Here is a 288,358-nt window from a genome sequence, read left to right as displayed (position 1 = left end):
TATATTTCCCTAAAATGTATTCATAGAAATGAACTAGTTTATTTTATAAATTGAGCTGCCACTCATATATAATTACAAGGATGAAATATTGAAATTTTCTTTTAATTGCAGCAATGTTTTGCATCTGGAATATTAATGGGATAGAGTGTTTAAAAATGAAAGTTGTTGATGGTTTTAAATTATTAATGGTTTGTTTATTTATTATAGTCGGAAAATGGTTGATTTCTGTGTCCTGCTTCTGAGCTTCCCAGAAACACATCTGGCCATCTTCTGAGGAATAATATGTGCAGGAAGCATATAGTTACAAATGAAGTGTTTATTTGTAATTAATTCTTTTCTTGCAGTAATTAAAATATAACTTTTACATAACAAAGGATAATTTCCAGCATAACTGTTAATTATCTTGATTACTTTTATAGATACCAGATGTTTGTGGCTTAGGTGTATTTGGTACCATAGTCTAGCAGCTGGCAGCATGTGAATATTTTTAGAGAAATTAAAATAAATTGTGTGCATTCACCTTTCAGTGCGAGGCGGGAAAAGATGCATGCTTTTTCCTAAGAATTTTGTAAGTAATTAAAAAGTAGGTAAAATTACTTTTAAAGCTTGGCAGGCATTGTAACTGTAAGGAATTATTTGTAAAGTAACTTTCTCAGCATTGGATAAACCTTTTGTCTGATCTGAAATGCCCTTCATGTGTTAATTTTGCCCTAAACAAAAGGCCTGAGAAGTTGCTATACAGATGTATTTTCATTGCTGGAACAGGATGAGAACAGTGACAATGTATATCCCAGAAAATCACCTTGGTTCTGATATATCTGAACTACCAATATATATTGGTATATTTTTTTTATTACAAAACATGTTTGAAGGTGGGCAGCCACGGTAGTCTATGACAGCCAAACAAAGAAACTTACCAGCACTCTAAAATTAACACACTTATGATAGCACTGGTTTTTGGATTTATCACAGGTGTAGGCATCCTTCAGTCTTGAGAGACTATGGTAACGTGCTCTGAATAGAGGTCTTGGAACAATGTCTAGTGTGACTGAGAAGGCCAATTCGAGAGTGACAATCCCTTCCACACTGAAAACAAATACAATCTGTCCAAACTGTCCAAATTCTTCCACACTGAAGACTATCTGCAGTTACCAGTTATAAGTTACTGAATTTATCACAAGAAGCTAAGAATTTATTGCATCAAGAGGATCAAAGAGGAAGTACCAAGGAGAGTGAATAAAAACCATAATGTCATAAAACAAATAAAATGCAGAAAGCTAGAATACTTTGATCACATGACAAGAAACAAGAAGTACAGATAGTTACAGCTGATCATTCAAGTTAAAGTAAATAGGAGTGAAAGGAATAGAAGAAATTGTTGGCCAAACCATCTTGGAGACTGATTTGGGTGCAACATAACATCATTTTTAGCCCTGAAACAGTAGAAAAGGCACAGTAGAAAAGGGGGGGGGGGTCAACTGAAATACAAATAATCAAAAATAGTATTCACTGCTGACAAGTGAATAGGCACATGTGCATACAGATATTGCAGGGGTAATGTGACAGTAGCATCAGATGGTAAACAAACAGAAAAAATAGCATCTGTGGCAATTGAATAAATACATTGGCTATTGGCAGCAGCAGGAGTAGCAATAATTTGTGATAACACAATCAGCTAAAGATTTGGAAGTTAATTAAGAGTTTTATAATATCTATTCAGAACTAATGAATCATTCAGGACTATTCAAATAAATGTGGTTTGCTCCCAAGTAATGGGTGTGAGTTTGCAGCTTAAAATATGTAGTGGAACTGAATGTCATTGTCTTTGTCTGTCTGTTTATGGCCTAAATCATTGTGAAGGAAATATTTTGATGAGTCTTCCACCATCATAAGAAATGCTAGGATTATGTTAAAATGTTTTGAAGTGGCTGAGAAAACCAGGAACAAATAAACTACCTTCAATCTAGCCAACATGTGTAAGTTCTTTTGGGTTCTGTTTAACAGAGTATGTGAAGTATCTATGTTGAAATCAATTGGTTGGATGTAATCAGACTAAGAATCCTGGATTCTATGAACTGAATCAGGAAATAACTTTTCCTTTGATCCTACCAGCTGTGCTTCAGACAGTGGTTGTTGGAATGGAAAACCACACTTAACACCTCTTGTACTTGCCTTAGTAAATGGATAGGCTCCTACTGGAAGAGACTGTCCATTAGATATCATGATACCAAATTTAAAGACAGTAATTAGGGTTGCCACATTACCTGGCTGGCTAAGCTTTTTCCAGATTCTAAGCATGCCACCAGCACCTTTCTTGGATTCCGAGCTTAATTTCTCCCTCTCCCTCTCCCTCTCCCTCTCCCTCTCCCTCTCCCTCTCCCTCCCTCTCTCTCTCTCTCTCCCTCTCTCTCAGTTATGTTTTCCATATACAGTACACAATTGCAATGCACTTTACATGGGACAGCCCCTGAGGACGACACAGGTGCTGCAATAAGTGCAATATGCAGTAGCAAGACTGATGGTAGGAACACTTTTTGGAACCCATATGGTGCTGGTGCTATTGTTGTTACTCTTAAGACTGAACTTATCGTTGCCATGAATTTTGGTTTCTCGAAAGAGGTTTCAGACAACATTAAAGGAATAATATCTCCTTTCAGAAGAACAAATTATACAATTACTTGTATCAGAATTATATCCTGGACTGTTATTACTACTTAGTCAGACACCTGCCCTAAAAAGCTACATCATAAGCCTAAAGAAATTTGCATAGGTGATTCAGCTACAGTATTACTATATTCAGAAGCTACATAGTAATGAACTAAAATAGCAGCTAATGGGGGTATTATTTTTACTGAAAAGTGGAAATAAAATGTGGAATGTCAATGCTAAAAATGTACCACATTGAATTGGAACGTGATTTGAGAGACTATGAGAGACACACACCAGTACAATTACCTTTTAGAATGATAACCATACATCAACACATCTTCTGGCATCTGAAAAGCTACATCTCTTATTTGATATATAACCTTTGGTGGAATGCAGACCACGTCATCACATGCAAAGAGTGTTGATTGCAAATTATTGCAAAGAAAGGCTTCAATATTATTACACATTTACTTAGGTAGGAGCATCTGGTCAGCACAATGAGAAAAATGAAATTATAAAAGTACAAACTTTGAAATTTACTTTAACAGTAGTCACTAATAAACAGTAATTGAGTGGTAGCACTCAGATCTTAGCACAAATTAGCTGGTTAACACATGAATTGTGGTAAAAAGTTGATAAGGAAAAGAAAGTTTATACAGGATATATATATATATATATTGTTTGTTTGTTTGTTTGTTTGTTTGTTTGTTGTTATGTGCCATTAGATTGCCTCTGACATGGCTGCCCTATGAAGGATTTCCTGTCCTCAACAGTCTGCTCAGCTCCTGTAAACCCAAGCTATGGCTTCCTTTATCAACTCAATCCATGTCTTGTTAGGTCTTCTTTTCCCGCTGCTCTCTTTTCTTAGTATTATTGCCTTCTCCGGCAAGTCTTGTCTTCTCATGATGTAGCTCAAAGTACATTACAACAAAATATTTGATATATATATGTGAACAAAGTCACATCTTGTTTTTTGTCCATGGTTTCTGCAGTTTGCCCTCACTTTCTCCTGCATTTCCCCCCCTGAAAATGAGTTAGCAATACATTATTCATGTAGGATTCAAGTGGTATTCTCATGGATCAGTACAGACTCATTTGTTTTTTGCCATCAGGAAAAGGCAGTGGCAAAGACATCCATAATCCATTAAGAATATCATTAGAAATACCTGTCTGTGACAAAATATAATTATTTTATTCGCCGGCAACGTACATAGTTCCCATTTCCTATTATCCTGAAAACAACTCTGGCACGTAGGTTTGGCTGAAAGGTACTGACTTGCCTAAAGCCAACAAAGAGGACTTGTGACTTATCATGGATTTGCATTTGGGTCTCCCTGTTCCAAATCCAGCATTTTCACCATTAAACTATTCCGGCTACTTTTGTTGAGAGGATACTTTACCAGTGATACCTGTTGGTGGAAAAGCAACAGAACATTTAAAGTGCTTGATTTGCATAGCATGAAAATAAGATGACCTGTTCTTCATAATATGCAAATCAGGCTGCCTGGATCTAGAGAACTAGAATATGGCAACACTATTCATAACCATTTTGAACTTCATTCTCTAATGACTCAGCAACCTCAGCAATTGGTGTAAAATAAATGTCATGTGCTTAGATCAAATAAAATATAGATACGGCCAGGCAACTTTAACGAAGCTAGCCCGCAGCATCCCTGGCAGGTTACAACAGCATCGAAATAGGAGACACTGGAAGTGACCACCTCCAGTTTTCATTTTTGGTTTTGAGGGGCTTAGGGAGCCCTGCAGCCCCCACAATTGAGAGACTGCCGGTCCCATAGGCCTCCAGGAGGGCAGAAACATCTTATGCTTCTCCAAAACAAAACAGAACAAAAACAAAACCCTGTCCCAAGAAGGGAAGGAATGGAGGAGGGCGGAGAGACTGAGAGGTCACAAAAGGACCCTCTGAGGGCTACACGTGGGTTGTGCTTTGCATGTATGCTTGGACTGAGATGCCTCCTGCCTTCTTTTTGAGAGAATTCAACGCCTCTTGAATGCACATTTTCTGCACTCACAATGAGAGAGGTCAGTTCAAGTCGGCTCTTGGTAATGTCATTTACAAATTGAGTTCCTTAGTTAGTAGGGCTACATAAATCAGGCTGTGCCCTGTGCGTGCTCTGGTCCATGGGGTCACGAAGAGTCGGACAGGACTAAACGAACGAACGCCCTGTGCGACAAACCGATGGCAGTGGATTTTTATGGAGTCTCATTTTTGTAAAACAGTATAACTTCCACCACCTCCTGAAGCATATGGTGTTGGTTACATCCTTTCTCTGCAAAAACATAATGTTTATCCTTTTGTTTATACTGTGCATCTGTAGAAACATAAATCTTAGTTAGAACTAATCTGCAGGAATAGTTACCTGTATGGGTAAATGGGATCTGCCAAAAGAAAAAAGAGCGAGTAAGAGAGAGTGAGAGAGCAAAGAGAACTACAATTAGAAAATCTCATCCTGTCCTTGGGATATAAAGAGTTGCCTTGCATTCCTTTAGCAATCCAAAACAGGAGCAAGAAAGCCACGGACAAATTAAGAAAGGGAAAAACCCCACTGAAAACAAAATGTAAATCACAAATAAAGTGCTTTAAAAAAAAAAAATCAGAAAAATAACTGGCTGGCCTTCAAAATCAAGCCAGAGCAGGCTGAAAAGTGTAGGTCAGTGCCAGACAGACTGTCAACAACTTTCCTTTGAACATCCCTGCTAATGCATCTCAATTCTGAACCTGTGGCATTCCTTTCTAGTTGAAATATATGCTCTCCACACCTGCTTGACAGTATGCCACAGTCTTGACCCACAGCCCTGTTCCAACTGAGAGGTTCACTATTCTGCTGATAGAACTTGCCTTGGAGTGCCCACCTTCCCAGCCCTTTTTCCCTTTGAGGCAGAAGTCAGTTCTCTTAGTGTCTTCTTCTGCCCTCTTGCTGCCTGCAGTGCCCACAAACCTTGGAGGAAAAAATGCCTCAGCCTTGAAAGGACAGGCCGCACTAAATGAATATCATGGCATACTGTGTTGGGGGATCCGGCTCTCTGCCCCTCTAAGCACCCATTCTGTCTGAGTGAAACCAATTAAAAATTGCTCACCACTTGAAGAACCATATGGGATTATATATCTATTTTTATTCCCCCAATAAAAATGCTCTTTACTAAGGCTGCAAATTCCACCCCACCTGCCGTTTTCAGACTGTAAGACTGAACATTTTACTGTTGTGCTTTAAGGAAAACTGAGACAGAGGGTGTGTGTGCCTTTGAGTATGGGTGTAGGCGTGTGTCCAAACAAAACTGTAAACATCTTATTATTTCTACCAGTTAATGTAGCCAAATTAAAATTTCAAACGTTAAGTGATATTTTGAAGTGTTGTATTCTGACAGAGACGAGTACATCTATCATTTTCAATAGGATGGACGTTTCTGGATTAAATAATAAAAATCAAAGCTTAGTTGGAGTTACAAAATACTAAATACAGTACATCATTTTTAATGCAGGACTTTATTAAGTACCAGACAGAGAAATATACAGTACTGTATATCTAAGGAATTACATAGCAGTGCATAGCACCCAAGACAGCTTACAAACTGATTAGTAAAACAACTATATAAGAAAATTACACATTATGAAAGAAATGCTTGAAGATGATTTTGGTTAATGCCTCAGGAGCTGAGCATGAGCTAAGGCTGCTGATAAGGTAGCTGTTTTGCAAGAACTCAGCTACCCTGACACAACCAGCGCAATTTCCAGAGCTAGTAAATCTGAAAATGCATGAGCTGAAATTAATTCACGTATGCAAATTAAATGTGCCCTCCCTTTTAAGAGAGAGGTGGCAACCCCAGAATTACTATCCAACAGGCCTCAAGGCCTATTAGTTTGTTGCCATGGTAACTCCAGACTTTCAGGCCCGAGAACTCCATAATGTAGCGTTTGCCTCCCAAAGCACAATAACAACAGGAAACAAGATAAAACATCAGTCTGAAAATTAGCCACAGAACACTGCTGTCCAAAAAGAAACAACAAGGAATAAATGGGAAAGAGCAAGGCAATCTTTTCACACTACACAGCTATATATAATTCACTCTCTTTATCCATCTAGTCAATGCAAGAAGATTGGCTATTATGGGACCAACTTTGCACAGGCAACATTTTTATTTGTTCTTGTAATGGTGCATATCTCCTAACATTTGACAGACAAATATAGGTACATTTGTTTCACTTTAGGCAAGCAAGTGACTCCTAGCACACAGGGAAGTAAGAGAAATGTACAAGGTACTTTTTGTCCTTCCAAAATGTCAGCCTGGTTATTCCTACCATAATTTTTGAAGTGTCACCTTCAAAACACACATTTCCCTGCAGCCTAGAAAGATGCGTTGATATTATAAATGTTCAAATACATTGATGTTATAAAGCTGCTTATTTTTTTAATTGTCAGTCACACAAAATGCCACTTTCAAATGTCAAATTGTATAGAATTTCAGGCACAATCTAACAAATACTGATCTCACAGACATGCTTTATCCTTCAACAGATATTTGTCAGGAGTAGCATTCAGTGAATTACAGTCTTCAAGATATTGTGAAACAATTCTGGTAATGAGAGAGGGAATCTGTTGCTAGAGTAGAGCACCAACAGCATTGTCTCTATTGGACAGGAAGCTCTAGTATTAATAACCAATGCAATGTACCTCAGGTGACACACACTCCATCCACCAGAGCAGGTCCAAACAATTTGTCAAGGGAGTGAGAAGTCATTTATTTCCTCCAGCAGCAGTATATTAGTGAAATATGTCACTGCAGCACCATGCAAGTTGCAGGGGAAAAAATAACCCTAGATGAGGCAGACAGAAAGAGAGGAGAGGAGAAGAGAGGAGTTCCAGTATTACGATCACCATTACTACCTGTCCTGGCAACTCTGACACATAGAGGAACTAGAGCTATGAAAATTGTGAGGGCTACACCTCTACAAGTAAAGAAATTTGGGCCACAGAGTGATGCCCTCCCTCCAAAAATGGGCATATCAATGCACTCTTTTTGTGCCTCCATTTCCACCACAAGCAAACCCCATGAAGAGAGGAAAGACAAGTGGTATAATCACACTTGTCTTTCCTCTCTTCCTAGAACATATTCCTAGTGGAGAAATGAGTTGAAATGACACATCGTTGGAAAGGCAAGAGAGTGTAGCACAGTCCTACCAGCAGTTAAATGATCTTTACTAGACCAGTCCAGCTGATTCATAGTTGGGGGAAGGAAAGCTAACTGTGTTTAATGGGCTTAGTCCCAGGTAAGCACTTGGGTTAGGTGTTTTTGTTTTGTGTTCATTTTCCTCTTTAGGGAATCAAAGACTGGAGCTCTCTTGTGTTTACCTGGTAGTTAACTATAAAAGGGTGAATCAATGTGCCCAAGTTATAATAAGTGAAGGGATTGGTCTGTGGTCTGAAGGTCTTGGTTTGGAGGGAAATATAGCTTCAACCATAGTTTCTTTGCTTATAAGAGGTCCTGGGACCATACATGCCTATCTCTGGACCTTGAAGAGCCAAACCCACACCTTAGACCCTCACCCTCAAAACATTGTTCTTTCAAAAAGGTGGGTTCTGAAAATGCCCACCTGTACCTTCTATTGGCTAAGTGGAGCACAAGGGACTTTTAAAGAATCCCTTCCCAATATTTTCTTCAAATAAAGTTATTTTATTTTATTTTTAGATAGTGTGGAGGGGCTGTGGAGGGCTACATTTGGGCATCTGGTGGACTCTATATATGGCCACCAGGGCACATGTTATTCGCTCCTAATTTAAACCAAATTATTTGTGTATTTCCTTGCTTTTCAAAGCATAGAAACACAGAGACATAAAAGAACATCTGTCTGTGGTGAATAACTTAGATAATGGAATTTTAAAGTAAATATTTGATACCAATGTTAAACCTCTGGCTGTCTGTAAAAAGCAGACAACTTCTACAAGCCTGTTCTAGATCTCTAAGGAAACCACACCCATTCACAAAGAATGTGAAACAAGTTTTTTTCTTAAAAAGACAGATTACTGTTGCTCCCATCTTGAAAGTTTTCCCCTGAGAAACATTCCAGGATTGTCTGTATTTCAGCAAAAGCGAGTCCTTCCCAGGAGTGGGTAGGGCACAGAAAAATCACAAATTTAATCCTGTAATTTCCACTGTACTTTTTCATTCGGGTAAATGAAATACAGGGCCAGAGGTCAGGATTTAATTCCTCACTGGGTTTCCTGGGAGCCAGCCTGTATAGACTTGGGCAAGCTCCATAGGCCTAGGGTGCCCCCAGAAGAGGGGAATGATAAACCACTTCTACTCTAGACCTAGAAAACCCTGAGAAGAGTTGCCATACGTTGGAATGAATGATACATAATTTCTATTATTATTAAAAGGCACAAGTGGAGACCTCTAAGTTTCAGAAGGTGGCAGGGCTGAGAGAAAAAGTTACATCATCTGAAAATAATAGCCATGCTGAAAAGATTGTTCAGAAGAAGAAGAAATGCAGTCTGTACTGTATGTTTCCACATGAGAGAAAGCATGGAAACCAGCCACCAGTTGGCAGGTCCAGTCACGAGATAAATCTAGATTGCCCTCTGCCAGCTGCTAGGGTAGGCAGGTGTCATTCCGTTCCTACAGTCATGCTTTCCCGCCACCAGGACCAATCTGGTAAACCAAATAAGCCATCCTCATACCATGACCCATGCAAGGGTATTGGGGGCTTTCATGATGCCAGGTCAGCCCCTCCTTGCACTTTACAAGCTTACCAAGACCTGCAATGATGGAACTTGCACATGGAAGGCACTGGTATGAAAATGCTTCCCTAAAGTTACTTGATACGAGGAAGCAGTTACTAATCAGGTTGTTCTTCAAAGAACTCATAGAATCAGCTTCTAAGATTTTGGGAACATTAGTCCAAAAAAGTAATGTTTCCTACCTCTGAGTCCCCTACCCTATCCCACATCTAACTTAACCACCAAAAGTACACAGCTTATGAAAGTACACAACAGAAACTAAGCAGGTGCAAGCCTAGGAATTGCTTGGATGAGTGGTCTGGTGAGAAGTGCATATTTGTGTCACCCTGAGCTCTGGAAATAAAGGAGGATGTACATTCAATAAGTAGATAAATATTTGACACAAAGTTGATTTCAGCATTTGTGGCAATACGTGATTAACCCTGTACAAGGTGCATGATTGGCAGTTAAGTAACTCAGAATCATTTCCAGTTACAGAATTCTTCATTTAAGTTGGAGGATAGTACAACAAATCTGTTCCTGGGCCAGTGTCTCGTCTTCTATGTATTTTCATTTCTGGAATGAGAAATAAAGAGGCAGCTATCTGATCCCAAAATGCACACTTGTGATAGAGACAGTGATTGCCTCTAGATCTGTTCGCTATATCTGCCTATGCATTATTTTACAGCTTTCTGGGTATGCGGGCAACAATGTTTCAATTATGGAAGAAAAGGCAAAAGGGTCTTAATGAAATCTACAAGACCTTTGCCTAACTCTGCACAGTTTTATCCAAAGTAGCCCCCAAATAGTCTTCCAAAATCAGCTGCCGAAGGGACGTCACTCCTGTTAAGAGGGAAGACCCCCATCTTCGGATCAAACAAGACAATTCACCTTAGAAGAGATATTCCTTTAGATTATAAACGATGTCTGGTTGTTATAGCATGTGTTTCCCTCAATTGTCTGCATTACATTTAGTAAGTATGCTTTTTTTGTGTGATTGGTCATTTGAAGGTAAAGACAGGTATACTTTACATGTCTGATTGCTGGGACATGTATCTCTGAAGACATACTGTGGTGGGAGGGAAAACATGTTAAATCAAAATATTAATACAGTATAGTTTCCCACCATCTGACTGTAATTCCCCTCTAATTTTGTATATTGTAATAGCTGCTGATTACATGCTGTGATCAAGAAGATGATGGCAGCTGCCATGGGAACAGCACCTGTTTAATCAATATAAAGGAAAATTCCATTTCAATTCCCTCAAATGTAAGGAGAGAAATTTCACCAATGAAAAGAGGGGTGAATATGGAAGGACAGCTGTATACAGCACACATGCACACACGTAGTCATGTTGCAAATGTCACCCCATCTAATGTAGTAGAACCACATTGCCTTTATGAAATTTTTAAGTCAACAAGAGCGAATACAAAAGCAAAAGGCATCCTCCCAGCATACAGTGCCTGAGCTGCATCCATTGTTATGTCAATAACTGTTCTCTGACCAGGATGGCAAGGTCGTAGCTGGGAAGTAGTTTATTTTTTAATGTGTGATGAAAAGGGCATAACATTTACTTCTGCAAATCTCCATCTGGGGAATCTGTAAATTAACCAAATGCAGCAAAGAGCAAGGTAAAGAAGAAAATAAAATATTTAAAAAGAGAATTTTTGCAGCCCCAGCCAAGATGTAACCTTTTCAAAAGGACATAAGCTAAGGGGTCAGGACAAAAATGATTCCCAATTTGACCATGATAAGCTGAAATTAAAATAAGTTAGTTTATTCAGATGGAGCTTTGCCACATATTCAGTTCAGTGCTAGAATGCAGGGGGATTGGGAAGAAGGGCTACAGGGGAGGTTGCCCTGGCCACAAATTTCTTAAGGGCGCATGGGCCACCATGGCCAGAGCACTCCTACAACCACTCCTCGTGCTCCTCTTCCCTTTCCCAGCAATCCAAGTCTGAGGCATCAGGGGCACCGGACTTGCTGCCACTGCCAGCATGGACCTCAAATGGCCCCATGGCCACTTCATGGCACCACCTTGGGGGGCTTCTCCCACCCAGGTGTTGTGTCACAGCCAGCACGTGACCTGCACCCCCACAGTACTTGCCTTACCCCGGGTGCTGGCAACCTGTGCTATGCCACTGCTAGCATATTGACATTGACAGGGATGGATTCAGTAATGGGCTTACTCTTGTTTGAAAATGTAGGTAGATTTTGTCTCCTATCAGTTTCTACCTGGTCATCTATATGACCCCTTGAGCTTTGCATTTGCATTGGAAGTTTTGCTTCTGTGGCAAACGTGTGCTAGACCACCTACTACACAGGAATCCAAAGTGACTGCAACAGAAAAGTTGCACTGGCAGGAGAGATGACAAACTGTGTAATTAAGATTTTTAGCACAAAGTTCAGGTAAAAAAGTGAGTGATCTGTAAACCTTTTGATCTGGTTGCTTATGCTTTTCTGTTATTCCAAAAGAGTTCCACAAAGGAGCTTAATGAGGTGTCAAACGTCTTCCTAACCTTTTAAAGGAAAGTAGAATATTATTTCCTACTGATTATTTCTAGGTGAAGGCACAAGTTATCCATGCTAATTTCAATATCTGACAGTATTCTAGAATTAGTATTAGGCTTACTGCTCATGGATTTTCCTGTTTGCTAAGCATAATCAGTAAAGGGAACATTTATGTATAAGAAACCACTAGCTAGTCATACAAAGAACAGAAAGGTATACTTTTGCAAGTCAGATTGCTGGAATGTGTATCTCTGAAGAAATACCACGGTGGGAGGGAAACTATTCTGGTGCATTTATTAATCATTCATATAGCTTTAGCTGATGAAAATTATGAATAGTTATGAATAGTCATTAAGACTTCTACAGTGAGTAGGTAAATGTGTATGTAAACATGCTATCTATTTAGAACATAACATCCTGGTTATTGTGCAGCAGAGCAAATCAACATGCTACAAGGCAATTCTAAAGATGGAGGAAGCCCAAACAAAAAATATATATCTTTGAAACTGGCCTTCAGATTTGCACAAGAGTAGAAAACAGTCTGCTCTATGCTAAATTTGGGAAAGAGACTCTGAGTAACGATTTTTTAAAAGTAAAACTGTTCTATCCCTTCTGTTCAGAAAAAGGTGACCAGATTTAAAATAGCTGATACAAATTGGAAAGACCAATCTTGCTTATCTTGAAAGAGAATGTTTGGCCCCAGCTGCTTTTCTGGGGAAATGAAATATTGATCTTCAAAAGACGCCTTTCAAATGGGGAAAAACAGTGATTTTGTTAGAAACTGAGCATGTACGGTGCAGGCTTGCCAGGTAGGTGATAGTGAGGGAGACTTACAGGTCAACAAAAGTTCACAGCTCTTATGGAAGGAGTCAAATACATGGGTTTGCTTTTTGAAAATGACAGTCCCTCAGAAAGGGGCACATTTGGTCATGTTTCTCCAGGGAATTAGCACACAATTTTGTAAGGCATGCTCAAAATATTTCTGCATCACAAAAGCACAGAGCAGTTGTGTTTCTCCCAGCCCTGAGTGCTTTCAGTAAACATGCTCTCAGGATTTCTGAGAGAGAATCCTGACACAAGTTTTCAAAAGAGAAGTCAGCTCCAGGTCTGGGGCAGTCTGAACGTTTGAACCTCTCCATCAGGACATACAGCTGACCACTCAACAACTGCACGGGAAGACTCATCATCCGACCTCCTCGCCAGAGTGGTCAGCTGCATGGGGAGGTAGGCTACTTCTACAATTGGCATGATGGGATGATGCCGGCCACACAGCAACCAGTAATTGGACCTGCCAGTTTGGGGGGGGGGGGACTGGACTTTCCAGGCACTTGTGATGCCATATCTCATCAGGACCTAACTGGATTTTGAACTCCTTAATGGCCAAATGGGGATTCATGCTTGTAAAGGGATTCTGTGTGTATTTGAAAAACATTTAAAAAGTTATTTTAAAAAGAATAGAAAACAAATATTCAGAAGCTCACTCATTTTAACTGTAAAATTACTGGTTTTTTTTTTTTTTTGCCCTGTGGATAGATATGGTCATTAGCTTAGCTGCCACTGTGCAACAGATTTCAACATATCTTATGTTTGGTATAGCATCAAAACCCAATAAGTATGTTTCCCGTATATCGTCTCACTCTTCAACAGAATTTATCTGCAAATGTCCAGATCTTAACATATTCTTAGGATATCTTTAGTTCTCAAGTTCAGTTGCTGGCACCTCTAGATGAAGATAGTAGGTTGTAGTCTAGGAAAGACCACTTCTTGAAATCACTCTGAAAAGGTGTGACTTCCATTATAAATAGTACTGGACGGACCAATGATTTTACTCAGCTCAAATACCAATATATTAGTGGTACACTGGTACATTTGGAAGTGAAGGTGCTAATTAATGGCAGTTCCCCAAGACACCCCTCGCAGGAGGCCCCAAAATGTTGCATGGCTAGAATCATCTTGGTATTTGCCTACGACGCACATAATTTGCTGTGGCTAATTGTGGCTAGTTGACGGGTTGCTGAGATGCATGTACGCTGGATGCCTGGTAACACACTTGATTGCACAGCTGCACAATTATCACAACAGTTCATGCAAATCCTATACAACCACTAATAGAATCCAGTCAGTGGCTCTTAATTGCCCATTAAACATCAAAATGCCCTCAAATGGCTTATAGCAATTTCTGAAACATTCATTTGGTTCTCAACTATTGTGAATATTTTAGCTACAGGGAGTCTTGAATGGGGATGATAGATTATGTTATAGTTTCTGCTACTCAGAAAATCCTAGGACTTTAACCCTATGAACTCTAACTCCACTACATCACTGATGTAAACAATGGTATGTGAAGTTTCATTTGTCAGATATAGGGATAGAAATTGATAAAGGTGGCTCACGCTGATTCCTTGCTGGGATATTCCTGCCCTCATTTTGATGGTTCTTAGTTCTTCTACAATACTCTCATATTTGGTTCAGTGCTTTTGTTTTGATATCTGAAAAGGTGGAGAAGCAAGAAAGCAACTAGGTAGTTATATATGGTTCAAGAACCCCAGTAATTCTGAGATGATTTCAGTTCCCATCAAGGATAGCAAAAAGCTTATATACAGCACAGTAGGAAGCTGAATAGATCCTTCAGTAGCAGTAAGAACAAAAATACCAGGTCAGTGTGAAGAGATTTGGGGGGAAATCTATGTCCACATGGCTGCGCATAATGAATAAGTCCCCGACACATGAACTTCTTTAGCTGCTCCCACTTGTCTTCCTATCACTTATTCAGTCTTCACTGCCAAGAAAACTAGAGATTAGTTGAATAACAGAAAATACAAATCTGTTCACTCAAAAGTGTGAAATACTTTACTATTTCTTGAAAAGAATTATCAAAATGAAACTTTTTTCATATATTTAGGGCATCACCATTGAACACTATATAAACTGCACTGATATTACAAAGCTAGGTTCATGAACAATGCCAGGAAGCAGAACATTTTTAAAAAATCTAAGAAAGAGGCAAATCATAATTAGCTAGGCAAGTGGTCTGTGCATGTCAGTGGTAGTGCAGTGGCGGTTCTTCTGTTTGTCTACCATGGTATGCCTAATTAGCCATGGAGATAAATTGAAGTGTGCATTCTTCTTTCTTTCTAAAGTATCAGTTCACTTTGTTTTAAGGAACTTAATTTAGACCACTCATAGTGTTATGACAACAAAACTAGGTTTGAACAAATATTTAAAAGAAAACATTTTAAAATGTATTTATGGATGTGGGACAGGCTTTTCTGTTTCACTGCAATATCTGCTTGGTGCCAGCTTGCGAGCTTGCATCTAGCCAGCCATCCTCCCATGTCTGCTTGTGCAGATATTTGCAACAAATCTAGTGCTGCTATCCTATGCAGATATAACTGGGAGTAAGACCCATTCAGGCCAATGAGATGTATTTCTGAGAAGTATATAGGATTGTGCTCTAAGTTGCTTTCCTGTTTCCTTCATCTGAAGTTCAGTCTGCTTTCAGGAGTCAACCATATAGTACATGGTAGTTAAAATACACATTGCTTTGCACAAATATATATTCTAGAACAGCAGTTGTGTTAATCTGTTATCGCAGAAAGACAAAGGGTTTAGTCCAGAATTGGGCAGATGGCCTGATGGAAGCAGAGTTCCCTGCTCCTGCACCCAATGGCCACTTCTCCTAAAAAGTAGTAGACAGTAGTTGGTGAGACTTGCAGAATAAGCTGAGTTGTAACAGAGGAGAGGTTCCCAAAAATCAGCCAGGATTGTGTTCCATGTGGGTAATTCCTGTGTTCATGTAAAGCAGATTACAGAACTAACCCTCTGGATTGCTTCATGATGTAGTCACACATAGAGTAAATCCACAGAAATCAGTAGGGCTTAAGATTTAGTGGCTGAAATCCTGTTGCTTAGCACAGTAAGTAGAACTAGAGTAGACCCTTTGAATTAATCAGGATTTGATGAGAACTCCTCCATAAGTTCCATTGATTTAGCTTATGATAACAACGCTTAAATAATTCACAACTAGAGTTAGGCCCATTTGAAGCAATGGAATTTATGGCGGAGTTGACCAAATCACCACTTATTCGATGTGATTTACTGTACAAAGCAATAACATTCCAGCCAATCATACATTATCAGTACTAACTCAGTCTTCTTGATTTGATTGGTCTACTCTGAATATGGATAAATCTTTATCCAAACCTGAAAGATCCAACCTTGAATCTAGATCCAACCCACTGCATCTGACCTTAAAGACAAAGAGTATAATCCAGCCAAAACTCAACACTTACATTCCATTGATTTGTAAAGCTTCCTTAAGCATGCCTCTGTATTTATTGAATGCATTCACTCTGTATTTATTGAAAATTATTATTATTTAATTAAAACATGTATTTCACTCTCCCACAGAAATTAACAGGATTTATAAATGCTTAAGCATTGATTCCTTTCTGGCCTATTTGTTTGACTTATGAGACTAACAAAGAGAGAACAATCTAGCATTCCCTGGAGCCACAGTCTCAGATGCACCAGGCCATATTGCCCATTCCAAAACAATGGCTGAAATCCTGTTGTACTACTATGCTAAAGAATTAACCTTTGGATGTGAATTACCTCAGGTTAAGAAATCTCCATAAACAACTGCATAAATGCTGTCTGTTGCACACTGCAACTCCATGTGCAACGAACAGATTGCATCCATGGAGATTTCTTCGTTTTCGTTTAGTCATGTCCGACTCTTCGTGACCCCATGGACCAGAGCACGCCAGGCCCTCCTATCTTCCACTGCTTCCCGGAGTTGGGTCAAATTCATGTTGGTCGCTTCGGTGACCCTGTCCAGCCATCTCATCCTCTGTCGTCCCCTTCTCCTCTTGCCGTCACACTTTCCTAACATCAGGGTCTTTTCCAGGGAGTCTTCTCTCCCTAGAGATTTCTTAACCTTATGCAATTTGCCTCCAAAATTACGCCTTTTACATACCAGTACAACAGGATTTCAGCCAATAAATAATACCAAGCAAAGCATTATGAAAGTGTAAAAAATTCATTTGCAGTTACATGTCCTGGACCATATGACCTTATTTCCAAGAGGCACTGAATGGCAAAGAATGGTGCATTATTCCACTGCAAATATTTTATGTTGCCAGACTTTTAGCTACTACCCAGTACCTGACCTAGGTTAACTGCCTCATCCCTACAGCCTTTCTAATATCTATCTTATGGTAGTTCAATTTGTATTTAGCTCCAAAACCTTCACAAATCACAGTCATTGTGATAAGACAGTTGAGTAAGATTATTGAAATCATTTGCTTTGCCTGCCTTTATTTAGACAATGGTGCTAAGGGAAAAGAGAGGGATTCATATCATAAACATTCAAGAGATGCTTCATTATGAATAAGCCTCAGTTAGATACAAAGATTACCCAAATTACCCATAAAATGAGAAGCTGACAACCGAGTGTTCCATTTTATTCCAAAGCTTAAAATGTTTGAGCAGCAAAGAATACTTTTTGCTAATACACACAGAGAAAGAAAACAAAGAGAAACTCTCCAGACCAGCCCCACGTTGTTTGCAAAGCCTGAACTAGGGGTTGTTTTATGCTCTTTGGCCAGAACACCAAGGTTTCAGTCAAGGAAGCTTTACATTCTAAAGACAGGAAGTAAAATATTTATTAAGAAGAATATCTATTTTTAACTAAGGATGATTTCAGTTCTATTATTCATGTATCTTCAGCACACAGACTTCAGCCCTGGGCTCCTTGTAGAATATGTGAATCAGAGGACTGTGGGGCTCGAAACAGGGCAGGGTTTGGGAAGAGGGAGGAAAACTAAGTGCTTGCACTCATTACGTGGCAGAGTTCCTGGGTGCTCTCAGTGGGAGCCAGGTGACTGCCTTTCTTTTGTTACGCCATGTTGTGCCCTACCATTCTCCTCCTGTGACAGAGAAAGAGCAAGATGGTACAGTCTTATGTTCTATCTTAGTCCCCTTTAACATGAATGAACACAGACAGACACATATTGAGCTGCCTGTAGCATTTGTATTAAAAAGAACAAGAGCCAAAATAAACCTGCTAAGCTGTCAAAAGCATAAAGTACTAGCCCAGAGAACAGTGCCATTTGCAGCTTTCCTAATAAGTGACAAAGAATAAACCCTAACCCTTTACAGGGAAAAAATAAGTTAAATATTATTTGGTGATTTGGTTCAGAAGACACAAAACACAAGTAGATTTTTTTAAAAACACACGCAGCGTAAATGGCAACATAATCTTTTACTAAAAAATCTACATCCCATTAAGGTCAATGGGTCTCACCCCTGGGTACCTACACGTAGGATGGCAACCTACCTCATGGGATCCATTCTTGCCAATGCAGTGATGAATGACACTAGGATTCTAATTTTTCAGTGAATTAGGGAGACTCGTGGAGGTCCAGTCTATCAAAGACTCTCAGCTATCTAAAGAGAAACTCAGCATTTAGAACAAGTATACCATGAATCTCACACAACACGTGTAGGAGACACCCCACCCCCCAAAAAAGGAGACTTGTTGCTAGTCACACTATGCTTGTGAACGTCATGGAAACATCTTGCTGGAAACAGAGAATATTTTCAATCCAGTTGAACCCAGACTATTCTCAAGATGGGCCTGAGTTTGTCAGCTGGAAAGAAGGGGAACCTCAGCTTTAGTTTATTCATGGTATTATTGGGGCAGAATGAGACAGGTGCCTCAGGCAGCAGAGGTGAGGTATCACCAAAGGGCAGCCCATCTGTGCCTGGTTTAATTTTTTTTTATTACTGAGTATTTGTTTAACTACCAAAATAATGAAGAGATGCTTGTGGGAGCATGTCCCAAACCCAGTTCCCTTTGGTTCCCAGGTACCTTGACTTGGGTGTGTCTTTGTGAGGGGTTGCCATTTGCTATTCTGCTTCAGGCAGCACACTGTCTTGGGCCAGCCCTGCATCACAGTGGTCAGGCAAAGGACTTCTCTTCCCTTAATGCCCTGTAGCAAAGTAAGCCAGGCAGGAAGGTAACTGCAGCAGTAGGGCATAAGGGAAGTAGGTCTTGCCAGAATAGTCTCTTTCACTAAAATAGCACCCAAGTAAGGCTTCTGCTGATAGAAAGCTGGCATCAGTCAGCTGTCTCAGACCGACATCCCAGTTCTTATGTTCCACTGACTGCATTGTGTTTCACTTTTTCTTTGGAGTTTGTTCTGGGGTTTTGTTTCGTAACTGTGTGCTGTATTATATTTTGTATAACATATTGCAAAACCAAGGCCAGTTCATTATACAGTATGTGCAGCCTTTATTTAGACAATGGACACATTTCTTATTGATAAATTATTGTATCATCTGTTCATCAGATTCTGGGAAAATATGCTTTTGTAAAAGCACATGGGTGCTCGCTATTCTCTGCATGTGATATCAGGCAGAGAGGCAGATATATAAAATGTAATAAAAGGCACTTGTATTACATTTTACAAGTATGCTTCTCTGCCCATCATACAAAAAATCGGGGTGGGGGAGTTCTTTATTTACTGGTACTTTGAGCTGAAGTATGGGATCATCTGGAGCTTCTTCCCATCTTGATGTGAAGGTTAATCCATTTGGAACCAAGAGATCTCAGAATCTGCGGGATCACAGTAACCCACCTCAGTCCTGCACCTTGATAAATGTTCCAAACTACTGTGGTGCTTGACTTGCTTCACAAAATGTTTGGGGTGGAGGTATAAACTGAAGAAATGTCTCTCAGGATGGGCTGGGTAGAATTAATCCTGCCTCACTGCAGCAGATTGGAATGCAAGGTTTTCTGGATCGCAGTCCAGCCTCGTGATTCTACACACTCTCTTGAGAAGCATCTGAATAAGACATTATATAAATAAATGTTAGCTCATTTGTTATATCACTCTCTTTCTGTACTTGTTCACAACACTTGTTATAATTCTCCCCCAGCTCCACCCATGTGCATCTTTAAAAATAGATGTACTGCATGTGGCATCATGCAAGTCTCTGAACAGTGTTTCTCATCTCCCAGAGCTGGAATGTTACTTTAAACATTTGGTAAGTGGTATAAAGCAGCATCAATAGCAAAACAGCCCCTGATCCATGGGAAATGGCAATCAAGCAAGCTCCATGTCCAGGTCTGTCTGAATCATGCAGGCCAACTGCCCAGTTTGCAAATACGCCTTCTTCTTCTTGTTGTTGCTGCTGCTGCTGTTGTGTTACATATGCCACCTGAGGGAGACCGGACTGGCATTCTGCCCATGTAGCAGAAAGCCTGGTTGTAAACACTGATACAGGAAAACCAAGGTTTTTCAGCACCAGAACTTTTTCATCAGCAGTGATGAGAATTTTTTTTTTTTGCAACCACCCATCCTGCCCCCAGCTTCCTGCTTCCTTCTGAATTCAACCATAATCTTCACACTAGCTAGGTTGGGGAAAGACTCATTTCCACAGCAGCAATCAATTTCTCTGAGTGATCCCTCTTATTATTCAGAGGATTTGGGAATGGACTGGATTTCAAACAGGCCATTAAGACATATTAATTTTACGAAAGCCCTGCTCTTGCAGAGGTAAACAAAGTTAGTGAGCTGCCTCATTTTTGGGGGTCCTTCTTTGAGGTGTTACTATGAATAGTGTCATGATGAACCCATGCGCTTCTCAAACAATTTTTGTTATGTGCCACTAAGTTATTTCTGAGTTCTAGTAACCATACAAATTAGTGACCTCCCAAAGGTTCCATTTTTAACAGCCCCACGCAAGCCCTGCAAACTAAAGCCCATGGCTTTCTTTATTGAGTCAATCCATCTCTTTTCTTCTTTTTCTGCAGCCTTCAACTCTTCAGAAAGGATCACTGTTTATAAGGAAAGCACACACACACATACACAAAAAGAAGGAAATGCTCCAGAGCATGGTCTGTGATCTCAGTCAAGTCTCTTTGAGTGCAGCTGAGTGGAAGACTACTAGTTCTCAGGATCACACCCTTATCGCCCAATTCTTGGGATAGGATATTAATGTAGGTATCAGGCAGTCGGGGAGAGGGGCTAAAGTTATCCTGAATGTTAGACCAGTCAGGCTAAGTTAGGCTAAGAAAAAAAAATCATAGTCGATCAAGCATGTGCTCACAGTCCATTTAAAGAGATCCATAAATGAAAGACACTGGCTACACCTTGCCATGTTATAATAGGGTTGCAATCCTGCCTACTGAAAGTCCAGGCTATCTTGCATGAAGCGAAACTGTTCTGGTGGCAGTACTATACATGGCAGATGAGGTTGGAAATTTGAAAAGGAGATGACTCAGGTTTTTGTTTTCCTCAGCTGAGAAGCAAAATGGAGCAGGAGGATAAGGAACTGGAGGATACTCATAAACTTATTTACCCTTGTTTCAGAGATCAAAGGAAGGAAAAGGGGAGCCAGGCCACATGCTAAGGAGGGCAAAAAAGGGAGACAGGCCACAACCTATGGTTTAGCTACCCTGCTTAGGTTGAGTTAGTCCTTGAATACTATACTACAAGAGATACATGCAGAACACAACACAGTAACAGAATGAAAGATGACGTTCAAGCCAAAGGTACATCTTCGGTGAGGTTCAGAGGCCCCAGTGCAGAAACTGCTGCTGGCAGAGATATTTAGACAGATCCATTGCCTCCTCAAAAGCTACTAGGGCTCAAGGTCTTTGTGTTCAAGGGCTCAGGATCGATAGCCATGACACAATATTGCTCACTGCATGGATTACTCCATCTTCTTCCACTCACCAGGTAATAAATATTCTGAATTTGTCTTCAGCTGAATTTTTTCTGCCTAGTATGTCATGAAATACACTTTCCAGCTTTTCTGCCGTGAGTACTGCCATGTTTACAGGTGCTTCTGCTCCCAGCCAAAGCAGGAACCGTATGCTTTGATAAAGTGCAAGAGAGGATTCCCTGTGTGATCAGCATTCTTTTCTCTGTACAAATGGAGAAAGACAACTGACTCTACATCCACTAAGGTGAGACCTGATATTACTAGCATGCCTCAGATGGAATCCAGGTTTACAGTCTGTGTCACTGAAATTCAGTCCAACTACAGATTTTGTTTGAAAGATGTTCTAGCTAGGAGGATCTTTTGACTTCTCTGCTTCTCTTCCACACACACACACACACACAGCCTCCAAGATCTGCAGTGCCAGCCTACAGGAGCCAAAGTCTCATTTTTAAAAAGATACCTCACTGATACAATAAAGGTATTAACTACCCTGTTTTGTTTTGTTTTTTATGATCTTGGCAGTCCCCAAGCAGTATAAATTGGCATAGAAAATGCCAATAATAGGTTAGTTCCCCTATATAAACTGGATTGCTGTGGGCCCTCTGGAGCCTAATCCAGCCAGGAAAATGCACAGTAACTTGAACAGTTTGGAAAAGCTTATCTCTGGCAATAAGAAAAACATTCACTATTATTTTATGGAAACAGAACTGAAGTCGAACTAGTGGGATAGACCTGTAAGACATACAAGATATCTAACAAGACATACCAGAAAACCCTAAGAGCAGTGTTGCAGAATGGATAGAGCACAGAGTGCTAGACGTAAAATGGGAATATCTGTGTTCAAATTCCTGATCAGTTTCACCAGTGATGTCTTTCAGTTGGATGTACGTATCTCACAGGGCTGTTGTGATGATAAAGGTGGGACTTGGAAGAATTACTTCCTTGTGGAGCACACCTCTAAGAATCACCTGGCCATCCTGGTCATGGTGATCAAGGGAATTCTGGGAGCTCTCATCTTAAAGAGTAACTTTTCTGAGCTCTGATTCTATGTCTTGTAGCTATGACCTAATTAGAAGACAGCTAGGATATAAACAGGGTGGACAAAGGAGATGGCCCATGTTACGGAAATCCACATCGCTCTGCCTGGACACAGAGTATTCAAGGCTGATGTCCTTAGACTTAGACTCTACCACCATAGGCCATTTGGGCCTGGCTCTTGCTGTGGTCTCATCTTTCATTGGGCGAAACTCCTGCTGAGGATCACAGTGGATGGGTCCAGGAGGGACTTGCTGTGTAGAGAGATGCCTGGCTGCTGCTATGCCAGCGCCAGCCTGGGGTTATGTCTTCAGGTAGATATACAGGAATGGCTTCTGTCCTGGTGCTTAGGTTTAATACAGCTGTCTCAGCACAGAAGGGCCAAGATGATGCCTTCAGAGGGAGAGTAAAAGGTGAGAAATAGAAGGAGAAACCTGGTAGCTTGGCTCTCAACAGAGAGAAAAACAAGCGAAGAATGTTCAGTTGAAGAATATGCTGAAAAGCAGTAGACAGTCTCATTTAATTGGAATACCGTTGAAAATTAGTGTTCTATTAAGTGAGTTGAAAACAACTGTCCTATTTTATTTATTTTGTGTGTGTGTGCTGAAAATGAAAGATGGCTCAAGTTTGTTCTGCTACTATTATGTTCCCACCTCTTTTCTCAATGTAAACCAGCCAGATAACTAGGAACAGCAAGGGCTCTTCATTTAGAGAGAGAAGTACACAGATGACCTGAAAAAGTATTAAGTATTTCAATTTCTGGAACAGTTTTCAAGGTCTGCATTGTGATGCTTGAAATGCTGAAGTCTTTTTCACACAGTTTCTCCTGCAGAACAGTAATCTCACCTAGTTAACAAAGGCATTTGGATGATTTCCTTGTTCCAAGGCTAAAGAGAAACAAAATGCAATTAAGAGACATAGTCTTCATGCAAATGAGGAAAGCCAGTATGGTGCAGTGGCTGCAGCAGTGATTGCCAGTCTTTTATGTAAGGGAGTGTTGCAAGTCAAATACAAAGTATGAGATATGTACCTTCTTCACAGAAAAAAGTATATATACAGCCTGCTACGTCTGGGGATAGTAGCCGTTCTGTATATATTTACTTTATATGGCGTGTATACACAGCCTGGTATGTGCCTGCGGGGGTGGTGGTGGTGGTTTGGACGTAATGGCTTTAATTGCTCTTTCCGACTCAGTTATTCTATGAATCTATGATTATTCTATGTGTTTACACACAGAGATTATAAATATTGGGGAAGGGCATTAATCTGCATACCAGGGAGGCAAGTCCTAGATGTCGACAGAATTATGCAAGAACCAGGCCAATGGGTCCTGTTCTATCCCCCATCAGGTAGACCATGTACTCTCATGATATCTCTACTAGACATTGCCTATCTGTGAGCTCTGGGCATAGACTTAGGAGACCAAACCCACCGTCAGCCTTCAGCAAGCAAATTATTCTCTTTCTGGCCAAACATATCCTGTGGGATAATTGTAAAGATAAAATTAATCATCTCCCATGTCAATTGCTGTGTGCTCCTTTGGAGAAAGGCAAGATGCAAATGGACTACAAATGAACGAAGGATCCGTCCATATTGTGCATAAGTTAACTTTCTTCACCCCCTCAATACTAGGGCTGCTGTCTGGTGTTCATAAAAGAGACAAAGGAGGAGGGGAAAAACCTGGCTGCATGAGATTCTTGACTTCACTACTCAGTCGTAATGTGTTTTTATTCTGCTTTGCTTCAGTGTAGGATCTGTTCATGTGGATCCTAGTATGGTGTTGTTATGTGGTGCTCTGCGGGTGGGTGTCGTTTGATGATGTTTCTTTATGGACATTTGTCTGCTGCTCAGGCTCTGCCCTTCCATACTCCTGCTGCTCCGGTTTAGTTTTCTTGGATTATGAGCTGTTCATGCTTTAAAACAAAACAAAACGAAAAACTTGTTATCAGTTTTTGCACTGTAGCAGAACAATGAAAAACATTTTTTTAAAAAAAAAAGTGAGTATGAAAAGGTTTGAGAAAGGCAGGTGGGTAAAAACAAGGAATGAAGGGAGGAGAAGGTGATGTAGGGAAGAGGGCAGAAAAGCTGTTCCCAAGTTCTGCTTTTGTTCTAATGCAGGGGTTCCCAACCTTGGATAACCCAGTTGTTCCTGGACTACAACTCCCCGAAATATGACCAGCACAGCTAGTGGTAAAGGATTCTGGGAGTTTTTGGCCAGGAACATCTGAAGGTTTGAGAACAGGGAAAGTGAAGTAGACAGGGAAAAGGCAGAGAAGACACACAAGAGGGGATAACAGTCTGCTGGAAGTGAGACCCCAGGGAGCAATTCGGAACATGTGTGGACAGGCAGTGCCAGCACACAGTGTATCCAGGAACAACTGGAATCTCCATGTGTGGGTGAAACAACAGAACAACACAATGTGAATGAACCCTAAGGCTACCACTCTTACTACTACCAATTCTACTGCTACTGTTAGTCTTATTATTATCACAGCCACTGCCACTGTTACAAGAGCTTTTTGGAGCAGTGGTTAAACTGCAGTAATGCAGTCAAGGCTCTGCTCATGACCTGAGTTCAATTCTGATGGGCTCAGATAGCCAGATCAAAGTTGACTCAGCCTTCCATTCTTCCAAGGTCAGTAAACTGAATACCCAGCTCTCGGGGGGGGGGGGGCAATGCATAGTCTACATACTTAATTCAATTGTAAACTGCCCAGAGAGTGTTTTAAGCACAATGGGGTGATATATCAGCAGAACATTTTGCTTTTTTTTTTGTCCGTGTTACTATTTTTCCAAAAAAAAACAACAGGAGTAATTAATAAATAGACAGAGTAGACTTTATTTTCCAGGCATTGGGTACTGTTGTCCCTGAATTCCAAACACGTCCTTGAGAAGAAAAAATGGCAGCTAGAATATTTTCTCACTTACAAGGCCCATAAAAAGCTACATGTTGCTCATTTGTTTATGGACCCAAGAGAAGAAATATCAAAGCCTTTATTTTCCGTTAAATTTTTCATTGAGAATGTTTATTCCACGCTGCAACAACAGCTGGGTTTGGAGAAAAGCTGGGTATGTGAAAGAAGGATAAAGAGCTCTGCAGAGCCCAGGAAACAACTCCACTCTGCATTGTGTATGTCAAGCAAATTGCTGCCAAATGGGAAAGTGCAGAGAATACGGGATTTAATTTTGTTGCTGTGTCACAATAATAACACAAACAGTGATGAGACATTTCTGGTTTTGTTTACTTGCAAGTAAATCCCACTGAGAGAGAATGGGCTTTTCTGCAAGTAAATTTGAACAGGACAGCAGCCTTAGGAGGGAATGACAGGTAAGTGCTAATGGGGCAAGTCTACGGTAAATTTATGCTAGCTGGAGCTCATTAGGTTTTGGTGCATCTCCTTCCCGGTTGGCAGGTCCTACGGGAAAGGAGAGTAAAAATGCAGCTTCCCAACATCCCTTCTGCCATTTTTTGGTCAAAAGAGGCCTCTAGGGACAATTTTGCTAGAAATGGTTTTAAAGAGAGACACAGCCACCATATCCTAAAACGGATTGGGAGAGCACAAAATGTGGTTAGATTGGCAGAGAGATTCCTAGAAGGCACAAATGGCCTTTTAAAAACAAAACAAAAGCCTTCCTGCCAAGAAGAAGCAACGGGTGCAATAGGATGGGCCCTGAAATCTAGAAATTGGCCATGCCCTATCTTAGACCTTCATCAGCTCCAGAGACCGGGTGTCAGGAGTAAGGTTATACTACTGTATCTCCTCAGTCCTGGGATATATGGCTGGGTCCCTGATCTGAAGGATGAATGAGGATGAAAGATCTGCCCTTCTCCTCTCCAGTATTCTGGCTGGTGTTAAGAGAGTTGTTCTGTGGACCATACAGTATTCTACCCCTACCTGTTGACCTGCTCAAATGCAGACTTTTTGCCTTAGAGCTAATCAGCACAAAAAAGAGCATCTCAGGCTTTTACTCTCCTATTCCCACTTAGAGTGCTTATACAAAGCTCACATCTGTTTCATAACCGAATAATCTTAGACTCTTAGAACTGCAGGGCTGTAACAGACCCTATAGATCGTCAAGTCCAGCCCCACCTTATATTGCACCTAAAACTCAGAGACACAGTTTTAGGGAGGCCTAGGCAGGGGTTCTAATGGCTTTGGGACACTACATGCAACCCACAGGCTACATGATTCCACTCCCTGCTCTCCAAAATAACAAATGGATTAAATAACAACTAGAACTGGAACCTCTGGTGAGCACTGGGTATGCCCCATCAACCAGCAATAAATCTTCCTAACCGTTTCATTGCCTAGTCCTCATTTTATCATGAGGACCATGTCAAAAGGCGTGCTGGAATCAAGATTCACTGCACCCACAGCCTGTGTGTTTAAGTGCAAGAAGCAGACTCCCTCCTGATTACAAGGGGAAAGCCCAAGCTGTGCTTTCCTTTTGCACACAGTTGCCAGACATCACTAACTGCTTGCCATGGTTAAGGGCTGACATTCCAATGAGCACTTTCTCCTTCCTGCCCAGACTCCATCCCTTTCTGAAAGAGTGGCAGATCTTAAAAGGACAGTCCCATGTCCTACACTACCTGGCCCTTCCACAGTGTTGAAAGCTCTGCTAGAAACTCTATTTAGTAGGTTTCTGAACATTTCAGCAAGGATTTCTGACTCCCAAGAGCAGTACCAAAATGACTCCCCACTTCTTCTGGTTGTAAATTATGGAACTAGAGGGAAGGGAGCTTGGAGTATCTGGGCATGAAAGCTTTGCATGGAAGAACTGTACACTCTGTTCATTTCTGGCACTCAGAACAAATCCCTGGGCTCAGCATGTTTTAATCTAATTCTTTCTCACCAGGCTGTTGGATCTTAGGGATCTGGGGCAAATATATATTCCAGCAGCCTAAATTTGCCCATCTTTTCTTTACATTAAAAAGTTTAAGTTACATTCCTATGTTGTTGCTGTTTTTAAGTAGGTCTGTATGCATGGAAGAAACTGTTGTGATTTGCATACTTCAAGCACAAAAAGAGGTATGGGTGATGCTATGCAGATAGTGGCATTCACCTGCCCCTACCCAAAGGAGTTGCAGGGAGGATGAGAAGCATTTAGTCTTCCAGATGTTCTGGGGAGCTACAGTCTCCATGATACTTCAATATTCACCCTACTGGGTAGGACTCACAGGAGACGTCCAACAACAACAGCCAAGGCCAAATATTTTCTGCCTGTGATGTCCAGTCTGTGTTGCATGGGAAAGGCAGGAATGGGAAGAGGGTAGAATTTTGTTAAGTGTTTTGTTAAGAATAGGGAGTGATCCAGTCACCATGCAGGTGTGGCTAAGACGATGCTTAGAGAAGTGCAAGGAAGTCAGCAGGAGACCTTGCTTTCCACCTCCTTCCCTCCTCTGCTCTTTTCCACTCTCCTGCCTTCCATTTCACCAAAGTCTCCAAGCTTCTTCTGCCTCTTCCCCATCAGTTTTGGACAGGTTCCTCTACTCAACTTTCCCCCACTTCATTCCACACCCTGTATACTTTTATTGCAACTTTTTTTAAAAAGGGGAATGCTGCAGTTTTAAACCACAAATTAAATTTTTAATGAAACTTCATAACTCTGGTACCCAAATGCGATGTAATATTGATAGGAGCTGTGCATCCAGCAAGCAGGAGATTGCCCCAGAAAGCTTCTTAGGATCTTATGCAATATGTAACAAAATTAATTATTTGTAATGAAAGGATCCACATCCCTATAGCATTGTTGAGACCTGTCTCATCTGAAGAATGCCCTGCTTTATTACTTGGCTGAAAATGTCAGGCACTAGCAAGATATTGACTTTGGGAAAAGGGACAGTGAGAAAGAAAGCATCATAGATGGAGATCTGCAAAAAGGACTGCAGCAAAAATGCAGCAAACTTCAGACTGAAATCTTTGCCTGCTGCCTCCTAGAGTAAAGGAGCTCTCTGGTCTTAAAGGCACAGAAGGCCTTTTGAAACAGCTATCCCCTGGCATAGTGCAGCTACACTGAAGTAGTCCAGACTTTCAGAGAAACAATCAGAGTGATTTATGCTGAAGGACTCACGATTCAAACTAGTTTAGTTTCCCATACTTCAGTAGAAGTAGGAAAAAATAAGCTTCAATCTACATTCATTGTGTTGAATGGGCTGTGAATCAGGATGAGTGCACAGATTTAAAAGAACTGTAGAACCATTGACTTGCCAATGTGAAAACCGGATTTCATGCAACCCAGTACAACACTTTCTTGGCAGAGTATAAACAATATGGCTAAAAAACATCTAGCTATGCAGCAGATAAAAAGGTTCAGAGACCTATAGAGCAAAGCAGACCACCCCTTTTTGCTTGGTTTTTTTTTCTCCTCAACTGGCACTTACTGCTGGATTGACTGGCCATCATCCTAGCCCAGAAGAGTCCCTCCCAGCCAAAACTTTTAAGGCAGCATAAGAAGGTTGCAATAATTCCTTCATATCTACAGTAGTTTCCCTCTATTATAGGCTGCCCATTTTGGTGCAGAGTTACTGGAGTAATGGCATTTGAAGCCAAGGCATGGCCAGTAAGACACCATAAACAGCAAGAGCAAGAAGACCATCAATATGCACCTATTTCTAAAGCACAATTTTTAAAAAAGCAATCCATTTTTCAAAAAAAACTTCTTGTTTATGAATGTGGGATGTTGTGCTTCTGTGTCCAAAATTGAAAACATCAGGAAAGGCCTAATATTGCATCACAATAACAGGCCTTCAATACCAGTACGAAAAAGGATACTAAACCTTACATAGCAACAGTCAGCCTCAATGTCAACAAAATGAATAGCAGCAGTCAAGGTGGTCTACAGGATATCCTCTTGTGCTCATTACCATTCACAAAAGGAGAAACCGGACTCCTTTTTCCATCAGATAACCACTTCACACCTGAACACAATGTTGATTTGCTCTGCAGCATAATTAAGGGGGAGGGGGACTATGAGATGTTTCAAGCCATCCAAAAGATACCAGAAAAATTTAAATGGCTCTTAAATCAAACGTTTCTCTCTATCAGTGGAGCATTTAAGGTGTATTCACATATAACTGACAAACAGCAGTATCATGAAATTCCAATGGAAATCAAGGTAGTATTAGATAATTGGGCTCCAGGACTTCTCAAGATGCCTTCAGATTTAGTGACTTTGAGATTTCTGTGAATACATTTAAAAAAATATCAGGGCATTTTGCTTAAGGCCTATCTAGTCAGAACCACAGACTGATTAACAGTCTTGACACAGTTGCCCAGTATCGTTCCTTCACTTGGAAGATTGGCTGGAGACATCTAGTTTGTTATTGTTCAGTCGTTTAGTCGTGGCTGACTCTTCGTGACCCCATGGACCAGAGCACGCCAAGGCCCTCCTGTCTTCGAAGACATCTAGTAGGTGGTGTTAACCACAGCTAGAAAGATAGCAAGACAAAGGGAGGGAGAAGCAGATCATCCTCTCCTTCTCTTCATGCAAAAAGAGCTGAGTGGCTCTGAAGGCATCTTAGGGTGCAACTACACAATGAACAGAATGCACATTCACTCACAATCCACTCACTCTGAAATCACACCAGAGAATTCAGATCTGTTCAGGTTAAGTGGCCACCTGGAAGACAAGGGGGGAAGCCTTTTTGGACTTTATTTGAAATTCTGTTGAAATGCTTATAGGATGTGTGATTCAAAAGAGCTGCCTTAACAAGGTGTAAAAAAGGATTTCCCTCTGTCATTTCCAAATCTGACTATCCTTTTCTATTCTTTTCTTTTCTTTTCCTTTCTTTTCTTCTCTTTTCTTTTTTATTTAAGTGCTCTGGCACATATCTTTTAGCCTTTTGTTTCTGTTCATGGAGTTTTCTTGGCAAAGATACTGGAGTGGCTTGCCAGTTCCTGCTCCAGGTGGATCGCGTTTAGTCAGAACTCTCCACTATGACCTGTCCGTCTTGGGTGGTCCTGCATGGCACAGCCCATGGCTTCTCTGAATTACTCAAGCCCCTTCACCACAATAAGGCAGCAATCTGTGAAGGGGCAAGATGGACAGAGGAGGAGGTGGATGGACAGTGTCACCGAAGCTGCCAACATGAATTTGACCCAAAGACAGGAGGGCCTGGTGTGCTCTGGTCCATCGGGTCACGAAGAGTCGGACACAAATTAATGATGAGACAACAGCAACAAGCTCTAGCACATTAATGCTGACTCCAACAGTTTTTGTTTTCCTTTTTTAAGTCACGCTGTAAAGCTGCCACCTTTGAAATTTACTGGGAATCTAAGTATAGAATTGGGCTGCATGCACGTCAACTCAAGCTCATGCTCCAGACAGTAGAAGTAAATGGAGGGAAAGTGCCTGGTGGAAAACTGTGAAGTTGAAAAGGATCCCAGTGATCCTCGGGCATTTTATACCCATCTGGGAACTTGCTGGACACCAGGGTGGTGGTTTCATGACTGCTCACGGCAAAGGCAGTTGAGAATGCTGGCACCCTGAGAGGAAATTGTGCCTAAGAGAAATGTGAGATACTTGCCTCCACAGATCCTCACAGCTTGGGCTGACAGGAGCTTCATCCATTCTTCCTGAGCATATTCTTTCCTAGCCGGCAAAGTCGACAGCAGCATGACTGAAAGGCAGCTATGTGGTTGGAACAAAAGAAATCAACACCAAGGGAGTAATCCTGGACCCAGGAGGGCTTGCTCTTTTAGTTAACAACTACAGTTGGGAGTTGCATTTGGAAAATGCCCTGCCACCCACTTTTTAACTTTAAAGCTATAAAATATTAAACTTTAAAGCTAAAAAAACCCACAACAACCACTATAAAATATTGTTGAATTTATTAGTAATAATAGCTGTTCCCAATTATGGCCAAGTTAGTTGGCAATCCCTCTTGACGCTTCTAGGAAAAGGATTTGGGAATCGTGCTTTACTGGTGGCAGTCCTGAAATCCTCTTGCCTTCAGAATAAAAATCCTGCTCTCTCAGCTGTTAAAAAGAAAGATTGAAACCTTGCTGAAGAGCATTGCTCATGGTTCCTGGTGGCAGTTCAAGCAATCACACACTTGAAATGATGCAAATTAATCTGTGGTTAAACAAAGTAGTAGCCTCACTGGTGCAGGGAAAAACTATGGGGGCAGGATTCTGAGCTGACTCTTGCCTCACATGATCAAATGGGGAAAAAATGCAAATCGCCCTGCCCTAAACCTGTAGCATTTCGCACATTTCCCCCTAGTGTAGTTATTCTCTTTGTGTCATGGCTGCCTATAGAGAAATCTGATGTGGGAACGATGAATGGATCATCAGTCAGAGTACTGAATGTTGTACCAATAAACAAGAAAGGAGAGGGAGGAAGGAAAGACGAAATGGATTGATGGAATAGTAGCCTGGAGGAGAGATGCAGAGCTATAAAGTGCATTTATACTTTTCCTAATGGTCACTGACTGTCCCACTGAGCCTCCTTTCCCAAGCATTAACCATATGTTCCAAGCCATTCACGAGGAACAGATGCATCCTACATAACAGTATGGGAAAGGGGAGCTGGAAGTCTCAAAATGTTGGATCTGTGCCAATTAGCGTGTGGTGGATTTGCATCGTCCGTTCAGGGACATCCAGGGCTGGGCCTATCATCCCTAAAAGAGCGTAACATTAGATCTAATACAAGCTTATCTTTTCATCATTTGGTGTACATTTCATAGAGAAAGTGGTGGAGGGGAATGTAGGACACTGCTAACTTTAATTCTTATATCTCTGTTAAGTGTATTATAAAGATATGAAAAAAATCTTATATTCACTTGGGGAATCCTTTCAAAATGGTCCTTTGAACTCTCCTGTTTTCCCTTGTCATTGCTCTATTTAAAAACAGATACCTATTCCTCTTCTTCAAAGAAAGAAATAATACAAAATTCAAGATGAACTTTCCTTATGCTTTCAGAAACAAAGACCAGTCTTTGTTTCTTGAGCCTAGAATCCATTATTAGGCGTATTCTGATATCTATAGCATCTACCAGTGATCCTTTCAGTCTGGAACCTCTGTTTTGTGAGTGAGCCTAAATTACAACCCTCAAGGACACTCTATCTGGCCAGACTTTGTTTCCTTCTCTACTTTTTTTTTTCATCCTATAGCCTGATCAAGAATTATGCAAAACTCAGAAGCTTGTACATATTTATGGCTTTTTGGTGGATTCTAATACATGTATTTACCCAGTTGTGGATTCAGTTCAGTTTGCTGCCGCAAAAACAAGACTCTTGTGATGCATTACAGATTAATAAACTTGCCATGACCTCAGTTTTCATGGGTCATGTAGAGCCCGCCTCCTCAGATACATGCCATGACCACTTTAAATATATATCCCAATTACAAAGCGGGGAAGGAAGGAGAAAGGGGTCATTTTCCTTCTTCCGATGGCACCAAGGATTAATCAATGTCAATCCAATAGCTATACTGTACCTGTGTCACAGGACTATTAAACAAAAGAAAAGCAAACTCTTTATCAAACAACGAATCTGCCAGTTGAAATAACTCCTTTGAAGAAAACAGATTAGTTAAAGAACATTCTCTCAACTTGAGTCTTATTGAGCTCTAATAACCTCATAGGTGTACAGCCAAGGTTTCTCATTTTTTCCCCATTTCCAGCACCAGCTAAAGCACAAATGAAGGCAGGATTCAATCAAAGGATGAATATCTTCATTTGCTGCATATGGGCAGGTCTGATCGCCTAAATTAGCTGCCGGTCCCTGTACCTCCCTAGACCTCTGCTCTTGCCAGGAGGGCATGCTGCCCTCACGACTGTGGTCCAGGGACAGTAATTCATTTCCACAAAGGGAAGTAATTTCTGCCTCGCACTCTTACTGCCTTGGGTCAGTGGGATGATCAGCCACTCTCGCACTGCATGCCCCTCCCTTCATCTAACTAGAAGACCTCCCCCTAAGCTATGCGTTTGGCTGTACAGGGGAGGAGGGCAGCCCCTCTAACCCCGATTCTGCCACGGCTTCCAAACTCCTTGAATATTTCACTCTTTGACTTTGTAAATCCCGGAAGGGGAATGTGTGGGGGGCCCTACAGATGTTGCTGGACTCAGAACCCTAACCGATCACCAGACTCCCTGACGGAGCGGGGCAGGGGAGAATGAATAGCACCCCCCCACACTCCTCCCGCTGCGCTCCTCGCTCCATCCTCAGCCCCTCGGCCTCTCTCCACCACCTGCACGCTACAGTACCCTCGCCGTTTGCCTCCACTTTGCCTTGCTCGCCCTTTGCTGTGAAAGTGCTGGCAGCTTTCCGCGGCCGCTGGCGGGAAGGCGAAGAAGGGCAAGGGCAGAGACTGGAAACATTCTCTCTCTCTCTCTCTCGGGCGCGCGCGGGCGCGCTCTTTGGACTGCACTTCCCAGAATCCCCCCGCCATCCATGCTGCCTAGGAAATTCTGGGAGCTGTATAGTTCAGAAAAGGAACATCCCAAAGCTCTGCGGCAGACAGGCAAGCCTAGAAGGGATTGGCAAGGACGGTGCGGGGCACCAGCAAGGTCTGTGCGCTTCTGGAGGCACTTCTGGCCCACCGAGCCCCGGGCGCGCCGGTCTCAAGCGCTGCTCTTTGAGTGCGCAGGGAGGAAGTAGGGCACCAGTGACGGGGGGCGGGGTGGAATCGTGGGAGGAAGGATTAAGCAAGGACGAGGTTAATATTGCCTTGGCTGGGCTGATTAATACCGAGGGAGCTGCAGATCAGCGACATCTGGGGGGAGCCATGCCGAGTCCGCCATCTCCGGTGTAAAAAGCTGGTGTAACAAGATGACGAACCGACCGCATACCCAAGCTGTGGTCTACGTGACACAATCCGTTGGTGTGTCTTCCTAAAGAGCATTTCAGGACTTCCGCGGACCTCCCCCTAAGCCTCAGTGCCGAGCAGCCACCCTTTCATTCATCCTGGTGATTTCGTGTAAAAAGAGTTGTGGCCTCACCCACACGATTACAGCCAATGAATCACCCGGCAGAGCTCCAGTCGAGCACTTGGGCCCGCTGGCTGGTTGCCCAGAACATGTGCGCTTGTTGGAAGGCTGGATTCGCTTCTCTGCTTCCCGGCTTTGACTCTCCCTTGATGAAAGCTTTGGCTGCTGTTGGTATCTTTCCCCCTGGCAGGGAGGCAAAGCGCTCGCTCCCTGTGGGGCGACTGTTCGGTGCAGCTGCTAGTTAGCGCCCGAGGCTGGCTCCATACTCTCTCTCGCCCTCTCCCCTTGGTGGATGTGTCAGAAGCACCCCTCCTCCTACGAGCGCCTTGCCTCTGGCTTCCATACTGCCAGGTTTTGCTCTGGTCTAGAAGCTTTTTCGCCTTGATACACCCAAGGCAGCCGCTCCTTCGCTTAATTCCTTAAGGAACCAAGTCAGTTTCTCAGCAAGAAAAAGACCAAACCTTTGTGTAGATTTCTTGCTACATCCGCATTTAAAGCTCTAAAAAAAGGAAAACAGAGGGGGGATGGGGGGGGGAGAGACCTACCTTCAAAGAAAAAGGGTGGGAAAAGCTGGGGGCGGGGGAGATACAAAGTGGTTTACAAAGGAAATTGTGTGTGTGTGTGTGTCTCTCCAGGAAGAAGCAGCTAAGGCTTCAACAAGGAATTGTTTCTCAGGTCACCAGCATGAGCTGGAAAGACACGGATGACAAAACAGAAGGTGCCAGCCTTGAAAATGGGAACAACCCAAAATGTGGGTGGGGTGCCTCCTCTCTTCTGCAAAGGAGAAAAGCCCCATGACTCTCACCCAAAGCCAAAGGTGAGTGATAACTCCCAGTGTGGGGTATTGGATAGAATAATGGGACTCTGGAGAACAGGGTTCAAACCCCCCCCCTTGGCCGTGGAAACTCACAGGGGGAGTGGAACTGGTAGAACCACCCCTTAAATATCTCACTTACCTTGAAAACTCCGTTAGGATTGCTTTAAGTCGGTTCCAACTAGATGGCACAGAACACACAAAAGAAACTACAAATATAAGCTAGTTTTTGACTCAGCAGGGGGTCTTCATCAGCCTGCCATTGCCTTTGATTTCTGTATATTTCAGAGACATGGCAGAATGCTTAGTTTTAGATGCCATTGGTGAGCTGGATAGCTCAGTGGTTTTAGGTATCTGGCTGTGGAGCCAGAGGTTGGGTGTTCAACTTCACACTGTGCCTCTGTGAGAAGAGCCAATCTGTGTAGCCTTGGGTAAGCTGCCGAACCCCAGAGCGGCCGCAGAAGGAAGGGACAGTAAAACACTTCTGAGTACCCCTCTCCCTTGGAAACCCTATTATAGCTGGCTGGATAGCTCAGTGGTTTTAGGTATGTGGCTGCTGAGCCAATGGTTGGGAGTTGGATTCCACTCTGTGACTCCTAGGAAAAGAGTCAGCCTGTGGGCAAAGCTGTACAGTCCCAGGGTACCCCTAGATGAAAGGAACCACTTCTGTGTGGTCTCTACCAAGAAAACCCTGGAAAGGGTCATCGTAAGTTAGAATTGACTTGAAGGCGCACAGTTATTGTGAGCTTTAGATATTTTAGATGCCTATGCTGAGGTTTTAGATACCTGGTTAAGAGGCTTTGATTGTGAGCCAAGTCTGGATAGCCATGTAGGATGCGGTAATGACACCTAATACCTCCTTCTCCCATCACTTCAGATCCTCTCTCTGCTTCAATGAATATTTGAAGCAATAAGCTCCTGTTTAAAAAAAAATACTAAATGAGTGAGAATGATACAACTTATGAATGGAAGAGAAGATGCTTGGAACAACATTCCGAACATTACATTATGTATGAGAGATGCTCTCTCTATAGTTTCTGTGTAACCATAATAACTGGAAAAGGCGCACAAATCTTGAGAGTTCGAATATGCTGATTAATGCACCACATTCCCACAGAGCATGGACAAGTTACTCTTTTGGAGTACAACACCCAGCCAGCATTGCCAAGTCCTGGCTGGGAAAGTCTGGAAGTTGTACTCCAAAAAAGCCGTTTTTACAAACTCTCAGCTCAAAGAAAGCCCAGGGAACCAATTTACATTGCAAACATTTCTTTTCACTCAGTTTATTCTTATGTGGCATCAAGTCACTTCTGACTTATGGTGAACCTATGAATGAATGACGTCCAAAATGTTTGTCCTGCTCAGCACTTTAGAACCCAGAGCAGGGGTTCCTTTATGGGGTCAAGCCATCTCATATTTGGTCTTCCTCTTTTCCTGTTGCCTTCAAATTTTCCTAGCATTATTGTCTTTTCCAGCAGAGTACTTATCACATCCTTAAAGAAATCTGAACAGAGCAATCATATACACTGAAGGAAGCACTAGGAATATTTTGTTTGTACATTGTATACCTGGGGCAAACCTAACAGGCAGAGTAAAGCAACCTTCTCTTCAGCAACATGTAAGGAAGGTTTGGGAAACTGCTCTGGCTCACACCTTCCATCAGCCCCATCTAACTGCGAAGGCATTATGGGAACTGTAGTCGCTCCAAACATCTGCAGATATATCTCCCATTCTTGCCGCACAAAATAGTCCAGCCGAAAAGGCGTGCGGGGGTGTTTCTCCGCAGCTCAGGCTTGGACTGCTGGGCGGGGAGGAGACTTGAGGAGGCGGGAGCCCCCTTTCTCCTGAGCGCGGCGGGCGGGCTGGCTTCGCCGTTTAAGGTGGTCCGGATAGAGAGCAAGTCGGGTCTCCGGGCATCGACCGTCTTGTGGGTCAGGAGCTCAGCGCTCCGCCGGGCAGGCTGCGGAGAAAGCAGCTGCCAATCGACTGACTTTCATGGGGCTGTTCCCAAGTCCAGAGAGTGAAACGCACATACTTACGCCCACACATCTGGGCATGGGGGTTGTGATGGAGAAGAGGCCTGTCTCACGGGCCGATGGCTCGCCGCGGCCGTACGGCTGTGCAGGCGGCCCTATGGGCTACCCAGCAGAAACATCCGCCGCCGCCATCGCCACTTCATCCTCCTTCCCTGGTCAATTCAGTGCTAGCGACTACCCAGAGAAAGGGGGAAAGGGAATAAAGTAGGGGAGCGGAACAGAAAAATCAATATTATTGACCCTTCCTTCCTTCCTTCCTTCCTTCCTTCCTTCCTTCCTTCCTTCCTTCCTTCCTTCCTTCCTTCCTTCCTTCCTTCCTTCCTTCCTTCCTCTTTAGAGATGAGATTTAGGGGACGGTTACTTACCCAAAGGCTCTGCAACCCAACAAGGCTTCTCTGACAAGTGCAACTTTAAAAATAACTGGGATCGGGTGCTAGATATTGGACAGGAAAAAAACGCGAAGGGAAGAGGCAGCAGCGGCGATCAGACCCGAAGTAAATTGCCCGCCGGGGCTAGACTAGGGTGGGTACAAGGGAAACCAGGGGACGTATGGGCTCCCCGGGCGATTTGAAGGACCGGGAGAGGGTGTCTTTCCTAATTCTCCAGGCTCTCTGCTCCTCTCCATCTCACTAGGTCTGTGCGGGGAGGAAAGCCTGGGAGCCCCTCTCTCTCCGCCCCTTGCGCTCTCTTTCTGAACCAGCCGGAGCTCTCCTGTTTTCTACTGAAACACGAGTCCACCACCACCACCACCACCAATCATCCTAGAAGGCTCGCCGCGTGGTGACAGTTTTCGTCCACGAACAGGCCCTTCCCAGCTTGCGGCGAATCTCGCCCTACCAATCTGTCGTGTTCAGCACAAGCGGATTCAGGGCATGGGGCGGGGAGTGGGTGATCGGGAGGAAAAAAAGGGGGGGAGAAGGCGACAGCGGCGGGGGAATGGAGGACGACTCTCTGCTGTGCTTGTTTGCACAGACCCACGAACACATCCTTCCCAGGGTGCCAATTTTTTTTTTAATGCATAGCCCTTTTCAGTGGGGGCAGGTACTGTAGTTGTTAGCCAAGTACCTCCAGGCAGGCAGGCAGGCAGGCAGGACGGGTGAAGCTGAGGCTGGAGCGGACTCTATGCCCCCACTATCCGCTCCCGGAGGCCCAGAGGCGCCGAGGTGCTGAGCGGGAAGGGATCGGGTGTCCTGGCAAGTCGAGGAAGCAGGCGCGCTTCATTGAAGCGCCGGAGCCACGACGCCGCGGAGGAGGAAATGAGTGTCTTCCGCTAACGGCTCCGAAGGCTCACCCCTGGGACGGAGGCTTCTTGCGGGAAAGCTCTGCTTTCCATCCAGCGCGGCTGGGAAGAGGGTGCGGGCAGGGTGGGTGGGTGAGTGGATGGGGGAGCGAAGGGGAAGAAGGGAGAAGAACGGGAAGGAGCCCGGGGTTGCTCGCCTTTGCCCGCGAAATTTGGCTCGCCCGGCGCTCGGCGTCTTGGCCCGAGAGAAGCCCGGGTGGCCGCGGGGGACGCTGCCGCCTGTTCCCTAAGCCGAGCGGCTGAAACCGGAGACGAGCGAGCAGCACCCCTCTTGAGTTTTACTACAGCCGAAGAACTGGAGCGACAACACGGATTTGCTAAGGAGAGCAGAGCTAGATTGGAAGCAGAGCTTCCTTCGAGTCAGGATTTCATACTCGTAATACATACACATGTATTGTGAGCATGTGCAAAGCTCCCATATCACTCAGTACTAATCACAGTGAGCTTCGGAAAGCGAGAATCAGCATCTTTTTTAAAAAAAACTAACATCTGATTGACTAGTTCCGAAGCAGAGGAGAATTCAGGGTTGCGGGAAAGACGCCGGCTCTTCAGCGAGGGGAGAGACATGTCGCTCCTGTCGGCACGCAACAGTGCCATTGCCTCTTTCTCTCCCCCCCCCCCCATTTTTCTTCCTTTTCTTCCCCCTTTTTGTTTTTGCCAGCATCCGTATCCGCACCACATTTTCCTTCTGCATCCTCTCTGTCTGCCCTCCAGGCATTGACTCATTCAGACCTGCCGACAAGGTTGCCTCTTGCCATGAACATATGACAAGATGAGTGACACTCTCGCATTTGCCATAGTGACACTTACGCACACAGGGGATGCACACCATATACTCATGAGACGCACTCCAGGTGCCTTGTGTGTGTCACTGAGACACAGACACACTCCGTTTCCAGCGCTAACCAGATTCCATCTAGCAGGCGCACGTGGCTCCACAGGACCCTGATCACGGAGAAGCCTAGCTTTCTCTCTCACACACCACCGGCTCTCTCTCGAGCAAAAGCGTGCCTAGTGGCAACCGGTGCACACATTATACAGTGGAGTTACATGCATGAGTTTAACATTAATTTTTTAAAAAATCATGCATTCACACATTCACACCCTACACGTGGAGTTCCACCTTACAGCCCTTCGAGCTGCACTAGGATCTCCCAAGGGCCCGTTTTACAGGTCAGGAACCCCAGCCCAGTTGCTGCGCTTGAACACCGCCGAGGCGCATGGGTATCGTAAAGGCCCTTTCAGACATGCGGAGGCGAAGTTCCTCCTGCCGCACATGCGCATGCCATAAGCAGCTGGCTCTTCCACGCCGTCCTCCCCGCTCTCCCGCCCCCCGATATCCTCCCCCACCGTCCCATTCACAGTCGGGAAAACAACTTTGCTCCATCACCCCACCTGGCCAGTACCACCTGGACTCTCAGTTAGGCCTCCTTAAACAGGAAGCGCAATGGTCACAAGGCAATTAAAGAGGGATTCCACCCTGTGCTGACGTCAGAGGCCGCGGCGCCCCTCCCGCTCGCTATAAAAGGACTCCGCGTACCGCAGTCGGCTCAGCAGTCCGGGGGACAGTTCCATGGTGCTGAAAGTAAGCTCTGGGCTTCTGGGCTCCCCGTCTGTCAGGAACTTTGCCCCAGCCATGTTTGCAACGGTGCGGTGCAGCTTGGTGTTGGTTTCTTTTTTCTTCTGGGAAGGATGCGCCCAGAATTTCGGGCAGACTCGGTTTATCTGCACCTCGGTGCCGGTGGATATGGACATGTGCACTTCTTCCATGCAGAGCGGGGGCAGCACGGAAGACCTGAAGACCACCGTCCTCCAGCTGCGGGAAACGGTGCTTCAGCAAAAGGAGACCATCATGAACCAAAAGGAAACCATTAGGGAACTGACCACGAAGCTGGGCCGGTGTGAGAGCCAGAGCTTGCTCGAGACCCTGCCGGGGGAATCCAAACCAGGTGGGGGCAGGAAGCAAACCGGATCTTCCAAAAACACCATGGGAGACCTCTCCCGGACTCCAGCGGGCGAGACCTTGAGCCAACTTGGGCAAACTTTGCAGTCACTTAAGACAAGGCTAGAAAACTTGGAGGTACAACTTTTCCCCCTTTCTGTTATTTCTTAGCGCTAGGCAAAGAGACAAGCCTGCCATGGCGTTGGGTCACCCAACCCGGGCGATCTTCCATATCGCTTTTAATGGCGCAACCCTTTGCCCCGCTCCAGAGGTAAAATGTCCGCAGTAAAATCTCAAGCACTCGCGCCGCCCGCCGCCTCCCGCCCGCCCTCTCCCCTTCCCCGCGCGCCTCGGGAGTGCTTGGGTAACGAGCAGGTCGGGCGCTTCCTTTTTAATGAAGCGATGCTCTTTTGCTTGGTAAGCTCTAAAGGAGTTTAGCGGTCAGGGTAGCCAGCATCAGAAGGCGTCTCTGCCTAACTAACGCTGCGGTGTGTTAATTTGGTTTGCAACAATCCACTTATTCTCTTTGCTTCTCCTCCCCACCTTGCACAGCAATTTAGTAGGATGAATTCTTCGAGCCAGACCAATTCCTTGAAGGATATCCTCCAGAATAACATTGACGACTTAGAGAAGCAAGTGTTGTCCCGGATTAACAGCCTGGAGGAAGGAAAGTACAACCCCAAGAACGAGTCGGAAGAAAGAGGGAAAATAGAAAGCACTTTAACTTCCCTTCACCAAAGGATCAGTGACCTAGAGAAAGGTAAACAGAAAAGAAGGAAAGAAAGAAAGAGCGAGCCAGACTGGGCTGCAAGGGTCAGTGGTATTTATTCAGAACCACACACTTGGCAGGCAGGATTGCTCCCCCCCCCCAATGTCCCATCAACTCCATTTTCTCCTTGCTCTGCTTTTTTTAAAAATTCAAACAGATGACAGATGAATGTTTTCCATTTAATCATGAGCAAATTCGGCTCTGTTGTTTGATTGCTTCCTTGAATTCGCAAACGGAAATTAGTGTTCTGTGGGTGTCTGTGTGCCTATGTATGGAAGTAATTAGGCAATCTGTAATTCTTCCAAAATGATGTTTCTCTGACACAAAGCAAAAAATTACCGTCGCTCCATTAATAATGGACTTCAGACACAACACCTTCAGCTGGCCAACCTCTTCTGCTGAAATGCATCGGGGTCTACCCTCTAAGTGACCTAGGATGAGCTGTAACATATTCTTAGCCCTGAGAGCAATTAGTACATTTTAAACTTTAACCAGACCAGTTGTGTCCATTTGAACCTTCTGCTGTTTTCTTTGTTCTGGATGGAATTTGTGTTTGTTAGCCCTTTAAAGCTGCATGGCAAATACATTAATAAATTAATGAAAGGTTGTGGGAAACAGGAGTGAGAAAAAGACCCTATTTCCCAAGCATTGTCCATGTGACCAGGATTAGAGTGCAGAAATGTGCTGGAGGGATTTAAACACTGCCATCTTAAGGCTCATTATATAATGGAGAGACAGCGGAATGAGTGAGTGAGAGAGAGAGACAGACAGACATAGGAAGAAATGCTCTATCAGCATAAATAGTTGACGCCAGCTGCTAGCCTCTGTGCTAGAAACTAAATTCAAAGCATTCTTATCCCATCATGTATGTAATTATATCTCTAGTATTATCCAGGTGGGACCACCCTGTAATACAATGCAGTTTTGTGCCTGTCTACTCAGAAGTAAATGTCACTGTGTTCAATGGAACTTACTCCTAGGTTATGTTATTGGATTGCAGCCTTAATATCCTCCATATACACTGGGCAATCATTCTTTTTGTCTTCTCCAGGTCAGAAAGACAATCGGCCAACTGACAAGTTTCAGCTGACTTTCCCTTTGCGAACTAACTACATGTATGCCAAGGTGAAGAAAAGCCTGCCAGAGATGTATGCCTTTACTATTTGCATGTGGATAAAATCCAATGCCTCCCCGGGTGTAGGCACACCTTTCTCTTATGCAGTACCTGGACAAGCCAATGAATTAGTGCTTATTGAATGGGGCAACAATCCCATGGAGATTCTTATCAATGACAAGGTAAGTGTTGCAGCTCTGGTGCTTTAATTTGCCTTGAAAACATTTTACTGAGCAGAAAAGTGGGAAGCTATAAACAAAATAAATGCTGAAAAGATTAACATTAAACTACCATATTTTTCTGTGTAGAAGATGCCCCCATGTATAAGACCCCCCCCCACTTTTCTAATCTAAAATTAAGAAATCTAAGTGGGGCTTAGCAAGTGTAGGGGGAAAGGGATCAAAGCGTTGCAGGATCGCTTTGATCCCTGCTTTTCCCTCCACTTGTTTTCTATCCTCAGCTTACTTCCGTGTATAAGACGACTCTCAATTTTTAGTTTAAAGATTTTAGACAAAAGTATAGTCTTATACACAGAAAAATACAGTATGCAGTGAAAATACTGCACTCTTTCTCCAAGTCTCTCTTACACAAGGTGAACACACTCACAGATCTTTGGTGCTGGTGTCAGTCGCTCGATCAAAGTTATTACAATCCTGGCACACTACTTTGAAAGGGAAGACATGGGAAATGAGTCTAAATCCTTCTTAGTTTCAGTCTCTATTTTGGTCCAGAAAATGCAGACAATTTTTACAAAATGAGTTAGAGGTATTTATATTTAGCTTGCCCTCCAGGGAAGTCATTTTAGAAGCCCTCATTCTCTTCCTTTCTTCTCAACTGCTTAAAATAAGAACAATACCTAGCCCTGCATGTATTTACATTTACCTGGCAGGGAATTTAGGTTTGTTGTATTCTTTATTATCATGGCCAAGATCAAGCAAAGATGTGAATTTTAGAAAGAACTTTGCATACAAAGTAATTTTGTAGGAATTTTCAGGCAAGTGTCTTCTTTATCAGCAGCTGCAGATTTTCACAACTATATTTATTTTATTTATTTTTATTTGTTCAATTTATATCCCGCCCATCTGGTATATTCTACTAGTATCTGGTATATTCTACTAATATATACTACTAGTGAAACCATCAATATCATCCCAAGATATCAAGATATATCACAATAAAAGCAGCCGAATTCTTGAGGTTTTCAGGGGGGGAAATGTGTGTGTGTGTGTGTGTGTGTGTGTGTGTATGGATATTCTCATGCTAACAATGAATATGTCCATATTCTTTCAAAATATAAAAGCTGAGTTGTTTTGAAAGCTGTCCATCACAGTTTTATACCAGCAAACCTGCATCTGGGTCCTTAGAGTTAAAAAAAAAACACTGCTAGCCATGTCAACTCAGTGTATATTCCAGATTTTTGTAGCCCTTTCAGATCTCTATCTGTAGTACTGTAACAGAGATCAGAAGGTCCTGTAGCTGCTCTGAAAATAGGGGGTTGGCGGAGGAAATGTCTCTTTCCTTTATTAAATAAGCCTTACTCAAAAGGAGCAGTTGCTGGGTCTCTGGGACAGTTCACAGTCTTATTCTCCATGATAAGGCTCGTGTGACTGCAGCAATCCTCTTTTTTTTAAAACTTTCTCAGGTAGCAAAGCTTCCTTTTGTCATTAATGATGGGAAATGGCACCACATCTGCATCACATGGACCACTCGGGATGGTGTCTGGGAGGCTTACCAGGATGGCACACAACGAGGCAATGGGGAAAATCTGGCCCCTTACCACCCTATCAAACCACAAGGAGTCCTTGTTCTGGGACAGGAACAGGTAAGGTTGACCTGTGGTGGCACAGACCACTGGAATGTTTCTATGATCTGTATGCAATTTTCATTAATTTAATATAGGATTGATATAGAAGGTGCCGAGAACTCAAAAGTGTGGGTTAATTTGTGTAGGCTTAGATTTTATTTTCTAAATTCTGCCATCCTTCCAAGCTCTGTCATATATACATTTCATGCTGGGAGGTGGGGTTGCGCTAGACTCTTGCACATGGCTGGTGGTTTTGTGTATTCTGTAAGCTCAACAGGTCTCATCATACCTGTGCAGAGGCCTCTGGTGCCAACATGCTCTGATTAGATCAACATGCTGCCTTGGTGCAGCGTGTCTCTGGCAGACACAAGGCTTTCCGCAATACGGAGCTTGGAAAAGTTGCATTTTGGGCTGTGATTCTAGGGGCCATGCATCCCAGAAGTTATAGTCCAAAAAAGCTATTTGTAAAAGCTGTGCTGCAGTGGAAATCCTGTGGGCTCCTATGGGACTCTTGTAATTTGACTAGACTAACACAAAACAGTTCCACCCTAGGGGATACTGCAGATCTGTTTCTAAAAAAAAACTACTGTGTTAGAATGTGGTGATTTTTGTTCTACCTGGGATAGGAGCAGAATGAACTGAGATGGAGAAAATATCTCAGTGGAATTGGAGGTGGGGAAAGGATTCCTACCAAGATGGTGTAAACCGATTTGCTTGCTCCCACGACACCCATTCAAGCACATCTACTCCACCAACCTACACTTAAAGTCAGTGAGAAAATGAATTGGGTGGGCTTTCCAACTGAACAAATTGAACATTTGTCCCAAAAATTGGATCTTCAGAGCACGTTGTTATTTTGTCAGAAGTGGGAATTACAATGGTATATGCAACACAGAGAGATACATATGCACTCCCTGTGTTTCACCAAAGTGATATATACGCTAGGAAGGCCCCCCAGGTAGGCATGAATATTTCACCATGGGGTCATACACCATGGGGTACTCAAACGTCCTTCTCCAATTTCTCACAAAAGCAGGCAGTTATTTTCCCTATCACTTAACACACAAGTGACATAGTTCGAAGCCACCTGCCAACGCACTCACTCAGGCGTACACGGCACACCGTCAGAAGCGGGAAGTCATGGTATCCAATTATTTCATGCTGTCTTTCAGTTCATTATATTTTCACACAGAGGAAAATCTCAAGTTGTAGGATCAAATCTGAGCACAATTCATTTTCTTACTCTTCCACGCCTTCTCTCTCCTTCCCCTCCTCCAGAGAGGCAGCCATAGCACTACGCCATTGCTCAAAGGACGATGTCTTTGTTCACATCGACACAAACAGTGAATGCTGGTTGTTTAAAGTATTTCTTTATACCCTTCTACAAGAAAGATAAAAGCAAAATTTCAAGGCGGTTTCCAGCAAACAAAATGAAATTATGACAGACATACAACGAATTATAATAGATTTGAGGCTGCATTGAATATTTATTTATTTAATTTATTTATTATTTGATTTCTACCCCACCCCTCTAGACAGAGTCTACTCGGGGCGGCTTACAAACACATTCCCTCCCCCATACACTTTAGGAGAGTAAAAACAGGAATTAAAAGGCTCAAGAAAATTAAACCGTCCCTGCCTGGCACTGAACATGTACACAGGTTAGCCTCAAGGAAAAGAAACTCCACAGCTATTCTCCCTCTCTAGCACACTGGCAGGGCTAGAACCAGGAACCATAGCTTCTGTTTTTTTTTTCCTATGGAAAAGGCACTTCAGAAAAAGTGCATTCCCTTCCTGCTATTGAACTCCTCTAATGCAGTCTCTTCTTGCTGACCTTTCTATGTTGCCGTAAAAGCTTTCTGGCTTGTTTCAAGTGCTTACTTTGTCAGGTTGTAGGCTGGACAGTGTTGGGCTATCTCATGGGCGATGGATGGATGGATGGATGTAGAAAAGCATAGAAGCCTTCTCGTTCAAGAGATAGAGAGATGCATTCAACCCTTTTGTTTTCAATTTCTCTCTTCAAGGATACTCTTGGTGGTGGATTTGATGCCACTCAAGCGTTTGTGGGAGAACTAGCCCATTTCAACATCTGGGACCGAAAACTCACCCCTGGGGAGATCTACAACCTCGCCACTTGCAGCACCAAAGCCCTGTCGGGTAGTGTCATAGCCTGGTCCGAGACCAACATCGATATTTACGGCGGAGCCACCAAATGGACCTTTGAAGCCTGCCGTCAGATCAACTAGAAGTGCTGATTCCCCCCCTCCCCCTTTCCCATTTCAAATCCATTCAACCCTCGCTTAACAGACATTCTCCCCACCCAGGAATGAATTATGGAGAACTGTTTTCTTTCTTCTACCTTTCCCCCTCCCTTAAACATTTCTGTTTTTTTTTCCCCAAAAAAGAAAATGACCTTTTATTTTTATTTTTACTTTTGGTCTAAGAGACTTGGGCCACGTTTCTCTGACAACTGCTGTCAAAGGGGAGGGAGTGCTCCTTGTTTCCCTTTCTCCTCCTTTCATCCCTTTCTCCTTTGAATTGAGACCTCCCCCCTCCCCTGCCCTTTTTATGCTTTATGAAATCTCATTACGGAATGGTCTGAATTTTTTTTTTCTGGCTTGCCAACTTCGTTTTTGAAGCCTGAGTGCCTTTGGGCTGGTGCGACTCTTTCAGCACATTTGTCTTCATTTGCATATACTTTTTTAAAAGGATAACTCTATATTCCTACTTTCTTCAGTATCTTTTAAGCAGCCATCCACTGGGGGGGGCAGAGATTTATTTTATATTACCAACTATTCTGTGAGTGATAGAAGGACAGATGCTTTTGAATAACACATGATGGTGGCTTTACTAGAAGACTTGTGTGTGTGTGTGTGGCGTTTAGGACAGTTCTCCTAAGCCTCTTCTGGGGTGGGGGGGTGGTGAGCATTGTCCCTCACTGTGTGCAATCCTTGCTGCGGCCAAGGTAGAAGAGAGCCATCTTTACCCACCAAGGGTACATGTGAGACTCAGGAGCATTGCCAGGCCAAGGATCCTAGGCGGTTTGTCCAGATCCTGGCCTTTTTCTTTTTTCTTTTGGTAGGAGCAGCTGCCTCCTCTCTATTTTAATGGAGTGGCAGTGTGGCTCCTTTTCCTACTCTGCCTTCATCTTGTTGTACAGCTAGAGGAGCTGCCTCCGTTAGTCATTGCAAAGCCTAGGCACAAAAATCTGCAGAACCTTTCCTCCACAGGCAGTGAGTTTCTGCTTCTCCCAAAGCTCGGAGACCTGAAGACCCCAGAGAATTCCCTTGTTCCTTTCTTTGAACCCTACTTTCTCAGTTCCACTGCAGGCTCTTACTTGCCTTCCCCTCCAAAGGCCATGCACGCTGGGCTTCTGGCAGTATAACTGGCTGGGGCTGGCTGGGTGGGTGGGTGGGAGAGATGCGGTTATTTTCTTAATTCCTTTTGTGAGACATTCCCATACCTTTACTCTTTAAGAGCCATAAACCTGAAGGGCTGGAGGGTAGGGAGGGAGGGAGGGGGGAGGGAGGGAGGGAGTGGATAGCAGCAGCTGGATACAAGGCACGCTATTGCAGCCTGATATCCAAGGCCATCACTGCTGAGATGAGATTGTTGCCTTTGAAATACAAATGGGGTTCACTGCAGGTGGCAGGTTGTATGGCATAATGGGCCTGCACTGCCCCACCTTTATTGGGCCCAATGGGACAGGAGGCGTGCTTTGCTTTCATAAAGGTTAAGAACTCCTCCTTTCTGAAAGGAATAAGGAATTGTCTGAGGGAGGCTTGTAAGCAAACTTGTAAAGAAACTGAACAGAAAGCAAATCTTGGTCTGGCCCTAAAGTTCCAGGCCCTTAAGAAGAGGCTATAGCCTCTCCATCCACCTTTTCGCTCTGCCCTGTACAGTATTTTTAAAACTACTAGAGATGACTTACAGGTCACATAAATGGGCAGAGGGGTGGTACAACCCCTTTGCAGGTGACGAATGGCATGCATTTCTTCTTGTTGTCCCCAAGAGAGACTGCTTTGCCTCTGGGAAGGCACCAGCTCTTTTAGAGAAGGGGAAAGGTGTAGCCCTTGGCCTTGGTCCAGGAGAAGGGGGAGGGAACTGTGCTTTGGTTCTGTGGGAGTGCCTCTTTTGTTCCCACTTGTAGTGGCAACGGGTTGCAAAGTGCCGTATTGTTATCAGTGATTCTGTCCCAGTTTGCGGAGGTGCCCTCCAAGATTCTGCAGGCTTACAGGGGAAGCAAGGGGTGCACTGTTGTTCCCTGCATGTCTCAGTAGGTGCCTCAATCGTGTTTTACCTGGTCTAATGCTTGCCTGCATGCATGGGCTGCTGCAGAACTGTGGGGGGTTTGCTGAGCGATAGTTCATGCTTCAAAAACAAAAGTCATCCAAGCACATTTGTAGTGGTCAAGTGTGGCTGGAGAAAAGTGGCTGATGATACAGCGTTGTTCCCCCCCCCCCCCCGAAAAACAGCACTACACTTATTTTTGTAATTTTCTGGAGAAAGGCAAAGAACCAGTTAAAATTCTGGTGACTAGGAAATTGGTGGGAATTGTTCCTGTCAGAGTTCTTGTTTCCCTTGCATAAGTCCTGGGAATCCACAGCTCTCAGGTCACTGCCTGAGCTGCTGTTTGTGCACCTCAACTGTCCAATGTACACTGTGCTGTTGGATCAGACCTTCTGATGGTTATAAAAGTGAATGTGCTTGGAATTGCCCCTTTGATACCACTATGGGCGATCTCTTCCACACTGGGCTTACTGGCGGCAGCAGGGCTGCTTTCATGAACACCGAACAAAGATCTGATCCACCCAAAAACAACCCTAATGTTCAATGCGATTGATGTTCCCTCTCTTGCACTGAGTAATACATGCCTCTCTCAGGTAATGTCCTTTTATAAAACAAAACAAACGGAGCACTAAACAAGTGGTGTGTGTGTGTGTGTTTGCCTAAATACTCTCTAGTAGCCACCAAACACCTCTTCTTAAAGAGGTGATCGACTGGCTGCTGTCACAAATGTAGTTCTACTGAGAACTGTAAAAAGGTGACCTCAGTTTAAGCCAAGAGTGGAAAATGTGTGACCTTTAACTGTTGTTCAACTACAGGTCCCAGCAGCCCTTGCCAGCATAACCAATGGTAAAAAGGATGGTGGGAGTTGTAGTCCAGCACTTTCTGAAGGGACACAATTGCTCCTTCTCTGGTTTAGACAAGTCAGTGAGTTAATTTCTGCCATCTGATGCTAAACGTGTGATTCTAAAGTATGTGCTGTTCACTTTCATGGAACCTCCTTAAAGCCCATGTTGAGGATCACAGCTTCAATGTGACGCTGGACAACCTTGTGATATTAGCTGAAGTAGCATTTACTGTCCTTTGAAGTTTAGCTACTGTAAACACACACACACACACACACACACACACACACACACACACACACACACATTCTCTCTCACACACACACACATACACACACACAAACAAACACACTGTAAAAGGAGTTTGCTACCAAGAAAGGTATTTTTTCTTAGAAAAGAATATATAGAAAATGAACGGGTACTCCCTGAAAAATACTTTTAAGCTACAGATGAAGGATAAAAGGGTGATAAAACTTATTTTGAAATATATAATGTTTTATACGGTTTCTTTTTTAAAAGATTTCGTGGTTTGTACTAATAGACTTGCAGCCATCACCCCTTTCAATTATGCCACCCTCTCCCATCTCAGCCAAGGAATTTTTCCTAGCTAGGGGCAAAAAGGGAGGGATGAAGGACAAACTCATGAGGCTTAACGGAGCCATTTGGCTAACTTTAAAGCTGTGGCAAATAAATATGCAACATGGATGTGCATGTAATAAGCAGTTCAAGGTTGATGCTGCTGTAGTATTGGAAGACTGCTACTTGTTAGAGACTGAAGTGGGTCATATGACTGCCTGTGTGAAAACACAATACTAGAGTGCTCAGGAAAAAAAATATCAGAATACAATTAACACTAACCCAGATATCTTCCTTTATAATCTTGACTCACAGCAGCACGATTTAGGCAGTGCTCTTTAAAACTAGTCAACGGAATTGTACCTTGAAAGATCAATCTGCTAATGATCTTTATTGGAAACCACTTTCCTACCAATAATGAATGTTAAGTATAAGCTGATGAAGGGGGAAAACCATGTAAAGATCAATAAATCCAGTCCAAATTGCGTGTGATTTGCCAAAAAAAATTTTTTTAAAAAAGGGTGATAGTGATATAATTGTATATATTGTACAGTGTGATAGGATAAATGTTTCTTGAAATATCATTCTGTTAACCAAAGCTGTATATTTTTCCTATTTCCTGCTATCAGTCTTTACTGGGTTTTGAATGAGTTGGTGTTCTATCTTTACATTCACCGTCCACATCAGCAGTTCTTAAAAATGCACTGTTTCTACTGGTTCTTCATGCTTTCTTTCTTTTCTTTCTTTCTTTCTTTTTTCATTTTATTGCTGAAACTACATGAATTGTTGAGTTTATTTTTACACAATAAAGAGTGATGAAAGACAGTAGGTGCCAGTTATTTTCCAAACATGTCTGTCCCTGGAAAAGCCCTAGTACAAGAGTGCAGTTCCCTCGTTGGCAAGCAATTCCTCAAAGTCAGCTCCCTTGGGGGGGGGGGGGAGAGGTATCTCTTGAGCAGCTGAGCTGATAGGCAGCAAGGAGCTCACACAGTTCAGGTCCTCCCAGGCTGTAGCCACAGCAGCGATTGTGGCTTTCTGCCACCACTCTGCAGAATCAGCCCTGGAAACAACATGGGATATATCCACCAGCCAAATGGACCTGGTGACCATCAGCAGTCAAGTGCCAATTGGCTCTTTCTTGAGCAAAGCTTCCCCTTCCCTGCCAACTGTTCAGTCCAAAAAATTTAGGTGTGCCAAGCTTTTCACTGCTTTGGCTTCTTGCTCCAGGACCAATCTGCCAGGTATGTCTTTTGTTCACCGTTTTGTGTATGCCTAGGTCTGCATCCACTTTTTACCTATTCTATGTAGTCCATCTATATAGATCCCTATAGTGTGTAGGGGCTGAATGGGGCAGGACTCACCCTGAAATGACAGAGTGAAGCATGTCTGCACCTGCACACATCTGCATCATCAGCCTCCAATGGTAACACATGTTATCAGTTCATGTATCTCAACAGCCTAGCAGAAATATGCAGCCGGTCTCTCCACTCTTAACACATCATATGCTTTTGCCTCTGGTCCAACAATGACCCCAAGGAAGAAGTAATTATGTCAGTCTGTGGGAGGGAAATCATCAGAGTCATGTAACACCTGGAAGACTGACAAGTTATAGCTGGCATTCAGTATTCACAGTATTTGACAAAGCAGGCTGTAGTCCTCAAAAGCTTCTGCCCAATGAAACTTGTTAGCCTTTAAGGTGCCACATGTGCCTTCAGTACTTCTAGTAGAAACTCAGTTCCATTAGCTGACCACCTGGTATAGCATCCAGGGTGCAACAGTATTCCAAAATTCCTGCTGGCTAGGAATGGAAGCAGAAAAAAAAATCATAGGAACCAAGACATATGGATACCAAAAAAAATGGCCTCCTCTGTTTCTGCTTGGCAGCTTTTTGGGGACAGGAGTGGGAGAATGGTGAAGAAGTGGGTGGATCCCAAGGCATCATTTTGGACAAGGGTGGCCATACTGCAAAGACAAGATCTGGGGATTTCATGTCAGCTTTTGCTTTGGCAGATCCACTTAATGACATATTTCAGAAGTTATCTCCTATCTCTCTCTTTCATCGCCTTCTGGTTGCCAGGGAAACAGCATCTTGGAACTTAACTCTTCTCCATTAAGTGTCTGTGACCCCACCACGAAGCCTCTTCTCTTGATGAAACTTTGATGGCCGAGTTTGCCCTGTTTTTCAAGGCTAGAGTGGGAAAATGAAGGAAGCTTCCTATTATTAGTAATTTGACCTTGATCCAGGAAAGCAGCCTATATTCTTTTTTCAAAGGCTTATTTCAATTGAGTCAGCAAACGCCTGGAGCATGTGCCACCAGAATTTTAGCAACAGACACAAAATTTCAAAGCAGTTCTCATGGAGATGAGTGAGAAGGGGTGGCTCAAGGCAGGAATGCCAGCAATGTTTGACTCCAAGGTCTAAGGGATCAGGGACCACCTATGATTGCGTGTGCGCACACTCCGTTGCACGCATTTATCTTAGCACACCCAATATTGAACTCTCTCTTTCTCTCCCTTATTCTTTTCCCCATCTCCCAGCTAAGATGGGTATTTACCTGTCATTACTAGCAGCAAGTAAACCATGATGTTGTAAACAACAATTTGCATTGTCATTCCAGTCAAGCTGTGAGGAGAGGTGATTGGAATCCTGCTGGCTTTAGGGGCCTCACAGAGGGCTGCCAAGGGCCATCAGAGATTCTCAATATTTGCTTGTAGCCACAGTGCATCAGACTGTGTTCCCTTGACCTTAAAAAAATGCACAGTTCTATGAGATTCCTCTTGTCAAGAAGAAAGGCAAGTCTGTGCAAGTGAGGGACCAAGGGGCAGGCACCCAGAGATGAGCAGAATCGATTGACAAACACAACAAGAGGAATGGGGGGGGGGAGAGAAAGAGGAAATTATGTGAAAAACGAGCTCAAAAGTGTGGTTTTTTGTGAGTCCTGCCCAGAATATGGAAACATTACTTTGTGGACTGTTCTACTCAGAATCAACTACCCAACATGGCTGTAACGGTGGGCTGATTCTGGGAGTTTTCTAAGTTGGGAGACTGCAGCCCCATATAGTTCCCACCCCTAGGTGTCTTCCTACCTAGAGCTCTATCTAGAGTAAGATGTTTGTCTCAGTGGCAGAAACGGGCAAACTTTTCCATGCTTTCCATCACCTTAGCTCATGCTCCTGCAGTCTAGGAAACAGCTAAGAGTGCAGCAAAGAGTGAGGAGGGCCAGAGTTGGTTGAAGAGACCTAATGACTTTCAGCTTCTAATCTGTGGTCACCTTCCCATGTGTTTCACCTGGGCCATGTGTTGCCCCATCTACATGACCCTCACCAGGCTCTATGTGTATTTCTAACGCCGCCGTTAAATCTGAGGGTTGTTTCGCATGAGGAGCTAAGCAGCCAGGTGGCTGGAGCTGGAGACCCATGTGTAATTAACAGTTAAGTCAAAAGCAGGTCAAGGGATTTGAGACTGTGAACATAATCTTTCCTGACTGATACACAGGTGCTCCTGGAAGCATGCACATTTTGAAGGCTCAGCAATATTTTAGTTCATTTGGAGCATCTTTTGTGTCCTCTAGGCACAAATAAGAAGCAAAGCTATGATTCCTCCAAAACCACCATTTTTCAGTGGCAATCTTTTTGTATCTGGTGCCATACCATGGAATGAAAGGGTGTGTGTGTGTGCGTGTGCGTGTGCGTGCATGTGTGAGAAGCAGTGAAGCACACCCAGGAAACAACTAATGTGTTTTCATTATGATTCTTGGGTTCCCAGAATGACTGGACAAAAGCAGTGGCAAATTGTGTGGAAATGGCATTAATAAATTCCACTCACTTGTCTGGATATTTATAGACATGCTTAATAAGAATGCATGGAGACGCACTATGCATGTCTGTTTCTCCAGATTGCCCCAACTAACACTGCAGCACTGACAAGGCTCAAACCCAAACCTGGGTGTTGGAAGCAGCCTCAAGTGTGTTGGCATAAATGGGGTGCAGACAAATATTCCCAGAAGTATTAGAAGTGGATATTTAGAGCAGGCACACCGACTAGATGACTTTGGAAGGATGGCTGTGGTGAGGACTTTAAGCTGTTTTGTATGGTGTGTGTTTTTGGTTTATTTATCACTTCTGTATTTGTTCAGTGGGATCATTATTAAAATCATGTATGTATATATCTATTACACCTTATTGGAATATTTTGTTGATGGATACACGTGCAGTTCATGATCACAGTAAAATATGCTTTGATAAAAGGTTAGTGGCAAAGAAAGAAGAAAGCAACCAACCAACCAACCAACCAACCAAGGCCACTGGGAACAAATGGTGGTACTATATCATGCTCAGGAAAACTACAAGGTTTGCAGAAGCATTTTCTTTTTAAAAATTAAATTTAAAAGGGGAGATACAAAAAAACCCTACCTCTCCCCCCCCCCCAAACAATGTCTTAAAACATGCTTTGAAGCCACAGAATGTTGAGCATCTGTTGGAATGCCTGAGAACAGGCATTCAGGAATGTTGCAGATGGAATGGATTGACAAGATGGAATGGGTTAACAAGAATGCCAGCAAGATGATATGGCTGGCATTCTTGTTAACCCATGAGAATATGCTGGAAATTTTTCTTGCAAGTCCCACCTGTTTCAGCAAATGATAGGAAATAGGCACTGTGATAATAAGCATGTTTATTCAGTAAGTCCCATTGCTTCTGTGGGACTAACATCCACGCACATGTCTATAAAAATGTGGTCTCAGTGGTGGTATCTTTCTATCTATTTCACATTTAAATGCTATCATATGATCTACCAGTACCTTAATAATGCAGTTACATTTTTATTTTTTTCATTTTACAAGACGACATAATACTGCTTCAAGGACAACTTATTTATTGCAGGAAGGAGTTTCTGCCTTTGACACCAGAATGCTATTTTTATGAGGCAAAAGGCACAGCTCGCTTTGTCTTTCTGATGGAGCTCCTGTCCACCTCCCCCCACCATCCCACATCATGGCTGTTTCTCTTTCTATATAACAGTTCCTGGCTTCTAGCCAGACAATTCTCCATGGGCAACCAAAAAGAAAAAAGAAAAAAAGAAAAGAAAAAAAAGAGAGAGTTGTTTTGGTTGCAACCTCATGTTCCATCTGCTGGGAAAGAATGCCAACCACATTCACATTGCTATTGCAGAAAACAATATAATATCATCCTATGGCAACTGGTATATTACCCATGTTTTTAAAATGCACCTTTACCCAGACATTGCTTCAATATAAAAACTGTTCAGCTTCCCTTTATGTCTTTTCCCTGCCAACTCAAGGAGCGGTGGTTTCAATGGACCATGGCGCACTGCCAAGGAAGTTGGTGACTATCCAGAAATTATCCAAGGTGCTGAACCTATTTTGGGAGATAAAATTCAGCACCTCGGATAGCTCCACTGGTTAATCTGCTCAGACCTGGAGCAGATTAACCATGCTGGCCATGCAAGAAGGTATATGGATAATGCCTGGGCTTCTTTGTTTGAAGAGCTGGAATGTGATATCCGATCAACATCTTCTTCAGCTCTAGCTTTAAAATCACACCTCCAATGCAGTTTGCATCCTCTCTTACTTACAGAAACATGCTTGGCAAATCTACGTATCTGCCATGAATTTTTGGGACTCTAAATTCTCTGCACCAGCAACAAGATACTGGAGCAGGCCTAATGAAGTGGCCCGTGATCCACGAAAGCTAGCAGATTGTATGATTTTTCTTAGTGGTCTACAAAGGTCTATAAAGGTATTGCCCACTTCTTTATTTGTATTGTAGAGCACATAAGGAGCACATATTGCTCTTTTATTTCCACACAAAATCAGAGTTGCCAAACTCTACTGAGCAGCTCTGAGAAAATTGATGATGTTGTTCTTTTTAAAAATGGGGAATCTATCTCTTAAGGCTTCATTTCTCTAGCAATTCTTAGGAGGGACTCAGGTAGACCCTGATATATAGGCCTACAGAGCACCCCCTCCCATCTTTCATTTTTAGACTGTACAGAGATATAAACATTATGGATGGTGCAATGCTATACCCACAGCTGTTTTTCCTCCCCCCACCTTTGCTTTGTATCAAAAGGCCAACACACTCTTTCATGACCATTGAATTGTCCTAATGAACATAATATGCCAGCATGGATTTTAGTATCTTTCCTTGGGGCATGTGATTACACCTCTGTGCAAGTATGTGATGATTTTTGAAATGCTATCTTCATCTTATGGACACGTGGGTGGTGTAATGAGGGTTGCAGAGTTCAAAAAGAGGTGGGCACATGTGTCTGTGTGTGTCTGTGTGGATGCACACTTGCATGAATGTGTGGCCTGTGCTAAGCAAGAGAAATAACACTAAGCATAAAGCTGGTTTAGGGTGCTGAGCGCAAAGATGAAGGAGTGTGTGAAGAGCTGTTAATAGAAGCTATGCAACTTAGAGCTTACTTTAATTGAGAATTGAGGAAACTCTGGTCTTCCAGTTATTTTTCAATTATAATTTTCATCATCTTCAACTAGCCTATCCACTGTTATGGGATTACTTTATCAACATCTGGAGGGCCAAATGTTCTCCAGTCTTGCTTTAATTTGTATATGCAACATAAAGCAAGTTCAATATGGCCAATTCAGTAAGAACATCACCATGGATAGGCTGTCAAAAATTATTTTACAACCAACATCACTCTGCCCTCAGGTATGCATGAGACAAAGGGGTTGACACTTTTCAACTACAATGCCAATAGCTATGGATATAAATTGTATTATGAGGCAAGTTTAAGGGATGGAAAATGGCCAGAGACCGTGCCAGTCCACTACACTTGAAACAATTTAAATTTAATGAGGTAAGGTAAATAGAGTTCAAGCTATTGCCGGCTTTGGAGTTCACCAGAACTGCAGGATGGATTTCAGTAAACACACAACCACAATCACAAAAACGTTATGTGAGCTGATAGAATGAAGAAACAGTGACTGCACTGCAGCTTACAATTATCTTAACATGGAGTAAAGAAGATACGACGCAGCTGTAATTAATAACTTGTGTATGGCAGCCACTATGGGCTCAACATCTTGGAATTTAGCATGCCTCTGTCTGTGCATCCATCCTAAAGCTGTTTCCTTATTGTTCTCCTCCCTTATACACAGAGTTGCCTTGCCTAGTCCCTCCAATAACATATGTCCATGACAAGAAATTTTTCTCCATACAATAGCAAAAAGCCACATGACAAGCAGAGTTATTCAATAGCACTGAAGGGGAGGCTTATCAAAGAGAGGTACTTGAGCCAGTTAGAAAATCATTGGGTGAAATCCTGTTCCCCCAGGCATAATGTGAAGTTGCGCCTATGCAAGGAAATGCATAATTGGTTGTGCGTCTCCATCACAACCAATTTCACGATGCCCCAGTAAAACTGGATAGCATTTCCACCGTGGTGTTATCGTAGCTTCTAAGAGTGCAACACTTGAATTGTGCTGCTTAGTTACATAGAAGATTTTCCCCCATAGTTTCTATTTCTTTGAGAATAAAAGGATCTGATTTTAACCATAAACCTATACTACACATGGACTACATTCATTCATCTAGTATACGCTGAATATTGAATTTAGGATAATGAGATGCTTTTTGAAGCCTTCTCTAAGCTTTTCCTTTTTAAGCTACAACTATTGTGGCCTATCCCAATGATCTCCTATTATTCCATGACATGTCCTTCATTCACATGTTCTAGATATGTATCTCCATTACACCTCAGGCCTCAAATTCTTCTTCTCAAACACAAAACAATTATCATGGCTGTTTTTTCACAAGTGTGCACACAAGAAGGTATCGTGTAGTGAGCAAAAGAGGGTATCCTGTACACCATTTGACTGCTGCCATGATTATCATCAACATGCAGGATGCTGTTTGCTATGTGAAGCCCGGCATCCTTTTTACTGATGGCAACGCAGGTGCGATATTGTGCAGCAATATCAAGTCATTTCCTGGCATTTTGAATCGTGAGCACAGAAACACAATATCCCATGTTCATAAAGCAGAGAGTTTTTAAAATGAATATAACTTCCTGGCTTTTTAAAATGGAAGTTTAAATATATATATAAACTGTGAGTGAGTGCTACTCACCTATGGACCTTTAACCTCCCAGGTAAAATAAGGTTGCTAAGCCTGCTCTACAGAATACAGACCAGAAAACTATAGTCCAATTTCCACAGACATGTTGCCAGTATGTTTTCCGAAAGATATGCCCTTGGTCTTTTGAAATAAAAAAGGGGGCCTGGGAGTAAGCAAAGATTTTTACTGGAAACCAAGGACAAAATCATCCATACTGTGTAAAAGATGGACAATGAGCAAAGACAGGAAGGAAAATCAACCCATTTGAAATGTGGCGTTGAAGGTGAACCTTACAGATACCACAGACCACCAGAAAGGCAAATTAAGTGGGTGCTCAATCAAGTTAAGGTGGAACTCTTACTAGAGCAAAAATGAATATGCAAAATAGACAGCCTAGATTTGGGGCACCAAAATATATGAAACCCTACATAAAATGCACCACAACCCACCAAGTCAAATTCACTCTAAGAGTTCTTCCAAACAGTTGTATAGCTAAGAAAAGGGGACCTCTTGTTTCCTAATCAACATCAGTTGCATGCGTAGATTCTATGACAACCTAAATGAAACACTTGCTGATTGTCCTGTCTCACACCCACATCACATCTGATGATTGGCATTTCATGAGTCAGATGAAATGTGCTTTCAGCACAACCCTAGGTGTGACAGCTGGATGGTTGTCAGGAAGTACGTTGCTTGTTTTCTGTGTTGCTTGTTTTTTATCCCCTAAAGATGCAGCTTAGTTTTGACATTTTGAAAGGGTCACATGGACTCATATGCCCTCTAAATTATTTATTACATTCTGATGAGCCATTAAGGCTTAAAAATAGGCCTCGTAGCCAAAATGTCTGGAGCCAAAGATCCAGCTGATCGACTCATAAAACATAGTTATCCGGTTGTTACATTTCATCTAAGATTTTACTCAGGACTTCTATCAGTTACTCTTACTTTTGATCAAAGAAGCTCTTTCTCACATCCTCCAAAATTCATATTACACTTATTTCCCATGAGTTTTACTGCAGCTCTCAGTACATTCACGATCAGGCTGGAGACTTCTAGGTGACACTTCATTTCTGCCAGAAAGGAACTGCAGACTCAGATGTGGAAGGGGATTTAATGGATCATCTGCTCCAGTCTCTTGCCAGAAAGTTATAAGCCTACCAAAAACTGTCTTTATCTATGCCCCTTCTGTTTCAAAGATGGACATATGCCTGGGGATTGTGGCATCCAGTTAATTCTTGTAAACTAATCTAGTGAAGTGCTTGCTTCACCTGCTCCTGATGACTCTGTTCCACTCCTAAGTAAAGATGGGCCAAGTGAAAAATCCTCTTTTCTATGTGCAGCTTATGTTTGTTTTGGGTTCTCTCTGCTGATCATCTCCTTTTTTCCTTTATTCACAAATACCAAGTTCCAGATCAAGTTCTGAAGAAAAATTGAACCCTAAAAGAAAAACCTTCCAGCATACTAAGAGATGGCAAATCTGTGATAGTCTTCTGAAGGTATCCATATAATCTATGGATTGTTGTGCACGTTTATAGAATGAACTTTAGGCTCTGCAGGCCAGGATTAATTATATGACCTGAGGACTCTGGAGGAAGAAGGACTGGCTGGGCTCTGAGTGTATGTAAATAACCAGCCTTCAGATATTTTTGCCCTTTCTACAGAATATGTAACATTTGATTACATATTCTCTTTCCTTGCCATTCAAAGCCTAAATAGCTTTTCTGTGGAATTCGATGCAATAAATGGCCTGTCCTGCAGTGTTTAGAGTTATGTTCAATTTTTTTTAATGTACTGTACAGGGCAAACACATTAATTTGATTTTAATGTAACAAAGGTAGAGACAGAATTCTGCAGAAGAAGTCCTCAGAAGAATGAGCCATGAATTCTCAAGTAGCACGGTCAGGACCTGGAGTGGATGGAACAGAAATCAGTGGAGAATTCTATTGCCCTCAATGAAATTGGACAAGAATTCACATCTCCATTCTTGAGTAATCGATCTCAGTGTACAATCACCCTCAGGATCAGTCCTGCCATTAGGCAGAAAGTGGTGGCCTCATCAGGCAGCCAGTTTTAGTTCTCACAGAAAGGAAACAGAATTATCAATTACTTACGTACTTTGTTATTGGTTGTCTTGATGCCAAGGTAGCAAGAAACACACGTGGGATGGTTTTCATGGGATTGACTTTCTCATGAGGTACTCTGCACCCTGAATGGGGAGCAGAGGTGCGGCGGGGCAGCAAAACATCTGACCAGACATATAGTGAGTCCTAACACCCAACCTCAAGAGCCTGTTCATTCTTTCCTTATTATCCTTGTCTAGACATTTGATTCCCTATTCACTTCCATTGATTAGGTGTCTAGACAAGGATAATAGCTGATAGCATAAGGAAAATCTACTGAGCCCTTGCTTAGCCCCCCGTGCCCCCAGTCTCATTCCCAGCATCAGCAAAGCCCCATTTCTACCAAACTCTTTTCAAAAAATGAACATTTCAAGTGGCCCAGTAGATTCCTGCATAGGGAGCGTGCCTAGGAATTTTCAACGAAACCTTGCTAGCTCCAGCGAGAAAGAAAAACCTTGCTAAATCTAGTGAGAGTGGGGTGCCATCCGCACACATTCCTGCATCAGGATGGACACCTGCTATTGATACAGGTTGCTATTCAACACCGATGGGTGTTGCCACTTGGCTTGTCACCAGCTTCAGGAGCCAGGCAGGAAATCCGTCCCGCAGTGGGTAAAGATGGTCAGACCTGGTGGATCAGACTTGCCACTCAGTTTTGCCAGAAGCAACATTTCAAGGGGTTTGGGGAGGTTCTTGCTCAGAAGAACCTGAAGAGGGATTCTCAGAAAAACAAAGCTTCAGCAAGGATAGGATTGCTCCTATTCTAACTTCATTTGCTTCCATCGTCTTTGCTTTCCCTTCCTTCTTTCACCCAACCCCTCCACTGTTGCACTTTAGCCCAACTTTTGCCAACCCGGTACACCTCTGATATAACAGCCCCCATTATTCCCTAAACAGCATAGCCAATGACTGTGCTAGCTGTAAATGCTGGGAGTGGTACTCTTATACCGCAGGGTATTTCCAGGGTGGAGAAAACTGTTTCACATGTGGAACTCATTGTATAAAAATCCCTCCTCTCCTATATTTTGCACTATCCTACACATGGATATGCAATGATAAAATAATACAGTTCCTGATGAAAGGATAGTACAGAAATAAAATAAAATAAAGCAAGCACATACCGTGTAGGAAGAGATTATCATTTGGGCTAGATGAATCAGGAGCTTCAAAACTGAGAAAGCATTGGGATGTTAAAAGACAATATATTTGTGTGTTCATGCATGTGTTATACAGGGTAGTATCTCTTCTATGTAGAAATTTCCTGTGAAAGTGTCATGGATTTACTGCCTCTAGTTAAGATAGGACTTTCCCACCCAAAAGCAGTTGTCTTTTTAATTTTTCCCTCCCTTTCTCCCTTCTTCCTTCCTTCCTTCCTTCCTTCCTTCCTTCCTTCCTTCCTTCCTTCCTTCCTTCCTTCCTTCCTTCCTTCCTTCCTTCCTTCCTTCCTTCCTTCCTTCCTTGAGGATCTACTCACTGTAGCAGTGCTAGCTTTAAAATGAACTCCTGACAAAAATAATCATCTACTAAGTATTTAGTTACAGTATTGTTCAAATCTGGCTATCCTTTAATCTAGAACAAGTGATATCAAACAGGGGTTTGCTTTAAGGCCTTTGCCTTTGGATCAGCTTTGCCTACCAAGCTCAGTAAGTACCAGATTCCAGGGGCAAGGGAGAAGGGAACCAGATGTGTTCATCATCCAGGATGCTAGTTATTGTAGTGTGGCCTTGACCTATTGCCTGTCGCTACATCTCTCTTTTAGAGCCACAGCAGTGTCGTGCACTGAATGACAGAACAGGACTCAGGAGGCCTGGGTTTGAATTCCTGCTCAGCCACGGAAACTCACTAAGAAGGAGTGTCACTGGTAAAACCACTCCTTAAATATTTCACCTGTTAGATGTGACCTGATGACACACAGTAGGAATCCTTAAATTTGGGGAAGGGAATCGACCTGCTCTTTCAAAAGTGGTTTTTCTTGATGTCCTCTTATACCATCCAGATGTAGGATGGGAAATAGTCAAGTAGAAGAGAGGTTGGCAAGGTGTAGGGAGAATAGAAAGGATAAAAAATGGTTTTTTTGGGGGGGGGAGTGAGAGGCAAGGAAGAGAAGGCAGGGGAATGTTTTGACAGAACTTCTCTTTCATATCTTTGTCTTTTTCCTTTTCTTTATTTTCTTCCCCTCTCTGCAGAAACAGCATGACTCTCTCTAGCAGCTCAGACAACGCTGGTATTTCCTACTGAGCATGGTTTCATTGTGTTCTGCACACAATAGTGTCAGCCAGCAGCCTCACACTCACACCCAGTTTGGCTCAGGAAAATGTGGAATTCACATTGACCATGCCAGCATCCCTCCTGAGGTTTGGAGAACCGGGCTGAGAGAAGACCAAGGTGATCTGACCAGGAGGGAGATTGCAAGGCAATGGAGGGTTCCTTTAATAGATTACATGGTGGAGCATGGTTTGACATTCATCATGCATCACATGAAGGAAGAGGAGGAGGAGGGTGCATAACTCTGCTGAGGAGGTGGCATTTTACTCTCTAGCACTAAAGCCCATTATATCTGGGGATAGCTGAGCAGATGGAAGGCTCTGGTTGAGTGAGGACAGAACCCAAGACTTGAGGGGGGGGGAAGGGTCAAAGGAATACACAGGCTCTTAAGACCTAGGGATTTAGTCTGATCTGTCTCTTCTCCTTGGCAGACCGTATGGAAAAAAAATTAACATTTCTGTATCCCCACCACAGATTGGGTTCTATTGTTAGACTGAGGGAAATTAACCAGAATTTGAGAGGAAACTGGTTTTCTATTCCCTGAAACATTCAAAGCTGAAGTGGTTTGGGGGTAATGAAACCACCAGTTTCTTATAAACAGAAAATGCTTCCCAAAGTTTTTTTTAAAAAATGTAGTGAAAAACCAGAATTCTGCCCACTTCTTCTTTTCTCTCTCTCAAAAGTTTGCCTAATTTATGCCAGAGTCTTCATTCAGCTGACAACAAGTTCCCAGTCACTCATGCATCAGATGACATTTGTTATGCAGCTGGAAGGATTTCAGGAGGATTCTGTTTGGCAGTTTGAGGAATCCTGACATAGGAAACTTCTACAATGACACATCTCCAGCCCCCTCCCCTGCTCTTTTTGGGGGGGGGGCAGGGGGAACACTACAATGGAAAGTTTTCACTGATTTTTGTCTGATTGCTTCAGAGAAGTTAGCCAAATATTTTTACTGGCCATATTCATAACAGGCCTGAATCTGTTGCCCCCTTCGTGAGGGCCTGGCCTTAACACTGGGCAGATTGAGATGGGCAACAGGTCTTTCAGAGAGTTTGGGAGTGGTGATTATGGGATTTTCTTCCCCATAAGCGGAAACAATTTGGCTGGCTCTCCCTTGACTGGGGTGTGGGAGTTGTCACCAGGTGATGTTCTGTCCAAGGTGGCAAAATATCTCCAAGGAGTTCTGCATTCGATTGCTCTCTCCGTTTGGGCTCCCATTTGTCCAGAGAGACACTCTGAGGGGAAGTGAAAGAGGAGGAGAACTGACTGCTCTTCCTTCTTGTTCCCTTCACTGCTCACTTGCATTCTTTTGAGGGCACCGGTGGACAGATTGTGGATGTAAAGAGCAGGAACAATGCTACCAGAAACCTCCTGGATCAGCTGTGGCCTCATCACAGGCTTGTGGGCTTCAGCAGACATCCCACACAACCAACACAATGACAATTTGGCGTCTTCTCTCTATTCCATCTATAGATGCCGACTGAACTAAGAACTGAACCTTAATTTGCCACTAGCTAGCAGTGTGCTTAATATCTAAGCTAGCAGGCAGTCCAGGAGGTCCAGAACACAGAACAGGCAGTGTGGTATGTATAATTCCACACCTCTGTCCTACATAAGTCTGTCTAAGAGGTGTTATTGCTCTCCCTGCATCTTCTGCCTGAGGCCCTCACTCCACTTGCATAAGGGAAGGGGCTCACCCTTAACACTTCACCACCCTTGCCACACACAGATGGCAAGAGTAAAATATCCACATCTGTGTGAAGGTTGCAACATACCAAATGAATTTCATATCTTTTCTACCAGGGCAGTGCTTTCCACCACAGGATGCAAGTTATGCATAAAATGGTCCTGAGACTCTGAGCACATGTTTTCTGGGGAATCATATTCTCAACTTTCTGAGGACATCTCCATGATACCAGAACTGCCATCTACTGTGCCAGAGGCAAGCCTGGGAGTTGTTTCATCACATAGAGATAGAGTAATTCGTAATGAGTCATAATGCATACTGAGTGCCACAGAGCTGTTTAAGGCTTGGAGGCGGTAGCACATAATGTGTGACCTATATTCAGCATAAGGGTGGCACATTACATATGGCATCTTCAAGGGGTATGCAAGGTATTTTGCTGCCTGAGGCAGAGCAATAAATGAGTTCCCACCTCATTCAAGGTAGATAATATCTAAACAATGTTGGCACATGGAGCAGAAAACCGCCACTGGCTCTTTACCCCTTGACCCTCTGATTGGGAAATTGAAATACTGACAAATTAAATTAAACGTTGTTCAACTGTTAAATAATAAGGGTATGGTGGAAGCCCCCTGGACCTGCTCTGTATGCAAATATATAGATTGAAACCACCCTAACATTTATTCTTTAGCCAACACTCAAACCCAGCCCACTCCCAGTTTGTGCATCTCTCTCTCTCTCTCTCTCTCTCTCTCTCTCTCTCTCTCTCTGTGTGTGTGAGATAGATATCTATATCTATATCTATATCTATATCTATATCTATATCTATATCTATATCTATATCTATATAGATATAGATATAGATATATAGATATATAGATATATATATATATAGAGAGAGAGAGAGGGAGAGGGAGAGGGAGAGGGAGGGGTGGGGGAATCTGTTATATATATATATATATATAAGTCTAAAAATATGCTGGATGGGATACAAAGCATTGCTTGTGGCTTTGCTCCACTTTAGGGGTGAAGAGCAACTTCTTCTGCAGCCCTGTAATTGATCTAGAACCACACAAGTGTCCTTGTTTTCTATCTCTTTTTGTATATTTGTTTGAAGACAGGTACCTCTCTGTTCAATGACAAGCAATTGCTATCCTTCGTGACACCCAGAATGTGGTGTCTGAGGGAGCCACTTTGGTGTGCTTAATGATCCAGTCAACCCAGGGCATTTTTCATGGGTGACGCTGCTTCTCCAGTCAACGAACCAAGTGACTGCCATGCCTCCAACAGTGGTGGGTACATGCTGAGGCTTGTTTGGGAGACGATAATCTTTTTCAATGTTAGAGAACACAAGACTCTTTTCAGGAAGTTCTAGGTGGAAAGTACACAGAAGTGGTCCACCATTCCCTTCTTCTGGGGGCACCCTGAGACTGCGCAGCTTGCCCAAGGTCACACAGGATGTTTTTTTCTGGAATTTGCAGGAGGGAATTGAACTCCCAACCTCTGGCTCCATATCTAAACCACTGAGCTATCCAACCAGTCTAGCTCATTAAGCTCTAGTTTGTTTAGGTGAATAAGGTATCTGTCATATTTCAGTGATACGCACTACTCAGTGTATTACTTGCCACCTTCTTTTGCCCATGACCTAATGAGGAGCTACAAGGTCTGCAAAATGCTGGGTCATGGTGTCATAACTCATTGCTTGTGACATGACTAACCTCATCAGAAAAGTCTGACACTGTACTCTGGACCTTGGCAAGGGACTAATTACAGAGCTAAGGCCTGCGGGGGTGTTCGCTAAAGGAAGAACAGGAAGACTGGCAGAGGAACTGGGCAATGCCAGGAGGAGAATTCATTAAATTCTGGAGAGAAAGTTTTGTCCAATCAGCTGCCCTAAACTTTTTTCCCCCCGAAGAATAGACAACTGCAGGTTCCTCACACTCCAAATACAGAAGCACTGGGTACGTGTTACGAATTGCAAAGTTGGCAGGGATGAAACATATAACCTATTTGTAATCCAAGCCAAGGGACAGATTCTCCCTCTGACAAGTATCAGTAATGAATGTTCTCATAGCCTCCACAGCTGTCATGACATTATGGTGAAGTTACCATTTCAGGAAAGCCATTCCCAAGCTTATTTGTCAGTATGTGATTCTCTCTACTGTCAATGTGCTTATTTAAACACACACACACACACACACACACATGTTTATGTCTATGTCTATGCATATGTATAATGCTGCAGTGCATTATAGTGGATAGAGTACAGTAATGGATTAGGGAGACTAGGGAGGTCTGGTTTCAAGTCTCCACTCAGACAAGGGAAACTGACTGAGGGTGTGGAACCAGGAAAATCACTCCATAATTATCTCATTTACCTTGAAAACTCTGTTAGAATAACTATAAGTCAGTTCCAATTTGAAGGCATGTAACAAATGTATAATTTTTTCTTAAATGTTTTCATTATAGTTTTTTCACACATTTATTTTTTATTCTCCCCCCCGCCCCCGACTTTTACCCATCAATGAATCTACTCTGGCATTTACCTCAATTTATGATGTCAGTAGTTCAGTGTGAGCCACCCTGCGATCATACATCCTGGACAAAACATACAAGAACAATACTTTTCTACTGGAGTTTGTTTGCATTCAGCTGTGAATAACTAAATAATGAGAAGTACGGTGATGTAATAATGCATGAACTAGCTTTATGTGTATATGAAGGTGTTTGCATGCCCTTGGGAACTTTTAGTAAAAAACATGAGCTATTTTCTTCACTTGCACAGTAACAGTTAAACATAATGAGCAGGTTTTAAGCCGAGTATAATTCAGTTTTTCAACTGAATTATACGATTCACAAACTGACATCAAACAAGGGAAATTCTCAGAAGGTGACTCCATTCACTTTCCACCCAAACAGAATGCAATAGTTATGGTTATTTTCAACATGTGAGAATGGTACTGAGCACAATAGGGTATCCTGTAAATCATCTTGATTGCTGCCATTGACTGTCCTTTGCTATGTAAAGTTTGGCATTTTTTTCCTGCTCAGAATATGGGTTTGATATTATTTATTTTCAAGATTTTTTTTAGACATGCCATTACCATTATTGTGCAGCAATATCAGGAAATGTCCTTGGCTTTTTGAATTGTGGGTACAGAAGCACAATATTCCACATTCATAAACTGGTAGTTTGTTCAAGAATTGAATTTCCTGTTTCATAAAAAGGAAGTTTATCTATACATTGTCTCTGGAAATCAAGGTCAAAATCATCCATGCTATTTGAAAGAAAAACAGTGAAGGGAGACAGGGAGAAATTGATTCATTTGAAATGTGGTGTTGCAGGAGAGTCTTACAGATCCCACAAACAACCAGGAAGGCAGAAAAGTGGTGTTCAGTCAAGTCAAGCCTGAACTCCCACTAGAGCAAAATTGAGTCAACTGAGGCTACTCTACTATGCACATATAATGAAAACACAGAACTGACCAGAAAAGACAATATTGGTGGGAAAGGGGGGCTGCATTAGGAAGAAAAGAAGACTTAACATGAGATAGACTGTCTCAATAAAGGAATCCACAACTGTTATTTTGCAAGACCTGAACAGATCTTACTGTAAAAGACAATATGTCTATAGTTTCCATGCAGAAGTCTTCCCAGCATGGTTACCTGCAATCATTGAAAAGGGAGATAGTAGGAATTTCATGTGATACTTTCCATGTGAAAATCTTTTGTTCTGCTGCTGATATACAACATCTTATCAAGCACAGGCAGAGACACTCCTCCACTTGGGCTATTAAAAATTCTGCTCGGCTGACGTGCAAGCTCTAGAATCTAAAAGGGTGACTTTGAGAAACATAGTGAACCATCCCTTCCCAGCCCATTGCCGTAATAATCAGTCCCCCTCTTTGGTAAATGTCCCTGACTAATGTCTGGTAGAAAGTGAGAATGAATTCATGCTGGTGCCTGGATTCTTGTCTTGCCTAATATTTGTTCACGTCAACTTATTATTTCCTTCTCTGTGATCAGCGGGTGCCAAATTAATCAGAATTCCTAGTTCTAGTCTTTCCAGGGAATATAAAGAATATAACTGCTTTTCTTTTCTAATGAGCAAAAGGAAGAGGATATTATCCTCTAAAAATGTGTGTGCAGACAGAAACACATTAAGTGACGAGACACCATTATGTTACCATTAAAAAGCCACTAGTAAATGAATGATATCCATAATACATGAAGCCTGAAAGGAACCTTATCATTCTTTTTAATATCCTCTATTTCAACAGACTGAACTCCTCAAGCCTCTTGTTTTTAAGCTTGTTTTTCAGTCTTTGAATTACACACAAAGCTGGCTCTCACACACACATATGCTCACCACCCGGTGACTGTGGCATCAAGGGATGTGTGTGAATGAACTTCTTCCAACCAAGCAGCACAGATGGAGCTTCCAAATCATTGCCAAAGCTGTGCTTTGGGGCGGAGGCAGTCACACATTCAAATCATGAGAAATCAAGCAATAAACACGCGTGTGTGAATCAGCCCTAAATCTGTCTTGTACCCTCCACAATGATTTTATCCTTATTCAGAAAACGACAAAGGACAAATACAGAGAAAAAGGAGAGCGGAGAGAACACAGCTAGTTAATTGATTTACGATTTATTCTTTCTCAAAATGGTTTATCATTGTTTCTGGTCAAGAAGGCACTCAAGGATGTAGTGGAAGTTGGCCATTCAGAAAAAGCAGTGTACTGCCCCATCTCAGGGTTACACAGAGCCACATACCTTCTCATGTTCCTGGGCGCTTGAACAAAATGGCTGCCCATTACCACATTTTGACACACATTTGTTGTCTTGTTCAAAGCTGTTCCAGCAGCAGCGAGATGAAAGAGTGTGAAGTTCCCAGTGCTGCTGAGGGAGAACAGCAAAACAAAAACACTCAGCCTCAAAGTGGCAGGTAGCTGACCCAGAGGACAGACGTTTTATTCATATTCATGAAGCCTGCAAGATAAACTAACAATAGCAAGAAAATAGAGAGCATGTAGGTTCCAGAGCATGTAGGTTCCAGTGGGGAAGGCTTTGGGAGATTTCCTGGTGGGGGAATCAATCCTGTCATCTTCTGTTTAGCAACCCAAACAATGCATGTTAATGTGATTAAAGGAGCATAAGTAGGCCAATCAAAATCAGAATAAAAGCACCCAAAATGAATCCATTCTGGGGGGCAGCTCATGGTCTGAGCGGGAGAAGCATCTCACTTTGTGCCTGTCCTGCAACGTGCCCACAACCCACTTGTTTTGACCTGCTCAGAATCAGTTTCAAAGGTAGGATTTGTTCTCAGAACATTGAAACCCACAAACATATTACTTTTCTCAATCAGATCTTCCCTTCATGATCTTCAACCAGTCCTCCACAATGGTGAAGAGAGGGAAGGGCTTTCGACATCAGAGGTCATGACTAGAGATGGGCATGAATTAGGAAAACAGTGGTTTATGATGGCTCGTGGTTTATCTCACAAACTGAGATCCTTCACAAACATTTTAACAAAATAAGCCATTTCATAGTTTGTCCGATTTGATACTTCCTGGAGTGGCAGAATGGCCCCTGCAGGAGAGTTAGATATGCCAAAATTGGCAGGGAGCCTTTAGTTGACCTTCTTCCCCACCCCCTCCAAGTTTGGCAATGACTGGATTTAGGACATCCAAATGATAGCCCCCTCCCCCAAACACATCCCCCAGGAAAGTACTCTTTAGCAGCGGCTTGGGGAAAAACTAAATGAGTGGTTCCTGCAAGGGCACTCGAGACAGGGTGTTGCTCATCATGACTGGGAAGGGAACAGAAAGAGGGCAGACATGGGAAGAGGACAGAAGCAATGAACAGACTAGCTAGCTACGTGTCTTCTTCTCACACCAGAAGAGAAACCACCAGTTGAGCTGCTCACAGGGTAGAACCTATAACCAGCTATTCCCAGAGAGCGGACTTGCAGCTCTATGATTGGCCGCCTGACCTGATGACGATCAAGCCCACATAAAGTTTTCTTTGGGTCCACCCCAGCATTGCCAAGGGAATTGTTTGTGTGGTGCCATGTTATCTGTCCGAGGATGATACACCCAAAACCGAAGCATACAAATTACCAACTCCGATAATAGTTCAGTATTTAATTTTGTTCTGGGCTGGTGGGTTTCCCCAAAATGCCCCCAAACAAACCACAAAATGGCTTGATTTGTGGCTTTTTTTTTGCTTCGTGTTTTGTTTTATGCTTGTCTCTAGTTATGATCTCCTGGCTACCTTGAGCCCTGATCATTCTCTTTCTGGAAATGAAACATCTACCATTCATGTTGATATGCATTCTGGAGAAGGTGTGTTACAAAATATACCCCCATCTCCAGGGTAACTCAGCATGCCTTAAAAGGATACATGATAATCTCAGAGAATTACACGGGGAAAGAGTTCTATTTGACCAAACTCCGGGAGGCAGTGGAAGAGAAAAGGGCCTGCCGCGCTCTGGTCCATGGGGTCACGAAGAGTCAGACACGACTAGACGACTAAACAACAACAAGAGGTGTTTTTTCTTTTTTCTTTAGAACCTGCCATGGGCCAAACAGACTGTCAGATATGCTCAGAACCACAAAAAGAGGAGCTGGAAGTGGTTAGAAGCCCTTTTCCAATTTTGAAAAAAAGTGATTTTTTCCCCCCCTGTAAAACGGTGCAGAGGGGCCTGTGACCCATTTAAAAAGTGAATCACCGCTTCTGGAGGTTTCTAGGAGCAGCAACCCACCTTCTTTTTTTCCAGAAAAAGAGAGCTGTGGAGGAGAGTTGGAGGGCTGCTTGCTAAACCCACCATGGCTTAGAAAGTAATTGCTGTTCACATTCCAGCTTCTTCCAGTCAGTACAGCAAATTAAGTGGATTTTGCAACATTTTCATTTCTGCCTTCAAATGTTCACCCCCGCTGCAAAAGTTCCTGTTTCACCACTGACTATCTGTCAGGTGTTCTGCTAAGCCATCCTGTGCCTGAGCTTGATTTAAACTTGCTCATTAGGGGAGACAGGCTAGTTTCTGCTTTACAACTTTGTTCGGGAACTGGCAAGCACAGATTGTGTATTATTAGGTAAACATGTTAGGATGGGTGAGAAACCATATGAACAACGACCTTGCAAATACTGGGGACACATCACAAGCCACAGCCTCAAGTTTTTCTCCCTTTCCCTCTCTTTCTTTCAGAAGAGAAGCAGGCCAAGTGGGAAGAAAATATGCTTGTACCTTTAGATTTGTAGTCACAGGAATCTCTCTGACCTTCCTTCTGCTTTAGCGGTAAATTCAACATTTCAACGCTTCCATTTGGCAGGGTTTGCTAAGGGCTACCTATATTTCACAGTTGCTCAGGCTGGTGCCACTACCTTTGCTGCTATTGCACAATAAGAGCATCAGCTGTAGCACAAGAGTACCAGACCACACTCACAGTGGCCCCGGGAGGAATTCAGGAGTTGTCTGTCAAAACTACACAAAATAGCACACACTGGAGGCTAGAAAACTGAGGATCACCATCCACTATTGTTCTGCACATGGATATAATTTGCTAAAAGAAGGATCAATCCATCTCGAGACGCGCTCCTGTTTTGAATCCCGAGTTTTGATACAGCAAAGCAAGAAACCATTCCCCTACAGATTACACAGGCCTTGGCTGGACTGTGTAAAATGGGAAGATGTGGAATTTGGAGAGAAGGAACTCTGGAAAGCTGCAGAGTGACAGGCCAGTGAGCAGTGGATAAAACAGAGCACATTATGGCAGAGAGGCAGCAGCAGCAGAGAGAGAAGGGGGAAAGGTGAGCTGAGGTGCTGCAGGGATGGGCAAAGATCCCTGCCCTGTGAGTAATGCCCCAAAGGGGTCACCAGATTTGGATAGTCCTTTTAAGTGCAGCAGCTTTTTGACAATACAAGATAAAGCACGTCATTCCTGCTGCTCCACTTACAACTGAATATCATTATCCATCTCCTAGGGACTGATAAAATCAGGGAGTCAAGGAGGACTGATGGCTAACAGAACAAAGGCAGGAACTACTTTCTTCCTAGTACTGTAGTTCCTTTTGCCATCACATGCCATGACTGCATAGAAGCCGAAGGCAGAGCATGATGCAGAATAGCTTCAAAAGTCCTGAGAACATGGGTGGTCATGATGGAGCAAACCAGTGGTTCCTCCAATTGATGCCAAGCCCACAACATCTTGGTGTCTGAGGCAGAGCAGCAGATTGAGCCTTTTTCTCCCTCCCATCCCCCTGCCTAGTCATGCCATGTCAAGGAGCACAGTCTCCAAAGCTGGACCATTTATTCTGGCACCTCAAGTGCAAGATTTCCATGGGCGCCTCCTTCCCTCCCTGGCAGGAAAAGTGGAAGTACAACGCCTTAAACAATTGAAAATGTCCTGCCTCCTTTTGCCTCATGGTAGGGTTGGTCTTGAAGATTCTGCATCTGAAGATGGCCAGCCAAGACAAACTGTTCAGTAAAGCATGACGGAGATCACCATTTGCTGTCAACAGGTCCCTTTTGATTCCTTTCTTGTTAGCATGTACTGTAAATATTAGCCATGTCACTCTATACGGCTTACACATTTTATTTATTGATTTGACTTCATTTGATTTATCCACCACTTTTCCTCCAATGGAGAAACTCATTTCAACTACATATAATACAATTACAAATAATTATATGGGATAAAATATTTTTAAAACAATGAAACCAAAAACAACCAAAATCTTGTGGCCAGCATGGCATAAATAGCACAAATCATGGCACAGAACTACTGCAAATAATGAAGTCAGTATAGATGTTATCTATTACACGTTGAGTTGTGCGGCCTGGTACACAAGAACTCATGTCTACACTGACTTGATTACTTCAGGAAAATTTGCACCAACATTTATACTATTTCTGCTATGCTGGCAACCAGAATTTGGCCAAGAATATTGGAAGCTGCCATTTAGAAACATTTTAAAAATGAACAAACCTAAAATCAATAGAAAACATGTGTAATATTCCATAACACTTGTCCAATTTAGTTAAAGGCCTGCTTGCTGGCAGAGGGACAAAAAGGAGGGGGGCAACCTGGGGCTCTCCAAAGAGGGCATTCCATAGCTTTGGAATAGCCACTGAAAAGGTCCACTCTTCTGTTCTCACCAAACATGGGTCTCAGAGAATGACCTGCCATAGACATCTTAAAAGCAAGAAATGATCACGTGGGAAATACAGCACTTCAAATAGCATGGATCCCAAAAACATAGAGTTTTATAGGTCATGAACAGCACTTTGAATTTGACCTGGAAGTGGGCCTGCAGCCAGCGAAGCACATAAAGAAATCAGGACTTGCTCTGTGTTGCCCATACAAGGTCTTCCTCCCTTCGTCTTTCTTTTGCCCACATAATGTAATGTATGCCCGTGGAGCTGTAGGTGGGCTGAGAAATGCACACTGTCTTCCTCTTGTAGAATTCGTTCTCTCTGTGCTGGCCTTTATATTTAGGAGGGTGAGTCCCTTCCCTTAGGCATGTGTCATGAAAGGGGAGAAATTTGTTGTTTAATTTATGACTGTTTTTTTTTCCCCTACTAGGGATGGAGAAAGTTGCATGTGAGATTTTCTGCCTGTGGTGGCAAAATCACTGAGCTGGATTTAGGTGCTCTGCAACTGAACCTGAGTTGGAGTGTCATTTGCTGTTCAGTGATAAGCAGCAAAATGTCCTGGGCTGTCCTGTTCTTATTAAAAATTTAATTCTTAAAAAAAAACCCTGTGGTTTATGAATGTGGGATGTTGTGCTTCTGTATCCACAATTAAAAACACTGAAAAATGGCCCTGTATTGCTGCACAATATCATGCCTGCATTGCCAACAGGAAAAAGGATACAAAACTTTACATTGCAAAGGGAAGCCTAAATGTTGATGACACCCATGTCAGCAATCAAGATGGTTTACAAGATACTCTCTTGTGCTCACTGCCATTTCTGCTAGGAATTTTGATTACTTTATGGCTCCAAGCAATATATACTTAAAGAACCTATTAAAAAATAGCACTGACAGATGCTTTGCATTTGGATAAGAAATAGTTTGTTTATTTATTTATTTAACTTATATACCACCCACACTAACCAAAGGTTAACTGATGAAAAAAGGAGTTAGGTTCTGTGATTTTCCTCTGCTTGGTACAGTATCTCTTTGTGAATGGTAGGAAGTACAAAAAGGCATCCTGTAGACCAGTGGTCCCCAACCTTGGGTGTCCAGATGTTTATTTTATTTATTTTATTTACTTATTTTATTTATACCCCGCCTATCTGGTCATTGCGACCACTCTAGGCGGTCTAGAGACTACAACTCCGAGAAGCCTTCACCACCACCTCTGCTGGCCAGGATTTCTGGGAGTTTAAGTCCAAGAACATCTGGAGGCCCAAGGTTGGGGACCACTGCTGTAGACCATCTTAAATGCTGACATGGGTATCATCAATATTCATGCCTCCCTTTGCGGTCTTTTTTTCTTGCTGGCAATGTGGGTATGGTATTTTCCAGCAATATTGGGTCATTTCCTGGTGTTTTGAATTGTGGATAGAGAAGCACAATACTTTAAATTCATAAAACAGAAGTTCTTTCAAGAATTAAATGTCCTGGTTTTTAAAAATGGACATTGCATATGTATGCATATGTAAAGTACACAGAAATTCCAAAAGCAACTTCCCTCATGCAGAATTATCCAGTGCTAGAGGATCACAGAATATGAGCACATGCTCTGTAATATGGTTACAGGAGAAGAACAGAACCAAGAATAGCTGGAGATGTTGCTGTAGTCCCTGTGTGCCAAAATATTTTGAAGGGCTGTTTTGGACTTAAAGAAGTAGTGAAGCAAAAGTATGAGTGAGTGCAACACATCAACAGAGAAACATACACACATTTTAACTTTTCAGGTTAACTAATGATACCATGGACACTCCACAGAATCCAAACTAAAAATCTATGTTTCAGTTTCCAAATCCATGTTATATCAACATATTTCTGCATGTTTTCTGAAATATGTCCCCTTGGATATATTTAAAATAAAAAACAGGGGCTGGGTGTAAGCAAAAATCGTCACTATGAAACCAAGGTCAAAATCATCCATACTATTGAAAAGAAGAATAGTGAAGAAAGACGGACAGCGGGATAAAATCATTTGAAATACCACCAGAAAGGCAAATAAGTGGGTGCTCAATCAAAATGAGGTTAAATTCTCACTAGAGCAAAAATGAATAAATTGAGGGTATTCTACCTAGGATATATAATGAGAATAACTAAACTTACTGGAAATAATATTGTCAGAAAAAGTAGTGTGGGGGGGCAGCAGAAAGAGAGGAAAACCTAGTGTGAGACAGATTATCTCAATAGATGAACCCACAGCTGTTAGCTTGCAAAACCTTTGCAGAACTTACTGCAAAAGACACTATTGCTAAGGAGGGGGCAGTAGGACGAGAGAGAACAACCTAATATGAGGCTTTGGGTTTGTAAGATCTGAGCAGAAGTGTTAGTGATAGGACTTTTGGGAGGTTATTAGCTCATAACTTCACCACACATAAGAAGGACTTGATGGCACATAACGTATTTGAAGTGTTTTTTTAATTGCCAAGTAACTGTATAGTGACAAGACAGGTGGAATGAAGACTTTGACAGGAGACTATACCAGGATATAGGCACCAGAACTCTGTTATCATCAAGAAGATCATACCTAGCTACAAAGCAAAAACCACCAAACAAGCAACCCCCCCAAAAAAACCTCAATAATTTTATAGCTTAAATAAGTGAGCCTTCGGGCTGAACTGTTTTTAAAATACATTTTGAAAAATATTTTCATCACCTGTATCTATATTTTAAGATGTTTTAATATTCTTTCAGTGTCTCTATTTTTACAGCCAGATAACTGAATCCCCTTGCAAGCATGAGTCTGATAAGTCTGTTTGGCAAGGAAGGAGTTAAAAAATTAAAAAGTCAGTCACCTAATTGCATCCTCTTTGACAGGGTCAAATCTTCAGTTTGTTCCAGGCCTAGAATTGATTAACCTTTGAAAAACTTTGGTGAGGAGACTGGATATCCCCCTTTCTGGAGGACTATTACTTCACTGTGTTCTTTAAAGCAGATATTTTTTATTTAGTCTTTACAGAAAACCTGTCCTTTAGTCTGCTTCCATGACCTTTGTCTTTAAATATCTCCCTCAGTCCACCTACAAATGCTGCGTCATTTCATGGAGCTCCTTCTGACTAGTCTGCACCATGCATGCTCAATCTTATAACAAAGTGGCTATTTTTCCACTTTTTTAAGGATCAATATTTAGCCTCTGCAGCCTGGATTCTTTTTTTAAAAAAATTAAAAAGTGAGTGGATTGAACTATTCTTTTCCAATATAATTGAACTATTCTTTTCCAATATTATGTGATCTCTTTTAAGTCTAGGGATGGTTAGGGACATCTGTTTCTGAATGGGGAAAACAAATTTATTTTTTAAAACATAACAACTTTAAAATCCTTTTCCCAATCTTCCCCATATTTGGCACAGAGCAAGAGCAGACTGTTGGCCATATTTGTGTCAAATGTGGTACTGATCTGAAGCTTGATTTAAAATATATAATTTTTTTGTTTGGGCTGCCCTCGTTTTTAGAATTACCTTTGATATGCTCTGCCAACAGAAGATCATTGCTACAGAGTGGGGCTTATTTATTTATTTATTTATTTATTTATTTATTTATTTATTTATTTATTTATTTATTTATTTATTTATTTATTTATATCCCGCCTATCTGGTCGGTTAAGACCACTCTAGGCGGCTAACAGCATAAAACAGAACAGTAAATAAATATAAAACAATTTTACAAAGAAATAGACATAATAGAATAGACAAATAGAAGGGAGAAAGAGGGTATCAGGGATTGACTGGAGGGAAGGCCTGCCGAAACATCCATGTTTTAAGTTGATTTTTAAAGATACCCAGCGAGAGAGCCTCACAGATCTCAGGAGGTAGGTTGTTCCAGAGGAGAGGAGCCACCGCCGAGAAGGCCCGATTTCTTGTCTTTTCCTTCTGGACCTCCCTCGGCGTTAGGCTCCTCAGCCTCACCTCCTGGCTCGCACGAGTGACATGGGTAGATCTTGGTGGGAGTAGGCGTTCCGCCAGGTATTGAGGCCCTAAACCGTTTACTCCTGAGTGAACATATAAAGGACTCTGCTGTATGTCTAACTGAAATAAAATCTCCCTGTATCATCTGCAAGCATTTTTTTTTACTCTAGGCCTATAGCACCCCACCTTAGCTAGATGAAGAAGTAGGTAGCTAGAATTCTTGGCAAGATTACCCATTTTTCCTTCCCCAAACTGTTTTAAGCCCCTGTTGTTTGCTCATGTTCTGCTAGAAGATTCCCCCCCCCCGCCACAATCCATTGCATATTTCTTAGAAGTATGTCCCAATGTATAATGTACAGTGAGATAACAGTTTAGTCCTTTACATGAGTAGGTCCCACTGCATTCATTAGGGATTATTGCCAAAATTGGGCATTTTTTTTCAGAAGAAAGAGGCAGTACACTTCCTTGCCTGGTATGCTGGAGGGCTATATTATCTACCCTATATCTTTCATAAAAAAAAAAATAGAGCTGAGGATGGATTCCATGCAACTGTGTACAGGCTTCCCCCCTTTAACATAGAATTACTTTCTTTTTTGAAGAAATGAAGCCATAGTGCAGTCAGATGTTAAGTATACCTGAGTTCAATGGGCATTCTTCCTGGCTAAGTGGATTTGGGATGGATTGCAGCCTGAAGGGCACTTATTGATCCGCTGAAATATATAGAAATGCTCTCATTCAGAGAAAGACTCCAGGCTCTTTATGAATATTAGATTTTAGGCTATGTGTATTGGCAGGCAAAGATCCACGGGCCACTCTGAACTAATATATACCTAAAGGTCTGATAATGCCAATGAAACCATCAGCAGCTTCATTTGTTCATTAAACTCAATGAAAGAGGGTAGCACAAAATAATTGAACAGACTAATGACTGTATGATTTACTCTCTGTTTAAGCTTTTACAAGGACTAGAGACTGGGGGTCTTTCTTCCCTACTTCCCAAATTAAAGGTTAAAATTTAGGCCACCTGCAATTTAGGTGTGGACTCTGAATATGGGTAAAATCTAATAACAGAGAACACACAAACTAAATTTCTAAGTTCTTTTGGTGTGTGTGTGTGTCTGTGTGTGTGTCTGTGTCTGTGTCTGTGTATGTGTATGTGTATGTGTATGTGTGTGAGTTCCCTGGGGAGTTGGAAAGCTTAGCTATAAAGTGGCTTGTTGTCTGATTGCAGCCATTTCTAAATTCAGCTTCTTGCTTCCCTTCCTAACTCGTGATGTTAAATTACTGCATAAAGACCATCTCCTAATGGAGAAAGGAGAGGAGAGCCACCTCCACCACCACATCATGGCACTGGCATGTGCTTGATCTTCTCTGATTTTGGGGAAAAAAAACACCTTTTATTATTATGATAGCCGATTAAGTAATTTTCTAACTGATTCATCAAGTGCATGTTAGTGGACCAATCAACCCAATATGGAAAATACCTTGTCAGCAGTATTCTGAGATAGCAATACAGTGTAAATTAAAACTGCATATTAAAAAGCACTCTTTATTAGAAGATAAGAGTAAGTAACATGTCACTCAGAGATTCAACTCTACCCTTCTCCTCTTAAATGCTTACTACTAAGCCTTCCTCATATTTATCCATATTTACACAATACTTCTATGGTCAGTCTGCTACTGAGGCCAGTTGTCTTATAAAGATAGAATAAAGGTTAGCTTATTTTCTGATGATACTTTATTAATGAAAGAAAATCCATTAGGGGTTATAGTTAGAGTAAAATTTGCATTTGAAAGAATTTGGAGAGATAACAGGGCTATAGATATACTGGAGTAAATCAAAGAGGCTGTTGTTTAATTAGGTTAAAAAGGAAGAAGATTCAATTAGGAAAAATTTGATGTTAATATTCAAAAAGTTATTAAAAACTTATGTATAAATATTCCAAAGAGTTTAGAACGTTAGAAAGGAGAACATTCAATCAACCTGAAAAAAGAAATTAAAAATAAATTAGATGACCTTAGGAAGATTGGATTCTCATGGTTCAGTAGAAAAGCAGTATGTAAAATGAAGATTTTACCCAGGATTAATTTTTTATTTAGGATGTTACCAGTCAAGATAACTGAAGAAGAGTAGAAAGACTGACCAAATATGATTAATAAATTTTGCAATGGAAATTAACGAGCAAGGATAAATAAGAAGTGGCACAAATCTCAGAAAGGGGAGGGCTAGGTCTTCCTAATCTAAAATGTTATTATATAGTTAATCAAATGAGATATATAGTTGATATAATACAGTACCTCAATCTGTCTGCTGAAGCCACCTGATGTGCCTCTGAAGACGTGGGCTACAGTCTATGAAAGCTTACACCAAATAAAACTTGCTAGGCTTTAGACTCCATTGCTTTTTCTGCCTCAAACTAGTAGTCTACCCCTCTCCACCCAACTCCCGGATATTTCTACCATGGGAATAGGTCCACTACAGCCATCAATTAATCAGCTAAAATTTTTATTGATTAGTCATAGAATCATAGCATAATTAAGTTGGAAGGGGCCTATAAATCTATCAAGTCCAAACCCGTTCTAAATGCAGGAATACAAATCAAAGCACATCTGAGAGATTGTTGTCCAATGCCTCAAGCATTGGAGCTCTCACCACCTCCTGAGGTAATTATGTAGTTCCATTGTCATACTGCTCTAACAGGACATTTTTCCTGATATTCAACCAACATTTGGTTTACTGTAACTTGAGCCCACTGTTGCGTGTCCTGCACTCTGGGGTGATCAAGAACTGGTCCTACCCCTCCCCTGTGTGACAACCTTTCAATTTAAGTGCTCTTATATCTCCCCTCAGTCTTATTTTCTCAAGGCTAAATATGCCCAGTTCTTTCAGTGTTTCCTCATAGGGTTTCCCTGATCATCTTTGTTGCCCTCCTCTGAACTTGCTTCAGTTTGTTAGCATCCTTCTTGAAGTGTGGTGTTGAGAACTGGACACAGTACTCAAGATGAGGCCTAACCAGTGCTGAATAGAGGGGAACTAGTAACTCATGGGATTTGGACACTGTATTTCTGTTAATGCATCTTAAAACAGCATTTACCTTTTTGGTGCCCCATCACTCTGTTGGCTCATATTCAGCTTTTGATCTACAAAAATTCCAAGATCTTTGTCACTCATAGTATTTCTGAGGCAAGTATAACCATCTTGTAACTGTGCATTTGTTTTTTGTTTTTCCTCTTGGTGCAGAACTTTGTACTTATCCCTGTTAAGTTGTATTACAGTATGTTGTTTTCAGTCTAGTGCTCAAGCCTGTCATTAGCAGATTAATCTGCTAATGAAGCTGGCAAACACTGAGAAGCCAGTCTCACCAGTGGTGGCCCAACTGCTGCCAGGAGTAGTTTAGATCTTAGATACTTAGAATTAAATACAGCTCAGATAAAAAGTCCTACTGATACATGATGATATGTGACCCAAAATGGGATTCTTTTCATGAATAATTTGGTTGCAAACCTGGCATCATTAATGCTCTAAATGGGTGTGAGCCAGGAGGTGAGACAGAAGCACCTCTCACTGGAGTGCCATCCATTCCCACAGGGAAAGAGAGAGAGAAGGGGATTATGGGCTGTCAGCTCCCTCAAAGAATACTTGCGAGTACAGTATTCCCTCAAGACGTCCAAGAGAGAAGAATCAACCCAGGGCCTAGGGGGGATGGGAGAGCTAAGAGAGCAGTTAGAAAAGGTAGGAAAGGAGGAGGAGGAGAGAAAAAGGAATAAGAAAGGTGGAGGAAGGAGAAACAACAGCAGTAGTCGAAGCAGGAGAGGGAAAGGAGAGAAAAGAAGAAGAGGTACATTCACCAGGGTGGGAATGGATCTGCTTAGAAGATCCCAGGACTCACAGGTGGGAGAGATTGAAAGCACCTCAGGAAGAAGCAGACCACAGGTGGAGAGTGGTGATTCCCCTAAAACCTTTATACTGGGGAGAGACCGAGATGAGGGAGCGGAGAAGGAGGTTAAGAGAAGAGAAAGTAGAAGAGGAAAGATGGGAGAGGATCGAATGATGATCATGGGAGATGAGGAGGAAGCCAGCACTGGGAGAACCTGGGAAATCATGGAACCTGGGGAGAGGACAAAGCGGGAAGAATTTTTGGGAGAAGCGTCCATGCCCCTGTTATCTGTATCAATGGGGATCAAAATAAAGAACTGGATACCATCTGAGCAACCTGGCCCCTGGTATTCGAGTTTTGGGAACCTTTTCGTTCAGAAAGAGTGGAAACCCTTTCTGACCCAGTTGGAAGGAATGAAGAAATACTATGTTCCAGTTGAAGTAAATTGTTTGTTTGATAGTTCTAAAGTAAATGTTCAGCTGTTGCAACCCTAATCAGTGTCCGTGTTTGGAGATGTGGGAATATGAGAAGAGGGGAGACAACTTGACATCCAGTCCGAACCCTCACAATGGGTCCAAGCCGGCTTCCTTCCCAGCTAGTGAATTGCTCATTAAGCCTTTATGTGGATCCTGAAGGAATTAAACGTGCTTCATTTACAGAAACAGGAAATAAAAATATGGCTACCAGACTGAAATAATCAAACCTTTTGCACCAAACCCAAATGAAAGCAAAAGATGTCAGGTCACCCTGGATCGAGACCCCAAAGATATTGCCAGCTTGTAAATTGTCATGGTTGCACATTAAACATGAATATAACTCCCTATGTTGAGTCTCACTTTATCTGTAGTATCAGGGCATCGTCTGAGTGGCAGAGCAGGCAACCATTGTTTTTCTCTTGCTTACCCATCATCTGCTGCATGCAGCAGCTGCCTCGCTCTGCCTAATGTTAGGACTGACTCTGATCTGTTCTCCCCCCCCCCCCCCGGTCTGGAACCCACCCACCCACCCCAACAGTGAAATTAAGAGTGGCTGCTCTGAGTTTTTGCTCTGGGTCAATATAATCTAGCATTGGGATATTCTATCTGTGGCTGCTGTTGGTTCCACCTGGTTGCTTCTATGACACAGAGAATGTATGACCAGGCGCCACTACGGAGTGGATGCTTAAGGCCACTGCATCAGAAACCAACATTTCCATGACCAGGAGGAGATTCCCTCCCACCTGCACAGACATGTTTTCCTTTCCAGATTTTGCACAACACACATCAGGCATCTAATGGGAGGGCCAGGCCTGAGTCATGTGCCCCCTTTTCTTTTCCCTGGCATTGTCAAGAGCAGAAAACAATGTACCACCCACCCACCCACCTGCTCTCCCCTCCACCCTGCTTCAGTCATAGGTTCCTTGGTTTCTCTCCTGCCTTTATTAGGCCAGCATTCCCATGGTATTCTTTCGCTGGCATCTCCTTAACTCCCTGTCAGCTCCTCCATGCCGAGGCAACAGGCAACCGATGACAAGAGGCACACAGTGAGTTCGGAAATTAGGTCAGCCGTTGCCTGCAGCAGACGCTTCCATTTATCAGCCCGATTCCATTTAGGGCTGCAACTGTTCTTATGTAACTGCCTTCCCACCGCAGGGCAGTCCCAGGGGAGATTCCCACCACTCCCTGTGAGCAGGAAGGGCTGCAGGTAAACAGTCCAAAACCTGCCCTGTGCTATTTGCAGCCTGGGGGGGGGTATGCACCTACGGATGGGGTAAATTGCTCTCAAGGCCTCTGCTCTCCTGCAGTCCTTTTGCCAGTTCACGGACAAACCCATGGGAATTCTCCACCGGTGTGTGGGGTCCCCCAATTTTAAGTGCCCCTGTAGACCCCTCTCCCACTGTTATTCCATCCTGGTCTTTCCATCCTCCCATTTTGCTTTGGCAATCTCCACTGAATGCAGCCATTCAAATTCACAATCAGGCTGATACACTATACTATGCTATGCTGTTTGAAGATTATGGAAGGCTTAGAAGCATCTGTCTGGAAAAGAGCTGCTAACTATCCATCAGGGAGTATTTGTATGGGGGCGTGTGCCTTCAGATTTGTGTGTAAAGGGATGTGCCTGTATATGACGGGGATATTGCCTCCTTAGGCAGCACCCACTTCATGCAGGCAATGTGCCACTGTGGACAAAGGAGGCCCCCTCTAGGCAAGGGAATCAGCCCTGCCTTCTGGACGTTTGTGGAGTGCAGCCCCCGTTAGCCCTTAGTTAGCAAAGCCAAGTATGAGGGCTGGTGGGAGCCACCGAACAGCTGGAGGGCCTCCTTTTGCCCAACCACTTTTAGATCTAGAGAGAGCACTGATCTTTGCTGATGACCCTCCAAATGCAGAGGACAGCCCACTTCTGCTCAAGAAAGAAGCACTGGGGATATTTGGCAATTGCTTCTAGCCACTGGGGAGACGTAAAGTCTTAATATATCAACTTTCAATCTTTATTATACAGTCACAGACCCAACAAAAGTAGCTCAACTTGACAGTAACTTCATGGGCTCCAGCTCAGCTTCTTGACTCAGAACAGCTTTTCTTGGTAGTAAAGCATCCCCTCCCTCCCTCCTCCCCCCTCCTGCACAGGCTCATAGGATTAAAAGGCTCTGAAGCCTTGGGTACCACTTGCCAGCCTAGGGACCCATTGAACTTCCCCAGAGTCCAAGTTCTGGAAAGCAGGAAGGAGAGGAGAGCTTAGGCCCAGGAAGCACACCTTTTAGGGAAGGCTTGTATAGATGAGCAGAAGAAGTCAGGCTTGGCAGCATATCTCTACCAGTCCCTTCCACCACTTGCCTCTGGCTAGTGTAGCCTTGTCCAAGCACAAACCAGGGGGGAGGAGACAGCTTCCAGCATTCACCTGTCATGCATCCTCCCTCGCATCCTCTTCTTCAGAGATAGGTGACAATCCTGTGCCTTCTCAGTCCTGCCCTTTTATTCTCCTCCTCCAGCTATTTCTCATCAGGGAACTGTCTCTCCTTCAGCTGCATTGGTCTGATCCTGAAAACACTTACCCTCCCCCCAGGTGCCTGATACTTGTTTGCTGGGGCCAGACTGCTCACTAGGTGTGTGCCTGTACACCACCCCCTAAAGAGGAGGGGAGAGAGAAACAAGCAGACCTAGCTACCATGTGTGGGGAGGAGAGGATTCAAACGATTAACAAGCTGCAAACAAGGCTGATTTACTTCCTTATCTCTGCTGACTGCTGTATGGTGGGATGAAGTGAAGTAACTATAGAAACCCAACTTCCTGGGTACAACTTCAAAGCAGGGTGGATTTGATTTAAATCACAATTTAAATTTTTAAAATCTGATTTTCAATTATTTAAATTTTAAAAAATCAATATTTTAAATTTAAATCATGATTATTGAAAGGATCAGCACCCACATCCCTAGTGATCTGGCCCAAGACTTAATTCCACCTACATTGAGCATTTGTCCAGGTTTTTTGCACGTATATTACTGACTCTTTTCCCACAGTCTGTGCACAACAGAGATGAAATTGTTATCAAACATGTCAACATGGGATAATTTGTCTTACTTTGTGTTTTTCTAATATCATCACTTTTAATACCATCACAGCATTTTTAAAATTCTGATCATGCTGATCTACACTGTTTATGGGTGTGTCTCATGAGGTGATGATGATTCCTTGTGGGTGTGTTCCCAGTGGTCTTTCCAGAAATTATGGGATTTGTAGTCAAAGCAATTTGAAAATCCTTTTCCTAGTTTTGTTTTCTGAACAAATATTATCAATTACATTTTTAACGCAGTGCAAAGCATTCCACCTGTGTAGAATTAGCAGCAGTTTTGTTTGGGGAAAGCAGGTGGCAACTGTGATGGTACTGATTGCAAAGAAAATCTCACACATGGGCAAAACTGGATTTTTCCCTAAGGAAGTAGATTTTGTTGCTCTTGTTGTGATCCAATAAACATGTAGAAAAGGGGAAAAGGATAAGGCTTTCAGATACTGCAATATGGAGAGATGGCAAGTGGGTGAAACAAGGACAAGAGTGAGGATGGTGAATTGGATAGAGCTAAAGTGGAGAAGATAGTCAAAAGGAGAGGGCAATAACAGCTGGGAGCAAAAAACTGGAGGACATGTGGAATCCAGTGGAGGAAATGCACCAGTACATCCCAGCATATCAGCAGCAGGTGCCGGCACACACCTGAATGCAGATACTGGGAAGATCCACTGAAAACAGTTGAAATCAGCAACCAAAAACACATGACATCCTGAAATGACTAGGTGCAACACCATTGTGTGAATAAGGTGTGTGCTGTGTGGTTGCAGGGCTTTAATACTCAGATTCCTTGAATCCTGAACTTGGAATGTTATTATTTAAAAAAATTGTTTGTTACTCATTCGTTAGTATTTATTTGAAAAGCTGCTTGTTCCCATTAACGATGACTCATTCTTAGACAGTGGAATGTTACTTTTTTTGCTACCTTTTATTCTCTTGAAACATATGTTTAACAAGACAAAAATAAGCAAACTGTCTCCTCAAAGGATCCCCTCAAAATGATGTTTCAGGAATAACAAGTAACCATTACTTTGTCACAATTTGATGATCCAAAAAAATAAAAAAAATAAAAAAACCTATGATCATGTCACAGAAGCAAAGTTAATATCTTTACTGGATAACTAAAAGTTTACTAAACAAAACAGTCAAGTTTTCCAATTCTCCAGAACTCTACACAAGGCAATGATGGTATAAAACCGGAAGGAGAAAGTCGAAAATTGGTCCAGAGGTGATACCCATCGCTCATGCAGTCAGACTGGCATTTTAGATTACATATGAGACTAGAGGCGACAAAGATACCAGGCGGCAGGCTCTTCACCTCACCAAAGATGGAGGCTAGTTTTGGTTTCTTACAGATCTCCCAGTCGCCTACAGAGCTTTGTGGCGGGCCTGGAGCAGAAAAACGTGAAGTTTGCTCTGTTTCAACAAAATTTTGAATTCAGTTTAATGACATTAGCAGCCAGTACATTATTTAATTTAATGAGATTAGTAGCCAGTCCTTTTAAAAAAGTCATTATCTTTTCATTACCCCCCAAAATAATACATATATGTCAGTGTGGTTATAAAAAGAAAGTCCACAGATCAAATTCAGGAGCTCCCTTGATGCAGATGTGTAATGGAGAAAGCCTCTTGTTCAGAGCGCGAAGGAGGCTGAACAGCCCCAGGAGAAACCTGGAAACTACTCTCCATCTATGGGTGTAGCTGTACGGATTCATAAACATGTCACTCTCCATATCCAGTGAGCGATACTAGATCTAGGAAGCTGTTTTCAAATTTTGTTAATGAACTCTTGTGACTTTTTTTGGTCATTATTAATGTCTGTGGGCTGAATGTTGACTTCTCTGGTTGTGTTTCCTCAGTTGTTTCAGACAGCTGGTGAACATTACAGATGGCTCCTTACTGGTAGGGGAGGATTTTAAGGTCATCCTGGAACCAACCCTAGATAGCAGAAAGTACCCAGAGAAGGCATACCCTTGGATGAAATTCGAGCTTAAAATTTATACAGCTAAATCAATTCGGTCTGATGGAGGCCTGGTGTATTTACACCAGAAGAACAGAGATATAACTTTGTCTCCTCTAATTTTTTTCTGATTAGACCAGTTTATTGTTTCAACATTTTTGATGCCTCAGGATATGGCAGTGATCACAGATGTGGTAGTCATGTCAGACATGCCTCATCTCATTAACCTTTTGGTTTCTAGAATAGATTAGACCACCCAGACCTTGGCATTTTAACAGCTCTCTTCTTAATGATGAGACCTTCAAAATTCAGATGATGTCTGAATTATTGGATTATTTTAGCTTGCCCATGGCTTCACGGAATGGCCCTTCTCCTAGGACACAAAATGGGCAATTGAACACCCAATCTTCGGCTCCAGATACCTGACCCACTGAGCTATCCAACTGTGGCAATAATGGGTGGGGTACAAATATTTCCATAAACTTGATGTGTGAGTGTCCCACACTATCACAAATTCCTCTGGGAGGAATGTAACTCACATTTAATGAAGGCAGATTTGGCTTTCATAACCTCAGATTTCAGTATAATCAAGCCCACTTGGTAATTTATTCCAGTTTTTGGGATTGTTCCTCTCAGCTGAGCTGTTCATCTTGGGAACTTCCTATCAGATGAACCCACCCTCTAAAGGAAAGGCACTATGGTCTACATATGCCAGAAGGAATTTATTTCCCCAAAAGCATCTGCAGTTAAGAGAGCTATGCTACATAATGTAATGATAGTTTTAGTCTGAATTGTTCTCATATGCTAAATTAACATTACAGGGCACCCTAGACTTAATACTAGGAAGGTTTTAACTGTGGTGGCACTGTGGGCTAAACCGCAGAAGCCTGTGCTGCAGGGTCAGAAGACCAGCAGTCGTAAGATCGAATCCACGCAACGGAGTGAGCTCCCATCACTTTGTCCCAGCTCCTCGCCAACCTAGCAGTTTGAAAGCATGCAAATGTGAGTAGATAAATATGTACCACCTTGGTGGGAAGGTAAAACAGCATTCCCTAGTCACACTGGCCATGTGACCACGGAAACTGTCTTCAGACCACAGCTGGCTCTATGGCTTGAAAACGGGATGAGCACCGTCCCCTAAAGTCAGACACGACTGGACTGAAAATGTCAAAGGGAACCTTTACCTTTACCTTTGAACTAATCGTTGGGGTGCTTCTTACACTTTGGACTAACTGATGGGTTAAGAAGAGTTTCTGACATTTCCCAGGTTGAAAACTGGTTACGATTTTCCAACCTTGGTGGAATACCAATATTTAGAGTTGCAGCATTTGCTGGTCCTGTAATGTAACCCTGCAAACCTCAGAGTCTCCCTCATTCTTGGAAATAATGAGAATCAATGCAGGAAAAAAAGCCTGCAGTGGCTGAAATCCTGATGGCTTATATAGTAAGTATATATACATAAAAGAGTTGGGCCCATTGACTCCGGGGAACTTACAGAACAACTGACTCACCAAATCCTCACTGGTTCAGTGGGGGTCATCTAGCTGTTGCTTTTCTATATGAAGCAACAGGATTTCAGCCAATATTTGTTTGCAAATATCTGTTGTTGCTTCCTAAAGCAAAGAGTAGACCTTTAGTCTAGATGGGCGGGATAGAAATCCAATAAATAAATAAATTCTGGAATGAATGCAATAAGGAATTGAATCAGTCTGTTTTCCCCTAACCACTGCAAAGCAGCCTCGGCTTCCATATTTGCTGTATTAATGGATTTGAGCTAAGGCCAATTCAAGGGGTGGGGTTTGGAAACCATGTTGAGGTTCTAATAGATGGACAGCACAATTCGTTTTTAGTAAAAGTTGGAAGACATTGTCTAATAATCAGCAGCTGAAGCCAAACTTTTCACAGAACATGGATGCTGGAAATTACTCTGGACTACCTTCACCTTGCTGGTCGTGAAAAGGGATGTGGTGGCTCTGTGGGCTAAACCGCAGAAGCCTCTGTGCTGTAAGGTCTATAGATCTGCAGCTGTAAGATCGAATCCACGTGACGGAGTGAGCACCCGTCGCTTGTCCCAGCTCCCACCAACCTAGCGGTTCAAAAGCATGCAAATGCAAGTAGATCAATAGGGACCACCTCGGTGGGAAGGTAACAGCGTGCTGTGTCTAAGTCGCACTGGCCATGTGACCACGGAAGATTGTCTTTGGACAAAATGCTGGCTCTATGCCTTGGAAACGGGGATGAGCACTGCCCCCTAGAGTCGAACACGACTGGACAAAAATTGTCAAGGGGAACCTTTACCTTTACAGTACCTTCACCTTGCTTTACCTTTATACCCATCCAAGTACTAACCAGGCCTGACCCTGCTTATCTTCCGAGATCAGATGAGATTGGGCGTGTTCAGGGTGGTATGGCTGTAGGCTACCTTTACACCAGCATAATAGCAAAAAACAAAAAACAAAAAAAAAGTAATGTAGAAGGGGCTAAATGAGGAAGGAGCTGGGTTTTGCCAGATCCAAACCTTCATCATTTGAGCAATATTACCTTTATACCAGCATAATGTTGTTGGAATGGTGGACATTTGGATACAGCATAACTCAGCTCCTCCCTCATGTAGTCCCTTCTACATTCCTTTTTTGGCATTTTTATTACCAACAGAGCTTCTCCAGCAGAAGGGAGTTCTACCAGCAAAAAGGTATTTTCAGTGGTGAAAAGAACTCCTGCCTATTGTTAACCTTTTACAGCTGGTAAATCTTGGAGTTAGGATTGCATTGTTAATTCACAGCATCGGCATCTATGGGCAACCGTAGACTTTAGAAAGCACGTAAGAACTCATTAAAATGATATTCACAGGACTGAATTTCTGAATATACAGGAACAGAGAGCAACAATCTTTGGTTTAAGGCCAATGAGAGGCAATTCTTGCTCTTGAGTACGCAGACTTTGCAAGTCTTGGTAGAAGATGTTGGTAGAGGGAGAACAGTTTTTACTTGAAGTCTGCCCTTTCTCTAAAGCACATCTGTTCAAAATAAATGTCCAGTCCTTGCATTGTTGCCTTTCTTCCCATCTTGAGGCGGATTAGATGTACGCTTGCATACATGTAGATAGTATGCATGTTGCATAAGGGATGCATCATTTTAACAAGGCAGTTCGGCAGATTCTCTTCACCTCCAATATGGATTGCGGGGCTGCTTTAGAGCATGTGGTGGAGGCAGCAGCCCTGTTGGTGGATTAACTGCCTCTCCACAAAACACATCAGTCTGAACAGCATTGCAGCAGGACGCTTTGACAGCTGAGTGCTGCCATCGGCATCATAGTTGCACAGATTGCTGAGACGAGTTGCATGAGAAAAGCTTTCTCTAGGTCCTTCCTCAGCCCTCAGCGGCATCAGCCCCAAACTTCCGGCTTTCTGTAGGAACATCTGCACTGATGATTTAATAGGACATCTGGAAATTATTACAGTCTGTAGGGTGCAGCATTCTGAATGGTTTATTTAAACTTTTGTATACTGCGTTTCAGCCCTCCGAACGACCATCAAGGCAACTGATTGTGAATAGGAAAAGCATTAGAAAAACAAAGAAAAGAAATGAGCTAGAAAAATTAACATAAAACTAAAACCCATGACAAACAAATTATGATAATAACCAGCACTCTGTCTGAAAAGTTGGGTCGATAAAACGTTCTCAGGATTTGGTCTTTTAAGTTCTTATTAATCACATTGTTGAAGAACAAGAGTTCCACTGTGAAACAACACACCCATGTTTCTTCAGAAGGGCAGTTATTTGTCTGCAGACCTTCTGTTATACCATTTTTATTTACAGCAAATTGGTGGTCAGGGGAAGCAAGGAATTAGGGGAAACAGGTAAGGTCCAAACTGACTACCATGGTGCCAAAATGTTCCATTTGAATGGGCACATAGGTTTGGCAGGAAGGACTCTGCCTATCATCCTTCCAGGAAGGCATGGGGATGGGGGGGGGAGTGAATTCTTGAAGCCTTTGGGGTAGGATAGTAGGTTTTGGTAACCCATATTGTGCCCCTCCACTAATATATGTAGTATTGGCTGAAGAGCACTGTAGTGGGTAGGCAATTCGATGGGCTGAGGGATGGACAGATAGGATTATGAAAACTGTCCGTGACATATTTGCTGCTCTTCCACAGCTACTGGGCTCTGCAAGGTGGTTACAAGCAGGGGGTGGGGGCCCTACAGCTACCAGCAGTAACACTGTGAGGTTAATTGGATCTCAGTCTTCTACAAACAGCTAGATACCAGTTGACATTTACCTAGCAAGCTAATTGATATATGAGCAATTTGTCCCGGCAGCCTTCCAAGCTGCCAAGCGGATTCCCCCAAGTGCACCCACTTCCTACTCACCAGAAACAAGGTTTGTGTGTTAATCAGGGAGCTTTAATCACATTCCTCCGCCACCGTTGTTAGGGGGGAATTGCAAAGCTAGTTGCTTTCTCAAAGAGTTTCCAATCCCCACAGTTCCCTTAAGAGTTGCTTTGATATTTCATTAGCTGGCGGAAACATTTTGCGAGGAAGGAGCTGAAAGTTTCATTGTTAAAGGCACCACATGGCCTGCTAAGCATGAGTTTTACTCTTCACATTATTTCAAGAGCCAACACAGTTATTGACAGGTGCCTTTCTCACTTAATAGCTGGCAAGATAGGCAGATGATCAGCATTTTCCGGAACTAAAAAATGGCATCTGCTAAATGTCTGCTTACCATACTGCTGTTATGGCGAATCCTACAGCTCCCGGCCTTGACAGACTTCCCTGGGCAGGTGTCATACATGCCATGTAAAACTTTCAGGTTTACATCTCTGCTTGTCTAGCTAAGTGGATTCTAGGTGGATTAGGAAGAGAACCGTGGCAAGAACTGTAGCTGAGTGAGAACTGTGGTAGATTCTGCTAGTCTGTCGCCATGCTGTATTACTGGGATTTAACCCAGCCTTACCTAGCCAGAGAGCTACTGTCCCTCTCAATAAACTTTGAGCTATGGGGGAGAGTGGATGAGTTGCTGCTGCTCATTCATCTACACTAGCTGTGGGGAGAGTGCAGTCCTCCATTATTGCTGTGATACAACCCTTGCATTTCTCATGACTGTCTATACTGGTAAGGGCTGATGGGCACCACAGATCAGCAGCATCTGGAGGGCTTTACTTTGTCTGCTCCTAAAGGAGGGGTAAGAAAAATAGTAGCAATAGCAGCAGTAGTAGCAACAACAGCAACCTCTCATGGTTTGAGTTTTTATTGAGAGTAGCAGTAGGCAAATGGTCTCTGGAAACCTGTGATTCAAACACAGTACAGGCATCCATGGGGGCAAATCTATGAAAGAGTGAGCTAGGTAAGGGAGAAACCTGGTTGAGGTATTGGGATAAATATACAGAGAGAGGAATAGAGGAGGAAGGTCCTTGGGAGCAGGGAAATGAGGGAAATGTGTCACCTGCAAAAGCCACATCACCTGATCACACAGCAGGCACTTCGTAGTTTTTCATCATTTCCAGACCTGTACAGTTCAATGGGACTAAACGGGATGTAGCCCAGAGGAGTGGGTTTAGGAATGGAGCCTTGGCCTACTGGAGGACAGAGGCGCTTGTGGCGCTCCAAGTTATGGGACTACAGCCCTCTCACCATCCCTCACCATTGGCTCTGATGGCTACGGCGTATGGTAAATGCTGTCCAACAACCTACAAAGGGCCGTGTGTTCCCCACACTGATCTAGCTTTTGTGTACAGCTAGCAAGATCATGCATTTTGGAAGGAGAGTTGAGATGTACACCAGCAGACTCCATATTCAGCATATATCACATATCCCTTGTTTTCCAAGCACAAACGTTGTGTGTGTGTGTGTGTGTGTGAGAGAGAGTGTGTGTGTGGTTGGATATTGTCACTGTTTAAATGATTCATCTACCATCCTATTTCCCTCCATCTTCCTGGTTCAAGGACACTGAGCATTGCACAGTTCCTATCTCTCCCTGTCCACCTTCTTTCTTGACCTACCATGTTGGCTCTGAACAAAGATAAAGGAAAACAATGGAGCTCCAGACCCATCACAATGGCAGCTGTGCCTCCATTTTACATGTGTCACAGAGGCCCAGCTGTTGCAGCATAGTAAAGATAAGGCACACAAAAAATCATTTGAAAGAAGCCAATTAATAGCATTAAAAAAAACACGCACCACCCTCTGAAGTCAAGAAGCCACCTGAGAATGCAGGAAACAGGAGCTTCTGAAGACTATTTAGGTAGAGCTACATTTGTTGCCTTGGGTAAACAACAGTGGCCAGCAGGAGCCAGACTCGTTATGAAACTAGCTCCATTTTTGGCCTCATTCCCTCTCTCTCTCTCTTCAGGGATTTATTAAAAGAGGCCCTTGCTTTCATCGTAGGTCACATAAGGATTTCTTCAAACAAACTTTATACCTGAGAAGTTAGGGATGTGAGCAATTCCTTGCTTCCTCTGGTTAAGGTGGATCCCACCTCAGCTCAAAGACAGTTCTAAAAGCGTATTGGCAGACCCTTCCAGCTAAAGCTTGCACTGCACTTTGAAGCTGTTCAGCGCTTCATTGAGTTTTATGCATGCCCTGAAAAAAAATATAATGTTTATAATATACTTGCACAAACTCCTTTTATTGCACAGGTTAAATGTATGGCAGTTCATGGTTTGAACAGGGAAATGCTTCATCCTCAAATGCTGGGGTAAGGCAACACACACCTCTCCAAACTTAAATCATGGGCCACCTAAGGGTGATATGATCTAGCAAATACCTGCTCACTAACAAATCAGTGAATCAGCTGTAGAATTCTAATGGTCTGGTTATCAGGAAACCTTCGACTTGCTTGTGCTTTTCCCTTTAAAAAAGTGATGACTATCAGTCATGAAATCCATAAACCTTCACTCTGATCTGTGGGGCTATTAAGGAAGCACTGCATTATTTCATCTTGTAAGACACTCAAAGAGTTCCAGTGCTGCCCAGCCCTATTTTTCCGGTATGGATGATGTTGGTAGCCCAGTCAGGTACTTAATGATGTGAAGCAGCAATTGTGGTTACATTGACACCATGATTTTATTCCAGGGAATAGACACAGCCCTCCACATAACCCTTGGAATAGACACATTCCAAGGCAGAGGGTACCTAAAACTATCTGCAACACAGGAAACCATGCTGCATCTATATTATTGCTTAAATCATATGTCTGGTAAGGAGGTGTTCCTTAATCATTACAATTTGTCAGTATTTTCAGCAAACATGGAAATCCCTTACCACAACATGTTACACCCATGTTGTTGTTGGTAACCGAATGATGATTACAGGGATGCATGACAGCACCTGATTGAATTCCTATCCCAAAATCTCTTCAGCAATATTTGGCAAAAGAAATATATGAGATGTGACATCCTAGGCCAAATAGAAACCTAGCCAAGGAGTGTCTTTAGCAACCCTCCGTCTTTTCAGCTTTTCAGTACTCTTTTTTTTAAAAATTGTATTTGTAGCCAATTTCATGACTCTGAATTCTGATGCACCATTTGCACATTTGGCCCATCTCTATCACATAAAAGGACAAATCTTCAGGCTGGAATTCAGAACTTTGTATTTATTAATTCCCCACCTCCAAAATGCCAATGATTAGCAATGCACAAAAGAAACAAGTGGCAGAGACAGAGTAGTAAGAATATCATCATAGGTTTGCTCATGGGGAAGTAGATCTTACATAGATAGGATGCCATTTAAAGGGACTTCAAAACATGCGGAAAACACTATCAACAACAGTTGTCCTCATCATTCTGGAGAAGATATACAAGGAAATGCAAATGCCTCCAGGATCTTTGAGAGAATGTGATTCAGAACCAGTGAGGCAGTAACATATACACAGCAGTTCCTGAGAGATTTCTGAAATTCTCTCATCCTTCAGAATCTTGAAGCATCATTGTTTCTGTTGGTTTCCTTTTGCCACACTCCTATCAACTTCTTGACAAATGCCCACTTATGCACACACGCTCCCTACATATTTACAAAAGAGATCTTTCTTTAGATAGTGACTTCCTCTGTAGATTGTTTTCCTAGAGCTATCCTACCAATACATTACTGACATACTAAACCGGTAAAATGATAAAACTTTACTTCTTTAGGATCTTCTTTTTTGTATGTGTTATCATTCCTCATCTATAAAATCTCTTGCCTTTCTCCCGAAATCGTAACTGAAGCTGGTTTGCAACCAGATTAAGCACAGATATAGCTAAAGCCATAAGGATATAATATTAACGTGCAATTAAATGTATTATATTAAGGACAAGCCCCAAATTAAAACAAATTTAAACCCATTTAAAAGACAAGAGGAAAAAGTGGTCCATTTTTTTTTCCTTTGTTGCTTTATTTAAAAAATTTCAAAATAAAATAAAGTTAGGGGTGGAGTATAATGTAGAAGGTGGAGTCACTGGCAAGCTTCTTGACAGAAGCTATACAAGCCCATGCTTGCTGGAAAATATAGGAAGGTGCAAGGAATCCCTGTTCCTCTGGGGAGCTAGGGATTTTCCTATCTGGCGAATGATGCTCTTCCTTTCTACTCAGTTATTCCCCATGTGTTTCTGTTCTCAGGTTGCTCAATGCTTCATGCATTTCAGCTTTCAGCCCTGCTGTTACTTCTCATTTTCCCAGTAAATGTGAAGTGATTGTTCAGTGATCATAAAGCAGCTGTTGCCCGTTTACCCAGAAAGTAATAAATAAACTGCATATTCTTTTCAAAGATGGGGATAACCCCTCCTTGCTTGCCACCTGAAAACACCCATTCAGAAACAGGCAAAACAGCTTCTTGACTGATCCTAGGCAGTCCTTCCATGCTTTTTTCTGGAGTGGAAGCCCAGCACTGACAGAGCACTTGCAGCAGATTCGCCACCAGGCAGATTACCTTGGGATTGCCTAATAGTAAGCCGGTCTGGCAAATAAAGCAGAGATTCCCTTCCCTCTGTATTTCTGTTGCTGATCTGAGAGGCAGGAGACCATCCCAGCTTCTCTCATTTGTTCTGTCCTCTTCTCCCCTACTGCCTGCTTTTGTCTGTGCCTTTCTTCCTATGTACAGTGGTGCCTCGCAAGGTGAAAGTAATTCATTCCGCTAGTAGCGCCATCTTGCAAAATTTTCATCTTGCGAACAGTGGTTTCCCATAGCAATGCATTCCTGTGGGAAACCTCGCAAGACGAATGAATTATTTACATCTTGCGAGGTATCGGTCTTGCAAAAAAAAAAAATCAACTTGCAAGGCATGGCAATAGAAGAAGCCATCTTGCAAGTCACCAACACGATTGCAAAATGCTTTCATCTTGTAGGTTTTTCATCCGGCGAGGCGTTCATCTTGCGAGGCACCACTGTATTTTGCAGAGCAGGATGGAAAGGAAGACATTAGAACAGCCTGCAGTTGCCTTGCCTTCCGGGTCAGTAGTCCCAGCTGAAAGGCACTAGGCAAACGTTTAGGTATTGATGTGGCAGTCCTTGATCCATGTGGATCTTTTCTGAGGTATCCTTCTATTACAAGGATAAAGGTGGGAAGATCCTGCACTATATAAAATGCATTTATACTGCAAGGCATCCAGACTGTTGGTAGTTCTGGTGCACAGGCCTAAATTGGTAGAGAACAAGAGAGGTCTGGATTATTTTACTTGAACACTTAATGGATTATTCAACATATTTCACTATTATTATCTCCTCTTCCACACCAAAGCCTTTTCTAATGAGCTACCACATTTAAATGAAGAAGAGAGAGAAAAAAACCCTGTGCTTAGCTCAGGAACCCTAGCTCCTCCTCTTTGATCCCCCTTGATACAGGACTACAGCATTGTGTTCAGGCCTCTGCATTGTATGAGATTTATTTTTTACCTTCTCTAATCTCTGCTGGGCTGAGCCAGGGCCGACTCTTTCATCACCCTAATGGCACCTCTCATAATTACCTCATTCACTATTAATTGGAATGTCAAAGACATACATCATTTTTCTTTTTAATTAATAGGCCGTGAAAATAAAACTCGAGACTCTGGAAGAGAGAGACACAGCCCCATGGAGATGATGGCTGGTCCCAGCCTCGAGAGAATGATGTGCAGCACATGCTTTCCTTCCAGGGGCTCTGACAATAACGATTTGAAAATCTGAGCTAAAATGAAAAGGAGAAAAAGGTTAGAACAATGAAAAAATGGCAGCCATCCCCCAGGTGCTCACAACCGTTCCTTCCACCTCATTAGCTTTTTTTATAGGCAAACATCAAACACAGCCGAGGAAGACCATCCATGACAAAACACACACAAGCCCTTGAAGGAGAAAAAAAAGCAACAACAGGTACGAGTTTGATAAGATTACAACCATAGCTGGATCTGGGTTGAAAGCTGACAAGGAATGAGACAGCTAGATCACATTACAGGCACATGGGCAGAGAGAGGGAGACACACACACACACACACACACACACACACACACACACACACACACACACACACACACACACACACACACACACACACACACACACACACACACACACAGAGAGAGAGAGAGAGAGAGAGAGAGAGAGAGAGAGAGAGAGAGAGAGAGAGAGAGAGAGAGGTGCTATCAAGTCACATCAGATCTATAGTGACCCTGACAGGGCTTACATTTCAGTGAGATATTTAATCAAGTACCACTGCTCTCCAATGGGTTTCTGTGGCTGAGTGGGCTTTTGAATTAGGTCTTCTGGGTCCTTACCTGCAACTTTATCCACTACACCTCACTGGCTCCCACTACCAGAACGTTAGGGGATGCCAATGAGAACTCAACCTGATCCTCAAAAGCTATGTTTAGCTCAAAGAATCATCCCAGAAAGATGCTTCAGGCTGCAACAGACTGACTTTTGTACTGGCTCACCTTCCTCGTTCTAAGAAAGACCAAATGATCTTAGCCCATGTCACTCTCTGGCAGGTCAGGAAGTCCCTTAAGTGGATGTCCTCAGACCGGAAGGTGAGGACTGTTCCTTGAATAGGGCTAGCAGATTGCAACACTGGTAAAGCGGTCCCTCATTTCCCCAGCCTCAAAAGGGTGATGAACCACTGAGAGAGAAGCAGGGAGATTGGCAAACATTTCGTAATTCTCTCATCCTGGCGTGGAGGTGCAGTGATGGAGGAAAAGAGAGAAGCCTTTTTTGGGTTTCTGCCTATCAGTTCTTAAATGCAAAAGAGTTCTGAGAAAAGGCCAGGGGCATACGGGGGGGGGGGGAGGCACGGGGGGGAGGCAAAGTGGAGTAGCAACCTTTCTTCCAATACTGAAGGCATCCTTAACATGGCTTTTAATTTGGCAAGTCTGCTTTTTTCAGGCAGAGTACTGCAGTGGGCCAGCGCCTTCTAGCTCTCCTGCACTGGATGCAGCCCCACCAACCATGGAAAAAGAGAGAGAGAGAGAGAGGTAAGTTATGCCCCTCTTGCATCTGCACCCAGAGAGGCGCCTTGGCCAAATATTTCTCTACTTGAGGCTCCCTTCCCAGGGAATTGCTGGCTGTAGTATACCCATGAGAATCACTCATCTGATGGAAATGGAGGATGGCAAGATCTTTTCTGATCTGAAAGTTTTTGGTGCTTTTCCACAGCACAGCAGGGAGCAATCCAGATGAATCTTCATGGCAGCTGCCACACTGCAGGGCAGGGAAGAAACGTGTGTCCTCCATTTCTCCTTTCCCTGAAATGAAAAGCCTAGGACCTTCCATCAAGAAAGGAAATTGCAACCCTATGGAATAAGGGGAAATTGCTATGAAGAGCAATATGATCTTAGAATCTTGGAACGGCAGAGCCGGAAGGGACCCTATGGGTCATCCAGTCCATCCCCTGTCAAAGAGGCACAGCAGGGAATTGAACTACCAACCTCTGGCTCTGCAGCCAGATTCCTAAAGCATTGAGCTATTCAGCAAAGCTTGCAGATGAAAATGTTTTTTCTTTCTTTCTTATGCTGAACAGTTAGTTACAAAGCAGTGTGGCATTTAGAATAAATCCAGAGTCTGTTTTGGGGGAGCGAGGGAACTGTTTTCTGTCACAGTGAAGGGCCAAATCTGGTGCAGTGACGTCCAGACATAAAAAGAGGCCAGTGTTTCTGTATCTTTATTGACCATGAAAAATACAACACTGCAGTTAGCCAGGTAGGAGAGAAACAGCACCAGCTGAAATTCTCTCTTCTGCACCACTCTCTGCAAGGCAGAGTCACAGCAGAGTTCTCCACTCTCTATGTTATGCACAAATATTCAGCTTTTGGTGGAACAGAAAGAGTTAATCATCCCCATACATCTTCAGAAACCTATGCCACAGCTAAGAAGGTTCCATGGTTTGTCAGGCATCGCATGGGAAGTTCTTGCCAAGGGTCTTTGGATTCTAAGCAAAGAAAGGCATCAAAACGCTGTCCTGCATCAAATAAACTCTCTGCCAACCTCAGAACCAAAGGGGGGAATCAGAGAGGAGAAGCAGTCCAGGTCAGGGTCACCTTCAGAGAGATGGGCCCATTTGGGACCCCAGGAGCTTCAAAAGGATGCAAACAACTCAAGGGAAAGTTCTCATGACAGGCAAGACCAACACAGGAGTTGGAGATTTATGGATTATTTGCAGTTTGCACGAAGCTGGGAAGAAGTGCTAATGTCGAAGAGCAGGAGCGAGGAGTGTGCGCTCTTCCAGATGCTGCTCGATTGCAATTCCCAACTCCCATAGGAGTTATAGTATGGGCAACACATCACCCATCCTTCATTTAGAGAACATCTTTAAAAATGCAGCCTCTGATTGACCATTCCACCTCATCCTTAGAATATGAAACCCAAGGGACTATTTACCTTTATGAAAAACTCCTGTAGGCTGCTTGGAGCCCCATGGGATAGGCCAGGATATAAATCAACTGACTAACTAATTAAATGAAAGGCATGTGCTGAATACTCAATGCCACCTAGGGCAAATGTAAGCAAACTGAAAGGAGAAAGTTGTTGCTCAAGCCCCCACAGCCCATTCCCCTTGACATTTCATAGGCCTGAGATGCTGGTGGAGGAATTTGAGAGTGCGCCCCAAAATGAAAACATTGGAGAACAAAGGAATATTTCTCTTCCAGTCCTAGGAGTCCTATGAGCACGAACACACACACAGTGACCTCTGCTATGAAAGTGCTCCAAAATTGGAAACAGAGATGTATCCATCAGGGAAACAACACCATTCTGCTTCCTCCCGTAGCCCCACAGCTGCATAACGTAAGCTGTTCTTTTCCAGAAGCTGCCTCCCCTTAACAGTGTAAGGTCTGTTGCCAATTGTGTCCACAGAATGTGGACAGATACAGCCAAGTAGCGGGCCTGTTGGGAGACTGCTGAGAATTTTGGACATGGAAAAAAACACAGCCAAGCCCATAGAGGACAGAGTAAGGCAGCTTCTTCAGGCAGCAGCTGCAAGAGAGGCAGCATGGCAGCCCTCAGCTGTTCCTCCCAAGCACCTAGGCTGTTCCTCTCTTTTTGAGGAAAAGGCTGTGTGTGTCATGGGGCTTGTTTCGTTCTCCTAAACTGGCCCTGCTGCCTGTAGCTGTGGTCACAAGTGCTGTTCGCTGTATTCAACTGGAAGTCCCGTTAGCTTTTGAATGTGGAATAGGGCAGGGGGCACCACCTCATCCTTCAGCTCCGGCAGCAAAACCCTTGGGCCCGCTCCGTGAGAGGTGTCCACCTGCTGCACGTGTTCCACTGCAAAGCCTGTACCATCAGGAATACACCTCCAGGACAGCCCTTGATGAGATGAACCTAACAGGAACAACCAGCCTTCAGGCAGCAGACGGGCTCACAGCATTTGAAGCAAGCCAGAATCTCTTTCTTCTTTGTCATTCCTACCCGTACTCACCAGCTAGGCAGGAGCCCAATGAAGACCCTTAGCATCTGAGGTTCATTTGCATTTGGACTAGAACTGAAAGGACAGGAAAGTGCCCAGCCCTGGGGCCAGCGGCATTTACTGGCCCATCAAACACGGCCAGCAAAAGAAGCTTCTGAGCCAGTTCTTTGTTCTGTCCCTGGATTGTTCTGGTCCTTTGTCCTCCATCCCTACAGCAGTTACAACATCTAACTCGTACTGAGGGAGCTGGAGCAGCAAAGTCTGAATGATATAACACCCAACCTTCTAAAATCACAGACATTACTATGTTGTGTAGAGTTCTGTAGAGTGTTGTAGAAAAATGAAAGAAATGGCACAATGGACTTAATTTCACCTGGCCTAGATCCCCACAAGAATCCTTGGAATTTCAGAGCTGAACTAACTCCGCCTGAATGGAAACAGAGGGTTTAGAAACAGCAGGCACTCCTTTCTGTCACCCATGTGGTGGAGGGGAGACTGACTCCTTCAAAAAGTGAATAGCTGCCTTTGGTTTCCCAAACCTCTTATCTCTGCTTTATCTGCCCAAATGCCTTTGCTTTAGTTACACAGGATGGCTTCGACTTGGCAACAAAACCTTGGGAACTGGAGTCACATCTTTGGCATCGCAAGTTGCTCCAGAGGTGAAGCTGCAACCAACCCTCTTCGTTCTCTATTGTTTCATAATCATCTGATGGTGATTCATTACTATCAGGCAAACAAGATGTTTGGAACTAAACATCAAAGGCAAGACCTTCCATGAAACTGCACAAGACCAACTTCATTCAAGGTTTGCTGTACCATTCAGAAAACAGTGTCGATCGACTTAGAACAAATGTTTATCAAAGGCTGGAACTCCCGCCCTAAAAGCCTGGGAATTCCCTTCCTAAAAGGGACTCGGGGTTGCGGCAGCTTCCTGCTGATGAAAGTGCAAAGTTTGGGGTGCCGTAGAACAGGGTGCTGGGTGGGCAACATAGAACTATATCGAATTATGAATGGTAAACAATGGCTCTGAATAGAGTAAAATTTCTCTCTTCTTGTCTGCATATAACTCAGGTTCACAAAAATAAGAAATAGGCTCAGGATGTAGAAAACCCTGCAGAGTTAAGGTTCTGTTCCATAGGGTTGCCAACCAAGCAAGAAGAAAAAAAAGCAGCCACACATACTTTTGTGTGTTGAATAGCTGCTGGATTTCTACAAAATGGGAGGTGACGCGCCTTTTCGGCAAGTGAAAATAAGTGCCAGCAACCTGTCATTAGACACAGCTACAGCTGCCAGTTGAGGGCTGTTGGCTTTCGCCACTGGACCACCAATCTCTCCTAACATGGAATTTTCTACATTGAACAGCAGCGTCCCTCTAGGACTTTAGGCAAGATCCTTTCCTGCCTTTCCTAGAGATGCTGGGCCTTGAACCTGGGACCATTTCAATCTAAAGCAGGCGACTAATTCTGGGGATTCAGTCCCCATGGTCATCTATCGAAGTCTTGCCACTCAGTTTCCTCTTCCTCTACCTATTGTCTCCCTTGTGTTAAAAATGTTATGATTGCACACTCTCCTGAGGCAGAGATCTCCTCCCCCCTGGTTGTAACTATAAGTATCTGGAGCTTGCCCATGGTCTGATTCTGTTTGCAGAGCCTGGGTGATTAGTTTGAAAGGCCTTTCATTTACAGCCAATAAAGTAATTGAGAGCATGATGTCCCCCAGATGCTTGGGCTGGTTCGCTACCCACCCAATGCATCCTTAGATGTCATTTTTCACTTTAATTATCAGTTTGCTAGCTGGCAGAGCAGGCATACCACACAGCTGTGGTTCTGGGAGGCTACATGAACATCTAATGAATAGGTTGGTGAAGGGAACAGTACAGTCAGGCTGCCTGCTCAGAAATACACCACAGGCAGCAGAGAAAACCAACTGGGGCCATAGCAGGTTCATTACAAGAAGAGCCAGCTGAGAAGGCATGATAAGGATTCCAGATAGAGTCCCACTTGTCTTTTCTTCTTCTGTGCCTGAATCCATACAGCTGCACCTGTGTTCTGTACTAAGGTAGGAAGAGCAGTTCAGTGGTCTTTGACTCTTTTTGTAATTCATGACAAGCTGTGATGTCTCTCACAACCTCTCGCGTGCGGGGCTCAAACCCATCTCTGCTAATAAGGCTTAGTTTCTTAACCCACCACAAATCACAACCTGCATTCATGGTCCATTGCCATACAAACTGTATTTTGGTTATACCATGGTTTGTCACAACGTCCAAACATGCAACCATGGTTTGATTCTTCAGCTGCCCGTCTAGCAGCATGAACTAATAAAAGGGGAAGGAGAGAAAGAAACCAGAAAGAAGTATGACAGGTCATGGTTTGTTTAGTTGATTGCTACAGAATCTCTGTGTTAAGTAAAACAACAACAGTTAAGACAAATTATGGTTTGTTGTGATAAGAGTGTGCCTTTTTTGGTTACAGAGGAGGATGAAAGAAGGAATTGATAAGGAACAAAACTACTTTCATTTACATCAGGTATGGGAAATGGGTGTCTCACTAACTACTGTTGATCTGCAAGTCCCATCATCCCTTAGCATAAGCTATAATAATAACTGAGTGCTGTCAAATCAATTCTCTCTTACAGCAATCCTCTCCAGGGTTTTGTAGATAAAAAGACCTGCACGCCCAGTAAATATTTGCTGTAATAAATTTGGTTTGGCAGGAAATGGGGGAACATTGAAATTTGTGACCTGGCAATTAGGGTACAGTACCTATTGAATCATTTGACCAAACTCCAGGAGGCAGTGGAAGACAGGAGGGCCTGGCGTGCTCTGGTCCATGGGGTCATGAAGAGTCGGACATGACTTAACAACTAAACAAACAAACAAAACACACACACACACAACCTATTGAATCTGACTGCTGCAGAAGCTTGACAATTGTGATCCAGTTTATCTTGAAAGACTTTACTATTATTGCAAATGTATTCATAGACAGGACACAAAACGTTTGAGATCTCAAAGAAAGGAGAATGCCAGAGAAGCTGAAAATAAAATTTCCCATCTCTGACCCAAAGCAGAAGACAGAAAAGGGAGGAATCGAAGTGTCAGCAATCAGCTCTGAAAAAGAAAAAAAAAGAGCATTACGTTGCTCCTGGTCTTTGCAGAATGTGGAAAATAAATGAAGGGGCATGGCTTTCTCAGCCCTGTCTTGCCTGGGCAGGAGGTACGAAGCACCTGGCTGATGGAACTGGTGAGTGTCCCCTCTATTGTTCAAAGCTCCCAAAGCATCCTGTGTCTAGAACATTCAAAGGCATGAAGGAGTGGTGAGTTGGAGGCTTCCCCCTTCCCCATGATGTCCTAAATCTGTCTTCAGTCTTGTCCAAGAGTCCCATATTCTCCTCGTTCATCTTCAGCCCCTTGCCCATTTTGGACTCTTCCAGTATGTCAGCAGTGGTCAACTGGAGCTTCCCATTCTTTCTTTCCCATTCTTTTGAACAGTTTTGGACTACTTTCCTTTGCTGTATAGCTGCTGGTGGGAAACAGTGGAGCACTGGAGTGATGGATAGACCCATCTGGTGGATAGCCCAGGGGCTCAGCCACTGCCACCTCAACAGCTGTGCACAGATGGCATAAACTCACTGAGCCAGAATGAATTTGCCTTTGCAGGCAGAGTTTGCTAATGACACTTTGCAGATCCTTCACCATAACAAAATCATTGGGTGGCAGAAACAATCTCTCTCTCTCTCTCTCTCTCTCTCTCTCTCTCTCTCTCTCTCTCTCTCTCACACACACACACACACACACACACACACACACACACACACACACACACACACACACACACACACACACACACACACACACACACACACACACACACACACACACACACACACACACACACACAGAGCTGGCAGCTGAGATGGTGGCTGTCCTCAAACAACATGCCAGCTGCAGGCACTTCTCACTCCTGCTGGCTCCTTGACAGCCCTGGGCCTTTGTGCCACTTTGCTGAGTGAAGGGTATCTGCTAGCAAAGGCTGGTGAGGATGTGGATGTCTGCAAGGCTGCATTAAGTTTCCAGACATCTTGAATGCTCCTGGACTGTGATATTCATTGGGACAGACATCCGACCCCCTAGGATTTCATGTCATCCGCATAGCACATGCTGTGCAATAATCCATGGTAGGGGGAATCAGAGGAAGCTACAGATTGTATTTAGGAAGTGGGTGGCAGCGGTGATGGTATCAGAGGAGATGGAATGGCAGATCACGAGAAGTGGAAAAGAGGAGGAGAACCAAAGTTTGGCATAACAGATGGCCTGTGGGATGGGATTGGAGAGGAGGTCTGGGCTGCGCAACTGGGGTTTGTGAGAGTGTGAAACAGGGCCTGCAGGTCAGAATCAAGAGACATTGGCTTAATTCTACATGGAAGAAAAGAGCAGAGGCTTTGGGCAACAGGTGTACTGTGGGATGGGATCATGGCGTATTAGCAGATCCAAAAGGGGAGAAGAGCCTTTGGATGTCGTCATAGGTCAAGATTAGCTGACACTGAGCAAACTGATCTAAAGAAGATCTCAGGACAGAGATAAACTGGAAACCCCAAGCACTGGCTGGGGCCTGCACAGCTTCTATAGATGACAGATACGGTGTATTCCTTGGGGGCTTCTTAGACAAATTTGTGGCCAAACCTCTGTTAATGTCAGGGCAGATACATGCATAGCCAATGCAACATCTTTTCTAATGTGCATACAGTAGGATGCTCAGAACTGCCAAGAGACCATGCTGCACATTGTAATATGAAATTATGGGGATGAAATGTGGTTCACCCTGCAAGCTGAGAGTGGGATGACTGATCCACCAGGAAAGATTTGTACCAGGAAAGATTTGGATTTCAGTGTCTGCCTTGAAGCCTCCTACAAAACAAGGCAGCAGATTGTTGGCTTCCACAAGCTACACACCCACCAGATACAAAAAGTCCTCTCTCCATCCATCTGCCAGGACCATCAGGAGTTGGGGATTCAGCATCTGTTCCCCAGGGAGGTGTGAAAGTGAGAGCAACAATCATGCAGATAGAATGGAGGGGGAGGGTAACAAACCAGGAGCCCAAGGGACCTGGTATCACTAAAAAGATCAAGCAAAAGGCAGAGGGAGGGCAGGGGGAGAGACAGAAAGAAACACATGTGACCAGGATCATGTTGCTCAACTAATTCAAAGCCCTTAATAAAATTCCCTCTTCAGAATCTGAATTTCTTGCCTTAGTTTCAATTAGAACTAAGCCTGCTTCTTCACTGTAGAAGGAAGCACAGATGCTAAGAGCCATGCTTGCTAAGCTCGCTATTAGCAAACTGCACACATGGGTACACATGCCATCATTTACAGAATTATCAGTTAAGATTTATTTACAGCATTTCACTTATCAATTATGAACAGGCTCCTACGGCATCCTTTGACTCATGCAGCACCATGTTGCTCAAGCGGCTGGACCGTTGATGGATCGAGGGCTTCTTCACGACCACCTCCTCTAAGACAGAGATCGCACGGAAACTGTGTGGGTAGAAGATTCTGTTCCACCCACAGGGAACAGGATACTGGCCCCCAAAACCTAACTATTAAAATACTACAGACGGAAGGAAAACAAGTAATAGATATCTTGCTCTCAAAGTGGCTATATCAGTAAGTTTTTAAAAAAAGAAGAAGCAAGAACAGAAGTTTCTATGGCCAGGCCATGTCCTTCCCATCATTAGTGCTACTCAGCTTTCACTTAGTCAGCAGGACGTGGGACTTCTTCACACATGTATAGCATGGTCTCGCCAAATACTCAATGTTTAAATGTACCAAACATCGGCACTATGCAGGTACCCTTTCCACAAGGACTGGGACTGGGGGGGCCAAACTAAAAATGACATTAGTGGTGTAGACAGCAGTCAAGGGGAGACTTAAGATGCCCTGGGAAAGAAGGGGGGCCAAGAAGGGGAATTGAACAGACTTCTCATCATCCTCAGATTCAAAAAAAATTGCTTCCATGTGCATTTAAAGGCAAGTCCCCATGGGTGCCATGCATCATCCTTTTAAGGCAAAATGCATTTTAATAGAAGAAATGGAACTATATCTGGAAAAGACTTGGGGTGCAATCAAATCGGCATTTGTCCCACTGTTTGGTCTGCTGTGGAGGTGGGCTGGTTTGCTCCTTTTGCTGGTGATCAGACACTTAGACACTTCAACATACTGAGAAATTAAATACTTCCTCTCATCCTCTCTAGAGGGGCAGAGGAAACAAGTTTAAAAAAAAACTATTAGCACAGTGCAGATGGGCTATATTTCTTATACAATTTTTTAAAAAGAAGTCCCAGAAGCTGAAAGGTTTTCCCTTTTCTTTTCCTAAAGGAGGCAGACCAAATAGGGTTGCTTGAGAGGCATACGTCATTTGGATGCAAGGATTGCACCAAACGGCATACAGGACCTCTATCCAATCTTATACAACCCTTTTTAGCCCACTCCAAATGAGCTATGTAGACAAAGCATCAGAACTCTTCCAGATGGTCCATTGGCAGCTTTTCAAGTTTTCCATTAAATCCTAACCTTAATGCCAGTCCCCCAATTCGGATCTCTGGGTTGTTGATTTCTGTTTGTTTGTTTTTTTAATCTTGGTATTTAGAGGGGCTTTTCTATGTGCTCCGGTACCTCCTTGTGCCTCCCAGAGCCCTTGATATATTTTTTTGCCATTTCCTTTTTGAGACTGAAGTTTACCTTTTCATTTTTAAAGGATGCCAGCGAGTGCATCCAAAAGCCAGTTAGTGGTGTTTTTATGCCACAGTATTTCCCTAACCATTAAGGAGGTAAAACCCACCCACTCATGCAGAAAAACAGGTCAAAGGATAGGAAATGGCAGAGATAAAGAGATGGCACTGCAGTGACAGTGGTGGGAATGCTGGTCCACTTGTGCCCTCTTGCAGGCAAAGAAACCTCTCTCACTTCCATACCACCTAAGGCTTTGGTTGTTAACCTGGGCTCAAGGTCTATGCCATCCCAGTCAGGCTAGCATCTCCTGTGTTGTTTCCAAAGCCCCATCAGGTGGACATGAATCCTGGTAAGTTAAACAACCTGAATAAAGTTGAACCCCGGGTGGCGGCGTTGAGGTGGTCAAAACAGAGTGGTACAAATGCCCCAACTGCAAGAGTCCCCAGAGTTAAACCTACCCTCCTAGACCCCAAAACCTGGTGCTCTCCAGGTATGCTGAACGATCACAGCCCACCACTCTCCTCCTCCAGAAAGACTGTGCAAGATGGGGATGAGAGGCGATGTAGTCCTGCATCTTTGGAAGGTGCCAGGTTGAGGGAAGGCTCCTTTACAGCTTTCGCGGATTTCTCCACACCTGCAGTTTACATTGCAATGGATGCACCCACTGTTGTTTTCAAGTCATTCACATGAAACCCAGTCTGGACCCTCAGGGAGAAATGCCGTTTTCCTGCCACCCGATATGGAAAGTCGCCCTGGGAAGGAGATGGGAGAACTGGAGTACTTGAAGGCCACTGAGGCAAGTCTCTGCGCATGCACCTCCTCGCTGCATCTCCACCTGGGGAAAGAGTTGTCATGATCACGACGATGAGTTCTGCCTGGTCCAGAATGGGAGATTTGGAGACCCACCTTTGAAGCCACGCTAATCTTCAGCCTCTCTGTCTCCACTCATCCTGAGGAGAGGGAAGAGGGGAAGAAAGAGAGCTAGAAAGCTGCCGGTTAATCAGAGGACGTCTTCCAAAAGTTCATCAACAGCCTCCCTGTTAGCCAATTAATTAGCCCATTCAAGTAAGATTTTCAGTATTGAAACAAAGGCATTACCAGGAGATTATTTATTTGAAGTAACTGTTTCTGTGGCAGGCTTCTGCGCTTGCAGGTGGCTGCCATTGTGTGCTTAGGGAAGAAAATCAGTGGTCCTGAACAGGCTTACTTTCTAGTAAGTGCCACTGAATTCAGGGAGACTTGCTTCTCAGTAATGCAGCAGACTTGGACTGACAGCGCCTACCCTCCGCTTCACAAGAGGAGAAACCGGGCTGGCCGCCTACACAGCTTGTGGTCGCTTATGCACATGACTCTCCACGGGCTGGATGCTGTCGTGGAGGTCAGTAACCCAGACTCCCCAGGCGTGTGCAGAAAAGAAGCCCTGCAAACGCTGCACTAGAAGAACCAAAAGGTAACCCAGAGAAGGCACCCACAAGGGGCTTCTTGCTTGCAAAAGGGTTTCCACAGCAAAAGCCGAATCGTTGCCTTGTCTCCAAGGAAGAAAATTTGGTGGGTGGTGCAGTGGGAGAGAGCTGAAGAACTGGCAGTTCCCCAGCTTCGCCGCTGCACCAGGGATTGGGCTAAAGTCTCAGGAGCCAGGCAGGGAGGCGGGCAGGGCCTTGTCATTAGGGCCCATAAGGAAGCAGCCTCAGGTGGCTGATGGTGGTGAGGGTCAGTGTCAGCTGCACAGCTGTCCCTCTTGAGTCCTCCTGGACTTTTTTATGTGAGAGCAGAGAGGAAGCCAGCTGCTTTTCCTAAATTGGCCTGTTGCCCTCAAGTGTGACAGAAGACCCTATACCAATGTGGTGTTGAAGGAAAGCTCAACTGCCAAGGCAGCCAGCTTCTCCACCAGGACTGAGTTGAAGGCACCTTCTTGTCCTCTATGTTAGGCAGCAAAATGTCTTCAGCTGCCCTGTTTTGGTCCTGACTGCAAGTCACGGCACAAGTGCTGGCTTCTAGCAGCAAAATACCGTGGATGTTCCTGGACTTACTCTGGATTTACCAAAGCACAGATGCCCGTATAGTACCAGCACCACAACAACCAGAACTTTTGCAGTTCTGACACACGTTTCATGTTGAAATATGTAACAACCCAGCAGGTATGCAAATCTAACTTGTTTGTTTACTTGTTCTTAAGCAACTAATCAACAGCTCTCTTTCCCTCCCGCTACTAGGGGGCTTAACCATTTTTGGTCTACTTATATAAGGGGGAATTCTTGGGAACTTGCTTATAATTCTAATCCTACAACTGCCCCAATTTTTGCTGTGCAGTTACACAAAGCTCAACATTTCATAGTACCGATATTCTTGCACTATCAAAATGGCTCCTGGCATGTTCGCTCGAAGGAGGTAAATCCTTGGTGACCTTCCCAAGGTTCCTGCCCTGCCCAAGGAAACCACATGACTTGCACAGAACACACGCCACAACGCATGGTGCTCTGCCAGAAATAGCTGTTCCCGGGGGGCTGAGCGGGCCCTGTTGTTCTTTCCTCTTGCCATATTACCCTGGTTTGTCCCTTTAATGCCATTATCGAAGAGCATTAAAAAGGAGATTGCCTGAGGGGAACGCACGGACATCCACCCACCCCCACACCTACCTCTCTGGCTTAGGTAACGGAGTGAAGGTGGCCTCCAAATGTTTCCGGATGTATTCTCTGGATCTTATGTCTGCCTGTAATCAGGGCACAGAGAGAACAAGGCCATTTTAGTCTGTCTCTTTAGGCTGGCAGGTGCCTGTGGTTATGTCACCGGTGTATGTGTGTGTGGGGTTATCAGGGACAAAACTACCTCTGACACCATGTAAAGTAGGGGGTGGGTCCTTCAGACATCAGTCTGTAACTTCCATCAGCTCCTGCTACCATAGCCAACCAGGAGGATGGGAGTTCAAAAATGGGCAATGCAATTTTTTAGACTACAACTCCCAGAATACTTCAACCAGAATGAGTATTCTGGGAGCTGAACTCCAAAATAGTAACTTTTCTCATCTCTGAATGCAGTGTATCCACATTTGAAATGATATATATTTTCCATCTCTGAGACTTAAAGAAAATGGAAGACCCAACTACTAAACCCTAGTTCTGTTTCCCTTTAGGCCAGCTGGAATGGTCTCTGCCTGAAAGAAGCCAGACAGATCCAGTGTGGTGCCGTTGTCTCTGTGCTGGGACAGGATGCAGGTGACCTGAGTTTGAATCCCAAAGTGGGGGGGCCTCAATCACTTTTAGCCTAACCTAGTTCACAGGGTTGTTGTGAGGCGAGTAGGAAAACAATGCCTTGAGGTCATTGGAGGAAGGAAGGAAGGAAGGAAGGAAGGAAGGAAGGAAGGAAGGAAGGAAGGAAGGAAGGAAGGAAGGAAGGAAGGAAGGAAGGAAGGAAAAGAAAAGAAAAGAAAAGAAAAGAAAAGAAAAGAAAAGCAAACAGACTGAGGATTGCATCTCACAGCTATTTTCTGGACTTGATGAGAAAGCAAATGCATCTCACCCCCTGAATTCCACCTACAAGCTTCTACCAATTCATGAAAATATAAGAGGAGTCTGCTGATCATAATGAAGGCCCATCTTGTCCAGCATCGTTTCTGAAAGCAGCCAGGCAGACACCTCTTGGAAGTCCAGAAGAAGGACAGGAGGGCAAGAGCATCCTCTTGATTTGGCTCAGATATTTAAATGTATGTGCAAACCATACCCTTGCAAGCTAACTAGAACAATCAACAACACTTTGCAGAAAAAAATCAGCAGTCAACTGGTTTCTGACTTGTTCCTTAATTCTGGAAGTGGCACATTATGAAAAACTTGGGCAGCTTATCTTCTGTATTGCTTCTTTGGAAAAAAGAGATTTCCCTAAAGAAATGCAAGCAGTGGCCAAGAAAATAATGAGATTTCGGCCACTCTCTCTTGGGATGTGTGCACACATCTTACTGTCTCGCTGTTGACTCAGAAAGTGGGAGCCCTTCAGGGCAAAGCATGAAAAAGTGGCCTGGGCCACTGTGAGCCTATAAGATAGCTGAGCAGTGGCATGGCTCAGAGGCAAGTGTTTTTCCTAGGCATCCTGCTTTCTCTGGGTGTAACTTTTAGCAGGGTACCCATTAGAAGCAGATGGAGACAGCAGCCATGAAACTAAAAGACGCCCGCTTCTTGGGAGGAAAGCGATGACAAACCTTGACAGCATCTTAAAAAGCAGAGACATCACCTTGCCAACAAAAGTCCGAATAGTCAAAGCTATGGTTTTTCCTGTCATGATGTATGGAAGTGAGAGCTGGACCATAAAGAAAAACTGACCGCCGAAGAATTGATGCCTTTGAATTGTGGTGCTGGAGGAGGCTCTTGAGAATCCCCTGGACTGCAAGGAGAACAAATCTATCAATTCTAAAGGAAATCAACCCTGAGTGCTCACTGGAAGGACAGATCCTGAAGCTGAGGCTCCAGTACTTTGGCCATCTCATGAGAAGAGAAGACTCCCTGGAAAAGACCTTGATGTTAGGAAAGTGTGACGGCAAGAGGAGAAGGGGACGACAGAGGATGAGATGGCTGGACAGTGTCTGCGAAGCAACCAACATGAAATTGACACAACTCCGGGAGGCAGTGGAAGATAGGAGGGCCTGGTGTGCTCTGGTCCATGGGGTCACGAAGAGTCGGACACGACTAAATGACTAGACGACAACATTAGAAGCAATGCCAAATTGTGGAACAAGCCCACATTTAGCGATGGATTGAGAATCTGTCTGAGTTGAATCTTCTGCTGTTGGATTCCTTAAACAGAAAAAAGAGGTGGTGGAGACATTTGTCACATTTTAAACTTACCTGCCTGGGTTTAGAACAGATCTTCATTGCACTAGATATGTAGTGAGATGTAAACCTCCAGATGTCACTGGATTTCAACGCCCACCAGCTTCAACTAGCATAAGCCTATGGACAGGTATAACGAGACCTGGAGTTTACCATCAGGAGGGCCACATTTTACCCGACTCAGCTTTAGATCCTAAATGGTGACAGGGCCATGAGCCAGGACTTTAGAGATGCCTGCTGTGGCCTGCATGGTTGATACAGCTCAGAGCCTCACTTAGCTGCCCAGAGTTATCTAGGTGGGCTAGGGAGGTATTTCATGAATCTCGGCTGACCGGAAGAGTTGGAGTGTTGGGAAGATTCCTTTTTTCCAAGTACCCTCTCAGAATCCTCAGGAAGTCACAACGAGTGTATTCTGGGCATTGCCATCCAAAAAAAGCAACATTTCCAGGCTCTGTCATAAACAATGGCTTTCGTTGGGGCTGCTTCCTTGGATAAATTTCTCTAACCATCAATTACATTTTTTAAAACCCCACTGACCAATAATTATGCTTCCTTTCTGACAAACTAGGATGCTTATCAGGATGAATTTCATGAGCTGAAGATTTCAATCCCTATTTGCTCAATCAGTTTCATAACCAGGCAATTTCAAAACAATCCACTGTGTTTCATTGAAATCCAGAACACTTCACATCCATACGTAGCTAATCAAGGATTATCTTACTTACAGAAACAAGAAGCTAAATTCATTTCACTTTCATGAGGAGAATGGAGAAGGAGGTGTGTGTGGGGGGGGTTAAAGAGGAAAAAAAAAAAAACCCTGAAACGAGCTGATGCATCATTAAGTAGCCTCTTAGACTGCAAAAAATCTTGCCAGTTCTCACTCCTAACACTGTGCTAAGAGACAGCTTAACCCAGCTTATTAAACCAAGAGGCTAATCAATAAGATGGATCATGTTGCCTTAATAATCCCTCCAGATCACATCTATTTTTGGAATCGACTAGCAGGGGCATTAGGAGCTGGAGATTATGCGGGGAAATATTTTGGGGAAGAGAATGGGACACACTGGGCTGGACGTAACGCAAATGTGGGCAAGGTTCTGGGGTGGCGGCGGGGTGTGTGTGTCCTTTACTGCAATCTCCCCTGCATCGCCAAGGGCTGACAGACACTTATTTCTAAATTTCAGCCCTGAGAAGTGCCTAATAAAAAGCTTGTCTTTCCACTCCTTTAAAAAATAAAAATAAAGAACAGCCTTTCTCTCAGGTAGCGAGAAAGGTGGGAAACGCAGCCTGCCGATTCTAAAGGAGACGGGAAATGCAGAGCACAGTGTCTCAAAGGAACAGAAACAGACACAGTAAAGCAGAAAATTTTTCAGCTTGGGTTGTAAAGGAACTTCACCAGGAGCCAGTTTACACATGCATGAACGCCGCTGGATGACTGAATCCTTGGTGATTCACAGCTGGAATCGCAAAGTGTTTCCTCTTTAAAAAATACTATGAGGTGATATGAGGCAAGATGGATAACCTGCCCTCTGTCGTGTTTTCCCCCCTTCCCTTTGCTGCTGATGCAGTCATTAAACAATGAAAATGTCTGTATGAGCCATAATTCAAGATAGAACCCTCCCAGCATACAATATACAAACTGTTGTGTCACTGCTGAGTTATTCTTTACTTCAGCATCTCTCCTGGGTGTGGGCTGGGTTTGGAAACGCTACTTCCAGGATTGCAACTCCCCAGGCCCCTTAGCTAGCATAACTGGAGCATTACCTAGCTCCAGTATGGGAAGATAGAACAATATGTGGCAGGATCGGCAAAGTACTGTAAACAGTGGAGAGTATCTCTTTGCTAGTCTTTCTGACAAGGCTCAGAGTCCCAGGGACTAATCACTGGCTGCAGAAAGGCCAGTACTTCTCAATCCTGGACCAGTTTCATTTTGCTTTTAAAAAATCTGGACAGATCAAGGCTTTTGACAATGAAAAAAACACCATGTTGTGCCTCAAGAGAACCTTCCTTGGCATCACCAAGATCTGAAGCCCCAGAGACAAGGAACAGAAAGAGATCGAGCGTCTTAAAACATAGCATGTGAGATGCAGAGGTAGGATCCTACAGGGCATCTATGCAGATTCTGACCCTCAATCTAAGACACAGTTCAATTTTCAGAGTGAAGCTGACACAAAGACATACACAGCTAGCCAGAGAGACTCAAAACAGTTTCCTACAGCTTGGGTCGTTGGGCACAAGGTATGATAGTACCGGAGGGAGAGGACAAAGCTTCTCTGCCTATACTTCTCCCTGCAAGTCCTATTGACAACCCTGGTGCCAGAAGCTCCCCGTGCATTGCCCAAAATCCTCCACTGCTCCAAGACAAAGAAGAATGGTCAGGTGCTGCCACCTACTGTGTACCTGCCAGACTGGCGGCCTCTGCAGCCTCTTGGCAGCATCCTGAAAAGTCTCAGGGAGTTGGTACTGCTGCAGTTGATGCACGAGTCCAGGGCACTGCAGCTCCGGCCACGGATGAGCCGGGAGGCCAGCACAGGGCTCTCTTTCTCTCTCTGTTGAACTGTAGCTGGCCCAGAGTTTTTGTGCACTGACAACTGGGAGAAGGAGGTAGCTTACTTTGGCTGGGGGGGGGGGCAAGTGTATAGCACCCTTCTCGTTGTCAAGGGTAGTGGAATGCAGCCCACCAGCCACTGGAGAGGGAAGGACCAGAGTGAATAGCCATGGCTAATGGTGAGAGATCATATGGAGGTTGCTTTCAACAACAGCTGGAGGGCCACAGATTCCCATTTCTTATTGTTTGTGCCTATGAAGAAGCAGATCCCACTGAATTCAACAGGCACTATTCCTAGATGAGCAGGTAGGGGACGGTAGCCCTAACCTACTCTTTGATCCTTGCTTTAGGATCTGCTGACACACACATTTACGAAACATGTACTATCTTTATTATGTGCACGGGTATCACCTTGGTGTCTCAAGGTTGTGTAACTGTGCCGCTGTTTTAACACAGGCAGAGATTTGAACCCATGTCACCTGAACCCAGCACTCTGTCTGCTACACCACTCTTGATGCATCTTTTCTCCAAGAAGTTCAACATGGCACACAGGGCTTTTCTCCTCACCATGTCAATCAGACATCAACTCTACCAAGGCTAAGTGGGAGTCACTGGCCAAAGGACTCCCAGTGAATTGAGGGGGGAGGTGGGTCTGGATTGTCCCAGCCCAGCACTTTATAATCACCACACCACGTGGCTTTCTGACCATAATGGGGGTCTTCCTTTGAATACTGGGGTGGCCTTTCGCACGGTAGATGCTGTCCAGTTCAACATCTTCAGCACAGACTAAATTAAGCTCCTGTCTTGTTCATCACATCCTTCACTTGGGAAATTCCTTATGCACAGGTGTGGTAAAGGCCAAGAGAGAGGGAAAGAGGTTTAGACAAACGCAAAGAAGAAAGATGCATCCGTGGCTATCAGCCGAGATACGTAAATGGAAACCTCCAATGACGGAGGTGATGTAACTTCAGAATACTAAACGCTGGGTACAAACAAAGGATGATGGCCATTGCCTTCAAGCCATGCTTATGACCTCCCAAAGGCATCCAGGCTGAACGCTACTGGAAAGATTCTACTGTGCCAGATGAAGCCCAGAGTGACCCAGCCAGAAAGACCTTATGATCAGCCAGTTCCTCCTTGGAAGAGAATAGGGATCCTGGGCTGCGTCAAGCTAACTCTACAGAAAGGAGGGTTAGCTGTTCACACCTGGCGGATGGGCTCGGGGATCCGATACTTGCAGCAGGAGCGGACCAGGCGCACGGCCGAGGGAAGACTCATCTTGTGGCCCACTGAGATGTAGACAGGCTTGGTGCTCTTGGCACAGCTGCGCAAGGCCTGGCCAGGTAAAAAAAAAACAGAGACAACGTACGTTCTGGGAATACAAAGCAAACAGGAACACGGGGGTGCAGGTTTAAGGAGAGGTGTTGCAGAGCCAAGGCCTGCAGGTCTGAAGTGCCAGGGCTTTTCATTGAGCGGGAACAAGGAAGCCCCTGTTTCCTCTAGTTTTAGCTGCAGTCCTCCGAGAAGCTGGTGGTGAGGTTGGGGATATCTGTTGTGAGCTATTTCTCTTATAAAGCCAATTATCTTGGGATATCTTGCTCTTAATGGGCAATTAATTGCTTCCGAATTAGCAATAGACCAAAGATTTCTTATGCTGCTAGAATTAGTGGGTTGAGTTTTTCCAGGGTTCTCCTTGAAGCTGTGGCTACTGGGGGCGGTCATGGTGAGCATCTCCCCTTCAAAATCTACCTCTGAATCTAAAGAGGCTGATGATGGCTTTCCTTGTATGACTCCCTACAGGGCAGCAATATCACAAGTGCATGCACACAGACAAGCTCATTATTTAACCAGGAGGTGAAAACTTTACTGCTTTTGCTCTCATTTGTTCCCTGCCGTACAGTAAAGGAAGGGGTGAAGTGCCAGCTGGCCAGGAGAAAAGAAGGTTTCATTCTGAAGTGGAGGGAATTTTCTTTCAGATCTGCAGGTGGCCCAAGGGCTGCCCGTCGAAGGGGGCAGGGCTAAATTGCCACATCCGCATACTTCATCTTTTTTTCCAACACATTGGTTATGTACTATAAAGATTGCTACAATGTACTTTTGTCAATTGAAAAAGTAAGCTTAAGTAACTTTCCAGGCTTGGAGGTGGGGGGCAGAAAAACACATGTAATTTTTTTCCAGTTGTGGGCTGTCTGTCACCCATGATGCGGAAAATGCTTTTTCTGCAAAGCAAAACCCAATTTTCAGGGCTCCCTGGCTAAAATCCTCTGGAGTTGGTTATGCAGATATAATTCAGAATTACACCCATGGGCAGCTCTGCCGTTGCCCCAAGGTGGCAACACTTCCACCAGCACCTTCTACAAAGGACTTAGGCAGGGACTGTTGCTGTGGCAGAATGCCTGGCACATCTGGGCAGAGGTACTGTTATCATGCACCTTAACAAACAGTATTCCAGCCACTGTTGCCAAACTCAGCCTTAAGTAGACACGGGAAGGTGACACTTTGCTTTCCAGAGGTTTTGGACCAGAGAACGCTGCCTCATCCATGATGCAGACTAGAGACTAGAGGTATTCGTGTTCATGTATGAATACAAATATCCCCACGCAGCTGGTCTTAATGAGGGTCCGGTCTCTGGTGCTGGACCATCCACTCATATGTCCAGCAGTGGCGGCAGCCTCGTTCATCTTTCCAATCACTCCCGGAGCTGCTCTCTCCCCACTCAGCTGGCCACTCCAGGCAGGGGGAGGGAGGACGGGTGTCCCTGCACAGCTGCTGAGTGGTCAGTTGACCGGAAAGAGAGTGGCGCTCTGGGAGCGATTGGAAGGATGAGTGAAGCTGCCGGTGCCACCAGATGCATGAGTGGACAGTCCGGCCCCAGGGGCTGTACGAGGATATTTGTACTGCTGTGCGGGGATATTTGTACTGGTATACAAATACAAATACCCCCATCTCTAATGCAGACCAATGGGGGTCTAATCCCTAGCAGTCGGTGGCAGCAGCTTATTGCTTCCTACTCTTCCCCCCCTTGCCCCGGTACTTACCATACCCAGGATTCTCCCTGAACTACTTGGTAGAGGGAAAGAATCTCCATCCTGGAGGTCTTGGATCTGGGTTACAAAAAAGGAGATCAGAGCAAAGATGCATCAGGATGGATGAAGGTACTTGAACCAACTCAAGGTGACTTGCTATAGCTCCTCTTTCCAGACGAGCCTGGGAATCGCACAACTCAAAAACTTCCTTTGCTATTGTCACTTCTGTCCCACAATTATGTCCACACTTCTGTCCATAAGGAGCTTGCAACTGGAGTAGCCTGGATGCAGTTCACTTTTATGGGTATCATTCCATATAAGAAGGAAAGCCTTTCCTTTTATAGCTACTTGATATATTGTGCTCTTGACATGTATAAAGCACACACATGCCTGTCAAAATCAGTCATGGTTCCCTGACACTTCTGAGTGTGTGTGAGTGTGGAGGGGCTGTGTACGTTGGTCGCTACATCATTCAGTACACGGTACTCATTTTAAACAGATCATTGTTATTGGGGGCGGTGGGGGAACACACTGGCTTTGCAACACGAACATAAGCAAAACAGCACCTTTTCTGATTCTGACAAGATTCCCTACCGAGAACACTGCAGGTCACCGCTACCCTATTATAGGATTCAGAGTGTGAAATCAGATCCCAGACGTACTTGCTCCTTGTGCAACTCATCGCTGGCAAGACCATCCACCTGCAGGAGATTTTTGGCTACACCAATGCAAGGCAAGCCTGTCAGCACACCAAGATGACATGCCATGCCAAACCCTATCAAAGGAAAAGAAGAAAGAGAATTAGAAGACAAAATGAGCCTGTGTACAAGGACGTCCTAGCCGCCACAGGTAAGATGAAATATGCTGGGAAAGGCAAGGTTCTCCTAACTTCAGGTATCTTAAGTGAGAAGCAGAGCTGGTGTCAAGAATCACCACCAGGGGACACCTATTAAGGTCCGCATACCTGAAAGGGGTGCATTAATGAGACTCCTTCTGCTGATGCTCCGTTTTTCCTCCCAAATGCTGCCTGTCTATATATGCTCTCCTCAAGGAATGATGAGAGTGAGGAGATGGAACATCACCCTCATTTGTCTTGTTTTCCCCCTCTCTCAAGTGAGAGTAGAACTGGGCCCAGAGGGTGAAGGCCAATAAACAGGGAGGAGGAAGAAGGAGGTGAGGCCTGCTCAGAGAGGTGTGCCCTCTGAGGGGCATCTTGCTCCATGGCCCTGCCTAACATGGAGGTGGCGCTGTTGAAGGGGATGATAGTGGTTCCACAACTCTCAGAAGCCCTGTCCACTGGTTGGACCAGCTAGGCCTCCTGAGAGATACAGTCTAAAAATATCTGGGCCCCTAGTTTCGGAAACCTCTGGGACAGGCAGTCAGGTGATTGCTCCCCAGGACTATTAACGAAGCCAAGAGGAAAAGAAAATCTGAGAGTTACTAGATAATGGATTGGCCAGGAGTCCTACCTCTGTGATGGAGTATGCCGTTTCCATCTACAAGAAGCACCTAGGAAAATCACAGAGAGACGCATCAGTCACCGACGATAAATGGGGGTGGGCTTCTGTGAGGATGGAGTATTTCTGCATGTATTCTCAGGCGTGCCAGCAGTTCTGCATACAGAAAGATGAAAAACTGTTCCCCCTTTTCTCCACTGCCAAGAGAGCTGAGAGACATAAGAGGCCTCAGTCACTGAAGGACAGCCTTGAGCCTGACAGAAAGGGAGTGATCCATTTGCACTCCTTGCAGATCAGCTCTATGACAAAAGGGATATATGTCAGGGGTCTGGTTCACACTCTTACTGAGGAACATCTCCCTCTCCCTGTTCTCAGTTATGAGGCAGCACCTGCCATTCTGCACAAGCGCTTATTCTGCAGGACGTATAACTTTTATTTTCACTTATTTCCTTATTTTTAAACTAAATTATTTTTTCCTTTCTTTTTGAACTGAAGTTGCTTTTCTAATGTTGCTTTTAAATTCTTCTGTTGTGAGCTGCCTTGTGAAATGCCACAGCCTTAAAAAAGATATACAGATACAAAATAAATTCAGTACTTGAGAAGATAGATAGAAGATGATGACAGAAGCATTCAGCTATTGAGAAATCATTCAAATCTAGGAAAGCTTTTTAAAATAACGATGATAATGATGATAATTCAACAAGTTAAAACTACAAGAATTTTAATTTTTTTTTTAAAGAAATGTTAAAATGGCCTGAATTGAGGCAACTTGACTAACTGACATGGTAGATGGCACATCTCAGTTATACAGTTGGGTGTGTGACCGAGAGGTGACATCACACCTTCTCAATTAGTTGCAATCAGTCATGGCAAATTTCACAAACCTCACGCAAGCCAACAGCATTCTGTCTGATAACAATTTCCCAGTATAAAAGAAAATTAAAACCAACTCTTAAACAAACAAAAAAAGCACTTCAGAGAAATTAAAAGCAACAGACCAAGAAAGAGAGGCATAGGTTTTCACTTAACAATATTTAAAACTTATTTACATATTTATCTAAATATTACTTATTTAAGAATGCATTGATTTATGCATATATGCTCTTGGGAATGCCCTCAAATGTGTCATCTTTCCACAGATGTCCTGTTGGGCTCGTAGGCGGTCAAAAGACTCCTGTAAAGTATTCCCTGGGGATGGGCACAGATGATCTAGAAGAGACAGACGGATCTTCCTCAGCACGGAAAGGAAAGAACTGCTATGGAGCAGAACTTCCATTCAGAGTGTGTGGGACTGAGAAGATCAATGGCTGGAGAGCAGAAGCAGGAAAAACCAAGGCTGTAACTCCTATTGGTCCGAACCAACAACATCTGCAGGGCCACATGTTCTTCATCCTTGAGGAGGCTCTTACTCCCAGAATAGTTCTATGCTGTGCTGTAGTTCAAAAAAGCAAGGGTCCCAAGTTCTCATCCTTGGGATGGAAGACACTGAGATATGTTCTCTTACATTCTTCTATAAAGGGAAAAACTGCACACCTGAGGCTTATGAGCAGGGTTGCGTTCCTCCAGCCGCTGCAGTGCCTCCACCAGAAAAGGGACCTCCCTGAATGCCAGGAAACCTGCCACATAAGGGGCACCCACAGACACCATGCAGCAGTCTTCATACAGCACCTGACAACGAGGAAAAAATGCATAATGGATTTTAAAAAAATTGGCAGCACAATCCCTTCTCTCCCAGGAGGGAAGAGCTACCTTTGCAAGGCTATCCAGACTATTCCTAAGGAATCATCACATTTTTTTCCTTTATCTGCCAAGAGGCTCTTTGAGATCTGCCTCATTCTGCCAGTCTCAAAGCCTAACTCATGCCAGTTCAAATTGTCCAATCAACCTTGACATTCTGTAAATGTTTTTTGGCAGGGAAAAAAACCCAAGGTCAGACATATTTTTGATTGACCAAATACAGCAGACAAGGGAGCCTATTTTTGTTTTTCAGCAACTACAGCGGTATTAGAAACCAACCATTTTTCAGATCCTAAAATGTTTCAGCCTTGATTCCCGAAAACAATGAATGCCAAACAAAAGTTGCATTCATTGGCAGAATGTTAAATAAAAATAAATGCTTGCAAGAGGTAAAAACAAAATACCTTCAGACTTTACGACGTCTGCCAGCTAACTGTTTGGAAAGCAATCAGAAATCCCATGAGGAAAAAAAAACACCTCTCTGGGGATGCTAGTAGTTTAGCTTTCGCAATAGCAAGGAACATTATCATTGTCACTGTAGTTATCATTATCAGTCTTGCTATGCGTTATGTGCTGATTCTATGTTATAGTGACCCTAGTAGGGGTTCTTAGGTGTCACATTTAAGTAGTGGTTTTACCAGGGCCACCCCCTACTGAGTTTCCATGGCATGGCTGAGTGGGGATTTGAATCCAGTTCTTCTGATCTGTAGCCTCACATTCTACTCGCTACATTACATCAGCTCTCATTATTAGTCTAGGTGGTGTAGTATCTCTATTGGATAATTCAGAAAAGTCCCCAGAACCCTTCATCAGGTGTAGATGTTATTAAAGTTGAGGAGGGGGGTGGGAAGATGAAAACAGTCCCCAGAGTTCAAGCCTCTGGCTGTAATCAGCACACCTTGCCTTTGGATGGAGGCGGCTGGCAAATTTCAGATCCAGTGCAAAGGAAGTTATTAATCTATCAGTTTACAGTCTGCTTGCTCCCTGTAGACAAAAGCGTACTTAAGCCCCCAAAGATCCCGACTGTCTCGGCAAGAGAAATGTGGCCCCCTCTTTTTGGTTTAGGAGCTGAAATTCGCGAACGACAGCATAAGATTTATAAACGAAGCAGGAGGTTGAACTGAGTTGTCCCGTTCAGCTACAATTTCAGCTGGAAGCCCGATTTGTAGGTGGATGTGATGGAATGATCACTGCAGTGCAATCTTACAGAAGGACGTCTTTCTCCAGCAGAGGAATCTACCCCGGGCAGATGATCGTGGCATTTCAAGCAGCAAAATTTAAATAGAAAATAATCAAAGTGATTGTGTCATGTGTGTGCAGAAACAAAGGTCATACATGCCACAAAGCAGGATTATCAATTTCACCAAAAAGGAGGGCCTGAGTCACTCCCCAAGACAACAAAAGATCCACAGAGGAGCTCAGATAGGTGTTGGGCAAATGGAAGGAACAAGATAGCAAGCATTTCGCCAGATTTCTTTGGATTTTTGCTTGTTCCCCAGTCCATCAAATTATATAATCTCTACACATGATGAAACGTTCTGCAGAATTTGAAAGCTCGCCTTGTTTGTTGCTTTTTAGTGATCCAGTACAGGTACTTATTGTCATTTTTCCACCTCTGTTAGAGACTGGACATCATTGTAGCTCTCTTGATTTTCAACCAACAGGATCTTCTCCTTCCTGCAGCTCTTTTTCCATTTCTTCTACCCTGAGTGAGGAGCCTGAGTAAGTCGGTGACAAGATTATTGTGGCTTTTTGCATTGTACGTGTTTAGGACTTCTTTGTCTTTACTCACTCACTTTGTACTTCTTCATTAGTCACCGTCTTGATTCTAAGCATCCTGAGAGAACTCTACATTTTAAATGCTTTTTTTAAAAAAAGTGGTCTACAATTCTATGCCATACAGTAAAATGGAAAATATGTGTCACTTATACAATATGCATTCTCAAAATCGATTTTGTATTATATTCCTCATCTTAAGGAAGCTGCTCTGGCCTACATCTAGTCTGACTTTTATTGCATGGCTATAATCCAATAGTTCACTCAATCAATTGTAACTTCCATTTTGTACAAATGGCGAGACAAGGTAAAAAGACAAAGGGGACATAACAATGGTACATACTCTGGACTTTAGGGAGTGCTTCTTGGTGCTGGGCAATCTCAAGGAATACAAAAGGACTCTTCTACAACAACACATAGGACAGGAAATACCCAAGCAATTCTATTCTTCTGTAAACTCGGCAAGAATCCTAAATCTCATCTTCCTCCCTGACTTCTCCTTAAAATCTTACCAAAATCCCCCATGCTTACTAGGGAAACAAACATCACAGCGGCTGCAGACATCAAGTCAAAGTGATCTAGGCAGCAAAATCTAATAAATAAATAAATAAATAAATAAATAAATAAGTAAGTAAGTAAGTAAGTAAGTAAGTAAGTAAGTAAGTAAGTAAGTAAAGTAAAGTAAAGTAAAGTAAAGTAAAGTAAAGTAAAGTAAAGTAAAGTAAAGTAAAGTAAAGCTGTCGGGATGTTTGGCTTCTACTTTCCTTTCCATGCTAACCCATCAGTGCTCCAGGATTCCATGTTCTGTCATCAATGCTTTTCAAGAGAAAGTGCCCCGGTTCTGTGGCGATTACCTCAAGGTTTGGGTAGCTGAGCACCACCAGTGAAGCACAGGCGCTTGTGTCGTCTCCTTTGACATAAGACAGGTCCACCCCTCCGACTCTTTCCAGGCCAGCAAAGGAGGGGCTGCTCTGCCATTCCTGCGTGTCTTGTTCAATCACGTTTGCCTTCAGCTCGGCTTGTTCACTACAGAACATAACAGAATTAGGCAGAATCTCTTCATTTCCAACACCACAAGGCTAGAGACAAACTGCAGTTCTTTTCAGAGTATTAGGGGCAATATGATATTCATCCCTCCTAGTCAGCAGTTTTTTTCACAAACCTGCACAATCTCTTTAACTAGATATGAGTGAGAGTGGGATAAAATTGTGCAAGGAAATCAAAAGCAAAAAACGTTTCTAACCGCCTGTGTTTCATATAACTGTCAAAAATCCCAATACTTGCTTCCGGGGTAATACATATAAAACCTTTGTCAGGCCAGAAAGTTTACAAATTAAATCATGTTGTTTCTTTCAATAGCTGTTATTTTACACAAATACAAAAGTATGTCCTCCAAATTGAAATAAGGACATTGTCAAATGATTCATTTTGGGGCAGGGGTGGTTGTTTGTTTGTTTGTTTGTTTTTGTTACTCCACTCCTTGTGAATTTCTGCTGTTTTCAAGCCTTCTCTCACACTGTCTTATTGGCTCTACAAAGTCTTGCTCATTTATTCGGATTAGACTTTGCAGATAGTAGGGGATGATGCTAGTTTCAGGTTTTAGATAACTTGAGTAGATTGTGCCACATAATGCTAATCCACACAGTGCTCCAAGAACAACAAGAGAATGAACATTTGGTAAAATATGGGATGAAACACAAGTTGCAAAGTTTTAGTCATAACCTTTCACAGGCTATGTACAGCATGAGGCACAAGCAGAGCAATTCTGTCATTTCTCTTCCAGTAAGACCTGTTGGAATAGCACTTACTTCTGAGTAGACATGTGTAGAATCAAACTGCAGGAGAGGATTGTTTATAATACAGCAAAGATAAACGGAGGCTGCAATCCTAAACCAAGTTAGGGCCCAATACATGGCATTGGCTAGCCCTGCCAAGAGGGAGCCGTCTCAGCCAGCAGATTCTTAGTTAATGTGTTAAAAACAATATGTGCTGTCATTATTATGTTATTCTTGCAATTTTACTGCCAGGGATCAGGAGAGGAGCCTCCTATTTTCTGCCTCCTATGCCAGAAAAAATGTTAATTGACTTTGAGCACTGGGCAGCTACAGATCTAGGGGTTGCAAGTTCAGTTGTCCACTGTGCCTCCTGCAAGTAGAGCCAGCCTGTGTGGCCTTGGGCAAGCTGCACAATCCCAGGGTTCCCCCAGAAGAAGGGAAGGGTAAACCGCTTCTGAGTACTTTCTACCTGGAAACCCTAAAAAGGGTCACCACAGGTCATGGTCAGGGAGACTGAGAAGTGAAGAATTGACTTGATGATGATGATTGAATAGTCCTATGTACCTTGACTTGGATGGGGGCCTGAGGGCATTGCCATTCAGCTTCAGTCAAGACAATGCCTTGGGCCTGCCCTTCCTCAATACCTACTTAGCTATTACTGCACTTGCATCCCACTTCCTCCAGCAGGAATACGTGGCTCTCCTTTCCCCTAACTTTATCTTCTCTAACCACAAGGTAGAGCCTAAAGCAGGGGTGGGCAATTTCTATAGGGGGGGCCACATGAAAAATCTGAACTGTGTTTGGGGTCCGAACCAACTTTACTTAAAAATAAAATGAAACAGTGATGTTATGATTGTTTTTATTTTAAACTTGTTAATCGTCACAAACACTAAAGAGATTTTTTGCAGTATGTTAAAGAGAAGCAACTGATCAACTTTAGACAAAAAGCTATAAATGGAATAGGAGGGGTCGCTTAGCTGCTGCTACACCTTCTTTCTTGAGGCAAGAGAGGAACAAGAGTGAATTGCGAACTGTAAAAACGCACAATCCCTGAACTGCAACAGCCTTGCCCGAAGTTAACGGTGTGAGGAAAAAAGGCGAGCCCCGCGCCAAGAAATCAGAAGTGCCGACCTCCTGCCTGGGAGGATGATGCAGGTCAGAGGAAAAAGGGGGCGCACGGAAGTGGAGCCACACGGGGAAGGCACGGAACAGCCTCGTGCAGCGTACAGTAACTTTTCACAAGCGCGGCGTGCCTGCACGATCCCATTCCAGCCTGGTTGCCAAAAGTAAACTGCCAACATTTGGCCTGGGGTTATTCCTCCCCCCCCCCCCGCTCCCCCCCCCCCCGAGTTCTGTTGGCCATTAACTCTCCCTGAAGGGCTGGACAGCTCCGTGGTCTCGGTCTCCTCTGGCTGGGGAGCCAGAGGTCACGGGTTCGATTCCCCACGGTTGCCTCTGGACTGGCCGGGGGTGGGGGGGAGGCTGGCCTCGGTGATCCACCGGGTCCTTTTCCAGCTTTTCCTTCTTCTCTCCCAAACTAGCGCCGGAATGGCCGCGTGAGGAAGCGCCCTGTCACCCAGCAGGTGGCGCCGGAGCCGCGTTACCAGAAAAATACAAACCCCGAGAGCTGTCGGCGGCAGGAAGAGTTTCTCTTCTGTAGTCCCCCCCCCCTTTTATCCGCCCCTCTAGTCCCGGCCTGTAAGGCGAAGGCTCCGAGGGGAACCTTACCGCTCCCAGCTGCGCAACGTTTCCTCCTCCAGACGCGCCTCCCTCTCGCCTTCGCTCGCCATTGCCCGCCTCCCCCTGAGTCGTGGCTTCCGACTTCCTGCGTGGCTCCGGCACCCCTTCCCCCCCCCCGTCCACAAAACGAAGAGGTTCCTCCTCCTCTCGACGGGGCGGGCGTCCCGTCCCCCGCCTTGCCGGGCACGTCTTCTCCGCGCCGGGTTGCTCCCGGTCCGGCCCCCGGGGCGCCCATTGGCAGCGCTGGCGCGGGAGAGGGCTTGGAGGGCCACTTGCCCACCGCCGATGGGCGGAGGACGGGCTGGCCGGCGGGCCTCATCTTCTTTTGGAAAAGGACCCGTGGCATTCTGTTGTAGCTGCACTGTGGACCAAAATGCCTTACCTATTTCTCAGCACGATGGGGGAATCCTTTCTGCATCCCAGGAAAATACGCTCCGTTTTCCTCTAGCCACGGCCTTCTGTGGCACTGCATCCTGAAAGTACTTTTGAAAAGTACTAAAGAATGTCCAGAATAATACTTGTTACTTTCCTTCCAAAGGCCTTCGACTACAAGCTCCCCATCCAGTTGTTAGCTGGAGAAGGAATTTGTAGCCAAAATGCTTCCGGAGGCTAGAAGGTTGGTAGGACTTACTTCTTCAGAGCACTTGTTCAATCAATACTCAGCAAAACACTTGTCTGTGGAATTCCTGTTACTTTCCTGAGTGTTTTCAAGACTGCATATGGCTTTTTAAAAAATCAAAGATGCCCTCTGGAGCACTGGCTGAAAGTTGCAACTGGAGTAGGTTTAGTGAATCAGTGGGGATTTACTGAGCTAGATTCCTTTGTAATTCCAATGATTCAGTGGGCCTACTCTAGTTACAGCACACTCCTGTATTTCAGCCACTGAATCCGAAACCCAATCTGTCTCTGCAGACTGAACTGTACGAAACCCATTTCTGGTGCTTTTTAGTGCTGCTGGAGCATGACAATCATTTATTTTTAATGTGAACCATATACATCAACATGCCTATGGACTAAACCATGTAATCTACAGATACAGCATCTCACTGGGCATTCATGGTGCAAAAACATGGATTTAAGCTAAGGTACAGGCCTTGGTGGATCTTAGCCATTTTCACAGGGGATCCACTGTTGACAGGAGATTTGCAAGGAGGCTTCCAAGTTGGAACTCTGCTGCCAAACTCACCCAAATGCATACACCTACCTGTTGTTTCTACTCCTTCACTTTACTTCAGACTTTTAAGTATGCTGATGCTCTGCAAGTACAAAACTGCTACTGGCACCTTTGTGCTAAACCAACCAGGCATGAGCTGGAAATGACTATTGAACAGGGATAGGGACTTGAGTTGTGAGACTCGCTGACTCGATTCAAACTCAACTGGAGGGATTTTTCAAGGGCTCAACTTTAGTAACACCTGATGGGGACTTTTCAAGGGGAAAAAAACTTGTTTTTAATAGGGATTCGAACTTGAGGCTTGGGACTCGGTACCAAAGACTTGAACTAGGGACTTGGACCCAAACACTTGCCAACATCCCTGCTATTGAAGGTTTTAAGCCTCTTCATATTAAAAAAATCCTCTTTCACCAGCACTGCCTGTCCTGCAATTTTTTTTACTCTGTCTACAGATTCAGGGAAGCATAACACTTCCTGGAAACTTCAGCTGACATCCTGCAACCTAACAATCATATGAATCTGCTGGATTTTTCTTTGGGAATTTCGTACACCCGTGTGCTTTGATTTAATGACAAGAATTGTGGTGTTTAGCATACTACAGTAAGTCATAACTAGAGTAGGCCCATTGACTCAGTAGGGATTTGGTGAGCCTACACTGTAATGCCATTATCAGGCTTGTGACCTACTAACAACAGGGCATCATCCAGCCTCTTTTAGGGAGGTTTTAGAAAAAGGACACAGATTTTGCAGTCAGAGTAAATAGTGCGGGGCAACAGACCAATAGACTGGTTTTGCTTGGTCATCTTGCCCTCCTGATTTTCTGTAAATGATTGTGTATAGAACATTGTCCTTAGGTCACTTCCTCCTGATAACACTTTTCCCTTCAAGAAAATATTTGTCTGAAATGGAAGACTAGCTGTTAATGATGCCACATTGGCCTCCAGAAAATTAGCACTTAGAGAAGCAAACGCTTGGGTCTTCCGTTCTCATGTTGGGTTGTTTTGTTTTGGATGCATTTTTGTAATCGTCATCGTTTAGTCGTTTCCGACTCTTTGTGACCCCATGGACCAGAGCACGCTAGGCCCTCCTATCTTCCACTGCCACCCGGAGTTGTGTCAAATTCATTCTGGTAGCTTTGATGACACTGTCCAACCATCTCATCCTCTGTTGTCCCCTTCTCCTCTTGCCTTCACACTTTCCTAACATCAGGGTCTTTTCCAGGGAGTCTTCTCTTCTCATGAGATGGCCAAAGTATTGGAGCCTCAGCTTCAGGATCTGTTCTTCCAGTGAGCACTCAGGGTGGATTTCCTTCAAAATGGATAGGTTAGTTCTCCTTGCAGTCCAGGGGACTCTCAAGAGCCTCCTCCAGCACCACAATTCAAAAGCATCAATTCTTCAGTTGTCAGCTTTCTTTATGGTCCAGCTCTCACTTCCATACGTCACTAGAGGGAAAACCATAGCTTTGACTATGCGGACTTTTGTTGGCAAGGTGATGTCTCTGCTTTTTAGGATGCTGTCAAGGTTTGTCATCACTTTCCTCCCAAGAAGCAGGCGTCTTTTAATTTCGTGGCTGCTGTCTCCATCTGTAGTGATTATGGAGCCCAAGAAAGTAAAATCGGTCACTGCCTCCATATCTTCCCCTTCTATTTGCCAGGAGGTGATGGGACCAGTGGCCATGATCTTAGCTGTTTTGATGTTGAGCTTCAGACCGTTTTTTGCACCCTCCTCTTTCACCCTCATTACAAGGTTCCTTAATTCCTCCTCACGTTCTGCCATCAGAATGGTATCATCTGCATATCGGAGGTTGTTGATATTTCTTCCGGCAAGGGATTCCTCCAGTCCAGCCTTTTGTTTGTATTTGTATTCCGCATACAAGTTGAATAAGCAGGGAGACAATATACAGCCTTATCGTCGTACTCCTTTCCCAATTTTGAAACAATCAGTTGTTCCATATCCAGTTCTAACTTTTGCTTCCTGTCCCACGTAATAGCAATACTGTAAACAGATCCCCCACCCCTTTTTATTTTATCTTGGCTAATTATTCTTTACCAGCTTTCTGCACTCTTAACACAATCATCACAACTCCTTACAAAAGTAAATCCCTTTTACAGCTCAGGAGCTTTGCGGATCTGTGGCTTAGATTGAATTTCTTATACTGTGGATGTGCTAAATACAGAATCCTTGTTTTCATGGTTCAGTTTGAATGTACATATATATATATATATATTCTATGATTTGACTTTTGTTTTAAGTGAATTCTAAGCAAATATGATCTATGCCTTGCATCCATGTTTTCTGCGGTAGACAAGGACTCTTTTTTATGACTGAAACTGTGGAAAAGTGTTATGTGATTAGAATAGGACTGTTTTTCAAAACAGATGTTTGATTTGATGGTTTGGAGAGTATCCTTTTTAAAAATCATAGGAAAACAGGAGGATCTGTTAGTTGAAGGATCTGACTGACTTGTTCTGCTCACATACCTGTTGTATTATTTACACAGGCATAAGCAAGTCCCAGTGGCTGATGGAGGCTTATCAATTAGATGTGATGTCATGCAACTGGTACCTCATTAATTAGCTTCAATCAGATGCTGTGGCTTCTGTGTTTTTGCTTGTTAGTGCATTAAAAAACAGTTCTCTGATCAGGATTGTTTCCTTTACAACAATGAAGAAGAAACAGATAATTTCTTTGGCATAATTTTCTTTGCAAAGTTTAGCATTTGTTGAATTGTCACCCAGTCCTGCATATGGGAGTGTGTACCATGGGGGATCTGTATTGTGGCAACGATTCTTCTGCTTTTCATAGTTTCTACCCAAATTATGGCACTCTTGTTATTACTGGTTCTCATCAGATATTTTGGGCCAACTCCCCAAATGTCTGGCCATTAAAGGTAAAAGTTCCCCTTGACATTTAGTCCAGTCGTGTCCGACTCTAGGGCGTGGTGCTCATCCCCATTTCCAAGCCATAGACCCAGCATTTGTCCGTAGACATTTTCCGTGGTCACAAGGCCAGGGCAACTAGACACGGAACACTGTTACCTTCCCACCATGGTGGTGCCTATTTATCTACTTGCATTTGCATGCTTTCGAACTGCTAGGTTGGCAGGAGCTGGGACAAGCAACAGGAGCTCACTCAGTTGCATGGATTTGAACTTACAACTGTGAATCTTCTGACCTTGCAGCACAGAGGCTTCTGTGGTTTCACCCGCAGCGCCACTACGTCTCTGGCCATTAGCTATGCTGACTTATTGCTTCTGGGAGCTAGTGAATAGGCTAAAGGTTGAGAACCAGTTTATTTATTTATTTAACTTATATGCTGCCCAAAACTTTTTTCTGCAAAATACATGTGGTCTCGTGAGAAGCTACACTTGCTGCATATTTAGATGTCTTCATATAGTAATACTGAAAAGCGTGGACAATGAATTGAAAGTGTAATGGATAATGAGGTAATTGCTTGCCAGTTATTTTGAATTGCAATGCAGATAAAACATCTCAACTAGAGATGAGCAAAAACTGCTGGTTTGATGGTTCATGCCAGTTTGTTTCACAGTTGAACAGGTGTTCAGTGCTTCAAAGCCCCACCTCCTCCAGCAGGGGGGGGGCCCTCCATTCAGAGGCAGTGGCTGGAGAGGGCAGGGCAGGGAAGCCAGATTGCTGCCCCTGAGTAGGGGCCTCACCGGAGGGGGAGGGGCTTTGAAATGCCAAACACTTGCTCAGTTGAGAAATGAACTGCCACAAACTCTAATCTCAAAGCCAAAAAAGATGACACAAAACATAGTGCCATAAACATGAGCAAGGGACACAGTTATGGTCATCACCCTAATTAATCACACAAACTTTTTTTTTATAAAGATGCTCAATCCAGACACTTAACAGCATCAGTCTTTGGTAGCTACTTTATTTTTTATAAAGAAAAAATACAAAATATTTTTTTACACATTTGCAAAAATTAGCAATGGTTTCTAAGTTAACATTCTAATGGGACCAATTCATATCTTGCTCTTGCTACCAGAACAAAATACTAGTCCTACTGACATCAGAATAAAGTCATCCTCCACAGACTACTTTCCAAGGAAAAGTATGGTCCCTGCTCACACAATCTGTCTGATCCCTTTATTTTTCAAGTTCTGTGAGCATGGTAGGTGACGTTGGTCCAAAAGTATAACTTTCTGGGTACAATGTAAAAATGCTAAAAATTTATAACAGACTTGTAAGCTAAGTTGATACCAAAAAGGGACTGCCAATAGACTGCAGGGGGGAAAATAAACACAAGAAACAGAAACAAGAAAAACATCTTTCCCCAGCCCTTCAGAACAGTGTAAGTGGATGTGAAATAATTCATACCACTACACTTGTTACTTATAAAGCACATAGAAAGCACAGCAGCAGGAAAACATGGCTAGTCAAAGTCATTTTTAGCAACAGCTGAGAGTTGTAGGCTCTGCATTGCCTTTACCCTGAGAGAAGTTATATAAAATTTATTTTGGTTAACATATTTTAAAATGTCACTATATATCTCTGTGGTTTCCAAACAGGAAAAGAATGGTGTATTCCTTCACATTTGCTGCACCGGATGTACACTGGTTTAAAGTGGCTCTTTTCCTTCCATCTTTAAAACACAGTGCTGTTCCTTCAGAAGCTAGTGAATGTGCTGGTATTCAGTCACTAGATAAACACAATGGTTCTAAGTGGAATTAAATGTTATTGTCTGAAGGAACTGCTATTTGGTTCTAAAAATCTAACATATGTTGCTGCTTCCTTGGTTGCTCAACGAATGTAGTGCACATCATTTTTTTCCTCCTTAAATACATGATTAGTGTCAACCAGTACGATTTAAGGTCTGGAGTTTAAATAAGGAAAATGATTTTGTAAGTATGTTATCTCTATTGCCCGACCTCTTCTAGGTACTGGTGGGCATAGCCTGCATCACGCGAATCTTCGTTTGAGTACCACTGAGAGAGCATGGGGTGGAGAGTGCCCGCAAGGAGACACTCTGGGGCAGTATTGATGTGTTTTGCCTTAAGGAAAACAGCCTGGACAGGGGCATCCGCCTACTATACCGGTTTATGTTTAAATGGCAAGTTATGTTTGAAGACACCCACCTGAGGAGATTGCTTTATTAAGCATGAACACACCTTGTTCAGGTGCACTGATGCAGTGAAACAGATAAACAGTGTTAAAACAAAATACTTCCACTGATAGAGAAAGGCCGCTTTGGTAGGAGGTCTATCAAGCTTGAGGGAAGGAAAAATAGTTGCATTTTCTAGGGGGAAAAAGCAGTATCTTGGCTTCTTCAGAAAAAAATCCTTCATTTTCTAAGGCAGAAGTACTGTTTGTGCATGATGGTTTATTCTTAATATAGTGCAATGACAAGGTATCCTTGAGCTAATCTTCTTGGTGCCATCGTTTGTTTTTGTCAGTGCAAGAAAAACAAGGCATAGATCCAAGGCTTTGCTCCTCAATAAAGTTTTTAGAGGAGGAGAAGAGAAGAAAGGCAGCCTCTGGTAATCTCTGGGTGACATTAAGGAAGCCTCTGATCCCATTTAAGAGCAGCAGCGACTTTCCAAGCAGCAACGCACTGGGAGAGCTGGATCTCATCGGGGAAGGCATCCTCTAATTCCTCCCGCACATGGCTCTCTTTCCTCTCCAGATATGAAATAAGAGTATCTTTAAGGCTGGGGAAAAAAGAGAACAAATAATTCAATGCATGTGGCAAAATAGGGAGTGTTTTGTCAAGAGGACAGAGCCATCTCCAGATGAAGAAAACAGTCAGTCCATGTGTGAGAGACCCGGATGAGGGTTTGTGTGTTTTCGTTTTTTTTTTTTTTAACAAGCAAGCTCTCACCTCCATGTGGGGTTGAACTCTTCCCCAGCCTGGGCAGGTTTCAGCTTCAGAATGATCATTTCGTGCAATTCCTGGAGGAAGGATTCCAGTCCACCTTGGATGAGGAATGCATTGAGGAGTCTGGTGTGTTCTGGAGTTAGCTCCTCTTTGTAAGCTGCCATGACGTCTGCAAAGGGATCCTGGGAGGTGCAGAGGGGAGAGCAGACAATTAGGGGGAAGAACAGAAAACACTTGCCAGAAGCCTCCAGTTACTCCCACCCTTTTCCCACTTCCTACCCTCTTCAGATGCAGCAGATGTTCAGATTTATGGCTAGAAAGGAGCTGCCACAATGCAGTGGTGTGCTTCAGGTGACATCGACTCAACACCTGAAAGACAGAAGAAAAAATACAGCCATTTGACTCTTCTAAGAAGAAAGGATTATTACTGTCATCCAGACTCTGAACTGTAACTAGAAAGATCACAGTAAGAGTTATTTCAATGGACTGGGATGGGGAGCAGAATACATCTCTCTCTCTTTCTCTCTCTCTCTGTGTGTGTGTGTTGTGAGACAGAGAGACAGAGACAGAGAGAGAGCTCATTGGGGCCAATCCAGTGGGTCAGATGCTGGAGAGCGAATCCCCTGCTCCGAAAGCATCTCCACCTCATTTATCAAGTCTTACCCTGACTCCCATTTCATTTTTATTCTGCAGAGACACAGATGGGGCTCTGTGCCTCTTTCTGGACACAGAAAGGAACCTGGAGCTGTTTCTCCAAACCATGATTATTGGGAAGCATGTTAGTGCTAATGCTGGGATATGGGGCCGAGGCAGAAGGGATACCTCCAAACTGCAGGTCCTGTTCCCTTCGTAAGATGAGGCACAAACATTTCTTATACATGTCTTTTAGAGATAATGAACAATATCCAGTTTCGTATATACGTACATACACACAGCAATCTAGCCGCGGAAGCTGCTGTGGCAATCTGACAAGGTGCACATAAACATGCACATGGCTAACACATCCATGCTTGTAAATATTGAACAGGATACCAGCCATTGAAACAATCTATAGAAACACTATCTGAGGATTAAATTTTGTATTTAATGTTTTGCTTTTGTTTTTCCTACCCTTCTTTTTCTTTAAGTATTATGTGTAATATGGTACCTAATACTGTTTATCTATATTTAGAAGGAAACATTAAAAGCCTCATAACCCCTCCAATCATGTACTGATCCAAGACCTTCTGAAAGTGTCGTCTACTACTATGCAACTGTACAAATGCAGCCTAGCTTACAGCTCTACTAGGGCATGTTCATGACTCTAGACTGAAAGTCGTCTCCCAGCAACGTTTCAAGGGGTTCTGAATGGCATCTTCTGGGTTCCACAATGCCTCCTAGGCAGTACAATGTCTCGGTCCTGCTATGGAGAGTTGGGTGGATTCCTATGTGCTCTATTGTGTTCTTGGACTGCAACCCTCAGAATTCTCCAAGGATTCCGCAAGCAGAATTCCAGGAGTTCCAGCCCCCAAACACAAATCTACAGAGATCTAGATTCTGCCCCCACCCCTTGAGAAGGGCTTTGGGGTTATTTACCTCCAGTATGGAGCTCACTGGCTGCCTTTTGTCTTGTGGTTTTTAATTAAAAAAAGAAAGTAAGCTGCCATGGTGCTTTCTGGGAACCATCAGTTTTCAGAAGGTGTTTACAGAGTCTACAGAGCAGCAAGATTTCAATTCCTGGAGATCTGACTAGTTAGTTGTATGCCAGCAGGGGTGGTTGACTGGCCAGGGAGATAGAATGCTGGGAGTTGTAGTCTTACTGCCCATTAGGCTCTGAAGAGCTGCAACTCCTGGAATGGAGGAAGGGAGGGGAAATGTTGTCAGCATTGGAGAATAACCCCAAAGACCTTTGCCGGGGGTGTGTGAAATTGAGTAGGTTGTGTCTGGGGGTTGGAACTCTTAGAATTCTGCAAGGGGAATTCTGAGGGCTGGAGTCCAAAAATATAAAATTGGACATCCCTAAGTGTGGACTTCAGGTGGCTGCAAAACTTATCTAGCTACAGAATGGCAGCTACCTTTTCGTTACAAAAACACATGCAGGACAAACTCGAACAAGCAGAAAGCCGTAAGCAGGAACACAGGAGTTAATGCCGCACTTTGGAGACCCTCCAAATATTCCCAGAACATAGCACCTTTATGGGCATGGCTCCCCTGTTCTAATTCTAAGGTCAAGGGGAAAGTCAATGTTCACAACAGTCAGCTGGGGAGTGGCAAGAAACTTGCTACGGCGAAAAGAACAGGAACACACAGAATTTCTCCCTTGGCTTGGAAAATGTTTTTTAAAGCTTTAGCTTGGCTCTTTCATAGAACCTTCATCTCTTGTACTTACCTTGAGTATATGAGCACTTGTCTGGCTGCCCATTTTCAGGGTATCTTCAACATATTTAGCCAAAGTCACCTCAGGCTCCCCACCAGCCATAGCCAGGAATCCTAAAGTGATTTCAGTGACATACAGAGCTTCACAGATGTCGCTGTAGGAGTGCAATTCCCCACTGATCATGCTAATTGTGGAATTTGGAAGGGAGGTCTGTAATTCAAGGGGATAAAAACAGTATCAGTATTCTTCACCATTGCCTTTTGCTGAAAAGGAACAGCACGTATGCCAATCTTTCAGGATATGAGAACTAAACAAAAAATCTAGCACAGAGGTAGCTATGTTAGCATGTGCTAGCAGGCAAAAGAACAAGAAAAAGAAAAAAAAAAAGAAGACAAAAACATGGCACCTTAAAGACAAACTGCTATATTTTAATGTGAACTTTTATGGATAAGTCTGAGGAAGTGGACTTGTCCCCAAAAGTTGGCGTTAAAATATAGCAGTTCGCCTTTAAAATTTAGGACAAGTTATTCACATCATGCTAAATCCCTGTTCATACCCTGTTTTGTGTGCGATAAAGTAAAGCTACAAAGGCTGTGTCGGATCTTGACTACCTATTCACTTAAGACTGTGAACATCTGCAAATACTGTAGAGTCCACTGAGTTCCACAGGATTTACTACAAAAATAAACAGAATGTGGCTAATCAGAGTGCAAGAGTCTTAAAATTCAACAAGATTTTAATGGATGGAACTCAGCTGTTTCCTTCTGTTCTTTCTTCCTCTTATCACAGAAGCTCACCTGGTCCAGATTGTTCTTGATATCTTTGAAGATATGCTCATAATTCCGATCGTGCCTATACACCAGAGTGGGAATGCCCTGTTAAAGAAGAGAGGGGGGGAACAATTATGCCCAATGAGTGGATGTCTGCAGGCTTGCACGTGGCTGAGAGTTTGGCCACTTTGGCTGGGAGTTGCCACAAAAGCCAACCAGCAGCATTGGGTTCTGAGGAGACGTACCGTCAAGGTGATTAAGGGTTTCCCTTGTAGGAATCGGTTGATGACTTGCTGCTGGATTTTTTCCAAGTCCAATTCCTGAAGAGCCTCCCTTCCTTTCTCTACACTGTACTGGCAGTTGGATAGAATCAATGGGATCAAGTCCCTCTCCACCTCATATGTGATCACATGGAGATCGGCCACTTCTGTAGGGCTGACAGAATATCTGTACAGAGAGGGAGAGAGAGAAAGAGAGAGAGAATGAAAAAGAGAAATCCTGATTCACTGCCAGTTTGGCAACAATAAGACCATCTGGCAACTGCAGGAAGATGTGGGGAGCCGAACAGATGCTAGAGGCAGACATACCTCTTGGCCTCTGTTGTGTAGTTTAATATGGTATAGACAAAGTCATTGTGGAGGCTGATGAGGTAACTGGCCAAGGCTGTGGAGCACAGGCCAAGACCTCGCCGGCGAGGCAGAAGGACCTCAAACTCAGTCGCCAGAGAGAGGTCGTCATCACAATACCCTCTGGGCAGTTTGATTTCACCTGCGTTGGGATAAAGACACATTTGTGAGCAGCAGACCCTGCCTGACTGGTAGATCCCCCCCTTTCCACTTGGGTCATTAGTGGGTTATGAACTAATCCTCATTTGCTCCCATCAATGGCAGAATATTTTCTGAAAGTTGGAATAGGAAGAGAGATGATATGCATTCTGGATGAAAGAATGTGTCGTATTATACTTGTCAACTAATCCTGCACGTGGAAAGGATGAAGTGTTCCAAAAAGAGGGAACACTGGACAAAATGACTTTTCCAGTCACTGCAAAAAGGTATAAGCCTCATGACACATTGGTTAAGCTGCAGTACTACTGTCAAAACCCTGCTCATGACCAGGGTTTAAGCCTCGGTAGCTAGAAGTTCACTCAGCCTTCCATCCTTCCAAGGTTGGTAAAACGGATACCCAGCTCACCGGTGTGCGTGTGCGTGTGTAGCCGACATAATTACATTATAAGCCCTCCAGAGAGTGCTTTAAGCACTGTGGGGTGGTATATAAGCAGCACACTTTTGGCTTTGCTTTTTCTAGTCCACAGGAGATAAACCTAGAGAATGTTTCTTCCAGCATTAAAAAAGGGTGGGTGTTGGTGTGTACGTGTGTGAAGAGGGACGTCTGGACTAACAGAAGTATCTAAAAAGAGGGAACCCTCTGTAAGTGGACACCACAGAAGCCTCTCAATCTTGCCATTGTAGTTAAGAAACAGTGTGAAGGAAGCCACTCACCATTGTTTTCCAAGGATGATTTCAGTTTGTTCCACACGTCCAGAAATATGTTTACTCTCTTTACAGTCAGATGTCTCAGGCCTCCTGCATGTAAAAAACCCCCAACATAGTGTGACACACTGACCAGAATCCTATTGGGATTTTATTCTGGAGTAAGTGAAATTGTATAAATCATGGCTTATACAAACTGCAGCTAATTAATGAGAGATGCTGGTCATGTTGATGATGGCATGCCGTAACTTATGTAACATCGCTTACTCCAGAGTAAAATCCCAACAGGATTCCACCCATATTGCAAAGTTCTATAACCCAATTCAGCAAGTTTTGGTTTAAAGAGCTTTAAATACCGAGAAACAACTAGTTATAAATAATGAATAATTTTTGTTGTTGTTTAGCTGTTAATCTGTGTCCAACTCTTCGTGACCCCATGGACTAGAGCACGCCAGGCCCTCCTGTCTTCCACTGCCTCCCGGAGTTGGGTTAAATTCATGTTGGTTGCTTCGATGACACTGTCCAACCATCTCATCCTCTGTCGTTCCCTTCTCCTTCTCCTCTTGCCTTCATATGGGTACCCAGCTCACAACTAATGAATACTTGTGCTAATTATTTTTTTCTTATCCCAGTATCTTGACCAGTGACTACATGTTGATTGTAACATAGTATGGAATAAAGTTCCACATTTTGCAATATAGCTATAAACTTTTAAATATTGTTATAGCTCTGGGATAGAGGGGGTTCCTACCAAATGGTCTTATGTGCTGCCTCATGCTCTGTGTGTCTGGCTACTCAATTAAAAAAACATATGAATGCTTTGGAAAAGTAAGTGAAAAGTTTTAGTTACTTTTGAGAAACAAAGATGTTTCATTTTAACAACTACAACTAATTATAGTAATTAGTTAATTCTGGAGGGGGGAGCTTTGCTGCTGTGCCCTGCTTCTCACAGCAGCCAGCCAGAGGCCTCCAGGAAGCAGGGGCACAAAAGGGGATAAATCCTCTAATGAAGTTCTCCCCAACCTTCAGATTCAGGCTAGCGTAAGAAAATCTACTTTCTTACTATTGCAAATTTCCTAATAAAAATAGACATTAAGTATTAAGTTCCTATCAGAAGGTCTTATCACAATGCAGGGGTGGGAAAGTCTTAGGCTTAGAGGGTCAAATTCAAGCCCCTAGCCTTCACTGCCAGCTGTAAATGGCCAAAACCAGCTATAAAAATATCAACCAAAAAGTGCCTTGATAGTTACTTCTTTTGCAAAAAACAATACATTACATGCACACACACACACACACACACACACACAGGGAGATCTGGGGTGCCCCTGAGGGGCTGCATGTGCCCATGGGCTACCTTTTGCCCTCTCTTGGCTCAGTGTCTAAATGCTATCAATGAGAATGCAAGATGAATCTCAATTTTCTGTAGCCAAGCCATTTATTTCATCACTGTGGGCAGTGAATTTTGTAACTTAGTTATGCATGAATGGAAACCTATAACAGGGGGGAATTATACTGACTGGTCACATGGTACTTGATTAAGACTGCTCTTATTGCTAAAACTGTATGCTTTACCAACTTTGGGCATAATCTAATCAGTCCTAAGCATTCCTACGTTTTGCTGACTACAATGATAGAGGTTCAAGATGCCCTTCATTTCTCCTTTGAAATACATTCCACCACCACCCCAAATGCTTAATTTTAGTTGGAGTGTGTAGACCAGGGGTCGCCAACCCCCAGTCCACGGTCCGGAGCCAGTCCGTGGGCTTGCCAAAACTGGGCCGCAGATACGATCTCCACCCCCCCCGCATGCATGCTCAGTAGGCGTGCCATTGCTCATGTGGGGTGTGTCGCTTGCATGGGGGGGCATGTTGCACCCATGTTGCGCAAGTACGACATGCCCATCACACGAGTGTGACATGCCCCCGCTCCCCCGAGCATGGAGCTCACTCTCCCCAGCTGGCCCCAAAAAGGTTGGGGACTGTTGGTGTAGACTAGGTCTACCTAAATAGAACCTGCATTTGCTGTGATGATAGGCACTGAAAGAGAATGAAAGAAAATGCATATTATGCTATTTTCCCAAGCAATCCATTGAACTTTATATGACACTTGTGATAACTATTAAGCCATATTTTTTTTCACAGGATCACACACACTCTATTCATGGCGGGCAGAAAGGTTTGCCTTGCAAGTGTTCAGTTTAGGGTCTTAATGGCATTTATACTCTGCTAACTGGACTTATAACATGGTAGGGTCTCACCTTCAGGCAGGCTGTTAACAAAATCTTTGATGGTGTGATGTTCTACCTCTGAAATATTCTGGAACTTCTTTACCAAGTCCTTCTGCAGGGCCAAAATATCAGGCAAAAACTTCACCAGCCTGAGTTCAGCTTCCTGGAAATAGAGTAGGACAAATCAGAAAGGAGAACTTGAAAGACTGCAGTAGAGCCAAAAGAGAAAAGACTCCTGTGGCTGAAGCTTTTGTGGCCAACAGCCCGCACAGAAACAAGAAGCAATTCATATATGGACAACTGGCTTCTTTGGTAGAAAGTCCATCTGTGTTTTACACAGATCATGGCTTCCTATCACGAATGTATCAACATCTGGGCAGAAAGGACATTTATTTATTTATTTTATTTTATTTTATTTATATCCTGCCTATCTGGTCGATTAAGACCACTCTTGGTAGCATTGCTACCAAGACATCTTAGAGAGAATTTCTACTAAAGCGAATCACAGTGCCTTGCATAATTGTATCCCCCCTGTGTGGCTTCTCGTCTACTCTTTTGCATCTAAGGTACTCTTTCAATTTGCAACTCAGCAAAAACATTCTGATCTGTATTTTGTGGAATGTGGTCTTCAATGAGTGTATCTGGGTTATTTGTTTTTCCTCAGTACCAATCAGGAAGTATCACACAAGTATCTCTCTCCAATTCTGAAACAAAGGACAGGACTGGACTAAAATGACAGACTGAAGCAAATGCAACACTATGATTTAATATCCCCTTCCCTCCCAGGATGGAAGTGAGTCCAAATCTGATCAGAAACGTGGTCTAAAGCACAAATGGGAAAAGCGTGTTCTGAGGGCTACGTGCCCTGTTTGCACCCTCCAGCTCTCCCTTGACCCTTTCTTTTGCGATTAAAAAGATGGGAGCTGCAGTTTTTGAAAGGCCCCCAAGGGGCTTAATTCAACTTTTGATAAGATCACAGCCATTTAATACCTGAATTTTCAAAAATGGAAATGGACTTCTAGCCATTTGCTTTACATTTCTGATCCCCCCTCCAAGGGAGTTAGTCTAAGCAATCAACTAACTCCTGTTAACAGCTGAACGCTTCCCTTCTGCTTAGTCACAGCTGCATATGTAGGAATAAAAGCTAGTCTAATCTAATTCTGCCCGCACTCAGCATTTTCAGGAGGCAGAGTTGATCTGAGCCTCTGGATAGCATAACCACAGACACCAACACAGGGCTACCCTACGTTTTAGCTGTGTTTTAATATTTCAAAGCATCTACAGGGTTTGATGCTTACTGATGTACTTCTGCATTTGACAAGTAGCTGACAGCAGAATTTCAGCTCTTAAGATCAAAGTCATCACATTTATAAATCAAAGGGGGAAAAAGAGAAAAGAGGATGCAAGGCTGTGTGTTGGACACTTGCTTTTGTGAATTATAAAAAGCAGCCTCCCCATGAGACCTTGTGCTGTGCAGGTTCTGACTCATGTATCTCAAGAGGAGGGCCCCGGTGAAGATCTAGGCACGCTCACCTTTTGCAGAAACTTCCACAGGACAGGTACTGTATCTTTGCCGCCTTTTTGCTGGACCACATGGCCCAGGTACTCAACTGAAATCCTCTTCCTGCAACTCCACATCCTGGAGCAATGCACTAAGCTGTCTGGGGGCAGTCTAGACAGGAAGAGTGCAGGGTCCCCATATACAATTTTCACAATTGGGTTGGAAGAGATTCTCTCATCCTGGCTGATTTGTTGATTCAGTTCCAGGAGGGATTTATCCAGAAGCTGCAAGCAAAAACAACAACACCAGGATACATTAATAAGTCACAATAAAAATTCTCCCCTCTTTAAAACAAATACATTTTAAAACCCTTTAAGGCAACCTAGGAACTGGCGTATAAGGCTTCATCTTGGAACTGTTTGCTTTTACCTCTGTCATAAACAAATGGACTTTTGAATTTTTTCAGGAATTCCAAACACCCTTAGCTTTCAAAGGATGGAAGAACTTATTTCTTAAGAGGCATGGTTAAAAAATACTAGAATATAGGCAGATATTTGTGTGAGGCTTTAAGGGACATTATCTCTGAAGGAGAAGCATCTTTTTATCACATAGGAAATTCACTTGGAATGTCATTTGTGTCTATCTATATAAATGACAGGATTCCCAACATGGTGCAGTGGAGAGAGTGAAAAGCCTAAGGCTCTAAGAACAGGGTTTAAATCCTCATTTGGCCATGGAAGCTGGTAAACTGGTAAAACCATTTCTTAAATATCTCACCTTGAAAGCCCTATTAGGGCCATTGCTATAAGTTGGTTCTGACTTGAGAGCGCAGAACACACACATATAAAAGACAGTTTCCAAGATTCTACTCTATTATCAAATCAATAAAACTGATCAAAAGAGAGGTAAACGAGGACTGTTCCAGTGTTTCCTATTAAATTATTTTTGATAACCTGGAACACTTGTTTTAGCAACCTCTGGCAGTCACACCACTTAACTAGGATTGCAAAAGGCAGGTTCAACCTTAAGAGTATTACTCTCAGCTATACAGCTTAACTATTTTTCATAGCTACCATTTGGTAATGTAAAAATAAAAATGCAATGGATGCACTTCGGTGCAAGGTCACATTGGTGTGGGGAAGTAAGTCTACATAGCAGCCATGGCGGTAGGTGATCCCACCCTCTAATGGCTGCAATGCCGGGAGGGATGTAATGCATTTGTAGCCAATTTCGTCAAACAGAATTAATTTCCTTGTGACCTGCTACTTTCTAAACCTTTGTCCTCGTAACTATCACAGAATTTAAAGGGAAGACTTTAAACAAGGCTTAAAAAACATAGGAAGAGCATTCTGTTCCCACAAAGGCCAACCGGATCCCGATGCAAACACCAGAACCAAAACATGAGTACAAGGGCACTTTCCCATTTGTGTTTTCCAACAAATGGTGTTCACCAGAGGAAAACTACACCAAGGTAAGATGTAGCCACTGAGAGCCTTTGTCTTCAGTGAACTTGGCTCAGGGGCCAAGGATAATGTTGACAAAGCATTTTACATCTGGAGCGGACAGAATTCTACTAAAACTAATCCCAATGCTGTGCCACCAAGTCAATTCTGACTTATGGTGACCTTTTCCAGGATACAGATTACTCAGAAGCACTTTATCATTCTATTTTTCTCACATTTAGTCTGCATGCTCTTTAATGCCTTCAATTCTTTCTTTGATGAGTAGATTTTCAAAATGTATTTAGCCATGATTAATAACATGCCTAATTATTTCTTCTAGACCTAATGGATATGGTCTGTTTACAGGGCACTGGATGAAGGTTCTTGTCTCCTTTAAAACACCTCACACTTAGCACTCACAAAATGGTTTATCTGGATATTCAGCTATGAGTTAACATATAAGCAGCTACAAAGATATGTGTGGTGTTCCCGTGGAAAGGACTTCATGCTTCTTCCTTGGCTTAGGGATGAGGCACACATACAGACTCAATGGGCTGGCTGGAGTTCATTATGGAAAACAAAGATTTTTTTGTTTACCTCTAGCTGAGGAAGAATAATGGTTTGAGCAACAATTTCTTCCCATTTGTTTCTGTATTCTTTGGTGGAAAGTTGGCCATCAAAGCCCACAGGCCCTGCAAAAGAAATGTTATTGAACATAGCACATGTTTTTCTTAATCCCTCTGACTGGAATAAGGTCACATGTCACTACAGTGGTGCCTCGCTTAACGAGTGCACCGTATAACGATGAATTCACATAGCAATCTTTTTTGAGATCACTAATGCGATCGCATACCGATGGCCTCTATGGCCAAAACTCGCATTGCGAAGATCGGTAAGCGTTTCGCTTAACGATATTCACATTGCGATGCCGGGAAATCAGCTGTTCGGTGGCTCCAAAATGGCCACCGGATGACCCAAAATGGCCGCCGCAACAATTTTCGCGCCCTGCCCTCACTTACTGAGGGCGCGAAAATGGCGGTGCTATGAGGAAACTTCGCTTAACAGTGAGTATAGAAGCCATTGGAACGCATTAAACTAAGTTTAATGCATTCCAATGGCATTTTGCGTCCTGTTTAGCGATGTTTCCCCATAGCGATGGTTAATCCGGAACTGATTAACCTCGCTATGCGGGGCACCACTGTAATTTTATGGCTATTATTGTATCCAATCTAGCTGCTTAGGCAAAGGGCTCAGACCTCTGTATAAGCTAAAAGTCACATTAATCACTGATACAGGAAGAAAGACACCAGCTTAAGCAATTAATTACAGTGGTGCCCCGCATAGCGACGATAATCCGTTCCAAAAAAATCATCGCTGCATGGATTCATTGCTATGCGGGGCAAAAAAGCCCATAGGAACGCATTGAAACACGTTTAATGTGTTCCTATGGGGAAAAAACTCACCGTTCAGCGAAAATCCTCCATGCGGCCGCCATTTTCACTGCCCGGTGAGCGAGGAAAGGGTGCAAAAACACTGCGGGCGGCCATTTTTTTAACCCGGTGGCCATTTTTGAACCACCAATCAGCTGTTTTTAAAACATTGCAATGTGAAAATCGGTAAGCAAAGCGCTTACCGATCATCGCAAAGCGATGTTTTGCCATTTAAAACATCGTTATGTGATGGCTTTTGCGATCGCAAAAACTCAATCGCTATGTGGATTCGTCGTTAAACGAATCGCTCGTTATGCGGGGCACCACTGTATTTTTGAAAAATGGCATGCTTAAGATCCATTTTGAACCATTCACGCCGGTTCAAGTGGTATGATGGCTTGAACTGATGTGGCAAGGTTTGTATCTGTTGTATTTCAAGTCACAATCAAACATTACTACCAAAACACTAGCAGCAGGACTGGCCATTATTACATATTCCAACCACAGTCTTACAGAAAACAGTCAGTAATATGACATGTCCATTTCAGAAAACTGAGATTTGCATGTCCTATCAAAAATTCTATAATTAAAGAAGCATGACGAGCAAATGTGACTAACAGATGTGCTATCTACTCAAGAGATCTATGTTACTGGTTTCTTACACTACACAAGGACACTATATACTGTAAGCCCTTTTAATTATTACTGACTGTTACTGATACCACTACTTTAGACATATAAGGCTACTGTCTATGCTGTGGGTTATAGAACTAGTTTCAGGAAATATGAGCAACAACGTTTAACAAAACTATTTTCCTTACAGTGGCCTGCAGGATCTTTGAGAAGACTACACAGAATGAGATGGATGACATTTGTAGTTTCATCAGCACTCTTCCCAAGAGTATTCATCAGTTGCTCCAAGTCCTTATGAATATGCTGCATGAGAAAGCTCACTGGATTCTGAACGTGTGGCTTTATGATCTGCAATACGGACTTTTAAACAACAGGACAAAAAATTCAGAATAGCCAAAACACAGATCTATTGAGAAAGTGACAAAATTAATAGCCAGTCATCCAACTAGTTGAGGTCTGGTCTCTGGGCAAATCTGTTAAGTAGCCCCCATGTACAACAAGGTAAGGATAAATGAATTATTCACTGAAATCTTGGAAAAGACAGAACAGTTTGGATATGAATTGTTCACTGCAATGCCCATTACAAGACTAACCTGAAGACATATCATAGTTACTAACCATGTGACTGAACAGTACTGTTAGCATCTACAATTTGCTGATATTTTGTTGACTAGCGTAAGAAAATTTGTGTGCCCAAGAATTGCAACAAGGATTTTTTTATTTCTCGTTGGAATGGATTAAAAACAATGCATGCCCCTAAACTAAGGAAACAGGATTTTCAACTATAATCCCCTTTACATGATATTGGAAAGCTAAGTAGTTCCATTTTAGCAAGATACTTCAGCTCCTCTACTGCAATACATTCAAGTGGTTGCAAGTTTTTGTAAAAAAATAAATAAAATACCTGGGGATCTTTGGCGGCTCCCAGAAATAAAGCCAAATGAGTGAGCAAGCGAATCAGGATTAGGACAGCCGGTGACATTTTCCTCTCAGATCCTGTCTTGGCTTCTCTTTTTGAAGGGTCTCCAAGCACATGGCCAGTTTGTGTTCTGTCCCTTATATTGTTTTTCCTGCATGGAAAACACATCATGAACATGCACATTTGCTAAAAGTAGCTTCTAGCGCATCCAAGTGAATGAATTGCTGGACCCAGTATTTCCAACCAATAAGCAGAGGCCCAACCACTTGCAAGGTGAAGCTTCCCAGAGAGGCAAAGACTGATCCCAGAGGTTGCTAAAGCTGTGCCAAAAATTAAAGGAGGTTAGAAAGCATGTGGTTATATTTAAATGTGGTGGCGCTGCAGGCTAAACCGCAGAAGCCTTTGTGTGCTGCAAGGTCAGAAGACCAGCAGTAGTAAGATCGAATCCATGCAATGGAGTGAGCTCCCATCACTTTGTCCCACCTCCTCACCAACCTAGCAGTTCAAAAGCATGCAAATGTGAGTAGATAAATAGCTACCACCTCGGTGGGAAGGTAAACAGCGTTCCGTGTATAGCCACACTGGCCACGTGACAACGGAAACTGTCTTCGGACAAACGCTGGCTCTATGGCTTAGAAACGGGGATGAGCACTGCCCCCCTAGAGTCGAACATGACTGACTAAAATGTCAAGGGGAACCTTTACCTTTACCTATATTTAAAAGTCTGATTATGGGCAACAGGAAGGCCATCTCAACAAATAAGGCAGAAAGGAACTTTCAAGTGGAAGGGAAAGGGATAATAAGCTTTTGCCTTGGAAACATGGGATGAGTACCAGGTTAGGAGAGGGGGATTGTTAGGCAGGATGATGAGTAATAAACTTGAGAGGCATGTGAACTGAGTCTCATGCTGGAGTGGCACAAATGCAACTCTTCCCATGTTGACTCCTGCACTGAAGGGAAATCATGACCTGGATGAATGGATTCATAGGGAGTTGCAAGAATGTCCACAAAAGGATACAAAAGCTGTACAACTTTTTCAACTACATCTGATCTATAGCATGATGAAATGAAGAAAACCTTGTTCCTGGGATAAAGAAGCTTTCCTTAAAGCTCCTTCCTACTTGATGCCATTAAAGTTATATAACAGAAGCCAGGCTTCTGTACTCCAATTAGACAGACCTCCTCGAAGTAGAGACCCTTAAGAATCAGCCCGTGTTTCCTAACAGGACACCGGAGAGGTTAATTCATGGGTATCCCAGTGGAGTATTCTGACTTGAGCAATGACTCAGGAAAGTATTTGCATCTATCCAGAAGTTTTGGATATTATGGCTAAACACCTCTTTGGTCACGTTACTATAGAGGACATAGGTTGGTATTATTAGCTCTCCTGCTAGTATCAAAATCTTATCATCTCTAGATCTTTTTATGTTTCTTATTCAGAACAAAAAGGTGCTACAGTGGCAACAACAAAAATTATAAAATGCAAGCTATATGTATGCCTGAACAATAGCTAAGCTTCTTGCAACTGTTTCATAAATAAACAACCTGCCCCACTGGGCTGGTTTGAACTACGTCCTTTGTTGGTTTTACGGTATTTACTTGATGTTAATGGTTTTTACGCTGGGGTTGATTTACTTGATTTTATCATTACATTTGGTTTTAATTGTTTTATTCTTTAAGAAATTTGTAAGACATCTCGAGTGGTGTTTTTTAGTTTAAAAAGCTGGGTATAAATGTAAGAAATAAAATAAAATATAATAAGTCTATCATCATTCTAGGAGGGTTAAACAAATACCTACAGTTCTTTATGAAAATTTGGCAGTGGCCTGTGATCACGGCCTCCTATTTCAACACCACAGTCAACACATCGAGATGTTTCCATAGGCTGGCCACACTGAAGAAAGAAAGAAAGAATAAGCACTGCAGGTCAGGAAATGAAATACAGCCTTCTAGGGCTTGTTTAGCCTCAAGCCCAATTGTCAGGTAACAAAGTCACTTCCCTCCCAAAACTTTTAAGTACTTGTATGGGAAAAAGTTAATATTCCTGATTTAGTTGGCCTGAATAGTAGGTTTTTTTAAAAAATTCTTTTTCTTTTAAAAAATTAATACAAACACGTACAACTTACTATATAAAAACAAAATACAGGTGCACCCCCCCGGGACCATTATATCTTACATACTTTTATTTATAATCATAGTCTTCTTCCACCCGCAAAGGCCTTCCAAAAATACATATATTCATTGCCCGTTCCCCCCTTTCCTTTATGCAATACAGCTTTTATGAATTCTTCCCATCTATTAATCTTTATCTCTCCCCTTTTAAACTTAATTTCTGAAATGGTTCCAAAAACAGAAGTGTTATTGATGACAGAAAATTGTGATGTAATATAAAGAACGAAACTGTAATGAATTTGATAACCGCACCTCAATTGCTTATAGCGAAGAATTGGGATTTCCAGTTGCAGGAGTGGAACAATGAAATATAGCACTTAATGATAAGCTAGCCTGAATAGTAATTTTAAAGAAGATGTAATGTTTAAGAAGAACAAAGCACTGTGCAAAACATAGCACTGAGTTTAAACAAATACACTAGAAAACACGTTATGACCAAGAAATATTCCCACTTACCTCTCCAATAGTGCAGGGGTGCCCATTTGGACATGCTAATTTGAACAAGGAAAAAAAAAGAATCAGTGCAACAAAAAGGAACTGAGGGATTCTCCAAGATGGGCAGAACATGTGCACAGAGGGGGCTCCTCCTAGAGAACACGTTAAAGCTCTAGAATGTTCCAAGCACCCCAACACAGCCACAGAAATATGCAATTGTGTGCATTTACAGAGACCATGAAGAAGAACAAAGAATTCTGAGCTACAGAATTCATCCTTAGCTGTCAGACAGCTCATGATGTGTGGAGAGCTAGACCTGCAGCAGGTAGCGAAGTGCAGCAGGAAACAGAAAAGCAACCATCCAGTGGCTCTATGTCATTGTGCCTCTCCCTTAAACATTGCCAGGGAGAGAGAGGACGTGATTGCATGAGGATTTGTCCTGCAGTTTGGTCTGTCTTGAGGACAGGCTGGTCCACTCCTTCTTCTGAGGACCACATGATATATAGGTAATCACAAAATAACCCAGCCTTTATTCACGCCTACCAATACCTTTTGCGTTCCCGGTCAGCATGTGTGATTGCTGGGATAAAAATGAAGTAGACAGCTTAAGTTGTCATTCTGATTATATTGGGAAACTGAAAGGTTCTTTAAATCCCCCATGGAGGAGCAGAAAGACGATACAAAGCTTTTTGTACTTTTAAAAAGAGAGAACGGAATTAGCTGCTTGGCAAGCCAGTTAAGTGTGATGCCACTTAAGAAATAATTTTTAAAAATGAACGTTTCCTCCCCCTCCCCAACAGGACAAGGAAAGCGATTTTTTAAAAAAAATCCATATGGTCAAATAGGATCACCTGAAATGTGGTGTGGCATCCTCCCCCGAAACCACCTGACCTTTGCATGTAGGAATGCAAGGTCACCCCAAATGACATAGTGTACGTGCAGCTCAAAGTGACCCTGTTTAGGACAATTCAGCCCAGGCCAATTTGGTCACCTAGTAGCATCCTTAGATTGGAAGGACCCAGCTATCTACAGCAATGATTAGTATGACCAGTAGGCCTTCATAAATGGCATTACTATGTGGGCCTGGAACTGAACAGTGTTTTAATTCCCTAACCATTATCTATGTGGATCTTCTGTCCTTTTCACAGATTTCTCCTCATAAAAGTTTAATTTGTAGAATCCATTGGCAGAATCCTATGGCATATGTGCTCTTGTGTAAAGGAAATTGCATACTGCCAAAGTTGAATTTCTGGCCTGGGCACAGGCCTGATCAGCATACCTCTCCTTTGAAATGCAACCTCCAGCTCGTTAATGAATGACAATTTCTTAACAAGACTTACATGATTTTCCTACACAAGCTTAAATCTGCAATAGAATTCTGGCCACTCTATTAAGTGCTGAAAGTATTCAAATCTATTTTCACTACTCTTTCCAGTTTCTGGGAGGTGACACAACTATCAGCTTCATTTTTAAAAGGGTCTAAACAAATACTACATGATTTGTTATCTGATTCCAAAGAATATTTAAAAGTAGCAAATTCAATCTTCTTTATTGTCTGAAACATTTCCATTTTTAAGAAGCCACCACTGAAATGACAGGGGGTTTTTTTTTGCTTACACGCAATCTTGGGTAACAGTACTTACTATACCATTGAAGCCCTGCGGTTGCCTGCCATCCCACAGCCTGAGCTAGCAAGTCTTCTGGCATTGTTGGCAGAAAAGCGTTCTAGAAGGGGAGAGAGAAATAATGAAAGTCAAAGAGGTGGCACCATAATATACACGGGCATCTTTTCTCGTGACAAGATTGTTCTGACTGACCAAATGGACTAATACTCATCACCTACCATTAGAGAAACTCTTTTCCTCGTGTAACTAAAGATAAGGAAACATTTGAGACTACAGGGCAGTGCCATTTACTTCAAATGGAAATACCTTTAAAGGAAAATGCAAGGAAAGCAGGGTCGGATTTAAAAAAACTGATAGGCATGCCAAAGGAAATTTCAGCATATTATTTATTTACCTGCATGGTGTTGGGCATGAATGCCAGATTCCTTAAAGGTTCCAGGATTCGATTCTCCCTAGACAGGAACACAGCTGCTGTGTGAATTGCCATTTCAATCACCACAGCTTTGTGACTGGAATCCTGGGGGCTCAGGGCCAGCGAAGGGAGAGTGTTATCCGTGAGAGAATCTGCAAATGCTTCCAGTTCCGGAGAAGGAAGAACTTTGGAGTTGCTGACAAATTCCTTAAGAATGTCACGTTGCTGAAATAAAAAGAAACAAGAAGTGGAGCTGTCATCCACTTAAATTGCCATTTTAACCTTATAGTAAACTGGACAGAACATGATTAATCCATTTTACTATAGATCATTCTCAAGTGGTTTTAACATAAAAGCTCTTGGAACAAGTAAAAACATGATGGTGTCATTCTGCCCCAGTGTTACTTCTATTGACAATATCTCAAAAACAAAAGAAAAGGACCCCTCCAACTGCTCAAACAACTACAACACAAAATTTATTTGCAGGCTAATTTATTTATTTATTTATTTATTTATTTATTTATTTATTTATTTATTTATTTATTTATTTCCCGCCCCTCTAGACCATGTCTACTCAGGGCAGCTTACAACATGAAATAAATCAATATAAAATACATATAATCATAAAAATACAATTGCTATATTAATTAAGACAATTAATTTAAGAAAGGATTACCAAGATGGGGTAGGATAAGGAAAGAAGAAATAAAAAGACTTAGCTGACTGGAGGGAAGGCCTGCCTGAATAGCCAAGTTTTTAACTGTCTTTTAAAAACACCCAGTGAGGGTGCCAGCCGAATTTCTGTCGGTAGGGCGTTCCACAGCCGAGGGGCCACTGCTGAGAAGTCCCGGTTTCTAGTTTTTTCCTTCCGAGCCTCTCTCGGCGTCAGACCCCTCAGCCGTCCCTGCTGGCTATGACGGGTGATTCGGGTAGATCTGGGTGGGAGAAGATGAGGTTAACATATAATCTGGCCGTGCGATAAAGCATTTACCTTTGGCTTGGGATAAAGACTTGGGTTCTTGCTTGCATACAGGGATGTGAACTCTCTGAAGACAGCCAAGAGAAAATGAACAGCCTGTTCAGCCTTGGAGCCACTACATGTCTGAGAAGAAAAATACAGCTTATTAAAACTGGGAAGCAAAGAAGGATCATCAGTAGTTGACCCCCCCCCCCCCAAGCTCCTGTTAGTAACTGTCATGGCTATCGGTGCAGACAGAAATAAACGATATGAAAGCATGAAAATAAAATCACAAAATTTTTCATATCTGGTCACCTGGGAACTATCCTAATTTGTATGCAAACCAAGCTCCCTGTATGAAGCCACCCCACCCAATCTGGAACCTAACCTACGGATCCTGACACACCATACCTGACAAAAGAAAGTACATGACTAGTGACAGGTTAACTAGAACCAGTGTTTTAACAGGAGTGTACTAAAGCTAAATTTCTACTTGGACAACCAATACTCTCTGAGAATTGTTTTGAGAAAATATCAGAACACTGCAAGATATTTCTTTTTGTGTGAGAAGCAAAAAGGCATAAATAGTAAGCAAGAAAACCTCTTTCAGTGAATGCAGCTAATTCAGGGAGGAAGGGAATAAAGCATCAATCAAAGCATATCAATGAGCCCTGTGGCGTAGTGCTTAAACTGCAGTACTGCAGTCAAGCCTCTACTCATAACGCGAGTTCAATCTTGAGGGGCTCAGGTAGCTGCCTCAAGGTTGATTTAGCCTTCCATTCTTCCAAGGTAAAATGAGTACTCATCTTATTGGGGGGGGAGTGTTTCTTTTATAATTATGTTGTAAGCCCAGAGAGTGCTCCAATCACCATGGGGTGACATAGAAGTTAAAGGGAAGACCTATGCTGTTCAGTATAAAATGTCTTACCTTCAAGGCTTGCTCAATACTCTCTTTGTGGCATTCTATAATTGCTTTCCCCAAGGCGTTGCGCAGATCACTGTAGCTCTTGCCATGTATCAAGAATCGATCAATCTGACTAGGCTGGTGTACCTAAGGCCACAAAATACAAAGAATGCTTTAAAAATGTATGAATATGAAATCAATTCTAAACACCGTGACTGTGAACATCAGAACCTGCCCAGCAAAGTACATGTCTTATGCTACATTTCATCTCTTAGGAAGTTCAAATTGTTTATAAAGGAAGTACAGGTCTATGGGTCATTCACTCTGAACTGTCACACATACGGCTGGAGAGTCTGGATTTCAAAGCATCCCCAATAAGATGCCAAGTTACTAATTTCGCTTTTTTTTTACTAAAGTCTCTGAGCAAAACAATGTATTTTGCCTACACAGACAAGTTTCAATTTTAGGAAAACAAATCATTTTTATTTATATACAAATTTATTCTTTCCTCTTTGTTTGGCCCTTCTGTACCAATCATGCCCCCAAAATCAGCATCTAAAATTTGCCAGCAATAGAAATAGATCTGTGTTACCTGTTGTTGCTCAATTATTTCTGAAGGAAATATCCACTGATACTGCCGTTCACTGGAAAGTCTCTGGGTGAACTCCATCCCGTACTGGTTGGTAAGTTTTCGGACAAGGTAAACTCTATACCACTCATTTTGTGCCTGACAGCAGAATTGTTTCACACTCTGCAGGTACGACTGCTTCTCTTCTTCTCTGTTACCATCTGAAAAGGAAAGAAAACAAGGCCTTGGTTCCTACCAGTGCCAAAGTCTTGATATCCAGCATGTTTAGAAGCACTGAAATACATCTACCTTGCAAACCCTAGCATTTAAAAGAAAATAACACTGTGGCAAGACAAGGAGACGATGTAAACACCTACGCACGACTTCATGCGTGTTTAATACCGACACGCAGGGCAAGTCCATCATGTAATCGATCTATCAGCAGGAACTCACTCATACACCTGCCCTTTGGTATATCTGCACTCCCCCAAAGTCACCACAATCTCACTTGCCTGACTTTCCCTGCAGTTCAAAGAGGAGCTCTGCAGCCCTATCCAAGCACAATCGGAGACGGGCCAATCCCTGCAGGAACTCAATGGAGGACTCTTGAGAAGTCTGTCGGCTACGTATCCTCCTCTGTGAATAACTGGCCAGGAAATGTGTATCCTCTTTCAGGTGGTTTATCTGGATTTCTTTAGCCAAAGCTCCTAATTTCTCCCACATAGAATCCTGCAAGGGAGAAAAAGAGGAGGAAAGAAAAGGTATCTGTTGTCCAGTGTCAATGAAAATAAGCTATATCATATAAATAAAGCTTTCTCAAAGAATCTGTAAGGCTTGTATAGTTTCCTCCTTCACACAGAGACATGAATTTTGTGCCAAAATAAGTTGCTGGGCTAAGAATTAAGCTCGTCTATGGAAATGATTTCACAATTAGCAAGAAATATCCTTTTTCTGGAAAAGAAAAGAAAATCTGAAGTATTTTGGCCAAGATAGAAGCGTAGAATCACCCATGGCTGGTGAGAGAAGAAGTGGAGATAAAGCAATAGTCAGAACCAAAACTTTGTTAGTCTAATGTCAGTCAGGTAAAAAAGGAGGAGAGGAGAGAGCAGCTGAATGGGAAAGAAGTGCCAGATCTGCTGTACTTTTCCTCCTGGGCTAGGGACCTAGTGGTGGCATGGGAGGGTTGTGGCCTTTGGATCCACACTCCTCCTTTGATGCCCCTTCTTTACTGTTGTAGAAGGACTGTCACTGACAGTGCATTAATTCTCCATCCAGAATTGGGGGGCTTTCAAAAGCAGACCCCACACATCCCTCCAGTGAGCCACACATCTCCAAAGGTTCACTCACTATCGTCATAAAGGCTAGCAATCTACTTCTCAAAACAATGAAGACAATGAATAATTTGCTGCCGGGAGAGTCCCAAGTCACCAAAATGTGTGCTTTTGTATCGAGCCAGCAAAATATATAAATATATAGTGGATATATATTTTAAGCCAAGTATAGACAAAGTACAGCCCTCCAGATACTGTCAGATGGCAACTCCTGGAATTTCTCTCCGTTGGGACTATGGCTGAGGGAAGGTACATGTTTGAAGGAGAAAAGCCTATTCACTCTTTTTCTCCTCCCCTGCAGCAGAAGTCAACTAAGTCCTGGAATTAACTAAAATAAACCAAAGACAGCCTCTGGCCTAGTCAACGTTGTTAGAAAGCATACATGCAGGGAGCAAAGGCGTGTTTACGGGATTTCTCCCATATCTCTGAAGCGTTAAAAACTAGAGACAGACTCTGATATTCCATGAAGGAGCTGAAGGGCCCAGTAGCCATGACATAAGCCATGCGGGAGGTGGTGCCACTTCTCTGAATATGTTTCCTTGTGAGAAATGTGAGACACTCCTGCCGCAAAATGATTGAAATATAATTGTAAGTAATTTGATCTCAGGTATATTATCCCCCCTGGCCAGGTTGGCCCTCTACAATTAGAAGAGGAGGTTGGGAAAATGTTCTTACCTCAAAGCAGTTGACAAATAGTGTGTATAGTTCTATTTTATCTTCTTTTTCAAGGAGGCAAGTTTTCTCTACTTGTGATAAATACTTCTGTAGGTAGCCTTTCACATGATCAAAGCTATGGAAACAAAGACACCTGTTATTAATGAACAAACCAATGGCTTCTACTACTATTAACAGTATTTTGAAAATGAATGAAGATTTGTGGTGTCACAAAAGACCCATCTGAAATGCAGTCAAGTGTGGGAGTTAGCAATTTTTGAACTAATGTAAATATGAGCACATGGCCATTTCACCCTCTCTAAATTGCCATGTATATATATATATGTATTTGTAATTAACAGCACCAAGTTTGTAATGAAATAGCTTTGTATGCCTGCATAATGAATATGCACTGGTAGAGTGCTGATGTGACTAGCAATTGAATGTCTGGATCTTGATTGGTTGGTATGATTATAATGTACTAGGGAGATCCGATCTGTGTGATGAGTTACAGCTTGGTTAGATGGCAAAACTGGCTGGAATGGGCTAAGAAAGGTCACTTAATGTCACACAGTGTCACGTAGAGGTGCCTAGTGCGAGCCCTGCAGCCAGATGCACGTATCAGGGGGTTTGGGTTAAGAAAACCACACTGCACCTCAAGCAACCCTCCTTAGGGTGATCAAAATCTTTCCTTTCAAAAGGAAAGATTCTTTACCTTTAAAGGGAAAGATTTCTTGATTGTTAAGCAGCTGGCTGGCTGTCCTTTTGGAGAAGACTCTTAAGAATGGCGAGAGATGGAAAACGTCCACTCAGGAGACAAAATTTCTTTTTTAATGGTCCTACACTGAATGAGCACACCAGCAATGCTTTGACAGGGCTTATAAAAACATTGCTGGTACATTAGTAACCATTTAATAGAAATGCAAAACTTCGTCTCCCCTGTCCTAAAAAAGAGTGGAACAGAAGTTTTCCATTTTTCAAGATTGTTAAGATCAACAAGAAGCTTCTCCAAAGGGACCGCCTGCCAGATGCTTTGGTTCAATCCCATCAATCACACACCCCGGAATTGAGCCAGAACAGAGTGATCCTACCTGTACCTAAAAGACAGCCCATGACAGAGAGTCAGAAAGGTGTGAGTAGGAACGCTCCGGGTATGGGCTGGTTTGTGCTGGTACTTATCACCCACAAGAGTGAACTAGTCTGTCCCCAGAGCAGACAAAAGAGTGAGACAACTGTCCATGTAGTCAGGGACTTGAGAGAGAAAAAGAAGCATGTTTTAGAGTCAATCAGGAGATGGAATCTGTCTAGAGGCTCCAGAATGTGTGGGTGTCAGGGAGTTCGTAAATAAATGATTTTGATCTTGAATTGCAAAAAATATTTCTACATTTTACTGTTGTTTTGATCTTTATCATTCATAACTTACAACTTTCATTTCCTTTCATATTCATTACCTGTGGTCCCTCAATAAATGTTTTTGCTTGTTTAAATCAAACTCTCTTCATTTATTTATTTTATGTGTAACTAAGAAACTACGAACAGGCAATAACGCACCCACATACTAAGCACCTGAATAATAAAAGAAGCAGGGCGGCTGTAGAAGAACAGAAGGGACAACCCACAATACTCAGTTTAGGAGATCATTTTCCTTTTAGACAAATGCATTCCCTAGTGGCACTAAGGAGCAGTGGGTTGGTTTAAGATGTTAAAAGTTGACAAGGAGTGTACGATTCGCTAATGTGAAAATCAGTGAAGACGTCATTGCCCCACTAGGACTGCCAGAGAGGGCTTCAAGGTGATGGACAGTGTTAATACTGAAGGAGAAATCGGATATACAGTGGTGCCTCGCTTAGCGAGTGCTTCGCTATGTGATGAATTCGCATAGCGAGGGGGTCCGGGCCATCGCTGGAGCATTCGTTCAGCGATGGCCCCTATAGCGTTTTTTCGCTTTGCGATGATCGCTAAGCAATTCGCTTAGCGATTTTCGCAGAACGAAGCGGGGGAGAACAGCTGACTGGCGGTTCCAAAATGGCCGCCAGAAGGTCCGCGCCGCATTTTCGCGCCCTGCCCTCGCTTACCGAGGGCGCGAAAATGGCGGCGCTATGGAGGAACATCGCTTAACGGTGAGTTTCAAAGCCATAGGCTTTTTTATTACCGTTTAGCGATGTTTTCGCATAGCGAAGGTTAATCCGGAACGGATTAACCTCGCTATGCGAGGCACCACTGTAGTAGGCAAAATCCCGTCCAAGCAGGATTCATGTTCATGTTTTTTTTTACATTATGCCCACATAAATGTGCCAGTCGTTATGCCTGGTAACAAGGAACTGTGCCGCTTGATAGCAATTTATGGACAGCACTTCAGCCTCGGCAGTCTTACAGCTACTGCAGACATAGCAGGTCACGCCTATGTAGCAAAGCAAGAGGATTTTGCCCAGTGCCCATGAATGAAGGTCCTCACCTGTACTTCAGAAGCAACTTTAGTACCACAGAACGGATTACTGGAGTCTTATCCACCACATCGTCAAAAGGGGACAGAGATTTTGTATGTACATTGCAGCTACCAGAGCCTGAAAATATAGCACAACTTAGACCAGAGAAATAACAGAGCCAGTTTATTCAATGTAAAAGAACTGATATGGACATAGGAGCATACTTCTCAAAAATTCCTTACGAACAAACAACAAATTCAACAGCTCCTGAATCACAGCTTTTTCCGGTGGTTCGTTGTCTTTGAAACACATTGTAGAAACCAGGTCTAGAAAGAAACTGTTGCAAAACTTCCGGAACTGGGCATTTCTTTCTATGGCAACACTGTGGGAGAAACAGGCCAGGTATTATTCATCTCCTTGGTTGCGGAATTTGCATCAGATAACATGGGAGAAAGGGTAGTATGAGATCTTCAGAAATTAAGGTCAAAGGTCCAAAGTTAGCATCAGGATTATCATATGGTATATCAATGATAAGCCTTTACCTGAGCTCCTTGGATATTGTGAGAGTATAGTCATCTGGCAGATTGGAAAGGCAGAGAGGACACAGCATCTGTCCAGGCACGAGCCACTGTTTGATACAAGTGTGGCAGAACACGTGGTCACAGGGGAGGCTGACTGGATTTCCAGGATCTCCCAAACAAATGGGACATGGCTTCAGACCATACCTGTGAATACAACAGCAACGGTTCATGCACATTTTTGTATGTAATTAACAGTTTTTTTTTAAAAAAAATCAGAACACTTAAGTGTCTTCATTGCTCTTACTTCCACAGCAAGTAAGACAATGTAAAAAAGTTTTCCACTCCCCCATTTTGCCATAGGTCTAGTTTAGTTCTAATCTTACACAGAGGCAGAGCCGTTCTGGATGGTTCCTTTCTCCCATATAAATAGGTCTATCCAATTTGGACAATCAAAACTACTCTTCCAGATCCCTGTCTGAGTGATCCCCATGTGTTTGGAACAAATTCATCAGGTGTTACAAAAACAACTACACACAGTTATAATTTAGAAAATATTTTATTATTTCCTATCTTTGACTCAAATTCTGCCTCACAGTCTCATTTTCTCTAGCCTGCTGTGATCCTACCAAGGTTTTAGGGTTTTGCTCTTTTGTCTCTTGCTGCCAATAGAATGGCTTTTATAACGCTGATTATTCTCCATCTAAACCGCAAGTATCTTTGAACATCAGACACGACAAAACAGGGCCGAGCCCTGCAGCCAGGTCTCTCTCGCCTGCACATGCACTCCAGGCATTGGGCCACTTGGGCTGCCCTCAGAGTTTCCGCATCAGGGTTCCCCGTCTTCCTTTCTCTCGATACAAGGAGGCTTCCTCATTGGGACACAAATCCTTAGGATGCTGTCTTCCAGTGAGTGCTTCTCCCACCTTGCTCCCATGTCCCAGTCAACCTTACTCTAGGGTGGTCCAATACTGTGGCTCAGGAAGGAGCTGTGAGAGCAGGCAGGCATCAGTAAGATTGCACTGGACAAGGAACTCCCTTCTCCAGACAGCAAGATCCAGGGAATCTTCCATGGAGGGACAGCTTCTCTGTTTTCTGGTCTTCTCTGGAACGGTGAGCTCAGCCTCCTGCCTTGTGGCCTTCTGGCCAGCACAAATCCAGAGGGGTTTCTTCCCTTCCCTTCTCAGCACCGCTAGCCTCCTTCTCTCCCGTTGCCTGTTTCCCTCTAAGTTTCTCTTCTCCTTCCTTCAAGTTCATTCTACCTCCCCGCTTCTCCATAAGCATTCTTCTCGCCCTCCAGTCAGCTTTCCTACAAATCTCCCACCTCTGCCCATGTGCTCTGCCTCTTGGGTGCTTCACTCCCCTTGTCTACAGCCAGTTGCTTGGCCACAGGGAAGACTGCTGGCACATTGCTGAGCAGAGGTCATTCCCAAGCACGGTGCCTTCCCCTGCTCTTCCCAGGCCTCTCAACTGCTATCTGGAATGGCAGGGCCAGGTCCTCCTCTTGCTGTGAAACTGCACTGATCTCTGGAGAGTGCTGGTGCATGGGCTCTGCTAGTGGCAAGCCTACTTCCTCTCTCACAGCGACTGTTTGCAAAGCAAAACAGAACATCTGGAATTGTTCTTATGCAATACTCCTTGATGCATTTCCTTCATCACAGGAACAATGCAGGTCACAAGTCTATACCCCTTTTTTGACCTCCAGACAGAATATTAATTCCAGGACCCCAAAATAAGGGCAAATCAAAGGCACACCCCCGAAACATAACACACAACCCCCCCCCAATATTACCTGCAAAATGCTGAACTGATATCCTCTTTGCAGTGGCGAATTACTTTCATCACTGCAGTGAAGGTGCTGTGAGTTTTTATCTCAGAACCCCCTTGAAAGCACTAGAAAAAAACAACAGTGTTGTCACGTTCCAGACTTATAGGAAAAGTGAACAGGAAGGACCTTGAACAGATGCAAAACATTAAGTTATTCATATTAACATGCACACATTGTGCCACTCAGCTTTATTATGTGGATTACAGTGGTACCTTGTTAGACAACAACCTCACAAAACGACATAGCCGCATGACAATGAAGTTTTGCGAACGCTATAGAGAATCGCAAAACAGTGATTTCAATGGGCGATTTTTGCTGGACGATGTTTGGGTCCCTGCTTAGCAAACCATTTCTTGCAAGGTGATGATTCTGGCATGGATCGGCACTTCGCAAAACAGGTGTTTTGGGGACCGATGCTTCGCAGGACAGCCATTTTAACAGCTGATCGGCGCTTCGCAAAATGACAATGGTTTTTCCCCATTGGAACACATTAAACAGGTTTCAATGCATTCCAATGGAGAAAGGGTTTTCGCAAGATGATGTTTTCACAAGACAGCGATTTCTATGGAACGGATTATCATCATCATGCGAGGCACCACTGTACTTTTATTATATAGAACAATCCTATGGATGCCAGCTAAGTATGGTCACTTGACATCAGCATTACTTATTCCCAGGTAAGTGTGTATGTTTAAGATACACTCCTAAGCATGTTTACTCTAAAGTAAGTCCCTCTAATATCCATAGGGCTTACTTTTCAGTAGATGTGTTTAAGGTTGCAACCCTTAATGCTTTATTTTAATTGTTTATTTTTTCTGCTTATTTTTTGTTAGCTACCCTGAATATTTGGAGAGATGATTTATGTATTATAGATAAATAAACACATATGAAAATGGAAGCCTTCCAAGTTTATCATGCCATGGGCCTGACCAAAGCAAGTTACTTCCCCAAAAGGGAAAAAAATCTTCAATTTAAAGCAAAGAATTATAAATCAAACTTTGGGGAGAAAGGAAATATTCATGAATAATTTCACTTTATCGGGAAAAAATTGTAGATACGGTTAGTTGTAGCGTAAGGCTGCCAAAACACTAGCTCATCGAGCTGAAGTGATAGCTATGAGAAAAGCCATCTTAAAAGTGAGGAGTCATAAATCAGTCGTGGCTAAAGGCTTGAAAGGAACTTTGGCAAGTTGTTTCAAGACAAGAGTTAATGACCATTGTCGAGAGGGAGGTTGAGTATCAGAAATGAGAATCAGTATGAGAAAGACCTTTAAGAAAAAGTTTCATCGGATGTTTGAAGAAATTGGCTGCTGAAGAATTTGGAGGTTGGTATGAAATTATTGCAGAAAGGTGTACTTGTAAGGAGAAGATGGAAAGATCATTGGATTTGAGATGGAGTAGGAAGTGGAGAACGGTGGAGAGTGATGGGTTGATGGAGGGTAGTGAGGAAGATTCAGGGAAAAACTGGAATTTCTTCCATTTATACAGTTAGGCCTTCCTTGTGGATGGTTTCTTAGCCCGATGGAGAACATCCATTAGCGAGGGGGAATCCTCCACGCTGCCAGGTGAAGAACACATAAGTCCGGGTGGAGGACTCGGGAGTTGTTCTGTGTGAGGAGGTGTGGCAGGCAGGGGAGGTGGTGGGTGTCTGATGAGAGACTGCAGAGTACTGGGAATCAAGTCTGTCTCGGCCAAGAGGATATAACAATGGCATTGGTTTTGTCTTGCTGCAGATGGACCACGATTTTGTGGAGGAGTGGGAACGGCAGAAAAAGGTAAGTAAGGGTTTTGGGCCAATGGCCAACAAATGTGTCTCCTTGGGAGTGTTTGTCGATTACCGCTCGGGAGCAGTATAGTTTGCGCTTTCGATTCGTTCAGGAGGCGAAGAGATCGAGAGTCGGTGTGCCCCATTTCTGGCAAAGTTGACAGAATACTGATTGATCTAGTTTAATTCGTGAGCTTGAGCATTCGTGCAGCTCAGCAAGTCTGCTAGGTCGTTGTCGTGACCAGCGATGTGTAAAGCTGTGAGACAGATGTGATGTTGTAGACATCACTTCACTAAGAAGACTTGGAGAGTGGGTGCCACCTTGTTTGAGGATGTAGTACATTGCTGTGGTGTTGTCAGTGGCAATCTGTACCATTTTGCCTACAAGAAGATTCTTGAAAGCTCTGCAGGCTTTTATGACTGCCAATAGCTCCAATTTGTTTATGTGGAGCAATTTCTCTCTGTGAAACTGTTTGGTGTGAATCTTGAGGGATTTGCAGTGAGCCCCTCAGCCCGTATGGCTGGCGTCAGTAGTGACTTGTATCTGCAGATGCCGTTGTCGAAACAGCCGCCCGACAGAAAGGTTGGGAGGAAAACACCACAACTGAAGTTGGGAGGTGAGTTCTGGAGTGACCCTTAGGAATGTGTGAGGAGGGTCTGTTAACAGACCAAATAGGGCGAGAAATCAGGATTGGATTGATCTCATTTTTAGCTGTATATGTTGTACGACTGATATAGGCCATGGTGCCTAGAACCCGTTGTACTGTTATAGTGGGTATTAAGGCATGAGGGGTGAAACCCTAAAGCAACGTGATCAAGTTTGTCTCTCGTCTGTAAGAAGAAAGGCGCCGGCTTGTATGGAGTCTATGAGTGTGCCTATGTAATGTACAGTCCTTGCAGGTATTAAACTTGATTTCTGTTCGTTGACAGTAAGACTGAGATTGTGAAGGAGGGCGAGGGTGAAGTGGGTGTCTCGTTGAGCTTTGGGAGTATGCTACTAGGAGCCATTTGTTGATATATGGAAAGATGAGAATGTTTTGGAGTCTGAGGTACGCGGCTACCGGTGCCATGCACTTGGTGAATACTCTTGCAGCTGTTGCAAGGCCGAATAGGAGCCTTTTGAATTGGTAAGCTTGTGATCCTGGTTGAAAATGGAGGAATTTTTTGTGTGTAGGACGTATTGAAATATAAAAGCAAGCATCCCTTAGGTCTATGATGGTGAACCAGTCAATTCTTTCGAAGTAAGGGAAAAACTGATTCTAGGGTAACCATATAGAATTTTGTGGCAATGATGTATTTGTTTAGTTGTCTGAAATCTAAGATAGGGCGAAGCCCTCTGTCTTTTTTGAGGATGGTGAAATAGCAAGAGAAAAAAAACTGTTGTTTCACTAGACGGGTTGTATTGCGTCTTTGAGAAGTAAATTTGTTATTTCTTCTTGCAGAGGTTGTGAAGGTGGAGTGATGACATGCTGGAGGAATGTCAAAGATATGGATGTGGTAGCTGTTTTTGATGACAGACAGCACCCAGGCATCTGTGGTGATGGATTCCCACACAGGTAAGTGTTTCCAAAGGGCAGGGTTGGTGGGTTGGGTTGTGATCTCTGTTGTCAGAGGAGTGTCAACCATGGTGTTTGGGTTTCTGGTCATTTTGCCTAGTGCCAGGCTGTTGCCGGGGTTTGGCTCTTTGATTTTTAAAGTAGGACGTGTAAGACGTTTGTCTTGGAGGATCTCGTTGGAACTTCTGATAAGAGTTATAAGGTCATCTCGATTGATTTTGTTGAGGACGTTGTTGATAGGGAGGGTAGATTCCCCAGTGTCTAGCTGCTGATCGTTTCTTTTGTACATTTTCTAGTATGTCATCAGTTTCAGCATGAAAGAAGCCTGCCCCATCAAAAGCTAGGTCTTCAGCGAGGCTGGCTGTTCTGAGCCAGGAAAATGGTGCAGGGCTACCGAAGTGGCCATAGACTTCACTGCAGCATCTACAATGTGACAGGCAGAAAGCATCTGTTGCTTAGCAATGGAAAGGCCTTCTTGTTGGAAGGTTTGGGCTAGTATCTTTTTATCCTCTTGTAAAGGTAAAGGTAAAGGTTAAGGTTCCCCTTGACAATTTTTGTCCAGTCATGTTTGACTCTAGGGGGCGGTGCTCATCCCCGTTTCCAAGCCATAGAGCCAGCGTTTTGTCCGAAGACAATCTTCCGTGATCACATGGCCAGTGCGACTTAGACATGGAACACTGTTACCTTCCCACCGAAGTGGTCCCTATTTATCTACTTGCATTTATACGCTTTCGAACCGCTAGGTTGGCGGGAGCTGGGACAAGTGACGGGCACTCACTCCGTCACGTGGATCTTACAACTACTTGGTCTTCTGATCCTGCAGCACAGGCTTCTGCAGTTTAGTCCACAGCGCCACCACGTCCCTATCCTCTTGTAGGAATTCACTAAAAGTGGACATACTATCCCAAAGGAAGCATTGGTAAGCTCCCATGGCTCTTTGATATCAGCAGCTCTCATGGTGAAGGCTGCAGAAGAGTAAAACCATCTGCCCATAGAGTCCATTCACCGACTATCTTTATTTTGTGGTATGAGAGATTGTTGGTGTCGAGATCTTGATTGTGAGGCACAAAGTATGAATAATTTTTATTATCATATGAAGACATTCAGATGACTGATTTAGTAAAGGGTACAGTGAGTAAAATTTATGGACTCCTTGATTTAGAGGAAGAAAAAAGGATTGAAGATAGCATGGGAACAAGACATTAGAAAAAGAATAAATGAGGAAGAATGGAGGAAGATATGAAAAATGAAGATTTTAAGATTTATGTCAGTGAGAATAAAGGAAAACTTTTTAAAACTGGGTCTAAGATGGTATTTAACACCAATAAAATTAATGCTAGTTATCTGAATTTCTGTTGGAAATGTGAGAAAGAAATTGGTACATACTTTCATATATGGTGGGAATGCGAAAAAGCACAAAGATTTTGGAAACAAATTTTTAAAGAATTAAATGACATATGTGAAAACGATATTGAATTTAATCCCGACATTGCTTTGTTATCAATATTTTAGAATGTGGAATATGATAAGATGATTACAGAATTGATAACCAATTTATTAACAGTGGCTAGACTGATAATAGCCTTGCAATGGATATCAAAATCTTAATTTCAAATCCATGAATGGTATAATGAAATATGGAATATAGCTATAAATGAAAAACTAACTTGTAATTTAAAGGTTAAGAAAGGAGAGTTGAAAAAGAATAATTTTTATGAAATATGGGGCAGATTTTTTGAATACTGTATGTGTTAACAAGAGGAAAGGGGAAAGCTCCAAATCAAGAATCAATGCAGTTCTGGAGAAGAGGACAATAGAGGAAGAATATAGATGAAGGAAGGAGAAGATTACAGCAAGAGGTCCCATCTATGGTGGTGGGTAGCACAGTTTTAAACTGTATTTTGGTTTATGTATTTTATATTTATGTCTATGTTATAGTTATAAAAAGTAAAAAAAAAATAATGCTGAGAAAAGATTGTTCCCAAAGTTGGAGTTTAATCCTAGAAAGGCAGGACCGGAGAACTCCACGTGTGAAATTTTTGCAATGGGTACAGAAGGAAGTTTGATGTTCTTCTCCTAAACAGAAAAGGCACTCAGCGTTTCTGTCGGAAAGTGGAATTTATTATCGTAGACAACACAGTGCTTAAACGGGCCCAAAGGGGCAATGAATTTAGAGAAAAATGATTTAAGAGAAAATGGGTTGGAAGGGGAGGGGCAGCCGGGAGGCCGATCCTGGAGAAGAAGAATCTAATAAAAGTATTGAAAATTTTCAATTGTAATAAGAGAAATGAAATAATAATAAAAAGGAATCAAGATTACGCTCTCTTTCACTTTACTCACAGAAGCAGAACAATCTATGAGGCACTCAATGCAGCGGTTGAAAGAAAGGGGACGCTTGGTGCCAAGGTACTTATACAGAGGAGAGGGGCTTATTCTAATGTGTTTATTGCTACTGCAGAAGCTCTAGAAACTTCCGATGAGGCTCCGCGCAGGTGTGGATCACCCAGGTTGTGATTCACAGAGGATATGAAGAAGAACTACCCATTAGGATTTTTGACAATGTTTACTTTGGCTGGAAGTATAGTCTGTTTTCCAGTGGGGAAGTTATAACAGTCTGTTACAGCAGGAACACTAATAAATGTATTATGGCCTAAAGTTTTAGGAACAATGCAATCCATTTCATTAGTAGCATGAATTGAAGTCACTTTTGTTATAACACCCTTTTCTAGTCTATAAGGTGACACAGGAATAGTATTTGTGTCTATTATTATGCTGTTCCATGAGCAGATATAAGGCTTTTAATATGCAAAAAAGCTCAAAATAGTGTCCACATTCAAAGCTCAAAAATATAACGAAAACTGAAATCAATACAACTACAGTGGTGCCCCGCATAGCGAGCGCCCCGTTTAACGACGAATCCGCATAGCGATGCGGATTTCGCGATGGCAAAAGCAATCGCATTGCGACATTCTCAATGCCCAAAAATCACATTACGATGATCGGTAAGCGTTTCGCTTACCGATCTTCGCATTGCGATGTTTTAAAAACAGCTGATCGGCGGTTCCCAAATGGCTGCTGGAAGAAAAAAATGGCTGCCCACAACTTTTTCATGCGGTTTCCCTCGCATACCGGGCGGCGAAAATGGCGGCCGTATGGAGGATTTCCGCATAGCGGTGAGTTTATTCCCCACAGGAACGCATTAAACGTGTGTTATTGCGTTCCTATGGGGTTTTTAGTCCCGCATAGCGACGAATCCGGATAGCGACGATTTTTTCAGAACGGATTATCGTCGCTATGCGGGGCACCACTGCATATTGTATCAATTAAAGAGCTTAAAAACAGAACAGAAACTGAACACATATTCTATTTCAGAAATAGATTTGTGTCAATTCAATGATTCACAGATTTCATTCATTTAACAATTTCTCTATCGGGACATGGGATGCTCTATAGAAACAAGTTGAAAAAAAAAAGAAATTGTGCAATAAAAACAAATATGAACAATTCCAGTTGAATATCCAAAAAAGAGGAAAAATAAAAAAGTAGAAATTGTAGAGTCCACAACAATGAAATGAAATATATAAATATTTTAACTTGCATTGCAATATTTGCAATTTAACCTGAGGTATGTAAATATTTAACTGCATTCAAGGGAACACAAAAGTAGTGTAGCCCACAAAATGAGGACAATTTTCTTACATTTCCAAGCTGTGATGCGTAGTTCTTTACTAGATCTTGCATCTCTGGAACGATTTTTTCTGCTCCAAGCAACACATGTTCCACAAAGAGAGACATGGAGAAAATCCGATTCCACTGATTTCTGTTTCAGTGAAGAAAGCAAATAAATCAAGGGAGAGAAAGCTGCCACATGTGCACTACAGGGGACAGGGACATGGCCAAAAATACTGCTCAGCTACAGAAATTTCCCAAAATGTCTCTGCACAGGGACAGTAGAACCCCATTTGTGTGGGTTCACAGTCTACAAAGCAGAGATGCAGAAAATTATACAAACATTATGTGAAAAACTAGAAATAGTCATGAATCACTAGATTTGGTGCTTTGGGCTGGTTCAGCTAGTGGCTGAACAGGTGTTCTGTGGTTTGGCACCCCACTCCCTCCAGCGGGCACCCACTCAGAAGCGCTTCGTGCCCATCTGTAGTAACAACTCACATACAGATCAAGTAGACAAATATATGTGTCTGGTACAGTATGCTTAATTAACCACCACATAGACTGCAATATAGAATTAAAGATATGTATTGGAAAAGCTGGAAGAAATTCTATGGAGCTTAAGAAAATGTTGTGTTAAGAAACAGTTTCTGCACCTTTGCACATCAAACAGCCTTATATCTTTGAGACTGAGGATATTACAGAGTTATATATGGTCAATCCTCTTATATGAATGTGAGATCTGGAGTATGAAGGAGATGCTCAACACAACAAATGCTCTTGAAATACGAAGGTACAGAAGAATCTGTTATATCCCATGGACTGATAGGATAAAGAATAAAGTGGTACTTCATTGAATAGGAAAACAAATAGGGTTGATTGTTAAGAACGCAAGCTCTCACATCCTAGACACGCAACTCATCATGACAAACACAGTAACACTGCAATGCATCATTGAAAGGAAGGTCAAGGGTAAATGTGGAAGAGGTAGATGATGGATTTCCTGGATGAGTAACACCAGAGACTGGCTAGACTTTAATAAAGAACAAATTATCCATGCTGTGAGAGATAAATGGAGACATGGCATGATAGTAAGCCAAGTACAGCAACTGAGATGGCTCTCACAGGGAGGGAGGGAGGGAGGGAGGGGGGAGAGGGAGAGGCTTCCATACAATAATCATGCAGGGAGGTGTACAAATAGCACTTCCATGCTTTGCCATGTCTTGCTTACTTGACTTTCTGGAGCAATTGGTAGCACTGGTCTCTGCTACTTTGTAAATAATTTTCTGTGCAAACAAGTTCAACTGGCATTTGAACTTCCTTCACCTTCTGGAGCCAACCTTGAGGCCTAAAGTTTGACATGTTTTCTTCCAACATTTCAGTACAGGCCACCGCAGCAAGCAAGTCCAGTACCTACGATAACCAGACATGAAAAGGACTTTTACTACGGAAACAGAGAGCAAGCCGAAAAATCAGCTTCCTACAATTATGACTGAAAACCTGGTTGAGACTGTCTAGTGTACCCTCTCTCTAATCAAAGCAATTAATCTATAGATTAATATTATCTTGAATGCTGAGCTTTCCCCCTTGCAAATGCTGGAAACTGAAATTAAACAGCATACAGGGTATTGATGTACTCCTGTTATTTCCATGCCACCTTTCAGGGTGAAAGGTGGCATGGAAAGGACCTAGGAAGGCTCATATATGATTAAGTTGGACTTAAAAAATACAATAAATTACAGCTAAGAAACTATTACTTATAGGATAGGAATTAAAAATGTTCATTTTAAACATTTAAATGCTTTAAAAACACATTTAAAAGAAAATAGGAGACTCAATCTTGCCCAATTTAGTTATTAAAAACTTGTCTTAAAAGGCAGGTCTTTAACTGTTGGCAAAAGGGCAAGGGGGGCAGGCTTACCTTGGGGTGCTGGTGGTTTGAATGGACTGTTGTGCTCCATTATTTTTTAAATGTGATTTTAGTATGGGTTTTATTGATTATTTTTAATATAATACCTGTTTAATTCTTTTTAAACATTTGCATACCCACTATTTTCAGGTTTTAAATATTGTCTTTTAATTGCTGTAAGCTGCCTTGGGTCCTTTTAAGGGGAAAAGTGGGATAAAGATATTTTAAATAAAGAAAGAAACCTCCAAAGGAAGAGCACTTCACAATCTGGGAGCTACCACAGAGAAGGTTCCCTCCCATGTCCTTTAGTAACTGCATTCCCTTTCCTGAGCACTAACTCTACATTTCATCTTACTTTTTTCAGCCCAGTGTATTCATTTAGCAATTAACAATGGGCTCGAGCATAGGCAGTATCCTTCAAGTATCATTTCATTTCAATCTTGCAGGGAAACTGTGAAAATGTTCACTATGTACATTTAGAAAATTACACTGTAAACCATTATGTGTAAGCAATCTGGTACAGGATATGACTGGAAAACAGAGCAGATGTGCCACAGATATGGGCACTTTGAGAAACTCTGCGTGACTTCTAGCTAAGATCTTTAACAAGATTTGTCTTTCTAAACAGTTAAGGATACCACAAACAAAGAGGGGCTTTTCCCCATTTCTTTCCTTCTTTTTTTTACTCTGTTTTTTTTTTCCTCATAAGACTAAATATTATATGCTTCTTCCTGCCCTTCTTACCATTTGGTCATGTGGCATGTACCCTCCCTCCTCAGCATATGCACTAAGAGCAGCAAATACGTCAGGGTATACAGCCAGAATCCTAGACAAGTTTTGCAACCGACTCTTGAACTGATGGTACGCCAAGTGGATCCAGGGGAGAGGTGGCACCATCTTGTCTGCAGTGGGAGAAGATGCCTTCATTTCTTCTATGCATGACAAGAGTGCCGTTTGCTGCAACTGAAAATGTAAAACAAGGCTTTAAACACTGAATAATTCATCTTAATAATGACACAGTAAGGATATATTTTCAGAAGTCTTTAATTTGCTCTAGAGATTTTTATTTATTTATTTATTTACTTATTATTTAAGTAATGCTTCATTTTTCATTAAGTAAACTTAATTTCAATCATAATGCATACAGTCTTTCAGGCTTTTGTTTTCAAAATAAAAATATTTTGTTTGTGCAAAATAAAAAATCTTTCAGTAGTTAATGCATCTTATTTACAGTATGTTCCAATACCTGGAAGGGCAGATCACCTCAGTGATAATCAGCTGCTAGTCACAGCCTGATTCTGGCAGATAACAGGGGAAAGAACTGCTAAGCATCATAATTTGCACATCCTTTGTTACAAGAAACTACTCATTCCTTGCTATAATACTCACAATTAATTCCCTACCAGAGGACACACCCATTGCCAAGAGAAGGAAATCTGTAAGGTAACAGTGGAAAAGTACTTCCTTTTCTCCCTCAGACAGACTGGCAATATAGGTCCCTAGTGATGTTTGGTGAAAAATGTATACAAACTTCTCTGCAGGGCCTGGAAGATAATAGAAAAAATAAGGTTATAGCATCAGAATTCTTAATAGTCTGAACTGCTTTATTATTTACAGCAGCAAACTACTCAGAAATGTACGCTTTAGTACTGAATTTAAGATAGGGGCAAAATCTCTCATTTTAGGCATAGTGAGTTTCTTAACAGGTAGCAAGTACAGTTTTAGCATATAAAGCAAACAGTTTAGCAACATATTTTTACAACAATCCATTTCTAGAGAGTTCTGCACTGATATTTGAAAACACAAAACTAGGTGTCTTTCTTGATGGCTCTGGGACTAACACAGAAATGGCACTACTCTTATTCTTATGCACACTTTCCTAAGAAGAGAGGAGGACTTACAGCCAACTTTCAACTTAGCTGAACAATACGAAACATTTGCTAAGTAGTTTTGGATGAATAGTTACTTTCTGATGTTATTAAATGATGCTAGACAGACATGGAACTTAGGACCAGAAAAGAAGGCAATTAAATGGCAGAATAGCATATGGTGCCTCATGAGGGACCCTTCAGAGCAGCTCAAAATATACTACTGAATTTTCCAACAAGATATAGTAACTGAATCGTTCTCTGCATTCTTACCCTTATTGTCCGTGATGTATTGGGCTTGAACCCAAATGTCTTCCAAATAATCTTTTATCCTCCAACTGAAAGGCATATTATTGCCAGCATCTGCTGATACCTCAAAGTAATTTTGCACCAGAATTGTCTCAGTCCGGGAGCTGGGCAAGACACAAATTTTTTTGACTGTAAGCTATTCATAAGTAAAAGTGAATTTGAAAAAAAAGCAAGTTATAATGGCTGCCTTTGATCAAGGTATAAATGAAATATGATCTATTCAAACAAATAAACAAAAACACCGAATACAGGGTGACATGAATAGGGGATACAGTTTGTGCGATGGCTACCTCATAATTACTGATGAATGTGTGTTTGAGTGATACCATTGTTTATATACTGGACAAAAGGATACAGTGCTGTGTTTAAAAAAACAAGCTGGTTCAGTCTATTTTTCTGAAGGTTTGAGTGGATGCATTGTATTTTCTGATAGGCAAATGTGCCACATTGCTTGTGAACATGTCAAGAGTCATGTTCAAGCAGACTGAAAGGCTATCTAATCCGGTTATCTGTTTGCAGAAGGGTCAACTGTATGCCTATTGGGAAGCCAACATGAGTTCATGAACGCAGCACACACTCCTACCCACTTGTCTTCCCAGCAACTTATATACAAAGTGGTACCATCAAAGTTCAGCAACTTCATTAGAACTCATCTATCTTCCATTCATCTCTAGTTGAGCTACCTACCGCTCATAAGGCTATGATGAGCTCTTTGTGAGACAGAAAGCTTATATTTCATTTCAGGAAGGAGACAGTCACTTTAGAACATAGAAACAAACACGGAGAAATATGCCAACTTTGCCCTCTCCACTATCACAACCCTCCCTGCCCTTCATTTATAGATAAATAGATTGACTGGTTTCATTGTTATACTGCCCATCTGGCCAAGGCCATTCTGGACGGTTTACAACAAATACATGGGGACTGTCTCCAGCAGAGGGCCTTCTCTCCCCATGAATACTGTGTGCAATTCAGAACTCTCAAACATCAAGAGTTCAAAACTGCCTGGAAACCCAAAGGGGACAGAGGTGGCTATCTACTGATGAGATGCAAAATAGCAGCAAGAACACCAGCTGCTGATTGGGAAAGCCAGCAAGTAGTGTGTACTGACAACATCCTTTAAATAGGTTTCTGCCAAAAAGAGAGGTTACTTATCTGTAACTCTGGTTCTTCGAGTGGTCATCTGTGAATTCACACTATAGGGTTTAATCTGCGCTTGTGCAGAGGTTTCCGGAATATTCTAGAGTTTTATCACGCATTCGCCGGGACCGCCCCCCTAGTACACATGGTCTGCCCATCCTGGCAATCACCTCAGTTCTTAAGAACAGTCTGCCACTAGCAAAAAGGAACTGACGTGACGGACAGAGGGAAGGACGGGTGAGAAGTGTGAATTCACCTGAAGAACCAGAGTTACAGGTAAGTAACCTCTCTTTCTTCTTCGTGGTCTCTGTGAATGCACACTATAGGGTGATTAACAAGCTGACTTACCGGAGGAAGGACGTCATGGAAGGACAGAAGAGAGTACAGCCCTACCAAATGCTGCATCCATCTTAGCCCTGACATCCAGGCGGTAATGGGTGACAAACACAGAAGGGGTTGCCTAGGTAGCAGCCTTACAGATGCCTGGGAGAGGTACTCCTCAGAGAAAGGCTGTGGAGGTAGCAAGAGCCCTGATGGAGTGAACTTTAATGCCTACAGGCAGGGGCTTTTGGTGAGTTGGCATGCCAACTTTATAGTTGTGACAATCCAGCTGAGAAGAAATGTGAGAACCTCTTTGAGGCAGGTGTGACATTACAAAGAGTCATTTTGACTTGCGGAAGGAGGAAGTTCGTGAAACATAAAATGCAAAGGCTTGTCTGACATCCAACATATGGAAGGAACATTCGAAGTCAGTTGCCAATGATGGAAAAATGGTAGGTAAAACAACAGGTTGTTTGAGGTGGAAGTCCGATACTATCTTTGGGAGAAAGGAGACAGAGTAACTTTGTCAGGGTGGAATTGGAGGAATGGAGGGTTTACCCGAAGAGTAGCCAGTTCTGAGGCTCTACACAAGCTGAAGTAATGGCCACTAGAAAAAGAGTCTTAAAGGAGAGGAAGCGCTCAGATGTGGTAGCAAGTGATTCAAAGGGAGAAAGCGTGAGATGTTGGAGGACGGTACGTAGGGACCACTGCGGAGGTGGAGGAGGTGCAGGAGATCACATATTGGCGACACCCTTGAGGAACTGTTTTAACGTAGGGTGATGAAAGAGTAGAGCCGTGTCTGAATCTTGAGGCTGATGTGCGACCATGGCGGAAATGTAAACCTTGAGGGTGGACAGGGAAAGCTGCTTACAAAAAAGATGAAAGGAATGTAAGGACTACATGAAGAGTTGTTGGACTGTTTGGAAGGTTGTGCTGCATTGCAAATTTTTGGAAAACGTCCCAATTATAAGAATAAAGTTGTGTTGTAGCAGACTTTTGCGCACTGGCTAAAATGGTGATCACTGAGGGTGAATCCCCCATGCTGTGAGATGGAGAGCATGAAGGTCAGGATGGTAAGTTCTGCCCTGGTGTTCAGTGAGGAGGTGAGGAATGGAGGGCAGGTGAATGCAGTCTGTGGAGATGGATTGGAATATGGTGAACCACGGCTGCCTGGACCACCATGGGGTGATGAGAATAACGTTGGATTGGTCTTGAGGAATTTTGACTATCGTCCTGAGAAGGGATAGGCAGGAACAGATATATGACATTTGTGGACCAATTGATCACGAGAACATCCCCGAGGGAGCCTGGGCCTTTGCCTGCCCTAGAGCAAAAGAGACAGTATTTTGAGTTTTGGGATGTGGCAAATATGTCTATGCCAGGTCATCCCCAGAGTTTGCAAAGGCAGAGAAAAACAGCCTGGTCGAGAGTCCACTCGTGCAAAATGTTTGCAACGAAAATGTAGGGTGAAAGCAGAAGTTGCTTCCACCCTCTACTTTCTTGCAAAAAAAGAAATTTGCGGTTATAAAAGTGGTGGTGGGGTTTTATACACGGAAAAATACGGTATTTTGTCAGTTTTGTCATCAAAAAGGCCAGTGCCATCAAAGGGTAAGTCTTCAATTCACATGTGGCCATCATCTGAAATGTGGGCTGAGTGAAGCCAAGCATGCCTACAAAGGGCTACATCAATAGCCATGTATTTGGATGCGGCTTCAATTATATGTCGTTTGGTAATGCGCTCCTGACAATCCATGGCCATAGCTTCTTGGTGAGAGGCGAGGCCAAACTCATCTGTGGCTGACTGGAGTGTTGGGAGAGCCCTATTCTAGAGGTAGTGATGATAGGCTCCAATAGCTGCAAGATAATTGGCACCACGGAGAGTAAAGGAGGTAAGAGAATAAACTCTGCATCCAATAATGTTTAATTTTCTGCCTTCTTTGTTGTTAGGAGTTGCATTAGAGTGATTTCATGCTCTCTTTTGTGTAGCATCCACAATAACAGAATTTGGGTATGGAAGCTTTGAAAGAAAAAACAGTGTCATCTCCATGCATTTTCCACTCTGCGAGACATTTGTGGTATGGAGAATGGATAAAACCATGGCTGTTTGGTTAGCTTCAACAAGGATGGAATAAATCCCATACGGAGCGATGGTGTCTGGTCCTCATTAACGTCCTCATACACCTTATCAGATTCAGACTGGGTTTGGTTGCTGGACATCCAGGTCCATGGCTTTAGCTATAAAAAGCGCTAGCTGTGAGTAGTATGAGAAATCCTCCGAAGGTGAGTGAGGGGTGACGTCCGCTACATCTGAGTCTGGTGTGAGCTGATTAGTGGGGGACTCCTGCAGTGGTAAGGACTCAAAGGTATCTGAATCAGAAATTTGTGGCAATGATGTTTGAGAAGCATGATGATACAGAGGAACAGAGGTATCGGGACGAGGCTCTGATACGAAACGGGCAAGCTTGTCCAGAGCTTGTTTGGCTGGGACGGATCGAGTTGTAGACTGATGAGATTTAGAGTGTCTCTTTTTACGAGGCTGAGCAGTACCAAGAGGCGCAGGTGGAGGTCCGATATATGTAGTTGTTACTGTTAATGAAGAAGTGCAAACCTGTGAGGCAGTAGTGGGCTCAGTAGCCAAAAGTGGACCCTTAACTGATGAGAGAGATTGTCTTGGTACTGTTGGTTGTTGTTCTATGAGAGACTCAGGGAGATGATTCCTCTTGCGAGAGGATCTAGGTTGTTTCAGTACCAGAGGTAAACATGCGGTGTCATCCTCGGATGAGGTTTGGTAGTAGTCATGGGACCGTGGCCAGCACTGAGGAGAAGAAGGTGAATCCAATACATCAGATGGGTAGTAATATCCATATTGTGAGCGTTTAGGCTCGATGTAAAGTTCGGTATTGGGTTGTCAGTATCAATATGCTTGATGCTGATAGAGCTTGGGCAAAGGCTCATAATAAGTTGGTGGTTCATAGAGCGTCACCCATTTTGGATGATGATATCGAATCAAAGACTCATGGGATGCCAACAACCCTGTAGAAGTCGGAGGTTGTGCAGGACCGGCATCAGATTGGCAAGTCTTTGGCATGTGGTGAGTCTTCCTTGACCGCTTACGCGGAGATGATGGGTCAAGTAGAGCAGACACCGACTCCGAATCGCAAACAGAGACTGAGCAACCCATAGATTTGGAGCTCAAATGTGCCGACTGGGAGATGACTCAGCTGAGGTGTTAGCCCAAAATGGAGACTGGGCACGTAGTGCGGACGGTGGTTGACCGGATGGTGGTGGCAAATAAAATCATCATCTGGAGAGTCAAGGCAGACAGTAGGTTGGTCCTGCAAAGGAACTGTCGGAGTAGTCTTGTCGGGTAACGTAGACCTTTTAACAGACTAGGAATCCAAAGAGGATTTCTTAGTCTTCTTAGGTTTGGGGTTTTCCAGTACCAAAGGAAGGTTCGGTACCAGTATCAACTTAGTAGTTGATGTTGAAGACTAAGACTTAGAACTGGACTTAGATTTGGATTTAGAAGCTGGTAGGTTAGTTGTCGGAGAAGCGGTAGACATCTCAGGGGACCCTTCATGGGGCTGAGAAGTTTGGGAAGCCTCCATAGTTTCTGCTGGGCATAAAGAACGGATCTAAGACATTGTTATCCGAGTTTCAGAGCTTGTTTAGTAAAGTTTTTACAGAACTGGCACACAGATGGCTGGTGAGACTCCCCGAGGGAGAATTAAACAAAGATTGTGTCCGTCTGAGAGGGGGATCTTGTTGGAGCACAAAGTGCATCGTTTGAACAGCGGTATAGGGGCCATAAATGGGAGGCGGGGAAGGAAAGGGGGTGATCAAAAAAAGAGTGAAATAGCTCAAAGGGTCTCTTACGATTTTCTCTCTGTTAGTTTTATGATAGGAAGAAAACAAAAACAGTGGTGAACAGAGAGCTCAACGAGAGGTGAAACCTCAGTGGCAGCAAAAAGGAACTGAGAGAATCGCCAGGACAGGTGAACCACATGTGCTGGGGGGGGGCGGTCCTGGCGAACACGTTATAAAGCTCTAGAATATTCCAGAAATCTCTGTGCAAGCGCAGATTAAACCCTATAGTGTTCATTCACAGAGACCATGAAGAAGAACATCATCAATCCTGAGAAGGAAATAGCTATCAAATGCCTCTCACAAGCCACAACGACACAGAAATGAACAATCAAAGAAGCATGATGATGGTGCATGTCACCTAAACAAGCTATTCAGTCATGTGGATGCAAGAAGTGACCAGTTTCTGAGCATCTTTTTTTATGCAGCTTACCTGCTCTGACCCACGACATATGGGATATTTAGAAGCTTCTGATCATTGAAGATGAACATCCACAAGGCTTTCACACAATATTCTGTCTCTGAATTGTCCAACAGGTTCATGTTGCAGTCTCTGTCTATGACGGACACAATATAAGCCAGAAATGGAGTCACAACACTTTGAACCCGTTTCCACAGGGTTTGCCTGCAAGTATCAAGACAGGAAAACACAAACAAAAAGAAACATGTAAAATAAGTAGAAACTGAAGACCTGCTATAATTTTCAGAAAGATTCTGACAGGATACACATCTTAACAGAGAAAATAAGAAGAAATAACCAAGTTATGAAATTCAGTTCGACTCATCTGGACTTGTATATATGCATCTTTCAACATGAGTGTTAAAGAAGAACATGAGATATATTCGCAAAGGCTTTCACGGCCGGGATCTAATGGTTGTTCTGGGTTTTTCGGGCTCTTTGGCCGTGTTCTGACAGCAGGTTGCTGTCCTCTCAAGATGCCGGCCACAGAGACTAGCGAAACGTCAGGAAGTACAGTGGTGCCTCGCTTAACGATGTTAATTGGTTCCAAAAAAACATCGCTATGGGAAAACATCATTAAGCGAAACACGTTTTCCCATAGAGATGCATTGAAAACCAGTTAATCCGTTCCAATAGGCACGGATTGCCGTCCTTAAGCGAAAAAACCCATAGGAAACATCGTTAAACGATACAATGTTTCCTCCATTGGAATGCATTAAAGCCTATTCAATGCATTTCAATGGTTTTGCGATGTCCATTTTTGCAAATTTAAGTGTGTCTTAAAAAGTTCAAAAACTGTTTTAAATGCTTGGAATCGTTAGTGCGCCTTCTAAAACGGGTGCAAACTTAATTTGGGTTTGATCTGACTTTTTGTTAATTTTTGCTGAAGTTTTCCCCCCACCAACTTTTGACAGCTGTCAAAATTTGACAGCTCCATACTTTCCTATGGGGGAGAAAAAAGTTCACAAAAAATTAACAAAGACTCAGAACAAAGCCAAACTAAGTTTGCACACGATTTAGAAGGTGCTCTAATGAACCCAAGCATGTAAAACAGTTGCTGACTTTCCGTTAATTTTTTGTGATTTTTTTCTCCCCCACAGGAAACAATGGAGCTGTCAAAAGTTGGGCTCCATTGATTCCTATGGGGGAGAAAAAATTCACAAAAAATTAACGAAAAGTCAGATCAAAGCCAAACTAAGTTTGCACACGATTTAGAAGGTGCTCTAACGAACCCAAGCATTTAAAACAGTTGCTGACTTTCCGTTAATTTTTTGTGAATTTCTTTCTCCCCCACAGGAAACAATGGAGCTGTCAAAAGTTGGGCTCCATTGTTTCCTATGGGGGAGAAAAAATTCACAAAAAATTAACGAAAAGTCAGATCAAAGCCAAACTAAGTTTGCACACGATTTAGAAGGTGCTCTAACGATTCCATGCATCTAAAACATTTTTGAACATTTTAAGACACTTTTAAAATTGAAAAAATCGGACATTGTTAAGCGAAACAGGGGACCTAAAAATGCATTCGCTATGCGAAGCATGGTCCCAAAATCGCTAAGCGAAAATCGCCCATAGGAAACATTGTTAAACGATGCATAGAATTCTTTTAAAAAAACATCGTTAAGTGAAAACATCGCTAAACGAGGCAATCGTTAAGCGAGGCACCACTGTACAGAACACGGCCAAAGAGCCCAAAAAACCCACAACAACCATAAGAACATGAGATTTGGTATTTCCTTTAAATAGATGCCAGTGCTTTTACACCTAAGCCCTGAATTTTCTTTTGCTGTCAAATTAAAATGGATTGCATGAAGCTGCTGGTGAGAGTGAAAAGTCACTTGGAGGGGTAAGATATAATTACCAGCACAATCTGTCCCTCCCTCCACTTCTTTGGAAGAGGGTGACCTTTTCAAGGTATTGTCCAGGAAAGAGTGAACATGTATGCCTCTTTCTTAACCTAAAATCCACAACAATTGCTCCCAACACCTATGTGACAAAGAAAAGGGAAAAGGGCAAAGGACATTGCAAAAAATAGTGTAGGTAATCCTTGTATAAACAATGTCGTGGGAAACAGCAATGTGCAGGTTTAAGGGGACTGTACAGATATGTATCCTGGAGGCTATAAGATGAAGGACATTTGCTTAGACCCACAACCAGAACTGAAACTCCATTCAGAAACTGTGGTTAAATTGGAGGACAGCAGTCAGGTCTCTGCTCACAACCCAAGTTGGATCTTGATGGGGCAAAGTGTTTGCACAATTACGCTGTAAAGTACCCAGGGAGTGCCCTAGCACTACTAGTGCAGTTTATAAAGTCAAAATAATAAATACATTTGCTATGCTGAGGATTTTTCCTTTAAACAAAGCCCCACAGGGTTTGTTTTGATGGGGAAAACTGCAGTCCTTCCCCTCCCCCACCGCTGCCACGGCAAACCTGGCTGCTTTTTGGGTGACTGCAAAAAATGGGAGCCTCACGTACTGCTTGCCCATTTGCCTCTTCTTGCTCTAGAAGGATGGGACTGCCTTGGCTTTTGCATACTTGTTATTTACATACTAGCAGCCTAGCCACTCAATGGAAGGGATAAAAATTTAAATAAATAAATAAATAAAACCAAGAAGAGAAAAAAATGTCAGTGTCAATAGTAGCGACCTCTTTTCCATTCTGACAGTTGGGAAAAAAGTTCTAAAACTCCATTTTCAATCACCCTGTGTGTGGCTTCAATGTTTCTTTGCCATTCTACCCTTACCTGGAATGAGGAAACTGGAAATTTTCCAAAGTCTAGGTCATATTCAAGAGATAAAATCTTGTAGACCAAGACGTTCAAGGTCAAGTCATAGATTGGGACAAAGCCCTGATCCTGACTGGGTGCAGCTGGACCTTTTGGAATGCCTCCTTTTGGAAGGAAAATTAAAAGCCTCCCTCTAGAAAAGGCAAAAGGTCTGGATGGGCCTCACAGTAAAGTTTCATCTGCCCTGAATTTCCCACCATTTGGTTTCAGCGGATGACCCCTATCTTGGATCTTATGAGAGAGAAACAAATGCTTCTCTGCATGAACATAAAATTACACATGCCGTGAAGAAGTTGTCGCTCTGGTGTTCCTTCTTACTTGCCACTTCTCTAAGCAAAATAGTCTCAGCCGTTATGAGGTTCCCACAGGATTTTTAATTCAGACTGTTACAATACGACCAGTTTAAATGACTATCTTCACCTGAATGTTCCTGCTTCCTGAAGTGCATTAAGATTCAATGCTTCTCGAAGCACCCACTCTTTCATGTTGTATGAATTGTCCTCTTGTTTCTTCAAAAGGTTTAACAGGCGACTCTTGACTATCTTCAGGAAGGAGGCTGAGAAAGAGCACAACATGTACGAATTATAATACCTTACGTTTCAAACGCTGAAGCAAGATAAAAAGACAAGATGGCCAGAAAATTTGTATCACCTTTTTCTTATTTCCTGCAATGCTTATCGGTCACCTAAGAAAGCACAATTCCACATTTTGTTCTGGAAGCTCAGATGCTTGTTTTAACCCTTTGTTTTTTGGGGAAAATAGAAGCTCTACTATTTTCCATCCAAAACGATGGAATCGGAATAGAGCTATGGGACTAGGAAGAGGGTTTTCACCTCAAATGGCAAAGAGAAGCTATGTTGGATCATTTCAACATCCTCGTCTGCCTAGTCCTTTTGTTAAGCAATGGCTAACCAACTGCCTATGAGAGACCCCAACAAGACAAGGGCAAAACTGCTTTATGCTGTGAACATGGTAGGACTTCAGAGAATCCTACATCCCTGCAAGCTAAAACTTTGGTTCAGCTCCTATGATGCCTTGCAGACCTTTTTTTTGCAGCAATCATATATTGAGAATGATGGACGAGTCTCCTTTTGGGTTGGACTTAATGAAGATGGGTTGTAGATAAGAATATCTACAGTATCTATAGTACAGTGGGGTCTTGACTTAAGAACGTCTTGAGTTAAGAACATTTTGACTTAAGAACCACTCTCATAGGAAAATATTGACTTGACTTACATACTTAGATTTGAGTTAAGAACTGGAAAAAAACCCACGTGGGAGGCAGGGAAAGTGCAAAATTTGAACTTTCAGTTAACTGTTGGCCAGTGAAAAGGGTGCCTGTCTGCTTCCTCACTCCTCCCAGCATTTAGAGAGTGGATTGGGAGACAGTCTTCGGACTGCCTGGTATTGTACTGCCTGGACTGTATTTTCCCTGCCTTCCCTGAACCTTTCTTGACCTAAGAAAAAAAAAATATCCCCCTCTAGTGGTCGAAGGCGGAATAGCAGCTTCCTATTAGTTTCTATGGACGGAAAAGAGCAGATACGGATCAAATGGTTTTCAATGCATTCCTATGGGAAATGCAGATTTGACCTGAGAACTTTTTGACTTGAGAACCGCCTTCCAATACGGATTAAGTTCTCAAGTCAAGACCCCACTGTAGAGGGCTCACAATTAAAATGTTAAAATATTTTTAAAAGTGCGAAAAAATATTGATAACCAATTATTTAAAAATGTTTATCAACAGATGTTTCCATTTATATTTTGACATTTCTCTTATTGTTCTCACCTACTGTTACACTACAAAGGTGTCCAAATCTGACAATAAATATTTTACTTTTCCACTCACTTTATTGTGTTCAATTCTGAATCCAAGCTAAATAAGATTATTAAAATTCAGCCAAAGGTCTAATAAATGTTTCAGTGTTGGTTCAAATTCATTTGGCAGTTCTCCAATTAAAGGTGAAATGAAAGATTTAAGGAGACACATAGTATGAATAGTGAGGGTGTTGGGGGAAAAAGATGGATGCCAATTCAAGTGTAGAAAACAAAGCAAACGATTAAAACATCTGATGCAACAGTCAATCCAAAACCAGTCACCATCTGGTGTAAACACCTAATGGGTCCAGGAAGGACAGACCAATGAGGCAGTAAGAAAAGTATGAGTGTGCTGCAAGTTGTATCTGACATACAGGGCTCCTAATAGTGTTTTCAAAATATGTGAGGCATTTAAGAAGTGGTTTTACTACTGCCACCCCCTATGTGTTTTCACAGGTAAGTGGGGATTTGAACCCAGGTCTCCTGACTCTTAGTCTGTCATTCTATCTGCTATCCCACACTGACTCTCTTAACTATTTGGTGTCCAGCTGATTCTGACTTATGGCGACTTTTTCCAGGGCTTTCTAGGCTTTGAGTGCTCAAGACTGGTTTACCGTTTTCTTCTTCTGGAGGCATTCTATGACCATGTGCTCTGTGTCAGGGAAGGCTTGCCCCAGTTCACTGGCTGGAGGTCACAATACAGGACACAGACCGAATTTTAGTAGTAATAGAACTATAAAACATGATTGCTTTTGAAAGTAGGAGGATCACTAACACACACAGAGAGAGTCTATGCATAAAGTGAGTCTCACCAAATAATAATAAAACAGGTTACTCTTTTATAGGTCTGAGTGGGGAGTTCCAAAGTAACAAATAAGCATGAGCAAGAACTCATAAATGAAAACAACTATAGAAAAGCAACAACAGCTTTCTCTGCTAGGCTGTTTTGACTATGTGATCAGACAATGTTTTATCTATTATAATGCCTTTGTTTGACCTCACCCAGTGAAGACAAACTTTCCAGATCCATTCTGATGCCCAAATATGGGCACTTCCCCATTCCCTGTCTTCCACTCTCCACATTCTCTCTCTCTCTCTCTTCCTCCTCACTTGCCTAAGAACATACAGGCTGGCTCTTCTTCTACAAGATGCACTGGAGAATCAAAACCCTAACCTTTGGCTCCACAGCCAGATGCTTTCACTCACTGAGCTACCATGCTGGCAATGAACCCAAAAGAGAGTGAATCATGACCTTGGGAGATGGTGAGTGCTCTAACCCTGATGTCATTCAAGAGAAAACTGGACCGCCACCCATCAGATCTGCTTTGATTTGCATTCCTGCCTGGAGCAAGGGAGTTGGACTTGATGGCCTTTCAGGCCCCTTCCAACTCCCTTACTCTCTAATTCTAGGTCTCCAACTGTAGACTGTCCAAGACATGTCACAGCTGATCCAATTATTGAACTTTCTGCTTGATCCACAAGTTTTATATCAGCTTTGTCTGATGAAGAGTTCTAGAGAACTCAAAAGCTCAAATTATTTTTATCTGTTCTATGATCAAATAAAGATCCTGCCTCACCCAGAATGTTGCCTGTAGGAATGAATTACATTGTCCTTTTTTTTCCTTCTATAGTCCATGGTGTGCGACTTAGTTGAAAGTTTTCTGAATATGCAAATATACGCTGCCCACTGGGTAAACCCTAATCTCATGTTCTTGGTACTCCCAAAGAAGTTAAAGAGACACATCGTGCCTTTTCCCTTCCATTGTGTCCACCTAACTAAAGCCACAAAGAAAACACACAGGGCAAAGGAAGAGTACTGGATACAATTTTAGAATGTCACAAACCATTTCTAGTATTTTTTTTTCTGTATGTGTTCGAGAGTACTCAATTGATTGATTTAACAGGCTTTTCTAATATTGAATTATTAAAAAAATATCAAAGCCATTTACAATAAAGATGAACCTGATATCTATCCCTTAGAATGTGGGGTTCATGACCTGTAGAGGTAGGACAACGTGGACAAATCCTAGGAGAGTTTTGTATTCAAACATCTTCCACTTTACAGAACTAAGTGCTTGTAGTTATTCATACCTTTCATGTCATCTTCCTCACACAGGAGACTAAGAAGAATTTCAATTCTTTTGGTGCTACGACTGGCGCCCTCATTTTGATCTCTCAGCATTCCCACAGCACTTTGCACACAGCTCCTTATAAGGATAGTGGTGTCCAAGACTTCATTCTTTCCAGCCACAGCAGAAGAAAAGAAGCCTATTAAGTTTTCTGAAATCACACAGGTGAATGCCCACGCACATTTCCTTTTCAAATCAGGAACTGATATTACCAATTAGTTTCTGCCTTACGGTGGCACCTTTGCCTGTCCGCCAGCATTTGAGAACTGGTTATCAAATTCCTCACATAGCCAACAACCACTCCTTTTAGCTGGTTGGAAAAGAAGCAGTGGTAAGCAAATACAAAGGATGAGACAGCACAGTGACATAGTATGACCCCAAACCTGTAAGTAGTTGACTGGCAATGGCAATGGCCCTTGGTAGAAACACAGGAGAAAGAAAAAGAAATAACGAAAGCAGTAGGGTTTGTTAATGTATGGGCTTTCAGCAATCACAGGCAGCCAAGGAAGAAAACCAGGACATCATTAGAGACCAGTGATTCCCAACCTTGGGTCCCCAGATATTCCTGGACTAAAACTCCCAGAAGCCTTCACCTCTACTTATGTTGGCCAGGATTTCTGGGAGATGTCATCCAAGAAAATCTGGGGACCCAAGGTTGGGAACCAACCACTGTTATAGACAGAGAGGCAGTGCTAGAATTACAGCGAAAAGGAGGGAGAAATCATAATAAAATTAACAAGTGCAACCTTAATTATTATCCCACCCCGAAGTGCAGTCTTTGCCAGTACTCCTCTTGAACTCTTATCTATCATCTGCCAGCCCATTAATAGCAGAAAAGCAGATTTCAGGAACGTGTTCAGTGCTTTTAAATTTCAGTCCAGGATCTTAACAAAGCAAAGAGACTAGCTAGGCATCATTATTTTTTCTTGATGCATCCCTGCTTCAAAAGGGCTCTAGTAAAAAGAAAAAGAATTTAGTCCCCTATGTTTTTCCCAATGACCATCAGAATTAGACTTCTACTCACCCACCCAAAATTTAGGAATGTGCCCCTTAGGAAACAAGGTTGGTTTGAGATCCAGATACATGGCATAAATTCTCTAGAAAGATCCCTCAGCCAATGTAAGTAAGAATCTTAGGCATTTGGAATATGGGGAGGGGGCAGTATTTAACTAAACCAGAGGCTAGGTAGAAGTAAAAGAAGAGGCCGTGCCTGGAGATATCAGATTGGTGGACATGGATAGGCAGCCAGCATTAAAAAAAAAAGTGGGGGGTTGCACTATGTGTATTTGTGGACCATGTTTGAATCGAAAGCAGGAAGGGACTCAGACCCTCATGAGTCTTCTGCTTTCTGAAACAGTAGTGGGGCTAGGGATGAAAAAAAGATACTCCCCCAACTCTGATCATTCAAATGCTGTATACAAATGTTCTCTACTAAGAAGGGAGGATGTGAATCACTCTAAGCCCAAAATATGAAGTGCTCTTATCTTTTTACCAAGAAACAAAGAGAATGGTTAAAACTGGAGAAGACTAGAACTTACAGTCAATGTTCCTTCTCGTGGTGTTGCTGATACCTCTACCTCCATCTCCTCTTCCTTTTCTTCCGCTCCCTCCATCATCATTGCTGTAACGATACAGATGGTATTTTTTTAGGGATGCCAGCTGGGAATGACTACAGACCATCAAAAGCTGCTTACTGAAATCCTTACACATAGGTTTCTCTGCAGAGGCTCCCATGTCTTCAGAAAACAGTTGGCTGATAGTGATGCTTCTCAGTAGGGTTACATCGGAAACCATATCTCTCGATTTCCTTAGATCATCAATGTGCAGAGACTGCCACAGCCCTGGCAACAGATAGGAAGAGGGCATTTAAGAAAGCCTAAGAAAATATAGTTTGAACCCCTATGGGTGGTTCATGGAAGAGTAAAACAGGGTTTTAAACCATCATTTATGGTAAGTTAACTACAGAGTTGATGCAAACAAATAGGCTCTTGCCTGGTTCTCCTCTTCAGATATTGTTCAAGTTATTTTAGGAAACAGGTGAAAAGGTTTTATTTCTAGTAGCACTAAACACAAGGACCCATTTGTCTGTAAATGTGAAGGCTTTTGCTAAATTAGTATTTGTTTGTTTAGTCGTTTAGTCGTGTCCGACTCTTTGTGACCCCATGGACCAGAGCACGCCAGGCCCTCCTATCTTCTACTGCCTTCCGGAGTTGTGTCAAATTCATGTTGGTTGCTTCGCAGACACTGTCCAGCCATCTCATCCTCGGTCGTCCCCTTCTCCTCTTGCCGTCACACTTTCATAACATCAAGGTTTTTTCCAAGGACTCTTTTCTTCTCATGAGATGGCCAAAGTACTGGAGCCTCAGCTTCAGGATCTCTCCTTCCAGTGAGCACTCAGGGTTGATTTCCTTTAGAATTGATAGGTTTGTTCTCCTTGCAGTCCAGGGGATTCTCAAGAGTCTCCTCCAGCACCACAATTCAAAGGCATCAATTCTTCGGTGGTCTGCTTTCTTTATAGTCCAGCTCTCACTTCCATACATCACGACAGGAAAAACCATAGCTTTGACTATTCGGACTTTTGTTGGCAAGGTGATGTCTCTGCTTTTTAAGATGCTGTATAGTATATAGTTTATAAATTTACCATTATTCATTTCCAATAATATTACAAAGAGTTATTTTTAGTTTTGTACATGAATTGTGTTATATTCTGCTTAACTGTATAAATAGCTTAGTACCTAACTGTATATGTGTATTATATTGAAAGTACACACATGAGCAAAGGTGTACAGTCCTTCCAGATTCCATGCACTGTAATAAAAGTTCCCTGGTATTTTTTTTTTTTTTTTAGTATTTAAAACTAGGAAATGACAGCTTGTTTTGCCACCCAGTTAATACCTTTGATGAAAGAGACTAAGAATCCTGCCACAAGAGCAATTTGATTTACTGCATTTCTCCATTTTTAACGCTCAGTATAGACTTTTTATAAATATACATTTCATTTCTCCCTATCCTAGGTATTTTTGCATAGAGAATAACTGTGTTGCTTACATCATTATTCTGTATATTTGTCATTATTCATCTTCCCTGAGGACATAACTCGAAGGCAGAGGCAATATATAGCAGTACAGTTTGGTTTTAAAATGAAAATATGATGTTTAAACCAATTACAAAGTTCATCGGAGGTCCTGAAAGCAAGGTGTTCACTCCTCAGTAAGTGTAAAAAAAGAGTTTGGAGCCCCCTAGAGTAAGCAACAAATATAGCTACAGCAAACAAGCTTGGAATTTAAGTATGCTTACATGGCTTACATCATCTTCCCAGCATAGGACAATGAAACAGATGCATGGGTGTGCAACCTTTACACATTAGCTGTCTAAATGAAATTTGCTAGCACCACCTCAAACTAAGATGCTGTTCACGGCAGGACACTGATGATGGCTGAATAATAATCTTGGAACTGCGGAGCTGGAAGGGACCCTATGGATCGAGTCCAGGCCCTGTCAAGCAGGCTCAGTGGGGAACTGAACTCCAAACCTTTGGCTTCGCAGCCAGGGTCCCCTTCCCACTGAGCTACCCAGCAGTTCAAGCAGGCTCTGTTTTGTACTGGAGCAGAATTCATGGTTTTATCTCTTCTTTTCAAGGGGTCACAGGAAGTTACCATGGCATGTTGGCTTTCTATACCCTCGAAAGCAGATGGGGGGGGGGAATCATTCCATTAAACTTCTGAATTCTAACTGCACTCCTAATCTGATGAAAGCCTCTTTTCCATTCTGTAACCTCGTATGAAAGAACTCGTACCTCCATGAAATCCCACGTAGGCATTTCCTCCTTTCACTCGCGACAGCTTAGTGATGAAGAACACGAACACGGAGGCTTCACTCAGGTCAATTTTGCTGATTTCATTAACAGCTGAATACCTGCACAGGAAAAGAAACAGGGGGTCGCAATTTTTATCCATTCTTAGAGGAGACTAAACGTCTGTCCTGCTAACATAAGCAGCTTCCATAAAGTCAACATTTTCACATTTCAGTGGTTAAAACCCTGTCACTTAGAAGAAGAGTAAGCTGAACTAGAGTAGGCCCACTGAACCAATGGGGATTTTGTGACTAAACTCATCTGTAAGTTCTATTGGGTCAAGCGGACTTACTGTAGTTGCAACTTAAGGTGTCATCAGAAGGTGCTTTATCCTGTGTTTTGGACTCCTCCTGACATGGTGACATTTGGTTTATTTTCCAGTAACTACACAAAGTACTGGTAATGGTGAAACACCCCAGCCCTTTTGCATGGCTGTTCACTAGCAGGAAACTCCAGGAGATGCAATGGAGTGGGCACCAGTATCCTTTGCCCAGCATTAAATATCCTCCCCTTGCACTTTGAGAGACCAGGACTCTAAGAAGACCCTGCCGTTCTAACAGGACATTCACGGTGTGGTGCTGGTGGTACTGCATGGAATGCAACCCTCCAAAAAGAGAGGGAATTAAGGGCAGTGTTCCTGTTTGTCTTGGTTCCTTGGTTACAATAAAGGCAGTTCTCAGCCATTCTCACAACCTGGAGCCATGGAATTATTACTGGGAGACTTGAACACCAATGACATTGCTGTAGGTAGATCTGCCTGCATTCACAAAAACAGGTTCCAACAGACAATATGAAGGTAGCTACTAGGTACACACACAGCAATACACCAACTGCATACTTTCCCACATTTGCCTGAAGTGGATTTTGCAAAAATCAGACTTCATTTGTGATAACTGTTAAATCTGACAATTTAATGCCACTCCAATTAAGAGACTGGAAATACTTTACATATATCTATAACATACTTGGCTGAGGCAACAAGTTGAGCACTGAGAGATCCATTTTCAAAGTCTGTCTGAATAATCAGGATTTTACTTCCATATGTTGCATAAAGAAAATTTCTGGAAAACAAATCAACAGTTAGATGCATTTTGTCACTCCTGCATGGAAATACGGATACAAGCACCTACTTCCACCTGTTTAAAACAGGACAATATCACTTCCCATGGATCTCAAAAACTTAAAGTATAATTATGAAGACTGCTAAAATTCACTTGCCCTTCATTCCATTCCAAAATGTCATCTTGACAGATGTTTTCATCTACAACTCTCCCAGGTTAAGGAAGGCAGTAACTCACCGAATTTCTTTTAAAAATGAATGTTCTGTGTCAAACTGTTGTAAAAATAGAACTCGGAGGCTGTTGATTTTGCCTTGTACTTCTGCCTCAAGAATTTCTGCGTCTGCTGCTGTCAAGAGTCTGGAGAAAGTCGTGATCTAAAACAGAAAAGAAAAAAGGAAATGTCTCTGACAAGCATGAATAAAATTTTCAAGGACTGCCAAACTACTCCAAATAACACAACACTTTTGAAAAGAAAGGCAATGATACATTTTGTATTTTACTGACCATTGGCGGCGGCATCTGTGTTAATCACCTCCGTGATAACACAGATGCAATTAGGGGTCTTGACTTGAGAACTTAATCCATATTGGAAGGCGGTTCTCAAGTCAAAAAGTCTGTAGGTCAAGTCTCCATTGACCTACAGTGCATTGAAAACCGATTAATCCCGTAACAGGCCGTTTTTGTTCCATTTTGGTTTTTTTCTGGTCTGTAAGTCAATTCTCAGGCTGCAAGTCAAACCTAAATTTTGCGGCCAGAGAAGTCTGTAACTCAAAAAGTCTGTAAGTCAAGCCGTCTGTAAGTCAAGGGTCCACTGTACACAAAAGCCCTCAAGGATGCGTAAAACTATGCTTTGTGTCTTGGCTCTAGGGACCAGAAAAGATCTGAAAGATGCTTCAGGTGACTGTAACTGTCTATGTAACCCCATAAAAAACTGCAGTCAGCACCTGACAAACAAACAAACAAACAAACACACACACACACACTTATGTGTGAATGAAAAACATCTGGAGCCTAATTTGCCCCCTTAAATATAAGCTCACCCTGTGATGCCTAATATTTGAATGTGTTGTTTATATAGTTTGGTTAAGTATGGGATGGGAGAGGGTAAGTGTGGCGCACGGAACCTTGGTAAGAATGGCTCTGATTGGCTGGGAGGTAAACTAGACAAGGAGGGTGCCTGGCACGTGTGAGGCAGTCTGGAGTCAGACAGAAAACAGTCCGGTGTGGAGAGGCTGGGAAGAGGGTGTTTTTAGAGTCTGGGGGCCTAAGAGAGAAGTCAGAGGGGCCAGTCTGACAGAGACTGAGGCAAGGAAGAGGTAAAAGAGACAGGGACTGAATGAATTCACAGGCAAGGAATAAACAACATTCTTGTAACATGATTATTTTAATGAATCCTGGTTTGTTCTATTCAAGCTGAGTGGTGCTGCATTCAATATCAGAAAGGTGGTTGGCTATGTAGAGAGTATTTTATGGGGCAGAGTGAAGGGAGCAACTGAAGGCTGGTGGCAGCAGACGGAGGAAGAGAGGAAATAGGAGAAGATTACTGAAGAAAATGCATTTATTCTGGAGGTGATTTAAAGAGACCTTTATGTAAATAGCCAAGTGACAAAGCAAAGGGAGGTTTGTCACAGTCCCTCCCTCCCTCCCTTTATTTTTGGTAGAAAGAGGTCAGTCTCTAAAAAATGTCTGCCATAAAAACAGCTCCAGGGAAGATTACATTTACATGGAAAATGGCAGCTCACAAAAGACTTCCGAAAAAAGATTTCCCCCTCCCTACAATATGTATATGTAACGGCAAAGGTCCACTTCAGGGCAAAATTGATCCTAGGATTAGAGATGGGCACAAACTTCCCAGCTGTACCTCCTCCAGCAGGCACCCACTCAGAGGCAGCACCCCAGGGGGTTCCCTGCCTCGCTTCCTCCAGGCACTGCCTCTGAGTGGGCACCTGCTGGAGGAGGCAGAGCTGGGAAGCGCCTTAACACCTGTTCAGACAAAACACAAACTGCCATGAATTGCCAGTTCAGTGGTTCAAACCCATTTCTGTCCAGGATATCCAGCAGTTATCCATTACAGGCTTTTTTTAAAAAGGGCCTTATAGGCATCTTCCAACTTCGTTATTCTAGGATTTCCACTTATTTTCTGATGCCTTGAACTACAAACTCTTCACAGTCCCACTGCTGACAGTGAAGAATTTGTAATCCAATGCCTCAGCCAACTTCCAAGAGACCTGTAGCTCAAGAAACAGGCATTTGTAAAGAGTAAGTTCTTCAACCAGTACTCGGATCCTAACTGCCTAGCATTTTACTGAGTATAATTGATACAGTATCCACAGGAAAAATGAATAATATATATATATAGGGAGTCCCAGATTTACCCAAGATATTTGAGTCTCTCCTGTGGAATAACCAGAGGCACCACCCCCAATATGTAAGGTGCATAGCCAAGTTATTTAATGCCACAGGCTGCAAAAAAATCACCCAAGCACCTCTTCCCATCTTTAGCTGTACCTCTCTGCATACATATTAACAAATAAAAGTAATAAATTATTTGCTGTCTTTTCAGGGCAACTAACACTTGCTATGAGGCAAAAAACTTACCTCAGTAAAGACTGTGCGACCGAACGGCTCAGTGCCAAGGCAGACATGGAGGAAATCTGCAAGAGAAGTGTGTTGGTGCTGTTGGAAGTAAACTCTAGCCAAGTCATCGGCCTGAAAGGAACCCAGTTGTGAATTGCCAAGACGGATTACAGAATCTGGCGTTGCACAGTTCAGCAATACTAGTTTGGCCTGTTCTTTTACTTTTTGCATTAGCTCCTGAGAATGACATTCCATTTTCACTTTCTCTGTCACCTGCAGGACAACTGAGGCGCAGGTGTCAGAATGGTAGCCAACGAAAACATCAGAAGGAGTATACTTCTGCTGGCCCATGAAATGTTTTTCTGTTTCAACAGCTGTGAAGTCGTGGACCCATGCCTTCAATTCCTCCACAATTTGTTTTTGCCACTTGTCTAACACAGTATTGATATCCAGGCAGTGTTTTTCAAGCCTGTTGATCAGAGGAATAGGGAACTGATTGTATACCACTTCTTTCTCCTCAATGACAATCAACCGGAACTTAGGATGGACTCTGCATTTTACACGATGGGTCCCCAAACCCAAGTCAACATACTTTTGACCAGCAAGCTGGACATAATACTGGTTCAGGGCATCATAGAGGCTTTCATAAAGATTCTGCAGGTTGAGAAGAATTACCATCTGCCCAGTCTCCATACACATCTTCACTCGATTGATGTTTCTGCAGATCTGGGTATATTCCTGGTCTTTAGGGAAACTGGAACCAAAAATAATCTCTGGCTGCTGTGTACCTTTGAAAAAAACCTGCTGGAGAATCTGAAGTGCTGCATAATTTTCTGTTAATACTAGCAGGTACCTGCATTCACCATCTTGGTAGTCACTGTAAATGTTCTGCTTAACAAGATCAATTGTACTGACATCCTCCCAGTTTACATCTCCTTTCTCTGGGATCTTAGACATAAAAATGTTCAAGGCCTCAACATCTGTTTTCCCACTGAAACTGCGGAGAATTACCTCTGCTATCTCACGAGGAGCTGGAGTTCTTTTAGTTTTTTTTGTCAAAGCAAATGTCATTTTTATGAGGCTGTAGTAGTCACGCAGCCCAAAGAATTCCTTACTTTGTGCCTTGCAGATCTCTCCATAGGCATTTGCAAAGATATGGAAAAAACGCTCAACTTTCTGGAGGACAGCACGTTCTGAAGAGCAAATACCCTTTGCACTTTTTATGAGTTCCTCCTTGCTGGGATCCCCACGAGAGACAAAGATGCCCCGATTCATCTTGGCTGGATCCAGAGCCCAATTAGATATCCCGATAAAGCCCACTTTTTTATAAGGGAGTGGGTCATCATCAACACATCCATCTTCCAGGAGTGGGTGAAGGGTCTTCAGAGGCATTTTCGGGGAGTCTTCAGCCAAGCCAATTTCATCTAACACTACAACAGAGACATACTCCTTCAGGTTCTTTCCTTCTTGGAAGCGAGCACAATGCTTGAAAGTACTTATGATTCCTTCAGGGGTAGAGTGTGGGCTGCACTGAAAAGACACCAAATGGATCTGCTTCAAATCTTTATAGAGTTCAGAATATGCTGCATGGCCTTGCATGGCATCAGCCACAATGGTCTTGGCAAGGGATTTTGAGCTGCCAGGTTTTCCAATTAGGAACAAAGGGATTTTAAGTTCAATGCAGATAACCATCATGAAAACATTTTCCTTCAGTGCCAGGTTCTTTGCTATTGTTTTCCTCAGAGGTGCACCACTGAGAAAAAGGTCCTGAACTAAGTCAATTTCTTCAAGAATTCCCTTTTCATTATCATATGGCTTTGGAAGGATTTTGCTGATTACTCTTCGGTAGCCTTGTTTCTTTTCCAGAGAGGCATGGTAGCAAACACCAACTGACAGAACTAAGGACCAAACAATTTTGTCTCTTGGGATGAAATCTTCAGTAGCCCCTTTCTCTGCAAAATACTTCTCCAGATGTTTCATTAGGAGTTCATTGTGATTGTGGAACCATTTGAAGACTTCTATGCAACGTTCCACGTCTCTGAGGCTGATAAAGCTGCATTCATCATTCCTTCTCCTCATATATTTCTGAGACTCAAAAAGCACATCAGTTATCATCTGAATTTCAGTGCCAGACATTTCTATGGACCTGGTAAGTCTTTGCACAATTTGTTGTATATACAGTTTTTCAGTGAAGTTGTTCAGCTGCCCAAAATCCCACACTAATGGTACCATACTAGGGGGAAGTGCATGGACACGATACACAAGCTGCCTAAGAGGAATGGAGCCAAGCTTATCTTTTGTTTCCTCTGCCTTAACACGGTAGCCTAAGCCAGCTGATTCCAAGCGCTCAATCATTCTGTTTGTATGCTTTCTATAAGGATTGCATGCAGCTATGATCTGCAAGCCTGAATTATGGGCCAAGGGCTTTCCTTCTACTGTGCGATCACACAAGATTTCCTTGATACTGCTGATCGCTTCAGTAGTGTTGGCTTCATCAAAAAATAAGATTGTGTCAAAATTATAATACTGTGTATTTTTAACGGCAATGTCCTGTGCTTCCTTGACTTTGGCATAGATTGCATCTGCTGTGGTACCTCCATGCACTTTGACCAGCTTCATGTTATCAGCAGTGGCACCACTCCTACGTAGTTCACAGAGGAATTTTATAAGCCTTGTTTTTCCACAGCCAGTTTCTCCCATGAGGACAACAGGGATTCCACACCTGAACCTCATCTCAATAGCAAGGATCTTTAATATATTGTCTGTTGTGAGCTCATATGTTTCATCAGGATCAATTGGCCAAGAAATTCCTAAAACCATGCAAAGTTTCTCGATTTTCTCATGTCTGGGCAGTGCATCAAAATCAATGTTGAATGGAACCTTCTGAAGGACCAGTCCTTGGTATAGCTGAGCAGTCATCACATTGCTCTTGATGACACGTCCATTCAAAGGATTGATAGCATCAATACCACCATTAGCATTGGGGTGAAGGTGAAAACCAATGAATGTCATGGATTCAGAGTCCTCATTGAAGAAAATATATGGGTGTGGTTCAGATTCCCACTTTTTCCGAATACGAAATGGAGCAAGGTCTTCTTCTGTGACTCCTTCCATGGCAAAAACCTGCCTCCCAGGGCTCTCATCAGAAATGTTAAGGGATGGTGTTGCAAAATCCTTTGCCATTAAAATCATAAAACCAACCACAAAGTTTTTGAAGCCCTGTAAAGTATCCTGAATAAAAGCAAGGTTACAGAATACTGAGGTTTCACAATTTCTCAGCTGAAGGTTCAGGAACCATGCAAAGTTCCTCAGTTCTGACCAAGAAGGATCTATCACTCCACAATGAATCAGAAGCAGCTGTAGGCATTCGGCTGGAGTCCCTTCAACTGAGTGTTTTTTATACTGGAATGTGTCAACACTAACTCCTCTGATGAATCTTCTTAAGTACTGGAAGGGTCTCTGAAAAGCTTCACTGCAGAACACTTCTTGATCTATGCCTGGGTCTGAGGGGCCATGATTTGGTTTCTCCTGGGTTTCCCATTCTAGTACCTCCTTGGGAGGTCTGCAGGTTATTTTCGGGAATACATCAAGGAAGTTGTATTTCATTCCTGGAAAAATCTAAAAAAGGAGGAGGGGAGATTAAATTCTTGTATGATCACAGACTTGATTCATTGATGCCATTTATTTCTCCTTTCCTCATATCTCTTACAATGTTTCCACAGTATTTTAATGTTTTAGTATTCATAAGGCAAGTATTGTACAACAGTGAAGTATTTATGATAAACAAATCGCAACAAGCCTGCTGTAGTTAGCCAAAGCCTTAAACAAGGTGAGAGGAAGGAAGTCCTTTTACTCCTCCAGTCTTCCCTCCCCTACTGAACTACGGCACACACTTTGAGCAAAGGTGAGGGCTAAGTCTGTTACTTAAAACAACTATGGTTTCCATGCTCTAGGGAACACATAAAGAATGTTCCTTGCCACCAGGAAGATGCTTTTATTCAGGTTGAGTGGATGGACACTGAGAACTGACACACTTTTCTAGAAGAACAGTTAGAAAAGCTACTTCTGTGTAAGAAACTGCATGGAGCTGCACTGAAGTACATATCAGCTGTTCACTGTGAAGATGAACTCCAACTGGGGTGAGTATGATAACTCATGTTTATATTCTGAGGCCTCTGTTTGGTTTAAATGTTTTTATATAAGAGGGTATAAAGAGAAAACATTCAAAAAAGTATTTTTCTTCTAGAATGATGCACAGTATTTCTTTATTAAAATTTTACTTCACATGTGCCGCCTACAGTAATCTTAACATGCATCCATTTTAGGTAATAAACCCATTAATTTAGCTTTTATTTAACTGATTAAGTCAGTTAAAAGGCAGACAGTTATTCAATCAAAAGTGTTTTCTAACGGCCATACGCTAAGATGGGCCATTTTAGTCCCTAAGAGTCATGTTCTGTTGCAGACTCCACTGTGAAGTAGACCGAGGCTGCCCCTGGGCGCCCAAATTGTCCTGCTCCGGATCACAATACACTGTCTTAAACAGGGCCACTCTGACGTGTGATATGTCATTTCAGGCATGTCTACTGTGAGAAGAGTAGAGAGGCTCCGAAGCAAGCTGAGGACATCCTCCTTTCACGGCAGAAAGAAAGGGGCAAAGGTGCAGAGGTGGGATTTGCGTTACGTAACATGAGGCTAGGGCTCTGGAACATTCTGAAGGACTGTCTGCACAGGTGCAGAACACTCCTTGCGGGAATACATAGAGGCCACAAAAAAGAAGAAAACAGTCAAAACTTTAATAATCCCTCCTTGTCCCCTCCTCCATGGGGGAGCAGTTCCGCTTTCACTAAATTGGTCCCATTTGGAGAAAAGTTCTTCTGTTAGGGTATATTTGGAATTCATTAAGATTCAGAAATATACCTTCCCTTTTATTTAAATCTATTTTTCTTTTGTTCCACTTTATTTTCTGGCTCTGGATAGAAGACGCTTTGTACCCCCCACAATAAACTGAAACTTACATTTAGACCAGAAAATATCCCACAACTCATACAATGGACATGCTCTTCATGTAGTTAAGCCAATCAGAAATGTTATTCAATATAAATTTACTAATAAAATCCCGTAATATATAAATAAAGGGCACAGATTAAAAATAATGCAGCGCAATCCTAACCTCTGTATCTACAGAAAAGTGGAGGCACACTTTTTTAGTTTAAAGGGAGCTCTGCAAATGCAGAATCCCCATCTGTTCTGGGGACTCAGTTCTGCCAGTGGTAGCTAAAACAAGGGCCCCAAATGAAGTCTCTCTGTATCCACTAGATCCAAGTTCTCATTGATGTAGGGTTACTAAGGAGAGGGTGTCACTTGGCCATGCTAGACCATAACTGGCATAGATAACTATTGCCCCCAACTTTAGAATGAGTGATGGATTTTTAAGAGAAAGGAACTGTTCTGCCAGGTTAAGTCTCATCCTACTCCCAGCTCTGGCTGGCACAAACCTGAGGGATATAAGAACAGAAGTCGCAAAGTATTTGCAGCTTATCTTACCCTCTCTTTGTAATTTTGTATATATTTCTTCAACATTTGGCCCCCTGCCCTCATAGTGTGTCATCATGATTACAAGATGGCCAAATAATTCTGGCTTGTGACCAAACAGCCTTGAATTGGAAAGGAAGGAGAGGAGCTCCTGATCTGAATCTCCTCACCCACTGGTGAACAACCGTCAGATTCATTCATGCGTCACAGAGGGTTGCAGTGCTTTCTACCCCTAATGTTCATCTGTTATGTGTTTTTGAAAGTGTTTTAAGTTAGAATTATGGGAGGATATGGAGCCCAAGAGGCCCCTCAAAACATGAGAAAAGAGGCTCAATGCCTCTTAGAGGGTACAAGGTGAATTTCTCTGCAATTTTGTTTTAAAATGTTTTGACTTTCGGGAAGAAGCATGTGTAGGTGGCTGGGGGCCCTCAAAAATGCCCGTGGGAGTTCTGTGAGGCCTACAGTAAGCAATCAAATAGAAATTCTGTAATAGGATTCTATGGATTATAAACTATTTAATACTAGCAAATTAAGAATATGTGAGAGAATATCCATGGGTACTCACAGATCTAGTTTGGTTTTTTTGTGATGGAGATGCTTCAAGAATTTCGACAACATACAAGTGATACTGGTTCCGCAGCCAGAGTTTTCCATCAGTATCTGCCAGGTAGTGTAAAACTAACAGCTTGAACAAAAATTCTGAAATTCCAGTCTGTACCTAAGAGAATAATGAAATGCAATAATTCAGCGAAGAGAGATATCTCTTCTCCTCAGTAATTTATGAATTACAAAAATCTCTACTAATAAAATATCTTATTGAGTATATTGATTGCAACGAGTGAACAGCTTACATCAATACTGGAGTATACTCACTGAAGAAGTGATATCAAAATGAAATATCACTGGCTGCTTCTGGTATTTATGGTGTAGAAATGGAAGGAGAGACTTCAGTACTTTTCCTTCATCCACACAGGAATCTATCAGTCGAATAGTTATCAGTGGCACCTTCTTCTGCATTTTTGCTTCCATTTTCTCATGCAGCCTCTTTACATAGAGAGATTTTCCTATTTTTATAAACAAAGTCAAATTAAAAGACACAGAAGAGAAATAAAAACACACCAGACTAATTTAAGACAGAACTCCAGAGTTTGGCCTATTTCTATCAACACTGTTGTTATTTTTATGAATGTCTTGCTAGCCACCAAAGTAGACTTCGGTCTACATGGGTGGGGTATAAATTAATTAATTAATTACACACGTAGGAAGAACAGGTAGTGGGGTAGGATTACTCTAATGCACTTATTGGTGCAGATACTAAGTTCAGTGGTGCCTCGCATAGCGATCGCTCTGTTTAGCGACAAAATCGCTTTGCGACGAAGATTTTGCGAGCGCTTTCGCGACTGCTTTGCAATGTTCCCTATGGGGTATTTTCGCTTTGCGATGACCGATCATCGCAAAGTGACCATTTTCGCACAGCTGATCAGTGGTTTCAAAATGGCCACCGGGGAAAAACATGGCCGCCCGCTGTTTTCTGGGACGGATTCCTCGCTTAAGAGGCACCAGAAATGGCCGCGCTATGGAGGATCTCCGCTGAACTGTGAGTTTTAAGCCCACAGGAATGCATTAATCGTGTTTCAATGCATTTCTATGAGCTTTTTTATTTCGCATTGCGACGTTTTCGTTCAACAGCGATTTCGCTAGAACGAATTAATGTCGCAATGCGAGGCACCACTGTATATCACTACCTGACTCCCCCTATCCCAGCATATGCCAGTCAGAGCTGATACAAAACTGTGTTATGACCATTTGTTTCTTTCTTGGTTAGATTTATCAGGGCCCAAAGAAAAACGTTCTTGATTATCTCAAAAGATAAATGTTGCAAAAGAATGGAATCCAAACTTTGGTTCAGAACTCCAACACTTCAGTTGGTCTGAAGCACCTGAGCTTTTTAAAATTTAAAATAGAAACAAAAGCCAGCAACAGAACAGCTTGTTACAAATTAAGGAAGTTAAAATCCATTAACTGAAATGCACACAAAAAACGAGAGGAGGAAGACTGGAGATTTCAGTAACACATTTTCACTAAGAATGTTGTCAGTATCTGGAGACTGGAGGCCATATATATGGTACAATAACCTCTCAGCAGCAGATTTTAGGCTAAAGACACAATGCTAAACTACAATTTAGACCAATGAGAACTATTTGTAACAGATCTCAAACTTGCACATGCATCTCCCTCCCTTCTCCTGCTCTAGCTTGGTGCAAGGAATTCAGAACCTTCTACTACCAGTTTTAATTAACAAAGCTTTATCTGAACCCTGAAATATAGATAATTATAATTCTGGCTTGCTTAAACAAACTTGTTTCATATATATTTCCAAATTAGTTTCTGTCAAATAAGCTACATTTAATGTTAACCACAGAATTCAGGAAACAGAAATAACTGGCATTTAACCTTAACAAAGTAAAAGCTTTCAAGCTCCTCCTGGCAGCCACACTGGAGGAGAGAGGAGAACACATGTACATGCCCAAGGGCTTACTGAAGTTCATTTTTTGTCACAATCAACTATGGTGTATTGTAGGGGTGTTGCTTGCCATCCTCCAGAAACTGCTGGACTGAAACTCTAATTTCCCCTTATGTTTGGCTATTCTGGCTAGGTATGATGGAAGCTGTAGTCCAACAGCATTGGTAAGGATGCAAGTTGCCCACCAGTGGTTTAGGTGTAATCACCAAACTGGGCCTAAATACTCTGAGATCAAGATGTAGGACTCAATTTGGTTTAGTTCCCTTACCTACGCCAGCTCTTTTGGAAGATACAATGCCAACGCACATCTGATCCTTGAAGATACCAGAGGAATTATCAGGTTGCATGACTCTATAATGATTCCCAAGGTAACTCTGAATGTGACTTAGCGGCTGGTGAGGGATCATGTGAACTTTGTATTGACTGAAGACAGAAGGGACATAGCAGTGCTCTCTCTCACAGTTGCAGAGGATCACTAGACAATAATCATCCTTATACTTTAAATGAAGGCTCTGGAACAATTCCTCGGACCTGTAGCCAACATCATAGCTTAATTCATCTGCAAACAACAAGGTGTAAATCTTCCTGCCCTTGCACCCTGGCGTGAGGCACCTTCTCAAAAACAGTGCCACCTGCTCAAAGCTGGTGTGAGGTGTGCACAGCAGGACCTCATCATAAGAGGGTAGCATCTCCCCAGGACTATTCATGTAGACAGCCAGTGCTGAAGCCAGAATTTCAGAACGAGGACAGAGAATGAGGTTGGGCCTGCCAGTATGAAGACCTGGTGGTAATGTTCTTGTAACACTCCTCCTCTCCAAATCAGCCAGTCTGTTCAGGTAAACGCCAAGGGATTCAATGTCCAAGTAGCCTGGAAGGAATGAGCCTATATTTTCCATGTAGGACTCCCAGATACATTCCAGCTGTGCTGTCAACTCTCTCTCCATTTCCACTTCACCAAAAAGATCAACAAAACTCCTCTTGGGTTTTCTAGATACCACCTGTCTGGAGACCTGAGCTTCTTTTTTGCTGCAGTTCTGCTTTATGAAGGACAGCATCATAAGGGCGGCCTCAGTGGGGCTCTCTGAACCAAGCTCCTTACACAGAAATACAAGCTGTTCAGCTGTGTAGTAATTCAGGTAAAAGTACTGAGATCGCTTTTCAGATATGAAGCGGTTCCATCTCTCCAGAAAACTTTCCATCTTCCGGCATATCTCTGGGAGAACTTTGATCACTTCTCCATTTCCAAGAAGGCAAGAGTTAGTATTCAAATTGAAGTCTATTTCGATACAAAACTCACTCTGAGGTGAGCAATATATATTAGCCATCCAAGATCGGAAGAGCTTATTTCCAGCAGAATAAAGGTCTATGAAGGATAGTGCAAGTCTTTGGACACCAGAAAATACCTGGGCACAGAACAAACAAGCACAGCATAGGATGAACTGTAACAACAGGTACAAACCACATCTTAGCTACAGTCAATCTATTACATGGCTAAAACACATCTTTGCAAGCCCTGTTTGGTTAGACACAAAAGAGCACCAGTAGAGGCTCTAGGAATCTTCAAAAATCTTTATTCCATCTTTCAGCTTGAAATAGAATTTTCACATTGCCTTGCAAAAAAATTATATCTATATAAATGACATGACATTCAACGAAATAATAACAATAAAAAGTAGCAGAGCCATCAATATGAACAAGGAAGTGCATGCAATTAAACACAGAGGTACCAAACATAAAGATAGCACACCAAGAATTGCGTTTCTTATCATTACTGTTCTGTTTCGTGACATTCAAATTATTTGGAGATTGCATTTTCGAAGGCTTTCACGGCCAGGATCCAATGGTTGTTGTAGGTTTTAATATTCAACTATCCCACAAAACTGCACCACAGCACAGACAGGGTTCTGACTCCAGTCCTCTGAAGATGCCAGCCACAGAGACTGGCAAAACGTTAGGAAGGACAATCTTCAGAACACGGCCAAATCCGAAAAACCTACAACTATTTGGAGACTATTCTAATCCCCAAATTATGAAACAGATCATGAAACTTTTTTTCAAAATATGGTTGGTTATACATTGCTGGGGCAGGGGTGGAAAATGAATATATCTTTTGGGACATCCTTTAAAAATGTCCCATGATTTAACAATAACAACAATAATAACATAGACCATCTGTAGGCCACGCTAAGAAGGAAGATTCAATTGTTATCTTAGCTTATATATTTGTGAAGGCAAGGCATAATCAATCCAAAGCTTTTTGAACAACATGGTAAAATCAGTGACCAAATCCCGCAAAGAAAGAAATATGGCATAAAGAGAAGATTGAGAACAAGGAAAGATTTTTTTTAAAGAAACTTAGGAGAGAGAGAAAGAGAGAGTTACTAATGATGTCACTCTGGCAGCAGACAAAAAAATAAAAATAAAAAGACCTGAGAAGCTCAAGCAGATATGCACCAGATAAAGCACCATAGATGAGTAGAGTGGGGTTTCCTGCCTAAAGAACCCAGGCTCAAAGCGTTCTGGATGATCCTCTGCACAGAGGCAGAGGTCCATCTGAGTAATTCATATATGACCACTCAAAGCATCCTCCCACCATACATCATTTTGTACAGTGGTGCCTCGCTTAACGATTACCTCATTAAACAATGAATCTGCTTTACAATGAGGTTTTATAGGGAAAATTTGCTTGACGATGATCGGTTCCCTGCTTCGGGAACTGATTTTTTCGCTAGACGATGATTCTAAAACAGCTGATCGGCGGCTCTAAAATGGCTGCCCGCTGTGCTAAATGGCTCCCCACTGTGCTTTAGGATGGATTCCTCACTTTACAGGCACTGAAAATGGCCGCCCTATGGAGGATCTTCGCTGGACGCTAAGGTATTTAGCCCATCGGAACGCATTGAACTGGTTTTCAATGCATTTCAATGGGCTTTTTCGTTTCGCTTGATGAGGATTTAGCTTAACATTGATTTCAATGGAACGAATTATACTCATCAAGCGAGGCACCACTGTATTATGATCATCAAAATCCTGCTTGTTTCTTCCTTACATGCGATGCCCTCTTGCAAATATGGTTACCTTTTTTCTCCAACTGTGCACGGTAGCATTCTTTAACCCACTGTGTGCACCCTGATGCTTTCACGAGGATGATTTTTAGCCTGTACAGCTGCAAGCCAAAGATTACTTAGACAATCATAGAAAATGTAGCTTGTGAACCAGTTACGCTCCAGGACTATTTAAAAAAGACAAAGAAAAGTTCAACTTAAAGCTTACCTCTGAAAACCTGTCCACTTCTGCACTTTGTTCTACCTTTCCAGACATTAGCATCAGCTTGTTCATCAATTCTCTGAGCTCTTCCAGAGAATACTGCCGTGTCTCCAATTGACCACCATGACTCTCTGGGATGGACAGCCACAAGACAGAATCTAAAGAAACCTTCCAACAAATAATAAAGAATACAAATGAATGTGACTTTTGTTTCAATTCTTCATGCAGGTATACAATTTCTCCCCAGGGACATTTCAAATGTATTATATGCAACATAACAGAAAAATGCAGTAAATGCTACCAAAAGAAAGCAGTCAAGGGGTAATAAATTCTCATGTTTTCAGTAGAGATGGGCATGACCTGGAAAACTGGTGGCTTATGGTTAGCCATGAACCCTCAGAAAAATGAACTGGTTTGCGGTTCGTTTTTCCAGTTTGTGCCCAGGGAACCTATCTGTTACTACCTTCTGCCTCCTCTGCCGCCTGCCCGCCCACTGCCTGTGCTACCCACATGCCACCGCCATTGCCTATTCTGCCATCTCCACCATTCACAGAGGCGGTGGGCCCAATTTCCCTTCCTGGGGCTGGACCCACTTCTTCAGCGCCCACCTATCAGCTGGGTGGCAGGCAGATTAGAGGCAACAGGCTGGGCACTGGGAAGGGAAACCCAGGCCCATTGCCTCTGAGGATGGGGCAGGGGCCTGACCCCCTAGGGAGGTGATGGGGGCAGTGGGAAGGGGATGGGCAAGAGCGTCTCCTTTGGTTGTTGGAGTCACGAACTTAGACTGATGGGCTTTGTGGTGATCACCAGATAATTACTATAGCAAAAAGTCTCTTAGAAATAGAGGTTAAAGAAGTCAGCCACACATACAGGGATGTCTGCCAGCAGTGCTCCTGGTGGGCGACTAGTCAAGGAAGCAGAATGAGAAGACTGATCTCCCAATGATCTTTGCCCAACCGATTCTGCCCTGCCCCCAGGAGGACTGTGCTTTTATTTTAACATTACAAGCTCACAGATAGTGACAGTATACAGATAGGTTACAGCAGGGGTGGGGAATTAATTTCTATAGGGGGGCCACGTGAAAAATCTGAATTGTGTTCGGGGACCGAACCAACTTTACTTAAAAATAAAATGAAACAGTGATGTTATGATTAAAATAAAAACAAACTTGTTAAACTTCACAAATACTAAAGAGGTTTTTTGCGGTATGTTAAAGAGAAGCAACTGATCAAATTTAGAGAAAAAGCTATCAATGGTTTTGATGTCTGGCAGGCTGGACAGGAGCGGCTCACGAGCCGTATATGGCCCTCAGGCCGCACTTTGCCCAGGTCTGGGTTACAGGGTTCAGATAAGGCAATAGTTACATCATGCCTTTAGGATTGGCCTAGCGAAATGCAATTAAGCAAGCTCTCTATCACCTATGAAAAAGAGGAAGAATGGTGGCGACTCCCCCTCTCAGAAGCAGCTGTGACGTCATCCAGGAGAGTTTTCTCTACACTGAAGAATCAGTCAACAGCTTAACAACTTTGGGGAGAAGCATTCCCCCACATTTGGCCAAACAAAACGATGCACCAAGAGGGAAAAAAGTTTGGTGCTTCCTTTTGCTTCGGCAGAATGGGATTCCCAAAATGTTTCATGAACCGAACCATCAGCCGGCCCTATTTCTCAGTTTTTCTTGTTTGTGGCTTTCTTTTAATACTGTCACTCATAAAGATTACCTCAACATTAGAAAAAGTACTGCTCAAAATATTATTACTACAGTGGTCCTATTCAGGCATAGAACTATCTGAACAGGGGGGAAAACTCTAGCCTCCCCAATCCCCCACCCCCAAACTGTCACTGTTTTTATAGAGAGAGCGCAAAAGTCTCTGCTAGAGAAGGAGTCTCTTCATGTGACTATAGACCAAAACAACCAGGGTCTTTGACTGCCTGGAGAGGTTTTCCTCTTCAGCCTGTTCAGTGGAGACAGTGAAAGGAGGAAAGAACTTTCTCCCAGGTCACAAATTTAAATCAACTCTTTTCTGAAGACCTGAACAGGGTTAACAAAACACCACAATCAACAAAGAAAGGAGTGTAACTGTGCTACACCACCTGCAGTAATAAATGACAATCTGCATCCATTTAATCATCAGTTTTAAATTAATGAAACCCAAATACCTGAAATCCGGTATGCATGCCGAAGGGATCATAAGGTTGTGTATCCTAGAGTTATGTTATTTACTGAATGAACTGACTGATAAATTAAAAGTTCTCTGTAGCCTGTAGCACTACTTTCAGCCATTAGGTGTCAGAATCTCCCCCAATGGAAAAGTCAGTTTATCCACAAGAACTCTGTGCAATTCTCTACTAATTCACACAATCTGGCACTTATGTGGGTAAATAATGTGGCTTGGAATATTGGTGCTATAATGTTTTTTACACTAGATGTACATTTTTCAACATAGAAGAAAAAGTTATAGAGAGATAAGCAAAAAGTTTACAAGAACTGGTACAGAATGATGATTCAGATTCTTTGGAGAAATATCTTACCTTCCCACCTTCAGATGGGGCCCTAATGTTGTAAATTCCATTTTTATTGATTGTAGTTGCCAGTGATATAGATGACAGTTCCACAGAGCCATGGCTCTCTTTTATGGTTTTTAGCCATTCCAGGTATCTTGCAGAATCACGCTGGAGGATACAGTGCAAAAATACAATCTGGATTAGTTAAACACTTAAGCAGTTAATCCCCATATCTTTGTCCAAATCAAATCTCACCGTAGTTAGACTAGGCAATGGCATTAACCAAGCCACACACACCCCGGTGGAATGGACTAGAACTGAGTTCTAGCATCTTTCCTTCTATTAATTATCAGACTTGAATTTTTATGTTTTAAAGTAATTTATTTATTTATTTATTTATTTATTTGATTTATACCCCACTTATCTGGCCCACCAGACCACTCTAGGTGGCTGAGAGTAAGGTACGTTATACTGCTTGGACTAGAACCTTGCTTTAAGGTCTGGGTTTGGTTACTTCTCAAAGACGAAGGCTCTGTTCTCCTAGTGTTTATTCACAATTTTAATACTCCTCATTACATCACCATCTACTCTTCAGGAAATGTAATCCAAGAGTTCCAGTATTTTTTTCTCCAGAAAAACAATGACAATATGGTTCGACAGGCTGACTATCAGTCAGATCTGCTTTGATTAGGATTTCTACACTGAGCAGGGTGTTGGACTCTATGGCCTTATAGGCTCCTCCCAACTCCATTATTTTATAATTCTATGGTAGTTTTCACCCAAGGAGAGTCTTTTGACTAGGAAAAATATATATTTCTCCACATTCTGCTCTGCTCTGCTGAACACCAAAATATTTCATGAGGGCCAAGTAAAATGTTTCTGAATTCAGCAATTGATAGTATGCACTAACAGTTTGCATTAGAACCTCTGAACAGCCTTCGCAAACAGAGCACGTACAAACCCTAGGAATAAGTAGTTGTAATGTGGTTATAGCACAATGTTTTAATTTCACAATTTCATCCATTTTGTTCTCTATGATATGACACTAGGCCCAAAACAATTTTTTTGTCCTTAATGAACCAAAATCTTTATTAAGGACAGAAAATTTGTCCTTAATAAAGTTAACTGATCAATGGCTAACTTAGTATTGCAAAGCTTACCAGTTTTTTTGTGAGGTTGCGGTCATTTTCCAGGGCTTTCCATAGTTTCTCCAAACACTCCATGAACTCCTCAAATCCTGATTCCTGCTTTACCTCATACAGCAGGGAAGAGTAACCAAGCACAGCATCATGGAAACAAGCCACCCGGTCCACATCCATGTCATTCTCTCCCGCAGAGATAGAAGCCAGATCCACAAACACCTTAAGCTCATTCATATCTAAAAGAAATGAACCAAGATACGAGAAAGTTGACCATCCACCACTGCCTTCCTGGGGAGCACTCCAGAACCTTTTACCAGAGACACCTTTTTTTTCACCATCTTAACTGTATGAATGTTCAGTGTTTGTACTGCTACCTCAGCTTCCTTCACTTTTATGCAGATCTGTGCAGTGAAATAAATCATCAAGAGCGAAGCATAGAAAATTTAATGAGCTATTCCATTCCTTACTGGAGATATTCATCAGTATGGACAGGAAGCAAAAGGAGAACCAGTTTTGTTACAATCAATATACAATAGAGATGTCTGCTCCTCATTTTTATGCAGCATTGCCCCAAATCCATCCTAGCACTCTGTCATTTAATGATCTCTACCATAAAGCAGCCAGAACACAAGATCAGCTATGCAGCAAGCTATCCGAAGTCATTCCAGCAATGTTAGTTGCATGGAAAATAAATCATATTTTGTGTCAAATCTCATGTTTTGGGATCCTACAATTTGTTCAGGCAGCCATATCTATTAACCATTCAGACAATTTGTAACGATGAAAATGAGCTGTTTGCCGTTTCCTCCTTCCAGCCTTAAGAAACCCTGTAATCACCCTGTAACTGAAGAGGGAGAAGAGAAATGCAAGCACATGCCCTGCTTCCACCTAATCTCAGAATTTCTGAAGGTTCAGAGACCCCATGGTGGTGGTCCCTGGAAATTTATTAAAGCAGGTCAACCTTCAGAAAGGGTGACAGACAACCACAATCCAGGAATTCCTAAACAGTGCTGCTTAACACTACTAACCTTAGAGTTCATTCAGTGCAAGCTCATGAACACAATGTATGAGGCAGACATATGAGGCAAGGCACCATATAATTGCCACTAAATTCCTGCATTGCCAGGAGCTCCTGGGACAGAATGGACGGATCCCTGTGCACATGGACATCAGATGGAGAAACAGAGTCCCCCTCCAGTTCTGCCCCACTGATGTAAAAATGCCTTTTCTGTTTGTTTTTCCCCTTTCTTTTGCCATAGGGTACATAGGCGGAGTTGGTTATTCATAACTGTTTTGAAGGTTTTTTCTACATTAACACCCCCGCCCCAGATTATGTACATATATAAAGGCTAAGTGTGTGCTCCCTTACAATGTATGAAAACAGAAGAATCCCTGGGACAGAGAAAAACGGTAGACAAGTAATAGAGAAATGAGAAAGGAGGAGTAACAAACTGACTAGGAGAGCATCCTGCTTTATGTGTCTTTCGCTGCCAATTTTTCTTGCTGCTCCATGGCAAAGTAATTTGTTGGGGAAAACCCTATGACATGGTTTACCCAGATAGATTACCTTTCCCAGTTATGTTCCTGCAGAAGGCCAAGATAAAAACAAACAAGCAGAGAAACAAACAATAGATGTGTATCTATTCTACCTGTCAAAGCCTCTTTGACCCAGAGAACAAAATCTCTCCGGACTGCAAGCTCCTCAAGGCAGCTACGACGTAATTCAGTGATGTTTTCCAAAAGTTTTTTCGCATGCATCAGTGCAGGAGTCATGGAAGAGATCTTTTCTTGCTGAAAGAACTTAAATTCAACTGTCTGTAAAAATGAATGAACGAATGAGTAAATAAATAAATAGAAAAAGAAGTACCACACATTAAGGAAGCACGAATCCTCTTCCTTTTCTTTTGTGGATTTTCTCCGTTTTTCTGCCCTATGGTCTTGAGGATTTTTATATACCCCACCTATCTAATGTGACAAGCCATGACTCTAGACCAGTGGTTCTCAAACTTGGGTCCCCACATGTTCTTGGACTGCAACTCCCCAAAATCCTGGCCAACACAGCTAGTGGTGAAGGCTTCTGGGAACTGCACTCCAAGAACATTTGAGAACCACTGGTCTAGACAATAAACCAACACCATGGGCCAACACAACATTTATAGCACCCATAGGCACTACTTCTGACATTGTTATTTTTAAGATCTACAGACAGTAGATCACAAAGTACATATTCTTTGTTCCAACCAGTAATGGGGAGGATTTTTAAAAATTTGGTTGAAGGCCAGCTAAAGATGCTGGACTAGGGGACCATTTCTGTTTTTTTTTTCTCTCCCTAAGACCAGGAACTATTTTTAAAGCAAACTGAGAATTATGCGATTTGATACTCCACAATAATCCTTTAAACAGGGTGTGTCTGATTTAAAACAAAACTTATGTAAGGAACCCCCCCTGAAGGCATTCCACTACACAAAGGAGCCACTCTAGTTGCTATACTCACCACCCCTTGAACCCCAGGCTGCATGATACCTGGAGGGTGCATGACTCAACACTATGGGCGAATTTCTAACCTAGATTTTCACCTGTCTCATTACCCAAGACAGATTGTGCACTTTGTACTTGGCACACCAACCAGACAAAGTAGATGACCACCCAAAATAATAAAATTAGTGAATATACTGTATTTTTTGCACCATAAGACTCACTTTTTTCCCACAAAACAGGGGGGTGGAAAGTCTGTGCATCTTATGGAGCGAAGAAAACAGATTATATTTTCCTGTTTTCTTCTCCTAAAAAATCGGTGCGTCTTATGGAAAGGTGCGTCTTATGGAGCGAAAAATACTACCTTCTTGGCCAAAGCACCTTCTTTAGACACTTTTCTTTCCCCCAAGGATCACATTGGGTAAAATATAAAAAGATTTATTAAAATTATAACATTTACATAAAGAATTCAAAAAGGAGTTTGCACAGTTCCAAACTAATGCAAAAGCAATAAGCAATGCATAATTAAATAAGCCATTTGAAAGCATTTCCCTATAAAATAATAAAAACTACTTCTGCCTAACCATTAACAGCCACCTAAATAATCATAGCTGAGCTTCTGCGTTTCTATCATCAGCAGAGGGACAGATAGCCCGCTCACTCAATCTACTAACTAGCCCTTTAGGTAAAGGTAAAGCTTCCCCTTGACATTTAATCCAGTCATTTCCAACTCTAGGGCACGGTGCTCATCCCCATTTCCAAGCCGTAGAGCCAGCGTTTGTCCGAAGACAGTTTCTGTGGTCATGTGCCCAGCGTGACTAGACATGGAACACCGTTACTTTCCCACTGTGGTGGTACCTATTTATCTACTTGCATTTTTACATGCTTTCAAACTCCTAGGTTGGCAGGAGCTGGGACAAGCGACGGGAGCTCACTCTGTCGCGTGGATTCAATCGTACGACTGCAGGTCTTCCGACCTTTGCTTGATCTTAAATCTATGTTCCCCCAACATGATGTTATCCAATCAGATTCAAGTTCTTTGTCCACTAACTTCACCCTGAACATGTAACTTCTTTCAACCCTCTTCTTTCAATTCTCATGAGTCTCTCTTCTAACAAGCAATTATGAATGGAATGTGATGGTTATGGCTGCACATGCTACGTCCTTGAAGCAGCCAGGAACAGAGCAAAAGTCTTCTTTCTCATGTAGATAAAACACCACCTGAAGAAGTATGGCACAACCCAAATGCCTCACAACACAGAGGGAGTATACAATGTCTTTGCAGCTGTGATAAGCACTTCAGGTCCCTGCACTCCTTGCTTAAAATGAAAGTACCTCATTTTAAAAAAACATGCTATGCCAACAACATTTTTCAGCATTGTGGTAGCAAAAATAAAGGGAAGTGGTGTTTTTAGCATTGCTTACAGGGGACCTTGAGGAACCACCAAAACAGCCAAAGGGCTGCATGTGGCTCATGGACATCTGTTGGTCACCAGTAGGCTAAGCAAAAATCCTTATTTCATTCTATGCATAAGTAAGACTGCCTCAGCAAAGGCAAAAATTTCAAACCAGTAGAGCCAAGTGCACGTATGAAGGAATAACTCCGGACCTAACTTAAATGGTACCATATGCTACTACATCTGTATAGGACTTTGGTAGGTTTAGCAGCTGAGAGGTCAGGACAACACGTGGCCCATGAATTCCAGTACTTTTTGCACTTACAGAGATCTCATTGCACAGCTGAAATTTGGTGGTAGGTATAGCCAAGTGTTATATGTATTTAGAATATATACATTCATGTAACGGACTTGAAGATTATGGACCTTGTTCAAGAACCACTAAAGATGCTCAAAGCTATGGCAGAGTGTATGTGAGATCTCTACAGTATTTCCCAGTGGCAATGAGGATTTACAACTCCTAGATGTTGACTTTGTTTGCTCTAAGAAGTTAATAATATCTCTAGGACAGTAGTTCCCAACCTTGAGTCTCCAGATGCTCTTGGACTAAAACTCCGAGAAGACTTTGCCACTAGCCGTGCTGGCCAGGATTTCTGGGAGCTGTAGTCCAGGAACACCTGCAGATCCCAGGTTGGAATTCACTGTTCAAGAACAATGGTTCCCATATTTTGCTTGCCAGAAGCTGTTTATTTAAACTGCCATCATCTTTTCTCACAGACCATGCTGGTTAGGGTAATACAGGAGTTGTAGGTCACAGATATCTGGAGATGCACACTTGGGTACCAATGATCCAGAAGTTAGGAGTCCTCTGCCTTCTCAAGAAAACTTAAGAATAAGTGTTGTTAAACAAGCCAGCAGCAACGTTTATGTTAGTCCAGTTGTGCGTGGGGGAAAACACTGAAGATGAAGGGGCAGTATTGTTGACAATGGAGACAGACAACTTGAACAACATGACTGCACCCAAGAATGCCCAGTCAAGGTAAAGGTAGCTCCAAAAAGTTGCCATGTGGAACAATAGGCTTAAACATTTAAGGTTTCAAAAGAAGGAAGCTGGCACTGAATAAAGATGTTCGGAATAGTAAGCACAGAGTGTCTTTAATTCTGAACACTGATGTGAAGCTTTTCCCCATACACAGGAATTCAACCTAAGTATAGCAGTGGCTAGAGTAATGGAGTAGAAGTCGGGAGACCTGGGTTGGAATCCCCATTCAGCCATGGAAGCCCACTGAAGGGGGTGGGTGGGTCTGGTAAAACTACCCCTTCAATATCTGATTTACCTTTAAAGCCCTAGTAGGGTTACTTTAAGTCCAATCCAAATTGATGACACATAACTGCTGTAAAATATCCAGAACACTGCTTTGCATTAATGGCGCAGTATACAAATCCAAAAAATAAAAACATAAACAACACAGAAGTGTAACAAAAGCAAAAGTACAGGTGGAAAGAGGTAGCTGCTACAAAACGGTAAAATCGCTTGCTCCTCTAGGAAGCAAAAGAATAACTGTGTATCCCCACAAGCAGCCATACAATGATAGGCTGTCACAGCCATTCTGTAAGACTCAGGATCCTGCAGGGCTAGATATTTGATGGAAGACACAGAGCCAGCTGCATATCACAGTCAGAAGCACCATTCAGATAATTCCTGCACAGTCAGGAAATGATCTGACTCCAAGAGCTCACAAGGAAAAGCTGGGGCCTGAGAAGGCAACAGATGAGGGTACCAAAAAGACAGGCAAGACCCAACCCTGAGACAGCTAGAGAACCATTTGAAATAATTGTGACTTTCTTGGTCATTCTTCCTTCTTATTTATTCACTCTTTCTTTAGAGCAGAGCCAGCAAACTACAGTGGTGCCTCGCAAGACGATGTTAATTCGTTCCGCAAAAATTGCTCTTTAGCAAAAATATCGTCTTGCAAAATGCGGTTCCCCACTGGAATGCACTGAAATCCTTTTAATGCGTTCCAATGGGGAAAATAGTTGTCATCTTGCGAAAATTGCCCATAGAGAAACCGTTTTGCGAAGCATGGACCAGCTGTCAAAATCACTGTGTTGCGAAAATCGGTCCCTTAAAAAATCGTTTTGTGACCTAGCTGTCAAAATTGCAGTCTTGCGAAAAACGGTCCCAACCCCCCCCCCCCGTCTTGCGAAGCACAGACCAAAACATCATCCAGTGAAAATCGCCCATAGGGAAAACCATTTTGTGAAGCGCTATAGCGATCGCGAAAACTCACTGTCTTGCGAATACATAGTTTTGCGAGGTAATCATCTAGCAGAGGTACCACTGTACTTACTTCCAAACACTACAAAAGTAGAGACCAAACAGCTGTGCCTAGTTAAGGGGGGGGAACAGCCACAAGAAGAAAGGAAGTACGTAGCTAATCTTCAGGGCATCCTTAGGTTCAAAAAGATAATACCTCTTCCCTGAGTTAAGCAAATACCTCTTCCCTGAGTTAAGCAAAGAGCACCCCTGTGGCTGGACCACTAATAGCATTGGGGAGACAAGAAGCCTTATCTCTAGTGTTTGAATTCAAAACACCTTGGTACCCAAAGCACTGAACAATTTAAACCTAACCTGCTACTTGGAGATGAATTCTTGCCATTTTAGAACAGACTGATGCCAGGCATTTTCAGAAAATCACTTTTCACTGGAAGTGTTTTGAAAGAGAAATACTTACGAAGTTCAATAAATGTTGCAGGACGCTGAAGTCACCCGAGAGGTTCAAACCTTCCCTGACTTTGTCAATAACTTTTGCGGCGTCCACAGCTAAATGCAATTCATGGTATTGTTGAATTTGCTCAACCCTTTTCTTTATCCATTCTCCACGATCTTGAGACTGTAGGCTGCACATTTTCTGAAAATCCTTCCTTAATTCCTCATAAAGGTTAGTAAAATCTTTGAAAAGCACATCCACCTCAGCAAATGTCAGATCACCAGATCTTAGTCTAAGGTACAGCCTGTGGAATTCACAGCAACAAGGCTCAAACAACTGGAGAGGCACTTCATCCAGACTCAAAGTGGCCATGTCTTCTTCACTGATCAGATCCTCCGTTTTGCTTGCCAGCTGTTTTGCTGCCCATTCCCAACAATATTGGAAAACATGGCTGTCTTTAAAAGAGCCCACAGTTCCATAAATCTTCTTCAGGTCTGGGTTCAGATGGTAATAGGTCTCTATTTTACCATCACCATGAGACATCGCATCTTTCACATTCACAACCTCATCCAGTGCTTTTGAGGCCAGATCTTCACTGTACTTCTGTTCCACTTCATCAATATCCACTGAAAAGAGAGAGTCGTAACTTGCGACAAACTAATTTTCAAATGATTTGATCTTTTATCTTTCTTGCATAACAATTCACATCACAATGCACCAATCCCAAGAATTATAAAATAATTTAGATATATTGTATATGTATAAATATTTGCCATGTAGACCCACTCTTTTGACTGAGGAAGTGGACTTGTCCATGAAAGCTCACATTAAAATATACCAATTAGTCTTTAGGTTACAAATTGTTTTTGTCTTTCTTTCTTGATTGTTTTTCTTCGGGTTTTTGCCTGATAAGTTTATCATTATTTCCACACATAGTTTATTTGGTTTACCAGATGTCAGAAAGTTCTGCTGCCTTCTCATTACACTTTGCCACCACTCCACCTCCTACTTTATGAGCTAATTAACAATAACGGTGAAGGAAAAGTATTAACCCTGTTTTGAAGGTTTTTTTAAAATACAGTACCTTTCACATAATCTTGCACCTTCCTGCACATGTCCAAGAGAACTCCCAACAGTTGTCTCTCTTTCCTTACAACCTGTGCTTCTTGCCGCCTCCGCTCCAGTACCCTTTCTAGTTTCAACTTATAGTTGGTGTTCTCCCCAGGTAAAAGATGCTTGCTCTCTGAAATGACAAATATTAATTACATTCATCAGTCAAGAATCTCCTCATTCGTGCCTTTGATTAACACATTGGATCCCAACTCCCAAAAAAGGATCTGTGAAAGACAAATTCGAAATGCCTATGGATTTTTTAGTGCCTTCTCTGTCCCGATTGCTGGCTGAAGCTCCAGACTAAAAAAGTAAACAGCACCCCCATTCTCTCTTCCTTTGTTCTATTCCCCTCCGCTCCTAGAAGCTGCGGATGAAGCCTCTTCTGGACAGCTTGCTCCCTCCCTTTTAAGATACCCACTCCTTCCCCAAGCTCTCACAATAAGTTCTTATTATATCATCAATGCTTTTATGTATCCAAACTCAGGTCCAGCAGCTGGATCAATATTATACTTCCAGCTGGAAAGAGTGGCCATAATGGAGCACCCGTATGATTCTACGAAGATGCCTGCCACAAACCCAGGTATCAATCAAAACCAATGTTTGATTCTCTATGAATTAGACATTTAATAAACCTGACAATAAACTACACCTTGAATAATCATATCATTAAAATATATTTTATTAGGTTTAATCCCAGTGTATACATGCAGAAGACATACTTACTCCATTCACAAATGGACAGAAATTGTTTTTTGTGCTCTGAAATTAGGTCCACGTATTTGACTAGGATGTGGCCTGTTTCAAGATTTTTTGAAACATCTATATATATAGAATCTGCAATGGCCATTAACTCTTGAGCTTCTTCAGTAAGTTGATCCAGAATATTGCCATCCGTACCTGTTAAAGAAGCGAAAGGTCATCTTCTTGGACTTTTAAACCATTTAAAAGTCTTCCCCATGTAACTTGGAATTGCTTTTATAGCTTCTTCCCCATGTAACATGGGAACCACTGCATACAAGGTAGGCATTTTGCATACCTCAGCTTCTCTGTGTTGCATTCACACACAAATCGCTACATTGCATGTCCCTGCACTAAAATAACTGTGATCCATTAAAGAAAAGATATTGCATAAAAGTCTACATCCAATATTACACTGCCAACTGGCCATAAGTGCACGCTGCTTTTGTCTTTGATTCCCTGCAATCTTCTGAACCATCAACAAACTAGTTCCAAACAGTTACCTACCACTCCAGGATAGATTTAGGAAGTACAAGTGTTGCAGTGAAGAGGGGCAGTGGTCCCCAAATCAATTCCACTGATACTACCAGTTCCATCAGAATCTACGTATCCTAATAGATCTTGCTTTCTACTAGAACACCTTGCAAATAATATACTCCTCCACTGAAAGTATCAATGAATGTACACACAAACAAAATAGATTTCCGTTTCAACATCAGTTTCAAAATGCTTATTTGCTATCCAAAAGTTCGACCTCTTAAATCAGTGGTCACATTTCAAAAGCTCAGAGGCCACTTCTGAAATGGACCAACTAACTCCTCAATGGTTGAGGAGCTGGTGGGTGTGAATAAATTGAGACACTGAGGGAATATGGCTGTATAGGTCAGTGAGCTAGGTATCAGGTTGTAGAGGCCGAGACTAGGAGTTCAATTCCTCATTGTACATCCTCGAAGAGGCAGGCTGTGTAGACTGTGGCAAGTTGCACAGTCCCAGGACGATCCCCAGAAGAAGGGAAAGGACTTCTGAGTAGTCTCTACCTGGAAAATCCTAAAAAGGGTCACCCTAAGTCAGAACCGACTTGACAGCAAACTACTACTACTACTACTACTACTCAATATGGGATCCACGCTGAATGAGACAGGAATAAGCCCGAGAGTGTTATTTTTAGCTGTTTCTCTTGGAATACTCTCCAGCTGCCACTTCCTTATCTTGTGGGAAGACCGTTTCAAGGTCTGTTTTATCTGTTTAGTCCTGGTGCCATCCAAATTAACAAGAAATGATTTCAGCTGAGTTGGGAGGGGGGGCTGGGAAGAACGGTTGTTTTCAGGAAGATTCTAGGAGGGAAAGGGACCTGATTACCAGATGTTGGAGAACTCATTAGAAGGGAATGTTCAGGCAGAAGAAGTTACTTTGATCGGGATTAGCTCCACTGCTGTTTTGCTTTGAGGCATCAAAATGAAATTTGCTTACCCACAGAAACTAAGCTGTCCTCAAATACTGTTTTAAGTATTATGTATTAGACAGTTAGGTTAGCTTTATTGTTTTACTGTTACAGTATGTTCTCATGTTTCCTGTAAATATGTCCTGCCATCAATATTGACTTCTAAATTATATTTTCTCCACACTAAGGCCTGGTTATTGAGCGTGGATTTGGTACTAAATCCAATCTGAACCTCTCGACCATTTAGCCTTGGCGGGTTTTGGAGTTCCTGAAGGCCAAGCCCTAGTCAAGGTTGTGGTACAGGGTCGGAACCCCTCAGGGTGTGCAACCAGAGCCTGAGTTTGCCTAACTAAGTTTTCCACATGCTCAGGAACTTAAAAGGTAGCAGAGCAGCTAGAGAAACCCCAGGTACTTCTCATAGCAGGAACCTGGGATAATTTTATCATTCCCCAAAATTAACTGAAAGCTAATGGACTTTCATTAAATATTACCATTAACTTCATTAGGAGTAATGTGAACTCAACTCTGCAAACCATTAGTGTGGTAGAGAAAATAGCAGCAGCTACTATTCGAAATCTATGAATTAATTTATTTATTTTTCAGAGAAACAATGCTGGCACTTTAAATAACAAATGAGGCTTAAGGAAGAGAAACTACTTGGGAGACCTGGGAAACTAGTTGGATATTAGAGGTTTTCTGTTCCAATAAATACTTGATTTAAAAAAAAAAGCTTTTGGTAAGCCTCACTGACACAAGTAGCGAATTCAGTGGCCTGCTGCTGAATTTCAGTAGAAACCATGAGGTTTTGTGAGGGGGGACACCGGTGAGGGCATCCTTGACACGCTATCTAGCCTCAGCCCAGGGTCAAGGTGAGAGCAGTGGCATAGAAAGGCCAGCAGAAACAGAGGATGGGGAAGCAAGGGCCAAGGACAGCCAAAGCCAAACAGAGGTGCTGCCGGGTGAAACTGCTGATCAACGAACATGGCCGGGAAGAGAAGGGGTCCAGCTGGAGGAGAAGGAGGAAGAGCCAAAGGAAGAGATGCTCTCAGACAGAGAAGAGGAGAGAACCTGAGGAGATGCCCAGAAAGAGTTAGAAGAGGTGTATAACATAGAGCAGGGCAAGGCAAAAGTCCCAGAACCAGAAGGGGAATGGGGCTACCAGTATAAAGAGGACCACTGGACTTGCATCTGCAGCCTCCACCATGCCTGAACTACTGGGGAGAATGATGCCAGAAACAAGGGCCCTTAACCGCCATCTGGATCAGTTCTGGGTAACCAACTACTATGCAGCTGCCACACTAGAAATGGAAATGTCAGAAATAACACCAAGGCCAACTCCAGCAGCAGCAGCAGACACCGACACAGTCCGGCACCCCACCAGGGCCCCCATTCCCTGTCCTCACTGCAAGCATACAGGCTCTCACTTCTCCAGGCCTCCATCTTTGGCCATGAGTTAGCACCCAACACTGAGCCAGATGACAGACTCTCACATCCTAGTGCAGTTAATAATCTTGAGGTGCAGAGCAAACTAAGACTGAACCAGGGCTAGTGAAGGTAACTAGCCCTGCGAATTGGAAAGCCACAGGAAGGAGACATTGTTGATACCCCTGTCCAAGTGCTAATAAACCCCACTTTGTTTGAAACACCTGGCGTAAAGTCCATGGATATAAGGGACAGAGGACGGGGCCACCCATTCACCGTGGTAGGGACAGCAGGGCTCACAAATTTATTTTAAAATAAAGCAACGAAACAGAACCGTTTTCCTTGGGGCAACATGCAGCCACAAGGGCTGGACTTGATGATCCATAAGGTCCCTTCCAGCTCAGTTCTAAGATGATGATGATGATATTTTACCCACTTCTACACTGAACACCAGACCTACCATTGAAAGTGAAAACATGCTTGATGTCTGACCAAACAAGCAGATGATTTAGCACACTTTCCACATCTCTCCGGGGCTTCCCCATCTCATCAGTTGGCCATGCCTTGGTGATCACAGCAGATACAAGTTTGCCCAGCTTCATGAGGTCATAAGTCGATATTAGACCAAGGAGATTACGGTTTTCCTACACAAGACACGAAACGCATGCAATATTAGCAAAGCACGAGCACATAGGTCAGCCTACTGTATCATTTAAATTCTTAAAGGATTACAGTTCATTTCATATGCAGCCCATTCCTCTCCATGTTCACCAACTTCTTTGGCACTTATTGTCAAAGACAGAGGATAGATTTACCGACAGGATAAACCAATTGGCAGGAATAGTTCATATCTGTTTAACTAACACCTCAGAACAAGTGAGATCTGGCAGAGAGAACAGTTGATAATTACTTTTAAATTGTCCCTAAAATTATTACTTAACAAGACAGACTTGCAGGGCAATTAGACAGACATTTCTCCCACCGTTTGAGGATGGGCTGGTTTTCTCCTTTTTTTCTGACAACCACATGATGTACAGGCAATCATGAAGCAGCCCAATCCTTAGCTATGCCTACGCACACTTTTTTGGGTCCGTGTCAGGGGGCTACTATTTTTTTCAGTGCCAGCAGGATTGTTCCATTTTATGTTGGTCTCTGGCATGTGTGATTGCTAGTATTAAACAAAAGCAGCATGGGTAGGTTTCCCCCCAACAATTCAGTGCTATGTTATTTGGGTGGCAAGTCGATCCGCTGATATGTCACTCAACAATAAATGAAAACAAACATTCCGGTGTTCCCCTATTCCCTGAACAGGGGTGACAGGAGAGGACATAGAGGGTGGTCTTTCTCTTTCCTTTATAATCCAGTGCTCTTTCTCTCTGGTGGTAAGCTGATGTAGTGAAATGTCATTTACCAACAAATAATAATAAATTAATCCAGCTTTCCCTGCACCCCACAGGGAACAGAGAAAGGAAGCACAGGAGAGAAGAGGGAGGGGGAAATCTCTTTTTTTGTTTTCTTCTTTCCTTTTCAATGTTTCTTTATAATCTAGTGCTGTTTCACTTCAGTGGCTAGTTAATGAAGTGATGTATCACTTGACAATTATTAAAAAACAACACCCAATCACCTCCCCACTTTTCCTGGTGAGATAGACCGAAGAGGAGGGGGAGACAGAAGAGGAAATGTATAGCCCCCTCTTTTTTTTCTTTATAATCCAGTGCTGTTTCACTTCAGTGGCAAGTTATTACAGTGATGTGTCACTTACCAAAAAATGAAAACAAATCCATTGTTCACCCGCTTGACAGTGATTAACAGACTGGAGTAGATGGAGGTTGAGAGGGAAGAATGAGCTAAGAAGAGTCACTTTGAGGGGCAGCGTGGCTTCCTGTACTAAAACTACACAATCCTTATACATGAATGCAAGGATCATTCTAAATCTCTGGCTACACTTTAAAGTAACCCTGTTTAGCCCAATCCAGTCCAGAGTAACTTCACTGTCAAGTTGCACTCTTACAAAAAATAATTGCTGGCACATAATTCATTTGCCTTGTTTAACAGCAGTTCAAAGAGGCAAGCTCAATTTACCTATGACTGACTTAGTCACAAATCCATCACATGTACTATGATTTTAAGCACACATCCCTATGTCTTAAAATCAACAACTTTAAGAATTACAGAAGCAGTCAGAGGACTTTAGGTGCATTACCTGATGAGCTGAATTAATAGCATCCATTGCGCAATCCTCAAAAGTTTTGCATATCATACAGTCAAGTTCTTCAAATTGCTTGTAGCAAGAGCCATAGACGCTAATTCGTTCAATGGGAGGCTCCTATTACAAAACAGTGAAAGAAAGAAAGAAAGAAAGAAAGAAAGAAAGAAAGAAAGAAAGAAAGAAAGAAAGAAAGAAAGAAAGAAAGAAAGAAAGAAAGAAAGAAAGAAAGAAAGAAAGAAAGAAAGAAAGAAAGAACTATCATTGGATCTGGATACTTAGGCTGAAGTCCTATAGTAAATCACAACCAGAGAAAGCCCATTGAAGGAGGGGGGATTTGGTGAGTCAACTCTTGCATACATTTTACTTATTCAATGGCCCTATGCTAACTGTGACTTACTACTGGATTTCCGCCTTAATTAATGAGAGGAAAGCATAGGAAGAAAGACATTTAGGACAACTAAACAATAGTAACAACAAAATCAAGGATCCTTTTTTAGAACTTTCAATTATTACTTTTATTTATATAAAAAATCTAGTGGTTGTTGTACTACTTCATGTAGTACATGAAGGAGACATGGGATATTTGTACAGTGCTGCCTCGCAAGACGATTTTAATTTGTTCTGCGAAAATCTTCGTCTTGTGAAAAAATCATCTTGGAAGGTTCCCTATGCATCAGTCTCAAAAAAAAAAGTCGTGCGAAGTACGGTCATAGAAAAAAACGTCTTGTGAGGCACCATAGCGATCGCAAAAAGCAATTGTCTTGCTGTTTTTTTGTCCCATGAGGCAATCATCTAGCAAGGCACCACTGTATTTGTATCCCTGGGGATATGAACATGAATACTGGCACCACAGGTGCATGAGAAAATCAGACTCTCCTCTGAACTGGCAGGTCCACTCACTGCTTGCTGCACGGCGCACACGGCTGGCATCATTCTCAGCCTCATCGGGGAAGCCGCCTGGTCTTTGCTTCCCTGCACAGCCATCTACTTAACAGCTGAGTGGGGAGATTTGTCATCCCGCCTCCTCACAGGAATAGTCAGCTGTCTGGAGAGGCCGGGAAGTGCCAGCCAGGCTACTGCCACGATTGACGTGACAAGAATGACGCTGGCTGCACATACTATGTGGCAAGAGATGAGTGGAGTTGCTGGTTTGGGGCGGGAGGAATCCAGGCATACGGATACAAATACCCCATGTCTATTCTAGAACAATCGTCATATAAACTGTCTCATTGGTTTAACCTCAATCTAGCTCAAAGAAACAGAACTCTCTCACCTTCAGGTAGTTAATAAAAGATGATGGGATATTTTCAGATGGTTGTTTCTACGAGCAAAGCCTAATACTGTATACTGTAGCTAAGATCATGTGAGGCCCAAGTCTTAATTGTTCTCAGAAAACAAAGAAAGCTAAACTAGTCCTTAGTAGAGGACAATGAAAACAAAAGAGCTGGAAGAAAATAAAGCCAATAGATAAAATTCCTCCATAGAAGAATTTTCATACACCTGTTGAGGTTTTTCAATAGAGGCTGGACAGCCAGCCTTCTATCATGCATGCATGCCTTTGCTGTGCAGTTTCCTCCACTGGCAGGTTGTACTTGATGATCATTAGGATCCTGTTCGGTTTTATAATTCTATAATTCCCTGAGCAATTACAAAAGACTATAAGAAGACACCATGCATTTTTAAAATTGTCCTTGACTCAAAAAAGCAAAAAAAAAAAAAAAAAAAAAAAAGCAAAGCGTGCTGCTTATATACTGCCCCAGAGTGCTTCAAGCACTCGCTGGGTGGTTTACAAGTTAATTATGCAGGCTACACATTGCCCCCCCCCAGCAAGCTAGGTACTCATTTTACTGACCTTGGAAGGATAGAAGGCTGAGTCAACCTTGGGCCGGGTACCTGGGACTGAACCCCAGTTCGTAAGCGCAGTTTTGGCTGCAGGACAGCCGTTTATCCACTGCGCCACAAGGTTCTTCAAATACTCACTTAAAACCCTTAAACTAAAACATGATAATGTTGCATTTCACATTATATTCTCTTTAGTACCTGTTTGATTCTGCTTTCCAGATCTGCAATTAAAGTTTTCTTCCATTTCTCTGTAAATTCACCATTATGAAAATCTACTTTCAAAAATTGATCCCATGCCTATAAAAGTAAGCATACCTTTATGTGAAAATCAACTCAAATAACGGGGGGAAATATTCAGCAAATGAGATATTCAAATGATATGCAACTATTTCCCCTGCCTTCTGTCTCTGAAAGCATTCTCAGTCATTTATTAGGGGGAACAGTATCCCATCTACACTGAAAAACAAGGAATGAACTATAACAGAAATAGAACATAACAGGAACCCAATGCTAATCAATCTAACTTCTCAAGTTATTACCATCATTCTAAAAATCAAAGCTTAGCTCCTTGATAGAAGCCCCAGTTACAAGTCCTGAACTTGCAACTCAGACTACCTCAAGACCAAGAAAATGGAAAAAAGAAAGGTTACTTACCTGTAACGATGGTTCTTCAAGTGGTCATTCTGTGAATTCACACAAAGGGTTAATACCAGCGCCAGCGTTGGGCCTCTCGGAACGTTTTCTAGCTGCAAGAGAAAAGTAACAATGTTTAGGACTACCCCTACTGCGCACGCCCAGCCTAACCGTCCCTCAGTTCCATTTGTCCGCCATAGGCCCTCGAGTCATAGAGATGCCAGTGACAGACAGACAGAGGGGAGGCCGGGCGGGATTGTGTGAATTCACAGAATGACCACTTGAAGAACCATCGTTACAGGTAAGTAACCTTTCTTTCTTCATCGTGGTCTTCTGTGAATGCACACAAAGGGTGATTAGCACGCTTACTAACCGGATGGTGGGCTGTCACTGAAGAGCCGATGCTAGCACTGCCCTCCCGAATTTGGTCTCCTCTTTTGCCCTCACGTCCAATCTGTAGTGGGTTATGAAGGTAGAGGCATTGGACCAGGTAGCGGACCGGCAGATGTCGGGCAGGTCGACGCCACGAAGTAAGGCAGTGGATGAGGCAACAGCCCGGGTGGAATGGGCTTTAAGTCCCTGTGGAGGATCTCTGTGGTTGAGCTCGTAGGCAAGGGCGATGGTAGATACGAGCCACCGAGAGAGCGTGGACGGCGAGGCCGGGCAGCCCTTCTTTGGGCCAAAGTAGCAAAGAAAGAGTCTGTTGGCCAGGCGAAAGACCTTGGTCCTGGACACGTAAAAAGCTAAGGACCGTCGAACATCAAGCATGTGGAGCATGCGTTCAACATCAGTCGTCGGAGACGGAAACAAAGTTGGGAGAATAAGTGGCTGATTGACGTGGAAGTCGGAGACCACCTTGGGAAGAAAAGATACGTCCAGGTAAAGCATAACCTTGTCTTTAAAGAACTGAAGAAAAGGTTGGTCATGACGGAGAGCTGCCAACTCGCTAGCTCGACGAGCAGAGGTGATAGCCACTAGGAATAGCGTTTTCAAAGAAAGCATCTTGAGGTCACAGGTAGCCATGGGTTCAAATGGGGGTCTGGCTAGGGCATGTAGAACCAAGTGGAGGGACCACTGGGGGAGTGGAGGACGAACGGGAGGTCGGAGGTTAGAGAGACCCCTCAAAAACATCCTGACAGTGGGATGGGAGAAAAAACGGGAAGAGGGAGAAGCTCTGGGTTGGAAGAAGACAACCGCAGCGAGGTACACCTTGATAGTAGAGATAGACAGGTGGAAATCGAACAGGTAACGGAGATACTGCAGAAGTGTAGACAGAGACACAGGGGAAGAGGCGAGATCCCTCTGCTGGGTAAATTGCAGAAAGCTTTTCCACTTGTAGGCATACAAGCGAGACGTGGAGGGCTTGATGGCGTTGGTCAAGACCTCCTGAATTTCTGGACGATCCTCCACGCCGTCAGATGGAGCGTGTCGAGGTCGGGGTGAAGGACTTCGCCTGCTTCCTGGGTCAGTAGGTCCGGCCACATCGGAAGGGTTACTGAGTCCACAGCCATGCTGACTAGAGTGGGGAACCACACTTGGCGAGGCCAAAAGGGTGCGATGAAAATGGCCGGAGTCATTGAACGTCGGAGTTTGATCAAGGATCTCTGTATCAACGGGATCGGTGGAAATATGTACAAGAGACCCTGGTTCCATGGAATCATGAATGCGTCGCCGAGCGAGTGGTGACCGAGACCTGCCCGGGACGCATACCGGGAGCATTTTGCGTTGTGAGGGGATGCGAACACGTCCAGCACTGGGGTCCCCCATTGGCGGCAAAGGTCCTGGAAGACCAGAGGGTTCAACTCCCATTCGTGAGTCTGATAATGAAGCCTGCTCAGAGTGTCCGCAAGTGTGTTGTCCTCCGTGGCTACATGGATGGCCACTGGGTAGATATGATGACGGTAACACCATTCCCAAAGGAGGATGGAGAGATACAGGAGTGAATGAGAGCGGGTTCCTCCCTGCTTGTTGACATAGTGCATTGTGGTAGTGTTGTCCGTCACCAGCTGAACTCCGCGGCCGCGCAGGAGAGGAAGGAAGGACCTGAAGGCTTTGATAACCGCCAGCAGTTCCAGGTGATTGATGTGGAACATGGCTTCCTGTGGTGTCCAGAGGGCGTGAATGGTGCGACGCCCGCAGTGCGCCCCCCAGCCGGACGGACTGGCGTCCGTTGTAACTTGAACGGTGAGACGGAGTGGACGAAAGGGCCGGCCAACCGTGAGATGGGGTGTGTACATCCACCACTGGAGCTGTCTGGTGAGCTCCGGGGTGACCCGAAGGCGTTTCCTTTGACTGTCCATCATGGGGTCGAAAAGGGTGAGAAACCAAGATTGGAGCGACCGGAGTTTGAGGCGAGCGTGCGCTAGCGCCGGCGTTGTAGAAGACATCAGGCCGAGGAGGTGTTGGGCGTGATGGGCTGTCACCCGAGCACCGGGAAGAAATTTCCTGATGGCTCGTCGAATCTTGTGTATTCTTTCTGGGGGAAGAAAGACTCGACCCTTTACAGCGTCCAAACAGACCCCTATGTATTGAACTGTTTTGGAGGGAACGAGCTGAGACTTCTGTTTGTTGACAGTGAGACCGAGATTGGAGAGAAGGTACAGGATAAATTTTGTGTCTTTCAGGGATTGCCTTCGCGAGGTGGAGACTACGAGCCAATCGTCCAGGTAAGGGTAAACGTGAATGCCCCTGAGACGAAGGTAAGCTGCCACTGGAGCCATGACCTTGGTGAAGGTCCGGGGAGCTGTGGACAGACCGAATGGCAGGGCCTGGAATTCGTAGACCGTGTCCTGAAAGATGAACCGAAGGAACTTGCGGTGGTCGGGGTGAATAGTGACGTGAAAGTATGCGTCCTTTAGATCTATAAGGACAAACCAGTTGTTCTTTTTCAGCAAGTGCATGATGGACTCTAAGGTGAGCATCCGAAACCGTCTGGGTCGCAGGTAAGTGTTTAGGAGTCTTAGATCGAGGATGGGTCTTATGCCTCCTCCGCTTTTTGAGACGGCGAAGTAGCGGGAGTAAAACCCGCATCGTATGTCGCGAGGTGGTACTGTAGAGATGGCATCCTTTTCCAAGAGAGATGATATTTCTTCCTCTAGTGAGGAGTCGAAGGGAGAATGAGTTATGAAACCCAGCGGAGGAGATCTTATAAACTCCAGCTGGTAACCGTGCTGAATGATCTTTAGAGCCCAAGTGTCGTTTGTGATGACGGACCAGTTGTGAAGAAACGGTTGAAGACGGGTGGTAGGTGGTGAATGGGTGAAAACGGGGGGCCGAAAGTCAAAGGTACTGTTTTTGTTTCCTGCCAGGTGGCTTAAAGGGTTGGCGGCGATGGGGAGGACGAGGGCGGTATCCCTGATAACCCTGGACAGAAGAAGAGGACTGGCCAGAGCGCTGCTGAGGTAGTTGCTTGTAAGGACGGTATTGTTGGGAAGATTGGTACTGTCCATAAGATTTACGCCATTGAGGGCGTCGCTGTCTAGATTGAGTCTGAACAGAATAGGACTTAGCAGTTCTCTTAGCCTTGTGAAGGTCCTCCAAATGGGAGTCGGTCTTTTCGTTGAACAGCCCGGTAGCGTCGAAGGCGAGGCTCTCGACCTTTGACTTGACGTCCTCCATTATGTCAGCAGAACGGAGCCAGGCATGGCGCCGGATAGAGATGGCAGACATGAGGACTCTGGCAGAGATTTCTGCTGCATGTCTGATGGAAAGACGTTCATACTTGGATACCGTCTGAGCTTCTTCATAGGAGTTAAGAAAAGCTTGCCGAGTGTCTTCAGGTATCATTTTCAACCCCGGTAAAAGCTTGAGCCACAATTGTTTGTGATAAGCTCCCAACACAGTTTGATAATTGATGACTCGAAGTAGCAAGGTGACAAGGGAGTAGATCTTCCTGCCGATGAGTTCCAGCTTTTTACCCTCCTTGTCAACTGGGGTAACATGGGCTTTGGCCGAAGGCCTTGAACAGCTTGTCTCAACAATGAGTGAGTTTGGAATGGGATGCTTGAGCAGAAAATGAGTGTCAGCCCCATGAATCTTGTAGAAGTGCTCTGTGCGACGAGGGACGTTAGGTGTAGTCGCAGGCTGAGCCCAGAACTCCTTGATGGCCTCCATAACCACAGGCACAAAAGCTATACTGGGGGGAGCAGTACTGTCCCTTTTGATGTCCCCAAAGAACAAGTCCTCTCCCGGAGGAGAAGGGAGATTCAAGTCCAATTTGAGCGTCTTGGCAAGCCTGGACATCATCTGAGAATAAGAAGAAAAGTCCTCAGATGGAGAAGGAGCGTGAGTATCGCCAGTATCGGAAAGCACCAGATCACCCGGAGGTAAATCATGCGGTGGCAAGGGTGGGGGTTGCTCCTGATCGGAGTCAGAAGATCGCTCCGTGGACACCTCATCTGGATCAGAGGAGAAGACATCCCTCTTCTTCTTTGGAGGGGGCTTCTCGATGCCGACCTGCGTTGTCGGGGGTCGAACTGGGACCACAGGTGGCGCCGAGGTGGAAGGGACCGGTTGCGGTGGAGGGGCAACCGGTACCGTAGGAGGGTGGTCTTTGGCTCGAATAGCCCGGCGTCGACGTCGAGGCCGGGTCGACTCCGAAGAAGAAGACACATATATGTACCGGATCTTTTTGCGGTACCGGTCTCGAGATGCGGATGTCGACGACGAAGAAGGAGACCGCGAACGGTCGCGCCGACGTCGATGGTGCTTACGACGCTTAGGGCGGTCGGAATCCGCTGAACGGGAAGAAGAGGATCGACGTCGATGCTTGCTACGACGTCGATGAGAACGGTGCTTCTTCTTAGAGCGTTTACGCTTAGAGGATTTCGAGTCCGAGCGATCGCCAGAGTCGGACTGAGTGGAAGCTCGATGCCTCTTCTTCGATCGTTTCCCTCGAGGAGACTTCGACCTCGAGCGGCCGGAGGAAGGGGACCGACTCGGGGAGCCATGCTTCTCCGTGCGAGAACGTTTGCCTCGAGGAGATTTCGACCTCGAACGCACAGGTGATCGAGGTAGCTTTTCTCGAGGGGATCTCGAGTCCGAGTGTACGGACGAGATCGACACGGGAGGCGACCCCTGGCCCGCAGGAAAAGGGCTATGTGGGGCGGAAGCGAGGCCAGTAGTGACAGCGACTAACTGGCTCGGTGTCGGGGAAGACCTTCCCGAAGGCGGTAATACTTCAGTACGTCGAGCAGGAGGAGGTGCGGGTGCCTCGGACGAGGCCCCGAAGCGCCTCGACAACTCCTCAAGAATCGGCGATGGGATGGAACCCGAGCTCGGAGAAAGTGGAATGGATGTCATTTTAAGCTGGGCGGCCGCCTTAGCTTTGGACGATTTCGACGGCTTAGCTTTCGGAGCCGAAGGCTCGGGGTTCGAAGCAGGAGCGGCCGATTTCGACGACGCGGATTTTTTCGACATTTTGGAGACTTTAGAGACGACTGACTGAACAGGAGCTGCTCGAGAAGTGGAAGCCATCTCCCCCTCTGAGGGTGCCGTGGACGACAACGTTGACTCCCACAAATGAAGTTTAAGGCGCTGTTGGCGAGCCTTGAGAGCGGCCTTAGTGAAGGCTTTGCAGTGTGGGCAAGCTTTGGGATTGTGCGACTCCCCCAAACAATACAGGCAAGTATCGTGGCCGTCCTGATGGGGAATTTTGCGGTCGCACACCACACACCTGCTGAACGGCCCTGAAGGGGACATAGGCAGCAAGGAAACCGAAACGACAAGTCCAAGGATAAGGCAGAGCAGTCCGAAATCAGTCCGAGTAAAGCCAGAAAAATACACCGGGTCGTCAAGTTGAAGGGAAAAAGCGCTAGGGTAGTCCGTGAGCGAAGCTGAGGTCAAAGCCAAAAAATCAGATAGATAGATCGCAATAAACGCAGCTACGACGAGAGGCTCCAAACCGCTAGGCGGAAAAATGGAACTGAGGGACGGTTAGGCTGGGCGTGCGCAGTAGGGGTAGTCCTAAACATTGTTACTTTTCTCTTGCAGCTAGAAAACGTTCCGAGAGGCCCAACGCTGGCGCTGGTATTAACCCTTTGTGTGCATTCACAGAAGACCACGATGAAGAAGTCAATTTATTTTTATCTAGATTCTGTGTATTTTGTCTTTTTTCCCCACTATATTTTTGGAAGGAATATTTAAGGAGTGACTACACCAACAAATGCTCCATTTGGGGTGGTCAGATATGCATTATTTTCTGTTGACTTCACAAAATACAAGTCAAGGAGAATCAGCCCAGAGTTTCCCTGAAACATCCATCCTTTCTTCCTCTGCCACAGGGGCTTCTACTGTTGTTGTTGTTGTTTTCAAATCAAATGCATTTGCATCAGTTCAGGTGGTGCCATCACTTGAGCTAATGCAATGGGTAACCAGAAGCTGGCTTTCTGATTTCCTAGTACAGGGTGCAGAAAGAGAAAGCAAAGCAGCACTCATACAGGTGTTGGTTCCCCTCAACATTCCTTGTGTACAAATTGGTTGTTTATTGGTATTTTTTAAAAATGCTTGGTGTCAGTGCTGGTGCACTAGAGCAGTGGTCCTGAACCTCTTTAACACCGCGGACCGGCTGGGGAAAGCGGGGCACCCCCCACGCTTGTGCACATGCGTGGAGGAGCGGGAGGCCGCTCCTGTGGGCACGTACTTGTGAGCATGCGTGAAAGGTGGCACGGTGCTCGGGGGACACTCATGCACATGCGCGAAGGGGTGGGGGAGCACTTGTGTGGGTGCGGGCGCAGGGGCAAAAGGGCTGTGCGGGAGGGGAAGTGCGTTTGGCGTTCGGGGGGGAGGTCTCTCTCTGCAGCCGGGTCCAGTTCAGGCCATGGACCGGCACTGGACCACGGACTGGGGGTTGGGGATCTCTGCACTAGAGCACAAACCCTGTTTTCCCGAAAATAAAACCTAACCTGAAAATGAGCCCTAGTAGGATTTTTCAGGATGATCGTAATATAAGCCCTACCCCACAAAATAAGCCCCAGTTAAGTGAAAACCCGCCCTCCACCCTTGTGCAGCAACCAGAAGATGACATGACTCTATTTGAATAAATGTAGATTGTTGCACATGAAAAAAAATAAAACATCCCCTGAAAATGAGCCCTAATGCATTTTTGGAGCAAAAATTAATATAAGACCCTCTCTTATTTTTGGGGAAACACGGTAGGAAACAAGGGGAAAAAAAGATAAAGGAAGTGAAGAAGGACGAGTCAAGAGGAAATTGGCAGCCTGCCCTCAGAGAGCTCTACTGCAGCCAAGACTCCTGCAATGGGTGACCAGAAGCTGGCTTTCCCAGCTTCCTAGTACAAGGTGGGGAAGAGAGGAAGCAAATCTGGACGGCTGCCATGGAGCTGCCTTAACAAGGTGCTAACAAGTGCAGAACAGCAATTTCCTCTGCTTTCTCCTGCATGAACAGCTGAAGTAAATTAATCAGGGAAATCCAACTTCCTGGGTGCAACCTCCCAATGGATCCATTCAAATTTTCCCTGTGGTGTAGTCGTATTCTTAATGGAAATGTGAGGAGAGCAAACACATGCCTCATCCTACACTCTTTGTTCTTTGCCACATGTTCCTAATGCAGGCCTCCTTAGGATCACATAAACACCAAGGAACAGATACCCTTGCTTTACCCCTAAGCTGCCTCAGGAGAAGAAAATGTGAAAGCCCTGTGCTTTTTTAAAAAACCCAAACAGCTTTTTGTAGATTTTTTGGGCCAAAAGTTCTGCTTTGATTGAAAAGGGAGGTCATCCATCTCTATACAGTGGTGCCACAATTTACGACTATCTTGACTTGCGACCAATTCAAGTTACGACCAGCTCCGGTTGCAAAATTTTGCTTTGACTTGCGACCGGCGCTTTGAGTTACGACCGGAAAAAAAGGCGGGAAGGCAGGGAATTTGAACTGCTTTCAGTTAATGGTTTGGTCAGTGAAGAGGCTGCTTCTCTGTAGCTCCTTTGCCCCAGCAGTTAAGTGTGTGTGGGTTCGAAAAGAGACTTCAGACTGCCTGGTACTGTACTGTATTTTTTGGGGGGGGGGCAGTTTTTGTTTTTAAAATTTTTTGCTTTTTGACTTTTTTAAAACAGAGAGACTGCCTGTTCTCGGTGAGTACCATATGTACAGGGTTTTGCAGCATGGGTTTGGGCTGGGTGGATGGGGGGTTATGTTTCTGTGCTCTGATGGGTCTTGCAGTGTGTAGTTGTAGCTTTTTTAGTCCCTGCTATAATTATTTAATTCTGTGACTCCTAGGGTTTGTGTACTGTGATCTCTTTTGTTTTAAAATATGTTTTGTTTAAAAGGTGTTTTGTTTAAAAGTTGTTGGTTCAAAATGTGTTTTAGACTCCAAATTATCTCCCCCCATTGTCTTCTCTCTCTTTCTATCCTCTTTTTTTGTGCCTAAAACCACAAACCTTTGTCTGAGGTGTCTGTGTACCCCAGTGATGACCTACTTTCTTTCCTCTTTTCCCATTGTTCCCTCCCTCCCTCCCTCTCTCCTTTCCTGCCCTTTTTTTAAACCTAAGTCATATTAAATTTTAAAAAATCTCCCCCAGTGGACAGATTAACCACTTTGACTTGCAACCGACGCCTTGAGATACAACCCAAAAATGGCCGGAATGGATTAATCGCATTTCAGTATACAGTGATGCCTCGCAAGACTAATGCCTCGCGCAACGAAAAACTCACAAGACGAAATTGTTTTGCGATTTTTTGTTCACTCGCAAGACAAATTTTTCTATGGTCATGCTTCGCAAGACGAATAGGAACACATTAATTAAATTTCAATGCATTCCTATGGGAAACCGCGCTTCGCAAGACGAAATTTTCGCAAGACGAAACGACTCGTGGAACGAATTGGTTTCGTCTTGCAAGGCATCACTGTATTCCTATGGGAAATGGTGCTTTGAGTTACAACCAACTTGAGTTATGACTCATCTTTTGGAACAGATTAAGTTCGTAACTCAAGGCACCACTGTACCTCCCCCATTGCTTGTATCCCCTTCCAGATAAATTCCCTCATTTAATACCAAGTAAGTACCCTAAAAGGCCCACGTTCTCTCTATCAAAATCCCTTCTTTGGTAAAAGACCAGCATTTGACAGCCACCTGTCCTGGTCCCTTCAAACATTACAAAACAAAACAAAAACAAAAGAAAAAAACGGAAAGAAAAGCAGGTATAACGCTTGTTGCTTCAGAAAAATGGGTTTCATGCATGACAATAGGCAAGAACCAGAAGGAGACTGCAGCCAGCATGCCAAAAACAAATATAATATTGGAAAGCTGCTGCTGGATCACTGCAGACAGTCCTGCTCTGGTGGCAGGACCACCACCAGTGGTCTTCTGATATTAAAGGCTCCCCTAACACCCGTTCTGAGGCTTCTAAGGCTTCCCTGAGCTTCCCCTTCTCCCTTAGAACCTGAGAGAAACAAGAAGTTTTTAATTTAATTAATTAAAGATATTTGTTGCCAACTGATGATGATGCCAGCTGGCAACAGTTTGCATGGCATAAAGTTGCACAAGAGGATTTGGGCTGTTATTTGTTGCCTAGTGGGTTGCATGACTCTCGGTATGCAAACTGTTTATATCAATACGGATTTCATAATATGCAGCAAATGTGGCACCACATGTGCTGCCATTTTTTTATATGCCACTAATTAAATTTGGGGCACTATACGTTTTGGGTTCTATACTGTATTTTTTATTAAGAAAAGTGCCCTTGAGAAATTCTTTAGGTGTCTTCTGGGCGTTCCTAAATAGCGTCCTGTAACAGTTACTGCAAGGCAAACCACCCAGATTGCTGTTCATTACTAATTTATGAAGTATACAAATTTAATAAACAAATAATAAATTAAGTAATATAATGTAACAAAATTACATATTTTATCATTTATTCTGTAAAACGTATTGGGAGCAATTTGTTGAATTCCAAGTCTTGTTGTATTGGGTTCAAACTAGGCCTTACATTTTCCAGATAAAGGAAGACAAATGGGAGGGAAATACATGAAGAGCAGGTCAAAGCACATGTGAACAGGAGCAACTACTGTAGAACCAGGACCCTTGGAGAAGGTGTGTCCATAAAGAAAGCAAGGACTGCTATTGAAAGAAACATGATGTGTTTTTTGAAAAGGAGTACAATTTACATTGACAAAAGATATATTTTTTTTTGCAGAAACTAGCAAGTCGCTTCATTGTCAAAATACAAACCTGAAGTTCACTTGGAAAATTAAACCCAACTGAGTATGAATATTTTTGCAGCAAACGTTGTGAGAAAACTTTTCGAAACCATGTCCTGGTTTCCTGACAAAGTCTTTGGAACATTTCATTCGCTGAAGTGCACTGCATTTCTTTTTCTCCTGAGACCTATTATGTAGTAAGGAAAGATTTACAAAGTGTTAACACAGCTATCACTACACATAAATATAAAATTAATATAAGTCAAAAGTCAGAAACCTGTTGGCATAGCTCCACGTGCCTAAGGCTGATGATGTCATCAGTGTAGCCTTTTATCTTTAATTAAAGCTTTCCTATTCCTAACCTCCACCTCCTAGGCTCTGAGGCTCCCTGTGGACCCTTTTGCAAGCCTAAGGAGGGGGAACCTTTAATGTCAAAACATTCACCACTGCCAGGTCCAATAACAGGCCAAGAATGGGAACATGATCAGTCATAACTCAAGGAGCTGAACCAACAGGATTCTGCCCAGTATGTTTTTACTATTTAACAATTATAGAGCAATTCCTTTTTTCAGACATGATACAATGAAGAAGGAATGAGTAAGTGAGATACAAGCAAGCACCACCACAACAGCTTCTTCTGTGTTTGATACAGGACCAAATTTGTCTTCCAGTCTTCCATGTACAGTAATGTTCTCTTTTAAAAGACACTGAATGAAATTAATTCTAAAATCTGTAGCATTCGAAGAATGTTTCCTATAAGCTAGTGAAGTTAAATACATGTTAGGAAGAAACACTGGCTAGAATAGACATAGACCTGGTTCCCACTTAAAAATACACAACATTTGAATTTAGTGTGCATAAGCATTGGAGCTTTACTTGTGTTTATTTAATTATTTTTCCTACCTTCTCTCTCCCCATCAGATACAGCCACCAGGATATCAGAACCACTCATTTTCAGCTACGGCCTGTTATTGCATTTAAACTGTGTTTTATTTACAGTTTACTGGAACAAGCAGGGTCACTAACCACCATTTGAAATGGACTTGTTTCAATATAAGAGTTAATATCAGCCAGACCTCAAGCTCGGACACAACAAACTGCAATTAAAGCACTTCCCAATGCCTTCTCAAACATCTCCTAGGTTCTCATGCTTGCCTGTGTCTTCTCATCAGCTGCCATATGTGTGCACTCACTCACACTTGCCTCTCTTGAAAAGGGATGCCAATCGAGGGTTTCAAAAAGCTTGATAGCAAAGGGGAAGGTATAGCTTCAATTCCTAGCTCTGCACAGTTTGCAACTGAGCTGCCACCCACGTTAATATTTGTTCATGTCTGCATACCACCATACGCACTCATACTTTTCCAATACTCTTGTTCACGGAACTCATCACTCCCCAGTTTGCCATCCCTTAAGAGTTCAATTCCTCCTAACATCAGTGGTGAAGAGTAGAGGATTCCCAGAATGAAGAAGAGCTAACATTTTGCACCAATTTTTGTTAGGTAACATTCAGACTTAGTCATATAGAATTTAAGTGTAGATAGTAGTTAGATCTGTTATGTGTTATCAAGTTCAAAGAGTGGTTTACCACTGCTACCTTGCAATGTGTTTCTATGAACAAGCACAAATTTGAAACCAAGTCTTCTGAGCCCTAGTCTGATACCCTATCTATTACTCTATACTGGTTCCGTTAGTGGCAGAGATGCAAAAAAGAGAGGTTACTTACCTGTAACTCTGGTTCTTCGAGTGGTCACCTGTGAATTCACACTATAGAGTTTAACTTGTGCAGAGGTTTCTGGAATATTCTAGACCTTTATCATGTGTTCGCCAGGACCGCCCCCCAAGTACAAGAGGTCCGCCTGTCCTGGCAATCACCTCAGTTCCTAAGAACAGTCTGCCACTGTAGCAAAAAGGAACTGACGTGACGGACAGAGGGGAGGATGGGAGGAAGTGTGAATTCACAGATGACCACTCAAAGAACCAGAGTTACAGGTAAGTAACCTCTTTTTCTTCTTCATGGCCTCTGCGAATGCACACTATAGGGTGATTAACAAGCTCACTTACCGGAGGAGGGATGTCACGGAAGGATAGATGAGAGCACAGCTCTGCCAAAGGCCAAATCCGTCTTGGCTCTGACATCAAGACAGTAATGTGTGGCAAAGGTAGGTGGAGTTGCCCAGGTAGCAGCGCTACAGATGCCAGGGAGAGGTATGCCTTTCAAGAATGTTGTGGAAGCAGCAACACCTCTTGTGGAGTGTGCTGTAATGCTGGATGGCAGAGGCTCACAAGCAAATTTGTATGTGAGGTGTATCGTTGTCATGATCCATCGAGAGATGGTCTGAGAAGAGACATGGGAACACCTATGAGGTAAATGAGGGGTGACAAAGAGTCTCTTAGACTTGCAGAAGGAAGAAGTTCTAGAAACGCAGAACGCCAGAGCCCTCCTAATGTTCCCACGTAGTCGCAAGAGGTTCAAGGGGAGGTAATGTGATATGGCATAAAAGAGTGTTTAACGACCATTGTGGCAGGAGGGAGGGACGGCTGCATGTTGGATATGCCTCTAAGGAATTGTTTCAGAGTAGAATGCCTGAATAGCATGGCAGCATCAGAGTCCTTTGGTTGATATGCCACAATGATGGAGATATAAACCCTGAGGGAAAAAGTCACAACTGAATTGCAAATTTCTGAAAGGCAGCCCATTTATAGGTACAGAGTCACAGGCTTTCAAGCATTAGTTAAGACAGTAGCTATGGAAGGTGAACTCTCCATGCTGTGAGGTGGAGAGTATGGAGATTGGGATGAAAGGTCTTCCTTTGTTGCTGAGGGAGATGAGGGAGGAGGGGAAGATGGAGGAAATTGGTGGAGATGGACCAGAGCATGGTGAACCAAGGTTGTCTGGGCCACAGTGGGGCGATGAGAATGGCATCTGAGTGATCCTGACTAAGTTTGACAATGGTCTGTAGAAGAAGGGGTATGGGAGGGAAGAGGTAGCATAGATGAAGGGACCACTGGATCATGAGGGCATCTCCAAGGGAACCTGGGCCGATTCCTGCCCTGGAGCAGTACAGGGCACATTTTGTGTTGTGAGAGGTGGCAAAAATGTCTATGTAGGAGTGACCCCAGAGATTGCAGACACGACGGAAAACAGAGTTGCCAAGAGTCCATTCGTGCATCTGAGTGTGAAGTCTGCTGAGCACATCTGCCACTTGGTTGTGGTGAGTGGTGATATGAACTGTGACTGGACAGATATGGCATTCAAAATACCACTCCCATAGTTGGACGGAAAGGTATAGGAGAGAGATGGAATGAGTGCCTCCTTGTTTGTTGACATAAAAGAGTGTTGTGGTGTTGTCTGTGATTACCTGCATGTCTGTGCCGGTAATAAGAGGTTTGAAACCGCTGAAGGCTTTGAAAATGGCAAGTAGTTCGAGATGGTTGATATAAAGATGCCTCTCGAACGGGACTATGGAGCACATATGTGGCGGCTGTTGCAGTGGGCTCCCCATCCGATGGGACTGGCATTGGTGGTGACCTGAATAGTGAGTTGAAGAGACATGAAGGGCCTGCCAATGAAGGGGTTAGCTGGCGTATCCCACCATAGTAGTTGGGCTGCGGGTTCTGGAGTGACTCGGAGTAGTTTGGTAGGTGGGTCAGACATTGGATCAGAAAGAGACAGGTACAATGCCTGAAGTGAATGCATCTTTAGTCGGGCATGTATGACCTACGTGGTGGAGGCAATGAAGCTACAAGTGCACAAGGTTGGAAGTAATGAAGAAGTGAATGGAGCTTTGTTGCTCACTCTTGAGGGAGGAAGGTTCTTGCCTTTTGTGAGTCTAGAACGGCACCTACAGTATGTAGATAACTCACTGAGAAGGAATCAGTATGGATTTGCCCCTGTTGACTTCTTAGGCCCAGATCTACCAGATGTGATAGAGTAAGGTCTATGTCATGAAAAGCCTGGGAGAAGGAAGGAGTGACCTTTTCCTATGTATGGGAAAACAGAAACTCCTTGCATGTGTAGATGAGCTGCTACAGGGCCATGCATTTTATGAAAACCCATGGGGCAGCACAGCCCGAATGGGAGGGCTTTGAACTCGTAGATGGTTATGAGAAATAGATAAATTAGTGCTGCTTTTGCAGGATCTTGTAGAGGCATAGTGATTAAGTAGATTGAATCTGTAACCAATTAGTACATGCATTTGTTAATTATGTACCATATTTTTCGCACCATAAGACACACTTTTTTCCCACAAAACAGGGGGGTGGAAAGTCTGTGCGTCTTATGGAGTGAAGAAAACAGATTATATTTTCTTGTTTTCTTCTCCTAAAAAATTGGTGTGTCTTATGGAAAGGTGCGTCTTATGGAGCGAAAAATACGGTAGTTGACATTAGGAATTTTAGGGGAGGTCCGGGAAGCCAAGAAGAGAATATACAGATACAGGAGGTGCCCCATTGTACTGATAAAAAGATTAAGTGAAAAGACCTGGTTAATAATAAAGAAACTTAATGGGTCAGCTAGGATGACCACAGTGAGGTTAAGGAAAGGGAACATATACCAAATAAGGAAAGAAGTAAATAAGGGCCTGGGGTCTAGGAAAAGAGGGGAGTGGGAGATGTAAACAAAGGTGGGACTTCCTGTGATCAGTTTAGGCACATTGGATATGCTGTACACCTTGGAGTACCCAGACCAATGGGGAAACAAGGGAGGAACCAGGCGGCCAGGAGTTGGGATAAATACCATGCTACCTGTATTGATAGGTGTGCCTACCCAGCTAGGACACCCACTTTTGCAAAAGTGCTTTTAAATAAAGGAGTGCTGCTTGTCTTCATGGTATCTGGTTACTATTTTTAAGTAACAAAGGGTGAGCATTTCTCACATGGTGTCGCTGAGAGATAATTTGAGAAATTTTCAGTGATCCTGACAGATGGTAATGTGAAAATAGGCATCACTTAGGTCGATTACAGCAAATCAGTCGTCTTACTGAAGGATGGGTACAATGCGTTCTAGTGTCACCATACGGAAACACTTCTGAATGATATAATAATGGAGGTCAAGGATGGGACGAAGACCTCTGTTTCTCTTTGGGATGGTGAAATAGTGGGAGAAGAATCCAGGGTCATTGTCTTGTGGGGTGACAGGAGTGATGGCATCTTTTAGTAGAAGGGCTTGAATCGCCTGCTTCAGAATATTTTACAGGGTGGTCAAAACTGTCCTTGGTGGTGGTGTGAGAGAAAATTTGATTGCATAACCAGTGGGGATGATCTCGAGGATCCAGGAGTCGGTGGTGATAGAGGCCGAAGATTGAAAGTGGCCTGCAAGGCAGGTGGTGTTGAGTGGTAATGTATGGAGCAGGCAGATCTCGGCAAGAGGATAGTCAAAGACTTTTTTTATTGGTCAGGATGCCTGAAAGTTTGCCTGGGGCATTGTCGCTATGTGTCAAGGTTGGAAGGAGGAAGAAGACTGTGGTAAGTACCTTTGTCTATCAGGAAAAGGTTTGTGTTGTTGATAAGGTGTCATTGGTATTGCTGGGGTCGTTACTTTGGTTGAGTATTGTATTAGCATGCTGTTTTTCTCATTTTTGCAGGCTGTTTAAGATCTGATCTATTCTGTCATCAAAGAGACTGACACCATCAAATGGTAAGTCTTCAATCCGCAAACGTGAGTCTTCAGAAATATGGGCTGAACAAAGCCATGCATGTCTGCGGAGAGTGACAGCAGCGGCCATGTGTTTTGAAGCAGCTTCAGTTACATGGCATGCAGTAATGAGCTCTTGACAGGCTAGGGCCACGGCCTCTTGGTGGAAAGTGAGGCCAAGGTCTTTGTATTCATCAGGTGCCCACTGTAGAGCTGGAAGGGCTCTGTTCCAGAGATGCCAGTGGTAGGCACCCATAGCTGCTAGATAGTTGGCAGCATGTAGTGTGAAAGAGGTAAGAGAATAAACTCTTTGACTGATGATGTCGAGCTTCCTGCCCTCCTTGTTGTTGGGAGTAGCATTAGAATGGCTACAAGCTCTATTTTTGTGTGGCATCTATAATGACAGAGCTAGGAGGTGGATGTTTGGAGAGGAAGGCGGTATTATCTCCATGTGTTTTATGTAAGTTCTTGACCCATCTGGAAAACTGCAGCACCAAGAAAGGTTTTGACCATGGTTGTTTGATCAGTTTAAGAAAAGAAGGGATAAATCCCATATGGAGCGGAGGGGTTTGATTTTGGTTGATGTCTTCGTATACCTTGTCAGATTCTGTCAGAACAGGTTGTTGGACATCGAGGTCCATGATCTTAGCTATGTGGAGTATGAGCTGTGAATAAGAGGAGAAATCCTCTGATGGAGATGGAGGATTGTTATCATTCACATCTGAATCAAGTGTTGGTAGATTAGGCCAAGATTCCCATGGTGGTGAGGAATCAGACGTTTCACAGTCAGAGAGTTGTGGAGACGAGCGGTGAAGGTGGAAAGTATTGTCATTATGAAGAGCCGGAGGTATGAGGCAAAAGGTAGAGATGAAGATTGATAGTGTTTAGACTTGCTAGGACCGTGTTTGGAAGGTAAAGAATGAGTGGACGGGTGAGGCATAGGTCACTTGAGTTGGCAAGCATGCATAGTATTGAGAGGAGCAGTTGAAGGTCCGGTATAGGTAGCAGTGACTTGGAGAGAAGAAGAGCGGACATGCGAGAACGTGTTGGGTTTGGTGGCTTGTGATGTAGCCGAAGTTGATGGATGAGATTGCTTCAGTACTGTAGCTGGTTGAGCAGTGAAAGGCTCGACAAGATGACCCTGCTTACGAGAGGTTTTAGAAGATTTTGGTACCAGAGGAGGAGGTATGGTGTCATCCTCAGAAGAAGATTGGTAATATTCTTGAGCTCTCGGATGGTATTGAGGAGATGGCGACTATGAGGAATCGGATGGGTAATAGTAAGTGTACTAAGCGTGTTTCAGTTCGATGCAGAGATCAGTATCAGGTTGCCAGTATTGATATGACCAGTGTCGATATTGTTTGGGTGGAGGTTTGTAGTAGGTTGGAGGCTCATATAAGGTAACTCACTTTGGATGAAGGTAGCAAGCCTGAGTGCCATGCGATGCCATCAACCCCGTTGATATCAGAGGTTGTGCATGTTTGGCATCGAATCGGCAAGTCTCCAGGGTGTGGTGAGTTTTTTGAGATTGTTTGCGGGGAGGCAATGGATCAGCTAAAAGAGACACTGAATCAGATTCGAAAGCAGAGCCAGAGCAACCCATAGATTTGGGGCTCGGATAGGCTGATTGTAGAATCACTGTTACCAGCTGAGGTATTAGCCCATTCTAGAGACTGGGCAAGTAGAGGAGAAGGTGGTTGACCGGATAGCAGGGGAATGGAGTCATCATCCGCAGAAGGAGTAGACATACACTTGGTGAGGCTTGGATGGGAAGTGAAGATCAAGAAGTTGCAGATCAAGAAGGCAGTGGTTGTTTAACAGTCTGAGAATCAAGGGAAGATTTCTTTGGGTTTTTTTTTGATTTGGAATGGTCGGATGTCGAAGGAGGCTTTGACATTGGTGTTGATTTTGGCATCAATCCCGAGGCCTAAGATTTCGAGGTGGACTTAGATTTAGGCTTCAATGAGACCGATTTTGAAATCAAAGGGGTGGACGGTATGTATGAAGAGACAGTGCTGTGAGGCTGGGAAGTCGTTGTGGCCTCCATCGCAGGTGGTAATGGACGGAAGGAACATTCCCAAAGGAAAGACCTGAGGTGCTGTTGCCTGAGTTTGAGAGCCTGCTTCGTAAGATTTCTGCAGGCTTGACATGATGAGGGTTGATGTGATTCTCCGAAGCAAAAAAGACACGAGTTGTGTCCATCAGAGAGGGGAATTTTGTTAGGGCATCAGGTGCACCATTTGAATGGCCCCGTGGGGGCCATAAAATGGCGGGAAGGGGGACAGGGGGCGGTAGGGAGAGGGAGAACAGATTGAAAAGTCTCTCATTGATTTCCCTCTGATCTTCTTTCTTTTACAGCTGAACAAAAAGAAGATTAAGGCAAACAGAGAGCTCATCATGAGATAAAACATCAGCGGTGGGGAAAAGGAACTGAGGTAATTGCCAGGACCACGAAGAAGAAACATTATTTATTTTACTGTTCAGATCAGTGACTTTAGCATCAGCATTTCTCCCCCACTTTGAACCACCCACATGCCTCTAGACATTTTCAAGGCACTAAGGTGAAGGCCATTGTATCTTTGTCCCCAGAATTTCTCAGGTACAGGACCTGTGAACTAGGATGATCCATTTAAACCTCACTGCTTATAGACATTGGCAGATTTATCCCCCATATGTGTCTCTACTTCTTTTTAAAGCTATCTAAGCTACATGGCTACCAAAACCTCTCTATACAGTGAATAACATTTTAACTGCATATTGTGTGAGGGAAATGATAAATCTTTTTTTTCTTATTTTTGCTGCAACAGATTTTTGTTAGTTCTACAGCTCTATCTATTCCAAAACAGGAACAGAATGTATACATGGTCGTCAGTCACACAAAACTATCCGATATCCCAGGCATCGTCATTTGTAAAAGGAAATTCTCAAGAAGGCCAGTCACATGTGGATCAAGCTTAGCCTGTATAGATCGCTCCTTCTGAGAAGTCCTTTTTATTGGTAGAATCTCACTCGCATGAACTAGTAAAAATGTTCAGAAAAGGCAAAAAAAAAAAGGTCACATCAGGGTAGTCAGATACTCACCACAACAGGTGCAAGTCGGAGAATGTCTGAAACTATCTTTGCTGATGTTACTGGTATCTTGTAACTTTCCATATAGGTTTTGTTGCACAACAAAGAATGTATTTTCAAAGAGATAGCCATAGACCTGCTCCAACAATCCTGTTTCAATATGCTAAATATGGAAAACTTCAGTTACCTTTACAATACAAAGACTTTAGATTTAACTTTACAATACAAAGACCTTACATCGTGCACCATAACAGTACTTCCAACGCAGTTGTAGTTGCCAAATTTTCTTAAGAGACTGTATTTTTTTCCTTTATCCTATTCCAAATTTGTAGGAAGCACAATATAATTTATTTACCGGGCTGTGTGATTGAAAAACACTAGCAGTTTATGAAAGATACAGAATTGTTTCAGTGAACCAGCTACATTTTTCACCTCTTTTTTTCAGAAACTTGGAGCTTGATCAGACATACCAAAAGAATTATTTCATTTTCATCCCTTTTAGCAATCAATACCTTTTTACATATGGACACATAGTATATATACCACTGGGCCCTTTCATATCGCTGTCAGTTCAATCAGTACATTTCTTGCTATTTGTACCAGTTCTGCAGGCTATGTATACCATCTCATATAAATTTATTAATTTGTCTTCCTGTTTCTAGGGGTCCCCACTGTCCTAAGATTTTCTTTCTTTCTTTTAAAATACAATGGCGCCTCACTAGACGATGATAATCCGTTCCACTGAAATCGCTGTTTAGCGAAATCATCATCTAGCGAAAAGCATTTCCCCATTGGAATGCATTGAAACCTGTTTAATGCGTTCCAATGGGGAAGAATCGTCGTTGTCTAGCGAAGATCGACCATAGGAAAGCTGCTTTGCAAACCGCCGATCAGCTGTTTAAATAGCTGTCTTGTGAAGCTTAGGTCCCGAAAACACCCGTTTTGAGAGCACGGAGGGAGTTGTCAAAATCGTTGTCTAGCGAAAATTGGTTTGTGAAGCAGGGACCAAACATTGTCCAGCGAAATTCCCCCATAGGAACCACTCTTTTGCGAATCACTATAGCGATCGCAAAAAGTCAATGTCTAGCGAAAAAACTGTCATGCGGGGTAACTGTCTAGCGAGGCACCATTGTAATTTCTAAGTGATATATTGCTATTTTCCTGTCACTTCCACCTGTTAATTGATGTGCAACCTAGTGGTATGTTACCTGCAGCCTTCCTTCCTTTTTAAAATTTTCATTTCCTCATTCCTTTCTCCACTTTCTGTTATTATTACACACACACACATCATTTTCCTTCTCTCCTCCTCCCCCTTTTCCCTTCCCTCCTTTACTCACTCATCCCATTTTCCTTGTTTTCCTGCATCTCTCTGGCAATCCCACACAACACAATGAACTGGTCAAACTTTGGTATGCTTGCAACATTGGAGATGCAATAAAGAAAGCTGGTTAAAATTTTTATTGGTGAAACGAAAGGAAAAAAAATACAATTTGTCTATCTTGTTATCTCAAGAGAAACTGAACAGAAAATCTAAATCAAAAACTGAATCTGTTTTAAAACGCAAATATATTGTAAATGATTCTGCAAACTATTACTTACTCTTTTTGTTTATTAGCAATATCTAGCAGTACATTCAGTAGATGTTCTATTGCCTATGAAAGTCACGGAAAAACATTAAGTCAAAGAAAACAGAATTAACAGAATTATTTCATTTGTTTTTTTAAATTTTATTTATAGGCCACCTTTCTCCCAATAAAGAGACCCAAGGCAGCTCACAATGTTAAAAAGGGTAAAATTAAGAACAGAATAAGTTAAACATTTTAAAAAGTATACTATATGCTAATTAAAATGCAATTGAATAATTAAACATAAAACTATCTTAACTTTAAAAAGGCATTCAGGGACTCGATCATGATTATTAAAAGCCTGCGTGAAAAGATCGGTCTTCAGCTGTTGGCAGAAGGATAAAAGGGACAGACCCAGCCTGATCTCCTGAGGGAGAGCATTCCATAAGCTGGGCACTGACACACAGAAGGCCCTCTCCCATGTCCCCATCAGCCATGCCTGTGTTGGCAATGGGACCGAGAGGAGGGCCTCCTCTGATTATACCAAGAAAGCTCAGGGATGAATCCAGAAGTATACCCACACTACAAAACTAGGTTTTCAGGGAGAGCGTAACCCCATCCAGCACAGGTTGTATCCCTATTCTTTCATCTGTCTTCCAATTTTGCAGTGGTCCTGGTCCTTCCTGGAAAGAACTCAGAAGATAGTGCTGGGGGACTCCTGTTCAATGTCCTGGCCATTGGCCTGTGGCATCCATCAGGGTTCTGCCTTGTCCCCCATGCTTTTTTATATTTACATGAAACTGCTGGGAGAGGTTGCCTGGCATTTTGAAGTCCAGTCACCAGTATGGCGATGACACCCAGCATTATCTCTCCTTCCCATCTAATTCCAAGGAACCTATCTTGGTTCTTAACTAGTGTCTGGTATCAGTAATGGGCTGGATGAGGGCAAATAAACTGAAACTCAATCCAGACAAGACAGAGGTGCTTCTGGTAAATTGTTTATTAGTTACACTTATATTCCATATTTCCTCCAATAAGCACAAGGCAGCATGCATGGCTTTCTCATGTGTGCTCACTTTATCCTCATAACACAGCTATGTCAGGCTGGAACAGAGTGACCGGGCCCAAATGATAAAGAGTAAGGACTAGAATCTGGGTCTCCCACGTCCCACTCCATCCTTCAAATCACTTCATCCCACCAACACTCTTATTCAGATAAAAAGTGAGGGGCAAACAAACCTCAGTGTTCATAGATCCGATTTGGACATCCTTCAGTCTATGAAAAGTTCCTACAAGACAGTCCAACAGATCAGCAGAAGAGTCGGGGATAAACTCTACCAAGTACTGTAGAGGCAGCAAAGAAAACCAGGATCTGAACAGCGCTCTGTCTCCTTTCAGCAAATGTTTCTTTTCTTTCATTAGCTGTAATGAATCTCTGCAAATTGCACACAGAAAAGAATTTCATCATGAAGATGAATGGTAAATACATATAAAACTGAACACAGAAATATTACACTGAATACAAACTGAATCATCAGCCAGCACAAAATGGAATGCCCAAAAATCATTCCAGGTTCTATAGCACTTTCATTTCAGAAATTGTTATTTGTGATGCTAGCAGCCAAACAGTATGGACATCCTCTGGAGAAACACAATTTTCCTCAGGTTTTCCCTCTGGCATTGTTACAAGAAAACCTTATATGAGCTACCTGATAAGTTAGTTCCCTTTTGTAAAGTCTGATAAGCTCCACGTTAAGGTGTAGAGTACTGAAACTTTAGGGCCGTCTGTAGGCCCTTGGAACAAACATGTTACCTGTCAAAACATTTAACGTCTCCTTTTAAAGACAGAAAATGTGTGTGGGAGAGTGCTACTAACCATGGCGGCTATTGTATCATCCCTAGTCCTGGACAGAATATGCCTCTCAGCAGCAGCAGCTGGGGCACACAACTGGGAGTGGGCTGTTATAATCTCCTGCCTTCAAGCTTTTTTGAAGCATTGCCCAAAAGGAACAGAACGGTGAACCAGATTATGTATTTTGTCATTTTCTGCCCCCTTTCCCTTAACATTTGGCAGAATTTTAAACTTGTTATGTAAATAACTGGTTGATGACATATTACACCTCTTCCCCTCTTTTTATGCTCAAAGGGCAAGAAGCACAAGGCCACTGACAAAACTGCTTATAAGACCTCTCACTCCACAGTGGAGGAACTTAAGAATTCAGTGTCCATCTGCATGAAGGTGGCTATGTGAATGTATTCCAGACAGCTATTCCCATTCCTGCTACCCTGATTATGAGGCCAAAACAGAAAGGTACTGTGTCAGAAAGGCAGTCCAGAGAAATACTGCAAACCAGCCCTCTTTTCCTCAACTTCATAAGTGGCATGACAGGGAGGAGCACACAAGAGAAAGCCATTCATGCTGCCTTGAGCTTATTGGAGGGAAATATGGAATATAAGTGTAATTAATAAACAAGGCAGTGTGGGCACTGCCTTTGAGGAGAATGCTGCTCCTTGAATGGATAACTACCTCTTCTCACTCTTTTTCTCTTTAATTAGTGCAATCCAAGGGTCACAGACATACATCCTTATATCTTGGAGGACTACACATGAGGACATGATCCTCACGCCCAACGTTCTTACATTTTTTTACTGAAAAACCCCATTGTGCCCCCTAGTGGCCAATTTTTAAGAAGAACATTTTTGAATGTGTGGGAGACCCAGGAGAACCCCTCCCACAAGGAAACTTTTTGAGGCAATTTTTTTAAAGTAAAAATTTTGGGTGTTAGGTTGCTGGGCACATTTGGGTTTCAGTGTGGCTGTATGTGGTCTGTGGGCTCCACATTGCCCACCCTGGGCTAAACCAACACTGGAGTTTGTATTAAGCTACACTTCACAGTTCAAAAGCAATCCGCCATGGGAAAGACCAGAATCTTGTAGGTAATGGTCTCCGTACCGTTCTCTAAATAGTGTCATTGTTCCATTAAAAGTGCTAAATATTTAATTGTTTCACAATAACTGACTAGGTTTCATATGGCAAACAAATGTAAACTCTTAATAATATGCCAACATCCCAGGCTGATTGTACCATTTGGGGAACAGACATAGGAAGAGCTGAAACGACATTATATGTAAGCAACATAGATCTTATTCTGTTTAAAGCAGATGTATGGTTTGTAATCTCATTAAAAAGAATATAGAAAACTTCCCATTACACAAACATAGAGACCAGAGTACATCAAACATATACAGCGAAATCGCTGTAGAACAAAATCCTTGTTAAGCAAAATAAAAAAGGCCATTGAAACGCATTGAAAACCCTTCAATGTGTTCCAATGAGCTACATACCTGCTCGTCCAGCGAAGATCCTCCATTTTTTGGTGACTGTCTAGCGAAAAAGCCTTCCTAAAAACAGCGGGGAGCCATTTTCTTCAGCCGGCGGCCATTTTGAAACCTGACAATCAGCTGTTTGCTGATTGTCGTAAAGTGAAAATTGGTTCCCGAAGCAGGGAACCGATCATCATTAAACGAAAAATCCTTACTTAAACCATTGTTTTGCAATCGCAAAAGCAATCGCAAAAACCTAATCGTATAGCGATTTCCTCATTAAGCAAGGCAATCGTTAAGCAAGGCACCACTGTAGTAGAAAACGGAAGGGAAATTCAGAGACATCCCATTTAAGAAAAACCAAACAACTTCTACAAGACATTCTCTTTTAGAATAAAAAAATTACTCCACACTCATGAAAACATGATGTAGAAAATTAACCCTCTTGACTTGCTGCTTAAAAAGGAAAGAAATCAGGCTAATGTTTTGAAACTCACTTGTTACATATTTGATCCTCACGAAGTTTTATAAATGGAAAACCTTCCAACCCTGCCCATTTCTCTTCAAACTCAAGTTGAGTATTCATTTGAAGACATTCAAAATCACCAGAAGCACTAAAGAGATGAAGAACAGGGATTGCCCACAGCCACTGTTGAACTTCCTCTTCAATGCATCTATTACAGAATACCATCAAACACTCTCTCAGGCTGAAAGACGAAGAAGAAATGGGGGTCACACACAAAAAGATAAAACCTAAAAGTATTTCATCTGCACTGTATGACATATTCATATTTCTGACATAAACAAACATTTACAACTTTGACCTGGACTGACTGACCAAGCCGAAAAATGTGGTTACCGTGTCTCCCCACTCCAGTGGTTGGAGACAACTTTCTTCACAGCCTATTGCTTCATGTTTTATAATCCTTTTGAAGGTATCTGGAACAGTGGTCCCCAACCCATGGTTCGCGGTCCAGTGCCAGTCTGTGGCCTGGGCCACGGAGACGGATCTTCCACCCACCCCGCATGCGCTCCCCCTTGTACAGCCCCTTTGCGCATGCACGTAAGTGTGCATGTACCCCCACAAGCACCCCTGCCCCTTTGTGCATGTTTAAGTGCCCCAAATGCCGCCCCCTCCGTGCATGTGCGCGCAAGTGCCCCCCTTCACGCATGTGCGTGAGCATGGGGTGCCCTGCCTTCCCCGCACATGGACCCCGTCCTCCCCCAACCGGTCCATGGTGACAAAAAGATTTGGGACCACTGATCTAGAACATGTTTCCTGGGGAACACAAGATGCTAATATAGAGGAGGAAGACGTAAGCATCTGCTTCCACAAGAGCCCTCCTGGTAGCAGAAGGAAACTAGGGATCCGTGACAAAGTTAACTGGAAAAGACAACTTAATATTTTTTTTCTGTTATTCCTCTTAGCAGTGCTATATTTTTCTCTAAAAGAAGCTCATGTCATTTGATAGGAATATGATAGGCAGAAATTCAACATGCAAATGTTTGTACATTGACAAAGTTGTAACCATAAACATTTTACAAACAGTAAACCTTCCAAGTCCCAGATTAAGTACTACATACCATTTAACCTCTGAAAACATTTCTTTGAGAGAATTAATTTCATTCAGTGAATCTCTTCGTGGCTTCTCCAAACAAAGAAGTATGCACAATTGTATCAAGTCTTTTTTTGATGTTGGAAGATAATACGTATGTCCTAGTAGAAGGATGATCAATGCTAGCCTCAGTTTGTTTTGAACTGATGCATTCTCACATGCACTGTTCTTGTTAAGGAGATCATAAGCTACTTTTCTCAAGTAATTCAGCATTAACATCTTCACCTGAACAAAGGAGAAAGAGAAAGTAACTACAAAATCCATTTCCTCTTCGAAACATTTCACTGATCTAAGGGATGATCATTCAGATAATCATGTCAGAGTTTTCACCAACAGTACATTCCATTAGCATTACTATCTACTACAAAGGTAACAATGCAGTCTCTCAGTTGTAGCTAGATTTGTCATTATGCTTTCTATATACTGAGCACCAAGGAAGAGAGGATACTTCCTGGGCACATAATCTAAAAGCAAACTTTTCAGTCCATTAAACAATGGTGCTAACCAGGACTTCTATGCTGTTCCAATTCAACAAGAGGCAGTTGAGCTAATAACATGTGCCCAGGAGAGGATCGGGAGTGGCTGAAAGGTGCTATGTACACAAAACAGACTGTTGACCACACATTTTCCATTTGCCATGTTTAAAACTTTTTGCTCTGCTTTTGTTTCTAAAAAGAATTTATACATTATACTGAATTCCAGAAACTGGATATTGACACTGGCAGAAAAAAAAAGGAAAAATCCCAGATCAATTTTGTAAATGTCCAATATGCAGAGGTTAGGAGTTTTCACTGTTGCAGAGTTCTACAGTAGATGTTCCTAAAAGGGGTTGTGAAAGCACAAAGGGTACCCAATTCACAGAGACCACAATGAGAAAGGCTTACTTTGCTGAGAGTGTCCCTTACAGTGACCCTTCTGTACATCAGGGTATCACTCCAGCCCAGGCCACAGAGGCCCAACTGCTGGACCAAAACAGTACAGGCAGGGATTGGGGTCCGACTGGAGAGCTAATGCCCATATGCCATGTTATCATTGGGAAAGAGCTTGCCCCAGAGCATGCCACAAGCAAACCATATGATCACACTCTTATAGAAGAACGTGCTGCCATACCATATGTTCATAGGCATTCTCAGCCAAGGTTTATGCATCTATTTTGTAGTGGCCCAATGTGGACAGAGTGGCCCAAGATCCAATGGAAAAATGATTTTGATCATGGGACTTTTAAAACTATGCAAGCATTTTAAGGAAAAGCAAAAGGCCCAACGGGAGAGTGATCATGTCTTCATTAAAAGTGTACTTGGCTTGCTTACTGAAAGGCCAGAAAGTTCAGAGACCCTTTAGGTAGACATCATTGCCATTAGGAAATAGAACTTTAAGGTCAGGAACTGGAGACTACTGTGGCTCAAACAGAGAGGTTTAACCAAAGCAAAGCAAGCAAAGCATGCTGCTTATATACTGCCACATAGTGCTTCAAGCACTCTCTGGGTGGTTTACAAGTTAATTATGGAGGCTACACATTGCCCCCCAGCAAGCTGGGTACTCATTTTACCAACCTCGGAAGGATAGAATGCTGAGTCAACCCTGGGCCGGCTATCTGGGACTGAACCCCAGGTTGTAAGCACAGTTTTGGCTGCAGTACAGCAGTTTAACCACTGTGCCATGAGGTCTGAGCGCATTGTGAAGGAAAGTGAGGGAGTACTCAAATCAAATCAAATGAAACCAATCAATCAATACTGGAGAGCTTAAAAGTAGAATAGAAAACACTGGTACATGGTGAGAAAGGATAGGAAGGCAAGCTAGGCATCTAAAGTGTGAAGGAGAGGACCTCCCTTGACAATAGTTGAGGTATGACTACAGAACACCATCAACATCAGCTGGAGAAGGTGAACTCATTGCTTGCAATCATGGATTTGCATCAGAAAGAAGTAAACTTGTATATGAATTTACAGTACGAGAAGCTACGGAGAGTAGCTACAGTACAAGAGGCATTCAGATGCCAGGTGGAGTAACTGTTGTAGTGACCACTGGAAAAGGCAGGGTCACAAGCCTTCTGGTGACATTATTTATAACAAGGCCAAAAGGCCGAGAATGGAAGCAAATTAAGGGAACTCAGAACCTCCCCATCCCTGCTATTCAAACATTCCACAATGAGATCAGAAAGGCTTTGTGTCACAATATGGCTGGGAGGATGCAATCTGACAGGAAAAGGCAACAGCATATGGTGACATGGAAATGACAGTACCTGCTCCTTTCCAAAGTGCAACTCCTCCCACTTCTTTGCTCCTCCTCCTTCGTGCACCATTGGGTTACTATTCACTACGTAGAACTGGCGCAACTGCTGGAGAAAGTTCCTGACATTGACAGGAGTCCAAGGGTTCAGTATACTGAAGAGGTTATCCAGCATTTCTCTTGCTGCCAGTTCTTTTCCTTTCACCACATCTTTCTCTGAACTTTTCCAAAATGGCATATGGTTCTTAATGGTGTTCCACAAATTCTCAGGAGGTTTAGCACATACAATGTCATCATACTGATGCCAGTCTGTCAATTAAAATAAAACTCTTTTGATTTCATGACCCAAGACCAAGCTTCAATAAACCCAACTGCCTCTTTGCCTATGTCAGCATCACCATTCTTGTGGCAGCTACTCTCTCCTCTATCCCAATGTGTAAAAAAAATCCATCATGCCACTGCTGCGGCATCATGTCAAGGATAATTTCCAAAACTGAGACAGAACAAGGTTTGTATTAACGAGCAGCCAGGTTTGTACAGGTGTGCAAGAATGCTGAGTCATGGATGATGCAACATCTACAGTGATTGGCTATATGCAGATATGTATATGTACAGTGGTGCCCCTCATGACAATGATAATCCATCCAATTGAAATTGCTGTTTAGCGAAATCGTCGTCATGCGAAAACCCTTTCCCCACTGGAATGCACTGAAGCCCGGTTTAAAGCGTTCCAATGGGAAAAATACCTCGTCGTCCAGTGAAGATCGCCCATAAGGAAGCCATTTTGCTAGTGCCAATCAGCTGTAAAAAAAATGGCTGCCCTGCGAAGCATGGGTCTGGAAAACACAGGGCAGCCATTTTGCGAAGCCTACCATCAGCAGAAAAAATCGTTGTCTTGCGAACAAACGGTTCACAAAGCACGGACCTAATCAACGTCCAGCGAAAATCCCCCACTGGAATGACTGTTTTGCAAATTGCTATAGCGATCGCAAAAAGTCATCATTATGTGGATTCGTCGTTTAGCGGGGTCATCTTGCGAGGTACCACTGTATATATATGTGGAAATGTATTGAAGATGTGTCCGGATCTCTTACTTGAATGTTATCCTATCATGCTGTCAGTTGGTGCTGCTGTATATACTGTAAATATATTCTGGTGTCGAGAGAAGCTGCCTGTCTATGTGTAAGTTATTTGGACTACCTGGACTGGACAAGGCTCTGCTAATTTCCGCCAGTGCTGCGCCAACACACCACCTGCAAAAATCAAGCCAAAGGAAACAAACCACCACACCTTTTCCCCAGCAGAATAAGTCGTTTCTTTCCCCCAGGTGAAGCAAAGAGAAAAGAGAGAAGACAGCATCTTCCACACTTAATGTTCCCATACATATGTTGTACTTCATCATCATCTGCGACATTTAAATATCCAGACAAATAAATCCCTGCTTGTGCCATCACCATTTTTGCTCTGCTGCTGGCTGCTCTACAGCAGCCTCAGTTAGCCTAGGGAAATTTGTTCTGCCTGCATTGGAACTTATTGTCATACTGTATGTTTCTTTTACACAGGGTTAGAAAGACATTCCTGGAACAAGCTGTCCTTCCAACTTGCTTTGATAAGTGGGAGCAATTGACTAATTACCCTCCGGTTGAGTAACCCAGAGCTTCCAAGTCTTATCTTCAAGCAGCACAACAGAATAATTTTAGATTGGAAGTAAAACAACATACAAGAAGCTGTCCAATGTGGCAATGATCAAAACAGAAGCAAACAGCTCAAATCCAATACAACCTATAGTTCCATATTGAGCCGTGCACATTATTAGTCCATGGCACTTACCAAGTGAAGAAGGATATCCTTTTATTTGTGTAAAAACAATGAACGAATGTAAATCCCCACAATACTTCTCTCCACTGGGAGAAGGCCATCATCAGAATGGGACATACCAAAGATACACTCTCCCTTAGGAGGGCCCTGCTGCTGGGTGCAACTTGAAGAACATCCTAACAGGGGAGGCCAGGGAAGTACTTTACTGGGAACCACTTGTGATGGAACCCTCCTTTCGGAAGCAGCTTCTGCTGATGTAAAGAGTATCTATCCTGTAACTATGCACAAAGGAAGACTAAGCTTTCCATGTGCCCTTTCTACAAATATCCGGGGGGGGGGGGTAGCCTTTGCCCAAAGTGCTGAAGTGTCAGTAGTCCTTATAGAACAAGCAGTAACACCCAAAGATAATTCCTCACCAGAATTTTCACAACAGGAAGCGATTCATGCCTTGATCCACTAGGCTAGATTTGAAAAATTTCTTATCCATCATGTGTGGTCTTAAAAGGATATAAACGAGGAATAACACAGTCTGAATTTGTTGGTCCTTTTCCAAGTAACTTTTAGTTGCCCTTCTAATATCTAGCATGTGCCATTTCCTTTCTAAGTGAATGAACAGAGGAAGGCCAAATAAAGGCAGAAGGACCTCTCTCTCTCTGTGTGTATTTTTTTATTGTGAATTGAGATTAGTAGTTGCTTTAAACCAAGATGCTCTACTGTTTCAAGATATCTTTGGGTTTAGCAATCTTACTCTCCATATTCTTCTCTGGCTGCTTCCAGAATTGCATCAACTGCTTCTCTTTGCATAATGAATTGTAGAATGATAGAAAAGTGAAGTTGGAAGGGGCCTACAAGGCCATCAAGTTCAACACCCTCCTCAATGCAGAAATACAATCAAAGCATATCTGCCAGGTGATTATCTAAGTTTTTTCTTGAATGCCTCGTTAAGTCTTTGGGTACTCCATTTGTTACCTCCTCCCAGTTAGAGAAAGACCCATTAATCATCACCCTCTGAGTACGATTCTGTAGCCAATTGTGTATCCACCTGACACTTGATCTAGCCAGGCCACACGTAAGCTTGCTAATCAGGATATCATGGGGCACTTTGTCAAAAGCTTTGCTGAAGTCAAGCTATACTACGTCTACAGCATTCCCTCTGTCTATCAGGGAGGTTAGCTGATCAAAAAAAGAGATCAAATTAGTTTGGCAGGATTTATTCTTGACAAATTCATGTTGGCTTCGAGTTATTACTTCGTCGTTTTCTAGGTGCTTGCACAATGACCACTTTGCGATCTTTTCCAGAATTTTGCTTGGAATTGATGTCAGGTTGACTGGCCTGTAGTTCCCAGGTTCCTCTTTTTGCTCTTTTTGAAGATAGGGACAAAATTAGCCCTCCTCCAGTCCTCTGGCACCCCACCCGTTTCCCATGATTTCAAGAAAATAATGGATAGTGGTTCTGAGAGTTCTTCAGCCAGTTCCTTCCGTACTCTCGGATGCAGTTCATCCAGTCCTGCAGGTTTAAACGCGTTCAAGCTGGTAAGATATTCCTTGACTATTTGTTTATCAATCTCCAGCTGCAATCCTATCGTCCCCTCCCAAGTGCACTTCCAATTTGTTTGTAATTTCATAGTCTTATCTAATGGGAAAATATTTAACTAAAATAGGAAGTGACCACCTCTGCCTTTTCTTTGTCATCTGTTATCATTTTTCCATCTCCATTGCAGAGCTCTGCCACTATGTCTTTTGCTACTCACATACCTGAAGAATAGTATTTTTCTGTATATAAGACTATACTTTCGTCTAAAATCTTTAGACTAAAAATTGTGGGTCATCTTATACATGGAAGTAAGGTGAGGAGAGAACAAAAACAAATGGAGGGGAAAGCAGGGATCAAAGTGATCCTGCAGGGCTTTGATCCCTTTCCCCCTACACTTGCTACGCCCCACTTAGATTTCTTAATTTTGGATTAGAAAAGTAGGGGCATCTTATACATGGGGGCGTCTTATTTAGTTATTTATTAGATTTTTACCCTACCCCCCCTAGACAGTGTCTACTCGGGGCGGCTTACAAAGATAAAAACATAACAATATAACATGTATAAAAATCATCAAAGACACGGTTACAACAATTAAATCCAAATAAGACATTATACACGGAAAAATACGGTACTTTTTATTGCTTTTAGCGTCTCTAGCTAACCTGAGCTCATTCTCAGCTTTTGCCCTCCGCATCCCTCTATTTCCTTGCTACTTGTCTGTACTCATCCTTGGTAGCCTGGCCTTCTTTCCACTTCCTGTACATGTCTTCTTTTGTTTTAAGGTCCTCCCTGAGCTTTTTGTGAAGCCACACAGGCCTTTTTTTTTTTTGCTGCCTCCCCCCTTTTTTCTTGTTGGAATTGTTTGTAATTGTCTCTTTAGAATTTCTTTTTTTAGAAGCTCCCACCCTTCCTGGACTCCTTTTCTTGTTAGGATCACCTGCCACTGGATTATTAATTCTGAGATTATTAAAATTGGCTTTTAAATAACTCAGCAGAAGTGTGTGGCTACACTCTGCTTTCATTCCCTTTGAAATCAAGAATTCTAGAAGGACATGGTCACTCTCACCTAGAGTTCCCCTTACTGCCACGTCCCCCACCAAGTCATTTCTGTTGGTCATAATCAAGTCAAGGATAGGAGATCTTCTAGTTTCTTTCTCCAGTTTTTGTAGGAGAAAATGAGCTTGAGAGGGGGCTACAAGAAAAGAATCATTAATGTATGGGAAGGCTGAAATCCCATGAGTGTGGAGGTGAGCTGCTACGGGTGCCATGCATTTTGTGAATACTCATGGAGCAGCTGAAAGTCTGAATGGGAGGGTCTTGAATTCGTAGACGTCTCCTAGAGAGAACCTTAGAAATTTCCGATGGTCTTAATGGATTGTAATATGAAAGTAGGCATCGCTCAGATCAATCACAGCGAACCAGTCATCCTCCTGAAGGATGGGCAAAATGCGTTCTAGTGTTACCATGCAGGAATGTTTTTGTATGATGCAATAATTGATGTCTCTGAGGTTGAGGATGGTACGAAGTTCTCCGTCCCTTTTTGGTACTGTGAAGTATCGGGGGGGGGGAACCCTGGGTCATTTTTCGATGGGATGGCTGACGATACCACATCCTTCAATAGTAGGGATTAAATCTCTTGTTCTATAACTTGTGATCATGTGGTGTAAATTGTCCTTGGTGGTGGTCAGGATGCACTTCTATTGCATAGTTGGTGGCAATGATAGTAAGGACCGAAGGGTTGGTGGTATTGGCTGCCCAAGATGGAAAATGGGCTGTGAAATGAGTGGGATTGAGATGAAGGAAGTAGGACAGTGGAGTCTGGACTGAGTGAGAGTCAAAGACTCTGTTTCGGTTTTTTGTCAAAAAGTTTGAAAGACTGATAGGAACGCTGTTGATGTCGAGGATGAAAGGAAGAGGAAGGGGGCTGTTGGAAGTATCGCTGCCTGTCATTGAAAGGTTTGTATTGCTGGTAAGAGTATGGACGACGCCATTGATATTGTTGCGGTCTGTTATATGGTTGAATATTGTATGAGCATGCCGTCTCTCTCATTTTTTGTAAGTTATCGCGGAATTTGACGCTCTTATTATCAAAGAGCCTGACACCATCAAATGGTAAGTTCTCGATACGCATACAGGAATCCTCACAAAGTGAAGGAAGCAACAGAGTAGACCCTCCAGCCAATAATATTGAGCTTTCTTCATTATTGGGGGTTGAATTAGAGCGGTTTCATGCTCTATTCTGAGTAGCATCAACAACAACAGAGTTTGGAGGCAGATGTTTAGAGAGAAAAGCAGCATTGTCTCTGTGTGTTTTGTATAAGTTTTCAACCCTTCTGGAGATCTGTGGTACCAAGAAGGTTTGGACCATGATTGTTTGATTAACTTTAAAAGTTAATCAAACAATGAAGTGGAGGGGTTTGGTCCTCATTAATGTCTTCATAGATTTTGTCTGATTCAGATTGGGTCGGTTGTTGTACTTCAAGATCCATAACTTTCGCTATACGAAGTACCAGCTGGAAATAAGAAGAAAAATCCTCTGATGGAGAAGGAGGATTGGTGGATTGGTATCAGCCACATCTGAGTCAGGAGTTGGTAGGTTAGGAGGGGGACTCCTGTGGTGGTAAGGAGTCTGAGGTGTCAGAATCAGATGATGTTGGGGAAGAAGATACGAGATGCCGAAACTGCAGGTGGAGCCTGTTGAGGATAGCCCTTGGGCTTGTTTGTACTGTGTTTAGAAAGTGTAGCAAGAAAAGTGACGTGATGAGTTTTGAGGTGTTTTAAGCTTATGGGTGTGAGGTGCAGTGAGCGATACTGGAGATGGTCCTGCATAAGTTGTGGTCACTTGAAGGGAGGATGCTCAAACTTGTGAAAGTGCGATAGGTTCAGGAGTCAGTACTGAGGTCAAGGTCAATGGGCTGGAGCGCTTCTGTACCGTAGGTCACTGTGGTGAAGGATACTCAGAAACATGTTTTCGTTTATGAGATTTGTTTTGGTATTGCAGGAGGAGGTACAGTATCATCAAAAGAAGATTGGTCATAATCCTGTGGATATTGATGGTACCTAGGAGGAGAGTGAGTCCGAAGAGCAGAACTGACAGTAATAATCATACCAAGAGCATTTCAGCTCAGGATAGAGACTAGAGTCGGGTTGCCAGTAACGGAATGAGTGATGCCGGTATCGCTTGGATGGAAGTTCATAATATGTCGGTGGCTCATATAAAGTGACTTGTTTTGGGTAACAATATCAAGTCAAGGAGTCCTGCGATGCCAGCAACCCCGGAGATTGAGGAAGGTTGGAATCGGGTTCTAAAGTCTCCGGTGCATGGTGAGTTTTCCGAGACCGTTTGCGTGGAGGCTGTGAACCAGGTAGGACAGACACTGAATCTGACTCACACGCTGAGACCAAGCCACCTGTAGGGCTTGAGTGATCTGATCTGGGTAAGATCATCATCTCAGCTGAGGTATTAGCCTAATATGGGGACTGGGCCAAGAGAGGCGATGGTGGGTGGCCCGACGGAGGTGGCAAATAATTGTTGTCATCTACCGAGATGGAATCAAGACAGACGGTTGGTTGGCCTTGGAGTGGGATGGTAGGCTTGGCAGCTGTCGCCGAAACTTGGACTTCAGTAGAATTTTTTTTTCTGACTCTTTAAATTTAGCATGCTCTGACATCGAAGGGAGCTTCGGTACCGGTGTTGACTTCAATGCCAGTCCAGAGGTCTTAGATTTAGAAGACAACTTAAATTAACTTTTGGTTTTGGTGAAGTTGGAAGAACTTCAGAAGAAGCAGAAAGAGCCTGAGAAGGCTGTGGAGGTTCCCTAGTTCACACAGGGAGCGTTCCCAGAGAAAGGATCTAAGGCGTTGCTGTCTGAGTTTGAGGGCCTGCTTGGTAAGATTTTTGCAAAAGTGGCATGAGGCTGGCTGATGGGATTCTCTGAGGCAAAACAGGCACAAATCGTGACCGTCAGAAAGAGGGATTTTATTAGAGCACAAAGTGCACCATTTGAATGGCCCAGTGGGGCCCATAAAAGGAAGGAGAAGGGAAGGGAAAGGGAGCAGGAAGAGGAAAAAGATTTTTGAAAAGTCTCTCACTAATTCCCTCTGTTTTTCTTTAGAAGAGAAGATACTGGCGAACAGAGAGCTCATCGAAAGGTGAAACCTCAGTGGTGGCAAAAAGGAACTGAGGCAATCGCCAGGACGGGTGGGCCACATGTACTGGGGGGGGGGCGGTCCTTCCATCACATCCCTTATATGTCCTCCAGGGAAACAGCATACTTTGTGAGTCCATGGATCCTCCCAGTATTTCAGTCTCAACTCCACGTAGTAGGGAGTCGCCTGCTACAGCTACTCTCCTCTTCTTTTTGTAGGGTGTGAGTTCAGCTACTGTATTCTGCTGCACTTCAGCCCTACTCATGTCCTCCTGTGGGGTCTCCTCAGGTTTCTCTTTACACTTCTCTTCCAACATAGCTGTGATGTCCTGATACTTCCACCAAACACGTTGGTTCAAATAAGCATCCTTGCACATGGGCATTCGAAGCAAACAGAAGGAACAACCTATTCCAGTAATGTCCTTCTCCACCACAGGCACGCCGGGTGTTTTGAGGGAATGCATTAGTTGCAGTTCAGCAACCAAACAAAGAATACTAATTGTACTTTTGGGAAACTGGCAGAATCACATGAGATAACTAGCACTGGGAGGACTGCTAGATTGCTTTAGTAGCCCCTGGCTCACCTCCATCTTCCACACTGATGCTGCTAGACTAGTGGCTCCCAACCTTGGGTCCCCAGATGTTCTTCGACAACAACTTCCAGACATCCTGGCCAACACAGCTAGTTGCGAAGGTTTCTGGGAGGTTTAGTCCAAGAACATCTGGACACCCAAGGTTGAGAACCACTGTGTGTGACAAACCAAGCCCTGATCTTCAAATCTTTTCATACCAAAATGTAGACTTCCAAGGAGAACATAAATGAAGTGCCATTAGGTTTTCTGCCCTTGGTTCAGCTGCCTGCAAACACCGCTATTCCCTGTGAGGATGGAAACGACTTCTCGCCCACTCCAGACATCATTTGAATTTCTGTAGGTTGTCTCAAGAAAGAACAGGCTCTATGTGGCAAAATACCCTTTGCCTCTCTTCAGCTAGTTTTCAGGGGCTGGGCTTACTTGTCAGGCTGTACACAAGACACAGTACTTCCACCTTCCTATATATCTCACAGATTATATGATGGCAAGATTCTGTAACCATTCTCTGTGGTCAATCTCTACGTTTCACCCTTGGATTACCCTTTTAACAACTCAGAGTGGTGACTATGCTTCATCTCTCATTTGTGTGAACAAATCTGCAGTGAACTGCTGAATTTCCATGTCCTTTGCATTAGATCCTTCTAGTCTTTTTACCAAGGGGAAGGCGGTGAATTCTACAACATTCACAAACATGGGTTTCCTGGGGAGGGTATCTGACACAGGAGTTGGACAAAGACGCTCAAGCACATTCTACAGATATGAACAAGCACTTAGAAGACAGTCCCAAATTTGCCCTTAATTTACAAATCATCTTCCTCTAATGCTATATTGTCATCTGTGCTTTTATTCTCAGTTTCACATACACCCTCATTCAGACCCAAACTGTTTGGCCAGTTGTAACTGCACATGCTCTTCCCAGGAGATACAAAGCTGGAGACTCTTTACTTGGTTGCTATAATACATTGTGAACATTAAATAAACTTAACTAACACACTGGAGACAGTTCTTACCTTTACCACATAGGAAATGTGAGTCTACAAACAAACGACGATTCACCATTGTTCCATGTTTGTAAATGAATTCATATTCTCCTCCTTTTTCATGTGCAACAAAATATTTGTAGGGAATTGATCTGTCCATGTTGTTCTTATTAACAATAGCACAGCCTTCAATAAGGTGACCATACTCACCAAGATCCCTGTTGTTTAAAAGAAAACCAAGCACATGTATGTACAGTATAATTTACCAGCAAAGGAGCATAACTGGCAAGGCAAAGAATTTTGCAACAAGATTATTAAAAAGAAGGTATCTATCAACACTTTCCATTTAATTTCTCATTCATCTTGGAACACAATAGTCTAAGTCAGTAGTTGCCAATCAAAGGTAATTCAGGTGTTCCTGCACTGCAGCTCCCAGAAACTCTGACCAGTAAAGCCAATGGTGAAGGTTTCTTAGAGGTTTAGTCCAAGAATACCTGGGTTGCTCAAGGTTGGGAATCATGGGTCTTAAGTTGTCAATATATCCAGAGCAGATATGCATGTGGATAAATTACAAAGGCACAAACACAACACATTTCTTATCATATACTGCTTTCTCTAGAGAGTCCCAGGACTTTTAAAAAGGACATCTATTGACATATGCCACTGTAACTCCAAGAGGTAGTCTATCTTACCTCTTCCAAAATATCACAGCACATTCTCCCTTCTCTTGCTTCAACTTTTCCAGCACACTCTTCTCTGCGAAACACCATTCCATCTATCGCACCTCACACTCATTTTCATTTTTTTCCCAACTGCCACTCCATTTTTGTATACAAAACTCAAGGATCAGCCCATTTATGTTGCTCTTCCTCCTTTTTTTCCAGTGGCTCTATTGGCTTCATTTCTTTTGATACTCAGGATGCCATCACAATGCCCATTTGAATTGTTTCCTGTTCTGACTTTTTTAAAATCAAGTTTAAATCACACAGTATATAAACTTGTTTACTTTGACTTAAATTAATCCGATTTATTTCTGGTATTTAAAACTGGTTTTGGTAGGTACACTAATGAAATAGACTCATTTCTTTTCTGTTTTAAGCTGTTCATTCCTTTGACATATCGCCAAATTGATGGTTGCATTCATCTGACAACTATTCACGGCCAACGAGGCACCACCTGGTATCATACACTTGGAAAAACAAAGTATTGTGGAGGAGAGCACAACTAATGGGAAAATATGGCTTCATCACAATAAAGGAGCAAACGAGGTGGACTGTTGTAATACAGAGTGCACTGATTAACTGATGAAGTGATAAACTCTTCACAACGCCCCCCCCCCGTAAAAAAAGTTCATGGCCATAGTGCATTAAGCAATACATCTCTTAAAACCTCTATAATCAACTGACAGTGCCAATGCCACCCAAATTGAACAGGGGAACACAATAAAACAGCACCATCCACAAGAACCAAACCAATTTCAATTAAACTGATTTAGAAGTGAGGATTTTAAAAAGCCCTTGCCAGCTCATTGGTAAAAAGTCACTTTGCAGCCCAAATAAATTGATTCCACCCGTATATAATGTGCCAAGGAGAAGAGATTGGTACAAACCACCAAATCAGAGGTTTGCACCAACACATCCTTTGGCTGAACAGGTGTTCAGCACTTACCAACCCTGCCTCCCCCAGCAGGGGCCCACTCAGACTCAGCACCTGGAGGAGGCAAGGCAAGGCAAGGCAGCCAGGGCTTTGCCTCTGAGTGGGCACCCACCAGAGGAAGTGAGGCTGGGGAGCGTAGAACACTTGCTGATTCACAAACATGGGTTTCCTGGGGAGGGTATCTGACACAGCAGTTGGGCAAAGACACTCAGTCACATTCTACATTTTGTGTATGAACAAGCACTAACGAGACAGTCCCAAATCTGCCTTTCAGTTACATTATTATATATTCTCTCTACTGTCATGAGTATTTTACATTTTCGCTCACCATGCCAATGTCCCCTGATCTCTGGTGAACATAACGTTAACATTTACAACACATATTTTGGCCATAGGAATTGTAATCAGAAATTGCATATTTCTGGAGTGGGCAGGGAGAAGATGTTTTGTGGTTGCTGCAAAGGAACTCACCACCTTCCAGAAGCAGGAACAGAAGGCAGTGGAGTGAGTGGCCACACAAGTACAGGTTGTGTGACTTCTTCCACCAGTGCTCTTGAAGTAAAGCACAATTTCTGTACCTGCCTGTGCACATTAGATTCAAACATGGCCTTTCCTTCTCTTGCAGCCAGCTGACCTTGAGGCCCTGAGAAATAGGATAAAGGAAGCTACTCTCACTCCTCCATCTACAGGCTCCCTAAAATATGCAAGAATTTCTTTTAAAGATTTCAAGTAGGAGAAATAAAGCATCTCCTTCTCTTACATTCCCACTGCTGAATTCAGCTACCTGCAGAAGCTTCACAAAAATATGAACCTTTCCGCACCTGTCAACAGACAAAGCTAGAAAGCAGTGTTACAGGGACTGATGAAACTACAGGGGAAATGAATGACCTTGTCAACCTTTTATTTTTTAGAACTTAATATGCAGCAGCATTCTTTTAAATTTATGAATAAATTTATGTATAAACATGCAAAGTTGCACTTACTTTGAACAAGTAAGCTCACAGATATTGTCCGTCCAGTCCTCATAGCCAGACATTTTTCCTGCCCTGATAAAGATTTTGTGCTTCTCATGATCAAACTTGAAGTCCTTAGATAGTATGGCATGAAAATAAACCATAATACGATCAGCAAAATCAATATGGCTGGGGGGGGGAGAGAGAATAAGAAAATGGTTAGCATAGCTTGTTTTAACAAATTCACAAAATGAATCCAAATGACAGCAAACGGTTCCACACACATGTTCGTACAAAGCTTTTCATGTTACAGAGAAGAACTGGGGGGAAAGAGCGAGCCAAGTTGACATGCAAAAAAAATAATACCCTGATTATGGTACACAATAATACTTTTTAAAGCTCCAAGAATAGGGGACAAGCTGAAATATCAGTAGCAGAACAGCAAACGTCTTCTTATAAAACATAACTGTTACTACTGTTACTGAACTTCCACCTCCCACCTGCTAAACACTTAAGAATTAGAGAGGAGATTTTTCCTCTTACTTCCTGTTGCCTTTCATGAAAAACAAGACCCATGCCCACTGGAAAAGGAAGGTCATGACAACCATTTTTTTCTGGCAATACTAGTCAAAATTTGCAGACTCTTGAACCTGGACATCACCTCTGTTGTCCTTCAGTGAAAAGCTGGCTTTCTGACCTCTTTCAGAAGATGGACAGATAGCAAAGTAAAAATGACAGAATCTGGAGTATTTGTATACACTAAAAAAAAATACCTGTTTTCCAAAAACAGAAGTAAAAACCCCACTTTTATTCATTTATTTATTTATATCTTCTCTTTCTCTCAGCAGAGCAGCTCAAATTTCCTTATACAGTGGTGCCCCGCAGTACGACAACTCCACTGAATGGTGACTTTTTTGCGACCGCTATAGTGATCGCAAAATGATGTTTCCAATAGGGTTTTTTCGCTAGACGTTGATTCGGTCCCTGCTTCGGGAACCGTTTTTTCACTGGACAATGATCTTTACAGCTGATCTTGGGTTCCTAAAATGGCTGCCCTACGTTTTCTAGACCCATGCTTCGCAGGACAGCCATTTTAACAGCTGATCAGCGCTGGGAAAATGGCTTCCCCTATGGAGGATCTTCGTGGATGATGAGGTAACTTCCCCATTGGAATGCATTGAACTGGGTTTCAATGCATTCCAATGGGGATTTTTTTCGCATGACAACGATTTCTCTGTACAGAGATTTTCCTGGAACGGATTATCGTCGTCATGCGGGGCACCACTCTGTGTGTGTGTGTGTGTGTGTTTATGTATGTATGTATATATATACTGTATATATATACTGTGTGTGTGTGTGTGTATATATATATATATATATATATATATATATATATATATATATATATATATATATATATATATATATATATATAATACAGTATATATATACATATGTATATATATATGAGAGCAGCAAGGTGCTTCTAGACAAGGAAGAAAAGGTTTGGAAATTTCTCAAGTCACAATCCCACCAAGTGAATCACAAACATGGATGTTGTTTCTCCTCAGAGGAGGAAATGGTCTTTTCCAAAGTCACTCACACTTTTGGCAGATCCTATACTTTTTCATTGGTCAGCATTACATTACATCCATGTATTGTAAGGGATCTTGCATATCAGTACATCTGCGTACTGTATCTAATATTTGAAGAAAAGGTGGGCGTAATAACACCACCAACAAGGACAGATGAGCTACCATGGCAAAACCTTATTAAAGCTGATGAGCTATAGCTACAATTGAGATTTCACCATAGCAGTCCTCTTATCTATTCTGACATGGCTAATGTAAGCTTATAGGGAAGACACGTAACGATGTTCTGTCACTTCTACCCTCTTTTGGCCTATCTCTCAATATATTAAAAATGGGTAAGTCTTAACTGGCCCACTATTCATCCAACTGTTGAAATCTACTCATAAAGCCTCCTATATTAGCATTATTACTATTTAGATAGGTTTGCATTTAAAAGTCAATGCCACAACAAAAAGAGAGGCTACTTACTTGTAACTCTGGTTCTTTGAGTGGTCATCTGTGAATTCACACAATTGAGTTTTAGTGCGCCTGCACAGAAACTCTTGGAAACTTCCAGAGCTTTTACACGTGTCCATTAGGACCTCCTTCCCATCACGCTTGCCATGCCCATGGCACAGAGTGCCTCAGTTCCATAGAACAGTCTGCTGCTACCCAGCACGCAATAAGCATACATGACGGACAGAGGGGAGGATGGGTGGGAAGTATGAATTCACAGAGGGCCACTCAAAGAACCAGGGTTACAGGTAAGTAACCTCTCTTTCCTCTTTGTGGTCTCTGTGAATGCACACAAATGGGTGACTAGCAAGTTGACTTACCAGGAGGTGGGACGTCACAATAAAGCAGAGGCAAGGACAGTGCGACCAAATGAGGCATCAGCCTTGGCCCGGACATCTAGGTGATAATGGGCAGCAAAGGTGGAAGGCACTGCCCAGGTGGCCACTTTACAAACGTCAACCAAGTCAACTCCTCTAAGGAATGCTGTGGGTGTCACTACAGCTTTTGTAGAACATGCCCTTACTGAGTATGGTAAGGGCTTTGGGGCAAAGTCATATGCCAGACAAATGGCTGACAAAATCCATTTTGAAATTGTTTGAGGGATAACTGGAAAACCCCTAGAAAGTCGGTGACAACTAATAAATAGTCTCTTGGACTTACGAAAGGAAGCGGAGTGGGAGATAAAATGTCAAGGCATGTCTAACATCCAAGGAATGCAGATTGCTCTAGGTCAATTGAGCAACTAGGTCAGTTGACGGGTTGAGAAAAGTCAGACACCACCTTTGAGAGGAATGTGAGATCAGGGTAAAGCATGACCTTGTCAGGGTAGAATTGCAGAAAGGGTTGGTCAATGTGAAAAGCAGAGAGCTCACTGCCCTACGGGCTGAGGTGATAGCAACAAGAAAAGCAGTCTTCAGAGTCTGATGCAGTCACTAGTGGTTCCAATGGGGGTCATATTAGGTGATTAAGGACTAGCTGAAGCAACCACTGAGGAGCAGGTGGTCTGCATGGAGAACCACTATTCCTTCAGCCTTCCAGAAATTGTTTGAGTGTGGATGCCTGAACAACAATGCAGAGTTAGAATTTTCAGGCTGATGAGCTACTATCAATGCAATATAAACCTTCAAAGTGGAGTATGAGAGGCCACGGTAGAAAGGTGAAGAAGGAAGTCAAGAACAGTGTCCAGTGCTGTTGAAACAACAGGCAAGTTATACAACGACGCAAATTTGGAGGAGATGTTCCACTTGTAAATATATAAAGTTTTTGTACAAGGCTTGTGGGCATAGCTCAAGACCTGTGCTGCCATGGAAGTATCCTCCAGGCAGTGAGATGTAGTGTGTGGACATCTGGTTGGCAAGACTTGCCCTGTTTTAGGATCAGCAAGTATGGGAGCTGTGCAAGGCAAAGGAATTCGAAAACCCTGGATCGGAGGGTTGTGAACCATGGTTGGCGAGGCCACCATGGGGCAATCAGGATGGCATTGGAATCGTCTTGCCAGAGTTTGATCATGGTTCACAGCAGAAGCAGGATGGGAGGATTTGTGACCATAAAAGTGTCTCCCAGAAACTGAAGTCCTTTTGGTCCACCCTGTCAAAAGCAGCACTGTGGAAGACAGGAGAGGGAAGCAGGTCAAAGTAGGTAAGGAAGTGGTAAAAGGACATCTAACTGCTTTGAATGAGTTCATGTCTCCTGGACCAGATGGTTTACATCCCAGGGTGCTACAAGAACTGGCAGATGTGATCTCGGGACCACTGAATGAAATCTTTGAGAGGTCATGGAGCATGGGCAAACCTCCAGAGGACTGGAAAAGAGCTGATGTGTTTCCAATCTTCAAAAGGGGGAAAAAAGTGGATCCAGGAAATTACAGACGAATCAGCTTGACATCAATGTGTGGGGAAATCCTGGAAAAAAAATAATCAAGCAGCAGATCTGTGAGCACCTGGAAAATAAGAAGAGGATTACTAGGAGCCAGCATGGTTTTGTTAAGAACAGGTCATGCCAAACAGATCTTATTTCCTTCTTTGATAAAGTGACTTAATTAGTGGACCAAGGAAACACAGTGGATATAGTATACTTAGACTTCAGTAAGGCATTTAATAAGGTAGACCACAACCTACATAGGAGGAAGATAGAACAAAATGGGACAGACAGCGCAACTACCAGAAGATTTGCAGCTGGCTGACCAACCACACTCAACGGGTGGTCCTCAAAGGAACCACATCTACGTGGAGGAAAGTATGCAGTGGGGTCCCTCAAGGTTCTGTCATTGACCCAGTGCTCTTCAACATCTTCATAAATGACATGGATGAGGGGATTGAAGGAGCACTCATCAAATTTGCTGATGACACAAAGCTGGGGGAAACTGCTAATACTCTGGAAGATAGACGCAACATTCAGAAGGATATAGACAAACTTCAACATTGGGCCCTATCCAATAAGATCCAGTTCAGTGGCGGGAAAAGTAAGGTCCTGCACTTAAGCAGGAGAAAGCAGATGCACAGGTACAGGATAGGTGGTACCTGACTTGACAGTAGTACCTGTGAGAATGATTTAGGTGTCCACTGGTGGACCACTGCCTAAGGATGAGTCAACAGTATGCTGCAGCTGCCAAGAAAGCCAACACATTTCTAGGCTGCAGGGGCATAGCATCAAGATCACGGGGAGTGATAATACTACTCTATATCACGCTGGTCAGGGTGCACTTGGAGTGCTGTGTCCAGTTCTGGTCACCACAATACAAAAAAGACAATGAGGCCCTGGAAGAGGTGCAAAGAAGAGCAACAAGGATGATATGGGGACTGGTAGCTAAATCCTATGAAGAATGACTAGAAGAACTGTATGTTTAACTTAACGAAGAGAAGACTGAGGAGAGACACGACAGCAGTCTTCCAATATCTGAAGGGTTGCCATAGGGAAAAGGGCATTGATTTATTCTCCATTGTGCCTGAGGGTAGGACAAGAACCAATGGATGGAAATTCATCAGAGGGAGATCCAACCTGGAAATAAGGAGGAATTTACTGATGCTGAGCAGTGGAACAGCTTGCTTCCAAATGTTGTGGGTGCCCCATAACTGGAGGTTTTCAAGAAAAGATTGGACAGCCATCTGACCGAGATGGTATGAGGTCCAGGATGGTACATCTCCTGCCTTGGGCAGGGGGTTGGACTAGAAGACTTCCAAGGTCCCTTCCAACCCTATGACGATTCTATGATTCCTGCCCTGGAACAGTATATGGGGCATTTCGCGTTGGTAGAGGAGGCAAATAAACCAACCTGTGGAATGCCCCAACAACAACACAGACTGTGAAACATGTTGCTGTTGAGAGACCGCTCATGACTGCATGTGTGCAGTCTGCTGAGGTGGTCTGCGAGTGCACTGTCCTCTGTGGACTGCAATAGGGTAAATGTGGCGAGCGTAGCTCCATCCCCACAATTGTACTGTCAGGTAGAAGGGAGAGAGAGTGTGTGTGTGTTCCTCCTTGCTTGTTTATGTAAAATAGGACTGTAGTGTCGTCAGTAGCTACCTGAACTGCATGTCCTGTGAGAAGGCCTTTGAAGGCTCAGAAAGCTTTGATGAACGCAAGAAGCTCTAAATGGTCAATGTGAAGTCTTGCCTCCATGGGAGACCACAGGCCATGTATGGCAAATTTTCTGCAATGGGCTCCCCAGCCTGTAGGCCTGGCATCTGTAGTGACTTGAAGAGACAGCCAAAGGGCCTTGAATGATCTGACCATAGAGGTTGTAAACATTGGAGGTGGAGATATGCTGCTACCAGAGCAAGGCATTTTGTAAAGACCCATGGTGCAGTTGACAAGCTGAATGGAAGGGCTTTGAACCAGTATGTTGTTCCTTAGAACACGAACCTGAGGAATCTGTGGTGATCTGGACATATGTTAATGTGAAAGTAAGTGCCCTTTAAATTGATTACTGCAAACCTGTCACCCTGTTGGAATAGTGGAATAGTACTGTCCAAGGTCACCATATGAAACCTCCCTGGGGTGAGTTAAAAGTTGAAGTGGCGGAGGTCTAAAATGCGTCATAGTCCACCATCCTTTTTTTGGGACCACAAAACATCAGGAGAAACCCCGAGCGATGTCTGCCTGTTGGACTAGAGTGATAGCATTCTTCTGCAGTAGAGAGTGCATATCTTCTAGGGTGGGAGAAGGAACGGCGTTCTTCAAGAGCCCAGTTGATGTGATCAAATTCGACTGCATAGCCTACAGCGATGATGGTGAGGACCCAAGTGTCTGAAGTGATGCATTGCCAGGTGTGGAGAAAAGGTGCCAGTTGTGTATGGTACATATCTGGTACTGGTGGGAGGGGGTGGACGTGGAGGGATGGGGTGAGGGGTCAAAGATTTTGCTTTGGCTTCCTCTCAGATCAGCAGATAGACTGACACAGATGTTGTCGTCTGCTGGCAGAAGGAGAAAGAGGGCACAATAAAAGTATGCGGCCATTGTCAATCCAACCGAGATATATACTGTTGGCAAGTATAAGGACAATGCCAAAAATTCAGTGGGCAATATTGCTAAGTATTGCTGTTCCCCTCAGTTTTAGAACATTGTCTAGGACTTCATCAGTCTTCTTGTCGAAAAGACAGAGGCTGTCAAATGGTAGGTCTTCTATTCTGGACCGTGCGTCATCAGATATACTGGCAGATCTTAGCCATGTGTGGCGACATATTGCTATGGCTGTAGCCATTTCCTCAGAAGCAGCATCCACCACGTGATATGCTGCAATTATCTCCTTGCGAGCGAGGGTTATGGCTTCATGATGAAAGGAGGGTGCAAGACCATAGATCCTGCAAAGCCATCTGGAGAGTGGGTAGAGCCTTGTTCCAAAGGGGCAACAGTAGGCTCCCATCGCAGCTGTATAATCAGCTACCTGAAGGATGAAGGAAACAAGTGAATATACTCAACAGCCTATAACATCCACTTACACTCTTCACAATTGTGTCAGAATCTGGCCCATACCGCCCTGGCAGCTGCAGGATCGGGGCTGGCCTGACCCAGGAGTGGCCTGGTGCTTGCAGGCTCAGGCCTTGGCTTGTGTGGCAGCTGCTAGGCCACTCATGAGGCTCACCTGGAGGCCTGGAGGGAAGACCTATTTAAGGAGTGGTTCTCCTTCCCAGAACCTGCCTTGGCATCAAAGGTATTGATGATGGTGTGTGCTTACTGCCTTGCTGTTCCTGAGCTTCAGAGTTCCTGTGTTCCAGTATTCCTGCATCTGTTCCTGTGTTGCCCCCTGCATCTTGGCACCTTGGTCTGACTCTGTGTTCTCTGCCTTGTGCTCCTGCCTCTGCTTGGTCATGACCAAGTGCAAAGTGAGTGCCTTAGATGTCACACTCTGCACGGTGGATTGGGCCCTGATGCCCTTGCTCCTGGTGAGGGATTGTCTGGGATATCTTGGACTGTGACAGATTGTTGGGAGTAGAGGCAGAGTGATTTCGAGCCCTGTTTTGTGTAGTATCCACAATGAATGAGTTAGGAAGAGGATCGTTATAAAGAAAGGTGGAAGTGGCACCATGAGTCTTATAGAGGTTCCTGACCCGCCTCGGAATCTGAGGAACAGAGGATTGTTTCTTCCATTATTCTTTAATGAGTCTGAGTAAAGACGAAGGTTAGGCGAAGTGGTGGTGTCTGGTCTTGAGTAGTAACCTCATATACCTTATTAGACTCCTCCAGTAGCAGTTGATCAACAGCAAGGTCCATGACCTTAGCAATATGGAGAATCAGTTATGTGTATGATGTGAAATCCTCTGAAGGAGAGGGAGGGTGGTTTTCCACAGTATCAGAATCCAGTGTGGGAAGATTGGGTGGAGAATCTCCCCTAGACATTGGAATCATTGGTGTTGGTTTCAAAACAGACCAGGAGCTGGTCTGGAGATGGAGAAAGATCTTGCCTAGCTGATACAGATGGACTATCAGAAGGTTCTTCCAATGGTAATGGGTGACATTTACCTCTTGTCTTCTTCAACTTGTGTAGAGTCACCTGGTTGGCATCAGTACCAAGAGACTCTGGAGGTGGTCTGTGGTATGTTGTAGTGACCTTTAAAGATGACTGGGCCTGGGATAATGTTGCTTGGGTATAAGATGACTGGTTTGGTACCGAAGCCATACGGTGCGGTCGTTTCATCATCAATTGGTATTTTGATCTGATGGTGGAGTTCTCTTCTGATGCTAAGATGGCGCCGGAGGTGGTGGGAGAGCAATGCATTCATCCTCTGAAGTCTGGTATGGGAGGGCCTCAGTTGGTACTCGGAATCGAGAAGGAAACAATAATATGGAAGAAGATTTGGAATGGTAGCCATAAGTATAACAGTGTCCACGGTCCCAAGGGTATGGCTCGTACAGTTTGGGGCCATAATAGGCTTCAGGCTCATAATAGATCAGACAATCATAAAGCCGCACCTTTTTAAAGTGACGATGCTGGTATGGCGGTTCGTGGGCCATATATAGAGCATGAGGTCAGGGATCTTCAGTATCGCCTTGAGGTTCCGTGTGGTGAGTATTACGGGTCCTCTTGTGAGGAGGATTTTCCTGTATCGAGCCCAAGACAGATACCGAAATATGGCCTGAAATGGAGCCAACCTAAGATTGAGGGCTCGCCTGCACTGAGTGAATAACTGCAGTGACCTCAGCCAAGGTATTCCCCCAGTCAGGAGAGTGACTGAATTGTGGGGAGAGTGCAGTACCATGCAAAGGGAGAGGACCAATCTCATCCCCAGACAACAAATCAAGGCACACCGTCCCTTGTTGAGGCTCTTTGATAGATGGAGAAGGCGGAGCTGGTTTATCTGCAGAGAGTTTGGTCTTCTGAGAGGTTCTTCCTAGGAGTGTCCGTTGGTACTGAGGTCGATTTCAGTGTTGACACAGCTGAGCGAATCAAGGTAGGTTTCAAGATCGACACTGAGGGTTTTGGTTTAGGTGTTGGTTTGGCCTTCTTAGCAGGTTGAGTTGGTCTCAAGGTCAGGGAGCAATTTCAAGAGGTTGGTGAGGGCTCTGCAGTTTGGGCCTGATTAGGATCCACGGTGGAGTGCTGAGGTGGTTGTAGAGATTTTTCCCAAAGGAAAAATCATAAGCGCTGAAGGTGAAGTTTGAGTGCTAATTTAGTTACATTTTTACAGGACTGACATGACAAAGTTTGGTGGGACTTGCCTAAGCAGAAGAGGCGCTGAGAATGCCCATCAGAAAGGGTTATTTTATTCAGACAAGATTCACACCACTTGAAGGGGCCTGAAGAGGCCATAAACGAGCAGGCGGCCTGGGTGGAAAAGGGTGTGTGGGGGGGAAGAGATTTGTCTCCTCTATCCTAATTGCTTTCTTCTCTCTCTCTCTCTCTCTCTCTCTTTAATTTATGAAATGTGAATTGGAGGAAGGTCCTGAAGAGATCTTTATTTTCACAGAATGAATAGAAGCTCCATAACCGAGGTGCTGCTGTAGAGGAGGCAAAACAGGAACTGAGGCACTCCATGCCATGGGTGGGGTACGTGTGACAGGAGGGAGATCCTAACAACATGTGTTAGAAGTTTCCAAGAGTCTATGCATTAAAACTCAATTGTGTGCATTCACAGCTACCACAAAGAAGAACAAAAGTTATGTGAGGTTTTTTCATAGCTTTAGATTTAGTGAAACTTTTGTCTTCTTTCTTTCCAGGAGAAAACAGGAAACCCAATCTACACATAAATATTCAGCAATTGTTATTGATCATTTCCATCTAATCCAGACTGTTAATATGCCGTACCTCTGTTTAACTTCTTTGTTTACACCTTGCTTCTTAGCTCTCTGATTTGTTTGCTTCTTTTTAATTTCAGCAGAAGACATCTTTCCCTGATCAGAACATTGGATTGGAGTTGATGCTTGTTGTACTTTTTCACTGGCTTTTTCTGCTTTAGATACTTCCTCTACCTTTGCGTTCTACAACACAGACACAAATCATGCTTAAAACAGTTAATGTTCAAAAACCTAGCAGCTCACATTAAAACAGAGACATATTAGCCATTAGGAGCCTGAAAGGAGAGAAAGAGCAATTTTTCAGCTAGTTTTCAAATGTCATTAACTTCTCTGTAACAAGAGCGGGAAAAACTAAACAAATCAAGGTGCAAAGATTTTAAAGATAATATTCCATTTTTCTATTACTATATTTATTATATCTGGCAAATGCTATCATTGACCTGTCTCTATCACTGGCCTCTCCTGACTTGGGTGGGCACCTTTACTTTCTCTCCTCCTACTGAACTTTACACACCAAAGAAATAAGGACCTTAGCAAGCCATCCTTACAATCCCTTCCTATTGCATAATACAGTATAACACAAGAGCAGTGTGATGGACGACAGCAACATTCCACAACAAGGAACTCTCTTACGTTTGCTCTGGAGATGACAGAAATAATCAGAGGAGATAAAAATCAGTGCATTTTCTAAAAATTACAAACTTATATATTTAGATAGAAAATGTATTTTTTAAAAAATCCTATTAAAAACCCTTTTTGGTTAAAAAAAGCCCTACAGTAATTTTCATTTAAGATTACAATGTGCTACAGCTCAACAATCTAGCATGGAATAAGGTTTATAAAATATTATTTTGTATCATCAGCCAAGTGTATTTATAACATTTTAAAAAAGATTTTGTAAATACCGTGCACCAGTTCTTTGATTAGTCTCAAAGTTTTCTGTAAAAATTATTTTGGTTAACCTACTAATGTTCCCTCCAATTTTCCATTAGTGTGAGGTGGAGTCCAGCCCCATTCACAGAGTTCCCGCCCCATATGCGGAACATTTCAGCTGCCATCAGAAGCAAAAGAACAACTCTGGCTCAGTTGCATGGCTGGGCAGCTTAGAGGGAATGTTGATGGAAAGGAAGACTAATAAACCAGGTAAACCTGTTTTCCAGTTCTGGCCAGAATTCTACTAGTGTTCACACAACCTGCCACAGTTCATTGTGGCCCACTGACAAATTGTCTGAGGGGGTCTCAGTTACATGCACAACTGAGATGCACTGCATCAATTAGCTGCAACTGGCCACAACATCTTATGCAAACACCGATAAGATTCGCATCGCTGACTAAAGTTATTCCTGGAGGTTATATTATTTTGCTGAAGACGGAATCCCCACGACTCTTCCAAAATTTTCCTTTAGGTGGCATCTCTAACTTATCTCTGCAACTTTCTCTCTGAAAGTGCACACATTGGGAGGGAACACAGCAGATTTGGATACAATCATGCAACTTGCTCCCCAAAAGTGCACCCACCTAGCTACTATCTTAATGGCCAAAAGGCTATTGTTATTAGCTTAAGATCTATATAACTTGTCAAGTCTAAATGTGACTAACTGGTATCAGATGAATCTCACTTGTGGAATGAGGCACATGACTGAGCATGCAGCCAAACTGTGCCCTGTTCCTCATCAATAAGGCATGGCAAATTATGCAAATCTTATACAAACTTCACTAGAGGATCATTGGTGGTAGAGTCAATCTGGGCAAGACGATTATGGGCAATATATATTTATCAAAATTATGTATGAAAGTTATAGCAAGCAAGAGTACACTTTGGGGAAAGGGACTCACATGAGTATGTTGAGGGTTTTTTTTTCAGCAGTAATTTAAATTGTGATTTAAATCAATTTTGCACAATGATTTAATCTGTGATTTAACTCAATCTGATTTATCAAACCCATCTTGACTCTAATCCAATATACATAGATGGTGCCAAGTTGGGAAGGTCTTGAGCAAAAATGCATCTCAGTCCTGAAGACTAAAAAGATGCCCTGCAGTCTTTCACATAGTCTTCTCACAACTTTCTGTGCCACTGTTGCTCATCCCAAACTTGGAGAACTTCTCAAAGGGCTACACCTCAACTGGGGAGAAAGTTGTTTGAGTGCCCCTGAAAACGGGCCTGTTCCTCTCCATTAGTTCTGCTGACTCCTCACTAGTTTTCCAAACTATCACACATAGCCTCTTTCTGGAATGTCTTTTTCAATTGAGATTCAAAATACTATTTTACAGTGGGGCTAATCTGCAGTCAAGGCAGATTTCAGAAAGAAGAATTTAGTGATTCCTACTTAAAAACCTGGTGTTTGGCTCATGGTGAAATGTTGCCCAACCATTTAGGTTGTTCAACAACCACATAAAAGCACCAGTGCAGTAATCCAGAGGTATGGAGAACACACTCACCATCCTGCAATGATATTTAACTCTCCCTTTATCTCAAGCCAAAGACATCATGAAAATTTTGACACACTCCTCCATAATCATACAATCAGCAAAACCTTTGGAAAACTTACCTTTGGAACCGAAGCACTGCTCTGTTGCTTGGCTGCCTCCTCCACTTTGGTTTTCTGATTGTCTTTCATTTCAGATTTTGTCCCTTTCATTTCCTGTTTCTTGCCTTGTGCACTCAATTTTGCATCTCTCTTTTCAGAAGGTTCTACATCAGAGTGAAAATCTGGAGATACGTTCTCTGCAACTCCCTCTGAAATAGTTGGTGCCAAAACACCAACCGAAGTCTGAGTATTCAAGGTACTTCCCAGAGACTGGTCATTTGCCACAGCACTGTTTCCACAGTCCTTGTTGGAACCCGTCTTTCCACAAACTGGATCATCCTTTTGGGAGCTCTCCTCCTCCACTTTCTCCCCTGTAGAGCCACCTCTATCCTGCTGATCTTCTGCACTTTTTTTACTATCATGCTCCAACTCAGGCTTGATATCATTACTGCCCTCATGATTTTCTGCAACACTTTCTGCACTCTGATTTATTCTCAAGGGACTGCTGTTAATCTGATCCCTGCTCTCACCAGTGGACTCGGTGTTTGCTTTGGTCAATTCAGCTTCTGAATTTTGGCTTTGTTTTGGTGGGCTTTCTGTGCCTGCCACTTTTAGACTTGAAGGATAATCAACACTGGATGAGACTGAACTTAAGGATGTTGTTGAAGAGTCCTGACGTTCCAAGTCTGCATGCTTCCTTTTCTTCTTCTTCTTCTGTAAATGAAAGGGAAAAAAGCACACCTCAGAGCAGAGAAATCCTACCATTACAAATTTTCAAGTATGAATACACAATTCCTCTTTATCAGACAAAAAAACCAAAAAACCCTATGCATCCATGCATTTTAGTTACCCTATCAGCTTTAAAAATCAGAGTTGGGAGACCAGAACACCATATTATATTCCTTCCTCTCAGAAGACCATCAACTGACCACCAACAGCAACAGACTGATGCAGTCACTGCCTACCTGGTGGTTATTTATGTGCAAAGTGATGCATCTAAAGAAGCAAACCTCCGGTCTACCTGTAGGCTATATATGCAAACAAGAACTGGAAAGTCAGGGCCATTGCTCACAGGAAAAACTGATACATAAGCAGGAGCTTCTCCTAATGAGTGTTGCTCTTCCCATGGAAAAGGCTACTATAAAGATCGGAGGGCTAACGGCTTCTTTCTAACCACTCTTACATCAAATGGGTAACTGTGGTGTTCACTCTAAGTTATGCATTATTCATAAGTTGTATGTTACTGTGGCTGGGAGATGGAGCCTGAGGGAGGAGGAGTTAGTCAGAGACAGAGAAGAGAGTAGATAGTTTGGGGTTTGGAGGCAGAGAGGGGGGAGTGTTGAAGGAGTGATTAGTCAGAGTGTGACCTGTATTGATTAGGATAGAGATTAAAGTAAAATATTGAAGCTTTGTGTAACTTTAAGAATGTGCTTAGAATTATTCCTGAAACCATGTGTAATCAATAAACCTGTTTCTGTTAAAAAGTCAGTACTGGATGGACCTTAGTCTTTCATAAGAAATGTAAGTTGATAAAGAGATCAACTGGTGGCAGCATGCCAAGGGTCATGTTGAGATACCTTCATGAGCTCTGTGCTGGTGAAACAAGCAGGGGCCACGGGGTAAACACCACAATTGTCCAGCGGCGGGATACAAAATAATCCAGTAAAGCCAAAGTTTAATGGTGAATTTTCTGGAGTTGTGGGTATCTTTTAGTCAGAGGTTTGTGGTGAAGAAGTGGGTGACCTGCTAGTAGAGCTTTTGTGGAATAGCTTAGTGACGGGGCTTCTGAACCTGGATCTGGGGGAACTAAAGACAGGGACCGACTCTAAAGGAAAAATTATTTTTTTTTTGTTTACCTCAGGATTTGAGAGACTCAGTGGCTAGCTTGAAATCCAAGGCTCTGAGAGATAAGAGAGCAGTGTTGGATAAAAGTGGGAAGTCAAGGTCAGAGCAGATCTGAGGTGACAGGAAAATCAAAGCAGAGGTTTGAAAAATAAAATTATTTTAGTGCCTGAGGGCAAGAATAGCTCAGTCATAGAGAATAACTAAAAGGTTGTTAGCTGGAGAACAGCTAGAGAGAACTGCTGAGTGAAGCACAACAACATATTTTCTGGAATTAACAGAAGAAAGACAGGTCCTTTTAAAAACAGTACAGACATTAAAGGCTAATTCACTCTGACTTCAACATACCACCCAAACATAGCCAAAAAAGGAGTTGTGAGGCAGAAAGTCTACCCTCAGGAAGTGCAGAGAAATGGAGACCCTCCAGCTCCAGTGGAACAGGAGGAGACTGATGAGGGTGCCTCAGAGAGGCAAAGTGTTCTAAGCTCCCAAGATTTAGAAAAATGGAAATTGGAACAGGAATTCAGGCTAAGAGCTAAGGAATTAGAAATTAGAGAAAAAGCCAGAGCTGAAGAGAAAGCCAAGGAGCTAAAGCTCAGGGAACTAGAGATTAGAGCCAAAACTGAGCAAGAGGCCAGACAAATGGAATTAAGACAAAGAGAAATGGGATTTCAAATACAGATGAAACAATTAGAATTAGCTTCTCAAAATAACAATAATAACAATTCTAGTGATATCTCTCAAAAATTGACCTAAAGAAATTTCCCCAATGTAGGAAAGGAGATTGCCCTGAATCTTTCCTGATTTCATTTGAGAGAGCGTGCTGGGACTTTGAGATTAAGGATGATGAAAAGGTTATAGTTTTGAGAACAATTTGGTTTAGAACAATTTTATTCCATTTTGCCTGGGGAATTGCATTAGTCAGAGACACCTAAAAATGTATTACAGGCATCTGAATATGCTGATTCCATTAGTGAGATTAGAGATCCTAAGTTTTCTGAGGTAAAAATTTACAGGCAGAACTAGAACAGTAAGAAACCCTTCAATAAAAATTACAACAGTAAAATGTCAGGGAAAGTTGTTGTTTTTTTTTTTTTTTAAACTTATATACCGCCCCATAGCGCTACAAGCACTCTCCGGGCGGTTTTACAATTTAATTATACAGGCTACACATTGCCCCCCCAGCAAGCTGGGTACTCATTTTACCGACCTCGGAAGGATAGAAGGCTGAGCCAACCTTGAGCCGGCTACCTGGGATTTGAATCCCAGGTCGTGAGCACAGTTTTAGCTGCAGTACAGCGTTTTAACCACTGCGCCAGCTTAGTACCTTATCTAAATTGCCAGGGCCTAATTTGCAGAAGGGAATGAACCCTGAGGAGAAGTTTGACAGATCTCCTCAGTATGATCGAAGGACTTACCAACAGTGTTACAATAGTGGCGAGTTTGGGCATGTTCAATCAAATTGTATGGAAAAACAAAAATGGAAAAGATAATAGTCAGACCAAAAAAGTGTAACAATGGTTCTGTCTCCATGGCAACCGAGGCTGCAGTTGAGCCTGAAGAAATACTTGAAGCCCCTGTGGTTCATTGTTTCTATACAGAAAATGACAATTCTCTTCTTAAAAACTCTGGGGAAGAGATATTAGTAAATGGAAAGAAATATATAGCTCTAAGGGACACAGGTTCCCAAATTTCTACTGCACATTCAGACCTGGTAGCCCAGGAAAACATAATTCCAGCCAGAACTATGAATTTAAAAGGAATTGGGAAAGAAACTATAGTTGTGAGGGTGGCAGAGGTTCAAGTAACCAATGGGAACTGGTCTGGGAAGTGGCAAATGGCCATTTCTGATGAAATACCAGCTGCTTTTCTCATAGGTTGGGACTTAACAGAGCATGTTAAGAGTGCTTTTGTTCTTACACATTCAAAGGGGGGGTCAGAAATCACCCGCTACAGTAGAAAAGGATACTGTAGCTGAGGGAATCCTGGAAGAAGAAAGTTCTTCAGAAAATCAGCTTAATAGACGGAAAGAAGCTGATTTAATTCTTTTGAAGAACCCAAATACAAATATTTTGCTCAGGAGCAGAAGTAGGACATTAGCTTGGTGGGTTGCTTTGAAGCAGCCCGTTCACCCACCTTATTGTCCCAAGTGCCCTGAGAGATTTTGCATAGACAAGGATCTCTTGAATAGGGAAGTTTTACCCACCCCATACAGAGGAAAAGGAGAACCTCAAAGGCAATTAGTGATCCCAAGTACAGTAAGTACTTGGAGAAAATGGTACATCAACCTCACAGTAGTTTGTTTTGTGCACATATGGGAATCACATGAACAAAAAGAAGGGTTGCCCAGAACTTCTTTTGGCCAGGTATGGGAAACAGGTTACGTACTATTGCAAAACTTCTGATATAAGAAAATTTCTGGGCACTTACGGTACATCTCAGAGGACCTCTCATGGACTATAAATGCCAACATGCTAGTGAAGAAGGCACAGAAGAGGCTGTATTTCCTGAGAATGCTCGGCAAGTTAAATTTATCTCAGCATTTACTTCTGTCATACTATCGTGGCACCATTGAGAGTGTCCTAACCTATGGCATTCTGGCATGGTTTGGGAGTAGCTCTGTAGCAGACAAAAAAGCTCTACAGAGAACCATTAAAATTGCCCAGAATATCATTGGGCTCCAGCTACCAACCCTGGATGACATCTTCCCATCCCGCTGTCTGAGGAAGTCACACAGCATCCTGAGAGACTCTTCCCATCCTGCTTATAACTTTTTTGAACTGTTGCCGTCTGGCAGAAGATATAGAACAATTAAGACTCGGACCACACGTTTTCTGAATAGTTTTTATCCCAGAGCTATAATTGCACTTAACAATGAGCTTAAAGACCACCAGTAGTTAATAGTTAGTTGGACTGTGCTACTTGGCCTGCAGTGTAGATGTTTGTATTTTTAGTGGGGGACTTTTAGTGGGTGGGGAGTGTTGGGGGAATTTTTTTGTGGGTGGGGAGTGTTTGGGGAATTTTATGTGTGCGCATCTGTCTGGTCTCTGGATGTCTGTGAATTTCATTGTATCGGTATACAGTACTGTGTATATACTTACAATGACAATAAATAATAAATTAATAAATTAATAAATTAATAAATTAATAAATAAAAAAGGGGGACAGGGCAGATATGCAGATGATACCACTCTGATGGCAAAACGTGAGGAGGAATTAAAGAACCTCTTAATGAGGGTGAAAGAGGAGAGTGCCAAAAATGGACTGAAGCTCAACATAAAAAAACTAAGATCATGGCCACCAGTCTGATCACCTCCTGGCAAATAGAAGGGAAAGATATGGGGGCAGTGACAGATTTGACTTTCTTGGACTCCATGATCACTGCAGATGGTGACAGCAGCCACGAAATTAAAAGACGCCTGCTTCTTGGGAGAAAAGCGATGACAAACCTAGACAGCATCTTAAAAAGCAGAGACCTCACCTTACCAACAAAAGTACGCATAGTCAAAGCTATGGCTTTTCCAGTAGTGATGTATGGAAGTGAGAGCTGGACCATAAAGAAAGCTGACTGCCGAAGAATTGATGCTTTTGAATTGTGGTGCTGGAAGAGACTCTTAAGAGTCCCCTGGACTGCAAGGAGAACAAACATATCCATTCTAAAGGAAATCAACTCTGAGTGCTCAGGACAGATCCTGAAGCTGAGGGTCATCTCGTGAGAAGATTCCATGGAAAAGACCCTGATGTTAGGAAAGTGTGAAGGCAAGGGGAGAAGGGGACGACAGAGGATGAGATGGTTGGACAGTGTCACCGAAGCTACTGTACCAACATAAATTTGAGCCAACTCCAGGAGGCAGTGGAAGACAGGAGGGCCTGGCGTGCTCTGGTCCATGGAGTCATGAAGAGTCAGACACAACTAAATGACTAAACAACAACAACAACAACAACAACATGTCTAGTAAAGAACTGCATCAAGTTTTCTCTACCTAAATATTTGTTTCAAGGTTATTCTTCCACCTAATTTTAAAGGGTTTTCTTTTAAAATTTGAAAAAAAGTTTTAACTACACACTCAGAGTGTAAAAGCCAACAACTCTTCAGCTGTTGGCTTTTTGTGAATTGTGAGGATTTTTAACCCTGAACATGATACATCTATGTAAACGGTTCCATTCAAGTCTTGAGAAAAGTTTGTGAAAACCCAGCAATCACAGAAACACTACAAAGTCTGACAGATATCTACAGCCCATATCACATTGTCCAGAAGAGAGATCCAAGCACCTGGTTAGGTTATATCACGTACAGGAAAACTATCTGTTGTGGGCTAAAGCATGATCTTTTGACCTCACGTAGGTCTGGTTCCTCCCTTCTCCTCTTTCTTGAAGGAGAGTTATCATTATCATCCAATTTAAGCCAGCCAACATCCTTCACAACTTTTACAACCTGTTGAAAAACTATCTTACTTTAAGGAACTTAGCATCTGAAAGCAAAAGGTAACTCCTTGCATATAAATACAGCAAGTCGAAATCATTCCATTATTACAACCACTGCAGGAAACAGTGAAACAGTGTGAACAGCTCTGAGATACCTGTTAACGTTAAAAGGAGTATTGGTCAAACTATTCGCTTTCTTTAGTGAACAGAAGCATGACTGAAATCTCAGCACTGGACCCAACTTGTACTCGAATATACATACTTTTCTCTGTGACAATGAGCCTTGACCCTCTGGCAGAGATTCTTCTGACTCCTTCTCTGCTTCCTCAGTGGGTGGCTGTTGCTCAGCCGAGGATCCCAAAGAAGAAAAGCTTTCCATCCTCAGTTCTTTCCCAGACTCCATCTCCAAACTCAGGTTTGCATCTCTTTCGTTTGCACCTGGAAATAAGTCATCTCAAAAGTTATTTCAACAGATATCTGCCACTGACGGAGGAAGGAGCTCAGCAATCAGAAAATGTTAGTAAAGCCAACAAAATCAGCAACCCAAAACCTTTTTTATATTTATACGTGGGCAAGAGGAACTGCAGAAGCTACCAAAGCTAAATGTCAAAGCAGGGGGATGTGTTAGGTGCATTATCACCTACACAACCAGCATCTTGTCAATTTGCCATGGCAACTTCCACGGCTGCTTCTGCATGTGCGTAAATATCCAACAGAATTCTGGCCAGCACACTTTGTGTCTTCAAGATGCATTTACTAATCTGTATCCTGGAGCATATCTATTATTCAGGAAAGAAATGAAGCACTTCCACTAAAAGAGTTCCTGAAAATGTTATGGGATATAATTTCATGCAAATTCGAGGATACAATTGAGCTCAATTGAGCTCACATACAACCACATCCCCTTTAGATTTGGATATAAAGAAGAATATTTTCAGTCAGTGTAATATCTATACGAGGCCACTGGGGGAGGTCATCAGGAGTTCTGGAGCTCTGTGTCACCAATATGCAGATGACACCCAGCACTATCTCTCCCTCTATCCTTCTGCAGTGGATGCCATCCCATCTCTTGAGTGCTGCCTGAACGCCTCACTGGGATGGATAAAAGATAACAGACTGAGGCTGAACCTGGACAAGACAGAAGTCCTGCGGGTGGATGCCCCTACTGTCAGCAGATTGGGAACCTCCGCCTCTTTTGTAGGGGCTACCCTCTCTGCTAAGGATGAGATTCGCAGCCTAGCCATACTTCTGGATCCATCGCTATCAATGGAGAGTCTCAGATAGTGTCTGCGGTCCACTTCGCCTTTTTCCACCCGAGACGGATCGCCCAGCTGCATCCCTACCTTGACTCTAGGTCCCTCATCATGCTGCTCATGCATTGGTGGTCTTGATTAGACTACTGTAATGCTCTTTATGGGGGCTCCCCATCAGGCTGTTACAGAAACTTCAACAGGTCCAGGCAATGTTCTCTCTAATTTTCTGTCCCACATATGGGAGCCTTGCAGGGGTAGGTGGGGTTTCATTTGGAGCAAACTGGCTGCTAGCTGCCAGCTGCCCATGCGCAGCTCAAATGGTGAGCACATGTGCACAATCAGCTTATGGGGAACACTGGGTCCAGAATATGGCAATCAGACTACTGTGTCCCATTTATGCCCCATAAAGAGCATAAATAAATATCACCATATCTCCCCCATTCTGGCTGCCTTACACTGGCTACCTGTCTGTTTCCATGTCAGCTTCAAGGTGATGATGCTGACATATAAGACAGATGGTTTGGGACCTCAATACCTGGCAGAACGCTTCCTCCCCATGAGATCTGCCCAGCCTACTCAATCATCCCAGACTAGATGGTTGAGGTCATGGACCCAAGAGAGACCTGGAAGAGATCAGGAACTGAGCCTTCTCCACAGTTGCTCCCCATCTTTGGAATAATTTCACACCTGAAATTTGCCTGGCCCCTTCACTGGGGATTTTTAAGAGATCTCTGAAAACGTGGCTGTATAGACAGGTATTTCATGTTTTTACTTTCTTTGAAGCCTCCAGTTGCAGTGGTTATTGCTTTAGAGTGGCTGGGGGTCTTCCACGACCCTCTTCCAAATCTTAAGTCAGAAAGTACTTATGGATCCCCACTTCACCCCATTTTTGGCCACTCAGGGACTTTGGCCAACTCATGGAAGTTGCTAGGAACAAAAAAAAAATGCCTCCAGGCCCACCAAAATTTCCCACTCATGGCGTAAATCCTGATTGTTATAAACTTAACACAGTATGTGACTGAAGTGGTACAAGGACACTGTAGAACAGACATCAGAGTACTGTATATAACTTACTTTTTGTGCTGGCAGAAGGAGCCAACTTATTCCCACAGTCACTGCAAAACTTGTGCGATGCATTTTGGAAATTCTTGCAGTTAGGGCACTTAAAGCCCTTTCTGGGGGATCGGCGACCCAGGATGAAGGTTTTTTAATGGCCTGTAAGAAAATAGGAAAGATGTCAGACGGAGGAGAGGAGCAATATTAGCCAAGGTTTGAAAGCTTGCTGTCTCACTGTCCATGAAATGAAACTGAAACCAGGAAAGACTGTGAATTTTCACATCTCTTTTTGTACTGTAGTTTGAGTCACTGGTACTGGTGGATAACAATACTAGTACTGTACTGTATTTTACAAGAATGCTATGAATACAGAAATGCACACCACAGTAATACAGTACATAAAAAAATCCTGAGCCTTCCATAGTTTTAACAATACAGTACTATACAAAATCAGATACCAAAACTTGAGATGTTTAAGTATTAGCTTTGTGTCATGCTAATAGCTTCTAGTCATTGGAAGATTTTTGGGAGGCAATCCTGAGTGTAAACAGTGCTAAATCACCCAATTTATAACCTAAAGTACAAAACATAAAGTGTTGTACAAAATTAGCCCGAAAGGGCAAAAAGCTCACAATCTTGTTTGTAGAATTCTCCTGGGTATCCATGTTCCCCAAATGTTTTGTGCTGGGAAACCTCTTAATACTGTAATTAGTTTTATCTTGGATTCAGTGAATGGGTTGTTTAGGATTTTGCTTGTGTATAAGAGGGGATGTTGGCAATACATCTACAAAGTTATCAAGGTTAGTTTGGTCTGTTAGTTATGCTCTGTTTAAGTTGGTACAATATTTATTTAAAATGTTTTAAATTTGAATTAGTGAGAAAGCTGATCTCCTATCTTGTGTTCTTAAGGTGACAACTGCATTCCCCCCAGTGTGGGTGAGTGGATAGAGTGATGGACGAGGACTCTGGGGAACAGGGTTCAAATCCCCATTCAGCCATGGAAACTCACTGTGGAACTGGTAAAAACACTCCTTAAATATCTCACTTAAGGACACAGAACACACATAAACTGCATTTCTGGCTCCCCCCCCCCCCCAGTGCATTAGATAACACTCTGGAGTTCCTACTACCAAGCTCATATGCATTCTTTTAGAGGTACACAAAACCTGTTTCATTTTTGTCTCTTTCTATGAAGACTAGCTCAGCTTTTTTTATTAATTAGCAGGGTTATTAGCTTTGGTTTTCCCCCCTATTTAGGTTGTTCTGTTGCCTTGTTAATTCTGGAAAGTATACTTATGTATGTTTTTTCTTTGACTTTTTGGGATCTTCCCTGTCTTCAGAATGTAATGCTTTAATGTAGTATGGCAGAGGATTCAAGGATGCCTCTTTCAAAACCAGCTCTGGTCAACCTTTGCCGGACAATAAAAATTATGTCCTTTTACTCGGGTGGGTAGTAACGTATAAGCAGAAATTACCCTAGGTCGCTTTCAAGATATAATTAATGGAAACATTTAATTAAGTTTAACACAAACTATGGAGAGAAATTATAAATGTCTTTTGTTAGTTCAAAAAAGATGAAACATTTTCAAGTAGAAATCTGAATGACATTCCATGAAGAAAACAATAACATTCCCAAAAATCAAATCAGTTGTTACATACAGAAATTTTCCCATGCAGACTATGGTTCCACTCTCACTAAAGCCATCCAAACAGATACAGTCCTAAAGAAACTAAATTAACTCCTTAAATGAAATCTCTGTGGGATGCAAAATCAAGGCCTATGAGATTAGCAGCCATTTGAAGTACAGTATTATTTAACATCCCCCAAACTCCCTCCAGCCTTAATTTTTAAAAGCAAGCCTAAAAGTTCTCAACTGTACAGCAGCAAAACCAGCAAACCAAGATATGATTAGAATAGGAGCTAAAATATTATATCTACCTAATCCAATGTAGGGGTGCAAAGTGTTCGGCTCTGTAGTACCAGCACAACCTCCTCCTAGATTCCAGATGATAAGATCCTGGAAAGGCTCAGTAGGAAGGTTCACTGAGAGAAGGATGGGTCTAGGAGAGGGAAAGTCCTTCCCCCTCGAAAAGTGGGAAAGGATAAGCAACCATGATTCAGAGACAAGGAAGCTGAGGGGAGAAAGCTTCTCTCGGGGTACAGTGGGTTTCTGTTCCATTGACACCCCTAAAGTTCCCTGCTTTCTCATTGGCTTCTTTACTTTCTTCCCCAGTGACTAACCACAAGATGATGAATAAGATGGTATGCTCAAAATCCATGGAAACTGTTCTCTATTGTTTCAAGGGGTTGACAGAACCCTAGGCAGTACTGTATATCTCCGTGTAGGGAACATCCCAGGCTCATGAGGAAACAAATTACCAGGGGTCTATACATGATGTATCCCTCTCCTTACTGGCCTGTTGTTGTGGGCTGAAGAAGCTATGTCAGCAATTGTTCACAACATCCTATTTTCCAGGCAGCTAGCATTTCCTGCCAGACCTGCATCTGAATCAACTTCTTCCCCTTTTTCTGGCTTCTTCCCCTTTCGAGCTTTCTAGGTGTATTCTAGATAGGGCCTGAGTAACTGAAGGATCCATCCACTACAAGTGGACAGTATTTCCTTGCTGATCTTGATAGCTCCCAAGAGTAGAGTTTTCTTTACAGAACTGCTTATTATTTTTTTAATATTTTTTACTACTTTCAGGTTTGCTAAAGGTTTATATAGTCTTAAATTCTCACATGGGATCTGCTGTGGGCTGGAGTCCATATTATTGTAGACCATGGTGTGTTCTGTTATTACTGGTGAGATAACCATTTTTGCTATTCAGGATGTTTATTCTGAATACAGACAACATGATCAATTCAAAGTATTATGCATATTTCTGTGAGTAAAATGTATAGTCCTTTTAAATTTATTTTAAAATGGGTTTTTAAATCACCATGCATCTACTAGACCGGTGGTCCCCAACCTTGGGCCTCCAGGTGTTCTTGGACCAGCTCCCAGAAATCCTGGCCAGCAGATGTGGTAGTGAAGGCTTATGGGAGTTGTAGTCCAAGAACATCTGGAGGCCCAAGATTGGGGACCACTGTACTATACTATGTGCTTTTAATAAACTTAAAATTGCAGTTGTGCTTTAACCTAGGGATGGAAATTGATGCTCTACCTGGATTTCGATTGACTGTTAAATTCACGCCTCCTCTGATTACTAAATTCCATTCTGCAAAGAAGTGTGCTTTTTCTGTGAGCTCCCACATCAACTGAGTTTGGGCTTTATCAGGTGCATAACATGTCTCCAAACTACCGTAATTGCTTTCCCCATAGTCCCTTTTGCCAAGAGAACCTCACTCTCATATGAACACCTCTGGAAAATTAAAAATACTCATCTTATTCAACTAAGACCTGACAAGCCATGGGACTACAACCCTCAGAAACCTGGAGCAGTTATGGCTCGAGACTTATAAAATGTGTGCCTCCCCCTTCTCTCAAATATATTTGGGGAGTTCAGTTCTCCACTGTGCCTCCTTCATAGAGGTTGGACTCGATGATCTATTCTATAGGGTCCCTTCCATCTCTCCATGAAGATTTCCCACAACATTCTTCAGTGGCACAGTTAAAAAGGCTTCAGGAAGGGCTAGACCGGCCTCCACATTCTAACCGGCCCCGCCCATTCCCTAGATAACACTCCAATCAGTGACTCTTATGCAAATAACGGGTCCCTCGACTTACGGCATCTGCTTCTCAGCGCTCCTACGAAGAACAAATGCGCGCGCTCCGACCAAGGAGGAAGCGCTGAATGAAGAGAGGAGGGGAAAAAAGTTCCCGGCACTACAAGCCCCAGAATTCATTGAAACCACGGTTTCAACATGTTTGCAAGGTATTCTCAGCTTGTTTTCAAGGGGGAAAAATTGATTGCATGCATCACCAACATCGAACAAAAATCATCATCTTTCCGCTCCCTCCCTAAAAGCAAATGCCCAGGGTGTCATTCTCCGACGGTTACCCGACACAGGCAGTTTTGAAGCTACTCCGGAGCCCAAGAGTAAACCAGGAAGAAAGCGAGTGGCGGCTCTCCCACAAAACAGCAACAAAGCGGAACTAGGCGTTTTATCACCTGCCTGATGTCTCCGACAGTCCCGGCAAGGGAGGCACCGCTGCGCAGCGTCCCAGCTCGAGGCCACGCCCACCGGCAGGAGCCGAAGCCCGGCAGGCACCGGAAGGGGACAGTGGTGGGCGCCGAACTTAACGAAAGTGGCTCCCCCATAATAAGGATGAACGGAAAAACAGCCGGGCCGCGCCCTTCGTAGCACCGCTCACGGCGAGAGCCCTGCCAGGGCTGCCCCCTTTCCCGCCCGCCTCCATTTCTCCAATACAGCGGACAAACACAACAACGTCTCCTTCCCCATCCCATGATAGCCTGCAAGAAGGTAGAAAACAAACACACCGAGGCACCTCAAGCGCGAAACTGTTGAATTTTAACGTCAGCTTTCGTGAGTACATTCGCGTTCTCAGACGGTGTTTGTTTTTTCTTTTAAGTTTTCGTTTTCGCCCGGATATGCTCACCCAAGCTAACACAGCTACTTCTTTGAAAACTGCCAGAATGTAAAGTAACTTCTTCCTGCCAGGGCGATTTCGCCAAGGAAACATATCTATCCTTCCTCGTTGAAAAGGAAGCCCAAGAAGGGAGCGCCTCCCCCACCCCACCGCTGCCCGAAAGGATGGGGGAAAAGACACCCCCGGCAGGCTGCCATCACTGCCCTGCTGCACCAAAGGGCTGGACAGTTCACAGCCCCTGTTACAGCCAGAGAGGTGGCCGGCGACGGCAGCTTGCATCTCCTGCCCTCCAAGCCGTGCGGCTACTCACCCCAAAGTAAGTCCGAAACAATTGCCGAAGCCACGGCTCCGACGGAGGAACCCCCCTCTCCTTCCTGCTGCTGCAAAGCCGCCTCTGCTGGCGCACACCCCACGAGCGGCGCGAGCCCGGCGCACTTTCGTTTTCCAGGCTCCGCTCGGTGTCGCTTTATTGGAGGCGATGCAAAGTTTCGCTTTCCGAACGTCACTCACGAAGGCCCCCTCCCCCCCCCGGCTGGGCTTCGGTGCGTGGAGCGCGCGCGCTTGCCCACGAGGGTTTGTGAGGCGGTCGCGCACGCGCTGGAGGGGGCGCCTGGCAGCGGAGAATTTGAGAGGTGCCCTCAGGGCGCGCCTTCGGGAAGGTTCCTGCGTGGATGACCCTCTTCTAAACACGGAGAAAGCGGCGCGGGCGAGGTTTACGCCTCCCGTCCCCATAAAATCTTTTGAGTGCGTTTTTGTCTTTGATGTGGAGAACGTAAATCCATTTCCTGGAATCGGGGCCGGCCCTACAATTAGACTTTAAAACAATCACGAATAGGGGAAATAACAGAAAGTAAATGAGGGGTTTGGATGCTCACGGTTGTGCCTTTCCATTCTAGCGGCATTGGCGAGTTGTGTTCCATTTACAAGCGCTTGTCGCCCGTTGTTCAACTCTTTTAAGACGCTCCAGAGCACAATAAGTAGTTTTAACTAGTATAGTTGGCTGTAACTAGTTACTATTCAGGTTCAATGAGCAGCGTAAGAGCAACGTAGGGAGTAGCGATCCTTGGGTAACTGAGTAGCGTTTTCTGCGGTTTTTTTGAAAGCTACTCTCAAAGGTCCTTTTAAAAGTCATTCTGATAGGTTGTCAATAAGGTGTTACCCTGTTACTAGTCTTAAGTGGCAAGATATTTGATATTTGTCGTTTTTATTTCTGAAAATATTTTCAAGGTGCAGTATCGGAGTGGGACACTAGGGAGAAGCAAAGAGGTTTTTTCCTGGTTGGTTCGTTTGGCCTGTCTCAAAGAAAATAAAACACACAACAATGCAATGGATCAGGAATGATTTCTTGCTAATAGAAACAATCACTGAGCCATTAAACGAGTTCCTTTAAAAAGTTGGAAGTCTGTTCCAAATTTATATTTACTGTTCCTAATTTTTTCTTTAGTTTTATTTAATAGATATCTGCTTAGTCCTTGTGTCAAAAAGGCAGCTAACGATCATGAAATATGGGTTCAAAATAAAATATTAATTAGAATATAAAAACAAATACATTAAAACACTCCTTAAACCATCATTCAGCAGCACATCCCCTTGTTTCAGGTCTGTCTGAATACAAATATTGTGTCTACAAGTAGAATTGAGGAAGGAAAGCACTTAGCCTCATTACATGGTGTTAAGTATGTACAAGATTCTGTTAAGATTGTGAAGGTGTGTGTATAACTTCCAAAGTATAGTATCTAACAGAGCTAGCAAGACTACAACATTTTGAAAATAG

At 43.0% G+C, this 288,358-nt stretch overlaps 3 protein-coding genes and 1 long non-coding RNA gene across 12 annotated transcripts; 2 read left to right on the top strand and 2 right to left on the bottom strand.

The window, feature by feature from the left end:
* Positions 1-40,115: 40,115 nt before the first annotated feature.
* NPTX1 (neuronal pentraxin 1) lies at positions 40,116-46,791 on the top strand. The gene is made up of 5 exons (XM_020813582.3): positions 40,116-40,833; positions 41,248-41,455; positions 42,516-42,760; positions 44,221-44,400; positions 46,407-46,791. The coding sequence occupies exons 1-5, from the start codon at positions 40,327-40,329 to the stop codon at positions 46,626-46,628; spliced, it is 1,362 nt and encodes a 453-aa protein (XP_020669241.1). The 5' UTR covers positions 40,116-40,326; the 3' UTR covers positions 46,629-46,791.
* A 48,892-nt stretch (positions 46,792-95,683) lies between these two features.
* On the bottom strand, positions 95,684-126,885 carry ENDOV (endonuclease V). 8 transcript variants are annotated; one of them, XM_072990711.2, is made up of 9 exons: positions 126,177-126,353; positions 123,528-123,699; positions 120,694-120,828; positions 119,173-119,212; positions 118,366-118,478; positions 117,716-117,781; positions 115,884-116,012; positions 109,949-110,022; positions 95,684-96,878 (listed from the first exon to the last, which is right to left on the bottom strand). In XM_072990711.2, exons 1-9 carry the CDS (start codon positions 126,236-126,238, stop codon positions 96,731-96,733), a joined length of 939 nt encoding a protein of 312 aa, XP_072846812.2. In that variant the 5' UTR covers positions 126,239-126,353; the 3' UTR covers positions 95,684-96,730. The 8 variants fall into 8 exon arrangements, with proteins under 8 accessions (XP_072846812.2, XP_072846815.2, XP_072846819.2 ...); XM_072990714.2 differs by lacking the exon at positions 95,684-96,878 and adding an exon at positions 103,517-103,690 and having other exon boundaries at positions 126,177-126,349; XM_072990718.2 differs by lacking the exons at positions 95,684-96,878; positions 126,177-126,353 and adding exons at positions 105,947-108,147; positions 126,571-126,885.
* Positions 126,886-131,242: 4,357 nt separating this feature from the next.
* Positions 131,243-287,017, bottom strand: RNF213 (ring finger protein 213). Of its 2 annotated transcripts, XM_072990706.2 has the most exons (67): positions 286,895-287,017; positions 282,050-282,190; positions 279,985-280,160; positions 273,477-274,169; positions 270,935-271,107; positions 261,137-261,295; positions 258,528-258,715; positions 249,438-249,733; positions 247,164-247,420; positions 246,077-246,286; positions 243,495-243,690; positions 242,290-242,342; positions 240,703-240,853; positions 232,021-232,176; positions 221,400-221,498; positions 219,354-219,476; positions 217,611-217,794; positions 214,273-214,446; positions 213,521-213,679; positions 212,461-213,062; positions 207,503-207,668; positions 205,872-206,089; positions 204,739-204,879; positions 202,216-202,377; positions 199,211-200,345; positions 197,292-197,482; positions 196,984-197,136; positions 190,905-194,501; positions 188,544-188,680; positions 188,211-188,306; positions 187,189-187,307; positions 185,099-185,233; positions 184,931-185,013; positions 183,355-183,502; positions 179,868-180,003; positions 176,636-176,827; positions 170,842-170,981; positions 170,090-170,244; positions 169,445-169,663; positions 168,023-168,204; positions 166,822-166,942; positions 159,767-159,867; positions 157,999-158,181; positions 157,681-157,838; positions 157,486-157,594; positions 155,052-155,166; positions 153,558-153,774; positions 153,070-153,266; positions 152,502-152,624; positions 151,607-151,717; positions 150,598-150,840; positions 150,222-150,303; positions 148,600-148,634; positions 147,771-147,865; positions 145,957-146,122; positions 145,241-145,412; positions 143,587-143,681; positions 141,580-141,831; positions 140,077-140,209; positions 137,829-137,912; positions 136,917-137,097; positions 136,575-136,776; positions 136,357-136,434; positions 135,572-135,769; positions 133,483-133,572; positions 133,207-133,385; positions 131,243-133,036 (listed from the first exon to the last, which is right to left on the bottom strand). In XM_072990706.2, exons 3-67 carry the CDS (start codon positions 280,123-280,125, stop codon positions 132,883-132,885), a joined length of 15,393 nt encoding a protein of 5,130 aa, XP_072846807.2. In that variant the 5' UTR covers positions 280,126-280,160; positions 282,050-282,190; positions 286,895-287,017; the 3' UTR covers positions 131,243-132,882. The 2 variants fall into 2 exon arrangements, with proteins under 2 accessions (XP_072846807.2, XP_078240404.1); XM_078384278.1 differs by lacking the exon at positions 249,438-249,733.
* On the top strand, positions 222,575-223,415 carry LOC144586297 (uncharacterized). The gene is made up of 2 exons (XR_013541041.1): positions 222,575-222,713; positions 223,174-223,415. It is a non-coding gene; the product is annotated as an uncharacterized LOC144586297 (long non-coding RNA).
* Positions 287,018-288,358: the final 1,341 nt, after the last annotated feature.

This window comes from Pogona vitticeps, chromosome 2 (genome assembly GCF_051106095.1).
Source record: "Pogona vitticeps strain Pit_001003342236 chromosome 2, PviZW2.1, whole genome shotgun sequence".
NCBI lineage: Eukaryota > Metazoa > Chordata > Lepidosauria > Squamata > Agamidae > Pogona > Pogona vitticeps.
Note: the sequence above shows the minus strand (reverse complement) of the source record. Positions and strands in the feature narration are given on the sequence as shown.

Bases quoted from the DNA above. Each gene is read 5' to 3' on its own strand.
- ENDOV (XM_072990710.2), bottom strand. From the start codon at position 126,238: ATGGCGAGCGAAGGCGAGAGGGAGGCGCGTCTGGAGGAGGAAACGTTG. The intron at 120,829-123,527 runs GTAATCGCCACA...CCTCGTTGTCAG, and splicing joins TCAGCTACCCAAACCTTGAG to GTGCTGTATGAAGACTGCTG. The intron at 119,213-120,693 runs GTGTGCAGTTTT...TGATTTTCCTAG, and splicing joins ACCCTGCTCATAAGCCTCAG to GTGCTTCTTGTAGATGGAAA.
- RNF213 (XM_072990706.2), bottom strand. From the start codon at position 280,125: ATGGAGTCTGGGAAAGAACTGAGGATGGAAAGCTTTTCTTCTTTGGGA. The intron at 185,234-187,188 runs GTACGAGTTCTT...ATCTGTTGCCAG, and splicing joins CTACGTGGGATTTCATGGAG to GGCTGTGGCAGTCTCTGCAC. The intron at 133,037-133,206 runs GTGAGAGCTTGC...TTTTTTCCCCAG, and splicing joins GAGTTCAACCCCACATGGAG to CCTTAAAGATACTCTTATTT.
- NPTX1 (XM_020813582.3), top strand. From the start codon at position 40,327: ATGGTGCTGAAAGTAAGCTCTGGGCTTCTGGGCTCCCCGTCTGTCAGG. The intron at 40,834-41,247 runs GTACAACTTTTC...CACCTTGCACAG, and splicing joins CAAGGCTAGAAAACTTGGAG to CAATTTAGTAGGATGAATTC. The intron at 44,401-46,406 runs GTAAGGTTGACC...TCTCTCTTCAAG, and splicing joins TTGTTCTGGGACAGGAACAG to GATACTCTTGGTGGTGGATT.